At 36.1% G+C, this 280,746-nt stretch overlaps 35 protein-coding genes, 1 long non-coding RNA gene, 1 other non-coding gene and 1 pseudogene across 55 annotated transcripts in view; 17 read left to right on the top strand and 21 right to left on the bottom strand.

Annotated features, from left to right (window-relative positions):
* The window catches only part of LOC130725980 (protein STRUBBELIG-RECEPTOR FAMILY 3-like), a 6,382-nt gene extending 4,086 nt beyond the window's left edge, over window positions 1–2,296 (bottom strand). Inside the window, exons 1-8 of one of the 2 annotated variants that reach the window (XM_057577177.1) lie at window positions 1,942–2,282; window positions 1,685–1,814; window positions 1,300–1,368; window positions 919–984; window positions 721–792; window positions 437–508; window positions 276–341; window positions 86–151 (exon numbers count right to left, since the gene is read on the bottom strand). In XM_057577177.1, coding sequence (XP_057433160.1) covers window positions 86–151; window positions 276–341; window positions 437–508; window positions 721–792; window positions 919–984; window positions 1,300–1,368; window positions 1,685–1,814; window positions 1,942–2,041 — 641 coding nt within the window. In that variant the 5' untranslated portion in view covers window positions 2,042–2,282. Of the gene's footprint in view, window positions 1–85; window positions 152–275; window positions 342–436; window positions 509–720; window positions 985–1,299; window positions 1,369–1,684; window positions 1,815–1,941 lie in introns of both variants that reach the window. The other variant, XM_057577176.1, reaches the window with a different exon arrangement.
* Window positions 2,297–12,571: 10,275 nt separating this feature from the next.
* On the bottom strand, window positions 12,572–13,738 carry LOC130725782 (uncharacterized). The gene has a single exon (XM_057576974.1). It carries the CDS (start codon window positions 13,736–13,738, stop codon window positions 12,572–12,574), a length of 1,167 nt encoding a protein of 388 aa, XP_057432957.1.
* A 538-nt stretch (window positions 13,739–14,276) lies between these two features.
* Window positions 14,277–16,165, top strand: LOC130724450 (UDP-glycosyltransferase 79B3-like). Its single transcript, XM_057575677.1, has 2 exons — window positions 14,277–14,995; window positions 15,238–16,165. Exons 1-2 carry the CDS (start codon window positions 14,404–14,406, stop codon window positions 16,038–16,040), a joined length of 1,395 nt encoding a protein of 464 aa, XP_057431660.1. The 5' UTR covers window positions 14,277–14,403; the 3' UTR covers window positions 16,041–16,165.
* Window positions 16,166–19,835: 3,670 nt separating this feature from the next.
* LOC130726772 (uncharacterized) lies at window positions 19,836–21,397 on the top strand. Its single transcript, XM_057578077.1, has one exon. It carries the CDS (start codon window positions 20,120–20,122, stop codon window positions 20,918–20,920), a length of 801 nt encoding a protein of 266 aa, XP_057434060.1. The 5' UTR covers window positions 19,836–20,119; the 3' UTR covers window positions 20,921–21,397.
* Window positions 21,398–24,445: 3,048 nt separating this feature from the next.
* On the bottom strand, window positions 24,446–28,137 carry LOC130726356 (uncharacterized). The gene is made up of 2 exons (XM_057577611.1): window positions 27,441–28,137; window positions 24,446–24,968 (listed from the first exon to the last, which is right to left on the bottom strand). Exons 1-2 carry the CDS (start codon window positions 27,720–27,722, stop codon window positions 24,786–24,788), a joined length of 465 nt encoding a protein of 154 aa, XP_057433594.1. The 5' UTR covers window positions 27,723–28,137; the 3' UTR covers window positions 24,446–24,785.
* Window positions 28,138–31,399: 3,262 nt separating this feature from the next.
* Window positions 31,400–32,962, bottom strand: LOC130723858 (uncharacterized). The gene has a single exon (XM_057575002.1). The coding sequence runs from the start codon at window positions 32,639–32,641 to the stop codon at window positions 31,550–31,552; it is 1,092 nt and encodes a 363-aa protein (XP_057430985.1). The 5' UTR covers window positions 32,642–32,962; the 3' UTR covers window positions 31,400–31,549.
* A 5,868-nt stretch (window positions 32,963–38,830) lies between these two features.
* Window positions 38,831–42,143, bottom strand: LOC130724219 (protein GID8 homolog). The gene is given in 7 exon segments (XM_057575404.1): window positions 38,831–39,163; window positions 40,090–40,246; window positions 40,401–40,532; window positions 41,173–41,279; window positions 41,387–41,546; window positions 42,092–42,115; window positions 42,117–42,143. Coding segments are annotated over 7 exon segments (729 nt in total). The 3' UTR covers window positions 38,831–39,041.
* A 2,006-nt stretch (window positions 42,144–44,149) lies between these two features.
* LOC130721987 (helicase-like transcription factor CHR28) lies at window positions 44,150–53,387 on the top strand. 3 transcript variants are annotated; one of them, XM_057572578.1, is made up of 13 exons: window positions 44,150–44,522; window positions 45,430–45,508; window positions 45,790–46,074; window positions 46,182–46,828; window positions 47,030–47,329; window positions 47,667–47,738; window positions 48,738–48,815; window positions 48,910–49,789; window positions 50,176–50,306; window positions 50,465–50,686; window positions 51,346–51,957; window positions 52,150–52,359; window positions 52,930–53,387. In XM_057572578.1, the coding sequence occupies exons 1-13, from the start codon at window positions 44,391–44,393 to the stop codon at window positions 53,032–53,034; spliced, it is 3,753 nt and encodes a 1,250-aa protein (XP_057428561.1). In that variant the 5' UTR covers window positions 44,150–44,390; the 3' UTR covers window positions 53,035–53,387. The 3 variants fall into 3 exon arrangements, with proteins under 3 accessions (XP_057428561.1, XP_057428560.1, XP_057428559.1); XM_057572577.1 differs by having other exon boundaries at window positions 45,435–45,508; window positions 46,182–47,329; XM_057572576.1 differs by having other exon boundaries at window positions 46,182–47,329.
* A 726-nt stretch (window positions 53,388–54,113) lies between these two features.
* Window positions 54,114–54,185, top strand: TRNAQ-CUG (transfer RNA glutamine (anticodon CUG)). Its single transcript has one exon. It is a non-coding gene; the product is annotated as a tRNA-Gln (tRNA).
* A 796-nt stretch (window positions 54,186–54,981) lies between these two features.
* Window positions 54,982–55,925, top strand: LOC130726608 (enoyl-CoA delta isomerase 2, peroxisomal-like). Its single transcript, XM_057577914.1, has one exon. The coding sequence runs from the start codon at window positions 55,057–55,059 to the stop codon at window positions 55,768–55,770; it is 714 nt and encodes a 237-aa protein (XP_057433897.1). The 5' UTR covers window positions 54,982–55,056; the 3' UTR covers window positions 55,771–55,925.
* Window positions 55,926–60,225: 4,300 nt separating this feature from the next.
* On the bottom strand, window positions 60,226–68,436 carry LOC130723447 (phenylalanine--tRNA ligase, chloroplastic/mitochondrial-like). 3 transcript variants are annotated; one of them, XM_057574503.1, is made up of 11 exons: window positions 68,277–68,436; window positions 67,492–67,810; window positions 66,436–66,626; window positions 64,245–64,451; window positions 64,055–64,172; window positions 63,428–63,504; window positions 63,116–63,295; window positions 62,881–62,925; window positions 62,202–62,306; window positions 60,688–60,801; window positions 60,226–60,582 (listed from the first exon to the last, which is right to left on the bottom strand). In XM_057574503.1, exons 2-11 carry the CDS (start codon window positions 67,697–67,699, stop codon window positions 60,532–60,534), a joined length of 1,296 nt encoding a protein of 431 aa, XP_057430486.1. In that variant the 5' UTR covers window positions 67,700–67,810; window positions 68,277–68,436; the 3' UTR covers window positions 60,226–60,531. The 3 variants fall into 3 exon arrangements, with proteins under 3 accessions (XP_057430486.1, XP_057430487.1, XP_057430488.1); XM_057574504.1 differs by having other exon boundaries at window positions 67,492–67,807; XM_057574505.1 differs by lacking the exons at window positions 67,492–67,810; window positions 68,277–68,436 and adding an exon at window positions 67,071–67,269.
* A 9,595-nt stretch (window positions 68,437–78,031) lies between these two features.
* LOC130726870 (NAC transcription factor 25-like) lies at window positions 78,032–79,632 on the bottom strand. The gene is made up of 3 exons (XM_057578191.1): window positions 79,300–79,632; window positions 78,835–79,148; window positions 78,032–78,723 (listed from the first exon to the last, which is right to left on the bottom strand). The coding sequence occupies exons 1-3, from the start codon at window positions 79,481–79,483 to the stop codon at window positions 78,184–78,186; spliced, it is 1,038 nt and encodes a 345-aa protein (XP_057434174.1). The 5' UTR covers window positions 79,484–79,632; the 3' UTR covers window positions 78,032–78,183.
* A 4,323-nt stretch (window positions 79,633–83,955) lies between these two features.
* On the bottom strand, window positions 83,956–84,985 carry LOC130724597 (probable 2' cyclic ADP-D-ribose synthase BdTIR). Its single transcript, XM_057575866.1, has 2 exons — window positions 84,441–84,985; window positions 83,956–84,332 (listed from the first exon to the last, which is right to left on the bottom strand). Exons 1-2 carry the CDS (start codon window positions 84,887–84,889, stop codon window positions 84,239–84,241), a joined length of 543 nt encoding a protein of 180 aa, XP_057431849.1. The 5' UTR covers window positions 84,890–84,985; the 3' UTR covers window positions 83,956–84,238.
* Window positions 84,986–92,042: 7,057 nt separating this feature from the next.
* LOC130725781 (uncharacterized) lies at window positions 92,043–92,396 on the top strand. The gene has a single exon (XM_057576973.1). The coding sequence runs from the start codon at window positions 92,043–92,045 to the stop codon at window positions 92,394–92,396; it is 354 nt and encodes a 117-aa protein (XP_057432956.1).
* A 26,683-nt stretch (window positions 92,397–119,079) lies between these two features.
* Window positions 119,080–123,814, top strand: LOC130722213 (COP1-interacting protein 7-like; annotated as a pseudogene).
* Window positions 123,815–126,458: 2,644 nt separating this feature from the next.
* LOC130726519 (uncharacterized protein At4g04980-like) lies at window positions 126,459–130,188 on the top strand. 2 transcript variants are annotated; one of them, XM_057577796.1, is made up of 8 exons: window positions 126,459–126,617; window positions 127,059–127,253; window positions 127,360–127,452; window positions 127,556–127,682; window positions 127,771–128,767; window positions 128,988–129,153; window positions 129,239–129,403; window positions 129,604–130,188. In XM_057577796.1, the coding sequence occupies exons 1-8, from the start codon at window positions 126,552–126,554 to the stop codon at window positions 129,934–129,936; spliced, it is 2,142 nt and encodes a 713-aa protein (XP_057433779.1). In that variant the 5' UTR covers window positions 126,459–126,551; the 3' UTR covers window positions 129,937–130,188. The 2 variants fall into 2 exon arrangements, with proteins under 2 accessions (XP_057433779.1, XP_057433780.1); XM_057577797.1 differs by lacking the exon at window positions 126,459–126,617 and adding an exon at window positions 126,692–126,818.
* A 6,154-nt stretch (window positions 130,189–136,342) lies between these two features.
* On the top strand, window positions 136,343–138,357 carry LOC130726946 (polyphenol oxidase A1, chloroplastic-like). The gene has a single exon (XM_057578264.1). It carries the CDS (start codon window positions 136,405–136,407, stop codon window positions 138,241–138,243), a length of 1,839 nt encoding a protein of 612 aa, XP_057434247.1. The 5' UTR covers window positions 136,343–136,404; the 3' UTR covers window positions 138,244–138,357.
* A 5,932-nt stretch (window positions 138,358–144,289) lies between these two features.
* Window positions 144,290–146,264, bottom strand: LOC130725780 (polyphenol oxidase, chloroplastic-like; the record flags this gene model as incomplete). The annotated part of the gene is made up of 1 exon (XM_057576972.1): window positions 144,290–146,264. A coding segment is annotated over one exon (1,731 nt), but the record flags the coding sequence as incomplete, so codon positions are not given.
* Window positions 146,265–155,947: 9,683 nt separating this feature from the next.
* LOC130725779 (F-box protein At2g26160-like) lies at window positions 155,948–157,066 on the top strand. Its single transcript, XM_057576971.1, has one exon. The coding sequence runs from the start codon at window positions 155,948–155,950 to the stop codon at window positions 157,064–157,066; it is 1,119 nt and encodes a 372-aa protein (XP_057432954.1).
* Window positions 157,067–158,849: 1,783 nt separating this feature from the next.
* On the top strand, window positions 158,850–159,560 carry LOC130723906 (chloroplast envelope membrane protein). Its single transcript, XM_057575048.1, has one exon. It carries the CDS (start codon window positions 158,850–158,852, stop codon window positions 159,537–159,539), a length of 690 nt encoding a protein of 229 aa, XP_057431031.1. The 3' UTR covers window positions 159,540–159,560.
* A 2,662-nt stretch (window positions 159,561–162,222) lies between these two features.
* LOC130723283 (uncharacterized) lies at window positions 162,223–169,593 on the bottom strand. Its single transcript, XM_057574271.1, has 18 exons — window positions 169,292–169,593; window positions 168,810–168,929; window positions 168,586–168,720; window positions 168,415–168,477; window positions 168,187–168,294; window positions 167,643–167,720; window positions 166,972–167,064; window positions 166,780–166,866; window positions 165,950–166,051; window positions 165,742–165,861; window positions 165,582–165,644; window positions 164,395–164,534; window positions 163,521–163,602; window positions 163,364–163,422; window positions 163,213–163,258; window positions 163,016–163,107; window positions 162,836–162,905; window positions 162,223–162,738 (listed from the first exon to the last, which is right to left on the bottom strand). Exons 1-18 carry the CDS (start codon window positions 169,484–169,486, stop codon window positions 162,667–162,669), a joined length of 1,725 nt encoding a protein of 574 aa, XP_057430254.1. The 5' UTR covers window positions 169,487–169,593; the 3' UTR covers window positions 162,223–162,666.
* Window positions 169,594–171,320: 1,727 nt separating this feature from the next.
* Window positions 171,321–173,854, top strand: LOC130724705 (probable polyol transporter 4). Of its 2 annotated transcripts, XM_057575993.1 has the most exons (4): window positions 171,321–171,358; window positions 171,674–171,705; window positions 171,935–172,084; window positions 172,491–173,854. In XM_057575993.1, exons 1-4 carry the CDS (start codon window positions 171,321–171,323, stop codon window positions 173,852–173,854), a joined length of 1,584 nt encoding a protein of 527 aa, XP_057431976.1. The 2 variants fall into 2 exon arrangements, with proteins under 2 accessions (XP_057431976.1, XP_057431977.1); XM_057575994.1 differs by lacking the exon at window positions 171,674–171,705 and having other exon boundaries at window positions 171,321–171,360.
* Window positions 173,855–177,592: 3,738 nt separating this feature from the next.
* LOC130723799 (uncharacterized protein At4g19900) lies at window positions 177,593–179,437 on the bottom strand. The gene has a single exon (XM_057574930.1). It carries the CDS (start codon window positions 179,270–179,272, stop codon window positions 177,806–177,808), a length of 1,467 nt encoding a protein of 488 aa, XP_057430913.1. The 5' UTR covers window positions 179,273–179,437; the 3' UTR covers window positions 177,593–177,805.
* Window positions 179,438–181,558: 2,121 nt separating this feature from the next.
* LOC130722037 (uncharacterized) lies at window positions 181,559–183,403 on the top strand. Its single transcript, XM_057572627.1, has 3 exons — window positions 181,559–181,989; window positions 182,062–182,927; window positions 183,022–183,403. The coding sequence occupies exons 1-3, from the start codon at window positions 181,713–181,715 to the stop codon at window positions 183,214–183,216; spliced, it is 1,338 nt and encodes a 445-aa protein (XP_057428610.1). The 5' UTR covers window positions 181,559–181,712; the 3' UTR covers window positions 183,217–183,403.
* Window positions 183,404–184,573: 1,170 nt separating this feature from the next.
* On the bottom strand, window positions 184,574–185,842 carry LOC130723850 (protein MAINTENANCE OF MERISTEMS-like). Its single transcript, XM_057574987.1, has 2 exons — window positions 185,124–185,842; window positions 184,574–185,035 (listed from the first exon to the last, which is right to left on the bottom strand). The coding sequence occupies exons 1-2, from the start codon at window positions 185,775–185,777 to the stop codon at window positions 184,679–184,681; spliced, it is 1,011 nt and encodes a 336-aa protein (XP_057430970.1). The 5' UTR covers window positions 185,778–185,842; the 3' UTR covers window positions 184,574–184,678.
* Window positions 185,843–188,519: 2,677 nt separating this feature from the next.
* LOC130726639 (wings apart-like protein 2) lies at window positions 188,520–194,367 on the bottom strand. Its single transcript, XM_057577942.1, has 13 exons — window positions 194,028–194,367; window positions 193,408–193,507; window positions 192,805–193,144; window positions 192,473–192,585; window positions 192,086–192,214; window positions 191,836–191,929; window positions 191,578–191,688; window positions 190,471–190,961; window positions 189,984–190,249; window positions 189,509–189,656; window positions 189,266–189,363; window positions 189,092–189,173; window positions 188,520–188,902 (listed from the first exon to the last, which is right to left on the bottom strand). Exons 1-13 carry the CDS (start codon window positions 194,276–194,278, stop codon window positions 188,819–188,821), a joined length of 2,307 nt encoding a protein of 768 aa, XP_057433925.1. The 5' UTR covers window positions 194,279–194,367; the 3' UTR covers window positions 188,520–188,818.
* A 1,342-nt stretch (window positions 194,368–195,709) lies between these two features.
* On the top strand, window positions 195,710–196,940 carry LOC130724633 (uncharacterized). Its single transcript, XR_009014584.1, has 3 exons — window positions 195,710–195,867; window positions 195,955–196,150; window positions 196,606–196,940. It is a non-coding gene; the product is annotated as an uncharacterized LOC130724633 (long non-coding RNA).
* A 584-nt stretch (window positions 196,941–197,524) lies between these two features.
* Window positions 197,525–205,134, bottom strand: LOC130724632 (wings apart-like protein 2). Of its 3 annotated transcripts, none has more exons than XM_057575909.1 (9): window positions 204,854–205,134; window positions 204,669–204,781; window positions 204,411–204,521; window positions 199,792–200,282; window positions 199,319–199,572; window positions 198,849–198,996; window positions 198,608–198,705; window positions 198,421–198,502; window positions 197,526–198,231 (listed from the first exon to the last, which is right to left on the bottom strand). In XM_057575909.1, exons 3-9 carry the CDS (start codon window positions 204,454–204,456, stop codon window positions 198,148–198,150), a joined length of 1,203 nt encoding a protein of 400 aa, XP_057431892.1. In that variant the 5' UTR covers window positions 204,457–204,521; window positions 204,669–204,781; window positions 204,854–205,134; the 3' UTR covers window positions 197,526–198,147. The 3 variants fall into 3 exon arrangements, with proteins under 3 accessions (XP_057431891.1, XP_057431892.1, XP_057431893.1); XM_057575910.1 differs by having other exon boundaries at window positions 204,411–204,504; XM_057575908.1 differs by having other exon boundaries at window positions 197,525–198,231; window positions 204,669–205,134.
* Window positions 205,135–214,659: 9,525 nt separating this feature from the next.
* On the bottom strand, window positions 214,660–223,027 carry LOC130721920 (protein argonaute 12-like). 3 transcript variants are annotated; one of them, XM_057572506.1, is made up of 13 exons: window positions 219,402–219,525; window positions 219,206–219,327; window positions 219,009–219,131; window positions 218,830–218,930; window positions 217,578–217,640; window positions 217,427–217,490; window positions 217,113–217,233; window positions 216,940–217,016; window positions 216,761–216,858; window positions 216,498–216,675; window positions 216,247–216,364; window positions 215,932–216,098; window positions 214,660–214,853 (listed from the first exon to the last, which is right to left on the bottom strand). In XM_057572506.1, exons 2-10 carry the CDS (start codon window positions 219,287–219,289, stop codon window positions 216,528–216,530), a joined length of 879 nt encoding a protein of 292 aa, XP_057428489.1. In that variant the 5' UTR covers window positions 219,290–219,327; window positions 219,402–219,525; the 3' UTR covers window positions 214,660–214,853; window positions 215,932–216,098; window positions 216,247–216,364; window positions 216,498–216,527. The 3 variants fall into 3 exon arrangements, with proteins under 3 accessions (XP_057428489.1, XP_057428490.1, XP_057428488.1); XM_057572507.1 differs by lacking the exon at window positions 214,660–214,853 and having other exon boundaries at window positions 214,880–216,098; window positions 216,247–216,360; XM_057572505.1 differs by lacking the exons at window positions 214,660–214,853; window positions 215,932–216,098; window positions 216,247–216,364; ... (5 more) ...; window positions 217,578–217,640; window positions 218,830–218,930 and adding exons at window positions 219,624–219,743; window positions 220,296–220,367; window positions 220,446–220,556; ... (3 more) ...; window positions 221,434–221,519; window positions 222,501–223,027 and having other exon boundaries at window positions 219,120–219,131; window positions 219,402–219,542.
* A 1,430-nt stretch (window positions 223,028–224,457) lies between these two features.
* On the top strand, window positions 224,458–227,964 carry LOC130723317 (clathrin light chain 1-like). Its single transcript, XM_057574314.1, has 3 exons — window positions 224,458–224,929; window positions 226,963–227,116; window positions 227,209–227,964. The coding sequence occupies exons 1-3, from the start codon at window positions 224,553–224,555 to the stop codon at window positions 227,638–227,640; spliced, it is 963 nt and encodes a 320-aa protein (XP_057430297.1). The 5' UTR covers window positions 224,458–224,552; the 3' UTR covers window positions 227,641–227,964.
* Window positions 227,965–229,081: 1,117 nt separating this feature from the next.
* Window positions 229,082–232,800, bottom strand: LOC130726404 (putative serine/threonine-protein kinase). Of its 2 annotated transcripts, none has more exons than XM_057577658.1 (7): window positions 232,651–232,800; window positions 232,096–232,204; window positions 231,716–231,828; window positions 231,319–231,529; window positions 230,963–231,200; window positions 230,134–230,284; window positions 229,082–229,640 (listed from the first exon to the last, which is right to left on the bottom strand). In XM_057577658.1, exons 2-7 carry the CDS (start codon window positions 232,169–232,171, stop codon window positions 229,326–229,328), a joined length of 1,104 nt encoding a protein of 367 aa, XP_057433641.1. In that variant the 5' UTR covers window positions 232,172–232,204; window positions 232,651–232,800; the 3' UTR covers window positions 229,082–229,325. The 2 variants fall into 2 exon arrangements, with proteins under 2 accessions (XP_057433641.1, XP_057433642.1); XM_057577659.1 differs by having other exon boundaries at window positions 232,517–232,656.
* A 2,273-nt stretch (window positions 232,801–235,073) lies between these two features.
* On the top strand, window positions 235,074–238,912 carry LOC130726461 (uncharacterized). 3 transcript variants are annotated; one of them, XM_057577723.1, is made up of 8 exons: window positions 235,074–235,258; window positions 236,725–236,865; window positions 236,951–237,034; window positions 237,660–237,816; window positions 238,025–238,147; window positions 238,231–238,314; window positions 238,396–238,482; window positions 238,561–238,912. In XM_057577723.1, the coding sequence occupies exons 3-8, from the start codon at window positions 236,967–236,969 to the stop codon at window positions 238,645–238,647; spliced, it is 606 nt and encodes a 201-aa protein (XP_057433706.1). In that variant the 5' UTR covers window positions 235,074–235,258; window positions 236,725–236,865; window positions 236,951–236,966; the 3' UTR covers window positions 238,648–238,912. The 3 variants fall into 3 exon arrangements, with proteins under 3 accessions (XP_057433706.1, XP_057433705.1, XP_057433707.1); XM_057577722.1 differs by lacking the exon at window positions 236,725–236,865 and having other exon boundaries at window positions 235,075–235,258; XM_057577724.1 differs by lacking the exon at window positions 236,725–236,865 and having other exon boundaries at window positions 235,080–235,258; window positions 237,660–237,726.
* Window positions 238,913–240,848: 1,936 nt separating this feature from the next.
* LOC130723023 (mediator of RNA polymerase II transcription subunit 16-like) lies at window positions 240,849–253,140 on the top strand. Its single transcript, XM_057573933.1, has 17 exons — window positions 240,849–241,416; window positions 241,906–241,974; window positions 242,858–242,946; window positions 243,546–243,658; window positions 244,300–244,401; window positions 244,987–245,077; window positions 245,644–246,237; window positions 247,110–247,728; window positions 247,861–247,940; window positions 248,436–248,518; window positions 249,359–249,595; window positions 249,930–250,101; window positions 250,495–251,000; window positions 251,123–251,299; window positions 251,677–252,051; window positions 252,191–252,449; window positions 253,002–253,140. Exons 1-16 carry the CDS (start codon window positions 241,151–241,153, stop codon window positions 252,335–252,337), a joined length of 3,720 nt encoding a protein of 1,239 aa, XP_057429916.1. The 5' UTR covers window positions 240,849–241,150; the 3' UTR covers window positions 252,338–252,449; window positions 253,002–253,140.
* A 1,141-nt stretch (window positions 253,141–254,281) lies between these two features.
* Window positions 254,282–256,294, bottom strand: LOC130723024 (stem-specific protein TSJT1-like). Its single transcript, XM_057573934.1, has 4 exons — window positions 255,980–256,294; window positions 255,221–255,461; window positions 255,005–255,125; window positions 254,282–254,695 (listed from the first exon to the last, which is right to left on the bottom strand). Exons 1-4 carry the CDS (start codon window positions 256,195–256,197, stop codon window positions 254,502–254,504), a joined length of 774 nt encoding a protein of 257 aa, XP_057429917.1. The 5' UTR covers window positions 256,198–256,294; the 3' UTR covers window positions 254,282–254,501.
* A 1,842-nt stretch (window positions 256,295–258,136) lies between these two features.
* On the bottom strand, window positions 258,137–265,976 carry LOC130723620 (splicing factor U2af large subunit B-like). Of its 2 annotated transcripts, XM_057574729.1 has the most exons (19): window positions 265,914–265,953; window positions 265,732–265,820; window positions 265,021–265,184; window positions 264,767–264,877; window positions 264,387–264,448; window positions 263,498–263,574; window positions 263,370–263,414; window positions 263,224–263,283; window positions 262,663–262,723; window positions 262,103–262,215; window positions 260,938–261,053; window positions 260,739–260,837; window positions 260,521–260,596; window positions 260,281–260,369; window positions 259,497–259,560; window positions 259,315–259,413; window positions 259,026–259,107; window positions 258,616–258,683; window positions 258,137–258,466 (listed from the first exon to the last, which is right to left on the bottom strand). In XM_057574729.1, exons 2-19 carry the CDS (start codon window positions 265,789–265,791, stop codon window positions 258,329–258,331), a joined length of 1,584 nt encoding a protein of 527 aa, XP_057430712.1. In that variant the 5' UTR covers window positions 265,792–265,820; window positions 265,914–265,953; the 3' UTR covers window positions 258,137–258,328. The 2 variants fall into 2 exon arrangements, with proteins under 2 accessions (XP_057430712.1, XP_057430711.1); XM_057574728.1 differs by having other exon boundaries at window positions 265,732–265,976.
* Window positions 265,977–266,754: 778 nt separating this feature from the next.
* Window positions 266,755–273,066, bottom strand: LOC130722682 (uncharacterized). Of its 4 annotated transcripts, none has more exons than XM_057573498.1 (10): window positions 272,816–273,066; window positions 272,102–272,309; window positions 271,848–271,958; window positions 271,470–271,531; window positions 270,410–271,108; window positions 269,299–269,824; window positions 268,918–269,117; window positions 268,803–268,834; window positions 267,733–268,719; window positions 266,755–267,623 (listed from the first exon to the last, which is right to left on the bottom strand). In XM_057573498.1, the coding sequence occupies exons 2-10, from the start codon at window positions 272,227–272,229 to the stop codon at window positions 267,594–267,596; spliced, it is 2,775 nt and encodes a 924-aa protein (XP_057429481.1). In that variant the 5' UTR covers window positions 272,230–272,309; window positions 272,816–273,066; the 3' UTR covers window positions 266,755–267,593. The 4 variants fall into 4 exon arrangements, with proteins under 4 accessions (XP_057429481.1, XP_057429482.1, XP_057429479.1 ...); XM_057573499.1 differs by having other exon boundaries at window positions 272,102–272,299; XM_057573496.1 differs by having other exon boundaries at window positions 272,102–272,265.
* A 314-nt stretch (window positions 273,067–273,380) lies between these two features.
* On the bottom strand, window positions 273,381–274,930 carry LOC130726059 (uncharacterized). The gene has a single exon (XM_057577278.1). It carries the CDS (start codon window positions 274,723–274,725, stop codon window positions 273,715–273,717), a length of 1,011 nt encoding a protein of 336 aa, XP_057433261.1. The 5' UTR covers window positions 274,726–274,930; the 3' UTR covers window positions 273,381–273,714.
* Window positions 274,931–275,441: 511 nt separating this feature from the next.
* LOC130722614 (acetolactate synthase 1, chloroplastic-like) lies at window positions 275,442–277,685 on the bottom strand. The gene has a single exon (XM_057573408.1). It carries the CDS (start codon window positions 277,620–277,622, stop codon window positions 275,652–275,654), a length of 1,971 nt encoding a protein of 656 aa, XP_057429391.1. The 5' UTR covers window positions 277,623–277,685; the 3' UTR covers window positions 275,442–275,651.
* Between the last annotated feature and the right edge of the window lie 3,061 nt (window positions 277,686–280,746).

Here is a 280,746-nt window from a genome sequence, read left to right as displayed (position 1 = left end):
TTCATACTTGAAACAAGGTTATGAAAAACAGGGAATTTGGATAAAAAAGACTAAAGGAAGAAGAAAAATTCTAACTACAGCTCACCTGAAAGTCGGGATAGTCAACAATTTTGGAGGAATTGGCCCAAAGAACAAATTATTCTCTATATCCCTGCATAATATAAATTTCACAAGTTTAACCAAAATCTTTCTTCCTTTTTCCCATGCGTTCTAACAATTTATAGATAATATTTAAATATGTCTGTAAAAAAGTGTTTGGATGGTAAGAACTGTACAGATTCTGTATAGGAAGGTCTTGCAAAATATTAAGGGTTCCAGAAAGTTGATTGTTCTGCAACTCTCTGCAAATGCAAATAAATAAATGAATAATAAAAAACACAACCTCATTGAACAAGAAATAAAACAAAATCTATTCATAGCATGAAAAGTTACTCACAATGCGGTAAGAGATGATAAACTCCCCATTGAGGAAGGTAGTTGACCACTCAAGTTGTTACTCGCCAAACCCCTGTAGCCATAGCACACGAGCTCTGTAAATAATGTATGGAATAAAGACACAAATATCAATGTAAATAACACTATGTTCTTACATATTAACCATTAAAAAGGTTATTGATTAATGATATAAGGGTAGCTACTTGTCTTTCAAGATGAAGAAACATATTAGAGAATATAATAAGTCAATATGGCTCATGAGATGCAGGTATATTTCGAACTCACAAATTTGATAACTGGGTTAGTAAGGAAAAGGCATCTGGAATGCTTCCATTTAACAGATTTTTTGAAAGAGACCTGCATATTAAGTACCAAAAAACCTGGTTAAGTATACTTTTGCATATAGGTCCAGCAACTGGCGTTTCACTAAATAGTAAATATAACAAGAAAAACATGAATTTAGAGATAATAAAGAAAACATACAAGCTCCTCAGAGTAGGAGGCAAAGTGAATGGAATGGCCCCTCCAATATGGTTGTCACTAAGATCACTGTGCAATTGTAAAACAGAAAACTTAATGAGGTTTCTGTTCTGGTGGAAATAATCACACAATTAGTGGTAACAGCAAAGTTATCCTGATTAACCATAACAAACTGACTCCTCTAATTACCAATGACTTAGAGCAAATAGGAGTCTCGTGTACATATTTCACTGTTTCAATAGTCAGCAACTACCAAGGAAGAAAAGACAATGCATTGCAGCAGATTAACTCATTCAGTGATACTGAATGACAAGAAATGTTCAAATGTGTAATCAGTAAACACAGGGCAACATGTACCATTATCTTGAAACACAAAATACTTACATTTCTATGATGGATGGAAAATCCAAATTAGTGCCCAGCTCTCCACCCAAATTCATGCCTCCAAGCCGTCTGCCAACCGAAACAGAAATTGTACTAAGCATTATCCCCAGCTGATTACATTCAGCATTATCAATAAAAAATGTAACTATTTTTGGATACACTTGGACACAAACAGACACTGACAACCACTTCAAGACAAAAAATGAAGAAAAAAAAAGATTCTTCTTATGGACTGTGATTGTGATGAAAGTCAATTCAAATTGCACTCAACTAAGTATCCAAACACACACTAAATGTAACATTATCCTTAGAAACCAATTATCTACAAGGACAACAAGAACACAATCTTAACCAATATAATTCAAGAAAAGGAGGATGGCTATACATGGCAGTAATGTTGGAGAAGACACAAGCCACTCCTTGCCACAGTTCCAAACACGGGTCTCCTCCCACTGCCTTCCACCCTAGAAGAGGTGGTGAGCCCAGAGCAACATATAGACTACTGATTGCTGCAACTGTAACAGTAAAACATATTAACACAGATTAGCTTACAATCATAACATGCATGGCACAAAAATTCAAACATAGTAAATTAAAACTAAAACAAGGGTTATAAGCTTATACAAAAAAAAGAATCAGTACCGTCAACCGGGTCTGTCTCTCCAAGACAGAAAGTCCCTGTAAGAATCACCATGGAGATGACAAAGATTCGAACATGCAAGACCGAATTAGTATAGCCCATTTCCTGAAAGAGGTTAGTTTCCAAAACTGAAGCCGCAACAGGTATAAAGATGCGGCGGAGTGACTGTGTCTGTGTGGAGGAAGCACGGTGGTGATGGTAGCTGAGCCTCACTCACTCCACTCTGTGTCTGTGTCTGTGCTGTTTTGCTTTCCTTTCTCTTGTAAAAAGCAGAGAGTGAAGTAACGTTTTTCTGTGCTATGATTCGAAAATCTTTTGTTTATTTATATATTAAATTAAATTTGTTGATGTTGATCGAAGAGAAGAGAAGAGAAGAGAAGAGAAGGGTCCACTATCGGCCCACACAAACACAGAACAGAGTGAGTCAGACAGGAACAGAATGATGGTTTGGAACCACATCGTACTTGACCTATTCGGTTCAGGACAATATTTTACTTATTTTTAAAATGTATATAGTATTTTTTGAACCATTTTATTTAAAAAATATAACTCGAAAAACCATATACTTTCGTTTATTTTTAAAAATATATACATGTTATGATTTAAATTTTATTAATATATCCCTTAAAGTATAAGTAGTAATTTGATGGTGTTTGAATATCCGTTGACGCTGGTGCGAACATATGTTAATATTTAGGTCAAAGTAAAATGTATTAAGATAAAAATTTGGTAACTTTACAAATTTTGATTGCGTTTGTTTTTCAGATTTTCCTTAAAATAAACCTTCTAATTAAAAAAAATCAAGTTTAAGACATTTAATTTGTTTAAGCTTTTGACAAAATTATTACCTGGAAAAGAAAAGCTTTTAACAAATTTCATTGTTTAAAAAATCTTTTTTGAAACATAAAAAAGCTGAAATTAGTTTATTTTGAAATTCTATTTAATTACTTAACTATCAAATATTTTATGACAGATAATGGATAAATGAAAATTGAATGATGATTTATAGGAAAAATATCATTAGAAATCATAATATCACAATTTACCTAAATAATTCTTTAGCCAAACGCAAATCAACTTATATCTTTTTTATAAAAATATCTTTTTCAGTTTTTTGTAAACTAAAAATCATTTTAAAAAAATCAAATAAATGCACTCTTTTTCAGAATAGTTATCGATCCACTATATTTATATTTAATTAGAGAAGAAGCCTAGACGGTATTAAATCTCATGAAATCATGACATCAATCTTTTTTCTCATGAAATCATATGTCATGGGTTTCCATATTAAATATAGATAAAATCAAATTTAATTATTTTTTACATAAATATTCAATCAATCAAAAACATTTCAGTCAATATATAGATTTTTCTAACAGTTACCGTTTTATCGATGTGAAAAATGAAAATGCACTAGTATGATCAAATTTTTTTTTGAAACTAGGATCAAAATTGATTCTCTATCGATAAGATTTGTTTTCCTAAAAAAAACTTTTTTAAAATCCAAAATTTAATTTTATAAATGCTTGTATTCTTAATTTTAATTTTTTATATCTTAAAAGTTGAATAAACGGGGACCTCCTATCCTAGTTTTAAGATTTTTATAAAGTTTTTTGTCCGCTTCATATGACATGTTTGTAAATAAGTAAAGCCCATGCTGCTTTTTATTTTTCGGCTCTATATGAGATTATGCTTATCCTTTATCTTAATCTCATCCTTTCTTCCTCCTTAAGAGATGGTTGACAGCTGCACAGCATTGCTTGAAGCTTCATAACATCACCACCACTTCAAAACAGTCATTAGTTTGCACTAAAGGACACTTTTTATAGAGAAAAAAATCACGATCGTGTGAAATATATTCATGCAATATGGGTCTCAAACGTTTATTTGACGTTTTGATTCTTACTTAATTTAGATACTAACTTTTTTCACTGAACAAAATAGAGGATATTAATTTATATCAATAGTAATTCAGTATTGTTGAAGCATGATGTCAAACTTAAAGAGTAGCTGTTTGTACTTGGTACAACTAATTAATAATTATAGCCATAGGAGTATTAGATTCACCTAAGTTGGCAACACGAAATTAAAGCAATTGAACGTTAATTGCGTTACGTTACAATAATTTGAATCACACTGACAGTACCTGCAAATCTGTGTAGTATATATAAGTACACATATTAGAGCTTTTTTAAAAGGAAGATCCTTTCAATGCCGTCAACGAAATCATGTAGTTGGTCGCTGCTTGATTTTGAATTTCCAACTAATGTGTATATTGAATTGAATTGTTTAAGCTTATGATCTAGTGGGTTATTAAGGACCTAGGCCCAGAAGCAACATGTTATGGACAATGGATATTGGGTCTCTTTGGGCCCAAATGGAAATCCATTCACCCTCTTTAACGAGGTTTCTTTGTTGACAAAAAATAAACAATGTGTGATTCTTTGACAAATAAAGGTGCTATTTTTTAACCCCAAAAAAAAGTGTGCTATTGTATGTTAAACCATATATCTCCATTGACCCAAAAATAACCATATATCTCCCAAACTACCCGAGCATATATTTCGCTTTGTGAAAAGTATTTTAAGATATTAAAGAAACTTGGGACCAATTTTCAGTGGAAATGCCCGTTAATCCTTACATCATAGTCTAAAACAAGAATCATCTAATATGGTTGTGGTTGTCACTTACAACATTGTTTTTACTATTGAAAGAAGAATTGTACTTAGAATTCAGACGGCTTGTAGGTTGTATTTGATAAAATTATAAAATTAGACATCTTCTCAAGACTAAAAGAATTTACTTTTCAAGTTAGTAAGGGCCCGTTTGGTGCGACGTATAGTATAAGGTATGATAGTATAAGACCTGATAGTATTAGGCCTGATAGTATAAGCCCTGATAACTTTCTTATACTATCCAGCATTTGACATACTATGTATAATTTACCATATCGTTTAAATTAATGCAATTTTATGTTTAGTGAAGTATTGAATAATAATATATAATAAAAAATCAAATATGGAGGTGATTATAACGGTGGTGGCGGTGATGATGGAAGTAGTGGTAGGTTGGTGGTAGTGGTGACAATGGTGGTAGGTTGGTGTTGGTGGCGGTGGTGGTGACAGTGGAGATAGGTTGGTGGTGGTGGTGGCAGCGATTGTGGTTGTGGTGGTGGCGATGATAGGGTGGTGGTGGTAAGGCGGTGGCGGTGGCGGTTGCGTTAGGGTGGCGGCTACGGTGGAGGGTGGAGGCAATGGTGGTGGTGGCGGCGATAGGGTGGTGGTTGTGGTATCGGTGGTGACAATAGAGTGGTGGCGACGATTATGGTGGTGGTGGTGATAGGGTGGTGGTTGTGATGTCGGTAGGGCGGTGGTGGTGATAGTGGCAGTGGCGGTAACACCGATGGTGGCGGTGGCGGTGGTGGTGATCAGAGGCTGGCGGTGGTGGCAGCGATGGTGGTTGTGGTGTTGGCGACGATAGGGTGGTGGTGGTGGTAAGGCGGTGGCGGTGTCGGCTGCAATAGGGTGGCGGGGACGGTGGAGGGTGGAGGCGATGATGGTGGTGGAGGCGATGATGGTGGTGGTGGCGATAGGGCGGTGGTTGTGGTGTCAGTGGTGGCAGCGATTATGGTGGTGGTGGCAATAGGGTGGTGGTTGTGGTGTCAGTGGTGGTGGTGACGGTAGGGCGGTGGTGGCGGCGACGACGGTGGTGATCGGGTGGTGGCGGCAACACCGGTGGCGGTGGTGGGGCAAATGGTGGTGTAAGTTGGCAGCAATGGAGGGTGGTGGTGATGGTGACTTATACGTCACAACCTTATCATGTTTTATCCATCACTCACATGATGGATTAAATAATACGTCATTTTAACGTATAAGGAGACTTTGATGGATAAGCTTATACAATACAATGTCATCACCAAACAATGGATAAACTCATAGGGCCCGTTTGGTGGTCAGGATAGGATATTATAGGATATGATATGTGAACACGATAGCAACACGATAGGATAAGAGCATGATAGACTCTTATCATATACAGTGTTTGAGGTGCACATGATAAGGATAAGATATGATAAAAAAAAATGTATCAGATTTATATTTGAATAAAAAATACATTTAAAAATTGATCATTCTATTGAATTTAATTTCTTTACATTTTCATGAATGATTCTATAATTTAAAGTAAATAAAATTAATTTAAATTTTATTAATTAGCCTATTTAATTGTTTTAAAGATAGCATATATTTTAAATAAAATTATGCAGTTAACCAATTCGTTTTCATTTAGTCGTGACACGTGAAAATTAACAATAAAAGTTAATTAAATTAAGAATATTATTATTTCAAAAGTACTTTATATTTAAATTATAAATTTATAATTTAAATATAAAATACTTTTGAAATTAAGAATAATTTATAAGTAATTTTAAATAATAGGAGATGAAAATAGAAAATTAATCTATTACTATTAAAAAATAAATATTTGTAATCAATTGTTTTCACTTAGTTTGTGACACGTGATAAACAATAAAAATTAACCAAATTAAAAATATTATTATTTCAAAAATACTTTATATTTAATTTATTATATAAGTAGATAAATAAATTTTAAATATTAGAAGATGAAAATTATTAAATTAGTCTATTATTATTAATAAATCAATATTTGTAAGTGAGTAGTTTATTTTACTATTTATGAATAATAATTGTATTTATTTTTTATTTTAGTTAAATTAATATTTTTTATTTATTAATTAATATTATTATAAATTATAAATTATATAATATTAAAATAAATTAACTTGGAGTTAGGATACTGAAAGAAAATATATAACTGGTATCCTATCTTGTTCTATCCTAACTCCCCCCTCATGATAACTTTTACACATGATTGACAGGATTGTGTTATCCTATCCTGCTGGCGCAACAAACAACAGATAACAACATGTTATGATTATTATCTTGTCTTACCTTATCCTGTCCTGGTCACCAAACAGACCAAAATGTATTGTATAAACTTATACTATCATGCCTAATACGGGGTGCCAAACAAGCCCTAAATATTCACACCACGGTTTCTCTTCCATCCTAATATTTATCAGTTACTTTCTTTTCTTTTCTTTTTCCTCTCATATAACTCATCATATTTTTCAAATTTTTTTCTTCATATTTTTCTTTATGAGGTGGAGGTGGATTATATTGATATGAACAAAATATTTTCCTTTCTACCCAGACAAAATATCAAAATTAAATTGTTTTTACTTTGGAGTGTTTGCATTATTATGCAACCCGCTCCAATCACTGCTATTAACAACTGCATTGTATATTGTAAACATTTTTTTTATAATAACCGCTTATTATGCAATAATGGTGCTAGCCCATCTTCATTTTGTCAATTCTGACTTTCCTGTCCATTTTGTCCAGTATGGATTTGTTTTTAGTATCCTCTCATTTTGTTCAGACTTCAGATACTGGGAGGTTTCTATACTTTTGAGACTATGTAATATATTCCCTCATATGACTGCTTTCAATGGAATTTGAGTCCTTGAAATGTATATAGATTCTGTCTTATAAAACTAAAGTTAATTCTCTGTTTTTTTTTTCTTTATTATTACTAAAGTATTCACGACCAATCATCATGAGATCGACTAATTAAATTAAGATCACATTAAATGGGAAGACATATTCCAACAAATCATTCTTCATAGACATACCTTAAAGATTAGACTATAAACTAAATGTTTAACAAATTCAATTATCTAACAATGGTGCTACTACTTGTTTAACAAATTCAGTTTTGTATGACCTGCTTGCAGCGCTGCATTATTAGGCATTCTTAATATGGGGGAAAAACAAGCCTATCACATGGGTGGCAGCAGCTAGCATCAAATTCATACACTAAAAAGTAATCATGGTCGCATCTAAGAGGAATCAAACAATTGATCCAATACTAAATACAACTATATATATACATCATGTTACCTCTGGCTCTAAGCATAATTAAACTGAAATTAAAGTGAAAACAAAATGTACATGCATGTTTATGTTTCCTTGGATTCAGTTCTTGGGCTAAGCTGCAATAATTTATTCTTGTCTGTACAACAGGGTTCATATTTCGTAACCTGATGCAGATTCATCTATCACGTTTTCTACTGTCACGCTGTTTATGCATAAATGTGGAGTGGACCAACAAGTTAGACATTACCCACAAGTAAAAATACCTGGTCTTCTTTACTTACCCGTTTTACTTAGTTTTTTCATGGCTTGCAAATCCAACCAATTGAAGCTTTTCCATTCACATCTCTAGCTTGTCTTTCTCTCTTTATTTCATTTGCCAGCTTCGCATGGTAAATATCTTAAGTAGTCTCACATTAATTAACAAGGTAAATAAGTTTAATATAAAATAGAATAACTTCCACTCACAAAATTAGTTTTTAGGTAGATTTAAACCTGATCGATTATAAGAACTTATTTAAGCTTATCTAATAATATAAGTGTTAACACAAATGACCTTTTTTTTTTTTGAACTTCAGTACGTATTTCAATTAAGAAAAAGCAGCGTCTGCAAGCAGGGAGTGATCAATTTCAGCTGGGGGGGGCATCCCACCAAAGCCGATTTTGATACTTACAAGCCAGAGAGGCTAAAATATGAGCGGGTACATTTGCCTTGCGGGTTACATGAGAAAAAGAACAGGAAAGGAAATTATCAGCTAGGTGAAGGCAGTCTAGGGTGATGTCTTGGATAGTCCAATAATTTGATTCAGCTCTCAGGGATTTGATGACAGAAAGAGAATCTGATTCAAAGAGCACACTATCCATTCCTAGTTCAGATGCTTGTTGCATGCTCCATCGTAGTGCTAAGGCTTCTGCTGTGAGAGGCTCCAATCTGTGTTCTTGGAACAGAGTGCCTGCGGCTAGAAGTGCACCAGTGTGTGATCTGGCCACAAAGCCAAAGCCCGTTGAATTGGTTCCCGTCCAGCCTGCATCAACATTGATTTTTATCTTTCCTTCTGGTGGTGCTTTCCAGGCAACTTGGTGCTCAGTTCGGTTTGTTTCGCCCCTCTTCTCTTGTGCTTCGATCCATTCTACTAGTTGGTTTAAAGCAGTCATCATTACTTCACCTGGATCTGGTTTGAGGTTGTTGAAAATTGCATTGTTTCGTGCTTTCCAGATTGCCCAAGCTCCTTGGAAGATTTGTGCCACCACCTCTTGATCATGATTTGCACAGACCTCAATCAACCACTCTGCAATAGTTTGGTGGGCTGGGTTTATTCGAACCCCCAGGGGATGGTTGAACCATGCTGCTCTGGCCCATTGGCATTGGATGAAAAGGTGGGTTTGGGATTCAGTAGTCTCTTCTCCGCACAAGGTGCAATGCTCTTGGATTTGAATGCCTCGTCTTGCTAAGTTTGCCCCGCAAGGAGTGATGTTGTTGACAGCTCTGTAAATGAAATGTTTTACTTTTGTGGGGACTTTGATTTTCCACATCTTTGTCCAAGGGAAGTTTGAGGAGCTTGATCCGCTTGCTGTGGCATTAAGTCTGGAAACTTGGCATTGATGATATGCGGATTTTACTGAGAACAGGCCATTTTTGCTCCATCTCCATATCATTTTGTCCTCGGGTGCTCTCCAGCTGAGGGAATTGCCTGGATGGCTTTGGCTTCTGCTGGGTTGAAGTAATTGTTGATTTTTTGTACATTCCAGCGGCCTCCACTTTCAGCTATGAGATCAGCTACTTTGTGGCATGTAGAGTCATCAGTTGGGGGGGAGATAATGTTTCCTTTACCTGGTCCCGGAAGCCAAGGGTCACTCCAGATTTCTATTTTGTTCCCGTTTCCAACTTGCCACTTGATTCCTTCATTGACGAGGCTAAGAGTTCCCCAAATGCTTCTCCAAGCGTAGCTGGGTTGATGACCAATTGTAGCTTCAAGGAGGTGTTTTCTGGGGAAATACTTGGCTTTCCAAGTTTTGTACAGCAAAGAGTTTGGAGCACTTAATAATCTCCATGCTTGTTTTGTCAGTAGGGCTTTGTTAAAGTCCTCTAGGTCACGGAAACCCAAACCACCTCTATATTTTGGTTTGCAAAGGTGCTTCCAGGCAGCCCAATGAATCTTTCTTTCTTTGTCTCTTTGACCCCACCAGAAGTTTGCAAGATTACTTTCAATTTTTGAGCATATGCCACTTGGGATTTTAAAGCAACTCATGATGTAGTTAGGGATGGATTGTGCCACGGACTTGATCAGGATCTCCTTGCCTGCTCTTGAGAGTGTTTTCTCCTTCCATCCTTGTAACTTTCGCCAAACTCTCTCCTGGATTTTCCCAAAGATAGCCTTTTTTGAGCTGCCAATAACAGTTGGAAGGCCCAAGTACTTGTCGTGGATAGTCACATCCTTTACACCCATCCTTTCACGGATCATTTCCATCGTGTTTTGTGGTACATTTCGGCTGAAGGATATTTCTGACTTGTCCAGGTTCACAAGTTGCCCTGAGGCCCTTTCATAGTCTCTTATGGCATTCATTAGACAATCTGCTTCCTCCTTTGTGGCTCTGCTGAAAATCAGACTATCATCCGCGAAGAATAAATGGCTTATGTGAGGAGCACCACGAGCCACTTGGATTCCATGAAGCTTCTTCTTTTGTGTTTGATCAGAGATAAGGCCCGAGAAAGCTTCTACGCATAGGATGAAAAGGTATGGTGATAGAGGGTCTCCTTGACGGAGACCCCTGCCTGGTACAAAAAGAGGGGCAGGTTCACCATTTAGAAGGATAGAGTAGGAGACAGAAGTTACGCACCTGAGAATTAGTTCCTTGAACCGGGGTGGAAACCCCATTGTTGTTAGTACTTGCTCCAAGAAAGGCCACTCTATCCTGTCATATGCTTTTGACATGTCTAGCTTCATGGCTAGATATCCTTTCTTTCCTTTTCTCTTCTTCTTCATGTAATGGAAGACTTCAAACCCAGTCAAGGCGTTGTCGGTAATTTGCCTTCCCGGTACGAAGGCACTTTGCTCCTCCCCAATGATATCTCCTAGGAATTCTTTTAACCTGTTAGTGATACACTTTGTCACCAGCTTCATGATTACATTGCATAGACTAATAGGTCTGAATTCGTTTGGAAATTCAGGTGCTTTTGTCTTTGGGATCAAGCAAATGAAAGTTTTGTTGATGCTTGAGGGGTCCTCTTCTCTGTTTAGGATATTCAAAACTTTCTTAGTGACTTCATCTCCTACTATGTTCCAATATTTTTGATAGAATAAGGCTGGGAAACCGTCAGGGCCTGGGGCTTTGAGAGGGTGCATTTGGTGTAGAGCGTCTTGAACCTCTTCGGTGGTGAAAGGAGCTTCTAATTTTTCTATTTGGTCGTGGTTCAGCCTTCCTTTTATCTTCTGGCAAGCAGTATCAATGTTTGTGGGGTTCATGCTTGTGAAGATTTCTTCAAAATATTGCTTGAAGGCTTCGGTTACCAGGTCCCTCTTGTAGACCCAAATGCCATTTTGATCTTTTATTCTAGCAATTTTGTTTCTTTTGTTTCTCTGATTGGCTTTTCCGTGGAAGAAACTTGTGTTTTTGTCTCCCTCTTTCAACCATAAGGCTCTAGATCTTTGCCTCCAATAGATTTCATCTCTTTCCAGAAGCTCTGCTAGCTCTAGTTCCAGATCTTTTCTATCTGCCAAGTTCTCAACAGTGGGTGGCCAATCCTGTGCACGCTTAAGCTTTTGTTCCACCGTTGCTATGTTTCTCCTTAAGTTCCCAGCTTCAGTTTTGAGAGCAGTCATTGTTTCTTTTGCTGTGTCCAGCTTGCTTTCAAAATCCTCACCTCCTTTTGACCAAGCTTCTTTCAAGTGGTAGGCAATGTCATGCTCACGGGTCAGGTGTGCTTCAAACCTGAAGATTCTATTCTTTTTCCTGTGTTCTTCAAAGGGTTGGTTTGTGACATTAATAAGGAGAGGAGAGTGGTCAGATTCAAACCTGTGCATGTGTTGGACGCTTGTTGTTGGCCACGCGTCAATGAATGGTTGAGAAGCAACACACCTGTCTAGCCTTTCTTGGATGTTTGCTGCACCTTCCCTTCCGTTGCACCACGTGTAGGTTTGTCCAAAGTAACCCAGGTCAATTAGCCCACATTGATTAAGGCACTGAATAAAGTTGTCGAGTTGCTCCACTGATTTTTCATTTCCCCCTCTTTTCTCTGAGTTGGAGGTTATGGCATTAAAGTCACCGAAGCAAATCCAATGTCCAGCAACTTCCAATTTAATGCGGTTAAGGAGATCCCAAGAACGAGGTTTGTTGTGCTCTTCCGGAAACCCATAAAAGCCAGTAATAAATGTGGTATTATTCTCCACATCAGTATGTTTGGCCAGTATGTGATTAAGAGAGTAAGAGACAATGTCAAGGTTGGTATCTTCGCTCCATAGCATAGCAAGACCACCTCCTCGTGCTCTGCCTTCACCTCTACAATCAACAGCAATCATGTTCTTGTAACCCAGCTTTGTTTTTGTTTTCTTCAATTCACTAGTCTTTCTGCGTGTCTCCATTAAGAAGACAATTTTGGGATCTTCTGTGGTGGTGAGCCTTTGCAAAGCTCGGTCTGCTCGGAGGTTCCCAAGCCCCCTGCAGTTCCAGCTTAATATTTTCATGGCTCTCGGCCGTGCTGGTCCTCCAGCACTGCCGATATCTCATCAATGATCATGTCTGATTTATTTCTTTTTTCAGTACCCTGTTGGTTCCCTTCTTCCCCATCGATCTCCATCTCCGTCCTCTTTCCTCCGGTGATGTTTTCGTGTTGGTTAGAGGGTTCTTCTCTGGGTGTTCTTGCTGCTCTTTTCCAGGATTTCAGACCTTTCCCTGTACTAGTTTCATTTGATACAGGATCTGAGGGAGTTGGCTCTGGTTCCTTTTCTTTTGGATCCTCATTATTCACTTCTTGCTCTGTTTCTGTGGACTCTTGTGTGATGTTGAAAAGTTGGAACACCTCAGCAACTTTGTCAAGGCTTTGAGTAATTGTATGTGGGTTTACCTTTGTGGTTTGAGAGTCATCCCCTTGGGTTGTCTCCTTGTTGGGGGAATTTTCTTTTGGTTGTGGGGACCCTTCATTGTGCTCATCGACAATGTTTTGTTCCTGGCCAAAAAGGGACTTTTTGATGGTTTTGTTTCTTTCTGCGTAGCCATCTTTCCGCATCAAGGTGACCTTTTTGGGGGAGGCTCTCATCCAAGCTCCATAGGGCAGGTCTTTGAGCTCCTCTCCTTCTATATCCTCCTCTTTTTCTGGGCAGGATCTTAAGGTGTGGCCGAGCACTCCACACACAAAGCAGAAATCAGGGAGTCTTTCATACTTGAAAAAGATTCTTCCTTTCTTGTTTGTTGCTATCTGAATGGGGGACCCTCTTTTGAGGGGTTTCAACAGATCTACCTTGACCCTTACTCTGGCATACTTTCCCCTCAGGCACTCCTCTGACTTATCATACTCCAAAACTTCTCCCAAGCTTCCTCCTATCTTCCTGATTGATGGCTCATTGCGTAGATTTAGGGGTAAGTCATAGATTCTGACCCATATGGGGCAAGAATGGGGGCAGATTTCGGATGGTTGTTCACCTCCTGAGATCTGTTGCAAGGCTAGTACATGCCCATCAAAGGTCCAGGGTTGTCCTTTGAGGATGAGATCCCTGTCTCTCTGTGTTTCAAACTTGAAAGAGAAGAGGTTTTTTTCCAGATCTACTATCTCCACTGCGCCTCTTGTCTTCCAGATGTTCAGCATAGTGGCTTTGAAAGCCTTCACGTTGTATGATTCTGTCGTCCACATCTTCCCTACCACTGTGTTTTGGGGGGGTCATTTGTCTCTGTTTCACTCCCCAGGTCCAGCACTTCGTTTTCCTCTGCTGAAAACTCAAGTCTCTTCCACGAATCCATCTCTTCCCGTCACCAAGGCACGGACACGAGCAGCTCCACCCACCGGGGAGACGAGAACCAATACCGGGATTGGAGAAGAAAATACTCCACAACCGACTGTCTGCCAGGTCAGAACCCTGAGGTCAAAACCCTAGCAGAGAGAGAAGGGGGAGACTTAAAATACAGGGAGATTGGTCTTTAACATAATATTAAATATTATTGAAAGTTGTGAATAGTCAAAAGATCAATTTTTTTATTCTACCTAAGTTTTTGTATATATTATTTTATATTATATTATACTATATTATATTATACCTATATTATTTTATATTATATTATGCTATATTATATTATATTATATTATATTATATTATATTATACTATATTATATTATACTATATTACTTATATTATATCATATTATACTATATTACATTATTTTATATTTCTCACTTTTTCTCCTATTTATTGCTAAATCTTTTTAGGGTTGAAATTACATGCATGGTGAATAACCTTTTTTCCCTATAAAAACCAACATTGAGATTTTGTATTCAGAAAAAAGCAATTGGTACCAAACAAAATGGCTACATCAAACACCTCCAAGCTTCACATAGCCATGCTTCCATGGTTTGCCACCGGTCACATGACCCCATTCCTCCAGCTCTCAAACGAGTTTGCTAAAAGAGGTCACAAAGTCTCTTTTTTCCTACCCCCAAAAGCAGAGCTTGAACTACAACACATGAATTATTACCCACACCTGATCACCTTCCACACCCTCACCGTTCCACACGTTGATGGTCTTCCTCTTGGCACCGAGACTGCCTCAGAGATTCCCATTGGTATCAACAATCTGCTTCAAATAGCAATGGACAAGACTTCTGACCAAGTGGATCTAGCACTGAGCAAAATCAAACCTGATTTTTTGTTCTTTGATCATGCACACTGGATACCTCAAATAGCAAACAAGTATGGCATCAAAACCATTTTCTACCATGTAATGTGTGCAGCCAGCATTGCTATAAAGTTCGTGCCTGCTAAGAATGTTCCCAGGGACAGGCTCATGACATTGGAGGAGTTAGGGCAACTACCAGCTGGGTACCCTTCTTCAAAAGTTGTGCTTCTTGGCCCTGAAGCCATACCTATGGATTACATACAAATATCATTTGGAGAAGGTAACTAATTATTCCAAAAATTGTTGGGTTTAGTACATGAATAGTTATATTTCTAACATGCTTATTACTTAAGATCTCACTTGGACTTAAAGTGTGAACAATTCACATGCCTACTAACCATCTTGAGCGCATCCATAATATTTTAGATATGCTTCTTCCTACCATGTGCTTGATTACTCGGTAATAGAGCTTTAATACCATATTATGAACAAGTTATCTCAAAAGCTTATGTTTAATTACAGGTAACATGACCTTTCATGACCGCCTCACAATGGCCTTGAAACAAAGTGATGCCATAGCCATCAGAACGACTAGGGAGATCAAAGAAGGTGACTTCTGTGACTACATTGCTGCACAGTATCAGAAGCCGGTGCTTTTGACTGGGCCTGTGTTGCCTGAGGAGGCTTATAAGGGAGAGTTAGAAGAACATTGGGCTAAGTGGCTTGATGGGTTTGAGCCTACGTCCGTCGTGTTTTGTGCATTTGGGTCCCAAGTAAACTTGAAAAAAGAACAATTCCAAGAGTTATTGCTAGGATTTGAGCTTTCAGGATTTCCTTTTTTCATCGCCTTGAAGACCCCTTTAGGTTGTGCATCTGTGGATGAGGCATTACCAGAGGGTTTTGAAGAGAGGGTGAAGGGAAGAGGAGTTGTTGCTAGGGATTGGGTTCAACAACCATTGATTTTGAAGCACCCGTCAGTCGGGTGCTTTGTGAGTCACTGCGGATTTGGTTCTATGTGGGAGTCTTTGATGAGTGATAAACAAATAGTGCTAGTTCCTTTCCTTGCAGACCAAGCATTGAATGCCAAGCTACTTGTCGAGGAGCTGCAAGTAGCAGTTTCTGTGGAAAGAGGAAAAAATTGGAGGGATATAATCACAAAAGAAAGCTTTTGTAAAGCTATCAAGTCTGTGATGGATGAAAGAAGTGATTTGGCTGCTAGGCTGAAGAACAACCATGCCAAGTTTAAGGAATTGTTGGGGAATCCAGCGCTGATGAATGGCTATATTGATAGATTTATCGAAGATCTTCAACAACTTCCGAAGTGAGAGATACAATGTTTAACTTTAAGATTATTTGTTAGTTTTTGTTATGGTGTTAGTTATGTGTTTTTTTTATAATAAAGGGGGCCAAAGCCCCACCATGTTATTTATGCTTTTTATAAGCTTTTGTTAATTAGAATTTACTCAATTGGTGTTCTAGTATTGATCTTGAGCATTGTGCATTGTTATGATTCTATCATCTAAGTTCTTTGTGTTTAGTTAAATTTATCGTTTAGCTATTGTTTGATTCGTTATTTTTTCATAGTGTTAGTTAAAAGTTTGTGAAGCTTGTGTTAGAACTAGAAGTTACTCAGCTGGTTCTCCATTGATCTTGTGCATTATGATTGGATAACACAAATGACCTTAATGGTTAACTCAAGTGGTAAGAGTTAGGAGACATAAGACTGAGTTGGGTGAGATACAATGTGAAGGGTTCAAATCCTGAAAAATGACTAATTTACTAACATTTGCAATTTGCCCATAAAAAAAAGTCAACACAAGTGTAATTGGGAGAACTGAACTATTTAAATAGCTTACTACTCACATATAAACTGTTTTGAGTTAATTTTCACAAGTTGTTTAGAAAAACATATGGATAAAAGCATATCCTTTTTTATAACATACTTTAAATTTATTTTAATAAATTTCTCAAATTAGCTTATGAATATAAGTGTCTAATTAATCTATTTTTTAAAATGCATCTTAGTGTGGGACTTCATGTATATCATTAACTTTTCACCGAGAGTTTATTTCTTCATGTGGTTTTTTTTACTAAGTCATTGCCAACCATCAAAGTCTAATATTTTTGTTAAAAAAAACTAGGTGAGTTTAATTCTTATCACCACACGAGCCAGATTATACATAAAAAACTATACGTGACTTATAAAGATGCTTACAAATCAAATCACTCTGTAATATCACAACTCTGACATCAGCACAACTTTTTAGGGGATGTGATCATCAGTCTTTTTTTTTTTAAAGATCATCAGTCATGAGGCATCCTTGTTAAAAAAATATCTTATTGCATGTATCTTATTATTGTACTCATATCTTATATATGCGTCAAAATAATATATATTTCTATATATGTTATTGAATGTGGTTAAAAGTGCCCATGCGGTACTGGGATCCAGAAAATGTTTTTATATAGGACACAAGCACCATCAGAAAGGCCGGTTACACGCCCTAATTACTACTGCTATGTTTGGTTGGAGGGAGAAGAAAGGAAAGGGAAAGAAAACACGGAAATCGAGGAGTGAACTTGGATTAAACATTAGTCCAAGTTCACTCCTCGATTTCCGTGTTTTCTCTCCCTTTCCTTTCTTCTCCCTCCAACCAAACGGAGCCTACATCTTCCATTTGCAGTACCCCATTATTGCACTTTAATTTAATTGCAATATTAATTGTGCCATTTTTTCTTTTGACTCCTTTCCATGTTGCACTGCTGGTAGCTAGGTTGCTTATCAAAAAAAAACTGGTAGCTAAGTTAAAAAGTTTCTCTTCTTTTCGAATGAAATAACAATGATTGCTCTAACTTGAGTCCAATTCTCACTTTAACTAATGAACATAATACTAAGAATTTACCTCAAGTTAGAGTTAGAGTAATCATTGTTATTTTAGTTAAGAAATCCCATATCTTTTGTAATTGTTGAAATTAGGTTGGCTTGAAAATGACTAAAATACAGAATATGATAGTAAGAATTCAATGGAGCTTAGTAATATAAGAAATCAAGAAAATTTGTGACATTCACGAAGCTAATAGTCTTGCTCATGTTAATTGGGCAGCCCATATACTTTGACTATATCATGCAAGGTCAAGAAAATCATGGGTCCTATGTCCTATCAATCTCCCTCTTAGATCCTACACTGCCCCACTCAACCAATGATTACCATGCCCAGCCCCTTCATATTGACACATGGGACGGTTCCTGAGTTTTTCTATCACAGTCTCACCTTAATTAGCATTCGCCGCACTTAGAACTTTAATATATACTACTATACACTTTTTTTGTTTATCTTAATTTACATTGAAAATATCTATATTTTCTAATGAAATCAACCATCATGTGTCTTATTCTTTTCACTTTGATTTCTTTCCAACTTTGAGTAAAGATGAAAATGAACAATAATGAAGCATGGATCAAGAGTGCCATCCGCAATTATTCTCTGCATTATTTCATATGCAGTCATAGATATTTATAAAAGGCAGGCTTTCATGATTCATGTATCAAAGTTGGATGGAATAAATCTTGCTTTGAAGGCTTTTCTCTTGTGCTGTTGGAGAGTAAGACTATGGAATTGTGGTGAATGTGATTTTGTAGAAAGAGTTGCAACTAGGGCTTTATTCTAGCTTATATCTTTCTAAATGAGTTTTGTTTAATTACTTTAATTTTTCTAATGTTCGTAGGAAAGTCTTGTATGGCTCATTTGTTGGCCAAGTAATATTGTCCCATGATAACAAAGTTTGTTTAGCTAATTTTCCTTCTTGTATTGCAGCTTGTGTTTTGTCCTATATTTTAACTTATTAATTATTTTCTAATATAAGTTTCATATTAATTTCCTGTAAAAAAAATTGAATATACCGTGCAGTAAAATTCTCATTGCATTTGATAAAAAAAATCTTCTAACAAGTCTCGATTCATAGACAACTCAATAATATAGATAATTATAAACACTTCGTTTTTCTATCAATATTTCACTTCTTATCGCATTACATTATATATATATTTCTCATTTTTTTTTTCTTTTCTCTCTAAATATTTACACCGAATAAATGTCTATTAATCATTTTAATTTATCCTTCTAACATGCTCACTTAACTTTTTCTAACATTTATTCCTAGCAAATTTTTTATATATATTTGAGCACACTTATCCTACATGAAAATTGAGTGGAAAATATTTGATCAATCACGTGTACAAGTGTTTCGTTGGATGAAATGGTGGCCGAAGAGGTGATTTTATGGAAACTCGATCTAGCTCGAGCTCGAGGGGAGGGGGGAGAAACTTGCAATGACACTTTGACGCCAAATTAGGAAAGCATGTGATAAGCAAGGTTGAATGATGAAAGAATGTGTACCTTTGTGGAGTCCGAGGTTGAGCTATTAGTCATGATGAGTCCAAGGTACGAAGATTAAGGAAGGTAGTTGGATTGTCTGATACGCATATTGACGTCGCTAATCACACGAGGGCGAGGTGTTTACTTATTGTGTCAAATTCTTTTAGCGTCGTGAACAATTCTTCCTTGAGTAGAAACTTGCTGACCTTTGAGGTTTTTCCAGAGGAAAGTGCTAAGTTACTTAGATAGTCGGTGGTGGGTTTATAGACAGCAAAGACGTTATCATCAATATTGATTTTTATAGATGATCAAAGTATTATATAAGCGGTCGACCATGGTTTATGCATGCCCAATAGGCATTTGTCATACTCGAGTCGTTGGGGAGGTCTTGGTGATAAGGGCTTTTGGTTTTATAATTTGTGGTTGACCGACTATTGCTTGGGGTAATTAATAATTTAATATCCAAAGCAAAAATCGACAAGGTTTAAGATGTAAATATTATATTTTGATAGAGTTAATTCTCCAAACGAGATTCTTTCAGTGCAAAAGACACAACACAAACATGAATCTAGCAATTTTAAAAGGAGCGTAATGCTTATTAAAAAACAAAAATTACTTATTTTGATATCATTTGAAATTATTAATCCACTATACTTAATAAACATGCATTTATACAAAGAATTAACTTGTTCTACATTGTGTAGAGTAAATTACTAATGTTAAGTACTTATCTATCCAATTGTACTAGAGATCTCTCTCTCACACAATAAATGTCTTCCCTCCCTTGACCTCTGCATTTCCCACTTTCTGTTCTAACTACCCTCTTATCTTCTCTTTTTTGCTCTGCTTCTTCAACTAGTCACCATTACCAGAACCAAAGTGTTAACCTCTGTAAAGGCAAAAGAAAAAGCTGCCCCTGTTTTCATACCCAGCCACACAGTACCAACTTCTGATGTTTGTGCTTTTTATGGAAGAAACACAACACTAGAGGTTAAGAATTCTGTTTCTGACACAGGAAAGAAACCAAAATGGGTTGCTTCTTGAGTAGTGACAGATCTTCACATTCACCTTCATCATTAGCAAAGAGCAACGATTGTCAGGCACCGAGATCTAGCTTGAAAGCTGCAGAAAGCAGAGCACCCCCGCCGGAGGAAGAGACGGTGAAGGAAGTGTTATCTGAGACGCCAAAATGGAAGCCAAGCTTGGTCAAATTTGAAGCAGAGAAGCCAGTGTTTGAAGAACAGAGCAAGGTTGAGAAGCCATTCCTCAAAGTTGAAGAGATCTCTGAAGTCTCAGAAGTTTGCAGCTTGAGCGAGAGCATATCCACGACCACGGCCACTGATAAGAGAGAAGAGGAAGAAGAATTAATCAGAAGGGTCAACGGATCTCCGGCGAGAATGCGTAAAAATCGATCCTATACTGGCGGCAGAACAGAGAGGTCGCCCGCCGGGAAATCGCCGGCGAGGAGGTCGGAGCAGTCCCCAGCTCGGAGGAACGCCGGGAGAGGATTTCAGAGCAGGGACCAGCAAATGGGGAATGCGGGAACCTGGAACCAGCCTCACCGGCGAGACGCCGGTGAGAAATCCGGCCGTCGGTCCAGGTCACCGGCCACCCGCACAGACTATGGAGCAGCACCGAGATCCGTCGTGGGTCGGAGCCCATCTACGAGAAGAACTAACCAATCTCCTGCAAGGGTCAGAGCCGCCTTGCCGGAGAGTGGTGGCCGGAAAGTGGAGAATTCAACGGTGGAGGATAAATGGCCATCATCTTCAGCTAATGAGTCACTAGAAAACCCACTTGTGTCATTGGAATGCTTCATCTTTCTCTAGGATTTCTCCAATTCCGGCACGGCCATGATGGCGGTGGTGCCACCACTCAGCCACCATAGAGTAGGTGAAGTTAATGTGCCAAAGTCATACACTAGTTACTACTAGTATTAAGTTATTACTAATTGTCATTAGTTAATTGATATAATTGCTGTAATTTCTTGAATTAGTGTATGGAGTAAAGTCAAAAGGTCAATTTTAGAAGTTATTATAGGATAGAGAGAATGTGTGGTTTATAATTATCTTCTCAAATCCCAACATGGTGTTTTGGATAGTAGAATACGTAAATGGTAAATTATGGTAAGAAATTGACCTCTGAAATTACCTGAACCACTGCTCTGTTTCCTTCTGATTCTGCTCTGAGAATACATTGATTACAATACTTATAGTCTTATACTCCATCTATTGGCAGTTTAGGAAAGATTGCGTTTCTGTCATCTATGATTCAGTCTGTACCAAAATATATTTGCATACGGTTCCGTGACTGTGAAAGATTTGTAACCTTGTGCAGTGATGACTTTGAAGACAAATAGTGAGATTTATTCAAATAAAATTTGTATGAACTTGGTTGATAATGAGAAACTAATTAATCAGGTGCTAGAATTATGAAAGGAATATTGTTAGGATGTTTTTGGGCCTCTACCGCTATACATTGAAAAGGGGTTGCAGCAAGAAGAACAAGTCACATGGTGTGTGCTGAGATTGAAGAGATGCTATGATAGACTGATACCATACAAGAACGTGATTGGAGTAAAATGGAAGATAGATAGTAGTAGTTAAATTGTATAGAATCGTACGTTGTGTGTCTTGTGTACAATTACAGTAGCACCATGTGAGTGTGCTAACTGTCCATTGTTCGTATTACAATTACAGTAGCATCATGTGAGTGTGCTAACTGCCAACCAACTATTCTCAATAGAAGTTAACCAAATGATTAATTCGCTAACTTAATTATATATTTTTTTATGTATTTAAGTTTGATTATGTTTGCCTCAGTCACCTTCACGAGGTAAAACATGCCTCTCCGAGACCACAGTCCCTTACATATGTATATACTTACAAACCGCTTACTAACACAACTCTCACATTATTAATGAGAATTAAACACACAACCTTCTGAAAAAAAGTGATTCGTTTTTACTAACTGAGTCAAAATTATATACTAAATACTGTATTTGGGAAATGAAAAACTTGAGTTAAATATCTTGTATAGGAAAGTGACATACTGCTTTCCCAACCATCAAATATGAATGGGTAAAGTTTTATTTACACTACAATTTTACTGTAAATGAGTTACAGAGAATAGAGATATGAAGAAACCATTTGGACAACCTTACTCTATTTGTATCGAGACTATGTTCTTCATTTTTATTATTTCTAAGAAGGGGGCGGCCCCTATTTGATTCAATATAGCTAGGTCTCAGGCAGGAAAAAATACTAGAATCCGTTAATGGCGCTTTCACTTGGTGGGTTTCTACTTTCTAATAGGAATAATATGTATTTTTAGAAAACTTGGAATAATATTCCTGGTGCCATATATATCAAGCATTTTGGACTCTTCCTTTCGAGCACAGACAAATAGTTCGTTGATTTGCCATCAATCATGTGGAGAATAATGAAGGAAGGAATGTTCAAGGCTGGCTCAAAAGCTGAAACTTGAAAAGAACCTGTTAATATGAATCCTAGAGTGGCTACCTATGAGTTCATGAGAAAATAGTTGATGTGAGTTCAATATATTCAACATCGAACATTATAAACAATTTACATTATCGTTCATAAATAATTATCATGTGTAATTAGAGCTGTCAATACGGTCAGCCCGACCCGTATGGGTAAGCTCGTATGGGTTGGGTTGAAAACGGGTTGGGTTGTGTCAACCCGGGGTCTTAACAAGTCAGGAAAATATGAACTCAACCCGGAACGCTACAAGCTCGCGGGTTGGCGTGCTGGCTCGCGGATTGAGTGAAATAAATATAAAAAATTGAGAAATTTGATTAGAAAATGTTTAAAATGTTATAAAAAAATAATTTCAAAAAAATACTTGTAGAAAATTGGTATCAACTCATAAAAAAAAGGTTTATCAACGCAATTATTTTTATCTAACATTTGAAATATAGAAAAAGAATTTAGTTTACAGGATTTAAGAACACAATTATTTTACTATCACATTTAAAATGAGATAAATAATATAATAACAATAAATAAAACATAAAAAATTGACTCAAATTAAAAGAAATGAAAATTTCCATTTTTCTATCTAAAATTAATCCATAAAACTAACCTGGAATTAAATAGAAATAAAATAATTTAAAAAAAAAATAACTCTAACCCGACGGGTTGGATCGCTTGACCCGCGGGTTGGCCAGTCTAACCCGCGGGCTAAACGAGCCGGGTTGCACTAACCCAAGTTCTTTTCGAGCTGGAATTTAACCAACTCAACCCGGCTCATTTAGCCAACCCGTCGAGTTGGCCCGCGGGTTGGAACCCATATTGACAGCTCTATGTGTAATTGACTCATTAGTTGAAGATAATGGTTTAACAAGATCAAGTTTGAAATTATCTTAATTTATAAGTGACATTAAATGATGTTAGAAAACTTAATTATTACAGTAACCAAATTTATTAAGTTTCTATAATAATAGAGATTGAGATCAATGATTTTAAAATTTTATTAATTTATCATAAACATTTTAGGATATCATCATTATAAAAATTTGAAATATTTATATAAAATAATACTTCAAATTATTTGTCATCATCAAATAGTACATGCCGAAAAAATTATAAAATTATTCGTGCCATCATCAAACTACTATTTTAGCAAGAGAAAGAAGTAGAGTCAAATCTGACAAACGTTGAGAAGATGTCACCTATAGAACTTGTCATTTTTAAGATTAGATTATAGTATACGAGAAGATGCCACTCATAGAACTTGTCATTTTAAGATTAGATTTTAGATTATAGTATACGATACGATATGATTTGAATCACGTGCATCAAATGTCTTTGACAAAAAGAAAATAAAATGTCAGATTAAATAAGTGCTTACTTATATTCATGAGGATCAAATGTCAGCCCATCAATCCTTATGGTCTAGTTCATGGGCTGAGTTGTTTTTTTTTTCTTCTTGTTTAGCTTGTTAAAAATTTGCAAATGAAATCTCAATTTGAAAGGCCCAAAAGAAAGTGCCTATCATAGCCCAATCATTTTATTTTTTGTTATTGCAATAACAAAAACAAAAGGCTTTTATTAGATTTGGTGAACAGTGACTAATCCCTTTAAAAGTAAAATTAAAATAAATAATTGAATACTACAAGTGAGGGGAAGAACATGGTCAGGTACTTGAATTAATTCCATATCAATAGATCCAAGAATAACCAAAATTAACAAACTAAATAATTACTTTAAAAAAGGTTACTCACGTGTGTTATTAACTTATTATCAGCGTGACAACATTATGAGTTTGGGCGTGCACTCATATTGTTTGATTGTTTTGTTGTTCATCTTACAAAGATTTACATACTCGAAGATCACAACACTCCATGCATTGAGAACTGCCAATTTACACTGGGAAATCCCAAGTCGTCAATATAGAAAAGAAACGTTTGGACACATGTTTGGATCAGTTTCTATTCTTTGAGAATCAATTCTCACACTAAGAAACTACTCGTAGAATCTTTTTTCCAGAATTGATTTCAGCTACAAAATCAATTATAGAAGTATTTTAAAACATGCGTATGAACCTCAATGCGCGCCAAAGCCAGTGTGCACTAGACTAAATCCTATATACATCATGGTATAACCCTCCAAAACAGTCTATTTTTGACATAAACATGCAGATTGCAGAACTTTATCAAAGTCAGTTGTATCATACTTGGTCGATATTAGGCGGAATAATGTTGGAAGTAGAACAAGGTAATGTTTTATTCTGATGATGGGAAGGCCATGAAATCCGTTCAGGGGAACATGGTGCAGGAGCAGGATGAGCAATGAACGAAGGAGTCTCTTCTCCAGGCATCAAAACTGAAACCCAGCTTCCATATCCATTCATCTGCACAAATTGTACAACATGGTTTAATTGAGAATCAAATGAGAAGATTCACAAGGTACAATGAAGGAATCTTCAGTCCCAGTGGGCCTCACTTATCTATCAAATGAAATAAAATAAAGAACTAAAACCACCCATTCATGGAACCCAACATTGTCTTGGGGACACAAAGGCACCAATGGAACCCAACATGTTATATAAGGCACCAACACCATGATCCAACATCATGTCATATATTTGACTTTAACAAAAATATATATTATGTAAAGGACTTTAAGTGTGTCCACCTAGATATAAACACACAAGTGAGACATGGATCAACAGAAACTTAAAGTAATAAAAGCATAATAGTTGCCTTCAGATCTAAAAAATCTCTTTGCATAATATATAGAACATGTTGACAGCTTTCATAATTTATAGTTATAATTGAAATCTTTGTTTTGCATACAATATATTGAGCATTGAAGCTTCAAGTTTGTAAGGTCGAAATTACTTCCTCAAAGCTAGCTCAGAGGTGATAATTGTCCTCTCATTTCTAAGTACCTTAATCTTATCTATAGTCAATGTGTGCCTTAACATTAACCCAATTTTCCCCATATGGTCTCTAAGTGGGTGGCTTGAGTGGGATCATTACCATAAACAATAAAAAGAATCCCAGTGAGGCCTAAGTGTGGAAGCATGTTCTATAATCCCATATTCTGTATTCCATTAACACCATAGGGCAATCTATAGTGTGATCTAAATGCCAAAGAAGTATACTAATAAATTATATGTTACTTGATTAGGTGGGTTTTGCATTCAGAATCTCATTGCTAAACCAAGAGAATCATTTAATAACTTTGTTTCAGTTGAAAGAAACCACTCAATAGACAACGTCCCAATCAAGTTTTGCCCCACCTATTGAACACAAAGGTTGAATAAATATGTGGGCCTGATATGTTCTGGAAGACATCACAATTGTTGCATGGTACCGGCTCATCATACATTAAAAATTAGCTAGAATATTAAAAAAAGTATTAGCTGCTAGCTAGCTAGGAAGAAATATGTAGAACTAAAGTCTCCCTTCTAAATTAAGGAGCAAGAAGGATAGGCAATCAGTGCTAAAGATAAAAAGACCTTAAATTAAGATTAATAGTATGATTGGATTAGTTTCTCTTTCTTTATAATCAATTCTAGCACCTAGAACATGGATTGAGATTTCCTACAATTGAATTTTCCTAAATCTAGTTCAGTCATGACTTCATAAGCGTCCATCAAAATTCCATGAATTAGATTTAAAGAGATTGATTATACACTACAAATCAGATTTTAAATGTGAACCGTCTGATTTTGATCAGATGGCTATGAATTCGTGACTGCGGTGAATTTAGGAAGATCCCAAGGACAATGTGGGACTCAACTACCACACAAGGATGGATGAATAAGTCCAAAGACTCATGGCTAAGTACCAACCATTCAGCAGAAAACTTGTATGGAGGACCATCACCGTATAAAAAGCAGATGACAACACGGTTCACTCATAATGAAAGTATATGACAGAACGTGTAAATGCAAGGAGAATGATAGGAAAATTTGGTGGGGTTATAGATTATGAAAGAGTTCTTAAGTTCAAATAGGCATTCAGATATTGAAAGTTAAGATTTGAAAGGTTCTACCCTCTTTTCCCAAAGTGGAGTGAGTGTAATTAACCATGAAGGAACCTATAAGGCACCGAGTTTAGCTCCTTACCAAAGTGAACAATTTGAAAGTTTGGGCCAATTGAAAGATGAAAGAGGCACATTAAAGAGTTAGGCCACAGGAACAGAAAATCCACATGTCTTTGCTGAGGATATTAGAGCAAATGGAACAACAAATGCACATGCCTTAAAATAGCTCAAGAAGATAGTATAAATCATGTCTAGACCAACTTATTTTTGCTCATAATCAATTCTATGAGCTAAAAGATACTTGTAGAAGCTTCTTTCAGGAATCAATTTTAGAAGTATTTCCAAACATGATGATAGTAAAGAAGAAAATGAGGTACAAGACTTAAACTTTCAGGATTGGACAAGGCAGAAAAAGAGAAAACTCTTTAGAAAACAGAACAACACATGCAATTCCCATAAAATTGAAACCTGTGATCCAGCATTTCAATAGTGTGGTGGGATGCAGAAGAATCTTATGGAAGTGAGTAATATTCAACAGCAACAGCAAAAGATGTAAGTAGTAAAAGCTACCTAGAAACAGCAAAAATTGAGTAACAAAACTTTTTGTCAGATAAATAATCATCACTCACCCAAAAATCAAAATAACTACCCATATTCAAGGCATCCAGAGATAGAAGAAGAAGAAGAAGGAGAGAATTCTGCATTCTTCTCTCACTTTTTTGGTTGATGGGAAATGTGAAAGCAATGGAAAAGAGAAAACCAACCAACACTCAACAACAACAGAAGTCAAAACAGAGAAAATATTACATTCTTATATAATTCTACTCACTTTGGGTGATGAGTGACCGAGCTTCCCACCAAGAGCCACCTGAGACTCAACGGCACGACGGCTCCGGCGACCGGACGGCGGCGGCGGCGGTGGTCTGAGGAACCTCTCAAAGATAGCCATGACTAAGAACATGGAGATGAGAATTGCAGTGGCAACGAAGCCAAAAGACACAGCATTAACCGTGCTATCGAAGTTGCTAGTCCAATGTTGAAGTTGATCAGCTCTCACGTTGAGTGGGGCCCCTATTGGAGGCCATGATCCTCCATTGTTATGGTGTCCCATGGTTTCTCAGTCTCGTTTTACCATAATTCTTCTTGGTAATAGTAGCTTCTGTTCACCTTTTTTCTCAAACACAATGGAGTAGAAAGTAGAAACAGGGCTTCTTCTTCTTCTTCAAGTTCCACAAAAATAGAGCAAAACAGAACAGAACCGGTAGTGTAGTACAAAAACAACTATGCAATTGTGGCTAGCTTTCAAGTTCACATCATCAACACTATTAAGCTTGTTGAAGAACTTCAAAGTGAGGCCTTCGAGACAGAAAGAGCATGTGGGGTGGCCGGAAAGAGTGAGAGAGGAAAAAGAGAAACCTTGGAATTTGGATAAGACTTGTCCTTTGTTTTTCTTCTGTTTGAGAAAAACGATAAAAACAGAAACAATTGATCAAAGCTTTTGCATTTTGGGCTGTTTTTTATTTAGAAAAATGAATGAGCCTGCTTTCTTTATTCTTTTGAATATTGAGCTATGTGTTTTAAATTGTAAAAGAAATCAAACAGTTGTGTAAAGTAAACAGTTTAGAGGAAGACAAAAGAGAAAAGAGAATAGTGATTTTGAGTATTCCAAGTCTTGTGACATCACACATGTGTTCACATAGGCATTCAATGTGGTCAATTTTGGATGTTAAGTTAAAGTAAAGGAAGAGTATCAATATATGTACATTCGATTTGATTTTCAGTTGGGCATGTGGTAATTAGAAAGCACAAGATATTTAAGCGAGGTCCAGTGATCAACATACATTTTTGTGGCAGTATTTTACCATTGTAAATGTCAATTGCGGTTAAAAATAACCACAAAATTGTATGTCCTCAGAAGGTAGTTCTTGAAATGTGTATGTTTATTTATTATTACCCGTCAAAAGAATTAGGTGCTATATAAATTACCTATATAATTTGTTAAATTTGAAAATTTAGTGATTTACTTAAAAAAATAAACAACAACTAGAAATCCACTACAATTTGGGGATTAGATTTGAATTCTCATGAGTACTTTTTTTATTGAAAATGTTTTACATGAATTTTATGAAACACTTGATGAATGTTTTTGACAACTTCAGTGAATTGTATTACAAGTTAAAGTGATTTCAACAATATTATACTCTGATTCTTTATAATCTATGTCACTCGGATGAGCGTACATTATTAAATTTTTTAAGTAAATGATTGCACGTCTCTACAAAGTATAAATGAAACTCTATTTATAAACCAAGTGTGTTAACTACTAATACAACTGATAATAAACTATATTATAGTACGTGTATTCAACTAGCCTTTAATATCTTCTAAAATTTCCATGTGTTTTGTAACTCAGTATTCACTTCTCCACGTGTTATTGGGACATTTCTTTTGGGTAACTTGCTTTTCTCAGTGCCTTCCTGGCTGAGGCGTCGGCGCTTCAAGAAGGCTTACTAATGGCTTGGCCTATGGGCCATCGACAAGTGTTGTTCGAAGTGGATGTTCAGAACCTTGTCACGCTGCTATGAGGCTTGGAGATACCATGTTCATGCAACCTTATTGGGTGAAATCAAGGATTTGCTTTCTCGCCAATGGAACATTCAACTATCTTGGATCTTTAGGGATGGAAATAACTCTGCATATTGGATCGCATGCAAATCCTCGTGACTCTTTAGCAGTTCCTTAGTTTTTTGTAGTTCTTTTACTATTTTTCTGATGTATAAAAAAAAATCCAATATATTTGATATGTTTTGAAGAGGAAATGATTGTCCCTTTTTTTTTTCTCTATATCCTCTTTATTTTCAGACTAAGTTTAGGCTCAATGTCTTTGACCTCTTTGAGACAATTAACAGTCTCCTACATTCATAACTTAATGAGACAAATTTTCTTAAGTTCAAAATGTTAGGTCTTCGAACAAACTTAGACTAAGGATTCTAACAAAAATTTCTCCCAATGGTCTTGCTGCTTGACAGCTTAGTTTGAGAATACAACAATCAACATGAATCATCGAAATGTCTTATTGCTTGACAACTTATCTCGAGAGTTCAACTCAAATCATCCTAACATTCTCGTTGCTTAGCAACTTAGCTCGAGAACTCAACAGAGTCCTCGTGATGATCTCGTTGCTCATCAACATCGTGTTTGTTGGTTGTCAATCAAGACACACATTTCCTCTTCTTCCTCAAAAACATGGTTCTACCAATTCTTCGATACCAAAGCTTGCATGAACTGATGAACTCCTTGTTCTTTTAAGTGTGTGTTTGGTTTCAAATTTGGAGAGGCCAAACGTGGATCCAGAAATCCAAAAGCAACTATTTCTTGCTTCTGTAAACGTGGATCGGGGCCAAACGTGTATCCTGAATGAGTTTTCCAAACACACACTAAGTTGTACATAATCCAAAAAACAAAAACGTCCATGATACATTTATACACACAACTTTAACTTTTTTTTTTTCTTTATATCACTCTCTTCACTAATATTTCATCACTCGCCCTATCTTCTATATTTCTCGTTTTATATTGTTCTCTAATTTTTGATTTTAGGTGGATGTAAAAATTGTGAAAAACAAAATCATGTAGGTTTTTATTTTTTCTGTGAAAAAAGTCATAAAGGATGGGACCATATCATAAAGGGGTCAGTCAAGCAGGCAGGGTGCGTGTGGCTTGCGCACGGGACTAAGTCCTCACTCCTCAGACCATCGTTCACGTGAAAGATGCAATACAATGCCTACTTTCTCTTCTTTTCATGATGGTAAATTAAACAAAGGTTCTCTCAGAGTTGACCCACTCGATCGCAAGAAAATAAAGCCTTTGAATGGGGATTGGGCTTTTAAACCCTCCATGCTGGGGGCTTTGGTCCAAGTAGAGGGCCCCATATGGGCTTCGAGAGTTCATATTTGAGCCTACAAATGAGAGTGGGTGGGGCATGGGAAGCTTGTGTCCTCTAAAAGGATCTCTATCATTGCTTTGTCTGTTTAAATGAAGTGGAGCCTTTGACCCAAAACAAGACCTATAATAAAGAACAGAAACCTTCCCCTTTGCCAAGGTTTTACTAGTAAGCAATAGTGTTTTTTCACATTAATCTCATATTAGTGTGTGAGTTTGGATGAGTATCATTAAAATGAATTTTACACATACAAAACTGATATTCAGGCCTCACATCTTTTTTTGATAAATCAGAAAATTTGAGGCCTCACATCCTAAAAACATGTATATTACTTTATTTAAACAACATTACTTCATAATTCTCTTTAAACCAGTATATATAGTTGAGCTGACATAGTGGCATTGATTCAAGGGGAATCAAAGATCTTAGTAATGTTCATTAGTATATTTAATTATAAATTTAATCGTTTCTAATTTTCAACATCGAAATAAGTTAAATACAAAAAAATCATTTAAAGCTCCTTTCTGAATGATCATAACCATTGAATTTGAATTTTAAAAGTTGCGTGAAGATCCAATTAATTGAAATTTTTAGCAATTAATTATGATAGGTTGTTTTATGTGCGGTAGAGGCAAGAGGGTTGCAGAGAATCCAAATTCAAGTTAAAGAACCTCTATGAATAATTTTTTTGTTGTTGTTAAATTTGGTAGCAATGCTGTGGATTTGTTCTGAAAAGATCAATCAAACCGAGGACAATTTGAAATCACAGTCAATATGCTATAAAATTATGCATGGATTGCGTATACTATATAAGCTACTAATCAGACATCATCATTTTTAGTATGTTTGGATGAACTTCTTTTTCATTATAATTAATTTCAAAATTTAGATATTACCTATAGAAACTTTTACTCATAATTAATTCTGCCATCAGAATCAATTGTAAAAGTGTTTCCAAACATTTGATTCACGTTTTTTTTCAGGATTTAATTATTCTATGATAGTTGCACAACACAACAATGGCTACAAAGCTCTCTCTCACCTTCTAGTTCCATTGGCTCAAAGCTCCTCCATGCATCACATGTCGCTGATGTGTCAAACATGTGGACAACAGACATTGTTCTTCCTAACTCCCCTACTCTATAACCTGCCAAGAAAAACAACCGAGTCCCAATTGGCACCATAGTCAAGTAAAGTCGTTGAACAATGTTGTGATCCTCCAACGTGGAAAGTAGGCTTTGCTTGCGGGAACCCTCAACTTCATTCCAAAGCTTCCCATCATAAGCCTCAATGTGTCCCTTCCATGCATTCAAGCAATCCCCCGAGCTGAAAAGTGTGTCATTCACAGCCACAATCTGATTAGGTGGCACGTCCAGTTGCCACATCCCCGTTATCAACTCCCACCTCCCTGCTTGCGTGTCATACACCTCAGCAGAGCTGCGTTCCACTATGCTTGGCATTGTCTTATCCGAGTCCTCCCTCTCAGCAAAACCCCCCACTATGTAAACATTTCCCTGCCATGTCACCCCTGTACACTTGTACCTTAGAGTGTGCAAATTAGGCAGAGTCATCCATATGTCAAGATCGGGGTCGTACACCTCAGACGACGAGATCCCTCGTGCACTTGCCAGCGTGGACTTCCCTCCTGCCACGTAGATTTTGTTGTCAGAGACAGTGCAAGCAAAGTCATACCTTGCCACGGATAAGGGTGCACATGTGAACCATTGGTTGGTTCTCACGTTGTAACGGAGAACATTTGTGACAACTTGGATGCCCTCATCAACAAAATCAGCAGATTCATCATTGACATGAACCATTTCTTTGTGACAAATTTGGCCACCAATTATGTAGATAAAATCTCCTAGAGAAACCATAGCAAACCCTTTCAAAACTTGGTCATGGAGTAGGCCAGGAATTGATGAAACATAGGTCCATGTGTTCATGGAAGGGTGATAAATTTCAATTGAATTTGAGAGAGTAACATCTGGGGCTGGTTCTCTTGGACAAAACACAGCAACCACAGCGTAATTTGAAAGATGGGATTCAAGGGATGGTGATGGTGGCGGTGAAGAGCGGAGAGAACCCATTGAGATTATGAAAATAAAAGTGATGTTTTTCGATCACTAGTAGCTAGCTTCAATGTTTTTTGTGTCAATGGTGAAGTGGGGAATGTGATAATATAAAAAGGTGAGAGATGTGGAGAATGGTGACGGAGAAGTCAAAGACAGAGTTGGGGTTGTGAGCATCGACTAGCTAGGAAGAATATGTGACGCTGGAGAAATCAAAGATTTTCTTGTGAGAACATATCGAACATTTGGTGGTTATTGTCCAATTTTATGTTAGAGTTTGGGATAAAGATGGTTACTCTCCGGATTCCCCAAAGATCTGAGCAGGTTACAAACAAAAATTTGAGCAGAATTTTATTAGAATAATCTCATTCTGGCGTGGAATCTTAGGTGGTACTTGGAACTTTGATAGTGAGCAGTGTTGTGTACTTGTGTTATCCCTCTTGGTATGGGTAGGCAGCACAACAATGATATAGATGAGACTGAGAGTGGACTCTTGGGTTAATCTAGCTAAACAATATGGTGTAATTTTATTACATGCTACTTTATATATTTTGGGGAATAAACATATCAATTTGATTTCTTCTCAATTAGAAAACTGAAATTATGATGGACATTGGCATACCATGTTTTGTCCATGTCACCAATCTATGATAGTTTATAGCATTACGCATTTAAGCCCGTGTTCTGGGAAACTCTGGCACGGACGACCAGGGCGGAAACCTAATGGAACGACCACCACCGCCTGTGGACGATCACCGCTCCAGGAAACCCTTGAACGGGCGACCGGAGTGGACCTAATGGAAAGATCACCCGATAAACGATCGCTACCTCCTCCCGACCCACTTGGGACGGGGGAGACTTCCCTTTTGAGTACAAGACAATCACCGGGCCCACCATGTAGCAACAGAGGATCCAACGGCCCCGGATGAACCAAGTACGAGCCATGCATGACGTTGCATGGCTCCAACCCTAATTTCCCTTCGTGTATATAAGGAGGGTTCCTTCTCCATGTTAAGGTAACTCATTCTCTTCACTTCATCACACTCATTCCTCATACTCTTACTTACTTTAGCATCAGAGTCCCTTGCAGGAGTCTCTCCCGAGAACGTCCAGCTCGCCGGCTCACCATCGCCCCTGCTTTTCTCCGCTACTCCTTCTCACCGAGTAGCTTGGTCACCCCGATCAACCTGCAATTTAGATATTTATAAATTTATCAAAGTGTTAGAATTTTTTTAAATTCTCATGTTTAAGGATTTGGACCCCGCTACGAGTTATCTATTTCAACTCAAAATATGAGCTATATGAATTTGATTTCTGCAAGGAATCAGAATTTCTAAATAGCATAACCTAATGTTATTATTTGATTTATTGAGGTCAATCGTCAGCGCTCCATAGTGCTTCTTTCACATTGTGTCCCTTGAAACTTGAGTTTATGCATTTCAATGGACGCATTTCAATGCTAGAACGTGATTTTCAACCAATTAAAAACCAAACAAGCACATAGACTCTTTTTTGAAGAAGTTGTGCTCACTTCATGTAAATGTAACATTCTTCTTCATTTGACGTTTGTACTCATGAAAAGTGTTGATTTGGAATTCCAAAGAAAATAAACACTCTACTCTCGCACAAACACATAGTTAAACTAATTATGAGAGTCTTGATACATAAACTCTCACATTGTGACATACATTGGACACACAACTACATAGAGTGTGCATGCATATCATAAAAAAAGTTACATTGTAACCGTTTGAAATTGCCACAAATTGTTTTCATATTGCATGTGTGCATCTTGTGTCAGTTACTCACAATTATATATTCAACAATTTCTATTAACATACACCATTTGTAGGTATTTTTTACCGTCACAAAACCCGTGTGATTATATTGTGCATATGTTTAGGTATCATTTTCCATTTATGAATTATGAAACAAGATCTTAGAATGATCACATGGACAAAATTATGAGCCCTATGTTGCCTCATAAGCCTTAAATCGGAAGGAATGATATCTTGCTTCAACCTAGAAAGGTGAGAAATAAAAAAAAAAATGGCATCTTGTAGGCATGCAAAGTAACAAATCCAAAGAAACAAGAGAGATCCAAGAGGAACACGCTGGTAAAGCATCTAAAAAGATAGTAGCTTGGAAGCAAATCCATTTGAGAAAGATACATGTGCAGTGCAGCAGCACACACAGCATGATACATGAAATGTGGGATCTTCCACACTTTTTTTCTCATTAAGCAAACACTAGTTCGGCTATAGGCATAGGTGTGTTTACCCAAAAAATTGCCCAATGTTTTTTCTCATTAAGCAAACACTACTACTAGGGTTTAATAATTCTGCATGCTTTTGCAATCTAGCATCTTTATCTGCTTTCACCTTTCAAGATTTGGTGTACCATGATTGTGATTTTTTTAATGTCAGCAACATCAAACAAGCAATAACCATGGCATGTGATTAGTAACCCAAAACCTTATTTAGAATAGCTTATATGAGTTTATCGGATAAAATATGCATTTATGTAAGTGTTTAAAAGAATTTATATACATAACACATAGTCTATTTATAAGTTGTTTTGAACTTATTTTTATAAGTGTTTTAGATTAGCTTATTAATAAGAATTTATGTTAACCTATAACATATTTTCATATTATTTCAATAATTTTTTGAAATTAACTCTTGTTGACTCCGTAAAAAAAAAAAACTCTTGTTGACATTAGCGTTTAATTAAATTATTTATACAAACACGGCCTAAATTAATAAACGCATTAAATCATGCAACTTTAAGAATGAAAAATGGACTACCCATGAGGCCATTATTAGCACTAGCACTGTTCATCAACATGTGTTGCCCATTATTGCTCTAACATGCCTTTGCCGTTTGGCATTTATAAACATGCATAGCAATATTCTTTTTTTACTTTTTTTGCTACTGACAATTTCTGTTTTCCCCCTTTACCAGTTCTGTAAAGTTTACTTAGGTGCTCAAAATGGCTTGTTGGGTTTTTGCATGTACTCTCTAGTCTCTACTTTCAAGCCCAGGGCCCATTGTTGAAATCACCAATTAGATTATGTTGACATGACAGAGAAGCATAGAGACCCTAGCTGTATGTAGATGGGCTCTAAAATTAACTACATGACCAAAAGAGGGAATAAGGAAAGCTACTATACCTATGGATGAAACCCTTCATTAATTTGTTCAATTCTTGGGAACTTAAAAATGCATGACTATGACTAATTGCTTGTTCTGAATGACAAAGACTTAGTGGTAGCAAAGGATTTGTTAGCTAGTTAAAGATTGGTAAAAATGAATGGGCCTAAACAGCTACAACATTTTAAAAGGGCATGCAAAATAAGAAATAGGGGATGGGTGGGTTTGGTTCAATTTAAGGGCTTTTAAGTTGGCACATGACCTAACACTATCAACAAGAATAAAAGGGGAAACAAAAATCACCAAAAGTTTCTTTCAAAAAAAAAAAATCACCAAAAGCTTATAAAGATAAAAATCCAATTCTTTTTAAGACAAGTATCTTTGCATGAGACAATTATGCTCAAGTTGCGAATATTTGTATCCTAGTAGTTTTAGCTCTTCAAATGATGTTTTTTCCACCTATAAGACTTGAATCGGAAACATTATTTTAGAGAAATAAAACATAGGTATCATTCGAACCACCAATGACTTGTTATATTAGTACCAAAATCCAATTGGACACATTTGGAATTGTAGTTAAGAGATAAGGACTTTGCATAGGGTGCCAAGAGTTGCTCTGTTGGCTTAAGAATGACAAGTCATCCGAAGGGTATCCCCACAAGATGCACAGAGGGGGGCAGTAGGCAAGGAGCACAAGCAGAATGAGACGAGGGAATTTAATCAGAATATGTTATGTGGTGAATAAAGCAAAAGTCAAAAAAGACTTTATAGACGAAGACAAAAAGCGACGCAGAAGGTAATACAGAGAAACCCACATGGTTTCTGATTTGGCTTGTGTGGGAGACAAAGCAGTTAGGACCAAAAAGGTGTTTTGATTTGATTGATCACTATGAAGTTTCATCCCCCATTTGATGTGGTTTTTACTCCTAGGACAAGTCCTTTTCTTTTCAATAAAAACCTACTCTTGTTACAAATTAACTCAGATAGAAATAAAAGAGATAATATACATATATAATATATGATGTTATGAGAAAACTAAATACAGAAATAAGAAGAGAAGATGAAGAGAAATGAGATAGAAGAGAAATTTGAATGTATGAAAACCCTTTTCTTTTATATTTTTGGTCCATTATGTAATCTCTTTTCTAGAGTAGAGACTAGAGAGACTCATTCAACTGGTGCAGTTGTGTTTGTATGGGAAATAGACAGTAGTGATTTCACTCATTTGCAGATTCTGTGACTAACTTCCAAGACAGACTCTAGTCACTAGAGTGAAATTGCAGACTTTCTTATTAGTTGCTTAAGACTAGCTGAGGACTGTGCCAAATATAGAAAGTATAAATTCACAGTAAGTAAAATAAATAAATAGCTGTAGACAACTCATGAAATTTGATTTACAGATATTTTGAATTTTGAAATATAGTACTATGAGAAGAATATATCTTAGGAGATAATTGATTTTTGGAATAAACTGACAGTCTATTTCCTAAAGTGAGTGTACTAACTTTAAAAAGTAAAATAAGGATCACAATTGATTAAATTATTTTATTAACATTTTCAAAGTAATTAATCACTAGTTGTGATACTTTTAGGTGATCATCAAGCAATTGCAAAGGTAATCCCCTAGAATCAAGCAATTTGAGAGAAAATGGTTTTAGTAGAGAAAATAAGGGAAGTAGGGATTTATTATACTGAAATGAAATTCTCGTTATTCTGTCAATCACAACAACATTCGGAATTCAATTTTCTGATTCCTGATATGATAGTGATACGACCTTATTAGACTTTGAGGCTCTCTGCCCAAAACAACCCCACTTGTATTCTCTTCTCTAATACTATTAATCAACCCTCAATCTAATAGGAAGCATAGGATGGAATTTTAGCATCCCAACGTCACTCTCTATAGATATATGCACCACCAAACCAAGCTTCTTTGAAACACCAAAAAGATAGATTTCACTTTCTATTTCAGTGTTTCTTCCTCTCCAACCCCATCACCTAAAGTTTCAACCCTTTTCCAGCATTCCCACACCCTCAATACTGTTCTCTCCGTCCCTGACTTGTGACTACAAAGTTATGAAAAGACGATGATGCTAGTTGCTATTGCTAGCTAATACTACCCTGTCTCTTCTGCCATTCCTATTATAAATATTCACCCTTTCCACCTGGTTATTGTGTTAGCTAGAGCAAAATTCCTTCATTCCCTCAAGCAATCTCTTTTTGGGTGAAGTTGAACATGGGTCTGTTGCAGCATTTGGAATGGGTGAATGCTTATGGCAAGAAGCGTTGCAGAAGCTTGTTTTGGAGGATGAGGGCTGCAATAAAAAAGGCTTTGAAGAATGGTGGAGGAAAGAACCAGCTCAAGTTCCAATATGATCCTTCAAGCTATGCCCTCAACTTTGATGAGGGCTGTTGCCATCATCATGTAGATGCTACAAAGAAATTCGCTGGTGATTTCAGAGTCCAGGAGCTCAAAGACATCAACAACACAACCTGGATTTATGTTCTTTGGATCAAAACCAAGTGACTTTTGTTTTCTCATGTTAAATTTGGTATTTATGTTCTTTTGAATGCTTCTTGATTCCAAGGTTAAGAACAGCTTTGCAGAGTTTTTCTAGGATCTTGTTCACACCCTTTATGTTCCTGTACTGTACATCCTCCACTTCTATCAAAAGTTGGAAATCTTGTTAGTTTACTGAATTGTTGCTTGATAAAACAAACCATTTTACATAATTTGTAACTTTTACATGAATGTTTAATTTCCCAGAAAAGAGTTGCAAAGGAAAACAGCACAATCCTGCAGAATTCTCAGTTTATATTCTTCATCTATGTCTATCAGAGTACAAAGAGAAACAGTAACATTTCTCTAAATAATTGTACTGACAATGTTTGGAAGGAACGTGTTCTCTGGGGTAAGCAGGCACGCGTTTTCTTCACCTTTTTTTACCAGACTACCAGAGCACTGTTTCATTAATAAGAGTGACAGAGGCCTGATGGGGCCAACTTTTATTGACATCGCCAAAAACCTTAACGCGCAACAAAACACATTAACAATTTGTAACTGAAGAAAATAATTTATGACTGTACCGAAACTCTTTGTACAATGGTATAAAAATATCTGGAAAAGCTATCTCGGGGAAAATGGACATAAATGTTAATAAATATCTTTCCCATTGAACCAATACACAATTTTAAATGCCAATGACAGCAATATCTTCATCTAGATCCTAACAGCTCCAAATTGAAATTGAAGCTTCATGAGTATTCAAACTGCAGGATCTTCTAATGTTGCTTTGGAAATATCATTTATGTGAGGATATGCAGCTTTCTCATCCAGCTGGTTTTGGGCCCAGATCAGCATCTTCAACAAGCTTGGAAGTTTTGGGTCTAATGCAAAAAAGAAAACAAAAAAAATCAGTGCTACCAAACTCTGGAGCGTATCATTAACAAATTCGAAGGATAATAAAACATTGCAGAGTAAATGGAAGTTCTTTCAACATTTCAGAAACAAGTCAAACAACAAACCATCTTAACAGAAAATTAAAACAAATTAGACATAGAAATAGAAAGAAAAATAACCTAACTCCAAGACACTCAAGGATTCATACATGCATACAATATTTTGAAGTCAGCATTATCCTCGTGCTAAGCATTAAAAAAAGTGGTTTCCAAAATACTCCAAATTAATGTATATAACTTTCAAGAAAATAAATAAATAAATATACTATAATAAAACTATAAACAAAATAAGAAGATTTTCCAGTTGATATTCATCTCTAGTGGATTCTAATTCAATTGCACTAGTCGAACACCGCTGACCATTCCTAGAAATTCAAGCCAAGTATTTCCTAAGAGTGCAGAGGGAAGACATAAAGCACATATAAACATAATGTTTGACATCCACAAGCTACAAAATGGTTGGTCCTAGTATGTGAAGTTATGAACACTTGGTCATCTCAATATTCCCTTGAATCGATTCGAGAAAGCAAGCATAATGTGAGATAGTTAACCACTTTCAAGCACTACAAGGTTGAATCCATCTTTTTGGGCATATATCATCAGATTTGGTTCATGCGTACAACCAAAACAGTGATTGTTTTATTGGGAGAATTTGGAATGCTTCTATTATGTTCACAAATTTTACAAGTTACAACAAAACAGTAGCTATTCAGCAGACATTATTTACCAATCACAAGCAATGCATATAAATTACACACACTAATCAGATAAATTAAATAGCCAAGTCAGATTTATAACCAGGCTCACATACCCAAATTATATAAACTAAGCAGAGTTTTGCAGAAAACACAAACCTTTTTCATGGCTCTGGCTAGTAAGTATGGCCGCATTCACCTCACTTGCTGTTTTTAGACGCTGTGATATGTCAAGAAGCTCGCCAACAGGACAGTTAGAGACATCTTCAAAGGCAAGCAGTGCAACAGTCCTCTCCAACTCTTCCAAAAAGCTATGCTGGAATCCAAATTTAAAGCAAGTGTTAGCACCAGGATTGTGCAGCCAATTACAAAAAGTTTCACACTACAACAATTGATTTTCCTATTCTGTAGTTTTCCTATCCTAGCTACAGGTGATCAAAGATATGCAAAATTCACTTGATGAGATTTACATTTTCCTCTCCCCTTGGAGCAAGTTCCTCCTGAGCAAACTCTAGAGCTTCCTCTACTTTTCCATTTCGGATTAGTTCTATCAATCGCTGCTGTTGAAGATGGAAAAATAGTTGGGGGTTTGTATCCAGTATCTGCATAGAGTATTATACAGGAAATATGTAAGTTTGTAGAACAGATGCACAAGATGATGATGGATGAATGTTCTTATGAGAACGAAAATGTTTAGTTTGTGATGCTTGGTTTGCAATGCTTTTAAAAATATAGCAAACAAAAGTAGCAAATACAAGAAAGGCAAGATATAAATGAAAAGATTGTTATGCCATACAAGTTTTCATAAAAACCTAATCCATTAGGATACCAAACTGACCCCAGGGAAAAAATTCATTGAAAAAATGTGGAACATAAGAAATAAAATAAAAAATCAGAAGAACAATAAAAAGAAAAAAAATCTAGGAGTGAAGTAAAGAATATAATTGAGCACAATAACAGTATTTTTATGCAGGTCACATTGCCATCGTAGATGATAGTGATATACTTATGATGTTATCCTAGTAAGAATATGGTGTTAAACAAGCAAGGATAGTTGGGTAGGACACAGCAAGATAATCAATTCAAAGAAGGGCATATCACATCCTATTAACCTAATGCATTAGATTGATCACACTCATGAGCAATGCATGCATTATGTGTATTGCATACGAACTAAAAGTAAAGGAGATAAGGATACATAGAAATGAGAAGTTGTAAGAAATAAAGGAATGGGAAGCTCACCTCAGGATTTAAGTCATTCACTTTTTCGATTGCATCCTCAACATTACCACTTTGTACTGCCTTCTTTACAGCCATGCGATCAGTGATTGTCGCAAGATCTATGTCTGCTGTAGATCCATAAGGACAAGCACAGATTGACAGAGAAGATGCTCTCACGCCCACCACCAAGCAAAAAATAATAAATAAAAAAAGACAGAAAGCAAAAAGAGGATACGTTCGGTTCCAGACTCCTTTCGGAATTTCTCAGCAGCTTCAACATAACCCTCAGTGACAAGGAAATTCATTACCAATTTATTCATGTCTTCTTTCCTAATTTTCACATCGTTAAGCTTCTTCTCCCACTCTTCCCTTGTGATAACTTTCTTTGACGCAGCCTTAACACAAATGAATCAAAAGATAAAAATCATCAACATTATCATTGCCATGACATATATGGGAGTTACTGCATTCCCATCCATGCAGTATGCACAAAATAGCCTACAATCAGTTCACATACAGATACTTCGAGCAAAATTGGTAAAATTGACAAAACCTTTGGAAATCATTGTTACCAGGTTACCACACATTCCAAAAGTAGAAAAACAGAAAAAACATAATTTATGCGGTAAAACCCTCAACCGAAGAATCGCGCTCCCTTTACTTGAAGTACTTTCACTTCAGAAAAAACTTAAAATCACTGACTCCTTATTTAATAACACACCATACTTCCCGCCGACACAAATAACAAATAAGTAAGATCAACACACATAAGTTTGTTGAGCAACAGTTTCATGTAACAGAACAATGACCTTGCAACATGCTATATACATGACACACTGCATTTCTAGAAATTAAAAATCTAAATGCATCCACAATAAAGTTTTGCCAGCTAGCCAATCACAATGAATAGAGAGAGAGAGAGGGAGAGAAATTCCAATACCATTCCCTCGATTTCTGCAAAGCTAGCGAATCACAATCAACAACAATGACATCAATGCACACACTGGAACCCCATAATCCCAAATCTGCAGGTAGCAAATCACAGTCAACAATTCAAATCAACACAGTGACATTACAAAATTCTTCATCCTCCCCATCAGAAAATTAAAAACTAAAAACATGGAAACCCTATTTACAGAAGGGGGAAACAAATTGGGGAAAAGAGTAGGAAGTGAATTGTACCAGAAAATGATTTGAAGGAGAAGTGTTGGGATTATTTTCCGGGAAAGTGATGGGTGGTGACAGTGATGAGTGTTGGAGGAGTTCGGTGCCGGCGATTTGAGATTCTTCGATCGTACGGAACGAGAGTGTTCTGGTGAATTTGCTTCGTCGTGATATTTATTTGCTCTGGTTCAGATCAGCTTCATTTTCTATTTGGGCTGGGTCTCGACTCAACAATAGCAAAACAAAAAGGCCAATATAAATTAGAATCTAGACAAATATATATTGTGGTCATGGATCAACTATATCTTTTTTTTGAGAGATAGTATCTGTTAAGATATATGATTTTGAGGCGATTTGTAAGGATTATCGGTTTGTTAAGTTATATTAGATTTTCAAGTATTATGATGTTGTTATGTAGAGTAAGATAATATAAGATTTTATTATTTAGGGTTAGTAGTTGACTGAAAAACCTCTAGTAATTTTGAATCGATAATCAAGTATTACCAATAATTTAGAATTCAAATTGAGTAACAAGGAATGCAATTATCACAGTTTTTAAACAGATTTACATTTGTTAATGATAATGTGTCACGTAAGTTTGTAGCATTAAATCATAACATATTAGTGATTTAAATTTAAATAAATACTGAGTTTAATTAGGGTTCACTGATAGGGTGTAACGTGGATGTTGGATTAGTATTCATAATTGTGACACATCATGAAGAAATAGTCGATGAGAGGTTGCAGGAAAATCAAAATCCAAGGAATGACCCGTGAGTGTTTGTTTGGTTTTCAGTTTGAAAGTACTTTCAACCAATGAAAGTTCAAAACCTCTTTCACATTTAGGGCATTGGAATGTGTGATTTCGAATTCCAATTACTTAAACATATTTTCAAACTAAAAATCAAGCAAAATTTGAGTAGGACATAAGTGAGTGAGAAGTTGAGACAATTTCCATATTATTTGTGATTTTTGTCAACGGAAATTGCTAATAGATATTTGTAGGTTGTCAGGATTTCGGGCACAACATTTGTGAAGGTGCTTCATCACCAACTTATGTTTACATGTGGTGGTTCATAAAATGTATGAGAAGTTAACACATGTGCATTGTTTACGCTTCAAGCTGAGATGAGCAAACTCAAACATACTCTTTAAGCTTTTAGAATAATTGTTTGTTTGACAACCTCTAATGTGGAGTTTTGTGGTCAATTCCATTTCTTAAATGCTTACAAGAATTATAGAAGGGTCAAAAACAAAATTATTGATCTTTAGGGAGAGAGTGAGAGAGACGAGACAAGAGAACCGTGTCTGAGCTGCAAAAGAGAAGAAGAGATAAGGTATGAGGATTGGGTTTCACAAGCACTTTGGTCTCTTACAATTGTTATTGCGAAGCATGGAGCTTCGGTTTTCAAATGAACCATGCTTGACATCGCCTTAGGTTCGAGGGTTAATGCTTCTTTGTAACGATAATAGGAATAAGAATAAGAGTCCGAGTGAAGAAGACAATCTCTATAAGAATCTTAATCTTATAAGATCATTTAAAGACATATCCATTAATATAAAATCTTACTAGATTTTAAAATATTTGTTTATTTTTGATTTTCCATGAATATATCAAACGTGTGACATAAGTTACCTACGTTAATTGGTGCGGTGCGATTGTTGACGAAAACGACGACGTATAAGTCACGTGCTGATTCTCTCTCCATATCCCCGCGCGACTACAAGTTGAATAACAACCCAATAAGATGACAGTGCACACGTTAAGTTAACATGCGCACCCCTCTTTTTTATCTAGAAACTCCAAACCCTATTTAAACCTACTCCACATTCTCACGATCAATCGCTGGTTATTACTTTTCTTTCCCCTCTCTCTCTTCTCAATCGACGAAAAGTTGAATCATTCACGAACCTTCTCGGAAACCTCCGCTCAATCCACACCACCACGCCATCACCGAGTCTTCGTCTTCGTCTTCGCACCCTTTTTCTCCTCCGCGTAGAATGCGATTCTTCCAATTGCTTCAAGATCAGACGAAAAACGAGTTAGGGTTTTTGATTACGGTTTAGTTAGCTTGATGGCGGATTTGGAATTCGACTTCCCGCCGGCGCCGTTTCAGGACGGCGCCGCCACCTCCGATGACGAAAGGCTTGCCATGGATCTTGAATCCATCCTCAGCGTTCTCGATGAAGATCGCGATCCTTCCGAGGTTTGCGATGTTAATTTTCATTACTCTTTGTTAGATTCTCAGATATGATATCACTTTGAATTTGATTTTGATTTCCCTTCTGTGTTGTGAAATTTCATTGTTAGGGCTACCCACTGAAGTGATTATAATGCTGTATGTAAATTCCTTATCAAACAATGGGGGAATCTATTGGTTGATTCAGTTGTATATTTACTTCCAGCTTTGTGCAGAGTAATTCATTCAGGAACATAGGAATATTAACTAACTCATGCCAATGTATATGCAGCTTTGAAGTGGGTTTTTGTTTATCCAAGTAAAATTTTCTGTATGTTATAGTCCCTGGGAATTGCCAATGACATTTCAGTGTAGTCACTAGTCACCCAATTCACTAAAATTGGAAGCACCTTATCCTTAAAGCCATCTTTGATATTTAGGAGAGTGAAAGTTCCATGCAACTACGGCTTCTGGTGGCTTAGTACATGTTTGCATATTAGTTACGTGGCGACATGGAGTATAACTTCAGCGGAAGATAAATCTTCCTTTTACGTGATTTCCTTTCGCTGATTAACTGTATTTGTTGACTTGTGATGTTGCCAAAAAAATGATTTTGTTCTGAACGTGGACTTCTTTTGATCGGTGTGTCTATTTAGTGTACGTTTGTTTGTACGTGTAGTTCGGTTACAGTTGGCTCACATTCTGAAGTTACTTTTTGAGACGGAGCAAGTTGGCTTAACAATTTGCATGGAGGATGGGAAGTCATAGCTTCTGTTGCTTTATTGTTGGCTTAAAATATATATATGAATGTTTTTTGGACACATTATCCGATGAATGGTCGAACTTTGAATCCAATGCTTTATGGCCCTTTTTAATTCACAGATTTCTAATGTAATATTACCTATTATAATAATTGTCTTGATATCTGCTGCAGAGTAGTCATGAAGATTCGTCCTTGAAAAATGTTTCACCTGGTGAATATTGCATCAATGATAATTTGCTACTTCAGAATGGTAAGTAAATTTTGGTGGCCTTTTCTTGTCATTAATTCTTGTCCTTGTTCATTGTCATTAGTCTTTCAAGATTACAAAATAAGCATTTTCTTTAGTTACTCTAGATCTCGTATGCAATATGTAGTTTAGTTGCGATTATTTTGCAGTAGATTTTTTTTTCTCTCGCCTATTAATTAGGGTCTCAACTCCCAAATTTTTTAGTGGGTTCAGTCATATCTCAATTCTGCTCATATTGGTCAGATTCTAGGACTAGGGTCTCAATTGTTGATCTGATTCTGCAGGGAATTTTGTGGTTGACCGTGAACATGAAAACCCGGGAAATTCATCACAGTCTTGCTCTTCCCCAAATGGTTACAAGGGCTCATTCTCTTTGGTTGAAAGTGATGAGGTTTACCACCACGGAGAAAGGACAGGAGTTTCTAAATGTGCCATACCTGTACACAGGGTGGACGCAAAGGCAAAATCAAATTACGTAGCTGTTTACAGAGATAATTTGAATGTGAGTCAGTGGAAGGGTGAAAATGATGGCCTAATCCAGCATGGAGGAGATGATGTAGAATCTAAATGTATGTAAAAACTATGACCCTTTTTAATCATTCTTTTAAAAATTTACTTCAGACATTGTCATGCTTGAAACTTCGGGTGTCAGTCTGATTATTTTTCCTGCTTGCAGATGCTTCACACACCTCTATCGTTGAGAATGTTGACGTAACTCTTGACAATTACGGATCATTTTATAAAGACATAATTGAAGATTCTATGCAGCAGGAAAATGACTCCTGTACATCTTTTGAAATGCCATTTATGGATGCTGATAGATCTACACCTGCTGCAACTCCAATTGATTCTACTATTTTTCATGGTTCCAATATTCCCAGTGATTTTGGTGCCTACTATGCATCTTTGAATTGTTACCAGGGTATGGACAATAGACCTTTTGTTCCCCACACTGATGGTTGGTTGGCTAATGGGGGCTGTCCTCAAGTTTGGAAAAATGAAGAAATCATGGGGAACATAGAGGTTACAAGAATGGAGTCCTCCCCTGATTCAACACATGCGTGTAGTGCCATGCATTCCAGCACTACGGGTGGAATATCTTTTCATGATAATCAATTTATGTTAGCAGACACTGAATATTCTTCATTTTTTCCGGGTAATGTTCTCATTGAAAACAGTGCATCAGTGCAACTTCCCACCGGTGCGTCATACATCTCAAGTGAAGGTCCATCGCTTCATGTCAAAGCTGAAAGAGATGAACTGATTATGCCGTACCAATATTCTTTTCACAGCGATGATGTCAAGTTCAATGCAGGTCAAGAGGTGAAACAATTACCTGGCATTTTCCCTTCTATTGGATGTCAGAGTTATGATTTTGTCAAAGGCGAGGCTAGTGATACAATTATAACAACTGAGAAAGCCAATTATTATGAAGACATTATAGATGAAAGTGCTTATAAATTTCCAGGAAATATTGGAAATTTGAATTCAAAATCCTTACATAAGTCTTTGTCTATTTCCCAGGCACCAGTTGCCACTGGGAAGCAATATAGTTTTGCTATGAGTGAAGAAGAAGGTAAACCAGTCCATAATAGAAGTGTTGGTTCTAAAGGAATTACTGAAACATCAAAAATTGAGGATGACTCTGATGTTTGCATAATTGAACACATCAGCCACCCTGCTCCAATAAGTCGGTCTGCAGAACTTGGGAATCCCCCTAATATGTCACGATCTTCTGGATCTGGTTATACCCAACCTCGTATGGTGGGAGGCACAAGACCAAAGACACGTGATGAACAATACATATTACGTGTTGCTTTGCAGGTTAGCGCTTTTACTTCAAATCACTTTGTATACAGTGTACTGTTAATACTTAATAGTAACTGGCAGAATGTGAATGGATGAAATTGTCTCGAGTGGAAGCCATGCATAATTTAAATATTGTTATCTCATTTGCTTTGGTATAGCATATGGATTTTTTTGGGTGGGGGTCTGAAAGATTTAGGACTGTGTTTTAGTGTTTTTTTTTTCTTCTGTCTAGACTGTAGCTTATATTTTCTAATTTAAACTTTTACCAGTGCTTGTTGAGCGTATTATGATATAATAATTCATAACGCCCTCCGTGTCTGAAACTTGAGTGAAATGCTATGATTGGTTGCAGGATTTATCTCAGCCGAAGTCAGAAGTTAGTCCACCAGATGGGTTGCTGGCAGTTCCTCTTTTACGACATCAGGTAACTGTGCAAGTCTAATCTTTGAATTGTTTTGATGTTGCCAAAAATATGTTTTAGTTGCATCTATTTATGCCTCTCATGCAGCAGCGTTCATATTGAAATGAATGAGGATAAAGATCATGTCTTGATCTGGAATTTGTGAATCAATGATAGGTTTGAATTGGGAATGTTTTTATGATTTATCTTGTAAATTAATGGACTGTATCTAGAATAGGATCTAGTTATTTTTTTATAGATAATATGGATAACAACCAATTATAGAGATCAAGAATCACAGGTTCCTCACTCTTAAGTCACAGAAGAAGAAATCACTATAGAAATAATGTGGTGCTTTAATAATCTGTTTCCTCCATGCCTAAGGCTCTAATTCCTTACTTAATAACTCTACCTTCCCTCTCTCACTCTCTCGGTCTTTAATAATTCCCCAATCAGATTTCACGCCTCACACCTTCCTCACCCATACCTATCATTTGTGCTAGGTGGTACAAGTCAAGCTATCATCTTGACCCTTAGCAATTGCATCCTTGCTGCCTTAGTAATCTGAGTAGCCGCACAAGGCTTAACAATTAATAATTAGTGATTCACTGTTTTGTATCTTTGTTGGTTCTGACTTCTGTGAGCTCTAGCACACCCTTGTTTTTGAGTATGGGGAAATTAAAAGGTGCCATTTAGCTAAAAGATTTTCCTTGTATTTTTGCTTCATTATTTTTTCAATAGTTCTTTAATCTGACAAAAAAATGTTTCCAACTTTTAGAAACTAAGCTGTTATCTCCAAAGGTGGAATATTGTTTGCATCGCATGTTTGCTTTCCTTTTGAAGTTATATTATTTGTTAACTGTTACTGTATGGAGTCTTTGGTGAAGTGGTTTAATGTGTGTTATACGGACTCCTGGTTAGGACCTTTTCATTTATATAGTTAAACCAGATGTTCCTTTGATGTCCTGATTACTTTCTTACTTTGCATCTCTGGGTCATCCAACTAATAGTTCTTTTTTTCAGAGAATTGCTTTATCATGGATGGTTCAGAAGGAAACATCAAGTTTATACTGCTGTGGGGGAATTCTTGCTGATGATCAGGTTGGTGCACTTTTTACTTGTAATTTGGGATGATTATTTGGTGTGAATATGCATGTAATCCTTGTACTCTATTGATATAGTTATTCTCTTGCAGGGTCTTGGGAAAACAGTGTCAACTATTGCATTAATATTAAAGGAAAAGCCTCCATTGCTTAATACATGCAACAACATACGAAAAAATGAATTAGAAGCTTTGAATTTGGATGATGATGACCCGCTTCCTGAGAATGGTGTAGTGAAGAAAGAATCTGATATCTGTCAGGACACGTCTAGTAGAAATTCAATCACAAGCATGAATTTGGCTGTGCATGCTAAGGGAAGGCCATCTGCCGGAACCCTGGTTGTTTGTCCAACTAGTGTCCTACGACAATGGGCTGAGGAGTTGAATAATAAGGTAACCTGCAAAGCAAAGCTCTCTGTGCTAGTGTACCATGGAAGCAACCGAACAAAAGATCCTTATGAGCTTGCCAAGTATGATGTTGTCCTGACAACTTATTCAATTGTCAGCATGGAAGTCCCTAAGCAGCCTCTGGTTGACAAAGAAGATGAAGAAAAAGGAATTTATGAAGGTCATGCTGCACCAAGTAAGAAAAGGAAATGCCCTCCTACTTCGAGTAGAAGTGGCAAGAAGGGATTAGACAATACGATGCTTGAGGCGGCTGCTCGTCCTCTTGCAAAGGTGGCTTGGTTTAGAGTTGTCCTGGACGAGGCCCAAAGTATAAAGAATCACAGGACTCAAGTTTCAAGAGCCTGTTGTGGTCTTCGAGCAAAGCGCAGATGGCTCTTGTCTGGGACTCCCATACAAAATTCAATTGATGATCTCTATAGTTACTTTAGATTTTTAAGATATGATCCGTATGCTGTGTACACATCATTCTGTTCCACAATTAAGCTCCCTATCAGCAGAAGTCCATCAAAGGGGTATAGAAAGCTACAAGCCGTCTTAAAGACAATAATGTTGCGTAGGACAAAGGGTAAGGCTTGCATGCAATAATTCCGCTTAATCACTTAAGTTGGTCTGTTATTATCTTATTTTGTTCCATCTGTCTTATTGTATAGTCTATTTTTTGTCTTGTATATATTTTTCTCTTTAATTTTACATTCTATGTTAAATCTGTGCAATAGAAATCTTATAGTAATCAAATTTGAACAGGTTTTAATCATAGATTTTTACATTTTCCTTATCTTGCACTGCTAGCAGTTTCCTTATACATAAGATAACTCAGTTAAATGATTGCCGTCAGACTAGGTTGTAACTTGTTTTTAACCATGCAATTGATATGATTTTATGTAGGCTCACTTCTTGATGGTGAACCTATTATTTCCTTTTTAACCATGCAATTGATATCATTTTATGTAGGCTCACTTCTTGATGGTGAACCTATCATTTCCTTGCCACCTAAATCCGTAGAGTTGAAGAAAGTGGAATTTTCAAAGCAGGAGCGTGATTTCTATTCAAGGCTAGAGGCTGATTCACGTGCTCAGTTTCAGGTATGATCAGCTCTTGCACCTTAGAAAGGTTTGAAAGAGTTGGGTATGGGTTAGTCAAAATCTGTTTATCTAGTCTCCTATCAAAAGGATTGCTCCTTTTAGTTTATTTTCATTGTGAGCTTACTAAATTCTTTTTTTTTGCTGCATCCTTGTCATAGGAATATGCTAATGCTGGAACTGTGAAGCAAAATTATGTCAACATTCTATTGATGCTTCTGCGCCTTAGACAAGCTTGTGATCACCCTCTGCTTGTCAAGCATTACAATTCTAACTCTCTGTGGAAATCTTCAGTTGAGATGGCAAAGAAGCTTCCTCAGGAGAAACAGTTATCCCTTGTACGATGTTTAGAGGCTTCCTTGGCCCTTTGTGGTATCTGCAATGTACGTTTGACTATATTTTTGTGTTTTTAATTAATATATGAGTCATTGTGAATGAATGCATATCCATATGGGATTCAATGTGCCCATAGGTTTTTTTTTATTGAGGTTAGTGTTATTTTTAGATAGAAAGGAGAAACAAAGATGATGAGTTAATGATAGAGCATAATATTCCACTAAATTTCTTAGAAATCAATACATTAGATGATATTATACTTATGTTTTTTCTAATAGTACAGTTACTCAATGCCTTTCACGACTTTTACATTGGGTGCAATATAACTTATAAATTACTTAATCAGTAAATATCTGAATTTCTTATATTCGTATCTCTTTGCTTGCATCCTGATAGTTGTATTTGTGAACTATGGTTTACTTTCTATTTTTCTTTTGGGTTGGGGGTCCCCTATTTGGTAAGTTGGACCAAAACAAGAGTCGACTATAAATCAGGGACAGAGACTTGTTTCTAATTGTTTCTTTCCATGAAAGGTAGAAAGGATGATTGACACAAACATTTTAAACCCTCATGATAAAGTTGAAGCTAAGAGTAATTAAATTATTCTCTGATTAACATATTATCATGATTTACAATATTTCTCAGTAAAGCAGATTTGAAAACCCTGACTTCTGCTTAACATGCTTCTCACTTGGTTTCTATGCAGGATCCTCCTGAAGATGCAGTTGTCTCCGTATGCGGTCACGTTTTCTGTAATCAGTGCATTTGTGAACATCTTACCGGTGATGACAATCAGTGCCCTTCTACTAATTGCAAAACTCGACTGAGCATGACTTCAGTGTTTAACAAAGCCACCCTAAACAGTTCTCTATCTGACCAGTCATGTGATCATTCACCTGGTTCTGTGGTGGAGGAATCTGAGCCTTGTTCTCTTTCTCAGCCACATGATTCTTCAAAAATAAAGGCTGCACTTGAGGTGTTGCAGTCATTGTCTAAACCACATGGCCATACCTCCCCAAAACATTTTGTGCAAGGCACTTTGAGGGAAAGTACTGACTGCTCTGGGAGCTCCTCTTGTGCTGACAATGGGAAATCAAATGATTTTTCTGAGAATCAAAGTGTCTTTACCGAGGGAAGTTCTAATGATTCAGTTAGTTCTGTAGGAGGGAAAGCTATAGTGTTTTCTCAGTGGACGAGGATGCTAGACTTGCTTGAAGCGTGTCTTAAGAATTCTTCAATTAAGTACAGAAGGCTTGACGGAACGATGTCGGTTATTGCAAGAGATAAAGCTGTCAAAGATTTTAACACACTCCCTGAGGTTTGTAAAGTCTTAGAAGACTATCAATAAATGAAGTTTTAGATTTTCCATTCCATGATTATTGTGAGTGATAGTCAATTCCACCAAATGAATTAAGGTTTTGTATTGGTTAGGAAATACATTAAGCAATGATATCTCTCTCTCTATTTCTGTCTTCAATATAATTGTAAAGTTTGACCTGTTTCCTTTCAGGTATCTGTTATGATTATGTCTTTGAAGGCTGCTAGTCTTGGTCTGAACATGGTGGCAGCCTGCCATGTTCTTATGCTAGATCTATGGTGGAATCCCACCACTGAAGATCAAGCGATAGACAGAGCTCATCGCATTGGACAGACTCGTCCTGTTACAGTTTTGCGGTTAACTGTAAGGGATACGGTTGAAGACCGTATTTTAGCTCTACAGGTATTTTTCTTGGTGACATATAAGCTGCTTTTTTCATTGTTGTCGTAGACATGTTATATATTGTTGTTTAGTACTTCGGAGGACTGGAGGGTGCAACACTATCTAAATTTGTAAGTAGAAGATATATGAAAATTGCAATATGATTAGTTTATTGACTTAAAAGGATTCATTTGAGGGAAAAGTAATGGGGAAAAAACGACGTTTGTGGAAGGAGATTGAAATACTGCTCATCACTCACAGTGATCTTAGATCATAACACAACAGTTGAGTTTCGTGACATTTGGGTATTTTAGTGACTTACAAGGATTCATTTGAGGGAAAAGTGATTGGGGGGGGGGGAATCCATGTATGTGGAATGAGATTGAAATTCTGCTCATCACTCACAGTGATCTTAGATCATAATGAGTTCACAATAGTTGAGTTTAGTGACATTTGGGTATTTTAGTTCTCTGGTCACTGCATCTCTGTGAATGTGGTGTCAATTTTTTAAAATATTTATCTGTGGTACTTTTATCTATGCAATGTTGGTGATTGCTCACGGTAGAAAGTTATTTTCTCTTTATCTGGCAGCAAAAGAAGCGAAAGATGGTTTCATCTGCATTTGGAGAGGATGGAAGTGGTAGTGGTCAAAGCCGTCTTACAGTGGATGATTTGAAATACTTGTTCATGATGTGATTAGTTATACATCCTTACAGATATAATTTTAATTTTTTGAACTGGTGATTTTTTTTCCCTGGGAGCAGGCGTATCTAAGTTGTTCTTTTGGTGGCAGCAGAAAAAAACAGCAAAATTTTCTAACATGGCCTCTGTTGATACCTGACATGAAGATTGTGTGAATTGTCTTAATTGTTCAGAGTGATCTAGATGATTCAGTCGTTTACCCTGAAATTTTGAGTTAGTCTTTATTGGATAAAATTTTGAGGTAGTCTTAATTGGATATTTGTATAGGTCGTAGGGAGCAGCAGCATAGACAGCAACATAGAATTTGTTTTGATTGTAAATAATAGATAACATTTCTTCTCTTTCAATTCTTTTTGCTTCATCTCGTTCATTTTGTTTGCAATGTTCGAACAAAATGATTGTTACTGTTAAACTGCGCGGGTGGAGGTTGTTTTGACATTTTAAGCCTCAACTTGTTAACAGGCACAAGTACTAATGTACTACGGTAAGAATTTCCATTTTTTGGGAGTTTAACTTGACAATGTTACATAATGAAAGGACACAAACTCGCAATATTGTTCAAATTCTCTAAATGGTTGACGTAAAATAACCCATCAATGGCTTATATATTGAATAGCTACAGAAGTTTTACTCGTTAAATATGTATCTCTTCAGTTTGAAACTTAGTTGTTGGTGGAAGAATTTTGATTTTGCATTTGCTATTGCAATAGTATTTCATTACCCGTAGTTGATTTCAAAATATCCTAAGGTAAGGTATCTTGACATTGAGAGTTTAACAATTGTTGTCATATCTTGGGATTGAATCAGGACGATGGTATGTTTTAGAGGTGTTTGGTAAGTGAAATTCTTTTGAACTTAGGAATAAGTTGAAATTATTATTATTATTTTGAAATGAAGTTGAAAATTGAATGTGGTGAAGTTTATTATGAATGTTTTTACAAAAATGTTACTGAAAAATAATATTGAAACACATAAACATAAAAAAGTTACTTCCCATGTACTGTAGTTGAAAAACAAAAACATAAAGAAGTGTTTTGTAAAAATACACAAATTTGGTAAAAGTTTATCATCAAGGTCCCATGGTCTAGTGGTCAGGACATTGGACTCTGAATCCAGTAACCCGAGTTCAAATCTCGGTGGGACCTTTTTTTCTTTCTTATATATGTTTAGCCTTTTTTTGTTCATTGGTCACACACTACATTAGTCACTAGTACACTATAATTGCTTCTTCTTTTTGTGGTTCTTTTACAGGAATTTATAGACTGCATTTCATGAAACCATTGTCTCCCAATCCTGTTGATCAAGAGCTAAACACTACATTTTTTCTTACAGAATGGAAATTGACAACTACTTATCGGCTTGGCTTGAAGTGAGTTTTGAATTAATCTAATCTTTGCAGACTAATCAGTCTTCAGATTTTTAATTTTACTTTTTAACAATCATATCATACACTTATCATATATTCATTTCGGATATGATCTACCTCCCAATGTTTCAAAAAAGAAAAATACCTCCCAACTTTAGGGCTGTCTAAATGACCCATGATAAAGTTTGAGTTAAATAACTCATCATCCAATCACATTGGAGACAAGTGAGTTGAAATTTATATATCTCATCATCCAATCACATCACATTGGAGACAAGTGAATTGAAATTTATATTTTATTTATCAATTTATTTTCAACTCACTTATTTCCAATGTGATTGGATGATGAGTTATCTAACCCAAACTTTATCATGGGTCATTTAGACAACCTCAACTTTACTATATTATCAAATTTGGATGAAATTATTTTCAAAATAAAAAATAAAAAATTGGACGAACTTAATAATTACTATAGAAAAAAAATTAACTTTTGCATGTTGATTAATTTTATTTAATCCCTTCTATAATTTGTTTTGGTCAAATATTTCATTAGTTAATGTCATTAAATGGTAATTTGACTAGTACCCTCAATAGATAAAACAGAGTGTGAAGGAAACACAAAAAAAAAAAAGTGAATCAATTGAATCGACATGTGCAGCCTCGAGAAGCGTGACAACCTTTGGGTCCTGACCCTCACCGGCGACGACCAGAACCGCCTCAGCCCCACCGTCATCCAATCCCTTCTCTCAACCCTTTCCCGACTCACTTCTCAAGCCACCCCTGGCTCCGTCCTAATCACCACCGCCACCGGCAGATTCTTCTCCAACGGCTTCGATCTCACATGGGCCCGCGCTGCCGGCTCCGAATCCGCCTACGATCGCCTCCAGTCCATGGTCGATTCCCTTCGCCCCGTCGTGGCGGCGCTCGTGTCACTCCCGATGCCGACAATCGCCGCCGTCAACGGCCACGCTTCCGCCGCCGGGTTCCTGTTAGCGATCAGCCATGATTACGTCCTGATGAGGAGCGACCAGGGCGTGATGTACATGCCGGAGGTGAACCTTGGCCTGCCGCTGCCGGATTACTTCGCCGCCGTGATGAGGGATAAGATCAGGTCTCCGGTGACGCTGAGAGACTTTGTGCTGGGCGGGGTGAAGATCAGGGCGGGGGAGGCGGTGAAGAGGGGGATTGTTGACTCGGCGCACGATGGCGCGGAGAAGACGGTGGAGGCGGCGATGCGGTTGGGGGAGGAGCTTGGGCGGAGGAAGTGGGTGGGGGAAGTGTATGCAGAGATAAGGAAGAGTTTGTATCCAGAAGCGTGTTTGGTTTTGGGATTAACTCAGAAATCAATTGTTTCTAAGATCTGAATGTTAAGATTGATTAATCACTTATTTACTATTGTGCTTTGTATTTTGATTATTTTTCATTTTCTTATCCATTACAAGGAACTTTACTGTACCTTTTTTTTAATACATATATGCTCTATATGCATTCAATAATAGAAGTTTAAGATTGTCTTTCATTATTTGTTGTATAAACTGTGTACTGTTTGGACACTACAATTGAATGTTCACATTTCACACTTCAATTAGGATAAATTAGGAGAGAAAAATGATATATATGACATATTGTGTGATAGAAAGAGAAAGATAGAGAGAAATTGGGTTGATGAAATATGTAATTATCCATATCAGAGTCTATTTAAAAATAAGTTATCCATACAATTCATTGCACGATTAGATACAAGCTCTAACTTGAAGCTTCAATTGAATATTCTAGATTAGCCTTCCAAACTATATTCCAAATACTAAATGGATGAGATTGAGGTAGACTTCACTTTTTGTAGGATAGCTAAACTTTACTTTAAAAGAGTCTCATATGGATTTGGAATACTTAATTGCTATTGTAATTTTGTACCTGAGAGTATGGTGAATACTTAATTGCTAAACTTTACTTTAAAAGAGTTTTTAATATTTGAAATATGCTCAATATTTTTAATTGAGCTAGGTTTTATATTGAACAATGACTTTTTGTTTTGCTGATATTTCATAATGGAATTTAGTATTAACATATTGTTTTTTTACTTGTCTTGTAAGCATAATCTAGTCTCTTACAAAATCAATATGTATTTTGGGCTGAATTTAATCCAATACTTAACAAAACATGAGCCCATCCGCCCCTTCAAAGTTCAAGGTGTTCATTAGCTATTTTTGGATGAAGGAAATTTTAGGTAAGTTCGACGTATGTGGTCACCACTACGGATCAAGACATTTGAGGTCATGGATTGATTAAAAATGTATTACCAATACATCTCTAATATCAGCAGTAAAAATATAACTTATACTAACGATCAATTTAAATTGAACTTAAGAAAATATATAGAGCAAAATAAGATAAGTCACCCAATTGGCATACTAAAACATGATTATATGCAAAACCGATGAGTTTGAGGAAAACATGAACCAACATTAAGAATGGGCTAAACATACTCATGAAGATTTAATATGAACTCTTCATATGTTTTCATCAATTTGATTGACCTGTGCATCATAAAAAAAAAATAGTAAGTTGTGCATCATTCACATACATTGCAAATAGTATGCTTATACACACAGCTCAAACATGATGAATAAAAAGGAGCAAAATTTGAGAAATGAATATAAGTTCAGGCTATCATAAGTTTCGTGAATTTCTACAAATTATACCAAAATCTGGTTTACAAAGGTTTCACACGCGTGGATTTCTACCAACTATACCAACATCTTGTTTAAAAAATTACGAAAGCGGAAGGAGAACAAAAGAAATTTGCATATGCAAAAATTTGTAAACTTTTGGATCGACAAACACAAAATATGTGAAATTTAAGAAACCAGGATTAAATTATGAACAAAGGATAAACTGAAATGGCACAAATCATCAATGACAACATGATAAACTCTACTTCACATAACATCATCTTATGACATACCTCTGTCCTGATCGCGACATGTGGCAGAGGTAGAAATAGCGGCTATCAAATCTTTGCATGTCCATGGTAGCTTTGTGGACCCTCAGCACCAAATCAACTACTTTTTCTTAGAATTAACATTAAATAAATAATAAGATAAATTAAGATAAAATCAAGAAATAAACAACATAATACCTAATCAAATCTAAACTTTAAAAATGTACTAAATAAAGATAGATAAAAACTAACAAAAACTAGCAAATCACAATAAAAACTCATAAAATCTTCAATTAAATAAAAATATGAAAGTTCAATAAAAATACCATAAAAATTCATTTATACTCTAAAAAGAACTCAAAAATAAAATAAATTATATCATGAAATTAAAATTAAATAAATAATAAATAAAGATAGATAAAAACTATCAAAATCTAGCAAATCACAATAAAAACTCATAAAATCCTACATTAATTAAAAATCCGAAAATTCAATAAAAATTAATTATTATACTCTATCAATAAATGTAAAATAAAATAAAATATTTCCCGGAAGTAAAATTAAATAAATAATAAGATAAAATTAAGAAATAAACAACCGAAATCCTAAATCAAATCTAAAATTAAAAAAGGTACTAAATAAAGATAGATAAAAACTACCAAATCTAGCAAATCACAATAAAAACTCATAAAATCCTGAATTAATTAAAAATCCAAAAATTAAAGCAAAATTAATTAATATACTCTAAAAATAAATCTAAAATAAAATAAAATATTTCCTTATATTAAAATTAAATAAATAATAAGATAAATTAAAATAAAATTAAGAAATAAACAACCTAAATCCCAATAAAATCTAATATTAAAAAAGGTACTAAATAAAACAGATAAAAACTAACAAAATCTAGCAGATCACAATAAAAACTCATAAAATCCCGAATTAATAAAAAAATTCGAAAATTCAATAAAATTAATTAATATATTCTAAAAATAAATTTAAAATAAATTATAAGACCAAATCTTATCTTTTAAAATAATGTCAATCAATTATTTTAGAATATATAAAATTAAAACATATATCAATTGAAAATTATATCTTCTAAAATAATATCAATTAATTAGTTTAGAATATATAAAATTAAAACATATATCAATTGAAAATTATACCCTCTAACTAATTGGCACGTGGAATAATTTTTATGAGAATTAATCTGGTGCTGACACGTAAACAAACTAAATCCTAATCAAACCTAAAATTTAAAAAGGTAGTAAATAAAGAGAGATAAAAACTATTAAATCTAGCAAATCACAATAAAAACTCATAAAATCCTGCTTTAATTAAAAATCCGAAAATTCAAGAAAAATTAATTAATATACTCTAAAAATAAATCTAAAATAAAATAAAATATTTCCTGGAATTAAAATTAAATAAATAATAAGATAAATTAAGATAAAATTAAGAAATAAACAACATAAATTCCAATCAAATCTAAAATAAAAAAATGTACTAATTAAAGATCGATAAAAACTAACAAAATCTAGCAAATCACAATAAAAACTCATAAAATCCCGAATTAATAAAAATTCGAAAATTAAATTAAAATTAATTAATATATTCTAAAAATACATTTAAAATAAATTAAAAGACCAAATCTTATCTTTTAAAATCTTTTAAAATAATATCAATCAATTATTTTAGAATATATAAAATTAAAACATATATCAATTGAAAATTATATAATACTATACCCTCTAACAAATTGACACGTGGAATAAATTTTATGAGAATTAATCTGGTGCTGATACGTCACTAAGAATTAATCTGGTGCTGACACGTCACTATGGAAGTTCTTCTTTTCTAATATATATTGATATTGATATTGATATTGATATTGATATTAATGATTCTATATTGTTATTACTAAAGAATATTTTATTAGGGTATTTAATCTAAAGAATATTCTATTATTATTCCTATATTCTGTATTATTCCTTATTCCTATTTTCTTCTTTGTAAGCTGATTGTAACAAATAAAAAATTTCAGTATCTCCCACAATTATGGTGAGAGCAATCAAAACTCGTATACTTCAAGTATTAGGTGCCTTAATGAATACTCCATACAATGTTTCCTCCAATTTGCTTAAGTTTATTAATATTTTTCCTCCATTCATTAAAGCTTCAGAAGTGCTACTGAATGCAGCTAAATTAGCCAACACAATAAGTTGGCTGCACCAAAAATCCATCGAAAAACATCACTAGAAATATCACTAGGAGGTCATGAACTTCTGCACATTTTACACAAAAGAAATTACCATGACTAGAAATTACCATCACTAGAAATATCACTAGGAGGTCATGAACTTCTGCACATTTTACACGAAAAACATCACTAGAAAAGAATTCAGCGTATCAAATTTCAGGTTAATTGACATGCAATTTGCATGTGCATGTTTGAAAATCTTTTTATAATTAATTCTAAAGTCAATAAATTATATGCAGAATTTTTGTGAGTAGCTTTTGAGTGTTGAGAATTGATTCTGGAAAAAAGCAGATTCGGACATAGTATTAGTCTATTAGAGATGAATCATTAAAAAAACAAGACAGCATTAAATAACGATTTACCTAGTACCCACAAGAGTATGTTGTGCAAGTTTTCTGTTCTTAGTTTTTTCTTTTCTCTGAACTTCTCTAGCAGAAAAAAGGGAAAGGAAGCCATCAATTAATGAAAGACATAAATGATTCCAAAAGGGTTGCAAACATTTATTTATTATAATCTCAGAAAACTTAGCAACTAGCGTTTACACTCTTATGGCATACCATGCACAGCACAAATCCACATACCCCTTCCCTTGCACACATAGAGACAAAAATAGGAATCTGAAATATAAAATCGTCCACAAGCCATTTGTTACTCAATTTTATTGTTGAGGACCTACCATTACGTGAAGGAGTCCACCGATTTTACACTACAGCAGTCAGCAGTTATAATTATTTTCCTCAGAAATGTTATGTTCATGTGGAAAATCAGAAGATACAACCATATAGTGTATTTTCACCAAGAGAAAATAAATAATAAATCTATCCATTGAGTCATTCAGTTGCTGTTGGGGGAGATAAAACATCTGTACAAAAAAAATGAGAACAAAAATTACAGCAAAGCTGTATAGCTTTAACACAGTAAAGCTCATCTTATGACAACTTCCAATTTGCTCTGCACCTGTTCTCTTACTTTCCACTGCATTGACAAGGAAAATAATGTTACTATGTTCTAGCTTAGGAAACAAAATATGACAACTTCAAACCAAGACTTGTGTCCGATATTTATAATTATATTTAATACCTGCAGATCATTAATTTCATCATCAGTTAGAGAACGTTCCATGGACCTATATGCAATCCTGTAGCAGTGGCTGGTCATTCCTTTCTTGTTGGTGAAATTGTCTATTAGTTGCACCTGTGATTTCAAGAAACAGGGGACTGGTTATGGTAATGCTGATGGGAGAAATTCTACTACAAAGAGATGCTCTATGATATTGCATTCTGATTGGAGGCAACATCATCTCTTGAAAGAGAAAGAGCAAAAAATCCCTGCTAGACAAATTCAAACTATGGCCTTGATGAATGAAGCTACTTTTTGATAGTCAAGCTGCCATGCATGCAGTCTCTAATCACTTTAAATAATGAGAGGACCAAACTCATCGAATTTCTGCCACTTACAATCCTTTCAGGGTGCATTGCTAACTCAAATGACCAACTAGCAGGCATAATTACTATTCATCTCAGATAACCCAGATTGAAGCTATCAGAGCAAACTTGTTGCATGCAACATCTATGGTGCTCCAACTAGAGGAAGTATGTTAATATTGTACATGGAAGATACTATGCACATTAGCTTCACTATACCGTAATACCGTATTATACATTAACTTTGAGGAGACTACCCCTGTCTTATTTAATATAAACTCAAGTCCAAACCATTCCCATTCTTTACTAAAACAATATTCTCTTTCTACATGGCTGCATCCATATCTTACTACCACAACTTGCTCTAAATTAAGCACAGAAAGAACACTAGCAATAGCAGAGAGAAATATATTAAATAGTTTCCTGCTAAACAACCGCCCTTACTCCCAAAATTTTCTAGTCTAAGTTCTTTATGATGTACCAATGTACCATACTGAAATGTAAGTTTGAAGCCAATTTTAATTATTCAAATAAGAGACTCAGGAGTTTTATATTCTATTATGAGATCAAGCAGCCAAAAACTATTTCTCCACAAATTTATTAGGCACAAGGAGCTATTTGCAAACAAGGTATCAAAGCCTCTAAAAACACTAGTCTACAAACAACAATTGCTGCTAACTCAAGAATTTGATCGCTTCATTTGAGATGATAGGAATGTATTTTACAGATCAATGAGATCAAGCACGCCTATTTACAATTCATCAAGATATATGTTATTTTCCATCAAGATCAAGTTGCAAAGGCTAGTTTTAGTCTTTTGTTTAGTTTAGCAACTTATTCCCGAGGTTTGCTTTTACCAATTAAATTTAGGCGGATAAGAATACTGTTGGCAAATGATGACTTATACTACTGGTTGAATTATTCTAGTAGGTTTATAATTTGTGTTTGATGCTTGTATGATTTTTAAAGAAACCAAAGCTTTTTTTTTTGAAATATTAAAGAAACCAAAGCTGCAGCGTCTGAGAATATTGTCACCCCAATCCATAGTCCCGAATCATGCATAAAGTTTCCATTGAACATCATGAAAGCAGCTAATTTGAGAACTTACAGAAATATAATTAATATGCCAGAGAAAATTATGCTCAAATTAATCAAATGTGTATCATGTACCTCCTCTGCAAGATCCCCGGCTATTCCTCTGACAACTTCACACAGATTGTTTTCAGTAAATGATTCATTGATCCAGAAACTGATGTCCTTGTAACAGGGAGGAAACTGCAAAGCAGAGAGAAGAATATAAATTATAAAGTTAACATAAACTCCCCATGGTTAATAACAAGACAGTCAGACATAGGAACACAATCCCACAAGGACTGTGCATAAAAAAGGGCTAGTAAGATTGCTTAGTTACATGCCCTTTGCTTCGGCATTACATATTAGTAGATGAGTATCATTTGACAAGAATGAAACCAAAATGCAGATAATATAATATAAATTTATTAGTTTAAAATAACTATGGTATCTGAAATTCTGAACTAGATCGTGACAAGGACTTTAACATAGTGAAGTATCAAATCCATGGGCATAAATATCTCTAAGTTTAGAGAGCGTAACTTGCTATGTAGACAGAAAAAACTCACTAAAACAACATGAAAAATATGAAGAGTTTTGCATAACAAATTGTGTGGACTATCTTAAGTTTCACAATCATGGATCATTTATATGCAGTTTTAAATTGTAGTAAATATTCTAAAGAATAAAAGATATTCCTAACCATGAACAACTCAGTGCAATGACAATGAATGTAGAAACCCATGGGTAGACACATAGAAGCACATGTAGAAGTTACCTTTGAAAATGGCTTAAATTTAACTCCCAACTGACCCTTGGAGAACTGTAAATAAAATAATTAAGAAAACACATATCAGACATAAGAGATCAGAAAAGAATGAAACTTATGGCATAACACTTTGATTCTCAAGATGATTAAATCATACTTCCATAGTTCCATATAATAACATCTTGCCAACCAGGAAAAAGCGACAAATTATTGAAGGTGTTTGTTAAACATATCCACGAAATACCTGAGAGGTAAATCTCTCATCATTTGACCAAAAGAGACGGATGTCTGGTATGTCAAAAAGAACCATAGCTAATCTCTCCAACCCTAGGCCGAAAGCCCAAGCAACATTATTAGGTTTCCCATTTCTTTTCAAAATCTCTTGCTCTGTCACTCCACACCCCAAAACCTCCATCCACTTCTCCTGAAATAAATGATATATAAAACATTACTTAATTTCACTAAAATAGAATGACAATAATAGAACATGGAAAAACCAGTGACAGGAACTATGAGAACATGTTTCATTTAAGAAACAATAATGAACATAGTATACCTTGAAATATATTTCAAGCTCAAATGATGGATTAGTAAACGGAAAATAGGTATCCACCCAACGCATTTCCACAGCACCTAAAGTACAATGCAAAAGATTATAAATAGAAAAGAATATCCACATCTTGGACATTATACTTTGTTCCAGAAGAATATCTCAAATTCATAACTAGACAACTTGAGTAAAGAAACCATTTAAGCATTACAATGAGACGATCACCACAAAGTACATATAATGTCCAGTTCTCCACTTTCCTACTTACAGGTTTTTATACTCAAGAATTATGCAATGATAATTTCCATTTCATAATTTTCTTTTAACCTGTGAACATTGCTTGATATGCATAAAGAGGCCTTTTTTCTATCATATGTGCATGATTGTTGATATTGTCTTGTATACAATTGTGTCTTTTTATTATTTACTTAGCAACAACTACACTGTTATATAGAAAGGTAGCCTAGTACATGAGGCATTGAGGCTCCCACCATTTTACGGTCAGGGGAAGGTTAGATGTATGCAGCTTTACCCTTGTAAGCAGAAAGGATGTTTCCACAATTGAACTCAAGACCATTAAATTATTAAATTGCAGCAACTGATAAAGACGTGTATGTTGGCAATTGGAAATACCAAATAAATGGCATGCTAGACCCTCAAGGCATTTCTTTAGGTCTGCTGCGGCAAATGATGTGCCATCCATCCCAGATGCTTCCCATTCATCCGGAACAAAAACCCGAAAACCTTCCATCTGCATAATAAAACAAAGGAAATTACATAAAGTTAATCAGTAGAAAACATTAGTTACTGCATAGGGGCATACCTGATGAAAGACAGGATAATGAGTAGAATCAATTGAATCCCTTCGATAAACATCTCCTGTGACAAGAAAATGGGTATTTCCATTTTTCAATAATTCTGCCTGATGAGCACTTGTGTGGCACCTTAAAACAGTTTGAGGGTCTACATAGTATGTATCATTATAGCTCCTGCTGACATGGTCTTCAGGAACCAAGACATCATCAAAATTCTGCAGCATGAAGATTATCAGAAAGAAGCCCTATTGTGAAGTTTAAACTACCTTATCAACAAAAAGGATGCAATATGCAAGACTAATAAATCAAAAAAATGAAAGGGATCACAACAATCGTTACAGGTTAGCAGAGCTTCAGAGACACATTCACAGACTCACTCCACTTATAATGTCGAAAATGTAACACCAGCAAAACATAGTAGTATTCATACCTCAGGTTTCAATAATCAATCATACTAGTTTTTAAGATTGTGAAACATAAACTTCTACCAGCTAAATCTAGTTAATGCATAACAAAATATTTTGTTGATGTGTTGTTACAACAAAAATAATACTTTATCAATCATATCGAGTTTTATTTGTATTATTGTTAGAAATCAACAGTTATTGAGATGCTATCACTGATAGAGTTCCTTTTAATATATGTATCGTGCACAAACTATAATCATCCCTTTTTAATAACATAAAATATTTTTCCCTTTTTCTTTTGTTTTACTCAACTTTCGGAAAGGAGAGGACCAAAGAAGTCACTTGATGAAAAGCAACTCATATAAAAGAAAAGACTGAAGAATGAAATCATTTCATTAAAATCAGCACCAATAGACTGAAGAATGACACCATTTGATCAAAAGCCACCAAGAAGGCACCCGAACAGAAATCGAAACAAGTTTTAACCCAAGCCTTGGATTAAAATCAGGAAAAAATATTGGGTCAATCAATTAATCTCCTATACTTATACCATCCCTTAAATCCCAAAGTAAAAGTATTGTTTTTATAACTTATCAACTTTACATGTTCAGGTCAAAGCATAGTAGTCAATCCCGGATAGCGGCGCGTAGCGGCCGACCCCAAAAGTGGGATAGCGGGATAGCGCATAGCGGGATGGCCGCTATTTTGATTTTTCATATATAATTTTATATAATTAATAGTATAATAGTATATACATATAATAACTAAAAAAATGATAAATATAACTTAAAATCTAGAACAAACAGATGAGATGATAGAGAAGAGAGGAGGAAGAGGATGCCATGCGAGAGAACTGGTAACAAAATGAATTGATTGAGAATAGAAAATTAAGAGGAAAAGAAAGGAAAGAAAAATAAAAAAAAACAGAGCAGAACAGAGGCCCAAGGGCAGTGGTCGCCGGAGATTGGCTGAAAGTCACCTCACAGCGTTCGTCGGAAGTTGGACGATGCTTGTCGGAGGTCGGCGGTGGCCATGGGTGCTGATCGAAGGTGGAAGGTGGCTGAAGAAGATCGCAGTGGCCATGGGTTCTGTCGCTGAAGAAGAAGCTGAAGAAGAAGATGAATAGGGAGAGATGAAACGCGCGTTTCATTTATTTATGTGCGAAATCCCAAAATTGCCCTCAAAGTTTAACCTAATTATAAAATTTCAAGGGCAATTTAGGTTTTTCCACATCTGTACCTTATCTTCTTCTTGTGGCGCCGCGATCTCACGCGATAAGGCCGCGATCTTGCCGCGATTTGCGGCGCGACAGCCGCGACGGCGTTCCGCGACGCGATGGCTTCAGAATCGCGGCGAGCGGCCGCGACGCGACGCGACGGCGCGATAGCGCCGCGATTTGCCGCGATCGATAACTATGGGTCAAAGAAATCAAATTATAATATCACTGGGGTAAACGTATGAAATACATGAAATAAATTCATGAAAACATTAATATCACTTATTTTTAATGGCTTTGTAAGGTTTTAAACTAAAAAGTTTATACAGAATATTGAAAAAAAGAGAGCAGAAATTACACCTGCAGATGAAAATCATTGTGCAATTTTCTCAAATAACATCCATGACAAATAAGGTGCTTCAAATGCATGCAATACTCATTATAACAATCAGCACAAATCTAGAAGGATAGAAGTAGCAAACAGAGTATAAACATATGCGACATATAACAATAGTTGCTAATATTGGATCATATAGAAGCTAAGGGAAACTAATTCTTCAACACATTTTGCCATACCTGCTTCACTGAAACAAGAGGACAAAGATCATCGAACTTATTGAACTTATTTGAATAATTTGTGTCAAAATACTCATATATTGCATTCTTCAGGATCCCAAGAGGGTGTTGATCCCTCCTATGAAGCTGCATTCCAAGTTTTGTAAATATATTGTCCGGCACATTATTTGTTGGATCGTCCCTCACTACATCTAGGAGACCATGGAGCAAAAATAATAAGAATTTGATGAACCAAATAACAGTTTAAAATAAAACATTAACATGAAGCAAAACAGCAAACATAAAGGCACATACACAGTAAGAAAAGTAGAACGAATAAAGCAATTCATAGTGTCTTACTATGCTCATAACATCCCAAACACTTTAACCATGACAATTACATCCAAATGTGAACTTCAATAAAATAACTTCAATGCCATTCACTTGCACAAAGTAAGCAAAGGGGTCAAAGTCATGGATATTTACTTTAAGGATTAACACAATTTGTGGTTGTAACAGACATTTGTCAGTTGCAAATGATTCAAAACTATGGGGAAAACAGAAATTGGAATCTTTTAGTGCATACTGTTGAGAAGTCTCACATTGACTAGAAATATGGCCAAATAAGTGATTATAAAGGGTAGAACAACCCTCACCTCTATGCTAGCTTTTAGGGTAGAGTCAGGCGTAACCCAAATTCTAAGATGGTATGAAAGTCTATCCTAGATCAATTTATTGGAAACCACCCATATATGGCCACTCGCAGATGTTGATTCCTGCAAATGTCACGCTCCAAATGTTCAGCGCTGGGCGTAAGGTGTGTTGTGACTTGAGAAGTCTCACATTGACTAGAGGGTAGAGCAACCCTCACCATTCACCTCAAAATTAGCTTTTAGGGTAGAGTTAGGCCTAACTCAACTTCTAAGACATGCAAACCTGAGTTTTAAAGCTCACTTTGTAGATCAAAATATGTGATATAAATTCAAATACCATTGACAAGAAAGTATAATTCAGATGTAAGTGAAAAAATAAGGTCAACCAACAAAAATACAAAACCACAAGCAACAGCCAAAATACCTTCTCTGCTAATCTTGACTCCTCCAAGATCCAAAACTGAGACAACCGGCTGCCTCCATTTCTTCCGCGAAAGGTTATCAGTAGATACAGAAGCAGCGGAAGATGAGAAAGGTAAACAAAATGTTAAGCTTCTTAGGCCATTACTGTGACGGAAGCGAGAGGCTCTGGCAAACAGTGTGGTGTGCACTGACGAGATAACCGTTGCCATGCAAATGAGATGAGATTTTATATGTGTTTCACTTGACAGAAGACAGAGACAGAGTTCTCAAAGAAACTATCAACGGCTGTTGGGATGCTATCAAGAAATGACCCAATTCTGCTGAAAATTTAATTAGGTGACATGAGCAAATTGATAGCTTGGTGAAATATTAATTTAAGAGAAAAAAAAAACTCACATTGCTGAATAATTGTTGCAATTATGCTCTTTTGGGTACATATATTTGCTAATTATCATATAGAATGGAGTAATACTAACTACCACTGTAATGAATAAATGCACATGATGGATAAAAGCCAGGTACATGCTTAAAGACTTACATGTGAATAGTTGTATGCACATAATGGAGTATTACTGATAATTAGCAAATATATGTACCCAAACCAAGTTCATAATAAGTTGCACTAGCTTAAGGTATATGCAATCTGAATCTCAAACTTAGCTTCAAGCTCACAATTATACAGTCCAGAACAGATCTCATAATCAACCTCAAGCTCAAAATCAACAGAGAATCGCTAAAATCACGATTGAAGTAAGAGAGAAGAAGAGAGATAAGAACCAAGAATACCTAGTCGGCGTGAATGAAGTGCAGTGACGAGCCTCCAACGAACGGCGGTGACGGCGAACGACGGAGAGCACGACGCAGGGGTATTGGGGACTTAGGTTTTGTCCCTCTTTGATTTGATGAATCGGGGATGAGGATTGAGGGGTTTACAAAAAGAACAAACACCAGTTTACCAATGGTTAAATTAATCAACAGATTGAATCGCATTTCCAGTAAATTAAAAAAACCTTCTATAAGAGTCCTCCTAGTTCACAAAATTATAACAAGACCCCTTAAAACTAAAGGCATGTTTGATTACCCTTGTTATTATTATCATATATGTTAGAATTGCAAAAGTTCATCATGTGAAGTATAGTTTTAAAACTCGACTCTGACCGGTCGGCCCAACTGGTTGGATTAGGACTCGGACATTTATCGATCCAAGCCTCACATTGAATCGGTTATGCATGCAACTCGGTGGAAACCGGTTTGACTCAGCTAGTTCAATGGTTGACTCGCTCGACTTTTGGTTGAACTGACGAGTCGCCCATTTCAATTCTTTTTAACTTCGTTGAGAATGGATCATGTATGTAATTATTGAATGGGCCTATCAATTGTTGAATTAATATATTGGGCTTGCTTTCCAGACTAGAGCTAGAGCCTTTGAGACACTTCAACTAAAATCATGAATTTTTTCGGAAAAAAAAAATCAATGGTGTCGGGGAGACTCGAGCACAGTACTTGAGGAAAAGGAAGAGAAGGTTTACCACTACACCACTAATTATTTAGTGATAAGTCACGTCTTTTATTAGTTATATGTTTAACTCATATTGCATTTGAGTTTTTATAATTTTGTAGTACACACCGAGTCAAGCGTTTAAACCAATGACTCACTAGTCCGGTCAGTGACCCGTTAACTCAGCACCCCACCAAGTCGATGACCTATCCGAGTTAATCACTGATGCAAGTGCTTTTTCACGGAAAATTTTCCATTGCCCTCGGGTTTTCACCTCAAGATTGTGAGGAAAGTCAGACTGGTACGAGTATCACTTAGTTTTCTATCCCCACCCATGTTCCACTCTTATCCAAAACATGAAAAAATTATTTTCCACTTATAATCCACTCAACCAACTCCCTTCCTCACAAAAACATTCAAACAAACAAATAGTGTTAGTATTCACCCTTATTTTTTATCCTTCCCTCCATTTTCATAAGAGAGATTACCATCTCTCAACCCAAAAATGCCCCAACAAACCCTCCTAAAACTAAACCCTTCATTCCTCCCTCCAAAAATCCCATCCCACCAAAAACCATCTCTCAACCCAAAGATGCCCCACAAAAACCATCTAAACCAAAGAACAAGCAATGTGAAGCCCCAAAAATACCACTTGAGGACAAAGTTGGCTCATCCCAACCTGATTCTGCTACTCAGCCACTGATAAAGGTTTTTTCCTCATTTTTTTGTACTGCTTTTGGCTAAACCTTTATGATTCAATCATAGCAAAGCAGATACGGGTTTATCGTCCTCAGAGATTGTGTGAACATCAGTTCCACCAATTAAACATTGATTTGAGCGGATACAAAGATGTTTGATAAATTGTTTTTGTGATTTTCAATATAAAGAAAGCGGTAAAAGAAAGTTTACAGAGACAACGAAGAAGAAAACATATTTTGAATGCATTCACCTAATCCTCTAATTGTTTCCACTCAATCACTTATGTAAAGGTACATTTAATTTATGATGTCGAGAGCTATCCACCTAACTATCCCTAGCCTAGGTGAATCTATCAGTTGGAATTCCTAGACGTAATCCCTTACCATCTAGAAAACCAAAACGAACATTAAAACTCAAATTCTCTCTCAAAGACATTCCCAATAACAAATTTATCCTAAGACAAGGTACCCTAGGCTTGCGAATTTCCGTTGTCACCCCGGAAACTCCTGTTAGAACTCAAAACCCCACCTGTCACGTGGAAGCCCACTATTGTTCCTACCTAAGATAATCTCACCATAAGACAACAAGTTCATTGAGTGGTTTCTCTCTTGAACCGGACCCGCAATTATCTCCCGATCTCATGCTAGTCCATAAAAATCTAACACAAATCAATGATACTTGAAGTGTAGAAAGCAAAACTTTAACACACGGCGTGACCTAAGACATAGGCATTCTACTTTCATTGATCTAAGCATACACCAACTCATATCAACCTCTCGATCTATTTATAAATTAGTGAAGCTCTTTTGATTATCAATTGATTGGTTAGAAGCATGAAGTACAAAGAGAAACACCATACATGAAAGATTTCCATTTACATCAATAATTGAGTTTACAACAATCAAAGAACTAAGCTATAACATTCTAGATACAAAAATAGAAAAAGAACATATACAAGAGATAAGAAAGGAAGATATGAAACCCGAAGAACGGAGACGAATCCACGACGATGGAAACTTTCTCAAGCTTTCCATAGCCACCAAGAGGTTGTCACCATGCTCCAAAGCTCCACTCCATCAATTCCTAGCCCAGGGACCCTTCCTCCATGAAGCCCAGCCTCCTCTGAATGTTTTAGGGAGGAAAAATGGTGAAGAATGGAAGAGATCCCCAGAAAAACCGTGTTCTGGCCTTTTATAAGGGTCCAAGGCGGTTTGGCTCGCTTAAGCGAGCTTCAGATTCGCTTAAGCGAGAGCCTTTTCTTAACACTGAAGTACTCTTCTCGCTTAAGCGAGCATAAGTCTCGCTTAAGCGAGGGTTCACTTTCCTTCTATGCCACTGAATGGTTCGCTTAAGCAAGAAAGAATTCGGCTTAAGCGAGATTGTCTTCCAGAATTGATACCCTCTGCCATATAATTTCGCTTAAGCGAATAACATTTGGCTTAAGCGAGATTCTCCATTTCTTGGCCTTTTGACATCTTGTGGCACAGATCTTCATAGATTTTCACCTATCATTGAAAATAAAAGATTAAATGTGAAAATATAATATTTACTCTATTTATATACTAAACTTAACTATTTACTAAATTAACTACTTATGGGGATAAAATAATCTACAATCCAAGCATAAAGGTCAAATAAGTGCTTAAAATGATATTTAAAAACACGTAAAATTAGCACTTATCAGCCACCTCCTGTATCAAAAAAGGTGACCCACAAAAAAGCCTGCTACACAACTTGTTAGGAAGTCAAGTAGAGTCATTGCTAGAGGTGGTGCTTCCAAGAGGCAGAAAGGACTCCCTGAGATGCTCATTCTGTCTAGTGATGAGTCAAGTGCTGAGGAAGAACAAGTTAGGAGGAGGTCCAGAGCTATCTTTGAGAATGGTGAGTTGAGCTTCACTGATGAGTCATCTGGTTGTAACACAGATGATCAAATTTGGATGAACTTATTTTCAAAATAAAAAATTGGACGAACTTAAAAATTACTATAGAAAAAAAAATTAACTTTTGCATGTTAATTAATTTCATTTAATCCATATCAAAATGAAAATCCAAATCAAAATGAAAATCCATTCTCAAATTGAAAATTGGGATTTTTCCTAACATCCCAAATCACCCATAACCACTGCAGCAATCAATTTGTGCAGATTCATAATGAAATTGGAATTCATTGAACAGGGAATGTATTGTCAATTAGATTCAGTTCATCCGTCTGCAGGCTCTTCTTTTCCTACTCATTCTCTACATTCTAAATCTGGGAAAATTGGAGTGAACCCTTAAACACATGTTAAAGAATAAAAACAGGGGAATTTACAGTACTTGCTATAGTTTCTATAGAATTTAACTAAGAGTAAATAGCGTTGCCGTTAACCCCTATCACGCAGTGGCTTTTTTGGTTCATATCGGCGGTAGGAACAGCCATGTCCGCCGGACTCAGACGCTTCCCGATATGCTTCCTCGGCAGTGGTATCACGTGCGTGTTTTTTTTTTAACAAAAACTATTTTTAAATGTTGGATATTTCTGGACCATTGGATAAATCCAATGGCCAGAAAGGCTGCAGCAGAGAGATTGAGGGAAAAACTGCTGCAGAGAATCCATATCCTTTATGGGTATTGTACATGAATGACATGTACCAATCGCGTATTTACACATGTAAATATTCTTTTGTTTAGTAATTAAGGTTGTGAACTTATTGTTATTCTAAAATCAACCCGATGAAATTATTAAAATTTCCATTTTAGTCCACTTGTGAGGTGAAAATATCTTACGCTTCGATTGAGAATCAATAAAAATCAAATTAGGGTTCTAGATACTGGGGAAAATTCTGAAGTTGTTATTGATTCATCTTCTTCAAGAAAATTCCCAAATCCCTGCTATGTGAAATGGCCTAGGCGAAAGTGGTGACGTGAACAAGGAGAACAAAGTGTCGCGAGTCCACGAGGAAGGCCAGGGTATAGGTCGGGAAAGAACAGTGCGAACGAATGCGAACAAATGGTGGCAAGGATTTTGTTCATGTGAATTCTAGTATACGAATTATGCTATGTCTTTTATTCTCACTAATCTTCATATTGTTGCTGCCCTGCAATTTGTTACTACTTATTACTGCTGCTCCAAATTTTGATTTCTATTTGTGTTGTCTCCAAATTCTACTGTACAACGGGATCATTGAGAAAGAAGATCAAGTTCATTTGTGAGGTTGGAAGTTTTTTCTCTCCATAGAGATATCCAGAAACAAAACGGAGGGATTATTTGTGTTCTGTTTTGGGTGAAAGATTTTGGATTTGAATCGTTTTTAGTTGAAGGGGTTTTTGGATTTTGAGTTTATGGGTTCTCTTTTGGGGTGAGATTGAGAAAGAAGAAGAAGATTGAGAAAATGGAAATGAGGTGAGATTGAGTGTGTTGGGTTTTGATAATGATTGTTTGAAGAAGAAGAAGAAAAAAACACGAAGAACATGGAGATGAAAATTGAAGAACACAAATAAAAGTGGAGTCATTATTGAGTAAACTAAATAAAAGCGGGGTCATTAAGCAAATACTAAATTAATAAGTATAAATTAGAAAATAGTGTTATGTCATTACTAATTTATTCATGTCATCTTAAGTGTATTTATTTTAGTGGTACACATCACTAATGTATGATACACTCACCTGAATTTATGGGCACCCAAGCATGCACCGGATAAATTAGGAGGGAAAAATGATATATATGACATATTGTGTGATAGAAAGAGAAAGATAGAGAGAAATTGGGTTGATGAAATATGTAATTATCCATATCAGAGTCTATTTAAAAATAAGTTATCCATACAATTCATTGCACGATTAGATACAAGCTCTAACTTGAAGCTTCAATTGAATATTCTAGATTAGCCTTCCAAACTATATTCCAAATACTAAATGGATGAAATTGAGGTAGACTTCACTTTTTGTAGGATAGCTAAACTTTACTTTAAAAGAGTCTCATTTGGATTTGGAATACTTAATTACTATTGTAATTTTGCACCTGAGAGTATGGTGAATACTTAATTGCTTTATGTCAAAAAAAAAAAAAGAACACTTAATTGCTAAACTTTACTTCAAAAGAGTTTAATCTTTGAAATATGCTCAATATTTTTAATTGAGCTAGGTTTTATATTGAACAATGACTTTTTGTTTTGCTGATATTTCATAATGGAATTTAGTATTAACATATTGTTTTTTTACTTGTCTTGTAAGCATAATCTAGTCTCTTACAAAATCAATATGTATTTTGGGCTGAATTTAATCCAATACTTAACAAAACATGAGCCCATCCGGCCCCTTCAAAGTTCAAGGTGTTGATTAACTATTTTTGGATGAAGGAAATTTTGGGTAAGTTCGACGTTTGTGGTCACCACTACGGATCAAGACATTTGAGGTCATGGATTGATTAAAAATGTATTACCAACACATCTCTAACATCAGCAGTAAAAATCGAACTCAATCCTAATTTTTTAAGTAGAAGTGTTGGCTGCATCTACCGTGTGTCAGTTTCAAACTGACGCACGGTGCTTCAGTTTTTATTTTTGTGTGAGTAGACACAAATACCCTCCATTACTAAAACAATTCCATACTTCTCCTTCACTGTGTTCTAGCACTTTTCCAGTTTTGTTTCTCTCACTGTCGATGGCCACCAAAGTTGAAGCTGGATTTCAACAAACCAACAACATCATCCCCTTCACTCACTTTCTTCCTCCCTGTCTCACACACTGTTATTGTTGTTCCTCCCTTTCCACCCCAGCTCCTCCGCCGCCGCAACCTCCACCCGCCAGTTCTGCCACCCTCCTCTGCCTTCACCACTCAAGATCGCACACCGTCGGTTTGAGCCACCGCTCCACCACCCTTGCCTCTCGACCACCATGGCGCCGATAGCATCTGCGACCGTTCATTCCCAACCACAACCGCCACCGCCACCCTCTACAGCCCCTCTTCTCTCCCACACCACTGCCTTTCTTCACCACATCTGTTTTTTCCGCAAATTGTAATCACAGGGGATGAGTGTTTGGTACCAGAGATTTGTTATGGATCTGAGTTTTGTTGTTGAAGCCATGCAATTTTGGGTATGGGTTTTGCTATTGAAGAGATGTTATTTTGGATCTGGGTTTTTGGATGGTTGGCTTTGGGTGGAGGCTTGAAGAGTGCAGCATCATATACCTTTCTCTGAACCATATTCAACTGCGTCATTCCTTTGAAGGCGGGTTGTACCCAATCAGGCATTGAAGATATTTTCACAAGCTTCTCAGAAGGACCAAAGGGTTCAGCGTTCAAAATCAAGCATATGGCGATACAGTGGTTCTGCAAAGGGAGGGCACGGTGGTGGGGTGGAGGAAGCATGAGAAAGGAGAAGGGTTTTTTAGTAAAGTAATATATATTTAATAAATGATTTTTTAAAAATCTAATTAATATGAACCGTTAAAACATAAAAACAATTAAATCAACGGATGTCTGTGAACTGAGACACCGTGGGTCAGTTAGAAACTGACCCACGGTAGATGAAACCAGAAGTGTTTGTCATTACCAAGTAGACTAACATCTGTCGGGAGGTGTTAATTAGCTTAACTTATTATTTTTAACTTCCAAATTTGAGTTGATTAAAAAAGATTGTAGACTCAAAAGAAAAAAACAGTGAAAATATATCCTTGTGAGCATTCAGGAAGAGTTCAATGCTCAATAAGTACATTTGTGTCCAAGTGATGATACCATTGTGTGAGTCTATGTATAGCCAATAACATGTCGATACATTAGAGAGATCATTACTTTTCAACGAAGTTGATAACGCGACAACCAAGTTTGCTACTTTTTGATGAGCCAATGCTATGGCGATACATTAGAGGTAATCAAGAAAAACGATGTACGACGTTTCATGTGAAGATGTTGGCTTTAATCAAGATTTATCTAATCTTTGCATATAATAATCATTTCAATTAATCAAATACATGATTATGACCGCGAATAATCAGACGTCATTAGATAGAAAAGTGAGGCCCAATGTCTCCCTTCTGTCTTATATGTATTTGATGGCTCCATACTCCCCACATGAAATCTTCTGGTCATATATTTATATTATAATAATCCTTTTATATGGATTTGGATAATTGGATTCACAGGCACCACATGTTTTGTTTGCTATGTGAAAATGTGATTAAGAAAGTGTGTGCTAGTTAATTAAAGTTGAGAAAAAGTGCTTCTCAAACTTGATATGGTTAGTTGAGGTGGAGCTAGCTATGACTATGAAGATTCCGATCCCCTTAAAAACAGTTTAATTATGAAGTCAATACGTGTGGTCCATGCATGTGTTTTGGTACAAACTTTAGTGCTGGTCCATAAAAATTTAAAGAGTTCAATAAGTTCTTATGGCTACAGTAACAAAACTTAATATGATCAAGATTAATTATTCCTACACAATGTTTTGGTACAAACAATGTTCTCACTCAAGTATGGAATTGGGTATTTCCAAATGATTACTTAAATTATATATGTTTAGTGCGGGTTTGGATATACCTTAAAAAGTTGGTGAATTAAAATCATGTTGGATAATCAACTCGATCATCTCAATTTTTATGAGTGTTTCTCTGCATGATTTTAATTTCATCGTCATACACTTAATTATATTTCAAAAACGTAATGATGCGTGGACATACATATTTCAACGTTCATCATTCAACCTATAATTTGTGATGGTTTTAACTACACAACTAACATTTTCAGTAGTTAAAATCTATTGTTAAAATGTTGAATATATGCTAGCTAAAAGTGAATATGTAGGAATCATTTCTCTTTAAGAATGAAAGGTAAAAAATAATATTTCTTCAGTACTAATTCTACGATAAAGGAATTTATGTTTGTCATAATTCCAACAACTTTAAGCAGTTGACTTTAGGTTTCGGGATATGCTCTCAACTATGAAGGTAAAAGAAACCTTTTTATCTTCATCTCCCTTATCCTGTTTCTAAAAGTATTCACTAAATGCCCAGAAGATTAAAGTAAGACGGTTATTTCCTTATCAGATTTGACATATCTCCTCTTTTCAATTGCAAACATTTTATGCGGTTTTGATTAGTGGTTGTAACCAAAAGGAGAAATATATTAGAGGCAAAGTTGGCTGAATATATAATAAGAAGAATTTCTCATGTAAATGTAACAAATCTCTTTATAGTGAAAGTGTTGGAGATAAAATAGAGGATGGTTCCAAAAAAATAATAGGTTAATTTCTTTGGTACGTACTCAAATGGAGGGATTCACCCTTTAATTTTACTATTAATTAATCACGCTATTTGACATTTTTGATCAATTCAACTAATAACTATTAAATCTAAGGTGTCCTTCATGTTTATCGTTTGCTATTAGCCCATCTTCAGTTCATAATTTCTTTCCATATTGTATTTTCTATCATAAGCTTGCAAATTTTATTTATTTATTTATTTATTTGGATAGGCAAATGTTAGTTGTTAGAAATGTTAGTAAATTAATCTCTCCTCTTGGTTCGAACCCGGGACCCTTCACCCCACCCAACCCTTATGTCCCAGCTCTTACCACTTGAGCTATCATTCGGGGACGCAAAATTTAATTTGTTGACACATATTTAATTATTTATTGTTCTTTCGGAAGGATGGGCACCTCTGATTTTTGGGTGGTGATATAGATTAAGCAATGTCCATGACAAAGCATGGTGAGTGGAATGTAACTACATAAAAAATCAATTTGTATTTTTAGGTATCTATGGTAAGATATTAATTGAGGCACTAGCCTTAATGAAGGCTTCTAAAATAAATGATCACACTTGAGTAATTTTGTGATTGTTTTTTAACTTGTCCACTTTATTCTGGGATAATGTTTCTTTCACACCTCTAAGAGTGGTGGAAAAATGTGAAATGAAGAGTGAGATAGGAAGAAAAGTAAGAGAGAGAAAGTATTTTTTTAAGACATCGGAAAATTACTAAAAAACAAAAACTACAAGCACGAAAACGAGTCCCTCAAAATAAAAGGTTCAACTTCCACCAAAAGTATGAGATGTGATAGATGATAAAAGAAGAGAGATATAAATAAAGATAGGTGGAAATAAAGTGTTTAAAAAATGAGGTGTGTATATATCATTACTGCTTTACTCCGCTTAACTATATTTAGGATTAGATTATTTCTCTTTAGTCGTCCCTACTCTCTAGTAAACATAATGTTCAATTGGTTGGGAAACCTTTCAACCGTCTAACACAATATTTATTGTACTTGACTACTTGTAGCCATTTGAGCAGGATTATATAAAAGTGATTTTGGTCTAAGCTTCAAGCCTTCAAAGCATTAGTATATATGATACAGGCATACACATATATATAGTCATGAAACCTCCTGTATATGTAATATGTTATGATTACAGTAAGGAGCAAAATAATATAACCCAGATTAAAACTTAACAGGACCTACCTACAATTGCAGCTAGCTACATACATTATCAATATATCACAACCAGTATCTATCTAGCCTAATTAAACGTTCCAATTGATGTTTGGAAGTTGAAACTGTTGCCTAAACCCACCATCACCAACAGGGCCAAGAAACGCTGAGCTCTGTGGAAACTGGCTAAACAGAGAAGCAAAGGAATTGTTTTCCTCATCAGCAGTGCAGCTGCTTCCAGTGTTATTAAGATCACAATGGAATCGCCTCCCTGGAGAAGAAGACACCGTTTCATTCCAAAATTGTGACGGCAGTGCTCGTTTCACGGGGAAGTTATTCCCCTTTGTGTCTGAAGAGATAACTTGATGTGAGTCTGAGTTTGAACCATTTTGCATGCTCTGTTCAGCTGCTAATATTCCAAGGAAAAAGTTGTCATGATCGTTTTCCAGTCCCATAGGTCCATAACTTGCACTTTTTGAAGAAGATGTTGGTTTACAATTCTCATCTTTAGCCATTGACATCGTTGGTAGCATAGAATCAGAAACCTCCTTGTCCTGCTCCATCAATGGTAGCCTTGGGAAGCTTGTACTGTTGTTTTTTATGTAAATTCGGCACAAAACCCAATCATCAAGCTGCCAAACACAAATTCAAAACAAGAAAAAAAAATTATTCGACAAGAAAATTCCAGCAAAAAAGATTAGAAACTCATAGAGAATATGAATTAAAACACATGGCATGCATACCCTCAAGGAATTCTTCTTTCTACCATGTGCAGGAGCAGCAGCCAGAGATGATGAATTCAATGAATTTTCGGGGAGCCTGTACTCATGCATAATCCAATTAGTTTTAACCCCTTTTGGAGGCTTCCCACCATAGAAAAGAAGAGCTTTCTTAACTCCAACTTTGTGGTTCCCATCAGAAGCTATGATAGGCTTGTCAGTTCCTGTAGCTTTCCAATACCCTGAAGTAGCAGCCCTATTAGGCCTTGCCCCGTTTGGATATTTCCTATCCCTTGGACTGAAAAAGTACCACTCTCGCTCACCAAACGCTGCTTTACCTGCAGCAAAACAGACAAAAAGTACCATAAACATTAAAGTTTCTATAATAACTATGCAATCATCAACAGTTATGCATTCATCAGTAACAGATCCAGAAACTTTATGTCGTGTGGCAGAAAGAAAAAGTGGGGTGTGATGAAATTTGCGTACTTGGGAGCTCCCATGGATCGATCTTATAGAGATCAACATCAGCAATTATGGCAACAGGAAGAGGAGCAGAATCTGCTTTTCTTTTAAGGTAGTGAACAACTAGTTCTTCATCTGTAGGGTGGAAGCGAAAACCTGGAGGGAGGTTTGGATGCTGAGAAGAAGATGAATCCATGCTATACATCATGATGGTATATCACAATTCAGTTCACTCCTTGATCACATGCACATAATTCAATTTTTTTGAGATTATCTGTTCTCTGTTTTTTTATTTGGAGAACAAACGTTGAAAAGAGTAAGAGTGAGTATGAAATGATGATTTGGTTTGGTTTTGTGAGAGATGGGGCAGGGTAGGGTAAGGCGCTATTTAAATGTACCAAACTAGTGACCACAAGTTTTCGACACGTGGGAAAATAAGGGAGTGATAGGTCGACACGTGTAGGGGAATTTAGGAGTTTGGAACTGCCAATACACTTTTGATGTCATGCTTTTGTTATGCAGACAAATGCACTCTGTGCTTATGTCCCACACTGATCACACAAATGAACAAGCAAACAGTCCTCACCGGCCAACCAAAGTGAAGTGAAGTGTGAGGGAGATAGTGGCACGTGCGCACGTGCTGTTCAGTTTTGATCACATATTGCAATTGTTGTCTTCATCTGATCCTGTGATCATTGGCTTTCCTTAAAATGAATGGTTGCAGAGTGAGAAAGTGGTGGAAGATGATGTAGGGTTTCAAATGGCTAAAAGATTATGGGACTAAAGATCATCTCAAATCACTATCAATTAATGTATATTGTATTGTATATATTCTTAGGATATATATTAGAATTTGGGGTTTTAGAGGTATAATTCCACAACAAAATTTGTTTAGTTGTGGTGAGCGTTATTTAATCTTTTATAAATACTTATTCGATCCAATCACATTAAAATTTAAACATTGTACGTAGGATGAACCCTTCTTCTAGTATTTAAATAATACAAGTGACATGGTAAGTGAAGAGAGATTTCAACCGCGTGCAAAATATGTTCGTGAATAAAAATTGGATGATTGAGATTTCTTTAAAGTCATATCACTCGAGGTCCATGCCCTCCCTCTTAGTTTCACATGTGAATGTTAGAGCAATTAATTTTGTTTTATTTATATATGATTCTGTCTATATAGGATGACCAAATTGTGAATGCATACATGCATCTTAACAATAAAAGTGCAAATGACTTAAACCAAAACAAGGAAATCAGAGCATGTATATACTATTACTTTACTACCTAACAAAGAAGTGCAGTGAAGCACAATTTTCACACAAAAAAACAGTGAAAAAACTCAGGGTTGCAAACAAAACTAGTTCAAAGCCCTTTAAGAATCTTTAGTTATTTGTGGAAACTATGTTTTCGGCCCTTGTCATAAAGGGGAACCGCCAGGATATCATGAAGGTGAAACCTTAAATTAATTAACACGCGATCCATGTGATACCTTGTTGAAAATAAGCAAGAAAAAACTGAAAGTTCGTTAACTATCAATATATCAAACTTTCAATATATGATTTATCAAACCTAACTAACCATTAATAGTTTTACTAACAAAGTGAGGACAAACAAAGGGAAGTAATTAAGTACACTATTTGTGCTCCTAGTTTGTTTGTCCACAAATTTTTAAAGTTTGAGTGATGATACATGAACTGATGAACATATGAATTCTACCTTACATTTGAATGACATACTCTTTTCACAGTTTTTAGTTTCTGGATAATGCATATAGTAGCTACTATTAAAAACCGCCGTTAAATAATTTGTCCGAAAATGCCCACAAATATCATATTATGCATCATTTCCGTTAAGGTTTAGATGTGCAGCTGGGCTCTCACCAAAATCCTAATCAACATCAAAATTAATGGATCTCAAGAACTTTTCTTTTGTTATATCAAATTTTTATCCAACAAATTGGGCCATGTTTGTTTTTTGAGTCTACTTCCAATTATGAATTTTCTTTTATAGCTTTTTGTAAATTTGTTAAAGCTAAGAGACCCCACAAGTGGGACTTGATTCATGCATTGGGCCATGTATTATTTTAAATGCAATAGCCCAAAGATTAGGAATACTAAATTTAAAAGTCAATACAGTATGTTGACAAGAAAAGAGGTCAATACAGGATGTGACAAGAAAAAAGGCAGTTCAAATTTTAATCTTCGTCCAATCGACAAAATGTTTCAACAGTAAATTGACAAAATTCAAGGTGACCTAAATTCAACATCTATTTCAGAAGTCACTTGATTCAAAATTGTAATGGCATGCATGCTTGGTTTTTATTTTTATCTTGTTTTTCTTACTTATCAATATTTAGTTTTAACATAAAACCGAGTACATAAAAAAAAACAAGAATTAACTCTTTTGAAGTTTTTATCAATTTTTCTTTTTATATTATTAAATATATGTGGTTCATTAAATATTTATAAAGAAATATAATAGATAAACAAAACGTTTTACTTAAATTATCATATATATGATATATCACATGAAATATCCCCGTATGATAGCTCAAGTGGTAGGATATGAGTTGCGTATGAGAGGTCTGAGGATCGATTTCTAGCGGGTGCAATTTATATTTTCGATGTACCAAAAAAAAAATATCACATGAAATGATTCAAATCTCTTCAAAATCATTCTATACTTAGGTGGTCGAGTAATATTTTATGGAACTAAAATTTCTTAAAACACATACATATCAAGATATTAGTGAATCACACGAAAAGCCTTGACAAATTTTACCACATGTTTTTGCAATGATTTTTTATTTAAAAAAAAAAAGATGCGAATCAGATTGATTGCACTACATAACCGCGTTTGGGGAACCTTAAATAATGTTATATTATATCCCCAAATAACTTAGAAGCCGGCTTCCGCTAATTTTCTAATTATCTTTCTGAGAAGTAACCCAGAATATACCTGTTAAACTTCCTGACATTGATGAATGATATTAGATCTTTATAAATGCATGTCATGTCGTGTCGTATAATTGCAATTGTTACGAAAATTGAAGAATAAAATTAAAAAACCTATACAAATGGTTTAAAAATAGAACCCAAGAAGATTTATGCAATTTCAGATTAATTTCTTCAATTAATTAATTCAATTTTTTCAATAGTAAAATGCAAAAACATTTCCTTGAAACATCGGGTGAAATATGTTTCAGGTATTTGAGATTATAAATCTGAATCTAAAATGGTCTCTAATATGAAAAACTTTTTTCCCTCACAAATTTTGATTGATTTGAAATAGTCAAACCAATGCATAATGCTTATTTGACAATTTTATTTATTAATAATTTGTTCAAGTATGCGATCCCCATAAGAGAAAGTTTTGAACTTTGATGGAGGGGATTACGTATGTAAACTGCACTATATGGAGGAGGAGATAATAGAACTATAGAAGGATTTGAGGGGTTTAGGATTTTCTTTCTTTTCGAGTTCTTATTCCTTTCTAAGACAAGCTGAAGATGATAAAAGTAATTTGATGAAGATGATGGAAGACGAATGTAGAGGAAGATGATTAATAAAATTGGATGAAGGAAAAGATGATGGTGGTGGCTAGGTTGCCCGGATGATGAGAAAGAGGTTTCAGATGTTTGTTTTGACTTTCTCTTTTTATTTTCAACACTACCACTGTTGTTGCCATTGCTGCGACAACCTTTGCCACCATCTCCGCCATAGCCTTCGTCGCCACCGCAACTGTTATCAACACCACCATTGTTTTTCATCTCATTGTTTTCAATTTTTTTTCTTACCCAAGGTGATCGAGTCTCACATCCGATAGTTATGAAATTAATAACTATTGTTTCACAGTCAGCCCCAGGGGCGTATCCAGAATTTTCTTGTTGGGAGGCGAAATATAAGACTAAAAAAATCTTCATTGAAAGTTATATAAACTTTAAATAGTAAAAAAATATTTAAATACAACTCTTCATTCTTTCATATGATTAAATTTATTTATTATGGTATCTCGATATAAACAACTAATAAATTTCTGAGAAAATCATCTTCAATTTTATTGCGAAGCCGAGTCTTAACAACTTTCACTACAGAAAAAGATCGTTGTGTAGATGCTGTTGAAAAAGGGAGTGTCAAAACAAGACGTATCAATCTATTAACAAGTGGAAACATTGTTGCTTTTCATGTTTCAATTAACTTCTGGTAAAACTCGGATAAACTAGAAATTTTTCCTAAATTAGGATCTCGGGAAACATGAGAATGATAATGTCTCAGTTGGAACGACAAATTCCTTCTTTCTAGCTTGGAAAAATACCTATAGTCGATGACCATTTCAAAATTCTTGGGGGGGGATGACCCCTGCCTGCCCCTCCCTAGATACGCCCCTGGTCAGCCCACTACATAGCGGAGGGGTATTGACAAATTCTTTATTTTTCATTTACAAAAGTTGGAAATTGAATTCTCAACTATTTACCTTGCTAAGCAATAAAATGTTGAAACCACTATATCAAACTTGTTGGAGATGGAATATACCACAAATATACAAATTAAAGTATGTACATGTATTTCTTTTAGCAAACGGGGCTAAAAGCCCAGAAGGTAATGCATTTTGAAGAAAGTAAATATACCAAGTAATACATGTTGAAGAAAGCAAATAACTACAATTTATTGAATTTAACCTTGAAACTATTACAGACAATATTTCCCAAATTATGGGATCGGAAATGGAAGATGCACATCTAAGTATAGCTTCAACCGAATTGCTTTGGGTGAAGAAAAAAATGTCAAAAATTACAACAACAAAAAAATCTTGAGTGATTAATTAATTAATACAAATGAATTGAAGCCTGAACTAATTAATTAAATTAATTCAGACCAAAGAATTAAGCGATGTAAAATGAATGAATAAACAAATTTCAATTATTGTTATCCCTGTGTGATTGGCCGTTGAACGATTCTCACTGCATACTCTTCATTCCTTCCTCTTCTTCTACCTCCAGCAAATTCATGATCACGGCATCAGACGCGTCCCTAAGCAGCTCTGACCAGTCCCTGAAAAATGAAAACCCATCAAAATAAAAAATACAATTCACTATGCTTAATATTAATTCGGATTTTTTTTTAATTTGTGAACTAAATTTTCCTTGGTACAAAACGTACCCATTGAGAGAATCAAAGGTTAATCCCACGGTGAGTTTAGCTTCCTCAAGTGCTGAATGGAACCTTTGAAGCTCCTTTTCCGGGCACGTTCCGTTGTCCTTAACCACAAGCTGCGACGGCTTAACGTCGTAGAAGATAGGGACAAACCTTTTCTTGGACTCCATGAGCATAGCAAGTTCATGGAGACAGAAATGAGAGTCGCAGTAACGAGGGGAGAAGACAGCAACACCAACCTTACAACCGATAATGGCTCGGTCGATGTGGTCGAAGAGCCTGTCTCCTGGTTTCATGCTTTTGCTGTCGAGGAAGGACCTAACCCCCATCCCGGTGAGACCGTCGTAGAGCAGCCCCGCCACGTTCCTCTTTGTGTCGATGCCGCGGTGGCTGATGAACGCCTCGCATGCCGGACGAGCGATCTTGCGGCACAACGTTGCTGGCAAACGCTGCATGGCTCCTTCAAGAAGATACTTACTTTAAGTTTTGTTTGTTTCGGTTTTCAGTTGTAACGTACCAAGCAACGGTTTCTGTTGTTGTGTTTTGTTTGTTTTAATTTGGGTGTTAAATATAATTTTGGTATAACTGTATAAGGTTATATAGCTAGCTAGTAGTGAGGTTTGGGATAGAGAGAGGTGTATATAAATAATCAATTGTTTGTAAATTATGGGGAAAAGGGATCAAATCAATTTTTTAAACTTTGTTTTTTCTAAATTCAATGGGCAGAGTCCAAACATACCGGTTGGCTCAGGAAAATGCTGGGTATTTGAACTGAGAACACAGACCACAAGTGTTTGAATTTTCTGACTGTCGATTCATCAATGTTTGGAATGGTGTTTATTTAATTTCTCCTTCAACCACGTCATCTCTTACCGTACGTTTTGGAAATTGTTGAGCACGAAGGGGTGTAATTAAACACATAGTCACTAAGGAAAACAAGAGATAAAAAAAAGAGATATATATGTTTTGTTAGTAGTGATCTATGTAGTATAACTGAATTTTCTTTACATGAGGGTACCCATGTTAAATAATGCTTAGACTTGAATTTACTGCAGTTCGAAGATCTTGCATTATTGAAGTTAAGGGTTTATATATGACCATTTTTTTTAGTACATCAGAAAATGGGTCTATAGCCGTTTAATCTTAATTAAAAGACTTTAGTTCGAATAGATTGATTTTAAGTGGACAGTAACTAATAAAGTTAGAGTCGTTCAATCTTAGTTCAATGGTAATAAATCCTTAATTTTAGTGAATGGAGTATAGAATACTTGATTGTAGTAAATCCAAATTTATAATAATGCTATATAGCTTGAATAAAAAAATTGGGTTCACAAATCTAAAGAGAAATTGTTCTGATTTTAATACTTTCATTGAAGTATTTTCTCTATTGTTAGATAAAAACTATTCAATTTTACTAAATTGTAAGTGACGTACATGTAATTTAATCATATCACGTGATTTTATTTTTATCCAAATATCACATGAGTTTCAACTTTCTATCAATAAATAGAAACTGTTAAAACTAGTGTAGGAATTAAGAATTTAATATTGGATCCGACACGTAACTGATCCGTTGACATTTGCGATTCCTTGCCTCAATTTTGGGGGGAAATTTATTGGTTACTTCCTGCAGTACTCCCTGTAAAGAGAAACACAGATTCATACATCCACACACTCAAGGATTTAAATTTTAATTTGTAACAATTTTAAGCTAACATTATATAATCCAAAGACATATGTCCATGTCTCTAGCATATGTGGACATTTCATCTTTTGTTTCAAACAATTAAATGCTTGAAAAGGAATATTACAAGTGGTGGTTTGAACACTATTTTTTTTAAAGCAAAAGATATTAGTACCGATCAAAGAACTTAAAGAGCAAATTCTCAAGAGAAATAAATACAAACAAGGGTGGTCACCGCAAGCTAAAAAATAACGGCAATCACCAATCCTATTAAAACCACCCAAGATACGAGAAAACAGCCCCATTAATCAATAATTCTATTAATAAAATATTACCTTCTTCATTAAATTCGTTGCTTCGTCCATTGATATTTGAAGTTAAATGAAGATTCTTCACTTTATCTCGCTCTCGAATAGGCTTGCATGTGACCCCCTTTTGCCTCTTTCTTTCTTCAATTTGTGAAGATCACCTTATCGATCCCGCCCTCTATGACTAAAAAATTTACTCACATTATCACTATCGTTGTTTCCTAAGACCTCATACGAATTCTCCCAAAGCACAATCTTACCCAACCCACTAGACGTCACATATGCACACTTCCGGTCAATGCGTACGTGGTCATGTATTTACAAAATTACTATTTTGAATATGTTTTACCATAGTTTAGCGCATAATTAAACCACTTGAACACTATTTTCCAATGTACGAAAAATAAAACCACTTGAACATTTAAAAGCTACTCACTTATAAATATTAGTTGAAAACAATAATTGTTTGATTAAGTTGTTGAAATTTGAATTTTAGTTCACATTTAAAAGCTGATTTCTATTCTTCTAATTAATTTACTTAACTAAACTTTTGATTCTCATAGTATTGAGATTGTGTGAATTTGGTCTATGTTTCAAAAAGAGCGATTCTAGTTCACGTTGCACTTTTAATCTTTCTGTATGCTTATGTGTTATTGGGGGTATTGGTTATATTAATTGGTCCCTTAATGTATTGTCCCCTGGTGATATATAAGCATTTTTGGACGCATAAGTGACAAAATGACAAAAATTAAGTGCAATATCAAACGAATAAGAGAGACAAAAATCGCTAATTTTAAAACACATGCATCAAATTCCCGCAATTGTGACATTTGGGGGATTAATATTGCAATTAAACCTATTAAGTTAATACGTCCATGGCTAGTAGGATTAATTTACATCGATCTGGTTAAGCTTTTGCACTGAATTTCTCATCTGAGGCTCTAGCATGCAGCTTGAATTAGTCAATGTAATTGAATTTGAATGTTGAAACTTGAAAGTGTTCAAGTCTTGGGTCGCGATGCATGTCTTCTGTTTACACCATGTAGTCATGTTCTGCATAACCAATTTCAAAATGGGAACGTTAAGTGCATATCATAGATTCATAGTGCTAATTTTTAAAACTTAATAAGTTTCCCCTTAAACTTTCATTTCATTTAATAAACTACTTTAATTTGCGGTTTATGCTTATAAATTGATATTTCAAATAAACAGAGATTTTTGTGACTCTAGTAGTAAGTATATTTTAAAACAAGTTCAAGAATGTAGGTTTGGTAGAAATTACTTAGGGTTAATTAATTTAACAATTTTGTTGGGATTCAACTATTTCATGGACTTGTTCTTATGTCTTAGCTTGGCTTATATGCTATAGCTGTTGGAATGAACTAAAATAGAAGCCACTATTCAAACCATTCTTTGGTGTTAACAGAGGAACGTATCAAACCTTTGAAAGATTCAAACACCAACAAGTCACCAAGTCAAAAGAAGGATTTCGCTTCCCCCCACGATTTGTTTTCTATTTATGGAAACTGAATAGTATATATTCCTATGACTCCTAGCGACCATTTTTAGTCCAACATCAACGAATGATTAAATCATGTGATCAAATCTAACACCATTATATTTTTACTTCATTCTTCATATGCCGTTTTTTATTTGCAGATTTTTCTTTCAAGGACCAAGTCATAATTAACGACTAGTCTCTGCGGTCCTATTTATAAGCAATAAAAAAAAAATTTACGTAGTTTAAGAAATGTAGTTAAACTAGATAAAATGCATTAAATATGTCTTGAATCAAAATAAACTTCTACAATTACCCTTTAATATTAGTGTCGGAAAGTGAGAAAGAGAGAGAATAATTAATGAGACACATTTTAAAAGTTAGAATTAATAAGGGCATCATTGAAAAAAAATTAATATAGCTCAAACCAGTGGCGGAGCCACGTTGAGACAGGGGAGGGGTGCAGCCCCCCAAACGTCATATTTTATTTGTTATATATATACCACAATGCATGTTTTGTCAAATGATATGTGTTGTCTCAGTGGTTGGTACTTGTGATTTATGACTATAAGGTAGTGTCTTCAAATCCTCCCCAATTCATTTTTTGATTAATATTCCATTTTGACAAACTTATTTTTTCTGTTATTATGTTAATTCACTTATTTATTTATTTTTGAAAGATAATTCACTTATTAATACTTAATAACTTTTATACAATTAATTAGTTCAAGAATTAAAATATTTCATGGTGGTTCAAAACTCTCTTAGAAGGATTTTTTAATAATACTTCCATTTTGACAAATTTATATGTTTTTTTTCAAGAGAAACATTTGTAAAAAATGAACTAGCAAATTTCCAACATTATTAATATAATTATAATAAATTTTCAATGAGTATATAATTCAGTTTAGTCATTAATTTTTGTGTATATTTGAGTTCATTCAAAATAAAAAACTTTATATTTCTTGTTTCATATTTTATTTTAGCCCCCTCATATTATTTTTCCTAGTTCCACCACTGACTCAAACTTTCATTTAGTTCTTATAAAAAATACCAAGATTTTTCTTCTCTTTCATGCTTATAAATAGGACCGGAGGGAGTATCCATTTTTAACCGAAATAGAAGCTTCGATCTACTCGAGCAACACACATTGCACCAATAAAGAATATTGTGTATAGCTCATCTTCTTCAATGCAGGACTAGGGACACTAAAACATTTTTCTCATGTAAGTTTAGAGTTGCACCAAATTTCATAGAATATTAAAACATCAACAAAATACACTGTCAATATATCTATATACTTTAGAAAAGAGGAAGGTTGTGAGCCCCACCTCCATGATTTGGCACTCCAGGAATGACTATCATCTAACCCCCTCTTTTCTTGACAAGTGTCATCGTATTATTGTTTTGGACCAATATAGTTTAAGCCCATTTTGAATTATGTAATCTTTATGGAGGCCCATTATTTAAAGCTATTTGAATGATGATATTGACATTTAAAGATTAGGCATAAGAAATTTGAAATGTTTTTTAAACTGAATTTTCATTTTGGTTTTTAGAACGGATATTTTTAAATGAAGTTCACTGAATTTTCTTTATGGTTTTTAGAACGGATTCCATTTTTTTTGAAACATTCCTTATTTAATTAAAACATTCCCGTCATCATTCCCTAATCAAAGAACCTATCATAATTTCTATGCTTAAATTTCTTTGGTTTTTGGTTTTTAATTTTTATATGGCTAAACTCCACCAAACTCCTTAAAGAACCTATCATAATTTTAAAACGGACCTAATGTGCATATTGGCATAAGTTAAAAAGGACCAATTTAGAAGTTGGAGTATTTTTTAAAAAAATTGGCACCTAAAGAATATTAAGTACCGAATGTGTACATTGGCTTAACTTATCAAACTTTGCTATTCCTTGCCTAAACCAGCTTTAATTCAAGGAAAATACTTTGGGCATTATTGTTGATTGATTCCAACCCATAATAAAATAATTTGGTTATTAAATGTGAGATTTTATCTAATTAACCAGTATTTCCTTAATTAAACACCAATTTCGTATTAGTTATATTTTATAAAATAACTGGATTAAGGTTTTTTTTTTAAAAACTAATCTCTGCTTGATTTATTTATAATTAAAAAAAAACAGAAAAATTGAAGGAAATAGAGCAAACTGAATTAATTCCTCCATTTTTTCCCAAAACCCACAACCGCTAAATTGACGGAGATTTTAAATAAGGAATGATTAAAACCAAAATGCACATCGTTATTTCCATCAAGTTTTAAAAAAAAGGAATGATGCAATATTTACCAAAACATATTTTCATAAATGTCAAATAATTAATAGTATCAACAAAAATTGCAAGAAAAACTGAATAAAATCTTAAGATTTAATTACGTTTTGTCTCATATTTTAATGGGTGATTCTTACTTATGGAAAAAAATTATAATGAATTTTGATAAGGAATATTTAATAAGTTGGCAAAAAATTAAATATCTACGTATAATTATTTAAAATGTTCCTTATACTTTTAACCCTACCTCAATCAACCATAAATGCACATTAAATTAATAGTTGTCCCTTATTTAAATGGAAAATATGCAACAACTGATACATTTTTGGTCAATGCATTTACACAATATGCCTTCAATTTCATGTGGGACATATTAGAAAAAGTAATCAGTTTTTATTGGTTTCAACGGAAGTCAAGTAATTTGATTTTTTTAATCCTTATTTTGGGTTCTGATCCACGTTTTTTTACTTAATTTATCATTTAATAATTAAACAATACTAAATTTATGGGAATGATAGGCCCATGTTTAATTTTAAATGAAAATCTTTAACATCATGGAATTTTTTGCTCCTAATAAACGTTTGAATGCAAACAAATGATGCAATTAATTTTTAAATAAAATATACTGAATTTTTGTACTATGATGTAATTAAGAAAATAATATGGAAGATAATAAATTGCTTTCTTTTCATCATTACCTAATTTATTTATCACTTTTTCCCTTATATACGGTCTAAATTGCTTTTCCCCTAACATATTTCTAACCTTCTTTGGTCTGCTAAAAAATTCACACACCATGAAAAATATTGAAGACTATCCATGACTGAACTACAAGCGTTGGGTTCCTATCCTAAGTTACAAGTGGCAGGTATGTTTATAATCACAACTCCTATGAATTTCCCTCCCTTATCGTATCTAAATAATTAACCTTCTCTTTTATTTTACTTATGCAGCTTCACTTAGTTATTTCGAAAAATTTTGTGCGTAATTTCAAGGATGAGCTCAGAGACCAATGGACGTTGATCGACCCTGTTGGGAATACTCATGTTGTTGTATACAACATGAATCCTTCGGATCCTAAACTGACAGAAGGATTTTATGCGTTGCGTGACTTCTACAAGATTGAAGAAGATTGTCTTTTCTCTCTCCGGTATGTTGGTGACTTTGTCTTACATTTCCATGTAAAAGATTATCTGGATAAAGAAGTTCTCTATCCCAACACTGAACAACCGAAAAGCCCTTTGCATGTTGACAATCCTGGCATGAATGATGTTTCGGTTGATGACGTTTCTCAAGAAGGACCTATTGCAGACGTTGGGTTACCAGATCATCAGAATGAAGGGCTAAATCCTGAGCCCGTGCTCATTCCAGAATTCAATGGACAATATGAATTAATATGGACTCACACCCTTAGCACCTGTCAAGCTAAGGACTACATGCTGGTGTGTTTAAAGTTACATTCAAATCTATTTATCTAACTTTGACAGTTTGCATGAATTCTTTTTTGTTAATGTATTAACTTCCATTCTTTTTCTGTTACATGTAGCATGTTCCAAAAAGGGTTAAGCAATACCTTATTCAAGCGAGTGTTCAAAGTTGGATTTTCATTGGGAGTTCCGGTTCAGAGGTAAAGTGTAATGTAATCATTCCTCGAAGTAAGAAGTATGCGAAGATAGGCAGTGGGTGGAGAAGCTGAAGCTTCTGCGATCTTAATAATGTCTTGCCGTTTAAGGAGATTACCTTCAGGTTTAACTTCAAGAAAGAGTGATCCTTGCACCAACACTTGAAAGTGTAGAGGAAATCAACAACTTTATGTTAGCAATGATTCCTGGTGATGAAACAGAATCTTTGAGTTGTGATACTCCGTGCAAGTCAGACGAAGATTCATGTGTCAATGCAGAATGGTTTACATCTGAATTCTTAAATGATTTCAAATGCTCTGGAATTCCAAACCATGCAATTAAACTGAAAGTTGATGTCTCTATCATGCTCATTCGAAACATAGACCAAGCTGCAGGGTTGTGTAATGGCACTCGAATGATAGTCAATGCTTTGACTAAATATATAATTGTTGCTACTGTTTTAAATAGAAACAAGATGGGAGAAACAACATTTATTCCAAGGATGAGCTTAACTTCATCTAATTTTGACATTCCATTCAAATTCCAGCGCTGACAATTCCCAGTTACTTTATGTTTTGCAATGACTATAAAAAAAGTCAGAGGCAATATTTATCTCATGTTGGACTATATTTGCCAAGGCCTGTCTTTACTCACGAGCAGCTATATGTTGCACTTTCTAGAGTTACATCTAGAAAAGGGTTGAAGATGCTCATCATAGATGACGAAAGAGTTGTATCAAACACTACACGCAACGTAGTGTATCAAGAAGTCTTCGATAATATTTGACATGTAAGTGTTTGTTTATCTTACAATTAATTTCAATTTAAATTTTAGAAATAGGAAAACTGATATGGTTATTCTCTTTATTATTTTACAGCATAAAAAGATATCAAGCAATTTATTGATCATCTAATTTGAAGGTGTATTGACGTTTCTATAAGGTTTGTTTAATACCTTCAAATTATACACAATTTATATTTGTATTGGTTACTGATTATTACACTAATAATTTTTTTTTCCTTTCTAGGTTCTATAGCTCAAATATGCTTTATTGACAACAAGCTCGGTTATGAAGACTTTATCATTAATCATGGACTACAATTTCGAATAAGGGTTCATGTTGCTGTCATTGTTATGTTTATCTTATTTCAATTTCCATGTAATGCATTACTTAAAAACTTGGTTTTTATTACTATTCAAGTATTGACACTGTGAGGTATTTACAACCTCATCAAATTAATATATTTATTGTGGTCCATTCATCTACATGTTTGTAACATATGTTCGGTTTCATATCTTTTATACTTACTGAAAAGAGTCTAAACTAAGTTAAAACACATTACTACTAATTCATCTTTACAATAAATTTAATCGCCGTGCAACGCACGGGTAAAGAACACTAGTAATATTTTAAATTAATATATGGAGGGTTGTCAAATGACATTTATAACATTCGAAGGCCAAACGGCATTTATAACATGCCGGATCTGATGGTCTTATTGTCTTCCCAAAACTAGTTATCATCATAATAAGACCATCACTTTTTTTTTTGGTCAAAGACCATCATCTTTTTTCTTTACATCAAAATTGAAAGAGCAAAAGTAGGCCCAGTAGCAATTAACATAAGTCCAGTGGATAATTCTCTCGGGAAGTTTAAGCCCGTTTTGGTTGTTTAAATGGGCTGAGTTTAAGTTCGTTGCATAAGTTGGTAAAAACACGTCCATTAATATAGTTCATTAGATATAGATTTTTCAACCTTTTGATAAAAAAAACCTTTTGAACAATTTTTTTTTTCAACCTTGCCCATTTGGAGAAAAAAGAAAAATAAACTTACCCGTAAAAGATAAAATAGAATTTAGGCTACCGTTAATTAACTACTACATTCGTTTTAAAATTGTTGTTATTTTAACTTTTCTTATGTTTTATATAATGGTCATTATTTGTCATATCTTCTCACATACCAACTTTAACTCTCACAAATCACAATTTTCACTAAGTACTTGACCGATAATTATCATTCTCTCTTTTTACATAAGTCAACTTTAAATAGGGATGGGTGTTTTAGTCAAATTTTATATCAGTTAATGATTTTTTAAACTGTGTACATTACCTTAAACAATAGTCATTTTGAAATGAAGGGAGTAGTAGATGAATTTTTTCTTCTCTAAATTATGGAGGGAGTAGCCCATACGATCAAAGTTAACTTAATGAATTTGTGTTAGTTGAAGCGTTATGGGTGTACGTAGTATGAGCATATTGTCGGCGAAAGTGTAGCATCGGCCACCCCAATGACGCTAAATAGTTAGCTTCAGTCTTTAACTTGAGTCACGGAATTGACAATAAGCTGACGCTAAATTGACTTTAGTATACCCGACTTTTGTCTTATTAGTGTCGGCTTACAGAAGATGTTAAAAAATCATTTTTCTTGTAGGCTTTTACTTCATTATGTAATTAATTTTATCATTTATTCCTTAGAGGAAGGTCTCTAAAAAGTTAAACAAAAACAAAAAGTTATAAAGCAGAAATTAACATATTATTCGAATTTAGTTTAATTGCTATCAGTGTAAGAATGTCTTAGTTAACATAGATTATTAGTCGAATTACCCAAGAAAAATAATAATAATATTATATTTTATTTAGTCTTCATTTTTATTGATTTCATACCATCACATACAATAATAATCAAACACAAACCCTTTCTAATCACTTGAATTCCAATCAAAACATATAAACTGTGAAGATCCGCTTGGACTTTTGACTAAACATGGTCCTGTTTGTCGTGCTTCCCATGGGAGAAATGTATAGCCAGGATATCTTTTTGATTTGTATACATCAAACCATTTTGTGATATTTAACCATTGAAATGAACAATAAAAATCTGTTGTGCCCCAATAGTTGGGTCTGAAACTCCATTCATAGAATTGACCTGTATGGAGAACCTTCACCCCTAGATCATCATCCTTAGATTTGCAGTGAAGTGTTAAGTCTACACCCCCCTCCAAACTATTTGTGACTCTCACATGTACTCGATCTAAAAAACCACCATAGACTATTGGCAGAAATAAGCAAAGTAAAATGACACATCTATGAAATACAGACATTGCACCTTTGATGATACTATTATGCGAATCATTGTTATAAATATGCAACTATTTCAAGGCCCGGTTCATCGAAAGCGAGTGACTCACTTTAGATAGTTTTTTTTTTTTGATAAGCAAAACATTGACTCACTTTAGATAGTAAAGCTAGTCATTACAACTATTGATTGAGTTACTTTATTCGAGTATTTTAAGTTAGTCATCACTATTAAAATGAGTTGAAATATTAATTATCAATCATAAAAAGTCAAAAAGAATAAAATAAAATAAAGTAATAATATATATATATATCAAAAGTATAAAATAAAATAGTTAAGAACACAATAAAATATGAACTATATTAAGAACTTTTTTGAAAAATTTAAATAATATTATATGTCATTCACTTTTAACTAATATGTTTATGCGTATTATTGAATAAGAAAATATTAATACATAAAAGAAATATAGAAATTAATTGACTTAAAATTTGAAATAGTCAATGATATTTTACACTTTGGAATTTCTTAATTATCATAAATTTTATTGTTAATTTTATTTAATATTGAAATACTTTTTTTGATACATTAATATAAAAACAATATATATTAAAAAATTATATAAAGTACTAGTATTTTTTACCCGTGCGATGCACGGGGCATCCATTTTTGTTTTTTTTTTGTGTTATTTCTTAAAAGATATTTTATGGATTAAAAGAATAAATTTATTTTAGCTATAAGAAATCATAAATTTGTAAGTTTTTTTAATGAATGTTTGTTTTTTGTTTTTTCCTAACACATTATAGTGAATGATTTAACGACACATTTGTCGTGCTCAATAGCAAAGGTCGCAAACGAAAGTGTCAGCTCTTTATAAAAGAATAGAAAATAAAACTCAAGTCATGTGAAAAAAAGATAGAGTGAAACTTGTAAGGCCCAAGTTTTAACGCTTTGGATAAGTGAATAAAATAAAAGAGTTATTTGATTAAGATAAATTTGGGAAGGAAAAAGGTTCAGGAAAAGTCCAAGAATTTATCGAAAAACCGAAAGAGTTATAGCACGACTAACATACGCTTAATCCTAGGTCAAAGGTATTAGTGAATAGTTAATTTACGCTTTAGGACACGATGGAAACTAATTCCAAAAATCCTCAGAGAAATGTTAGAACTTCTCTTTTCCGTCCTTAAACAATTATTTCGATGCGAAATCCTGGAAAGTACGAACGTCAAATTCCAATTCTCGGAAGTTTGCCGAAACGGAATCCCTGATAGTTCGAGAAACCTAAGATCGACAGACGATGAAGACTTTTTCTATTCGGAGCTGCAAATGAAGATTCCACCCGCGTTCTCCTATTTCTCTCAACATTCCTAATCTTTCTTCAGAAGGAAGTTTTCTCATCTGACGATCACTGCAAAAAGTAGTTTTTCGGGATAATCCGACTTACACCGACTTATGCCGATTTTGGAATCTTTTGGTTTAATTCCAAGAATCCTGTTTTGAGTTCTGGAATTCTGTCGCCAGAACCTATCTTAGAATGCGCAGAGGAACGCGCAGGAAAAATCGGAATCGCAAAAAAATCTTTTTTCCGCTTTTTCCAAAACCTATAAATAGCTTGAAAATTAGATTTTTGCAAAAAAATACCCATTTCCCTCCCCCAAAACCGTGAGCAGCTAGAGAGAAAGAGAGGATCCGGATTTTCGCGAATCTTTGCCCGTTTTCTTCACCGATCGTTGCTAATCGAAGACCTTGAGGTAGGTAAACTATATCTCGCTTCTGATCGTCAGATCTGTCGACTTTTTCTATGTTTTTCTGAGCTCAAAGTTTGGAGCTTTTTGTAAAATTGTCCAAATAGCTTGATTTCAGTGTCTAAACTTCTTCCCTGCATGCTCCTGAGCGTGTTCTGCGGATTAGATTTTGTCAAATGTCGACGAAATGCCGCCGGGATCAATTTCTACCTTAAATACCCATTTTTCGGTAAAGTCGCAACCTTTAAGCTCTAATCTATCGTCTTGGCTTAGTGCTAGTAGGATTTGTCGTCATAAACGTCGTTGTGGACGTCTCCATCCAATCTGTTTTTCAAAAATCCAATTTTGAAATTTTGAGCTAAAAATAATGACCAAACTACCCCTATATCAGTTTTCGATCCGAAAATTTTTCCGAGCTTAGAACCGTCTTAGTTACGGCTTATGTTAACCTAGGAACCAAGTTTGATCGAAGAAAAATCGACCCTCCCAATTAAGGAAAGTGGCCGAGAGCTATACCAAGGGGGGAGGAAATCCGACTTTTTCGAAAACTTGTCTTAACGCGTTAGATTGTCGTACCACGGAGTTGTAGTGTTCCGTGTGACCCTAGGACTTATTGTTTGCTGAGTTTCTGACTCATTGTGATTGATTTCTGTGAAATTGCTTTAAGGTTCGTTTGAGGAATTCGGAGGACTTGAGGAGGAAGATTGTGAAGGAAAGACCAAGGAGCGAGCTGGAAAACCAACAGGTGAGGGCTACTCTCTGAATTACTAGATAATGCTTTAGGTGTCGACAAGTTCGACTTGATTTATGTGTTATGCACTTAATTGCTAAATGTCTGAATTGTTCTCTGAGGCTTCGGCCGACCTTGTTGAGTAATTGATGCCATGATATTGTGTGCTAAATGATTCACATGCTATGTGCTACATGGTTAACTTAGGATGTGTTGGAATATGCTGTTTATGCTTTTGACTGAGCTGTTTTATTTATGCTATTCCACTTGTACCTGAGATTCTGAGGAGTGAGGATTACGGGCAAGTCATGCCGAATTTTTATGAGATTTTGAGAGAGTTTGAAAGGACGAACGAAGTTCGGACCTTGTTATATTTTAATGGATCGAGACCTTCTCAGAAATTAATTGGGATTATGGGATCCCTGAAACTCATAGGAAGTATCATAAGACTAAACGAAATCTATTTTCTCAAAGGAAATTCATAAGACATTAATCAATCTCTAAACCCCTTGAACAATGATAACAACATTTAGATAAGAGCTTAGAGCCTGAATATTGGTCTTGAAGATATGAGAAGTGTCGTCGAGTCCAAGTCTTGAGGAAACTTACAAGTTTCCGAGTATGCTTATACTCTTTCGCTCGATGAGCAGTTTAATGTTTGGCTATCTAAAGTTTAGCCGGAGACTATAAGTTTCCAAGTACTTCGGTACCTTTTCGCTCGATGAGCAGTTTAATGTTTGGCTATCTAAAGTTTAGCCGGAGACTATAAGTTTCCAAGTACTTCGGTACCTTTTCGCTCGATGAGCAGTTTATTGATTGGCTATCTAAAGTTTAGCCGGGAACCATGAGTTCCAAAGTACATTCTTCTTCTTTTGATTAATTCATTTTGTCGCAGAATCGACGTTTGCCTTAGGGTAGGCTTTTTAGAGACAATAAGTTAGCTAGAACACGTGACGACGTGTCGAGTGAGGTCGGAGACGTTGTTTGGCTAATCACTTGCATTCATGCACTCATTTTGAGGTTAATACACGGCGGATTACCGGACCTCGGTGGATTCCAAAATGGTCATAAGACCCGGATTTCCATATTTAGGACACTACGGTGGTCCTCAGTAGCAGACGGAATGGCAGACCTACGGGTTCACTGCTGATCTGACTACTTTTGTGTGGTGTAAGAGACGCCCGAGCGGAATGGTCCCACTTTGGCCGGTGTTAGGGCTGACTCGATGGTGTCCATCCTTCTTCCGGAATGCATTTTGTTACCCAGCATTGCATTTCATGCAACATACATGCTGACTTAGTTGCTGAGTGTGATTGGTACCTGTTTATCCTACTTGAGGCATGCTAATTGTTATTATGATCTTTATATTCATTGTGATATATGCAACCCTAGGATGTTATCCCTAAACGTATAAGCCTGAGAGGCTAAATAATTATTACCCTATATATCTGGTTTTATTATTTATATAATTCTTTGGAGTTGACCCTCGCGTCTTCTGTGTGTGTTTGGGCGGACTACGCCTTTGTCAGATGTCCATGGCGGACCGGTTCACGATGGTTCACCCTCCAGGGGAAACTAGGTTGAAGAAGCTTGATTAGGAGGACTACGGTTCAGGGGTGGTCGACCCCGCTGGCCACCGAGCGACTTACTCGAGTAGGGATTAGTGTAGGAGTAGAGTTTTAGCTCTGACCGTCATTGTTTCTTTGGGGACAGGGTAGTTTCCCGCCTATAGCTTTTTGTGTGGTTCCTCTACGGGGATCACAGAGAGTTGGTTGGGCTAAGAGGTCTTGTTTTAGGCCGCTGGGCCAACTTGTTCTCAGATTTTGAGGTTTAGTGTTGCGGACACAGTATTTTTACCTTGGTTTGTACTTTTGCCTACGGGCGTTACTCTCTTTTACTTTCCGTCACTGGAGGTTTACTCGTGACGTGGTTTACAACTTACAGTGGGGGCTGTAATCATATTGTATATTAGTTCTGTTATCTTCGTTTTAGAGTTTCATCTCTTTCTGCCTTTACTTACATTATCGAAAAAAAAAATAATTCACGTTTTTCCGCTTAAGTTATTTCTTTGGTTACTAAAGTGACGCCACCGAAATCGGGGTGTTACATTGTGGTATCAGAGCTTGTCGAGTCTTTCGGGAGTTTTTGGGGAATAGGTCTTCTGTGCTAGGTTGTGTAACTCTGTAAAGAGTAAAAAATTGATTGTCTGCCAAGCGATTTGTCGCTTAGAATTGATTGAAGTTATTGCTTAATCATATTGTATAGTATGTTAGATGCTATCCGATGATGAGTACTAACTGTTTGTTGACTAAGCATAGGATGGTGAGCCCTGACCGTATGGCGAAGGCAATAGCTACCATGATTGAGGCAATGATGAATCAGGCTGCTGAGGACGCTTACAGACGCGCTGAGGAGGCGGCCCGTGAGCAACCTCAACCGCTAATCGAGGCGTCCCAGTACCAGCAAAGTAGGTTGGACCGAGCTGGAACTGGAGGACCAGTGAGGTCAGGTTCTCAGGAGTACCGTCAGTTGGGGCCGTATCAGCATCCGAAGGAGAGGGGTTTTACCCCAAGCTCTTTTAAGCCTTCGACTACTGCCACTCCAGGGGCAGGAAGCCAATCGGCACATCCTGAGGTGACATGTTTCAGGTGTGGAAAGAATGGACACTATGCTAATGCATGTCTGGACCAAGGGCCTCGATGTTTTAATTGCAACCAGATAGGGCACTTGGCCGTGAACTGTAGAACGTTCCAAGCGGGACCGTCTGACAACAAGATGAAGGGTAAACTTCCTGCCAAATCTAAAGGGGCGAGGAAGCAAGTAACGTGTTACAGGTGCAAGAAGGTGGGGCACCACTCTAACAAGTGTCCAGACGGGAGACCTCTATGTTTTAACTGCAATCGCCCGGGGCATCAAGCCAAGGATTGCAATGTAACCAGGGTTGAGCCATCTGTGCCTACGGTAAGAGGAAGACATCCTGCTGCACGGGGAGGAGTCTATGTCTCGTGCGGCGAGGGAGCTGACGGACTAGTCAGAGGAGAGCGCACAAACGATGGTAACCTTCTAACTATTCCTTCTCATTCTAGTATAATACGCTCCATTACTCTCGTAGCACATGCCACGCACCAATTTTACTTAAATTGTTTAAGCATTGACTTTATAGTTATTACGCCTAATAATACTTTATTTGACCGTTGCTCGTGTTTAAACTATAGAAGTTACACGAGGTTCAGAATAACACGTTAAGCCTAGAAAGTAGTCTTGCACCGATGCGTTTAACAAGAAGCTAGAAGCTGAAGGATGAATCTCAGGGAGATTCCGTATGGATAGTATATGTATGATGTCGAGAGCGTGTAGTTCCGTAGCGGCATCATTGAGGATTTAATATCAAGATCTTTGTGACTGCTGGATGTTAGGAACTCATTGACTGTTCCAGTGGGTTTTTCTAAATCTTCACCTTCGATGTATTAGGCCTGATCAACTTAATATTGAGGGGGTGATATTCGGAATCAGAACTGGCAATGGACTTTGATAGATGGATTGGTAAGATTAATTTGATTGGATCGAGGATTAGTTGAGTTGGGAAGTAAAGTTTTTGTTAAGTAATTGATTTCCTTTGGGGAGGAGTTATAGTTTAAGAAATGGATATTCATTTAAGAAGTATTGAAGAATTAAAGGACATTTGAGGTCCAAACGTGGTGAAAGTTTAGGTTTTAAGTCTATGAATTCTTGTCTTAAGTGCGTAGGACTCAAGGTTTGTCAGGTTTTGATCGAGAGACTAAGTATCGGATTGATGGGAGGATGATCTAGTTACGGAAATAAAGAGTTAGTATTAAGATTAATACTTGAGGTTGTTATATGTGGACAAATTTCTTAGAGTCTAAGAGTGAATGGAACTTTGTTATGGAGTCCGATATTGCATGCTGGGGTTAGCAAGTGAATTTCACTAAGTTAAGTGAGGATTTAAGGGTTAAGATTGACCTTGGGAGGTGAAAATCATGTTCGAATCAGAGATTTAGTGGTGTTGGCATTAATGATTGTAGTTAAACCTCCGAATGTTGAGGGATCGGATGATAAAATGACTAGTTAAGTTTCCTGAGGTACAGCTCTGGTTTGATCTTCTAGGGAATAAGTTCGGATTTGGGGGAAGTGTTAAGGATTTTAGGTAATTGTAAAGTGGGTTGTGAATAAGTGAAGGTTGGTTTTATGGTTCGAGTAAGGGAAGTCTCGAAAAAGGGGAGATGACAACGAAGGATTGTAAGATATTAAGATGATGATTAGCTTATAAGTTGCTGATGAATGGAGGTTAAAAGGGACTGGGTCTAGCGATGCACAAGGTATTAAGACTCACGTTGAGTTTTACTTTGAGTGATGACTAAGTAGAAGATTGATTTCATGGTGCGAATGAGGATAGTTACGAAGTTGGAATCGACGTTAATGGACTAGTAGATTCCAAGGGAATAGTTCGTCTATGAGTTATAGAGCGATCGAGTTAAGTTTTGAATCATGAGTGGAGATCGTTATAGAGCGATCGAGTTAAGTTTTGAATCATGAGTGGAGATCACGAGGACAGGTTGAACATTCACTATGGAATGCCAGAGGTGTACTGAGTTTAAGCAGAATTTTTGGACGAACAAAAGTAAAGGATCAAGTGGTTAAGGTTGTGCAATTGCACGTAGCGTCAACCAATGTTATTTCCAACATAGAACCGACACGAGTGGTCGAGCAGGACGACATAGAGCTTAAAGTACTTGTTTGACCAGAAGGAGTTGAACATGAGACAACGACGCTGGATGGAATTTCTCAAGGATTACGATTTTACCTTACAATACCATCCTGGAAAGGCTAATGTCGTTACTGATGCATTGAGCAGGAAGATGCATATCTCATCAATGATGGTTAAGGAGCTGCAACTGCTGGAACAATTTTGAGATTTGAGCTTAGATGTGAGAGCATCTGAGGGAGAACTGAAGTTTGGGACGATCAAGATCACCAATGGATTGATGGAAGAAATCCGAGACCAACAGTTACAAGATGAATTTTTACTCGGAAAATAAGAATTTAGTAATTCAGGGTAAGGACCCGGAATTCAAGGTAGGGAGTGACAATATCCTGCGATGCAAGGATAGAGTGTGCGTACCTAACAACCCTGACTTAAGGAGGTTGATTATGGACGAAGGTCACAAAAGCAAGTAGAGCATTCACCCTGGAATGAAAAAGATGTATCAGGACTTGAAGGTGAATTTTGGTGGCCAGGGATGAAGAGACAAGTGGCAGAATATGTAGCTGCATGTTTAATCTGTCAAAAGGCGAAGGTGGAACATCAGAAATCTTCGGGTATGCTACAAAGTTTGGATGTACCTCAATGGAAATGGGATAGCATATCGATGGATTTTGTCGTGGCGTTGCCAAGAACTCAAAAGGGATATGATTCGATTTGGGTAATCGTGGACCGATTGACTAAGTCAGCTCATTTCATACCTGTGAGAACTACGTACAACGTGGATAAGCTATCAGAGATTTATATAGCTGAGATTGTGCGACGTCATGGAGTGCCAACAAGTATCGTTTCCGATAGAGACCCGAAGTTTACTTCACATTTGTGGGGAGCTCTTCATAATGCTTTGGGAACGAGGCTGAGATTAAGTTCTGCTTATCATCCACAGACTGATGGGCAAACTGAGAGAACTATCCAATCATTGGAGGATTTGCTACGAGCTTGCGTGTTAGACAACAAGGGCAGTTGGGATACCCTATTGCCACTGATTGAGTTCACATACAACAACAGTTTTCATACGACCATAGGCATGGCACCGTATGAGGCTTTGTATGGCCGCAAGTGTAGAACACCTTTATGTTGGTATCAAGATGGAGAGAATTTGTTAGTAGGACCGGAACTTCTGCAACAGACAACTGAGAAGATTAAACAGATCAGAGAGAAGATGAAGGCTTCTCAGAGTAGACAGAAGAGCTATGCAGATCAAAGGCGCAGAACCCTGGAATTCGAAGAAGGAGATCATGTGTTTCTGCGAGTTACCCAGACTACAGGAGTTGGTCGAGCAATCAAGTCAAGAAAGCTGACGCCAAAGTTCATTGGACCTTATCAGATTACTCGTCGTGTAGGACCGGTAGTTTATCAGATCGCACTACCGCCTTTTCTATCAAACATTCACGATGTATTCCATGTGTCACAACTGCGGAAGTATATTTCTGATCCGACGCACGTCATCGAGCTGGATGACATTGAGTTGAAGGATAACTTGTCTTTCGAGACACCGCCAATCAGCATTGGTGACACAAGGATAAAGCAGTTGAGGGGAAAAGAGATCGAGTTAGTGAAGGTTATTTGGAACAAGGACACCGGCGATGCGACGTGGGAGCTGAAGGAAAAGATCAAGGAACAGTACCCAGAACTTTTTACTGACCCTTAAGTTTCGAGGTCGAAACTTTCTTTTTGGAGGGTAGTAATGTAAGGCCCAAGTTTTAACGCTTTGGATAAGTGAATAAAATAAAAGAGTTATTTGATTAAGATAAATTTGGGAAGGAAAAAGGTTCAGGAAAAGTCCAAGAATTTATCGAAAAACCGAAAGAGTTATAGCACGACTAACATACGCTTAATCCTAGGTCAAAGGTATTAGTGAATAGTTAATTTACGCTTTAGGACACGATGGAAACTAATTCCAAAAATCCTCAGAGAAATGTTAGAACTTCTCTTTTCCGTCCTTAAACAATTATTTCGATGCGAAATCCTGGAAAGTACGAACGTCAAATTCCAATTCTCGGAAGTTTGCCGAAACGGAATCCCTGATAGTTCGAGAAACCTAAGATCGACAGACGATGAAGACTTTTTCTATTCGGAGCTGCAAATGAAGATTCCACCCGCGTTCTCCTATTTCTCTCAACATTCCTAATCTTTCTTCAGAAGGAAGTTTTCTCATCTGACGATCACTGCAAAAAGTAGTTTTTCGGGATAATCCGACTTACACCGACTTATGCCGATTTTGGAATCTTTTGGTTTAATTCCAAGAATCCTGTTTTGAGTTCTGGAATTCTGTCGCCAGAACCTATCTTAGAATGCGCAGAGGAACGCGCAGGAAAAATCGGAATCGCAAAAAAATCTTTTTTCCGCTTTTTCCAAAACCTATAAATAGCTTGAAAATTAGATTTTTGCAAAAAAATACCCATTTCCCTCCCCCAAAACCGTGAGCAGCTAGAGAGAAAGAGAGGATCCGGATTTTCGCGAATCTTTGCCCGTTTTCTTCACCGATCGTTGCTAATCGAAGACCTTGAGGTAGGTAAACTATATCTCGCTTCTGATCGTCAGATCTGTCGACTTTTTCTATGTTTTTCTGAGCTCAAAGTTTGGAGCTTTTTGTAAAATTGTCCAAATAGCTTGATTTCAGTGTCTAAACTTCTTCCCTGCATGCTCCTGAGCGTGTTCTGCGGATTAGATTTTGTCAAATGTCGACGAAATGCCGCCGGGATCAATTTCTACCTTAAATACCCATTTTTCGGTAAAGTCGCAACCTTTAAGCTCTAATCTATCGTCTTGGCTTAGTGCTAGTAGGATTTGTCGTCATAAACGTCGTTGTGGACGTCTCCATCCAATCTGTTTTTCAAAAATCCAATTTTGAAATTTTGAGCTAAAAATAATGACCAAACTACCCCTATATCAGTTTTCGATCCGAAAATTTTTCCGAGCTTAGAACCGTCTTAGTTACGGCTTATGTTAACCTAGGAACCAAGTTTGATCGAAGAAAAATCGACCCTCCCAATTAAGGAAAGTGGCCGAGAGCTATACCAAGGGGGGAGGAAATCCGACTTTTTCGAAAACTTGTCTTAACGCGTTAGATTGTCGTACCACGGAGTTGTAGTGTTCCGTGTGACCCTAGGACTTATTGTTTGCTGAGTTTCTGACTCATTGTGATTGATTTCTGTGAAATTGCTTTAAGGTTCGTTTGAGGAATTCGGAGGACTTGAGGAGGAAGATTGTGAAGGAAAGACCAAGGAGCGAGCTGGAAAACCAACAGGTGAGGGCTACTCTCTGAATTACTAGATAATGCTTTAGGTGTCGACAAGTTCGACTTGATTTATGTGTTATGCACTTAATTGCTAAATGTCTGAATTGTTCTCTGAGGCTTCGGCCGACCTTGTTGAGTAATTGATGCCATGATATTGTGTGCTAAATGATTCACATGCTATGTGCTACATGGTTAACTTAGGATGTGTTGGAATATGTTGTTTATGCTTTTGACTGAGCTGTTTTATTTATGCTATTCCACTTGTACCTGAGATTCTGAGGAGTGAGGATTACGGGCAAGTCATGCCGAATTTTTATGAGATTTTGAGAGAGTTTGAAAGGACGAACGAAGTTCGGACCTTGTTATATTTTAATGGATCGAGACCTTCTCAGAAATTAATTGGGATTATGGGATCCCTGAAACTCATAGGAAGTATCATAAGACTAAACGAAATCTATTTTCTCAAAGGAAATTCATAAGACATTAATCAATCTCTAAACCCCTTGAACAATGATAACAACATTTAGATAAGAGCTTAGAGCCTGAATATTGGTCTTGAAGATATGAGAAGTGTCGTCGAGTCCAAGTCTTGAGGAAACTTACAAGTTTCCGAGTATGCTTATACTCTTTCGCTCGATGAGCAGTTTAATGTTTGGCTATCTAAAGTTTAGCCGGAGACTATAAGTTTCCAAGTACTTCGGTACCTTTTCGCTCGATGAGCAGTTTAATGTTTGGCTATCTAAAGTTTAGCCGGAGACTATAAGTTTCCAAGTACTTCGGTACCTTTTCGCTCGATGAGCAGTTTATTGATTGGCTATCTAAAGTTTAGCCGGGAACCATGAGTTCCAAAGTACATTCTTCTTCTTTTGATTAATTCATTTTGTCGCAGAATCGACGTTTGCCTTAGGGTAGGCTTTTTAGAGACAATAAGTTAGCTAGAACACGTGACGACGTGTCGAGTGAGGTCGGAGACGTTGTTTGGCTAATCACTTGCATTCATGCACTCATTTTGAGGTTAATACACGGCGGATTACCGGACCTCGGTGGATTCCAAAATGGTCATAAGACCCGGATTTCCATATTTAGGACACTACGGTGGTCCTCAGTAGCAGACGGAATGGCAGACCTACGGGTTCACTGCTGATCTGACTACTTTTGTGTGGTGTAAGAGACGCCCGAGCGGAATGGTCCCACTTTGGCCGGTGTTAGGGCTGACTCGATGGTGTCCATCCTTCTTCCGGAATGCATTTTGTTACCCAGCATTGTATTTCATGCAACATACATGCTGACTTAGTTGCTGAGTGTGATTGGTACCTGTTTATCCTACTTGAGGCATGCTAATTGTTATTATGATCTTTATATTCATTGTGATATATGCAACCCTAGGATGTTATCCCTAAACGTATAAGCCTGAGAGGCTAAATAATTATTACCCTATATATCTGGTTTTATTATTTATATAATTCTTTGGAGTTGACCCTCGCGTCTTCTGTGTGTGTTTGGGCGGACTACGCCTTTGTCAGATGTCCATGGCGGACCGGTTCACGATGGTTCACCCTCCAGGGGAAACTAGGTTGAAGAAGCTTGATCAGGAGGACTACGGTTCAGGGGTGGTCGACCCCGCTGGCCACCGAGCGACTTACTCGAGTAGGGATTAGTGTAGGAGTAGAGTTTTAGCTCTGACCGTCATTGTTTCTTTGGGGACAGGGTAGTTTCCCGCCTATAGCTTTTTGTGTGGTTCCTCTACGGGGATCACAGAGAGTTGGTTGGGCTAAGAGGTCTTGTTTTAGGCCGCTGGGCCAACTTGTTCTCAGATTTTGAGGTTTAGTGTTGCGGACACAGTATTTTTACCTTGGTTTGTACTTTTGCCTACGGGCGTTACTCTCTTTTACTTTCCGTCACTGGAGGTTTACTCGTGACGTGGTTTACAACTTACAGTGGGGGCTGTAATCATATTGTATATTAGTTCTGTTATCTTCGTTTTAGAGTTTCATCTCTTTCTGCCTTTACTTACATTATCGAAAAAAAAAATAATTCACGTTTTTCCGCTTAAGTTATTTCTTTGGTTACTAAAGTGACGCCACCGAAATCGGGGTGTTACAAAACTGATGTCCTAAATATTAATACAATTAAGGGTGTACTCATTCCAAATTCCATTAAAACCTTAACGGTAGAAATCAAGAATAATAACATTTTTAAGTGTAATTTAATTTTAATATTGTAACTGAATAAAAATTAAAGGATTTAATTAATTATTTCCGATTAGTTTAGAATTTAAATTAAATTATATTATAATTTAGTTTGTTTTCCTCTTGTAATAAAAAAAAGATTAGAATTTAGTTTTAGAATTATAAATAATCAATGTAAATTAAGGTTTGGAATATAGTGATAATCAACATTTTAAAGTGAAATAATAATGCATTTTGTTACATACCCATTATTGTAGAAGTGCCTCCTTCAAGTTTTTTTTTTCAAAAAAAGTTTATAAGTAATTAATTAAAAATTATTGTTTTTTGTGAGGCTTAAATAATCTTTCAAAGACATGTGATGTGCCCAATTTCAGCCGTTACATTTTTTGAATTTGAAATTTTGAATAGCTTTGCGTTATATATTTCGTATACTACGTGTAACTATTCAATTCTTTCTTTGTTATGATTCCTCATTAACCTTTAATTAATAAAAAAATTATCTCAAATTACATATTAATTTTTTGACTATATAATTTCCTAATAAATAAACTATAAAAAAATCACACAAATTTTTCAGTTACTCAAATACAAAATTAAATTAGGATTTTAATTTTTATATTTCAGTTTCAATATGTTTGAGTTTCCCCTAAAGCAGTTTCCATAGCATTTTAATTCTCATTGACTATGCTTTAAAAAACTATTAGAAATTCAGAAGAACAAAAGGAAAATCAAAGAATATTTTTTAGGCAAATACTAACTCAAGGGGCCTTAATGACCCTCACATAAAAATTGTGTGCATTACATCAAAAGCCAATACTCTCCTCCCAAATTCAGCAATTTTCTAGAATTCATACCATTCGCTCCTCAGGTATAATTCCTATTTTGTTATCTTACAATCCAGCAAAGCTTTCTCAATTTTTGTGTTTCCAAATCTGTCAATAAGCTTCATTCTTTTGTGGCCATGAGACGTATTCAGAAGGGAAGTACTGCATTTGTGTAAAGTGCTTGTTCTTATTCTCGATTTTTAACACCTCCCCACTATATATAACCACATTCCTTATAACTATAAGCAATCAATTTCAAGTAAGACATAAAGTAGTTAACAAATAAGAGTGAGCAGGAAAACGCAAATTCGAGGTTCCTATTCTAAAATTTTAACACCACTCGACCATATATAACCACCACCATTATCCTTATCACATAGAGTACTTAGGAGCGTCGAAAAACATTAAAATTAAATAAAATGATACAAAGAGACATTCTGATGAACAAAAAAAAAATAACACACCTATGTCAGTAGAGAAGATTAAAAATACTCTAGTATCTTGAAAAGTAAGGTAAAAAAATCAAGTTTAGTTGCAAATTAAATCAAAACTCAACATAAAATCAATTAAAGTTTAACAAAAAAAATCCTAATTATTGATCAATTGACCACAAAACTATGAATTCACAAATTACTTGAAAGCCATTGCAAAATAAGTTAAAACTGTTATATTAAAAAATCAGTCCAGCTCTCTTCTAGAGTCTCCACCAAATAGGATAAGAGGAATAATGTTGAATATATAAAAAAACACATACTGTTTTGCCTTGCCTAAATTTTTGCAAGGTTTCTCATTTATCTAACCTTATCCAGATGGTAGGTAACAAAGGTGATAATTGTTTTTGCCAATTGATGAATTCTTTTCATTCAGTGGACCTCAAGTGATTAAGCCACGGATAGAAGTATGCTCCAAATGAAATGGAGATGGCAAAAGAACTAAGAATAGGTAAGCTTATGACATAAGACACCATGAAAGAACTAAGTTTAAAGGCACTGTAACATAACATAACAAATAAAATAGAAATTTGAGAATCACAACAGTATGCATTTATGAGAAATGAAGAGACCAAATTATGTATTACATAATGAAAAAAATAATGCAGTAAACGTTTGAGGTATGTGTTACAAAAAATGTGATGAAGTCCTTAGATTGTCTATCTTGGGTAGGTGAATTAAAAAAATAAAAATAAAAATAAGAGACGAATGCAACTCATCAGTGGTTTGGGGGGAGAAGAAGATACCGGTGAAAAATTGAAAATTGGGAGAAGAAGAGTTAAAATGATTTGAGTGACATTCTGTAACACCTCACTTTTCGTTATTAGGTTATTTAATATTTTATTTTAATTATTATTATGCTATATGGTAATTTGATAATTTATGTGATTTAACTAGATGATTATGTGATTTAATTAGATGATAAGGTCATTAAGTGATTTTATTAGATAATTAAGTGATTATGTGATATAGATAAATAAGGGTTTTAGGTTTTATAGTGAGTAGTTGGGAGTGGGGCCCATTGTAAGGCTATTTAAGGGTTAAGAGTGAATTGGAAAGAGAAAAATCAGAATTTGAGAATTAGAGAAGTTAACAGAGCAGAAGAAAAGAAGCGTCAAAGAGAGAAGGGGAGAAAAGAGAAGAAAACCTAGAATTTGATCTTCAAGAAGAAAAGAGCCTAGGAGGCTTTGTACCGGTGTCATATACGGTAAGGGTTTGAATTTACCTTGTATAATTGTAGAATAACAGATGTTGAGTTTAACGTGAAGGAACCCCCAACTTCTTTGAAAATTCAGAACTGAGAGACTCTTTTGAGTGTTAACATGTGGTGAGAAAAATTGATTTTGAGCGAAATTGAGGTTCTGGGGAAAATTGGGTTCTGATATGCCCGCAGATACCCTAACAGTCTGTGTTGTAAAGAGCATAACTCTCTCTAAAAAATTCCGAATTGAGTGAAACCAATTTTGTATGAAAGCTAACTCATAGGGTTATATTGGGTAATATTTTCATAAATTTTTATTGCTGGTTCAATACCAGAATTATCTACAAGTTCACTCTATTCCTGCTCGCAGACACCCTAACAGCCTGTGTTGTAGAGTGCATAAATCTCTCTAAAGAATCCCAAATTGGGCGAAACCAATTTTATATGAAAGCTAACGTATAAGGCTATGTTTGGTAAAATGTTCATAATTTTTGGACTGCTCGTTTAGTACCAGAATTATCTGCAAGTTTGCTATGTTTCTGCTTATTTGTAGGATTGATTATGGAACTGGTTCTAATAATTGATGTGAGACATTTGATGATTTTGCGTTGCTAGTTTGTCGGTGGAATAGTGAATTATTTGATAACTATATTGAAGTGTTATTTTGTGCAATTTTGGTGTGATTTCCGTTATGGAATTTGGTGAGAAATTATGTTATATATTTGGGGCTGGAGTGGTTTCAAATTACATGCTTTAGTTTATGAGTTTTTGCACGAAATACACTTCATTTAGTCAAGAGGCAACATGTCGGTTTTCCTTGTAAAACTGGGGCTTTTCCCAGAACTGGAGTGGTTCTGGAAGTCTGGAGTGGACTTCATTAGTGGTTAACTGTCTGGAGTGGACGCGGTGATACCGCTAAGGTTAACAATTGACACCACATGCATACATTGGAGTCTCACACACTAAGTTTCACGTTTTCAGTGGTTTTATGTGTTTGGTGATTTGTTGGTGAATTGTTTTGCTGTTGTGGTAAAGTTGAATTATTATTCTTCTTAAAGCTTATAATTTTCCGAAACATTAATAAGAATTGTGAAACTGTTTTGAGAGAAAATATTATAATCACTCAGATTTCAAAGAAAATGTGAAGAGTTTATAAAGCAGAATCTGAATTGTTTACTTGCTCTTTGTTATGCTATGTTTTATATAATGTAAGTTTTTACCCTTCTGTTGGAATGACGTTTTATGCGACATCGCTCAAGTACTGGAGGTAGAGATGTGGCTCATGAGGAGTAGCTTCGGAGAGTCTTAGCTTATGTTATTATTATTATTATTATAATAAAATAAGTGTCTTGCTCTGTAATGTAACACTAGGTCGATATTTTACGTTACTTTTACACTTCTGTTGAGAGAATTTTATAACATCTCCTTATGGAAGTTGTTGAATAATTTTATAAATTATGGCGATGTCGTACTGTTGATGAGCGAAGTGCTTATAAAATTTAGTTATGAGTATGATGAATTTTATTGGAATATCATGGGAGATAAACCTATTTAAATAAGCGATTTTATGCATCTTAGGATTATCTGGTTGGTTTAGAAATTTTATTAGCAGAAATAATTCATTCTTTGAAAAGCATATAAACTTATAAATTTTCAAACACAGTCAGTGTTAATTTTAATGAGTTTTCGTGAAGAAGTGTAATACTCCCTTGATATGTTTTTAAACTTTGATAAACGTTTTTAAATAAAACAATGGGAAAAAGGGGGTGTTACACATTCTAACGTTGCAAACTTGCTGTAGATGGATCAACAATGACTTCTAAAATCATGGCAGATGATGGTCATGAAAATACACATTCTCCAGAACTGCAAGCAAATTATCAGTCCATGTTTTTAATTCTGTAGCATAAACATGCACACAATGAAGTTAACAATAACAAAAAAAATTAAAATTGTTATATATTGTCAAGTTAACAACAACTGCACTAACATATATAGCAAAATATGCCTGAATTATAAATCAGAAACTATTTCTCAGAGAAAATGCCAACATGAAAAGCAAAAAAAAAAGAAAAGTGTTCAAAAGAGAATTCTTACAGTAATGTAGAGGATGATAAGTAGGACTTGTCTGTTAAAGAAACAGGAAGGGAAGATGTGAGATAAAACAAAAGAATATTGAGATATGAAACTAAATATAATCAAATGAATGAAGCATAAGTGATTGAGTTATACCTTGATGTGGAAATTGGCACAGGTGGTGCGGAGGGTTGGTAGAATCGTGTTTCTCTGTTGCGTGTGTGCTTTGATTTGAGAGTGCCTATGTGGGGAAAACTTGTTGAAGACATTTTATAGGGAGATAGTTGAAGCTAAAGAGGTGGAAGAGGATGAGACGATGCAAACTTGTTTGATCTTAGGAGTGCTCATGTGAGGATGAATTAAATTCATTGAATGGTGGGAAGATTGTTGAATCCCAAGAGATTTATGAGAAAGTGTAACTGATGAATGGAGAAAAGAAAAAGGCATTAACATATGATGGATGCCAACAACATTGCAGATGCAATCAACGGTTCTGATTCAATCTAACGGAAATATGTAGCATTTTTACATAAATACTCATGCTTAATTTGAAAGTGGTGTACAACGAAATATTGAATGACAAAGTCGCCTTCCAGGCTGCAAAAACTTGCCCTTTATAGATAGATAGATAGATAGATAGATAGATAGGTAGATAGATAGATAGATTAGAAATAAATATGTGCATCACATAAGTATTATATCTAATAAATAATATATATATATATATATATATATATGATGTATCTTATGAGAAAGGTGATCTTACATGAGAAAATAAGAATAAATCACGACCGTTAGATCTAATCATGAATGGTATGGATTAAAACATGAAGTCATGTGACTTTTTTAAAAAGTCACATGACTTTTTTAAATGATCACATGACCATTAATTTGATTTAATCTGAACCATTCATGATTAGATCTAACGATCGTGATTTATTCTCATTTTCTCACATAAAATCACCTTTCTCATAAGATACATTAAATAACATTAACATTATATACACCATCAATGTAAAGTAAACTCAAACAATAACATTAAATACAATTAGAAAATAAAAAATTGCTTCAATTAAATACATTAAATAATACAATTGAAAACTAAAAATTAAACTAACTCCACTATATTATTTATTATATTAATTACTAACTGTAAAAATTTTCAATTTCTCATATTTACAATTAAATTTTAATATTAACACAAATATAGGGAAACATTAATAATAATAACAATAATAATCACTCACTTCAAAATTTGTATTAAATATATCAAGCAAAAAAATTTCCATTTTAAGTAAATAATTACAAAAATTCAATTTATCCAATTAAAAATTAAATTTTAATATTATTTAAATTAAATTATTAATTAAAATTCAAGAAAAATTTTCAAATGACAATATAAATATCAATGATAAATATATGTAAAGCACAATTGAAAAATAGCATGAAATACATTTGGAAATTAAAAACTTTGTTTGAATTAAATACATCAAATAATAAAATTTAAAACTAGAAAATAAACTAACTACACTATATTATTTATTATATTAATTACTAAATATAAAAATCTTAAATTTATCATATTTAAATTTTAATTTTAATTTTAGTCACAATTTGAGAAAAAACTTAAATAATAATATTAATAATCACTCAATTGAAATTTTGTATTAAAGATATCAAGCAAATTAATAAAATTCCTTGGATTGTAAGTCAGGAATTGAGACTCGTTTTCAAGAATAGGAGTAGGAACCATCCTAACATTAACATGTGACATAGTGATTGACAGTGAGGATGAAAGCTCCATGGGTTTGCTGGAATGTGAGGGGGTTAGGAAGGTCATCGAAACGACGCGTGATTCAGAAGGCTGTGGCTTGGTTCAAGCCTGATGTGTTTCTGGTTCAAGAGTCAAAATTGGACGGCTCAAGGGAGAAGACGATTAAAAGTTGGGCCAAATCGATGAATTTGTGCTTTGAATGAGTGTCGTCAGTAGGTACTGCAGGGGCTTGATTTCACTGTGAAGAGTTGGTACTTTTCAACTGGTTCGAGTTATTAAAGAAAGAGTAAACATCCATTTTGGTCCCTGACTGTGTTCACTTATGATGGACCAGTCCTCATACTTTGGAAATGATATTTTTTCGTCCCTGAATTTGTCGTCGTCAGTCAAGTTAGTCATTGATTGAGTTTTCCATTGGTCTCTCAGACGGAAAAGTCTAAATATCATCATGTTTGCCACATTGATTTGACACGTCATCAATGACTCACATATTATTATGTCAATTTAGTCCATCAGAAAAATAAAAAATAAAAAACTCTGAATTTATTAATTCAAATTTTCAGCTTAAAAAAATTCATCTTGACACTAGTTTGTTCTTGTTTCATTCCAGGCCCCCATTCTAATGAACATGAATACATAATTAAATTCAAGTTCAAACAAAGGATTGAACAAAATTGTGAGGTAATAACCAATGAATGAGGGAAACATGGTTGATGGTTGGTGGAGTAGATCGAAACGGAAAAATGGGTAGGAAAAATTAAAAAAACCCAGAAGATCACATTTTTTTCATCATCTTCAACAACCTTTCATCACCCTCATCCTTCAAAACAAGAACCCAGAGAAGGATTATACAGCTGGAATTTCTTTGGAGCTGGTGCATGTGTGTATTGGACTATTGGATGGCTATGCGTTTGGTGTGCGGATGAAAAGTGAGATGGTGTTCTCTGGACAAGCAATTATGAAGGGAAATATGCTTCATTTGGAGAGATGAATGTTTGATGATTAAAATGTGGATGGTTCTAGCTTGTGTTCTATGAACCATACTTTGCTTTTGCCAGCTGCAAGGCCCCAGAAACAAATCTTTCACACGAGCCGGGATCCTCTCAAGTGTAAAAAAACTTGAGAGTGTCAAGTTTTACCATCTCACCATTAACTTTTGTGTAGATAATAAATGAAAAATAAAATAAAATAAAATTAATGGTGAGATGATGATACTTGACACTCTCAAGTTTTTTTACACATGAGAGGATCCAAACACTCATCCTCTTGGGTGGGATTTGTCCCTGTCTTTTTTCGGTTTTTGGCACCTTTGAGAATTTGGTACTCTTCATCATTCATTAAGTTTTTATTCCAATAGATATTTTTAGTAAAGTTTTAATGAGATTCTTTCTCAGCCCATAGTGGGGGTTCATACGTATTGAAGCAATGGTTCTGAACTGGTGTTCTTTATGCATCCTTTGAGGATGATCGGAGTATGTTCTTTATTTTCATATTTATTTATTTAGTTACTTGCATAAAATATAATATTTTTATACAATATTAAAAATACTATACATAAATGGTAAAGAGTAAAGTAAATTATGATAACCATTGGTGGAACAATAAATGGTGATCTTAAATTGATGTTGGACCAATAATGATATACTCACACTTCATTTTTTTCTCTACTTTATTTCCACATATTTTTATTTTTATCTCTATCATTTTATTATCTATCACATCTTATATTTTATTTCTCTTACTTTTTATTTTCTTCCTATCTCTCTCATCCTCCACCTCTTTCCTATGAAGTAAAGAAGAGGTTCAAACCACTGGGCCAACACAACTTTATTCATGTTGGACTTAGTATTTTTGCACCAGTAATACTTTTTGCTTATAAAAAAAAAAAACCGCTGCAAAATTCTTTAAAAACACTGCAAACTGCAATTTTTCTTGTAGTGAGAGTTCCTGGTTTTATTCCTTAGAGTCCAAGGGTATTAATTCTTGGAAATAAAGCAAAAACTGCATTTCGCACATGTTAATATATGGATACAAGATAAGATGCATGCTTCAATAGCTCAATAATTCTTCAAGGAAATATTTTGGGCATTATAATTGAATCATCAACTTGCATGAGAAATTTTGTCGTCTTGCTTTAGAAGCATTTCACTGTCAATCATATATTTGCACAACTCATAGAACCCCACACATAACATAACATACATATGCTTTTTCCAGCTAAAGTGAGCTATACAGCTATTTGATAGTTGGCTTCAGATCCACCTCTCTAGTTTATTCTACATAAATTGACACTTTTCTCTAGCAGTTTTGATGTGTAATTAATACTTCAATTAGTAGAGTTTTCTAACTGATTGATGAAATAATTTATGGGTAACAAACTCGTATAAAAGTCATAATTTTAAATATAATAGGGTATAGAAAATAGAATATTTTTATACATAAAAATATAATTAGGGCATTATAATATTTTGTAATTCATGAACCCGATCGATTTTACATGGTGGAAGACAAGTTGGTTATTGCAATAACTTATTTAAGAATTTTATGTTGAAATATCACTTGGTTTTATTTTTTAAGGTTCCCGTGTCGGCCCAACACTAAAGGAGGCTTATAGCAAACTTTAAAGTGATGCTTTATTACCTAAATGAATGCTAAAGTAAACTTTATTTTTGGAGGCCTTTTTTGCTTAGTAAAAAAATTTTGGGGGCCTTTTTTACTTAGTAAAAAGAAAAGAAAAAATTGAGGCATAAAACCCTTGCTTGGGTGGCTTTACCCTTGGGCCGGCCCTGTAAGGTTCAATATGTTTTTTTGTCCCTCCAACTTGGTCGAATTTAGTTTCTTGTCAGAGTAAAGTTGCATTTTGATCTCACCAAGTTGGGTAGACTAGAACATGTCGTTTTGACCTTAACGGGTTGAGCCGACCTTAACGGTCAGGTGACGTAGACCTGACCCTAAACCTAACACTAAACTTGACATGAACCAGTTGGTCGACCATTGTGTCAGGCCAACCTAGACTCGACAACAACATGTCGGGCCAATTTAAACGACTTAGTCGACTTGAAGGAGTCAAGTTGACTTGAAACTGGCCAAACTGACTTGAGCAAGTCAGGTGACATAAACCTTACTATAAACCCCAATCCCTAACCTATAAATACTTAAACCTAAATCTGCCCAAACCATTCGGGTCAACTTGAACTGGTCAAGTTAACCGGGATGAACCAATCGGTATGGTAATAATTACATTCATTATATAAAACACATATTTTTTTTTGTCGATCATGCTAAAGAAAAGAAAAAGAAAAACAAGCCAAAAATAATGTGAAATGATTAACCAATAATGGTTAACACTTACTACTTCTGTTCCTTATTAATGGCTAACACTTGGTTAGCAGAACTAATAATTCAAAAATAAAATAAATCTAAATAATTTTGTCCCTAATAAAAGTTTGAGAAAATCCAAAGACTAATTCACTAGATATATATGATTAATTGAGCAATTAAAGTGGCAAACAGCTTGCAGTCTTCATATAATTATTACGTGGGGTCTCTGGATACGTGTTAGGCTCTAAGATCCATCTCCAAATCAAGATTAAAGATACGTTACAAGACCTAATTTTACAAAGTCATGAGACACAAGCTTCACCTGCAGGATTTAAACCGTACCCAACCCCCAAACCATGTTCCTTGAAAAAAATTGAAGTCTGCAAGCAAATCTAAGTAGAATGTTTGGATCTGCTTCACTTTTATTAGAATCATTTCTAAAATTTAGAAGTTACTCATATAAGTTTTCTTTCAGAATCGAATCGATTATAACTTCATAATAATTAATTGTAGAAATGTTTTGAAACACTAAAGATGAGACGAACATATTCTTTTCCAGACTGATATTGCTTGACAACAGGGACCAACCGCCAGAGAAAGGTTCCAGTGTCTTTTTTATGAAATGAACATCTTTTTGGAAACTTACTTGTGGTTGTAACCCATGCCACAAATTAAAGGCCATGATCAAAAGCAACCTATAATCACGTTCACATACACCTTTCTTCCTTTCACCTGCCCCTCATTAAGACAAAATAAATGTAGATTACCAATTATATCATTTTTAATTACGGTCACTTCTATTTTTCTTACACAAAAATCTCTCCAAAATTAACAAACAAAAATATTCATAGAGATTAATATTCTCTATACCGGTCCGACTCCTTTAAAGTGAAAAGTAAAGTAAGTTATCATACTATTAATTAAATTATTTTAATTAACTTTTTAAATTAGGTAATCCCTATTAATGATATGATAACTTACTTTACCATCTAAAGTAAGTGAGTCTCACTTTAAATGAGTCAAATCTTTCTTTAAATACCCTTTAGACATATTGTTTTGTGGAGTCTTTAACGATTACAAAATGTTGTGGATTAAAAAATATCCCAAAAAATAAGTTTGATAGATGCCTGCCAAAATACTTTTTTTGGGTTTTAACCACAAGTATCTTTGATTTCAAAAAAAAACCACAAGTACTCCCTCCGGTCCTATTTATAAGCAACAAAAAAAATTCACATAGTTTAAGAAATGTAGTTAAACTAGATAAAATGCATTAAATTTGTCTTAAATTAAAATGAACTTCCAAAACTACCCTTTGTTATTAGTGTTGGAAAGTGGAAAAGAGAGAGAATAATTAATGAGACACATTTTACAAGTTAGAATTAATAAGGGCATCATTGGAAAAATTAATTAATATAGCTCAAACTTTCATTTGGTTCTTATAAAAAAGACCAAGATTTTTCTTCTCTTTCATGCTTATAAATAGGACCGGAGGGAGGGAGTATCTTCTATTAAGTCATTCATATTCAACTTGAGTGTAATGAAAGTAAAAGATCTTCATAAAAGTACATCTCCTAATAATTCCCAATAATTGAACTCTCAACTTTAGAAATTCAAACAACTACCTTTAACTAGACAGACACTGCGGCCACCATCGGCAACTAGGTCTTTAAGAAATTGTGTTTACCTATCATTATCTCAAAGATTAACAATAATCTTAGAATAAATTCCCACCCCAAATATTAATCTCATTTTTCTCTCTCTAGATTTCACAGACATGACCAAAGAGTTAGCTAGATACGAAAACAAAGAAGAAGCTGTCACTGTTGCATGTGATTTCAGCGTTGAAAAATCCTATAATATACAATAATATACAATAATAATGTCCCAGTTTGCACTCCATGTGCGATTCTTCTTCTTCTTCTTCATGTGCCTACTGCTACCTTTGCTTTCTCTCACCTCACATACATACTCAGCTTCCACATGACACTCCACTCTGTCTCTGTGACCACCATCTTCACACCTTCACCACCATAACACCAACCTTAACACAGCATTTCAAGGTTCTTTTCTGACAGTCTCAGCTCACCATGGATTCCAAGGCCATTCTTGATTATGCCCTGTTTCAACTCACCCCAACTAGAACCAGGTGAATCTCACACACCCTGTTTGCTACATGCTCTGATTTCATTAAGAAACTCTGCTTTTTTTACAACTGAATGAGTGATTTTTGTGTTTTGCTTTTGATGATTTTGCAGATGTGAGCTTTTAGTGTTTTGTGGAACTCGTCGTGAGAAAATAGCTTCTGGGTTGTTTGAGCCTTTCGTTTCTCACCTCAAATTTGTCAAGGATGAGATCTCTAAAGGTGGATACTCGATTAAGCTTCTTCCTCCCACCACTAATGGTGCTTTCTGGTTCACCAAGGCCACGTTTGAGAGGTGCGCACCACTTGACTGCTTCTGATTTTGATTACCTTCTTACATGTTTTCAATCAAATTTGAAGAACAGTGAATCAATTAACTCTGCTGTGAAAGTCCTTAACACTTGTTTGGGGGGTTATTTTACAGATTTGTGCGATTTGTTAGCACTCCTGCTGCTCTGGAGAGGTTTGTCAGCATTGAAAAGGAAATCCAGCAGATTGAAAATCAATTTGAAGCTAATGCTTTATCAATCTCAATTGCAAATCCGGATGAAGGTACGGTTAGGAGCTGAAACTTTGACATGTTTTGTGGATATTTGTATATGAATCTATTAGTATTTGGTGCTATAATTAAATTCCTAGAAACAGCACTTGTTGATTAATTTTCTTTCACCTAATCATGAGCTGCTTAATGAGGCTAGTTTTCAACTGAAATCCTTTCATGCTTCAGGAAATATACCACAAACCAATGGCATCACAAGGAGGTTAAGTGATTCTACCAAGGTATTTTATTTCTTAAAAAATGTCAGAATTACTATATGGTCTGGTGAACTTTTATTGATTAATGTTTTGTATTGGTTTCAGTTAAATGATGTACTTGACGGTGTTGACGATAAAGCAGAGGAAAGTTCAAAGTAAGGTTCTGCATCTTGAATGGTTTTTGTTGTTGAAAAGTAATTTCTTGCTTTCACCAGTTCACTTGAAACTATTCCTAACACTTTCAATTGCTATAATGATAAGGATTTCGCTGCAACGTCTTTTTGAGTCTCGGATAGCACTACTCCGGAAAGAGCAAGCAATGGCTTATACGCGTGGTCTTGTCGCTGGATTTGAGATCAATAGTATCGATGATCTCATATATTTTGCAAATGCATTTGGAGCATCGCGTTTAAGGTATGAACTGCAAAGATATTATGTCAGTCCTCTCATTCCTTACAAATCTAAGGATTATTGAGAAACTATTCATGTGAACTTTTAAGTTTCCTTTAAACTCTAAATGTCTGTGCATCTTGTCTCCCTGACATGAAACCTTCACTCCTTGACCAAATACCTGTGCATCTTGTCTCTTTGACATGAAACCTTCACTCCGTTTTTAGACCAACTATAAGTGTTGATATTCAATGTATGCAGGGAAGCTTGCAATAAATTTAAGGAATTATGGAAGAAAAAGCATGCAGATGATCTTTGGATAAAAGAAGTAGCTGCTATGCAGTCAAGCTTACCACCAGCACTTCCATTTTCTGAAACATCAGGAATTATACTAGCAAATGATATCAGTACTCCTTCTAGTGATGAAAATGTGTTTCTGGAAACTTCAAATTCAGCTACTTTAAACAAAAAAGAAGGTATTGTTTTATAGCTGTTTCTTTTTCCTTTATAGGCATCCAAGTCAAATCTCTGAATTTTGTTATTTTGTCATTAGCAAACCAAATAATCAGTCATATGCCATATTATGCTTCTGTCTTGTCTGCTATCTTTTTTGGTTTAATCAAGCAGTTAATATTTTTGTTTCTTTTTCTGTATTTTCACCCTGTGAACTGCAATTTGACAAACTATCTTTAAGTTTAGGTCAAACCAACCTTTTAAGTGGATAAAAAATAGCTTAAAAAACTCGATTGAGTTTATGTTAGGGAAGATAAAAGTCCAGGAAGAAAAGAGGGTACATATAAGAAATGATGAGAATAGTTTATTGAAATTTCTAGTCTAGTGTGATTTAAATGAGAAATGATCTTACCAAGGAATGTCATGTGCAGATGTGAACTTGCCTACACCAGATCAGAGACCACCGCATATGGCAAATGTTCATATGGCAATGCCCTGGCCTTACAATTTACCTCCATATATGTATAATATGCAAAATCCTAATCAGCAAATGCCCTCATACCAAGGATATCCTTTGGCTAATATGCAGTCTGTTCCTCCTTACCATCAAAATATGCAATGGTCTTCTAACCTGGGAGTGAATCAGAGATCATCAGCAACGAGAAAGGAGAAATCTCATCATAAGAAAGGACCAGAAGAATATGAAGACCAGCTGACAGAGTCCAGTGACCCTGATTCTGAGAGTGAATCTAATTCAGATAACCAGAAGAACTCAAATGATTCTTTGAACGAAGATGTAAAGAGGAAAAAACACAGAAGGAAGTCATCTGGAACAGTCGTGATTCGTAATATCAATTACATCACTCCAAATAGGAGAAATGGGAATGAGGGCGGAGTCTCTGATGAATCTTCTTTAGAAGATGACATCGATGAAGAAGCCATAAAAAATAAGGTCGGTGTTGCACTCGAATCCTTGCAAAAGGTTCATAAAGTTGAAAAGCGTTCTAATCGAAAAAAAGCACTGGCCCAGCGCAATGCAATTAGAAATGGTGATGCTATTGAGGAGGATCTCACTGAAAACTTGACTGATGCATCTGAAGGAGGGAACAAAGATAAGAACTGGGATGCATTCCAGAACCTTTTGAAGATAGATGAGGAGACTGGGATTGATGGATCTGGAAGGATGCAGCCAAACGATGTTCAGGATGAACATTTTGTGGTGAGAAACTCAGAAGAAAGAACTCCATATTCCGCTAGTTCAGCTCAAAACTTGGATTTCAAGGAAGTTCTGAAGAATCCTAAAGTTGCAAATGACTCCTTCATTGTCGCTCAGAGAGATGGAGGAAATGAAGGTAGATCCAAGATGGATGAGTATGTAGACAACTGTGGTCCAGTTACAAAGAGCAGAGATAATATGGGTGAAGAAATATTGTTATCACACAGAACAGGAGAACCTGGAAATGAGTTTGGGGATCCGTTATCTACTTTTGCTGCTGATTCATTAGGAACCAAAGGCAGAACATCAGAAGATTGGTTTATTGTTGATAATATGGAAAAGATGAGGAGCGCTGATACCACCATCACGCCCAAAGTGTTTGATGATGATTACACTTTATCATCAGTGAATGGTTACTCCCATGCTGAAAAAAGAAAAGAAGGAACTCTGGTTGATGATTCCTTCATGATACAGGGTCAATTGGTGGATAATAGTCTTTCTGACACACAATGGAGGACAGACCTAAGTATGGTTGAAGATCTAACTCCTGCCAACAAGCTGGAAAGTGACACGGCTGCTTCAAATGAGAAGAAAGCATTAGCAAACAACCAAGAGCCGAATGACCTCTACGTAGTTCTACAACGGGATTCAGGATTGGATTCTGTCGAGGCCTCTCGGTCAATGGACTATGAAGTTGACTTTTCTTTCTCAGAACCTGATAGAAGATCCTCTGTTGATGATTCACCTAATGTGAGTAACAACCTTTCTGGTAGTCCTGAGAAAACCAGCATGAATAAAAGCAAAGTTTCAGCTACAAGAAATTCTGAGAAAGCTTTGCGCGGATCCTCTGGGAAGGGAAAGCCTGAAATAATATCTAGGAACAGAAAGCCATCTCTCCCAAGTAGGCCAGTAGTTCAGAAGAGCAAAAGGGAGCAGGTATAGTGAATTTTCAATGTTTTTGAGTACTTTTTATGCTTTGAACACCTACAACTTTTCTCATAACATTCAGTAATTCTAACTCCTAATGATCTGTGATGGTAAATAGGAAGATGAAATAAGGAAGAAGATGGAAGAAAAGGCGAATGAACGCCAGAGGAGAATTGCTGAAAGAACTGCATCCTCTGGTGTTGCTAGAGGCGTGCCCAAAAAAGACCAAATTGAAGGCAAAACAGCAAGGGTTTCTACCACTAAAGTGTCAAGAGTAAGAGTCAGTCCCTAAATGTGACAAACAGAATTAGTTCTGTCAAGGTAAGGACAATTTAGCAAAGCTTGTCAACATTTAATGAAGATGCTGCTCTTACAAGGTACACAGAGACTCTGCATGGTGAAGTGTATTTAAATAAATGTTGATTAAATTGAAATGAATAGTTTCATTTTGTATAAACTCTTAATTCATTGGATGTATTGAGGCCAATAATACTCTAAAATATAGGTTTCTTTTGATTCATAGTTATATATATATCTTTGTCCTCAAGAGTGTACCAAGTGCTTGAAAGGAGCCAAATTCTGGTTGAATATTGAATCTTGAAAGTTGTTATTTTGTTGGATAAATGAAAGTTTCATTTTTATTTTGTCTCTTAGATTAAGAAACCTTAAGGACAGTCCAACTTGTATCAAGGGAATCTCACTCAAACTCCTAAAAGAGGGGTATAGCTGTTCATGGAATGATAAACACTACTACTAACAAGACATACTTGCTTAAACACTTGAAATTAACAGCACTAATAGTACTGTACCAACACTAATGGCTTGCTATCAGCCATAAACATCTCTCATGACGCTCGGCCTCAGGTCAACGCCTCCCCAAGTAATGAATGTAGCAAATGCGCAAAACTTCTGTATGAAATGGAGTGTGAGAACTTGTTTATTGTGCTTTGACTTTTATTAACTATTTAATTAGTATTCTTAATGACACTAACCCTATATTATTATTCCAAAACTGAAATTTTCGTCTTCCACTCTTTCTACATTAGATGGTCTTTACAACGAAGGGCTACTTTATAGATTGTTTTATCTGATGAATGCCTACTTTAGACAATGTTTTACCAGGCATTATTTAATGGTTCATTATAAGGTAGCGTTTGGCAACGGAACGGAACAGGACAGAACGGAACATGACAATAATGTTCTGTGCAGTGTGTTTGGTAAACATAGCACAGAACAGGACAATTATGTTTTGTTCTGTGTTTGGTGCACGTGAAACAGAACAGAACCATACAGTTAATTACACATATACCCTTATGTGTTATATTTAATATTATATAACAATTCACTGATAAACTATCATCAAATTCAAATTCAATTCAAAATTAATTAAAAAATACGGTATATTTTTTTTTCGGGAGGATATATTTATAAAACATTATCTTGAGAACACCTTTCTCAAGAAGCAGAGGCGGATTCAGACCGTATATATCACTATGGCTAAACATAAAAGAAATTATAGACTAAAATATATTGAAAATATTTTTTTCTTTTCGAAAAAGAGAAATATTATAGATAAAACCATGAAAGAAAGTTTCTCACGGAAATAGAAGAGTTTACAGTGCAAGGGTGATTAGATGACAAACACCCTCTGTCACAAAGTGATCTCCTCTATATGTAGAGACATTCTTAAACAAAAAACATGACAAACAAAATGCTAGGTCCTTAAATTCACTATAATCAATCGAATCATACAAATCAAACAAATTTAATAATCAATTATGAGCTATGTAATATATTAACACTGTCTAAAATTATATACAAGGTATCACAAATAACAATTCTTATTTACTCTCATTCTTATCATTTCTATCTCTGACTTCATGACTATTACTATGTATTAAGAGTTATCACTAATAATATACAATTAAAAAAAACTGGTGTGGCTAAAGCCACACCTAGCCTTAACATGGATCCGTCCATGTCAAGAAGGCAAACAACAAACCAAAGTGGCTCCTCTCTACAATACCCATATGCTTGGCCAAATAACCGCAAAAACAATAGCTACTCTAAGAACAAGGCCAACCCAAATATAAATGACTTCCCGGGTGACCCCTAATGTGGACCACTTTTAAAGTGGTCTAATTTTAGACCACTTTTTTTAACTTGCTATAACAGGTCAACATATCTTTTTTTTAAAGAAATTTAATATATGATAAATTTTTAATGATATTTTTTCTTAAAAAAAATAATGTCTTGACTTACTATACCCAGTCAAAGTAGGTGGTGTAAAATTACACCACCTAAAAATGGTGCAATAATAATAGTAATAATACAAGCCTATGTAATTTTTTTTTACATTGGAAAGATAAGTCTATGTAATTTGATATTCAACCTTTATTGAACTAAACATATTTTTTATTGATTAAGAACTAAAAATTTGAGAAATAATTGTCCTAGCGAGTTTCTTACCATTAGTTTGCGATTAGTTTGAAACTGATTCAACAGTTCTCACAAGTTTTGAGAACCACGTTTGTTTTAAAGAACTTGGAAGTTGGAACCTGACTGCTAATTTTTTCTGTTTGCTGCCATTATACAATTTAGAACAAATAGACTTTGTTTAAATCCGAACCAAACTCAATTCCTTTTTTAGGTACTCAAAAGGTGCATGGAGTTATTATTACTTACTAGTTCATAATAAATCAAAACAAATTAGGGTGGTAAAGAATGTATGAAAATCGATCATCAAATTCAACTACCGTACGCATTCACTCGCCAATGTTGAGTAGTTTGTTAGAAGTTAAAACTGAATAGAAAGTTAAGTTTTTTGGTGCAAAACTGAAAAGAATTAACGTTGATTAAATATAGAAAAACCGTAGAGACATGGAGAATTAGTAGTAGCTCTCAAATGGAAGAAGCTGTTCAGTAATCTCTTATTTTTAGCTATAAGCCTCCCCTTAATTAATATCAAGCTAGTTAGAACGCTCTTACTTTACACTGCTAATTAGTAATTGGTTAATTTTTTTTTTCTAATTTTTTTTTTAATTAATAACACCCTCCTTACAATCACTTAGCTATTGTGAATTGCAAAAAGACACAAATCATAAACACCAAACTCAAGCCATACCTCTTACTTGCATGCATGTCTCTTATGTTTTATTGTCAACCCAATTTGAATATTCATTCTCAACCTTGTTTTTAATTTTTTTTGTTTCTTGACAAGGATTGACTAATTCTCTTGTAAATTATTCCATAGTTTTCAGTATAAGCTGAACATTTCAACATGGCTGTACACGTTTTGTGAAGTTGTGGTTTGCACATCATAATTTATCTTTTATTCCAGAGTTTCCAGAGTTTCCAGTCATTATAAGCAATTAAGACATGTCTACTCTGAAATTTTGCGGTTTCAAGCCAATGATCTTTAGGAGGAAGTCGTATACTTGTGAGGTAAGTAATCTTCTGAAAATTCCTGTTTCTCTGACCTTTTCTTTGCATTTCAACATCTCTTATGGACCTGAGATTGCAAAATGAACAAATAAAGACAGTCTGAATCCTTTAAAAACAAATTGAAAATCTTGATATTCAGTTTTTGATACTTTTAACATAGCAATTCCCATGTGTTTTGTCATTGTTATTTTTCATGAAATGGTATGTTCCATGCTTCAATGTCATTATACCTTTTCAATTCCATTTACCAATTTTTTTCTTTGAAGCATTTAATTCAGAACCTTCATGAGATGAAATTGCTGAAAATTTTATTTACATGTGTAACCATTAGAAGAGGTATCTAGTATACAAGCTTTAGTGGTTTTGGTTTTTGCTGTCTGAAATATTATTCAGATTTTATACGTTGGAAAGCTTCTCAATGTTTAATCACATGTTTTGCAGTCAATAAGAAGCTCTTCCACTCCCAAAAAGGCTTCAAAGGCTCATCATGATGATTGGAAGGGAGGAGAATCAATGGAGTGGTCATTTGTTGGTGGAGATCAATTGATTTTAATGATGGAGGTCCATAAGAAGATCTTTGTCTTCAGGGACATCATGGACCTTTCTCCTTTGCACACTTCTGCTTCCTTAAGTCAGGTTATTTATTCCTATTTTCTGTTTGAAAAAATGATTGTCTCCCTTACTTAAAAGTTGTTACAAAAAGATGTTCTTATGTGATGTTCTTTTTGGCTCCTTTGCACAGATGGTTATTACAACTGTGGAAGATCTGCAAAGGCTTTACCCTGGGATCATACCAAGCAAAAGAGTGTCAAATATTGACAACTCAATAGATCAGGTTTCAACAATTTGTTGCATCTAAAACTATGCTAATTTCTAATTATGATTACCATTGAAATCTTGGTCTCCCAAAGTACTAAATGTAGAAAATTTTCCACTAGGATCTGGCCTACTTCTGTGAGGCTTTGAAGTCTCTTGGAGAGTCATGGATAATGAACAATGATAGTCTGGACAGAAGCAATTACAACTTACCATCATGCAAGGATAATACCAATATGCAACAACTCGGTATGTTATCAATGATCTTATTCTCCCTGTCAAAATAATCAGAATTTAGAAATTATTTCCATTTTCAACACTTGACTTTGTTTTGCAGGTGAAACTATGTTGGCTACACTTGATTGTTTGATTAAGATTGCAAATGATAAGTTTGATATCATGGAAGAGGATAGTCCAAAGAAAGGATTCAGCTCATTTGCAAAATCCTCCTTTACAGATAGCAGCTTCCTTTGCCCCTCTTCTCCAATCACACCAAAATCTGTCCTTCCAGAAACAATGAAACACAGTCCAAGATCTTCTTGCACCCCAACACTCAGGTCTCTCAGAGTTCAAGCTGTGGGAAAGCTCAACCCAATTGATTTAAAGCGCTTAGCTTTCCACATGTCACCGCCACGCATGGAAACTCATGATCATAAAATAGAGAAGGAACCAGCCATAGACAATGAAATGGATCTCAATGCTAGAAATTCTGGAAAGGATACATCAGAGGATCTAGTTTTTGACTTGGACACAAAAGAGGAATCAAAGAAAACAACTAGTCATCATTTAGAAACATATAAACCATTGCAAACACCTACACAATCATCTCCACCTCCTCAATTAACACCAATGCCACCACCTCCACCCCCACCCCTTTCCACACCATACATGATACTTCCAAATGTGACAATGCCAGCACCACCACCACCACCACCTCCACCGCCAACACTGTCTCCAAGCTCAAGCAGTACTGCAGTACCACCTCCACCTCCACCATTCATTCCTCTGAAAGCTGGATCACCACCACCACCTCCACCACCCATGTCCTTGAAACCCGGATCAGCTCCAGCACCACCACCACCGATGCTATGTGGAAATGGAGCTGCTGCCCCACCACCACCTCCACTTGGAGCAGGGAGAGCCTTGCGGCCCAAAGCAACTACTAAACTGAAAAGGTCAACACAATTAGGCAACCTGTACCGAACTCTCAAGGTGAAAGTAGAAGGATCTAGCCTCAGAGGCAAATCATCCAATGGGAGAACAAGTGCAATTGGTGCAGGAAAAACTGGAGGAAAACAAGGAATGGCTGATGCTCTAGCAGAGATGACAAAAAGGTATGCTTCTTAACATTTTATTAGTCTTCGTCTAACAGCATATTTGGAACAGCTTCGTTTCATCATAACCAATTCCGAAACCGAGAAGATACTCATGAAAACTTCTTCTCAAAATTGATCCTGACTTTAGAATCAATCGTAGAAGAGCTTTCAAACATGCACTAAAACTGTTAAGTTGAACCTAATGTCTTTTGTTTTTGTTTCCCCAAATTTTTACTAGATCATCATACTTTCAACAAATAGAAGCAGATGTTCAAAAGTACACAAAACAGATCATAGAACTGAGATCTTCTATTACCAATTTTAAGACAAAGGACATGACAGAGTTGATCAAGTTCCACAAAGATGCTGAGTCCGTTCTTGAGAATTTAACAGATGAATCACAAGTGAGTTTAGAAACTTCATTTCCATTGGAATTGCACCTAATGCATCTATTAAATTGTCATGTACAATTCTAATATTGCTATGCAGGTCCTATCACGGTTTGAAGGTTTCCCCTCAAAGAAGCTAGAAGCTATAAGAATGGCAGCATCACTATACCATAAATTGGATTCAATACATATTGAGCTTCAAAATTGGAACATAGTGGCTCCCGTGGGTCAGCTCCTTGACAAGATTGAACGCTATTTCAACAAGGTATTCCACAGTCTCTTATAACATGTTTGGATCGGCTTCTCATTTTCTATAATCAATTTTGGCATCCAGAAGTGAGCTACTCACAGAAGTTTTTAGAATTGATTTTGACTTTAGAATCAAGCAGAAATATTTCCAGACATGCACTAGTTCCTTTATATATGTACAATCATTTCTAACCAACAAGAGCAATTAACATGCAGATCAAAACAGAATTAGATACTTTGGAGCGAACAAAAGATGAAGAGTCCAAGAAATTCAAGGGCCACAACATCGAATTTGACTTCTACATTCTTGTTAAAATTAAAGAAGCAATGGTGGATGTTTCTTCCAATTGCATGGAGTTAGCACTAAAGGTTTCAAGGTCAAACAGTGCTAGTGATGGGAAAAGAAAAGGATGTGATGGCAAGTTGCTTTGGAGGGCTTTCCAATTCGCATTTCGGGTGTATACATTTGCTGGTGGACATGATGATCGTGCTGACAAGTTGACAAGAGAACTGGCTAAGGAAATTGAGAGTGACCCCAATCACCCATGAATATGATCTTGCACAAGCTTTCTTGCGAGTAAAGATATAAGCTTGTGAGCTGATGACATGCTTGATCTATAATATATTTAAGAAGTGAAAATTTGACATGGTGACCCCAATCACCCATGAATATATTAGTCTTTTGATGAAAAATGATGTTTAGTATGAGAGGAGTGTTCTCTCTCTAAATATACCACTTGACATGAATTTTTGTTTAAGTTTTACATGAAAGATTGCACTTGAGATCACATTTACATGCAAGATTGTGCCAAATAACACACAGTGTGAAGCACAGTTGATCTTCGCACAGTTGATCTTAGAAAACTATCCAATTAATCTCCACACTGAAAATGATATGTAAAAACATTAATAGAAAATAATTACAATCAGTAAATACGTCATTGTAGTATTCCATATATATCAATACAGATCTATATTCTATCAAAATAATTAGTATGTTATTCGAATTAAAATCCACCGTGCATAGCACGGGTAATCGGGCTAAATACTAGTATTTAAGAAGTGAAAATTTGACATGGTGACCGGTGAGGTTCTTTCTGAACACCAATTATAAGTCTGTTTTTTTTTTTCCTTTTTAAAGTTAATGTCCGTTTTTGTAGTAAGTGGGTGTTTGGTTCCCATTACATAATAATCCCAATGTCAAAAGTGCAAGTCAAGAAAAACTTGAGATGTTTGGTTGTGTTATTCACATAAGATTTTTAGTTTAGAATCAATTTTGAATTGAAGCCGAAAATCCTAGCTTACTTCGTGGGATATTTTTTATAAGCAAATGTTAGTTTATGGCATGTGCCCAATAAATAAGAGTAAGAGGATTTATATTTTTAATACTGTATTTATTTTTTTACCCAACGAATGTGAAATTTAAAGAATTTTTAAACTCAAGTAAGAAATTTTAAGAAGTTTGTCTATTTATTTAAAGAGGCTAGGGTGTAATGTTCAAATGACATTTACAACGATGAGTTCCTTTCAAGAAAAAAAAAGACTTAATAGCATTTTTAGTCCCACACTTATCACGATTTGACAGTTTTGGTTCCTTATGAAATTTATTAGCCTACAACGTCCCTCATGTTTACTAATTGTTGCAGTTTTGGTTTTTTATCAACTTTTATCCAATATTTAACAGTTTTTAATTAAAAAATAAATTAAAAATAAAGCTTGAAGAACAGTTTTATGTTTTCTATTTAACAATTTTATGGTTTCTAGTTTTTTAAATTGATTTTTTAATCAAAAACCGTAAAAAAATGGATGGAAGTTAATGGTAAACCAAAACTACAACAATTAGTAAATGTGAGGGGCGTTGTAGGCTAATAAATTTCAAGAGGGACCAAAATTGTCAAATCGTGATTAGTGAGAGACTAAAAGTACTGCTATTAAGCAAAAAACAAAATGTATGACAATATGAGTCTAGTAGTATTTTTAACCAAATAAACTTTTGAAAAACTTATACCTTATTCATTCGGGACCATGATGGCAACTGTATGTATGCAGAGTCAGGTATTCTTGAGCACCGTTTGGGGCCGACAATAGCAGAAGCAACAGCATTCCGTTGGGCAATATCACGGGTACAACTTCTGGAGCTAGATACGGTAATTTTTGAATCTGATACACTAAATGTGGTGAATCATTTTAACAGTGGAAACGACCAGGCAGAGTTGGAGCCACTAGTGCAGGATTGCAGGATGCTTGCCGCTCAATTTCCTTCTTTAAAATTGCATCATGTCAAGAGAGAAGCTAATAAAGTAGCACATATTTTAGCTTCAATTGCAGCGGAATGTCCAAACCAATGTTGGTGGGATAACTTTCCTTTCCAAATTTAAGCTACGCTTTTAGAAGATGTATTTTCTATTATTATTTAATGAAAGTTGCATTTACCATAAAAAAAAGACTAAATCATGAGTCCTACGAACGATTTGAACTATTCCTAACCCGAATTACCACCAAGCTAAATGCCTAAATTTATTTGACCAAAATGTAAACAGCTACCTTCAATTAGGCCGGATCAAAATTAACAAGATATATATTCCTTCGCCTTTTATGTGTTAAGATTTCTGGTTTAACTTCTTTAATACATATATGGTCTGTATTGAACATAGAAATTTGAGTGAAGAAAACATAGGAAGTCCAATAGTGTTGCTTGATTCATAACCAAATTAAGGTCCACTTATATAGTGTGACTAATTCTACACGCAAGAGGTTTGAGAAATGATATTACAAATTACGAATTATGTAAAATATACAATGTATAATATTTTCGTTTTCCATAAAATAGTATTCATGTATCCATCCATAAGTCAGTGTCACATGATAGAACATAGATTTAATTATGATATAACATGTTGAGAGAAAGTTAAGCACAACACATGCAAAGTTCTCACCGGTAGTACAGTTCACAACCATAGACTCAAAAGAGTAGCAAGAACATCGCTATGTTTTTGGATTTGCGTGTGAACCTTGGCTGCCAAATTAGTCCTAACAAAGTATAGACAATAAGTTGTAGAACACAAATTCCTTATAAATATAAGGCTTAATTCCACTTTGAGCCCCTGATGTTTTTAAAATGTGTGATTGACACCCCCCGTGTTTAAAATGTGCGGTCAGGGCCCCTAACGTTACAAAAACGTTAACTTTGGGCCCTTCCGTCCACTCCCGTTAGTTGACCAAACGGAAATGCTGACGTCGGACCCTTTAATTAATAAAAAAAATTCATTTTTCAAATAAAAAAATATTAAAACATATTAATTTTTTTTAAATTTTGGTAAATTAACCCTAAATCCCTTTCAACCTTAATTTAACCCCAATTTCATATCAAATGCTTCTCCTCCTCCTTATCCCATTCCCACCCAACAACACCATCACCAACAAAAACCCCCCACAACACTGTCACCGCCAACCCCACTCACCCAACACCGCAACCAGCTCCTCTAACCCCCGCCTCCGCACCACCACCGCCAACTCCTCAAAACCCAATCTTCTGCCCACCCTAAAAAACATTACCGAAAATCCCCCAAAACCCCTCTCTCACACACACAGATTCGAGTTGTCACACCCAAGGAGATGAAGCAGAGGTGACAGAGGGATGGATCTAGAACTCGCGGTAGAGGCAAAGAAGATCATGAAGGAGGAAGGGAGATTGAGGGTTAGAAGGCCCACGACCACAGTGACGACTTTGGTGGAGGCACGACACCCCTACCGTGGCGGCATGGTCGAAGCTCGGTGGTCACAACAAGCTAGGTGGAACAAGCAGCGGTAAGGAAGTGGCTCGAGCGGGCATTCATTATGGTATTGGAGTTTGGAGTTGTTGTTCCTCCTTCATCTTTTTCTGATCATGGATTTGGGGATTTGGTTGAGGGAATTAGGGCTTTAATTTGATTGAGGTTTTCTGGTTTGAGGATGAAGGTGATGGCTTTTGGGTCGTAAGGCAGATTTGGTGGTTACATTGGGTTTGAGGTTTGTGTTCTTTGATGTGGGTTCAGGTTCTGATTAGAGATTTGTCATGGCGGTGGCAGTTATTGATGGCTTCTGGGTTTTGTGTTCATGCCTGAAGGAGAATTCTGGGTTCAATTTGGGGGAAAAATTGGGGGTAATCAGGTAGGGTTAATTTTGGGAGAATTCTGGGTTCAATTTTGACCAAAAAATTGCAGAACTCTTGCTCTTTCTCTCGCTCACTCTTGCTCTCACTCGATATTCTTCATCCTTTTCTCCCTCGCTCTTGCTCTCGCTGCTTGGATTCAGGAGATGGTGGTTTCAAAGCTTCAAGAGATGATGGTTTCAAAGCTTCATGATTTGGAAAACAAAAAAATAATTCTGGAAATGATGAATGTGATGAATGCTGGAAAAAAATGATGATGATGAGTTATGGACAAAGATTATGATATGAATTCTGGAAAAAGTTTCAAAGTGGAATTAAGCCTTTTATTTTTTATTAAATTGTATTTTTGATTAATCAAATTTTATTATTATGTATTTTTTATTAGAAAATGAACTTTTTATTAATTAAAGGGTGCCTCGTCAGCATTTCCGTTTGGTCAACTAACGGAAGTGGACGGAAGGGCCCAAAGTTAACGTTTTTGTAACGTTAGGGGCCCTGACCGCACATTTTAAACACGGGGGGTGTCAATGGCACATTTTGAAAACATCAGAGGCCCAAAGTGGAATTAAGCCTAAATATAACTATCAACAGCTACACATTTCAATCAAATGTGGCAAATGTCAACCCCACGTGTTATACTGAAGATCTGATCCGTCAAATTAAAAGAATTTATCACATAGAATAGGACAACATGATTAGTCAAATTTTGAAAAAAAGGTTAAACTTATTGGCCTATATTACCTGTTTTGAAATCTCAACTTTATCCGCCATTTAACCTGTTTGGTCATTAGAGGAACTGAGAAAAGTACACAAAATATGAATAAAATAATCTTAGAGATTTTAAGAGTAAAATAAATTAGCACTATTTATTTTGGAATATTCTGCTTGGATTACTTAGAAATGAAATAAAGTTAAATTGAGTATGACGATACCAGATTCTATAAGTTTTTATGCCTTTTTATAAAGCAAAATAAATGTTATTAAAATTAAAATATTCTTAAAAACAACTTTCTCAAGTAAAAAGTAGAAATTAAAGATAAAAAACCACCAAGATATAGCATTCAAATTGAAGCGTATATAACTCGAGCAATATCAATATGCACAGTGCACCCAATCCTTGAGACTTAAACTCCATCTAATTATTTCCATAATACAATCCACCAACAATTTAAAAGCATTCAATTGAAGCGTACGTAACTCAAGAAAATCAAGAGTTTAATAATTATGTATTGATAATACAAAATTTATTTACACATACATCTAATCAGCATTCACTATTTTACCCCATTATATAAATTAAAATAAAAAATATTTTACAAAAATGTCAATACTTAAACTCTAACTATTTTGTCACATCATATGACAAGAATTAGTTAGATGTCGATATAAAACTATTTGCACGATCAATACATATAAATTAAACCCAAAATCAACATGCAACTGCTCTCACAATCCTAGAATTAAACTCCAGCTAAACCTGTGGCATTGATATTGAATTGAAATCCCAGAGATACATATATATGGTTTATACTTTATATGCAACTCCAAATTATTTTGATTGTTTAAATTAAGATCAAAATTTGATATATGGGATGAGTTTATTATTTTATATTAGCTTAGTTTAGCATAATAATATTTCAATAAAAAAGGCACTAAAATGTTAGACATGTTAAATTGAATGTTAACCTGCTGAATCCATCTTTTCCTGCATCATTCAATGAGACTCTTTCACACCCTTTTCCTTCTAGCTAGTGGGACTGGGTCCCCAAAAACTTGACAAGAACATATCAAAACAGGACAGAATCGGAATAGGCATTTGAGGTTTCTACGCTCACACGGATGCATGTCTTCCATTCATATTCCATTATATTGAGCACATGCATGCATGCAAAAGATTTTCTAACGGGTCCAATTCACATGCAGTGACTTGTGCAATTTCAATTTGTGAGAATTTTTTACAATCACAAATTGCATATGTAGAGATGGGGTCCACCGGTCATGAGCAATGTGCAATTAAAGTCTCACAAGAGTTCTCGACGACATATCTACTCATTTTGGACTTTAGGCGCCAAACAAAACCTTTGTGAAGGATGAGACAATTAAAGAAAAAGATTACATGTACACAAAAAATGACTAAGTAAGATTACAAAAGCATAATGTCAAGAACACAAATTGCATACGGCCTTTAATGTAAAATTCAAAACTGACCTACAAATTTTGGGAAAAAATCATTTCACACCACCTAAGGAGAGATGAAAATACAAAAGAAAGAAGTGAGAGGCATGATTTGTAATGTAATGTTTTCTTTCATTTCATTTTCATACACATTATCTTTATACTTAATCTCTTTTTTTTTTCATATTATATTATTTATTATATCTCTTGTTTCTCCTTCTTCTCTTCATTGTCGCTATGGTGTGTTTTGGATGCGAACAAACCTTTCTGAAAAAGAATAGAGGTATAGGAAGAGAAAGTGAGTGAAAGTAAAATTAAAAAGAAAGTGAGTGTAGATGTATAAAAGTTGCAAATTTTAATTACCAATTGTTTCAAATTCTACATGATATATGTATCACAAATTATGGGCCGATGCATCTTTCCGACATACACTATAGTGCAGATTTTAAAGGCCGCTAATATTTGCAGTGGCTTGTTAAAAATCCAACGAAGTGTGTTGGAAGGATGTCCGACAAAAATGAGATGTCTACATATCATTACTCTATATGTATTGTTTCAGTTCAAGTTGGAAATACTCCATGTTCTAGGGATCATTAACCACACGCAAACTTGTAAGAAAGTCCCTCATGAGTTCATTATAAAAGGACCCAAAAGTCTGAATCTTAAAACAAGTTAGGCAACTAGCTAAAAACATGGCATCTATATCATCTTCACTTCTGTCTTCGGTATCCACTAATGTCATCAATGTCTCTTCCAACTCCAACACTTTCCATTCTTCTCTGCATCCATTATTCTCTCAAAAGAAACTCAGCAAACCAAAACGGCATCATTACCACGTATCTACAGTAGCATGCAGCAGGGGCAACCAGGGCAACACAACACCAAACTCCAACAAAACAGAACAAACCCATAACAACATTGTAGGACACAGAAGAGATGTTCTGATTGGCCTAGGTGCTGCCACTCTTAGCAGCAGTAACAACCTTTTCGCCATTGCTGCTCCAGTGTCCCCTCCAAATCTCAAAACATGCGGTCCACCAGACCTCCCTGAAGACCTCCCTGATGGTGCAAATTCAAACCTTAATTGTTGTCCACCATCTTCCACAAACATCATCGATTTCAAGCTTCCTTCCTCTAACAGTAACACCCCCTTGCGGGTAAGACCAGCAGCAAATCTAGCGAGTGATGAGCATCTAGCCAAATACAAGAAAGCTATTGAGATCATGAAATCACTTCCTTCCAATGACCCGAGAAGCTTCATGCAACAAGCCAACATCCACTGCGCTTACTGTGACGGCGCATATCACCAAGATGGGTTCCCTGACCTCGACCTTCAAGTCCACAACTCTTGGCTCTTCTTCCCCTTCCACCGTTGGTACCTCTATTTCCACGAGAGAATCTTGGGGAGCTTGATCGATGACCCCACTTTCACCCTTCCATTTTGGAATTGGGATGCTCCAGGAGGAATGCAATTACCTTCAATTTACAATGACAGAAAATCACCTCTTTATGATTCTCTCCGGAATTCCAATCATCTCCCTCCAACACTCATAGATTTAGACTATAATCTCACGGAAGATCCTAATGCAAGTGTTTCCACGAACCTCACTATAATGTACAGGCAACTTGTCTCTAATGGAAAGACTCCAAGACTCTTCCTTGGAGAACCTTACCGTGCTGGAGATGAATCTGACCCTGGTGCTGGCTCACTGGAGAATGTCCCACATGGCCCAGTTCATATATGGACAGGAGATAATACTCAGCCTAACCTTGAGAACATGGGGATTTTCTATGCGGCTGCAAGAGACCCCATTTTCTTCTGTCATCATTCAAACATTGATAGGTTGTGGTCTTTATGGAAAACACTCGGTGGAAAAAGAAAGGATTTCACTGACCCGGATTGGTTACAATCCGGATTTCTCTTCTACGATGAGAATAAGAACCTTGTGCGTGTCAAGGTCGAGGATTGCCTTGACACCACAAAGCTCGGGTACGTTTATCAGGATGTGGATATTCCGTGGCTAAATTCCAAGCCCACACCGCGCAGGCCAAGGACTCAGAAAGTAGCACAGGGTTTAAATTTTGGCATTGGTGCAGCACAGGCTGCTGAGAGTACTTCAAAGAGTTATGTAACATTCCCTCTGGTTTTGGATTCTGTTGTGAGTGCCGTGGTGAAGAGACCCAAGAAGTCAAGGACCAAAGAGGAGAAGGAGGATTTGGAAGAGGTTTTGGTGATTGAAGGGATAGAGTTTGATAGGAAGACGGCAGTGAAGTTTGATGTTTTGATCAATGATGAAGATGACAAGGTGATTAGGCCAGAGAATACAGAGTTTGCGGGAAGCTTTGTGAGCGTGCCTCATTCGCATAAACATAAGAACATGAAGATGAACACTTGTTTTAGACTTGGCTTGACAGATTTATTGGAGGATTTGGGAGCTGAAGATGATGAAAGTGTTGTGGTGACATTGGTTCCAAGGTTTGGGAATGGGCTGGTCAAAATCAGAGGCGTCAAGATAGAACTTGAAGATTAAAAAAAAAATTCAACCACGTACATGTGTGTGTGGTGGTAATGGTTCCTTGAATTATATCTAGTGATGTGGGTGATTTTTATTTGTTCATGTGGTGGTAACAATAAATTTCCTCTTTGTTTGTTTCGAAAGAAAACATAATCAAATTGTTAGAATTATCTATAAGTCACTACAACAAAAGGCGTTTTCAGCGGCAATTAATATCGCTTTTAGCGGCAATAAAAATGGCCTCTATGACTTTTACCGGCACATGGGTTTCGGCTGGCGTATCGAGGGTCGGTAAATGGTTCACCGGTGCTTATTCCGGCCGCCAGTAAAGGCTTCTTGAATTGCCGGGGAAAATAATTACGTTGTAGCGGCAATTCCTTACAGCCTTTCTTATTGCCGCTAAAATATATTTTCATACTTTCCAATTATCCTTTACAAAACACTTTCTGTCGGTTATAGACGGCTAGAAATTGCTTCAATAGCTGCCAAAAACACTGTATACCATAGACCTTTTAAAGGTCATTCAAAGCTTTCATCACTAGGCACTAGCACAATCCAAGTGGCTTTGAAATAAATAGGATGTAAACAAATACCCTTGGACACTAAAATGCACAAAAGCTCTAAACTAATGCATAATCAAATTTACATTAAAGCTTCTGTCTAGTGAAAACAACACTGAAAATTATATTCACTGATCATACATTTATCAAGTTACAAACCGGTAGAAATTCAACATGTTACATCTCTTGATAAAGAACACTTCAAAAACATATACTGATAGCTATCATTTCAAGTATTACTAGCTTTTGTTTAATAATACAGATATGCCAGAAGAGTCTAGCTACATACCAATACAATTTCGGTGTCAAATGATACATACCTCAAGACATTATCATCCAAGGAACAGCCCTCAACCCTATAGAAAATAAAAGGCTTAATTCCACTTTGGGCCCCTGATGTTTTATAAATGTGCGATCTGCACCCCCCGTGTATAAAACGTGCGGTCAAGGTCCCTGACGTTTCTAAAACGTGCGATTAACGCCCTTCCGTTAGGTTCCGTCTGTTGACCAAACGGAATGCTAACGTGACACTTATTTAATTTCATAAAAAAAATCATTTTTCTAATAAAAAATAATAAAATATTAAAACTTAATAATAATAAAAAATAAAAAATGATTCTCACTCACTCAGTTCTCTCTCTCACACTCGACCCTCTCTCTCCCTCTTTCACGCTTCTTCTTCTTTCTTCTTTCATCTTCCTCCTTCCTCCTTCCATGGCTTCCTCAACCACACCTCAACCCATCTCCTCCTCCCAGTGTTATCCTCCTTCATCTTCTCAAAAAAATAAAAATAAAAAAACCTAATTTTCTAATTCCTGTAGAACCCAGAAATTCATCTCCTCCACCTTTATATTCTTATTCTTCTTCTTCATCATCATCAAAGGACCCATGAAAACCAAACCACCACCTGCAACCCCCAACCAACACCCCATGAAAACCAGCAACCGGAACCCCAACCCCACCATCACCTGCAATCGATCTGGCTCGATCTGGGTTCGAGTTCGACTGGGTCTTGCTTCGGTTTGGGCTCGGGTGGTGGTTGTGGCTTGTTGGTTGCCGACATGGCTTCAAGAGGTCGATCTGGGTGCGGATCTGAGTTTATGGGAGAATGAGAAGGAGAAGAGGGTGAGGAAGAGGAACAGAGGCAGATTGAATTTTTCAGATCAGCAGTAGTTTGGGGGTGAACACTGCAGTAGTTTAGGAGCATACTTGCAGCAGTTTCTTCTGTCCTCTGAGCTTTCTATGTTTCCTCTGATTTGCAGCATACTTGCCTTCCTCTCGTTTCTTTTTCCTTGTTCTTGGTTGCTTCTTGACTACCTTCTTCTCTCTTTTATGTTGTTTTCTTTTCTAGCTGTATACGGGATTGCACCCCATAGTGCTTTTCATTTATTTAATTAATTAAATAATGCCACGTCAGCATTTTCCGTTTGGTCAACTGAGGAACCAAACAGATTTGGATGGAAGGGCGTTAATCGCACGTTTTAGAAACGTCAGGGACCTTGACCGCACGTTTTATACACGGGGGGTGCATATCGCACATTTATAAAACATCAGGGGCCCAAAGTGGAATTAAGCCAAAACGACTGTGTAGTTGCGCACTATCTCACCAACACACCAGCAATTTCTAATGTTGGCACCTACTCAAGCAATAAGCCTTGATTCTGATTCATGATGTCAAGAAGGTGAATTTCGATAATAAAGCTGTCCAAGAATGTCCAACTTGGGGAAACCCAGTGGCGGAGCCAGGATTTTTATGGAGCCTGGGCAAAGTCAAGCCTAAGTCTAACTGGACAGTTGCGATAGTCAGGGGCGGACCTATGTTGTGGTGAGGGGGTTCATCTGAACCCAGATGAACCCCCTGAACCAAAAAAATTGCACTTAATTTCCTATATAAATTTTTTTTGAACCCCTGAAAATTTTAAATTATACTAGTAGACTAAGTTTTGCACCTATTTGCACCAAAGACCCATTTATTTGCACAACTATGACTTGTATAATTTATCATGATAAATTATGATGAACCCCCTAACCTCGGGGTCCTGGATCCGCCACTGGCGATAGTAGATACAGGTGACTGAAAGCAACAACATGATTCTAAGAAGTAAGGTTGATAGAATCGCGATTCTACATAAAAGCGGAGTGGAGGTGCAGAATCGTATAAACGTAACATGGACGTTACGATTCTATGAATATATATATATATATATATATATATATATATTATATGCATACAAATTCATATATACATTATAAAATACCATAACATAAATACTAACAACCACTTTAATGGACTTGCATAATCCACAATATTCTCATTAATAAATTTATCAATTTCACAATAGTATATAGTTTTTAAAATTGTAATCATCTCAATAAATAATTTTAAAATTGATTTATAATAATATAGCAATTTGATATAATTATAAATAAGATCTTGAAGTTTATGATTTTATTTAATCACAGAAGTTAAAAAAATTGATTGACTCAAACTCAACTCATTCTAGGAAGGCCTACAATCCTCTAAATCCAACTCTTTAACCTTCCCCTCTCTTAAAACTTTCTACTGCACCCACACCCTAGAACTAGACAGAGAGAGAAAGAAAGACAGAAAGTAAAACCCACGGGACCACATAGTCTTCTTCCTCATTTACTTTTCACTTTCTCCCACCCACAACAACACCCACTTCCAGAACCATGCCCTTCTCTCAAATTTCATCATCAACCAAACCTTCATTACAAGCAAATCACCATTCACAAATCTTTTTCCCTTCACCACTCCTTTCAATTATTTCCCCCCACCCTCGAATCCATCTTAGATTTGAGAAAACCCCAAATTTATTGTCTAAGCTTCGAGAATGACAGCAATGGTTGTCCAGGTTACCCCGTTTTTTTTCTCCAAAAGAGGTCTTGCATCCCAAAGTAAAAAATTATTTTTGGCCACAAAGCCTGGGCACATGCCCAGGGTGGCCGGGCGCTAGATCCGCCCATGGGGAAACCTGCATATATACAAGAACTTTGCTAAGCATAGGAGTTCTTAATCCTTTTTCTCTTATAGAGCATTTATAAATGAGTTATTGAAAATAGATTTACGGTTATAAGAAGTCTTCTTCCAGACTTATCCATCAAATGGCTCCCAATAAGGTAAACGGAACCTGTCATTCAATGTACCAGCTTTTCCAGAAGAAACTCTTGCTAGCCAAGTTAGTGAGTTACATGTAGGTATCAAAAATTGATTACCTACATGGCTACATGTCTTGCTCTACCCGAGTAGAATGGTTACATTGACAATCAGAATAACTGATGAACAAATTTAACGCTTGCATCAGTGACCTTTACCACTCAATTCATCTAAATCATGATCAGAATCCCACATAAGTAAACAACATAACTCAAATATATTCTAAAGGAAGAATATAAATGCACCTAAGCACTACCTAGAAAGTGACAAATTTTTAACTTTGTACTGTTGTATTACCTCTACTGAGTTCCTAAATCCTTTTGTTGGGTTCAGAAGCCAAATTTCATACTCCCTCTTACCCTGCAAATTCTTGTCAGCAAGAACCAAAATTTTAAGATAAATTAACTGATGTAAATATGATATTTAGTTTTTATATACTGATCTAGTAGCAATTAATTAATAAGAGAAAATAACTAGTTAGCAGTTAAAGGATTACTTTTGGCAAACAAGAAGTTGTAAGCTTCTGAATCAAAAGTCTGTAAATCAACACAAAGGCCATTTAATTAGAATATATATTTTAGGTTCTAATTGCGCTGCTGCACAAAGTTGAAGGTAACAACAAACTAAAACCGTTCAAAAAAAAAACAAACTAAAACGTGAAACAACATGGAATATATATTTTAGAATCAAAGTCCAGAGTATACTCACAAGTCACAATTACTTGACTTGTTGCTGCACCCGTGAATAACAGATCAGCATAACCCACTTGTGTTCAATATGAAGCAAGAAAAATCGCATAACTTGTACAAATTTGAAAGTAACGACAAACTAGGATGTGAAACAACATGGCACTGAAAGTATAGTATTGAAAGACGTAGATTCAAGGCAAAGAATATAAAAGATTCAAATACAATTTTATAGTGAGTGGTTACATGCCAAAACAACAATACCTTGGTTTAATGTTTGAGAGGCTACAAAAGTGAACGAAACACTGGAACTGAAATCACGTAGTGAGTGAACACAAATAAGATAATGCAATAGTGCCTATCAACCGAAGAAACAAACAAACGATTTGGACTCATTAAACATCAAGTTTAACTATTTGTTCCATAAACAAAGAATAGTATGACCTTTAAGTTGTGAGACACTTCGAGGTGGCACTGCTGCGACTGCATTGCAAACTGCACAACAGTACAGCACACATAGGTGGCTCCAACTGGATAGACTAGAAGGTCATTGCACAGATATGTTACAAGCATGCACAACTTTTATGAATGAAAGAAGATGCCAAATAATGGAAAGGAGTAACTAAGCAATCAGAATAGGTTTTTTCTTACTCTCTCTCTCTCTCTCTCTCACACACATATATATAACAAGCAGAAAGCAACATGAGCTAGCTAATAAATTTCATTTGCGTTATAAATTTATATATGTAAGTCTCTTCCCAGTCATTACTTTTTCTTACCCAACCAACCAGTAAAAGTTTCTTCGCAGTCATCTCCAGAATCATTTATATATTCCATGAAATCATTACACTCATCAAATCCCCCTGATTCAACATATATGAAATCCCCTTTCACTTTCATGGTCTAATGATTTCCCTTTACCTAGACAAAGCAGATTCAGTTATAGACAATTACTTTTAAGAACTAATAAAAATAACAAACCAAATCCTTCCCATTTTACAAATAATTTCTACCAAGTATCTAGATTTCGATGAATACATAAACTTTATTATAATGTAAAGCAAAATTATTAAGAAGCAAAAGGCCTTTAAGGTTGGTGGCAGAAGCAAAAACCTGAAGAACCTTCATTTCAAATGTTCCTATACCATATAACAATTTATCAAACACCTTGAAGGCACACCATTAAGAAGTAATGAGCGGGTAACCAACTCTGTCTTAGCCTCTTAGGTGCATGAAATTATGCATATGTTAGTTCAAACCCACAGATACAACAATAATTAGCAATCAAAATTTTATAGAAATTACAAAACTATGAATTACAAGAACCTAGGAATTCAAGCGAAGTGGGAGAAGAAGATAACCTCATTCAATTGCTTCTTGTTCCCGACTCAATTCATTGTTAGCAAGAAATCCATCTCAGACTGCAAATTGAATCACATAGAAATTCTTCATCACTTCAACTTTGAGAAAAAGCATCAGTTAGAAGCCTAAAATTCCAACCTAGCCTTCACTGACTCCAAACTAACTCCATTTATGAATTTCACACCATAACATTCCTGGAACATCTCAATTCCTAAACCTAGAAAATTAAAGAAAATACTGAAAGCACTAGATGTTTTATTTATTTTGTATATATATTCACCATCCAATGAACAAAATATTTTATAGGAAAATTATATACTTACCGACTCGTAATACATGGATATTTATTAACTTGATTTAAGGTGCCACAGGCACCTATTCAAACATATAAAATACAGTTAAAAGAAAACATAAAAATAGATACTGGAAAATCATATTCTTCTCACCCATATGCATGCATTACCAGTACCACCACATATACAAGTGGATGGTTGGAATTTTCAATCTTATAGTACTTAATTATATAAGCTCTATCTTGATCCCTTGGATTTTGATCCCTCTCCCATCCCTGGGAACCAACGTGACCAGCACACTCTCATCATCCTCAGCTTCTAAACGTTCCAACAAATCGGTCAAAGCAAGTCTGAAATCAGTTTTCATATTCATGTTCATATCACCACCAGAATGTGGCACGCTCAAAAAGCTTCCTGCAAACTCTGCATTCCCTGCGTTCACCAGCTTGTAATCTTCTTCATCGATAATCACATCAAACTTCACAGACATGCTGCTATCGAACTCTATCCCTTCAAGACTCAAAACCTCTTGCACTTCCTCCTTTTCGCTCTTGCTCCTCGATTTCTGGGGCCTCTTCAGCACGAGAGTCACAGCCTCATCTAAAGCCAGTGGGAACTTGACATCGTCATAGTTCTTCCTTAAACTGACCGGTGCGCGCTTAGCCTGTTCTTCCAACCTCTGAGCCCTTGACTTGGCTGGTTTAGGCGCATATTTAGGGTCTGTCCACAGATTGTCCACGTCTTTGTAAACATAACCGAGATCGGCCGTGAAAAGGCAATCCCCGACATTAACACGGACAAGTTGCTTATGCTCATCATAGAAGAAAAAGCCGGATTGTAGCCAATCCGGGTCATTGAAAGTAGTTCCACCAAGTCCAAGTTCGTTCCTCACAGACCACATCCTATCAACATTTGCATGGTGAGCGTAGAAAATGGGGTCTCTAGCAGCAGAGTAGAAACTTCCCATGTCCTCACCGTTAGGCTGGTTTGGATCACCTGTCCATTGATGGATACTATCATGAAGATTCTCTAGAGAGCCTTTACGGAAGGCAGTTTCGCCAGCACGGTAAGCTCCACCGAGGAAGTCTCCTGGGGTCTTTCCATTGTCCACAAAGACTCTGTGCAAGATTGTGAGGTTGGTGTGGACATTGGGCACGCATTCTTTGTGGACATTGCCCAAGCATTCTAGGCCGCGGCCAAGGTCCATGAGTGTTGCTGGCATGTGATTGGTGTTACGGAGAGGGTCATAGAGAGGTGAATTAGGGTCACAAGTGAAATCAAAAGGCATTGTCATGCCATCAGGAGCATCCCAGTTCCAAAATGGAATGGCAAAGGTCGGGTCCTCGATCAAGTGACCCAAGATTCTCTCGAAGAAATAGAGGTACCAACGGTGGAAAGGCAAGAAGAGCCACGATTTATGGACTGGAAATTCAACATTAGGGAACCCTATTTGGTGATAGGCACCGTTACAGTAAGCGCAGTGGACTTTGGCTTGGTTCTTGAAACTGCGAGGGTCATCATCTTTAAGATTTTTCATCCTGTTAAGGGCTGTCTTGTATTTGGATAGATATTCAGGAGGCAGCTGATGTGCCGGCAGTCTTATCCGCCTGGATTGGCGAATGCCTAGCGGTAGCCGGAAAGTTTTGACAGATCCTGAGACATTTGGTGGTGGACAGCAATCGTAGGGAGGCCTTGGACATTTAGGTAGTGTTGCTGGACCGCAATTGTTAAAGTCTGGTAACACCGGAGCAGCAATGGCGGCTAAAGGATTGTTAATGTTGAAAAGAGTGGTGGCAGCACCGCCACAAAGTCCAATCAGAACATCTCTTCTATGTCCTGATCCAGCTGCACCATCAATATTGTTATTGTTGGTGTTTGGTGATGGTGTTGTGTTGCTGCTGCATGCTACGTGATGATGATGATATTGGTGGCGTTTAATTGGTTTGCTGTGGTGGATTTTTTAGAGAATAATGGAGGATGCAGGGAAGAAGGGACATTGGATACCAAAGACAGAGGTGAAGAAGATGAGAGAATCATAGATGCCATGTTTTAGCTCTCTATCTTGTGTGTTTTGATTGATGAAGATTCAGATCTCTAGAAGGTCCTTTTATAATGAGCTCATGCAAGAGGGACTTTCATGTAAAATACTACTCTTAAAGGACTTAGTTGCAAAAGTTTAAGGTTTTCGTACGGTAGGTGGAGATAGGAAGAGAGGTGTTTATATCCTCTCCCAACTGTCCCCCCAACTCTCTACCACACATAAATAAATAGGATAATTATTTGTTGACACCTCAAAAATGAGGTGGAATGAGGTAGGGGAGGAGAGAGATAGAAAGAAATGAAAAAAGTAAAAGAGAGAAAGTATAAGATGTGATAAGTGATAAGAGAAGAGAGATAGAGATAAAAATAAGTGGAAATGAAGTTTATAAAAAAGGAGGTGTGTATATATCATTGTTGCACATAAATGCACATGTACTATTGTTGGAATAATTATATCTTCACACCTCATTTTTTAGGTGTGGAGAGGTGGAGGAAGAGAGAGATATATGAAGAAAGGTGAGAGAAAGTAAAGATGTGATAGGTGGAAAATAAGTAGAGAGATGTGTGTATATCATAACTTCTATTGTTGTGGATGAATAATTTTACATCTCACTTTTACCGCGCCTTATGCAATTAGAAAGAGAAAAGAAATAAATAATGAGTGATAGATTTATAATTTAACAAGAAATGCATGCATAGAGATAAAAAGAAAAACATGTATGTGAAAATGAGATGAAAGAAAAAGTGAGATGTGATTATATCATTACTCATTTCAATTTGTCATTTTGGGAGCAGAACGTCACCTTCCCAATCTAATGCCCTTAACTATTACGTAATGAATTGTTTTTAACTCTTATGGTACCTTCAAATTTTTTTTTTAAATGACTGAGAAACTGAAAGATGAAAAAGGCGATTTTCCAGCAGCCTTTTAAAATTGGGAGGGTTTTATGGAATCGTTCAGTTCATTAATTAAAGTATAGATGATTAAATTATAGAAAGTTTATTTTAAATGAAATCATGACAAATTAAGTCTAAAGAGAATGAAATTCACTTTTAGACAATACTCTTATAATTGATCAGATGAAAGCAGCAGAGATCTTTCAACGGACTATAAATGAATGATTCAACTCATCACAAATCATATATAAGAAAAATCCAATTGTAATATCCTCGAATGGTTAAACGATATAATAAATATTGATTTTCTTTACTTGATATATTAATAATTGAAAGCTCACTTATTTTGAATGAGGTGAAATGTAAGTAATTAAGTAAATTTGGACTTCAGTGTTCTATTAGAAAAACTAAAGGTGGTGAATTGTTACTTACTCTAAAATATATTTAAAATTAATTTATTATATTTTATATTTAAAATATTAATATTATTTTACATAAAAAACTCAATCTTCATTCTTTTCACTTTCTATTCAAATAAATGGAGAAAGATAAATTGCGTCGTTAATTTTCTTCTCTTTCTACCATATAAACATTCTACTCAATTTTTTTTCTCATCCGTCACCACTTTCTCTTTACTCATTTTATTTCTTCTCACTTATAAACCAAAACAAACCATTTGAGATGGAGGTAAAATAAATCGACAGCTAGAAAAACTGGAATTGAGAATAGGCAATAGTTTTAATATCATCCTCAATTAATCCCATGTCATCCTTTTTTTTCTAATTTCCATTAATAGTCTCTCATAAAAACCAAAACTGTTGAGTGTGAAATACAATTCAGATTCACACTCAAGAGTTTAAACACAACAATTGTTGATAATTTTTTTAAAATTCGTTTTAAACATTTTTCTATTTCGCACTCAAAAGTGTGAACCATAACTCAGTTTCACACTCAAGAGTGTGAATGCAATGACTTATGAGTATTTAATTTTTCAATTTCATTTTTTTTTAATTTCCATTTCATACTCAAGACTCAAGAGTGTGAAATACAATTCAGTTCCACGCTCAAAAGTGTGAATGCAACAACTAGTGAGGATATAATATTTCAATTTTTATTTTAAATTTCCAAGTTTCACACTAAAGAACTCAAGAGTGCGAATTAACAGAAGATGCAGTAACAATTATTAGCTACATAAGCATTAATTCTTAACACATTAATATTTAGCTAAATAAGTATTAATTCTTTATAAATGAACAATTAGCTAAATTAACAATTAATCCTCAGTCAAATCTACAATGTCTAGTACTTCTTTAGTGCGAATTTTTTGAGTCACCCGTCTCATGTAAGAGGTCTCCCACCCAACTGCATCTGAGTCCAGTGACGGATCCAGAAATTCGACATTGTGGGGGCAAAAATTGCACATAAATCTGCCGCCTTTCAAATATAATATATCATTATTAAAAGTTTGATTCTTCTCTACAAATTTCTATACTCCACCCTTTCATAATTATAAAACTCTTTATAGCCATATTCGGCGTTTTCTTTATTAAATTTTAGAAATATTATTACATTTTTCCATTTATTTCCTTATCTTTAATATACTTTTGTAACTTCAAAATTCAATTGTTTTCAAAAAAAAACTTCAAAATTTAATTACCCTAAATCAAGTGAAGTGAAACTGAGAGTAATAGAACAAAGTATGATTCAATTCATATATGTCATAGTGGGGGCATTACTATTTCGTGTGGGGCAAAACCATTAATTATAAATTGTTTGATATGATATATTTTTCTACAATACTCACTCTCATCTAAACTTTTGTATACTGTGAGCGTATATTTTCTCAGAATTTTGTGGGGTCAAGTGCCCCCCCCCCTCTTGATACACACTTGCATCCGTCCCTGTCGTCTGAGTCACGATGATATTTCAATTGGTGAGCATAATTCATGAGATTGGATGACCGACCTTTAATTGTATCTTTATGAGGAAAAATAATTGTATCAAAACAATAGGAGGAGGTATTCAAACTAATGCTCATTGAAAATTTTAGTTGTTACTCCCTAGTCCCTCCATTCTAGAAGAATTGTTGTATTGGATTTTCTTTTAATATTCTAAAATGTTAGTTGTTTTAGAAAGCAAATGCATTTTTGCTAATTTTTTTCTACATATATCCTCATTTAATAAAACTTTTCTCACTTATCACCTATAATATCAACCAACTACATCTATTCTTTATTAACTAAATTCTCCTCTATCCAAGTAAATTTTAATTGTTGCACATAGTACTGATAAAATTAAATAAGGGTACTATATAGTAACATTATAGAATTAATAATTATCATCTTACTATTCATATATCAATCTTTGTGGAACAGAGAGTATAGTTTAATTATACAAAGTCAATCAGAGTTCTTCACATTAATGTATTTTCTGGTGGCCATAATTTTATTTTTGAAAAACAGGTAGCCTTGATTAATACATGTACGTTAAAAAATTTAATACCTTCTGTCTTATTGATCACTTTTTGTCGGATACCTTGTCAGTATATTATTAATTTATTGGGCCTGTCTTTAATTAAACGTGTCGATGAGACAGCACGTGAATAATGCGTTTTGTATATTATTTTTTTATTCGTTCATTCACTTTTAGTTCTCTTTCATACATTATGATAAAAAACGTATCATTTCTTCTTATCTTTCTTTTATATTTCTATCACATAATTTTCTTCAATTTCTTTATGAGAGTTTAATGGATATGCACGGATAATGTAAAATAGTTTAACAGTCATCCAATCAAACCATGCCACATAGGAAAGATAATTATATTTGACTTTAATTTTAATTAAAAGAATAAAATATTTTCTAATTTGGCGGAATTCAATTGGATGTCTGTGTAAAACCATTTTTTTACACTGTCAGTGCATATCCATTAAACTCTTTCTTTATTTATCTTACTTTGTACAAATGTAGAAAAAGTGTGAATGAAAACATATTGAATTTTAACTGCATCCATGAGAAAAACGTCTTGCATGTGTGATCAAAGTAATTTTCTTGCAATTTCGATTATTATTAAATGTGAATGATAATTTGTAGACATCTAAATATTACAGTCATCATTCACTAAAATTTTATCTTTATTTCTTTTTTATCATATCACATTCATTATTTTTTACTCTTCAATTCTTATAGTAGATATTATCCATATGTCACGATAAAAACCTTAGAAAAAGTGCATGCATGTTGTATGCAAATTATTTACAGTTTTGTAGACATGACATTCCACTTACAATAAAATGAATATGATCTTCAATTAGATACTTTTTCTTAATAATTATGGGAAAACACCTATTCAATGTTAGTGTGTATTTTTTTTTCTATAACAGAAAGTAAACATCGTTATCTCCTCTCCTGAATTGATTCTTGAATCTTCCTCTCTTCAGAAACAAAGTTAGTATGTATTTAAATACGGATTGTGTGCAACGTAGTTAGTATTTCATAGTAATAATTCATAAAAGAGTGCTACATTCATTAATAATTCAAGTGCGAAAGGATATCAAAAAATAACCTTATCGATAGTGCCACTTGACAACACTACTCTTATAGGTAGCTCAAACAAAGCCCACTAAGTTACTTTGACCCTTAATCAACTGAGCTCAGGGTCGTGTACATACATTTTGGGGCTAAGACGAAAATGTTAAGAGATTTTGCAACATTTTGATATCAAATATCTCCTTTAATAATTCACTTCAAGGTTGAAACAATGAAAACTTTTTTTAAGAGAAGAAATAATGAGTGAAGAGCAAACTTTTACAATACTATAGGTATAAAAGTCATAAAAAAACTAAGGGTTATGATTAAGCACAAATTATTTTTTTAATTTTAGAAATGTAAAAATAAAGGATATTTTATTTATTTATTTTTTGGAAAATGTAAATTTACTAATACAAACACTACTACTAATAATTGGCAAAGTTGCATTGTCCATATTGCACTTCTAGTTCGCACATTGCATTGTCTACGTTACAATGAATATGACCTGATTTTTCAATGTTTTATTATCTCTCAAATCTCAATAATATATACTGTAATACTATATAGATACTATTTATTATTTTTGGGGCCTAACTACTGATTATTATTTTTTGGAGGCCTAAGGCAATTGCCTCAACTGCTTGAGGCTCTTCAATCTTCATGACCCTAACTGAGTTATAATATGTTTACACATCATTTTTCCTTCCATTTTATTTTTAGTTATTTTATCTTTATATTCATTTTTTTTCCTATCACATCAACTATAAAATCTCTTAATTATCTCTTTTATCTTTCTCTATTAAGTGTGGGTAAAAAATGTGAACATAACCATTTTCTAGTCAATTTCATAAATTACCATATAATAGTTTAATGGACTTTAGTGTTAGATCTACACGAAGGCTCTTGTTGCCCTCACAAGTTTAGTTGCTATAGCGAAAGCGGATCTTCTTGGTAGTTAGCCTGGCCCAATTAAACAACCAGAGATCCCTCCGATCCCTCCTCAGAATATGAAAAAAAAAAATATAGGTATCTTTTGAAAAAACACTTGGGCCCAACGAGCTAAAATAGGAACTCTGAAAAAAAATGGAAGGATGGATGGATAGGGTTGATTGATGGTGAAGGTTTTGGAGGCATTAAAATTTAAGCCCTTCATATTTCCTAATCAAGAAAATGAGAGTATTTATATACACAAACCCATATCTTAAATTCAATTTCAACCCCTTTCAAGAACTAGTAGCAAGTAAAAAACAGGATCAGAAGCAGAGTTCTCTTCTATGCAATGATAGAGGTGGAAAATTTTAGTCCTTTGAAATGATCAAGATGTTGAAGAGAAATGGATTTTAACTAGAGGATGAGGTTGCTGCTTATAGCCCAAACTGTGTGAAGGTCTTAGGAAATTGGAGTGTTTTGAAGAGGAGTAGTGAGCATGTTCTTTTCTCTAATCTGTCTATATCTAATATCTATTTATGGTATTATCTATCTGTAAAGGAGCAATAATTACAAAAACAAGATCAGCAATAATTGCTTGAAATTGCATGTGTAGTACTCATAGTGGAGGCAATTTCTCATCAATTTTTTTTTTCTAGACTATGGTCACAACCTAGGAGGAGTTCAATTTTCTTTCTCTCCAAACAAGTATCGGAAATGGAGAAGATACTTGACCCCTAAGGTGAAAGTGGGTGGTTGGCACGTGGGAGGTTCTAGGCCATTAATAGTGCTGTGTGTTTTGGCTCTAAAAGGAACGTAGATGTATGCTATGCTATAATAATTCAACTAGATGAGTACTTGGCAACCAATGCAAACACAGTTGGCAAAAAAGAAAACAAGTACACTAGGGTCTTGTTTTTCTAAAATGGATTGGCATTAGGGGAAAGCAGAGATCACTAAGGTTAGAAACAGTTGGCAACACATGGTTTCTTGTGGGACACAACACAAAGATTAATAGATGTACACACCTATTGGGGATAATGGAAAATGATTCTTCGATATTCATATATTGCAAATCAAGGAAAAGAAGAGAGAAATAATGAATAAATATGATAAGTAATCGAAGAGATAGAACAAGAGAGAAAAATTGGAGTGTGTGTACTGTGTAGGGTGTTTATAATGTTTGCATATATAAGCATCATTACTGATTGGTGATTTATGTACCTATGTCATGTGATTACATGTTGCAAGTTGGGTATATCTTACGTTGCATGCACTTGTAGGTCTCATGTCTATATGAGTTGATTGAAGCATCCATGATGTGTTAACTAGGCACAAAAATTAAAAATGAAGTTTTGGCTTGTGGCCTTCTTATAATTTTTTGTTTATGAGAAAACATTGAATTGGTATAGTGCTTAACTTGGTGTTGCCAAGAGGAGAGTTTGATGCAGCATTTGAGTTAATACTTTGATCAAATTGGTCCATGAAAATGTTTAGTGTTGGTTTCGTTACCTCTCACAATTTCTAATTGTATAAAATGATTGATGTTTTATCTAATTATGTGGATTAACTGATATTTTACACAATCAAAATAAGTACAGTGGACTATTTCTCAATTCAAAAAATGAACATTTCAGCATCCAACACGTTCAAGAACAAATTTGATAATTTACTTGCTCACACAACACTTGTTTGGATGTTTATAGGATAACTCAAGTTCTATGACTTATGTGGATGAGCGGGTGACATCATGGTCAGAGACATCACAACTAAGTCAAATATTAGATTCAGGAATGGGGAAAAAAAAACTGAGTCAAATAAGTTGGACCATTGGAACCTGAAAACAAGGGAGTTCTTATCAAAATAATGTTTTATATTACAAGTTTCTATTAAAATTTAAGCCTAAATTTTATATCTGGACTCATGCTCCTTAACTAAAGCAATAATAACATAAATTATATATGTTTAAGTAATATCTCAATTGCTGAAGAGCCAACGAAACAGAGTATACAAGCTGGGGAACAAGTTAATATTATTCTGGTAACCTAAAACTAGTAATAGAGAGAGCCTGATATTAATGGTTGTAGTTTTCAAGAGATTTACATATATATATATTGTGGAAACTCATGAGAACAAATTTGAATAAATGAATAATTACAGACAAATCAAATGACTAGGTGGTGTGTCATATACAAGGAATCATTAGCAGCCGACACTTTTGGACCTGAAGCATTTGATTTTCACAATGAAAGGAACGTGCTCAATAATGTCCATGTGAATTGCATTGCAAGTTCTGAAGTTCATTAACATAACAAAAAGGGGAAAATAGAAATGAAATTGCAATTTAATTTTTTTGATAAAACTCTTTCTTTCTTTACCTCAGTGCAGATTGTCAGATTGACTGCATTTACCAATATTTAAAGATTAACTTGCATGGAAGGAAACCTTGGTCGGTTGGGGTTAGGTGAAGGGTCTCTCATACGTGTGATGGATACTATAATATTACAATACAATAACAATAGAAGGAATGGAGCCGCTGGAGAATGCCCAACATCGTGCATGGCTGTGGCTAAAAGGGAAGGTCAAGGATTTCCATTTCTCCTTCAATATATGAATCGGTATCAGAACCTTTATTATGCATCAGAAGTGTGGGGTAACTAGTCTGGGGTTTGTGCTGTTTGAAGGGGGTTTGACAGGGATGTTTGGATCAATTTTGCTGATATTGTGGTGCTGTCTTTCTGTCAGCAATTGGAAGTTGGAACAAGGAGGCTGTCTGCATAATTAGATATTCAGATCAGACTTGATCTTTTCATTGAGTGCTATTTGTCCTTGGTTGGAAGGTGTAACCGTGTGAAGGATGGACAAGCACTTGTGCTGTCTCTTGTCTTCGTAGGATTCCCTTTCTTTTATTTGTTCCTCTGATGTATTCTCCCCTGTTCCTTTTGTTTTATTATCTCTCTCCTTTCCCATGTATTCTCTGCTTACCCAAAAAAAAAAACAATACAATAACAAGAGGACAAAACAAAGAATATTTGTCGGACAAATATGAAAACGACACAAGGAATTAAATCTAAGTTCAATTCTCTTAACTATGGGGAGAGTCTATTCTGTCCAACTAAAACGCCACATTAAACTATAATATAATCACTTAAAAAATTGGTTAAGGATCAAAGTAACATATTCTCGTACCCATACCAAGAACTTGTAGAAAAACTGATACATAATTGAGCTTTTTAAGTGCATTTAGATTAAGGTTTAATTTCTAGATAATGCGTAGGGAAAAAAGATTTATCATGAGAGATCTAGCTACTAATTAACGTTATCCTAAAATCTTGGGAGATTAATCTATGACCGGGGATAACATGAGAAAAAAATAATATTCTCGTGCGTGCTTTGGTGGCTTAACAGGTGGAGCCGACTACGTGGTTTTAGTTTTGTAATCAGACATTGATCTCCCGAATCAATTGTTTGTTTGTTAATTGCCATTTGATCAACCATTTGGGCCATTGGTGCAGCTTTCAAATTGGAATGTGTATTTCAATATTCTTTTAGGTTTGATTGGCTAATTGACCATTTTTTTATTTAATCTTATTGGCTAAGTGACAGAATTTGACATTTCTATATTTTAATATTTCTGGGTGAAAATGTAGCTTAATCCTCATGGAGGCTTTGTGAAGTGTGAACGATCTACATGAGTGGGTGAATTTTTAAGTATTTGTGTATAGTACATCCGGCCTCCCTTAAATTGTTTGCTTTTTCTACAACTCCTTAATTTGTTTCGATAAAGAATATAATTGATTGCCTAATGATTTTGTGAATATCGATAAGATTTTATTCTGAATAGAATTTCTCTAAAGCTATTAAGATCTTTTTCAAATTCAATCAATTTTTTTTAACAAATAGCTTTCTATCTTTTGGGATTTTTTTTCAACTACCTTCACTACAAAGAACTTGCATCTGATCATGATATTTTCATTATATCTTTTTTAACTTCTTGAAATCCTCTCAAAATACTTCTTAGAATAGTTACTTGGAATACAATAATTATTATTAACATGCATCTAATTAAAATAGTAGCTTATCAATTTGAATTTTGATTTATCTTGAATTGAAATCTTTACCATAAATATGGTGTCTGATTATACTAGTGAATTACAACAACATTCAATACTATATATAATTATAAATTGGAGGCTTACATACGTTCTCTAAATCCTTACTTTTACCTGCTTTGTTGGATTAAACTATGGAGCCTGCAGATTGGGCAAATTTAGATGCACTTGCTCTTAGTTTGATTCTTGACAATTTAGAAGAACGAATAGATCATATTTGGTTCGGTGCCGTGTGCAAGAGTTGGCGGTCAACTGCAAAAATTCACCATCAAAACCACCAATTCAAGAGCAATGTACTGCCTATGCTAATGTTTCATGCCGAAGGAGAGACAAGATTATATAGCATCCCAGGTGAAAGAATGTACTCCTTCCCATACTTTGAAATTCCTATGCGTGAATGTATGTCTTTATATGGCTTCCACCATGGTTGGTTTGCAACACAAAATACTGAATCTAGAGGCATAACTCTACGAAATCCCTTTAAGAATGTAGCTCCTATTCATTTGCCACCTCCAACACCAAGAAGTTATAAATACTGCACTGTTTACAAAGTGACTTTGTCTGCTGACCTCATAACAAGTGGGAATGATTATGTTGTCGCCGCAGTTTATAACGGCCTTATCTATTTCAAAAGAGAAAGCCAAAAGTGTTGGACTATAGTAAATATTCATTTGCAGGCAAGCGACATACCCTCGGAATGCTTCTTCACTGCTATTTTATTCCACAAAGGTTTGATATATGCGGTGAATGAAATGAATAACATTATGTCTTTTGATCCTTTTAGTAATGAGAAGACAACTCCAAATATGGTGTTGCAAGGAAGCTACGACAAGGATAATGATATTGGTAATGTTATTCATGATGCGTTTAGCTATAATTATCTGGTGGAATCATTAGAGGGAGATTTGTGGTTGGTGAGAAGATTATCAGATCGTGAAGGTCTGGGTGCACGTTACAAATTCCAGGTGTATAAATTGGAGGAGCAAAATGGAAAGCTTGTGCGGCTTAAAAGTTTGGGAGACAATGTTTTGTTTGTGGATAAATTTGCATCGTTCTCGGTGTCTGCTTCATATTTTTCTAATTGCCTTCAAAAGGATTCTATTTACTACCACCCTCATATTCAGTCATCAATGGAGATTTATTTTAGTATCTATAACGTAAAGGATGGAAGCTGTTTTCATCATTACGCTGACTTCAGGGAACGACCTGCACCATTTACATTTTGGATTCAAGCATCATTCCAATGGGATTGATCTGTTTATTTTTAATATGTTTTAGTATGTTCGTTGTTATTTTTAGTTAACATATTCATGTCAAGATTTTACAATTATGATTGATTTCTAAATGACTATGATCACATTACAAATTTTATGATTGATTTATGCTCTGTAACGAAGCTCTTCATAAAAGGCAAACAGTTGTATCATATTCTTTAAATAGCAGGAAACTAAGATTTTAGCGTTATGAAAGGTGTTTTCTCATTACAACGAAGAAAAAGTGTTGATTTGAAGGATCATATATATATTTTGTTACAAGTATTGCTTGATATAAGTGAGAGGTCATAAAAACTGTTTAGTCTACATATGCATTTTTTATCATAACATGAAAGTGATGTGGTGACTTGAGAGACATTAGACATTAGGTGCAAAACTGCATGTGAAGGTTATGTTGACAATGACGCAAGAGAATATGTTTGAATCAAATTACTTCTTATGTCTATGTGTTTATTTGTACAAAAACCAAACTAAAATTGGAAAAAGAAAGTCAAACAAATATAGTTTTATAAACAACTCTGCTCGGCTAAATAGTTGTTAAAATGCGCATTAGCTTTATTGATTACATATCTCACCTCATTTCCTACAATTTATTTCTATACTTTTTTCCATGTATTTCTTACATCTTTTGTTGCATTCATTCTAATAGATTTTTTATATGTGAGAATTTCCCTTATATATTCCATTTGATACATAGCACGTAAATACATGGTCATCAAAAGTTGTTTTTTTAAATAATGTAAAAAATAAAACAATTAACCAAAAAAATATAGTTTAAAAACAATTTACCAACATGGGGTTGTTTGCGACTGAAAACCAATCCGTCACAAAACCTTGCTTTAATGTGGAATTAGCGATCGAATAATAGACAGGGATGATTTCAAACAAGACCTTCCATTAAATTCTTTTGCGACGGAAGGAATCCATCTCTTGATCCGTCGCGAAGTTCACCTCACTTACAAGGACATTGTGACAGATTTACTTTACGTCGCAATCAGGCAGACAAGGATTTTGTGACGGATTTCTCACCGTTGCAAGTATAGTGACGCATATATTATCCGTCGCAAACACACTAACAATTTTTGTGCCGTGAAGTGGTCTCAAGTTCACGCTGACAACAGTTTGCGACGGACATATTTTCGTCGCAAAAATCAAATAACTATAGTTTTATTTTTCTGTTATTTTGAAAAACCCAGCATATGAACTACCAAATATATACACCATAAGAGCACAAGTCTAATCTATTTATATAACATCTATGTTTTGCAATTTCAGAACACCAATGACAAACATTCATGTGAAATCTTGGTATAACATGAATATGACAGTGAAAAGAATAAGGAAGAAATAATAAGCATCCACGAAAATTGGTGAGATAAAGTAACGAGAGCTGGATTTGTCACCCCAACTATTAGATTTCACACCCCAAATTTTTGGATTTTTAAGTTCCGAATTATTTCGGAATCTTATATTCCGAAATTAATCCGTGATTTGTAGTGCAAAATACATGTAACACCCTTCTTTTGAGTGAAAAAATACTTCGGAAACCTTATTTCCGAAATATTTCGGAAACTAAGTTTCCGTAAGTGGGGTGACATTTCTAATGAGTGGGGTGGCAAATCCAATGATCGAAGAAGATCTAAAGTAACAGTTTGTTTATGCTGTTCTTTATCTGATGCATAAAATCATCACCAAATGTCCAAATCTATATATTACCATTGGGAATGCCTAATTATGGATTAGAGGATTCATTTGAGGAAAAATGGCAAAAAAGAAAGCATCTATTCCCTTTCTATCTCTCACATCTATAGTCTTTTTGCCCTGGTGCATCTCTTTTACATGTAAGAAAGGTATGGAATATTGGGTTACTAATTGGTGGAATACTAAGCAATTCGAAATTTTCTTGAATATCATTCAAGAAAAGAGCATTCTAAAAAAATTCATGGAATTAGAGGAACTGTTCTTCTTGGATGAACTGCTAAAGGAATATTCGGAAACACGTCTTCAAATCCTCCGTACCGGAATCCACAAAGAAACAATTCAATTGATCAAGACGCACAACGAAGATCGTATCTATACAATTTTGCACTTCTCGACAAATATAATCTATTTCATTATTCTAAGTGGTTATTCTATTCTAGGTAATCAAGAACTTATTATTCTTAACTCTTGGGTTCAAGAATTCCTATATAACTTAAGTGACACAATAAAAGCTTTTTCTATTCTTTTAGTAACTGATTTATGTATAGGGTTCCATTCGACTCATGGTTGGGAACTACTGATTGGGTCCGTCTATAAAGATTTTGGATTTATTCAGAATGATCAAATTATATCTGGTCTTGTTTTTACTTTTCCAATGATTTTAGATACAATTTTAAAATATTGGATTTTCCGTTATTTAAATCGTGCATCTCCTTCACTTGTAGTGATTTATCATTCAATGAATGACTGAAAAAAAAAATGATCCACCGATCAAATCATAAAGTTTATTTATTCAATATATATATATAATATATATATTAAACATTCAAAATTTTACTTCTTTTTATTTTATTTTTACCCCGATTCTTTCTATATTCTAAGGAAATTATTTCAGTAAATAGCAGAATTATGGATAGGGAATTATGCCAGTGACCTACCTAATTTTATTGTAGAAATTATCAGAATTAATGATTGGACCATGCAAACTAGAAATGCTTTTTCTTATATAAAGGAAGAGATTACTCGATCCATTTCCGTATTGCTCGTGATATATATAATAATTCGAGCACCCATTTCAAATGCATATCCGATTTTTGCCCAACAAGGTTATGAAAATCCGCGAGAAGCAACTGGCCGTATTGTATGTGCCAATTGCCATTTAGCCAATAAGCCCGTGGATATTGAGGTCCCACAAACGGTACTTCCCGATACTGTATTTGAAGCAGTTGTTCGAATTCCTTATGATATGCAAGTAAAACAAGTTCTTGCTAATGGTAAAAGGGGCGCTTTAAATGTAGGGGCTGTTCTTATTTTACCGGAGGGTTTTGAATTGGCCCCCACCTATCGTATTTCGCCCGAGATTAAAGAAAAGATGGGCAATCTGTCTTTTCAAAGCTACCGTCCCACGAAAAAAAATATTCTTGTGGTAGGCCTTGTTCCTGGTCAGAAATATAGTGAGATTACCTTTCCGATTCTTCCCCCGGATCCCGCTACTAATAGAGATGTTAATTTCTTAAAATATCCTACATACGTAGGCGGCAGGGGAATGGGTCAGATTTATCCCGACGGGAGTAAGAGTAATAATAATGTTTATAATGCTACAACGAGCGGTATAATAAACAAAATTATACGAAAAGATAAGGGGGGTACGAAATAACGATAGTGGATGCATCGGATGGACGTGAAGTAATTGATATTATACCTCCAGGACCAGAACTTGTTGTTTCAGAGGGTGAATCCATCAAACTTGATCAACCTTTAACAAGTAATCCAAATGTGGGTGGATTTGGTCAGGGAGATGCAGAAATAGTTCTTCAAGATCCGTTACGTGTCCAAGGTCTCTTGTTCTTCTTGGCATCTATTATTTTCGCACAAATCTTTTTGGTTCTTAAAAAGAAACAATTTGAGAAGGTTCAATTGTCCGAAATGAATTTTTAGGTACGGGGATTTCTCAAAATATTGTAAAAAGAACTACATTTTTGTTCAAAAATTAGGATTATGTAATTCTACTCTGTATAGAAATTAAGAAAATACCTCTGCTTCTTTCTAGTCTTTTTTTTTTCAAATTAAAAGAAAAAGTATCAACAGATATTATTCAAGAATAAGGTGTTTTGAATCAATTAATGAAGTTCATTTTTTAAAACATTAGAAAAAAATGAAATGGAGTTTTTTTTTAAACATGGGAAAAAAGATTATCCATTGAGTCATGTTATACGAAGCAAAAATATTATCATTATAAAGAACTCAACGGGGATACACTCTTTCTTTTAAGAATTCGAGTGGGTCCCGTTGAGTTCTTACGCTTTTTTTTGAAAACTTAATTCATCCGATTCCTACAGGGATGATCTCAATCCGGAATACGAACCATAAAAAAAATACCAATTAAACCGATCACAGTAATACCAGTTACAGTACCTATTATCCAAAGAGGAATCCTTCCAGTAGTATCGGCCATTTATCCCACTTTCCTCCACATTTGATCAAGTATTCAGTCATATGCTAGACATAAACAAAACAGTCATAGATAATTATGAAATGATATCCTTCCGAATGGTTTAAGATAATTCCTAATAGATATATTTACTATTCCTTTTTTCTATTAATTGAAGAAATAATTTGAAAATAAAACAGCAAGCACAAAAATGAGTAATAACCCCCAGTAAAGACTGGTACGATTCAATTCAACACTTTGTTCATTTGGGTTTGATTGTGTCGTAGCTCTATAATTCGGATTAGGTTTATCGTTGGATGAACTGCATTGCTGAAACGGTGGGTACCGCTAGTCCGTGAACAGCTAACCATCGTACTGTAAAAATTGGAAAGGTCCTATCTATGGTCATTGGAGCCTCCTAAAAAGATCTACTAAATTCATCGAGTTGTTCCAAAGGATCAAAACGGCCTGTTATTAAAGGAATTCCTTGTCGGCTCTCTGTAAAATATTCGTTTGGACGGGGACTTCCAAATACATCGTAAGCTAAACCCGTGCTGACAAATAACCAACCCGCGATGAATAGGGAGGGTATAGTATATATATATATATATATATATATATATATATATATATATATATATCTTAGGATTAATGATTCTAGTCTAAACTCTTAAGATATTCATCCATGCTTACATAATAAACTCAAGTGCTTATTCTTAAATTGAAGGTTGACGTTTGTTGTGCGACTCTCTTTTTACCATTTTTCATATCAAATTTAAAGTTCATTTCACTTTTTACCATTTTTCATAACAAAATTTTAAACACAAGACAAAGTGAAGGTATAGTAAGTATTGAAGCGTCACAAAAACCAGTACTGATAATGTTATGATTTTTTTATTAGGTTGAAAATGTTATAAAAACTAATGATAAAAGAAATGCTATGAAAAGTTAAAAACTAACAATTCGTAAGCTCGTAAGCTCATATCTCTCACGTGACACAAGATTTGATCTTCCGGTACAAAACTAGATCAGTCATTAAAATAGAAAATGGAAAGTACAAATATCCGAGGCCACCGGTGAGAATAATTTCACAAATCTAATTAAGACACTGGTTGCTCCAAAAAACATCCATGCCGGTTATCTATCTGCTGCAGCATAATCACTAAGACTTAACAATCACTAGCAAAGTTTTAACACGGACTCAATAGCATTGAATTTTCAACCAAAGCGCCTACTACTCTTCTGATTAGGGTTTTCATTGTATTATATCATTTACTCATGTATAGGTTCCTACCTAAAATAGTGATTGCTTACTTTCAGAATAATAATGAAATACAGTTGAGTTAAACAAATTCTCTTTTCATGGGAAGGAGAGAATTGCATGAGAGGAAAGGTTAGCGCGTCCCCAATGGCCATTTGCAAGGAAAGGAAAAAGTAACTGCGCGCCCTAAAACTTGAAGTCCTTCTTCTTCGACTTGCCATCCTTTTCTTGCATTTTTCTTTTTCTCTTTTTCTCATTCTGGACCAGAAAACAACAAAATTAAAAACAAAACACAATGATACATTAAAACAGCTAATAAGCATGCCCATATGATATGAAGGGTGAATTAACCCACCTCTGCAACCATGTCACTAAAATCTTCACGCTGACTGCGCATCTTCTCTTCTTCCCTTGCTTCTTCATACCTGTATAGTTCAAGCAGATGTAACTTGGGTAAGAATTTATTGCCCAACAATGTCACAATACAACTCAGGAGCTATTAAAAATTATCAGAGAAGTTATTAAAAAATCATACTTCGCAGGCAAAACATTTTCCATTGCTTCCAGCTCTTCAGGCTGTAAAGTGACATCCACTTTATCTGACTTCTGTCCTCTAAGCAAATCAACCTGAAAGTGTCAAAGCCACAAAATATGAAACATGTAACCTTTAAAAGAAATATCATCATTAAGTAAAAAAACCCTCACGCGATATAAAAGGGGAGAAACCCTTACCCTTTTAGCACCTGACTTGTCCTGGGTGCCAGTGCCAACCACGTAACTACAGAGAGGAGAAAAAGGAACATCAGAACTTGTAAAGAAACAAATAGTTCTGTACCGAAAAAAATGCAACTCAAATACAATAAGTTGTGGAAGTATTGCATACGTGTGCGAGGTTCCAAGCAAAGTTCCTGGAGCAATTTTTTCTTCCTTCTCTTCAAGTACCTGCATAGAAAATGACAACAAAATTATATTTGATATTTGATATAACTAGTCAAAATAGAAGTTAAAGCTGAGGGAAAACAGCAATAGAACAGACTCACCGTATAAAGAGGCCTCTCAGGCTCCTTTCTCTGTTGCTTCCGAAGATCAATAACATCAGGTGTCTCCACCCCAGTGGGAGTGCTGTAGAGAGAAACGCAAAGGAGAACACGTTAAAGAATGGTATAGTAAGAAACCTAAATACAACCAACCTCAACACCCCCCTCCTCCCTCCAACCAATCTACTCCAGTACACCCAAATTAGGTAGAGCAAGAGATTCACATTCATGAACTTAGTGCATTTGTAGTGGTAAATAATAATAACTAATATTCGCTTTAAGAATGGTAAATGTTCAGTAAAATATAGATCGACTCTCGAACAATCAATTGCGCTAAACAGAAATCCAGGATGTTGATAAACAATTCTATGGAACCGTTCTAATTCTTTATTTTTCGAAAACAAAATTTTAATTCATAACAAAAAGGCATGAAAAACAAAATCTACAGATACACCCCACGAATTTAGAAAAACTCCCCCAAAAAGCACCCCAATAACCCAACCGCAGCCCCAAGACAAAGAAACAGGATATCAACCACTTAAGAGCCTATGAATTCTTAACCATCATAGGGAGGTGGTTTTTTTTATTCTTTTTACATTTTGGTAAATAATGGGATATTTGATTGATTAAATACTGGGATTTTAATGTTCTCTCTAGGATCATCATTTTGAGCTGAAGTTAACACTAGACACTCAACACAAAACAAGAAAACTCAAAGACAGCCAATCATGCCATGTAATCTGAAAATGATTATGCAATTTATCTTTCACGAAGAATAGCAAAGCCAATCTCTTAATCAAATTGAGGCACTTCAAAAGACGTAATTTAAGCCAACACATTATATAAACAAGAAAATAAAATGCTGTAATAACAATACCTTGAGAGACTATCAACAGACTGAATACCAGCTTCAAGATCCTCCTCCTCCATGTCTTCTTCCTCCTCCTCCTCTTCTTCCTCTTCTTCCTCTTCCTCCTCCAAATCACCCCAGTGTTTGGTCTTATCAACTGGCTCTTCCTGCATTATGAGAATATTAATTAAAATCCAAAAAGGAATACCATAATGAAATTATTAACCATTTTTTACTTAATATGGTAAGGGGATCCTAAGTAAAATTTCCTTTTTGTATTTCTTACACAAACATATTTTGGCTTTCAATCAATGGAAGGAATTATTTTTATTTATGACTACTCATTAAACATGATCCATGATCGTGGCAAGATTTGACCTACGAAGCTGACGCGGCCTAGTAGGAAAAAGCTTTGGTTATTGTTGTTGAATCAATGACAGGATGATAAGAACCAGAATCAATTGCAGGAAAATAAATGGATGAACACAAAGGAATGATTGTTTATTAATGTCAGCGAAAAATACAGAAGGGAATGGTATCCGATTCTGTCCCAGAGCCTAGCTCCTATAGGAAGCCCAATGCTTCCTACCCATCTCTCAATATAGCATAAGATAAGATACCTCTCTACCTCACTGATTCATCCTTATATTCAGGGTTAATACAATCATATTCTCACTCTCATTCTCTTACCATTCTGTTAGGCAGTTACTTAGGATTCCCTTTCTTACCCCTTCTAGAATAAGTTCTCCAAACCTTAGGCCCATTACCCGCATGATGAATCAACACCTCACTTGGGCCTATTTCAGAAAGTTGAGTCCTAACACAGGACTGCATTTTCGAAGGAATGAAAAAAAAAGAGGAACAAAAAGAGAAGGAATATACTTTCTATCATGAGGAAGACTGGTGATAGGCCAGATATTTGTGGTTTTAGATATGCAAGATGACCACCTAATACAATGCTAATTTCACTTTCACCTTTACGTTTCTCTCATTTTCATCACTAAAATGAATGCCATATAAAAGCACAATTGATAAGAAAACGAAAAAAAAAAAAAAAAAAACTAGAGACATGCACAGAAACAAGAGAGTATCATAGGCTTCAAAACAAGTTAAGATTGAAGTCTGACACTGAAGATGAAAAAAGACAACTTCGTAAAATGATATTGAAAAGAATTTACGATTCTAATTACAGAGAACTTCTGATTAAACCAAACCTCATAGTTAGGATGATCTTGTTGTTGAACACCGAAAACATCTCCATACAGTGGGCGTCCATACTGTTTAGACGAAGAGAAGTAAACTGGTCAATGAGACAAAAAGGGGAATTCGAAAGAACAAATGATGAAATAAAAACTGGATATATAAAAAATATACTTCATCAACTGGAGGCTTGCCCCATCCACCAGGATGATAACCGAAGCTAGCTCCCGGGGGGATGGGAGCATTCAGTCCAGGAATCTTCAGGGAAGGGTATGATGGTGGAGGGCCGTATCTCTGAAAACAAAACAAAAAACGTGTTTAATGTTGTCAAAGGGCCAATAATAGAATCATACGAATATTCCACCAAAAGACACTCATATACCTGCATATTAATAAGCCACGGAGGAGGGGCACCTTCAGGCATACCAAGAGCTTCTTTCAATTCATGTGATAACATGCCAGGTTTCATCTCCCTCAACTTAACCTGCACATCAAGCAATGTAATTATATCCAATAAGATCCTTCCCTCTCTCTCTACATACATACATATATATATATATATATATATATATATTCTAAACCAAATATAAACTGGTGAAGCTGCCAGGAACTCTGACTCTCAAGTCTCACCAAGATCAAAGAACACATTTCATTAAAGTAGAATGAATAACAATTCTTAGATCAATAATCTATAAAGAGAGATACTCAAACACTGCCATTGGAAGTAGAAATTCAATTCCTATAGAAGTTCAAAATCAACTTGGTAAAAAATACCACCCCCTCACCAAAGTCTTTTCCCCACTCAGGGGAAACAAAATACTGCTAACAAGGTATATATACATCCGTGGTATAAATCAATTTCATTGACAAAAGCCATTTAATGATTTTCCTTAGCTTACAAGTCACAATAATGAGACACATTATACACTTTTAACGACAAGAGAGGAGAGACTTTAAATGGATATCTCTGTCCTAAATAATCACAAACTCTAAATACCAGTCAACTCACTTGTTTAGCCTATTTCTCCATTATTATTTATTGAAGACCCACTTCCTACCGAAATAACAAGAACAAGGTTCTTATACTGTCCAAAGACATAACCCCATAGTCATAGTCATACTACATCAAAATAAAAATGTTGCAACAGGAAAATAAGCATCATTCTGTAGAAGTTTGCAGTATTTCAAATCTTCAGACAAGCATGGTTATACCTCAAATTCTTTTCCTTCATGATACAGCTCCCCAAGAGAAGTTAGTTTTGGCTTTGTCTGGTACTTGAAAAATGCATCATGAAGAACCTAGCAACCAGAAACATAACTGTCAGGAAATATGATAATATTCCTCACATCTGAATAAGCAGAAAATCATGCAAGGAATCAAATGATGTAATGGACAAATGAAACCTGATAGTCTATGTCCATTTTCCCCATTTTTGGTTGCATGCGTTCCCTTTGTTTTTGTTTCAACTTTTTACTGTCCTCTTTCTCAATATAAGCCTGCATGAGACAACATAAGAATAAGATAAATAAAAGACACAATTAGGTAAAGTGATTTAAGGATAATAGGCACACAAACATAGGAAACAGAGAATATGAACGGTGATGTATATATAATACCAAATATAATGTGATTGCATGAACATCCCCGATATTATAGATCATACTAAGAATGAATAAATACTCGATAGTAAATTGATTTCATGGCAGGCCACCAACACTTTACATGATTATATGAAGCTCATTAAAACTGACAATGCATCCATCCAAGAAATGTAAATAAGAAATAACAAAGTTCTCAAACATACAACATACAAGGACTTCCACTCAGATAACAATCTTAATTCTCAAACATATTTGAAGGATCTTTACAAACAAATCATATATCACTAATCTGTGATTCACATAAAAATTTCAAGCAGTAGTAACATCTGATAGTACAGAAAATGCAGTTTCAAGTAACACATAGCAAATAAATCTTTAGTAAATAACAGAATATTTAACTATTTCAACAATGAGTCATAACTCATAACAGATGAGTTTTAAAAATATATATGAGAACAGATAGATAGCACTACCTGTCTGATTTTCTCAATTCCAGTGGCAGCAATGAAATCAGGAAGCTGAAAGGGCTGTTTCTCAATACCTCGTTTCCCCTGCCAAAACAAAAACATAACTTTTGATGAGATATAAGTATTTTATAAGGACATAGACTATGTATCAGGGCTAAGACCGCTAAGTAATATCAACATTAGAAAAATTGAAGCTAAGAGGAATTCAGCCCGAGCATTAAGCACTATGGAAAGGCATCTGAAAATTCAAAGCAGAACTATTAGCACCTTTGTGATAAACCAATGCCTATTAATATCAAGCAAAAATAGCACATGATTATATCATATATATCCCCATTATATAACATAATATGCCCCTTCAAATATCTCGAGTTTGTCAATCTTGATTGCCACAGCCGCTCCCCTGCAAAGCACCACATACATATATATAAGAGAAACCTTATCGACGTTATCTTCCTCACCCTATCCCCACATCCCTCATGCAGCACATAACCATCAGACATGTTCGCATCTTTAACCCATAATTATCAGTTTAGAAGGATTGACTAACCTGCAAAAATTTTCTCTTCTGACTCCAATGCCTAGGCACAGGTACAGTGTTCCTATAAGATTTCAAAAACACCAGCAACTTTGGGTCTGATGCAGTAGCATCCCACACCTTGAAAATGAAAAAGAAATTGTTACCTAACATTTTGACAATAGCCACGAAACCAAACTAATAGAAAGAAGGGGAAGCCTAAATATATAACACCAAGTAAGCTACGTGAAAGATTCATACCTCAACAACATCAGGCCTTGAGCAAATTTGTTTCAGTTCAGCAATTTTCATCCTCCGTTGAAGCTGAACACATAATCAAACTTTTCAGTATAGTTCTCAAAAGACAGACAACGGTAAAAAAAAAATGGATAAGCAGAAAAAATAAAACAACCATGTTACAAATTACTACACCTTTTTCTTCTTGTTTGAGACGCCGCCTTTCTCTTTTAGCTCGTTATCGTTTTCTTCTTCATCTTCATCAGAATCAGAATCAGCCTTCTTTTTAATAGCTGCATTTTCTGCTGACTCGTCCTTCTTATCAGTATCCTAGTTGTACAATAGCAAACTCTCAGTCAACCAATAAAGAAAGAATATGCAACAACAAGAAACAGACAATCAAAGACCTACTCATTTACCTCAGAACCAGCGACATCACTGAAACTGAACTTCTCAAAGATTCTTCTAAATTCTTCATCCATGCCTTCATCTAGCTCCGCCTTCTCCGGCACATACTCAATTTCAACTTGTTCCACAACCTACAATTTACAACAAACAATGACATCAATTTGTGCTCTAATGATAATAAAAATCCCCAAAACACTCAACAATTCCAGTTTACCAACTTCATTGTAAACAAAGTATAGATTTCACTTCATCCAAATAGATAGATAATTTCACTTCTCTAAACCCTAGAGATTCTTCTCTCGCTAACTAACACGTCCTAATCCAAAACCCTAATTTCTACTGCGAAATCAATTGCTTGAATAAAACGCAGATATAGACATTCAGAATCAATTTCCGGCGATAAAGCGATTAATACTGATTAAAATCCGGCAAATGAGAGAGTACGATGATAAACAACGCATCGAAGGTTAAGATATCGATAGAGGAAGCGAACCTGCTTCGGATCAGTGTTTTCCTTGGCGTCGTCATTATCTTCAGCGGTTTTAGGCTCGGATTCTTCAGATGATTTGTTGTTTTTCTTCTGCTTACGGCGGCGGCGGCGTCGCTCGCTCTCCCGTGACTTTTTGGCGGTGGCGGGATTAGAGTTATCGACTACGCCATTCTGATGGGTGAGGGTCTCCGCCGCCATGGTTGAAGGGTTTTGTGAAATCTGAGGGATCGGATGAAGAGAAGGGAGTTTCAGTGTGTGGGAAGAGAATCCGAATCCGAATGTGTGCAGAGAGAACAGATGGAGCCGATGGGGATGAGTTATATTATATGTACTCCTGTGCGGGTTACTATATTTTTTATTTTTCATTAAAATAAAATAAAATGCAGATAAATATAATAGGAAATTGGCAAAGATAAAATTAAATTTGTAGGTAAATAACAATCATATAATTGGCTAAAAAAACATATTATCAAATTTCTGAAGAAAAAAACATATTATCAATTAGTGGTGGTTTACCTCATCCTTTTAACCATAAAGTTAGGTGTTTAATCTTACTCGTTGAAAATGTATACTAACATTAAGCGGATTTATTGGATAATGGATAATGAACATTATTATCTGAAGCGACACTTTTAGCCTTAGAACATTATGTTTATTAATCTTCAAGCATTTTCTTAAGAGACTCAACTTTTTATCTCCTCCGTCTTTTTATCTTTTTGATGCTCAACTTTTTTAAACATCTTAGTGTATGTTTGGTTTTCAGTTAGGAAGTCCGTTTGAAGTATTGAAATTTTAGATCATGAATTCCAATGCACATTCAGCCAACGAAATACACTTGTTGGGTTGAGCACATTAACCTCCTTAACATATTGAGATACCTTCATAGAGTTTTCGATTGAATCTCAAATGAACTGAGAATGAACAATATTGTGTTAAGAAGATGGGAGATGGAAAGAGTTCTCAAAGCTTATTTCATCACTAGATTCAAATTTTAGAGGACCAACACCTTAAAGCTGGACATGAGAAATACTTGTAGTAAACAATTGATACCTTGAAAATTTATAAGCACATCAATGAATTCATGATCCCAAACTTTAAGAGTTTCATCATGGCCATCGCTCTTTCAAACACAATTTTCTAATACTCTTACCTCATAACTTTCCGTTTTAGTGATTCTTGCTTGTTTAACGGGTGCATGTTTAAGAGTCATGATTGACCTCTTCCTTAGCAGACTTAAGGTGGGAGTACGCCTCTGATGTTTTTCTTAAATGGTAATAACGAGTATGGAACTGCCAAATGGTGTAGAATGATCATCTTGTACAATGACTTCAATCTCTTTCTTGATGATGTTCTCACAAGCATTCACTTGACATTGCATTACAGACCAAATTAGGGGAGAGGGGGTCGAAAGTTCCACAACTAAGCATACACCATATTGGTCAGCCTAGACGGGTGAGAGTGAGCCTCATCTCGGCCGAGTCAATTTAAGTTAGCACATTTACTAGACAATCACAAAGTTTTCTAAAGACAACCATCATTTGAGGAGCCATACATAAGATATTCATCAAGCCAAGGTCATGAGCCTCAAGTATGACCCTTACTATGCCTATGGATGGAGTAAGTAAGGGGGTATAGTATAACAGTGTGAATTTGTAAATCCAGAAATACCCCTTGCCGACGGTGGAACCTCTGTCTCCAACCGTTGACGCTACACCGCACCACACGGTCTAAACTGGAATTCACACGAACAGCACAGACCAAACCTGAGAGGAACAACATCATCATCTTCCCTTCAAAATTCAAATACGTTAATGCTCTGTACCAGGAACAAACAAGACCACACTCAGCTGACCCCACCACTTCACGTTGTGTTAACTCTGTTCCTAAAATTAGCTACAAAGCAAGCAAATCACGTTTCAACTGGGTTTTCCCCGATTCAGTTTCAGATCTCAGAGCACAACACAACACAACCCCATTTAGATTTCTCACCCTCTTTCTCTTTGGGTTTGGAGGAGGAGGAGCAAAGAGAACAATGGGGTTGGTTGGTGTTCAAGGAAATGGGGGAGTTGGGTTTGGCACCCCACCTATGGGGCTTGGCACCCCACTTTATCAAATACGGAATTTAAAATTACGTATTCTCCCTATTGAATACGGAACTTAAAATTCCGTACTGTATTTAAGCATGCGTGTCACATTTTCAACCACTCATTATATACTAAAACAGATACGGAATTTTATTTTCCGTATTGATACGGAACTTTAAATTCCGTATTTAATAAAGTGGGGTGCAAAGCCTAAGGGGTGGGGCACCAAACTCAATTCCCAGGAAATGGGAATGTCAATGGAGATGTTATATCTGAGATTCCATTGGGAACCAAAACCAAGGGAGTTGGGTTTGGAGCCCCACCCCTTAGGCTTTGCACCCCACTAAAATAGATACGGAATTTAAATTTCCGTATCAATACGGAAAATAAAATTTCGTATCTGTTTTAGTATATAATGAGTGGTTGAAAATGTGACACGCATGCTTAAATACAGTACGGAATTTTAAGTTCCGTATTCAATATGGAGAATACGGAACTTTAAATTCCGTATTTGATAAAGTGGGGTGCCAAGCCCCATAGGTGGGGTGCCAAACCCAACTCCCCAAAACCAAGTACATCAGAATGACCTCTGATCTCACTGAAGCTGAAGAAGAAGATGAAGGTGGTTTGCAAACTAGCAATTATGATACAAAGAAATATATCATTGCATGTGCCATCTTTGCTTCTCTCAATTCCGTGCTTCTCGGCTATGGTAGGTAATTCTATTTCTCTATCTTATCTTTTCCTAATTTTGTGCTTAAATTTTGATCTGCTCATAAAATCCCAAATATCATATATGTGTTTTGCGTATAAGCATGTTTGGATCAGTTTTTATTTCCCCAGAATCAATTATGAAACCTAGAAATTACTCATAAAAGCTTCTTCTCATAATTGACTCAGACTTCAGAATCACCTGTAGAAAGATTTCCAAACGTGCAGGAAATGCTATTGTTAGACACTTACTAACAATTGAACACAGAATCCTCTAGTTGTATTCAACCATGTTGTATTGATTTATTTTGACATTTACTACTTAAACATTGCTCGCGCGTGTTTATTTATGCTATTAATGAGGATCGAAACTCAGGCTATAGCCATCTTTGCTTATAATTTTGCAGATATAGGTGTTATGAGTGGAGCAGTTTTATTCATTCAGGATGATTTGAAGATAACAGATGTTCAGGTGGAGGTACTTGTTGGAATTTTGAGCATAATATCGCTGTTGGGCAGTTTAGCAGGTGGAAAGACATCCGATGCTATCGGCAGAAAATGGACAATTGGTTTGGCAGCGATTATCTTCCAAACAGGTGGGGCTGTTATGGCTCTTGCTCCATCCTTCAAAGTGTTGATGATAGGCAGACTCTTGGCTGGGGTAGGTATAGGTTTCGGTGTCATGATCGCACCTGTGTATATCGCTGAAATTTCTCCTGCCATTGCTAGGGGATCTCTTACTTCTTTCCCTGAGATATGTATAAACTTGGGAATCCTTCTCGGTTACATATCAAACTATGCATTTTCGGGTCTTCCAGCTCATATAAGTTGGAGGATAATGCTTGGTGTGGGACTTCTTCCTTCAGTTGTTATTGCTGTTGCACTCTTTTTCATACCTGAATCCCCAAGATGGCTTGTGGTGCAGAATAGGATTGAAGAAGCTAGACTAGTGTTGTTAAAGATAAATGCAAGCGAGAAGGAGGCCGAAGAAAAGTTGCAAGAAATTCAGGTAGCTGCAGGTTCAGCGAATACTGAGAATTATGAACCAAAAGCTGTCTGGCGAGAAATCTTTTGTCCTTCTCCTCCAGTTCGAAGGATGCTTATAACTGGTTGTGGAATTCAGTGTTTCCAGCAGATAACAGGCATAGACACCACTGTATACTACAGCCCCACAATTTTCAAGAATGCTGGGATCACTGGCAAGTCTGAGGTCCTCGCAGCAACTGTTGCTGTTGGGTTCACCAAAACTCTCTTCATCTTGGTAGCTATAATGCTTATTGATAAACTGGGGAGAAAGCCTTTGCTTTATGCGAGCACGATTGGGATGACAGTTAGTTTGTTTAGCCTCAGCTTCTCTCTGGCTTTTCTGAGCCATGCAAAAATTGGGATCACATTGGCAATTATTGCAGTTTGTGGAAATGTAGCTTCCTTCTCAGTGGGAATTGGCCCCATATGCTGGGTGTTGACATCTGAGATATTTCCTTTGAGGCTCAGAGCTCAAGCATCAGCTCTTGGAGCAGTGGGAAGCAGGGTGAGTAGTGGTGTGATCTCCATGACCTTCCTCTCGGTCTCTGAAGCAATCACAGTAGCAGGAACCTTCTTTGTCTTTGGTGTTATTTCATGTAGCGCGGTTGCCTTTGTTCATTACTGTGTTCCTGAGACAAAAGGAAAGACTCTTGAGGAAATTGAAGTGCTCTTCCAAGACAAGGATGAATTGCAAGAAAATGAAGTGGAAATGGGAGATGTGGAGCGACTGATGCAGAAGTCATGAATTAGTGGCATGCTAGTCTGAGTTTTATTGCACTGAGTGCATGTTTTGAAATCCATCTATAATTGATTATGAAGACAAAATCAATTCAGGCAAGATGAGCAGCTTGTGGGTTACCAGAATTGATTATGAGGAAAAAGAAGCTAATCTAAACATGTTATAAATTCCTAGATAGTACAAATTCAGTATTATAAGTGTTTTGGTGGCAGAAAATCTATTTGGGTTGTAATTAGCGGGCATTTCTGCTTTTACAACAGAAAGGCTTTGTTGTGCAAGCAGAGGGACACCATTCAAGAAGAGGAGAAGCATCATTGCAATGTTGTCATTCAAGCCACCAGCACCAATATAAGCTTAAGTATTTACTCATTGTTCATTTGTATAGTGATTTTTTTTTACAGTGTGTTGAAAATGAGTTTATATAGCGTAGTTTCATTGAACCATAATCGGAATTTGTGTTGTCTCTTTTCCATCACGTGCATGTAAGGGTCTCCATTTGCCCTCTATATTTATATTGTAGGAGTAGCAAGTGGGTGGTTGTCCACCCCCCCCCCCCCCCAACACACATTTTAAAGGAGCCTTATTCCTTTTAATTAAACTAAAAGTATATTTGCATTATTTGGTTACTATAAGTTGTTTAGCGGGAATGGGGTTGTATCCTTTGCAGGGAAGATCCTGCACATGCACCTATCACTTGATCTATTGTTCTGGGACAACGTTTGGGATTAGTAGAATGTCTTTTGAGATAAGAGAAAGCAAAGTTAAATATGAGAAGCTTGTCTCGTCCAAGATATTTCAACCTCAACTAAGGTTTCTTTTTGGTAGAAACCTTAACTAAGGGCTCGTTTGGTGGTCAGGATAGGATATGATATGTGAACAGGATATCAACAGGATAGGATAAGAGCAGGATAGACTCTTATCATATCCTGTGTTTGAGGTGCACATGATAAGGACAAGATATGATAAGGAAAAATTTATCAGATTAATATTTGAATAAAAAATACATTTAAAATTGATCATTCTATTAAATTTAATTTCTTTACATTTTCATGAATGAGTCTATATTTTAAAATAAATAAAATTAATTTAAATTTTATTAATTAGCCTATTTTATTGTTTTGAAGATGCCCTATATTTTAAATAAAACTATGCAATTAACCGATTGGTTTTCACTTAGTTGTGACACGTGATAATTAACAATAAAAGTTAACTAAATTAAGAATATTATTATTTCAAAAGTACTTTATATTTGAATTATAAATTATTATATAAGTAGATAAGTAATTTTAAATAATAGGAGATGAAAATAAAAAATTAATCTATTACTATTAAAAAATCAATATTTGTAATCAATGTTTTTCACTTAGTTGTGACACGTGATAAACAATAAAAATTAACTAAATTAAAAATATTATTATTTTAAAAATACTTTATATTTAAATTATTATATAAGTAGATAAATAATTTTTAAATAAAAGGAGATGAAAATATTAAATTAGTCTATTATTATTAATAAACCAATATTTGTAAGTGAGTAGTCTATTTTACTATTTATGAATAATAATTTTATTTATTTTTTATTTTAGTTAAATTAATATTTTTATATTTATTAATTAATATTATTATAAATTACAAATTATATAATATTAAAATAAATTAATTTGGAGTTAGGATACTGAAAGAAAATATATAACTGGTATCCTATCCTGCTCTATCCTAACTCCCCCCTCAGGATAACTTTTACACATGATTGACAGGATAGGATAGGAGATAGGATAGTGTTATCATATCCTGCTGGCGCAACAAACAACAGATAATAACAGGATATGATTATTATCCTGTCCTATCCTATCATGTCCTGGTCACCAAACGGACCCTTGAGAGTTTATATGGCTACTTACAATTTTTTATGTCAGTTTTTTTTCTGTCCAATATTGCAGAATAAAATTGTGCTTCTTTGTTTGAATGTTTGTACGTCTGCGGAGATGGGTCCTTTAAAATGTGGGAAGGGGATATAAGATGATAGAAAGTTGAGACCACCACGTTCATGGTGAAGACAAGAAGTACTTGCCAAATGATCAATGTAAAGGCAAAAGGCATGGACCCAAAACAAAAGACAAGACAACAACCCCTATTTTCCACATTAGTTTTGAATACATTCTGGGATTTAAATAGTTAAAAAGAGAATTAAGAAGGATATCTCAAGATTGAACAACAATATTTCAAATTAAGAGCTCTCTTTTCTAGATTTTTGCAATACATGATACTTAAACAAAATTTAGGCACCTCTCTTATCTAGACAAAAATCAATCCCTTAACACTCAAACGCCTTTTTTTTAAAAAAGAAACAAAGAAAACTTACTCCCAAAAAACTCAAATAGTCTTTTATTACATGTTGACTGATATTGTTTAACATGTGATAAATTTTCACCCCTGTACATTTTTGTTTGTTTGTTATGTACCCTACTCTTCATTCATCTTGATGTCATGTCCCTCAACCAACCAAATCTTACACCTCTAAATGGCAAATAGCTAATCAAGTATGTTCTTTTTTGCATTGTATTTCCCAATGACCCATACATTAATCCCTTTTGTAGAATTGAAGTTTGATTCATCCAATTTATAAGAAAAGTTGTTTCTTTTATTAATTCAAAGCTTCTTTAGTTTTTTTTTTTTCTACATGTTTGGTTGATGAGTATGGACATATATAGATTTCATGATACTGGTAATCTGGAATTTGATGATACTTGATGAAATTTGTTGAAATCTAATACTTATTTGATGAAATCTGGAAGAAATTATTATTTTTGTTTTATTTCTTAATTAATAAAAGAAAGTATATTACATTTTTGCCCTTTTATCATCCTCTCAATCCTAGCCATCCATCTAAGGAATATTCCTAGATTCCAAAATCGAACGGTAATTAACAGGTGGACTACCGGTGGACCAATTTTTAAAGAGTCCACCCTAGTGGGCACCTACTCGAACATTCCAATACTTAACAACATGTTTACGAAGCTCATTTATCTGCTAGAATGTTGTGGTTATAAATCTTTAACATTGAAAATACACATGTGAATGTCTTTAATTTCTCTAATTTTGTAATCAATTTTTAAGATGTGGATTGTAGCATATCCTCGGCAAGAAATTTGTGTCTGAACTAACAGTGGTCGAATCCTTGGGACTTGAAAGTAGGTGGATCATCTATCTGTATGTGTCACCCCACTCTACATGAAACTTCCCTTTCCCCTTACCTTTTTTCTCTTTTCATGGTTGAGGATTCATAACACAATGAATCCCAAATCATATGTACTGGAAGATATGATAATGCATGCAAGAGGAATAAGAAACAAAGTGAATGTCACATGGAATGAAATAAAAGTAGGTATCCTATTAAGATTGGAAGCTGAAAAATCACTTTCAAAGTTTAATTGTCCCAAACAAGATAAACTTCTTGAATACAAAGCAATCTTAAATTTCCATTTCCAAACTTCAATCCAAAACCACAGGCAAACATGGTTTTTCTTTTGTATGACTACAAATATCTTAGACAAGAATCAATACTAGACAAGCTGAAAACATTCATATTTTATTGAGACTAGCTCTCCCAGTGATGTTTTTTCCATACAAAAGACTCGATTATAAAACCTTACTTAAAGACAATCAAGCATATATCACTTGAACCAAACATTCATTGGTAACCTAATTACTATTAAGTTTTTACTAAGAAAGGAAATCACTTAAAAAATTCAATCCTTTCATATCCTTTTATGGAGATACAACAAAATGATTAAGGAAGGTTCCAAACCTTTATTTCCTAATAAACTACTCCAATTTTAGCCAACATATCCTCTTATCCCTTGACAAGTTGTAACACTATCATTGCTAACAACTCTTTACATTTAAGACTTGAACTTCTATTCTAACAAGCTAATTACAAACTATAAATTACACATTTCAAAGCAAAGTGTTGCAGAAGATGCAACAACTTGAAATGATACTATCAACAATGCTTCCCTTCACCACCTCCAGGTTCCTACTCTGCCTGTTCCACAAGTGCACTGCAAAGCTTTCTCTTTGAATTTGCACCATTTTCTTTGCCAACCACTTCGAATGGACCTCATCTTTAGGGCCAAGAAACAGACTCCTAATGCCTCTCCAGTCCACAGGATAAAATGCAGATGGTGGAAGCACAGTGAAATTGAACCCTGGTCTTCCACTCACCCTTGAAACCACTCTAGAAATCAAGTAAGGACCATTGTGGCCCCACTTGTTCCCATCAAAAGTAAGTGCAAATTCTTCAATGAACTTGAAAAGCAAAGGGTGTTTCTTATCAAATATCAACACTCCATTGTTCAAACGGCTCCATTTCCCAGTTCTAGCATCAGAAGCCTGTGCTCCAATGGTGTTTCTTAGCTCAGAGAAGCTCTTCAAAACCAGGACATCTAAGTCCATGTATATGCCTCCAAACTTGTATAAAAGTGCAAGCCTAAGCAAATTGGAGAGGTTTTGGCCCAAAGAAACTTCACCTGGATTCACAAACCCTTCTCTCAACCGATTGAACCATGTCTCAGCATGAGTATCCTTGAATAGATAATTGAAATCAGGGGAAATTGCAATGACTCTGAACCCATTTCTCACAAAAGGCCTCAGAATCTGAGTTCCTGAGTCAGAGTCCATGGAATTGGAGACTATAACCAAACAAGCTTGTGGGTGAGACTTGAACAAGCTCTCAACAGATAGCATCTCTCTTTCACCAAATGCTTTCAAGGGAGAAATCCAAGTCATAAAGAACCTGAGCTTACAAGAAGCAGAGGAATTTCCAGAGAAGAATGCTTTTACTCTGTTCTGAAACAGGGGAAGTGGGAGTGGAGGATTCTCAGACCGCAAGCTTCTAAGGCCACGCTTGTGCTTCTTCACTCTTCTCACCCTGCGAGTGGGGAGAATTTGGAATTTCTCAGTGGAGATTTGCAGAAGGGGTTTCTTCATGAGGGGTAAAGTTTCTTCTTCTTTTGGAGCAAAAAACACAGAAGAAGAGAGGTTTGAAGAAGAAGAAGAAGAAGAAGAAGAAGAAGAAGAAGACCATTTGGTTTTGGTGTGTGTTTTGGGGACATGAATGGAGAAGACAGTGAAAGCATTGTAAGCTAAAAGGAAGAGAAGGAGAAGAGCAAAGAAAGATGTTGGAAGGTGGAAAAGAAGAGAAAACATAGATTTTTTGAGGTGCTGAAGTTGGTGGAAGAGAAGAAATGGGAGGCAGAGCAAGGGTTTGATTCCTAGCTCCATTGGTTCAAACATGAAAAGGTTCAAGAGGTTTGAACTTCGAGAGAGAAAGTGGGATAGCAGAGCATATAATAATGGCGGTAAAGAAAAAGAAATGACTAGAGAAGAGTGCAAGTGTGACTGAGAGAGAGAGATAAAGAGCATTAAATTTTGAAGTGAAGAGAAGCATGTTCTGTTCTCTTCTGTTTGTTCTGTTCACGTTGCTTTGCTGTCTCAACGCCACTTCATTGCCAAAAATATCCAAACTTGAGTGAGCTCAGTAAATCAATTGATTGATAGAAGTCAGTGATTTTTCATAATAAATGTGTTCAACCAACAGAGTTATGTTTGGAAAATTTAAGATTTTGATTTTTGAGAAAAGAACAACCGAAAACCGAGTGGTTGAAGGGAGTTGGGTTTGGGCCTCTATGGGGCTGCGCGCCCCACCCTTTTTTTTTAAACCCAAAAGTGTTCTACGGAAAGGTACTTTCCGTATTCAATTTAACTTAATACGGAAAGGTACTTTATGTTTTGATGACTACGGAAAGGTATTTTCCGTATTTAACTCTGACAGGATTCCCTCTTTTTCCACCATTACTCCTCCCTCACCAACCCCTTCACCAACCCCTCACCAGCCCCCCTGAACCTCCTCAATGCCTCCAGACCACCCTCTCTCTCACCCTCTCCTACCTCACTTTCATTCCCAAGCTCTCCACCACCATCCACTCCTTCATTTCCCAAGCTCTCCACCACTATCAACAAGTGTTGTAGTAGAGGTAAGTCTATGTGTTTATTTGTTGTTATTTTGTAGGATTAAGTAGTGGAAGTAGTTAGATTAAGTAGTTTAAGTAGTTAGATTAAGTAGTTTAAGTAGTTAGAAGGATGGTTTTTTGAATTCTGAGTCGTGATATAATACGGATTGTTATCTTCCGTATTGAATATGGAAAGGTAATTTCCGTATTCAGTATGGAAAGTAACAATCCGTATTCAGTATGGAAAGTAGCTTTCCGTATTGAGTATGGAATGTAACTTTCCGTATTCTCTTCCAGGGATGACAGATTCATTTTTCTTTGGTGAGTCACAATTGATTGAAGCTGGATTTCACAATGGTCAACCTGAAGAGGCCACTACAGAGGTGCCACCACCAGCATTTGTGCCCCCGTGTATAAGTATAGATGTCTCGCATTTATTTGCAACTGATCAGGTATTCTTTGAACATATTTTTGCATTGTTTTGAGAGTGTAATATATCAATTCTTATTATGTCTTGATCACCCTTGTAATCAATTCTTATTATTATAACAGATTTTCCCTACCCGTGATGATCTTATCAATTGGGTTCATGGAATTGCGATTGAAAATGGATATGTTACGTTGATCACAAAGTCAGATTATGGTGGGAATGGAAGCAGAAAAGCTTATGTCATGTTGGGGTGCGAGAAGCATGGTAAATATGTTCCTTATAGAGACCCTGACCTTGTTGAAGGGACGAGATCACAAAAGACAGGTTGTCCTTTTAGACTAAAAGGACGACCTAGGAAAAATGGCATAGATAGAGATTGGCGGCTAAAGGTGATGGAAGGTATACACAACCATGAACCAGCTAGGTCACTACTTGGGCACAATTTTGTTGGTCGTCTAAAACCCGGAGAGAAGGAGCAAGTGGAAAAAATGACAAGGAGTTGGGTTCCACCGAGAAAGATGTTGTTGACTTTGAAGGAAAACAATCCTTCAAACTTGACTACCATATCTCAGATTTATGGTGTTTGCAAGAGGTTAAGAAAATCCCTCCGCGGGGGATTGACAGAAATGCAACACTTGTTGAAGAAGTTGGACGGTGACAAGTATGTCCACTTTGAAAGACATGAGCCTGGATCGGAAGTCATTAGAGATGTATTTTGGGCTCATCCAAATGCTATCAAACTGTTCAACACATTCCCGTATGTAGTGATTATGGATTGCACATACAAGACAAACAAATATGCAATTTCCTTGCTTGAGATTGTTGGACTGACTTCCACAGATAAGACCTACTCCATAGCCTTTTGCTACATTGTTAATGAGGGCACAAATGACTATGTTTGGGCACTGGAGTGTATGAAGTCTCTATTAGCTGATCAAGCCATGTTGCCTAAGGTGATTGTTACTGACAGGGATCTTGCCTTATTGAGTGCTGCTAAGCAAAGCCTTCCTAACACTACACATTTATTATGCTTGTGGCACATCAACAAGTGTGTTTTGGCAAAGTGCAAACTCTATGTTGGCACAGATGATTTTGCTGAGTTGGTTATGATGAAGTGGGCAGAGGTGGTGGATGCTGCAACAGTTGAAGAATTTGAAGTGAAATGGATGCAATTGTTTAATATGTGCAAGGCAAAATACAGCAACTTTACCTCCTATTGTTCTACTACATGGTTGGTTCACAAGGAAAAATTCGCCAAGGCATGTACAAATCATGTGATGCACTTTGGAACAACAACAAGTAACAGGTAAAAAAATTACATGAGCTTAATTTATGCGTTGTTTGTTCATTTGATAGATTGTTGTTAATAAGATATCTATTTGTTGTTTGCAGGGCTGAGGGTGCACATGCCAGTTTGAAGAAGATGTTACGGGATTGCAAGGGTGACCTAGCCACTTCATGGGATGCGTCGCATAGTTTGACATGTAATCGACATACTGAAATATTAGCATCGTTTGAGCGCAGTATTCACAGAATTGATCACATTTTCATGTTCCCATTTTACACAAATATTAGAGGATTTGTGTCAAACAAATGCCTGCAGCTCATCGACGCTGAACATATAAGAATGAAGTCCTACGGCGGATGCGATTGCTTGTTGAGAGAGACTCATGGACTACCTTGCGGTTGTGAACTTGCAGGTCACCGGTCAACCACTCTCTTGTCAATTAATTCTATTTGTTATTGAAAGTGACACTTTTGTGAACTTGCAGGTTATGAAAGAATTCCATATGAGTCAATTCATCCATTCTGGAAGAGACTGAGTTGGGAGCATGTACCTGAACCTGTTGCAGATACTACCAGCAACCATATTTGCGGCATGAACCATGGAGATATGCAACCAGAAGTTGAGGCATTGACACATTATTTCAGTTCTTTGGATACTGGAGGGCAGAGTATGGTAAGGAGGAAGCTTCAAGCGATCTATTGTCCTGAAAGCAGTTCACTTTGTACTCCTGCGGTTAAGATAAGGTCCAAGCGCACTCTTAAGGCGAATGAGAAAATACCACCCAAGAATAAAGCAATAGGATCCTTGACTCGTGATCTTTCAGGTTTTGAACATGTTGATAGGGAGATTAGAGAGGCAAAGAAGGTTTCACAACCACCAAAGAAGAAGCGTGTGAAGAAGTCTGATACAAGCTATTTCATGGGTCATTTTCCAGCCTTTTTCCACCCATATATACAAACAGTTCAGAATGTTGAGGATGATGGTAACTGTGGCTATAGAGCCGTTGCTGCATTACTCGGACTACCATCAGGTGAGGAAAGTTGGTCATGGGTTAGGGCAGCGTTGATAGAAGAACTTGAACGACACAGGGGGTTGTATGATGAAATGTGGTCCAGACATGTGGTTAATGCCTTACATTCCCGACTCACTCTTCCTCCTGGTGATCCGGCTACCGAGGATAAATGGATGCAACTGCCAGAGATGAGATACCTTGTAGCAACCAGGTTCCAAGTGGTTTTCATATCCATCTCCTCTACGGGTTGTTGGTCATACCTTCCACTAAGAGGAGAAGGTCCACCGGATGTACATCATGTTATAGCTGTTGGTCATGTGATAAATCACTTTGTACAGGTATTTTTTGATTGAGTACACTAATATCCAATTGGTGAATTGATTTGTTGTATTTGCAAGTTATCTAATTTTATTGTTATTCTCTATAATGTAGCTCCATCTAACTCCTGGACATTCTATGCCGCCAATTGCTCTCCAGTGGGAACGGTATGTTGATCCTACATCAGTAAGCTGGTGCGCCCCATATGGTACACGTTTAGGCAGATTCACATCAGAATTCGAAGCTTGGCTTGTTACTTTTGGTGTTCCTCTTAGTCACCAAAGCTATGTAGACATCACCTCAGATTGACACCACACTTTTGTGTGATATTCATTTGTAAACGCTCTGTAATATTAATCTGATGGGCCTTGCCTTTATGATGTTCATTTGTTGCTTTTAATAATATTAATTTGATGGTCATTGTTATATTGATGGGCCTTATTATTTTGAATCAGCATCAGGGATAATTAACATAGACAACCACTCTGTCATCAGAGTCCTGTCATTTCCAACCACCCCATCATCAGAGTCCTGTCATTTCCAACCACCCCATCATCAGAGTCCTGCCATTTCCAACCACCCCATCATCAGAGTCTTGTCATTTTCATCCACTAAATGACGAACTTGAAACCTGACATTACTATCTACCACCAACCAACCCCAACCACACTTGTATTATCCACCAAACACCATAAATCTTTTGACCATTCTGCTATAAATCTCTATGGGTTCTTTATTCTTCTTCATCCTTTTCTTCATGTCTTGCTTTCGAAGATAAAAAAAATACAATGGAACAAGACTGGGATGCATTAGTCCGCCGTTGCAAACGTCAAGGCAGCACTTCTAGCAGCTCTCGTCCTCTCATTCCTGGGCCAGCTGGCGCCGTCCAGGCTGCCATGTATGGGCGTAGATCCAACCCTAACACACTACTCATTCCGACCCAAGAATTTGTGAGGCGTGCGCTCGAAGACAGATCAACCGAAACCGATCCTGATTTCAATTCAAATGCTTGGCTTACAGCCCTGCAATTGGTGGAATCTGCCACTCCGCTGGGCACAATCACAACGAATGTTGAGAGAGTAGAGAGTGTTGTTGCTGTTATTAAATCATGCACTCCCAATGGTTTCGGAGATGCCAAAGTTACCCTCAAGGTATTTGCTCGCTTTTGTCCAGCTTCTTTAACCGTAAATTTTTTGTCTCATTTTCTCTCACGATTGCATTGATTTAGGACCCTACGGGCACCGTTGACGCTAGCGTCCATCGCAAGGCCTTCACTGACGGGGAATTTAGGAATGTCATAACTGTTGGATCTGTTCTTGTTCTCCAAAAGGTCTATTACCTTAAACATTAATCTTGCTTCCTTTGAACAAGTACGCATTAATCTTTTAAATTTGCAATTTACTTGCAGGTTGCTGTGTTTGCACCGAGTAAATCTGTTCGTTATCTGAATATAATGTTGCCCAACATAGTCAAAGTATTTCCACAGGATAGCGGACCCCACGACTTCATCGATATCACTGAGGATTAATTTTGTTTTCGTGTTGCTTCTGAATAATTTCGTGTACCCTTTAAACTGTTTGCCATGAAATATTTATGTTACTTATCCTGCCTTTGATTATTTACGGTGTAGTTATACGGGTTTTTTTCAATACAAGAGTCGGCATATAATGAGTGAAAATAGAAAGCATGATTAATATAAAGAGAGTCCTAATACAAAGAGTCACATGTCATAATATAAAAATACAAAAAAAATATACAAATATACAGTCAATCACTCGCCCCGACCCCTACCGACCCCCCTACGACCTCTAGGTCCACGGGCTCTGCCTCCACGGCCTCTGCCTCCACGCGCACCCTCTGCAGAAGCACCCTCTGCAGGAGCACCCTCTCCACGGGCTCTGCCTCCACGGCCTCTGCCTCCACGCGCTCTGTCTCCACGACCTCTGCCTCCTGCAGCTCTAGCTCCTCGGACAGCAGCAAAGGCTACCCCCTGGGTACCAATGAAGGCATTGGATCTAATAAGATCCAGCGCCCTCTTAGTGAGGGATCGGGAATGCGTGCCCTCTGCAGGAGCATCTGGCACCTCGAGTGACTGCTCCAACAAGTCCACAGCCCGACGCATAACAGTCTGCAAAAATAATGTAGATACATTAGATACAAATAAAATATCATGAACAAAAAATCACAATTGAATGGAAAATAAAATTCAAACTTACCACCGCACTGAACTCCTCCCTCCTATCATCAGGGATGATGAACCGATGGGACACAGCGCTGTACCACCTCATGTAATCCTCCACAACCTCTCCCGGATATGTAGCGGGGATCCCCTGAGGGCGGAGGTGCGGCGCAAACTCAGCAAAGGCAGCATCTGCGGTCTCAGCAAGGGACCCAGACGTCTGGATCTCAGAGGGGTGTCGAGGGACATCCTGTATGAAGCCAAACTGGCGCAGAACCCTCTCTGGTAGATGCCGTCGAACAACACGGCCAAATGGCGACCGGATGTAGCCAGAATACATGGCCCTCGGATCCCGTGGTCGATGAGCCCGATGGTCCTCAAATGGGGTCCATATAATGTCATCCACCGTCAGCTCATCGAGCATGACTCGCCTCTCATCAAGGCCTGCATGCCCGACCCAGGACATAGCCCACCGCCGCGCCCTAGGCTGGTCCTGCGAGTACTCCGGATCCGCCCTACGGATAATGACGCGGTCAGAAAGGTACTCGTAGACCCATCCTAGCAGGAGCGAGCTAAAACCTCCCATCTGGGCCGTCCCCCTCCTGGACGCTCGACTAAGCTGGTCGTATAGCGTAGCGAGCGCAATCGCGCCCCACGCGTACTCGCACACTCGACCAAGATCCTCCAACATCCCTATCCAGTAGACGGTCGTATGGTAGCCTCCGCTCTTGCTAGCAAAGAGCGTAGCGCCTAGCTGGTTCACCAGCCAAATCCGCGCAGCGTCCTCATATCGGTGCTCTACAATGAAGTGAATTAAGTTAATAGTTTATAACAATACAATAATAATAGATACAAAGACAATACAATAATAATTAAGACATACCCGCCAACGCAGCCTCATACCGGGTCTGCAAGACCCCAAAGTGAATAGTCCGGGACCTATTCGTATCAAACTCAGCCTCATAAATACCAACAGATCCTCCCATCAACTGAGCACAGAGCGCTGCACACTCGTCCCTCTCCCCCCTCCCAGGCGTATAGAACCTCGACCCCATGGGGAGATGGAGAAGAGCCGACACGTCGTCCAAGGTGATAGTCATCTCCCCGAACGGCATGTGGAAGCTACTAGTCTCCTCATGCCATCGCTCCACAAGGGCCAAAATAAGGCCTGCATCTATCACCGGGTAGCTGCAATAGGGTAGCTGATGAAGACCCGTCTGCTCAATCAACTCTCGAACCCGCCTGTGACTGTCTGAATCACCATCACAAGCAAGGTTCCAAACCGTCCCCCCAGCTGTGGCCACCTTCAACTGTCGACGGTCCACATACTGCTCGTCTGTGCGTAGGAGTGCATGCCACGCCCAGGGAGCCTTGTGATCAGCATAATGGGTGAGGAGCGACAGCTCAACAGGCCCCCCCGGAAACGGCGGCAACCTCTGGATCAGGTCCTCCTCGCCACCCTGTGCCCCCTGCTCCCCCTGTTCTGGCGGCAGGACATCAGCATCAACAGTAGGCGGAGGAATACTATCCTCGTCAGATCCTCCCATGCCGGATGAGGCCTCGCCTGATGACTCCTCGCCGGAAGACTCCTCGCCTGAGGACTCCTCGCCTGAGGACTCCTCGCCTGAGGACTCCTCGCCCGATGACTCAACCGTGGGAGAGGGCGGAGAATCAACTGTAGGTATCTCAACCGTGGGAGACGGCGGATAATCAACCAGAGGAACCTCAATCATGGGAGACGGCGGAGAAACAACTGGAGCTGAAGCCTCCACCGCCTGAGAGGTTGCAGCATGATCGCCGCGCCGGCTAGAAGCATGTAACCGCCGGTGTCTATCCTCAGTAGCCCCGACATCCTCACTAGAAGCATGAGACCTCTTTCTGTTCTTCATTCTCACTATATATTCAGAGCAAACATTCACTATATATACCATTTCAGCCATAGACAGAAACATGATGCAAGCAAATGGAAAATTCCTAGAATTTTATAAGTACATAAATGATAATCGGATCTTCTGTGGATTATGCATGCTTGGATCAACTTTTATTTTCCTAATAATCAATTATGGCATCTAGAAACTACTCACAAATGCTTTGGAAACCTTCTATAATTGATTCTGAACCCAGAATCAATTATAAGGGTTGGGTTTGGTTCTGAGATGAATACGGAAAACGTTTTTCCGTATTCAATACGGAAAACCATGTTCCATACTGAATACGGAATACCATTTTCCATATTCAATACGGAAACCAGTGATCCGTATTTACCCAGAAACGCCATTAACGACAATGAGCTATCGGCCCTAAACCCAAACCACATTCAAGACATTTCAGCCAACAATACCTCTACACAAGCAACAATCGACTACCCTAGGGTTCAATGATTAACATAATTTCAAGTTAAATGGGGAAAATCCAAAAATCCTTACCTCTAGGTTTCAATTCTGAGAATGGGGTTGTGAAGAGCTTTGATGGAGATGATGGAACCTTTCAAGTACACGGTTCAAGCAAGGGGAGCGACAGAGATCGAAGGTTGAAGAGGGGAGAAGAGCTTGGCAAAATACGGAAATGGGTTTGAAATGGGTTTGAATAAACCCTTGCCGGTTTACATACTAATATAATACGGATATAAGACTTCCGTATTGAATACGGAAATGTTTCTTCCGTATTCTATTAAAGGGGGGCGTTCCAGTAATTTCCCCACTTTAAGTGGGGCGGGGAGCCCCATAGGGGGGCCCCAAACCCAACTCCCGTGGTTGAAGCTTGGAGTGAAGAAACATTTAATCCTAATAAAATTTTATTTTTTAATAAAAGTTGCTATTTTCAATTTTGATCCAACCTACCAATTTAGCTCTTGTAGAATGAGGAATGTAGCTTAAAAGGTTAAAAAACAACAATTCAAAAAGTAATAAGGTGTGCGAATAGCGTTTGGTACATGCAAAAAGTAGTTAACACATGACCTTGATATGCAGAAATGTCTGCATATACAAGGGTATTTACAAGATAAAAGGCCAGCCGTTTCTGATTGAGATATGACTCACCTAAATGCACAAAGGTATGAAAACTAAATGTGTGTTTTGATCAACATTGAAAGAATTGATTTTGGGTAAAATTGATTATGGTAAAAATGAGAGAGTTGAAAATCAAATAATTTATATGTCAATATATTTATGAAAAAAGTAAATTTTGTATGAGGATGTTGTGAAATCAAAGTGTGAATCTCACAATCAGTTATAATCTACCACAAAAAACTAGGTTTTATAGCTTCGTTTTAGAATTAACTTTTGAGCTACAATAACTGATTTTAGCAGTAGTTAATCATTCTGACATTTAGAAATGGACATTCAAACTAGGTTTTAGGAAAAAAAGACTAGTTAAGTAAAATAAGACCAATTAATCTTCACTTAATAATTAATATCAAGTGCTGAGAAGATGAGGAAACAGAGAATGTAGAACTTCTAACTAAGCTTCTGATACAAGAAAATGAATACACAAGAATGCTACTATTGATTACAGAAACTATACTAAAAAATTACCAGGATCGAAGTTTTGTATACAAGATCTAAAGCATCACCAAGTTGGTGAAGTAAAAATAAGGAGGAATTATTTATCCAGAATGAAAAATGGAAACAATGCAGAAAAGAATGGTCAGTATAATGAAGTGAGTTGCAGCCTCATTTCCTCAGTCATCTAAAGCAATCTGTGGCTGTACAGAGTTTTACATTTGCTGAGCTTTCATGTAACTCTACATGATTCAATGACTTCACAAACAGCTTCATAAGTCTCTGAAGAAATCATGTTCATGGCAAAATGAAAGTCCTGGAGACAGAAATGTAATTATCGGTTAAAGATGCTATCAATGGACTCAGTGAACGGATATAACAGAATGTGAGCCCTATAACCTATCCAATACTTAAAATGAACCCGTTCCATAAGATTTAGTGTAATATTAGCAATATCCAAAACTAACATTGACCATAGTATTTAAGACTATCAACATCCACTTACCACAAATCTGTCCAACACAGGCACAAGAGTAGACAAGTTGTGATGTGGAAGATTGTCAGAAATTGCTTTGCGGACGCTTTTGCTGTAAATCAAAAAATTAAATTTAAATCAGATTTGTAGGCCTTTCTGTGGATAAAATATATAAAAAGAACAGAAAATGTTTACGAAATTAACCTTTCTGTGGAAAGAAAGGCTAGAAGCAGAGCTGAATAAGCTTCCACGATCATTTTCTCAGCTTCTTTTTCACCTCGTAGAACAGCTGCCTCATCATCCTGCTCAATTGAACGCAAGATGATACAAGGTACATCAATAACAATCAAATTTTACATCTTTCTTGCTTCCATTGTACAAGTCTAAAGTCACACAGTTAGGCATTAAGTCACAAATCAAATGGAAAAATCAAAACATGCTACCTACCAGAGTTATACATTTATCTTCCTCAACTCCATCACCTCCACTTTGGTTAGCCAAGAAAATAGAGCACAGCAATTGAATAACACTCCTCTGTGCCTGGCCCAAGCGTTTTGAGGTAGGTAGCAGAACAGTGGCTGCTGCAAGCCGTAATCTGCAAAAAGACACATCTATATTACAATGAGAAAGTTTGTTGTTCCTTATCTATGTAAACTTTATATTCATCATAAACAGTAGGAAGTAACAGTTAGTGCTTGATCTGAAAAACAGGATCAAGTAGATAGGGCAAATCTCTTTTATATATATGAATGAAGACTCAAATATACAATTATGAAAATAAAATGATTGGGGCAACCATCCAAATATATATGAATGAAGACTCAAAAAAATTCCTTGGGTTAAGATTGAGATTAAGAAAAAACACAAACGTTTCTAGTTCTAGAAACACTTTCAACTGCCTTTGCAGAACCAACTAATTTACCTGTTATGACCTTCCTTCTCTACCAGGTTTACAAGCAGCCCCAGAATAGCAACAAGAAAATCTAACTCATGATCAGTGAGATGCCTATCACGTTGGTGGTCTTTTGGAATTTTGGAAGTATTTCCTTTTATCTGAACAAAGGACAACGGTAATGAGCTGAAAGAAGGGAAATGACCAGCAATTATCAAAGGCATAGTTTCCAGTCCTCCATAGGCAGCAATTTGCTGGCAGCCAGCAGGGTTTTCATTAGTCAAATTCATCAGCACCTACAATGAGAAAACATTACTTAGCGCATGAGAGGAACCCACAAACCAGAACTGAAGATTACAATGGAAAATACTACGAACAAGGTAAAAAATCTACTATAACAGAATGAAAAATGGACAGAAATGGAGAGAAATCTCTCATCTAAGAATTTACAAACATTAAAATAAAACTGGATATAGAAGATATACAGAAAGACCAAACAGATAGTCAGAGAAAATACCTTAACTGCAGTAAGAAGGCAATCAGTGAGAAGGCTGGAACCTGCTTCATGACTGATGTAAGAGCTGGAACATTTGTTATTCAACACTCGTTGACTCCCATTTGTCTGAGATTGACATCCATCTTCAAAATCTCTGTTTGTCATCTCATATCTTTTAGAATGAGATGTTTTTTTATTCCCTGACAGCAGGTCCCACTTAGAGAGTGCAGTGTCATCCTCATCAAATGCAAATGGATCTCGGCTATTGGCTAAAACATCAACGTCGACCACAGATGTTTTACTATCTGAACCACTAGTCGATGCAACAGCATAACAAGATTCAGTACTGAAAGTCCTTGAATTGCTGGGAGTTTCAGCAGTGGATAGTGATCCTTTCAACTGAGAACATTTTGAAAGCCAACTCTTCCGTGGAAGTTTAAAACTCTTCATAGAAGAGTCTCTCTCCATATCACAGTACATTCCAGTGGAATTACTGAATACAGTTCCATTCTCTGCAAAATCAAGTAAATGAGCTTTCAGAGAATCTTAATGCACTTGTTTCAACAATAGCATACGTAAACAAATTCAAAGTAATTGTCACCACCAATCAATCTTTAGAACTAAGGCATAATCTAAACATGGGAGGAAGAAATAATTAATCTATAGAACAAAGAAAGGTGAGGTGCAACAGTGATGGTCACTAAACAAACTTTCACATCCTAAATAAGCCTGAAATCTGCCTCATGAAAGTATCCAAAACTTAAAGGGAAGGTACTCAGCTCTAGAATCTAGAAAGAGCAATTTCTAAGTCAAGGGCCCACACAATGACCATCAGCTTCTTCATATCCATGATTGGCTGATATGAATTATGAATTACGAGTAGTGGCTCCTTTCCAGAAAGAAAAGATGACTTCAATAAACCCCTCTCTCCCCAATCAAAGGCAGGACAAACCACAGTATATCCTTCTATAAGAGACAAACAACTGAAGTAGTGGCTCCTTTCCATAAGGAAAAGATAACTTCGAAGTGTTATAAGTTAAACAATGATTCAGCAAAGTTTTGTACAGAACTCCACCAGATGTAACTATAATCTGAAATAGTTAATAAAAAACCATAACAATCTCGTACCCTTATGGTCTGTGAGCAAATCCAAATCAGAATCATGACTTCTCATAGAAAAAGGATCCCGTCGCTGGCATTTATTGGATGTTGTAGAAGAATTCTGACGTAAAAATAGATCTACAAGTTTGGAGATTTTAGAGGAGAGAAGAAAAGATATCAATAATCAGAATCGCAAACTGAACAAGGAATAATGACAAGACCACTAAGAGAAAAGGATGGGAGGGGGTGAAGCTGCAGAAGGGTTAAATTCAGTGTGAGCATTACCTGAGAGAATCTTGACAAGAGTTATAACCAGCTCAACAAAAGAAAATGGGGTTGTCCGAAAACTCAACTTTCTTTTCAGTCCAAGCAAATGAGTCTGTGGAGAAAGTAATAAATTCACCAAGCTGAGAATGCAACAAAAGTAGCAGAAAACAATACAGAGGAAGTCATATAAGCAAATTCAAGAGAACCAAAAGCATATCTATTTAGGAAAGAAAGAGGGTAGAAAACTAGAACAAGTTTATAATTCAACCTGATTGTCTTTACTTCGGAAGGTAGCATTTTCCATGATCTTCAGGCATTTGAGAAGCAGGGTGAGGCTTTTCAGCTGTTTGTCATTTCTCATATCTTCAGTGGACAGAGAACTATCTTCCATCGAGAACTGAAAGACATATCGATGGTTTTAACTTCCAAGATAATTATTGCCCCAAATAAACTCATATACAAGCAGATAACATTTAGCGAATAGTAATATACAAGAACAAACATAGTGTAAGGGAACTGGTCATGAACAAGTACTATATCTCACCTTAGAGCAAGAATCATTCAATTAAATTAGATCATCCGTCAAATCTTTGCTCAAGTTATTTCTCTAAAACTATAGTTAAGCATAAATGAAATCGAAGATACAAGCTCACACCTCCAAATCTGACAGACAATTCAAGATGGTTTCAAAGACAGCATCAAGCCCTCCAAGCTTTCTTAGTTTTTCCTTAAAATTTTCACTAGTCTTCTGCACAGCACCAGAGGTTTCTGAACACAGTCCCCCACCATCCAAAAATACAAAAGAATTGTCAGTAGCAGACAGTTTTGATTCCATAAAAGAACATACAAGAGATAACAAAGTTTGTAGAAGTTGACACCCAGTCAACTAGAACTTCAACTTCAGTCAAAAGTTTTTTTTTTATTTTATGAAACTTCACTCAATAGTTGCTATGATATAAAAAGTGACAGTTGATCTTCTGTAAATACCATCAAGAGAAACGGCAGATAAACAAGCCTTCTCGATAATCAGCAATGCTAGCCATTTTGGGCATAACTCTGGCCTCTCTAGCCCACCGTCACTTAGATGAGTAAATTTTAGATCTTCACAATTTACTAGAATTTCTTGAACTCTAGAAAAAATTGCAAGAGAACTGGCGTCCAATCTTTCCACTGTATTTTGTAATCTGCCAGCATTCTTCTGCAATGTCAGAAGTGGAGATCTGAATTTCGGTGCTTTGTCTTCACTAACCATGGAAACAATTGGTCTCAACAACTTGATTAGAAATTGAATAGAGTGAGGTGATTCAAGGAGGTGATCATCTTGACCCTGAAAGCAAAGCATATCCAGTAAGCATTAGACAGGCACACAAGTGAATCATAAGGTTGGAAATATATGCAGAAAGGATCGAAAGTGAAGCCCAAATATATACTTAGTAGACCAATGTATAACAGAACAAGCCTATAAAATAAGCAATGAAGAATCACTGAGAAACTCTATTGCTATTTAATTATTATTTATATTATTTATAACACAAAGCTTCTTTCATATTCACTAGAACTAGAGTATTTCAGAAACCATACAAGACTTACCTCAATAGTCAAAATGTAGAAAAGAGTTGCAGCAGCAAGATTGCTGGGAGAATCATTAAGACTGAGGCCCAAAATAGCATTAGTTATTGTCTTTGTCATCCTAGAAAGTAAACAAATGAGGTATTATTAGCTAACACTCCATAATGATGTTTTAGTCTTATAGACAAGAGAGTCACAACAATTACAAAATACTCTGGCATGTAATGGAAACAAGATTATTCACAATTACATAAAAAGGCAGACAATTGTTCAAAACTATAAAGAATCTAATAAGTCCCCCTTCAATTTCATGATACATCAAAATACCACCATTTCAAATGAAACTTAGACCTCAAACCATTATACTACTTCAAAAGCTCTCAAAAAAAAATTCTCTGAATTTTTTTCAGAAAATAATTCAAAACAAAACAGAAACATGAAGAGAACACTGAACGGCCAAAAAATTCAAAATTTTGAATTCACTTCAAGAAACCCATTTAGAAAGATGTGATCAAATTGATAAAATTTTGAATTCACTTCAAGAAACCCATCATAAAAATGAAAACTTTGAATTCATTTCAAGAACCCCATCATCAGAAATTCGAGAAAAAACAATCTTTTCACACAGGAAGATATGTTACCGTTGAGTCCGCAGAAGTTGGCGGCGGTGCGGGGAGGCGCAAATGGACAAGAGAGAGAGCAAGCTGGCCCTCGTGACGCGCGGTGGCTGGCCTACGCGGAGGCCGTCGACGGCGAAAAGAATCTCGTCGAGGTGCTCCATCATCTGTCCGAATTCCTGCGTCGACACCTTCGCCCTCTTGTGGGAGGAGAAGAGCTCGCCTTCGTCGGCGAAGGTCGTCGGAATGTGGCTGGCGCGGCGGCGAGTGATCATTTCGCCTGGTTCTTGAAGGAGAAAGAAGACCGGAACTTCGGTGTCTTCGTTCGTTGCAGAGGTTTCTCTGTGAGTGCTGTGACCGTTTCCCGGCGTTAAGAGACGACAATTGTTTTATAAAGAAAATATTCAAATACAAATTTATCAATTTCATAGAAATGAAAAATAAGTTTTTTTTTTATTTAAAAATTGTACTGAAATTAATTAAGAGCCGGAAGGCATCGACGCAAGTACATCAATGTTCACTAAGTGAACCACAGATTGAGGAACTTCCTCTACCCAAACTCTATCAGCATAGGTAGATGCGTTCCGCGCTAAATAATCTGCAACTGAGTTCCCCAAACGTCTAACAAAAGATAAATCAACAAAATCAAACGAGTAAATGGTTGTTTTGAAATGGCTGTTAATGACGAATAGTGTAGTGTAGCGGTAAGCCCAAAAAACGCTATTTCAAACGTTATTGCGACGTAATACAGACAATAGCAGTGAATAGTGGAGAGCAGTCCTCATAGCGTTATCGCTCCACTATAGCGCGCTATTAAGAAGCCTCAAACTTTGATATATGGAAAACATAAGAAATAATCAAATTTGATATTTTTGTCTATAGAAGATAAAAAAAATTACAATTAACAGTTTTTTTTTACAAGAGGAAAGAAAAACAAGTAGGAAAATTAGCTACTACTTAAAGGTCAAGTTACATAGACGATAAAACAAAAGAAGAATGTTGTTTCCATACGCACCGGGGAGCGCATCATGAGCCCCTTGATTTGTAAGACAATCAACAATGTTATCGTCCTCCCTTGCCACATGAATAACAGATACATTCCACTCCCAACAAAGCATCTCCTTCATCTTTATTTTACTAGATTGGTCACATTTTTATTTTTAGTGGCTAAATTCATCAATTATTGAATGAAAATAACAATCTTCATCTTTTATGATTAAAACAAGTAATATATTCCTCTTTGAAGTTTGAGCGAACTATTTACTCCTAAATTCATCAAAAATTGACAAAAGATATATTGTCATCAATGCCCTCAAATTTTTTTATAGGTTAATATTAGTTGTTAGTAATGTTAAAAATTAGTATGATATAGGTAGTCTTTACACCATGGTTCTTCATCATGTTGCGAGAGAATTTTTAATACATACGCCTCCATTCATTCTTTGAAGATAAATGAAACGGATCCAACACGAGCAATGAGTTTAGTCCATATGTATGGTTTTGTCTTCCGTGTGTCACTTTAAAAGTGATTCACCATGGATGCCAACGTGTAAAAAAAACGTGACATTTGACATTTTCCGTCTCAGAGACCAACGGAAAATTGAAAAAAGGACTAACTTGACCGACGTCAACACATTCAAGGATTAAAAACGACCATTTTTAAAAGCTGAGGACCATTCCGTCACAGCTATACACAACCAAGGACCCTAAAATCTAAATATCCACCAATCCTCAGTTCCTCACCACCACTCTTTCTCTCTCACTCTCTCGAAGCCTCCATTCTCTCAAACCCGAGATTAAAGCCGCGTTCTCTCGTTCTCTCTCACTCTCAATCGAAGCCCAGCCTCTCTTTCACTTGCTTTTTGTAAGAACATTTCTTCTTCATCACCATTATATTATTTACCAATGTTATTTCTTCTTCTTATATTAATTCATTCGTTCGATTTACTAGGGGCTCTGTATAACCTCTGTTGATCTCACGTCCAAGCTTGGCGTGCCTGTGCTGTCCCCTCCATGATGATCTATAGGCCACCAAACTTGTCCACGCAATGCAATTTCAGAACAAATCTTATCTTCCAGAAGTGTTTCCGGATGTTGACTCCCTTGTCATTTTTGCATCAACTGTGATTTCCTTGATTAATTGTGAGGTATTATTTCTTTTTTTATAAAAAAGAAATACATTAAAATTTTGTCAATGATGTGATTTTCTATTAAAAATAAAAGAAATGCATGTATGCTAGAAGTAATTTTTTTTAGACAACAATCTTCCTGTTTCTGTTTCTGTTTGTAAGTCGTTAAACCTACATTAGAATTTAACTATGTTCAAAGTCATTAATACACCATACAAACAATTATCTCCTACTATTTCACTTGTTGTGAATTATAACCTTTATTATCCCTCCCATAACGAAGTTGTTTGAGGCAGGACAAGTAATTGATCAACCATGGGCAAAACCATGGGCAAAGCTTCATGGGATAAGAGGGTGTGGTTGATATATCCTTTATTGTGTTCTTCTTTTAGGGTGTGGTTGCCTTCATGATTTGCTCAATTTGTTGGTTTTCACTTTTCTGGATATCTTCATTTTTTTATTTTTTTTTACAGAGATTTTTTACAGAGATTGCTTTTGGGGACACGCAATTCAGCGAAGTTTTGAACTTTGAGGTTAATGAAATAAGAGAGGTATGCCATCTAACGAATTGCTTTCTCAATTGAGGGTGATATCAAGACGGAAGGTTTAGTTAGTAATTGTAATGTTAGCATATTAGTTAGTAATTGTAATGGGAGCCTAAGCTGCTGTCTTCTATACACATGTACTTAATTACAAGAGTTACTTACTAGTTCCATATTAATATTACATATTTAGCTAAAACAAGTGGCATTGTTTTAAAAAAGTGGATGTTATTCCAAAGTATAATATCAATATGGGATGGTTGAAATAAAGGAATGAAAACATATTATTTATATGTACACGACTCGCCTTGAATTTGAGGATGAAGCATCACTTGTAGTTCATGAATCATGATGGAATGGTTTTGAATGGACTGAAAATATGATTTTCTTCAGTTGCTTCCCTTGCAGTTCTTTATTTTTAAAATCTGCTTTGGAGCTTAAACCATTGCGTATTTGCGTCCTTTGGTTTTTTCCTCCAAGGTGTTGAACCGAGTTTAGGCATGGAGGTTTGGTTCCTAAATGCACAAAGGTATAAAAAAAACTAATTGTGTTTTGATTAGCTTTCCTCTTGTAACAAAAAAAAAGTGTGTTTTGATCAATATTGAAAGAATTAATTTTAGTAAAATTGAGTATGGTAAACACGAGAGAGTTGAAAGTCAAATAATTTAGGTAAATTCTGAGGTACCCATAAAATATTTTGGGTATGGTACCCGCATTGAGTATGATTATTATATTTTTTTTAGGTAAAGTTTACATTTTTACATTTCATTTTACTATTCAATTAATTTCATTCCTCTTATGAAATTTGTTTTTTTAATGAAAAATGGTTTAGTTGTAGAGATGAATGATGACGGTTGAGATGCGCGCAAAATGACCATGATTGACGGATGAAAAAGCCTAAAAAACACAACCTACAAATCTCATGTCTCTAAGAATGAAACGTTGCATCACTACGATAAAATAACATCAAAATTATAACTTGTACATTTTTCTTTATTATTGAATTATCTCATTTATATGTGAAAATATTTATGAAAAAAAGTAAATTTTGTATGACAATGTTGTGAAATCGAAGAGTGAATCTCACAATCAATTACAATCGACAGCAAAAAACTAGGTTTTAAGAAAAATACCAGTTAAGTAAAGTAAGACCAATTAATCTTCACATGAGGAAACAGAGAATGTAGACTTTCTTACTAAGCTTCTGATACAAGAAAGTGAATGAATAAACAAGAATGCCACTATTGATTACAGAAACTATACTAAAAAATTTCCAGGATCAAAGTTTTGTATACAAGGATATAAGCATCACCGAGTTGGTGAAGTAAAAATAAGGAGGAATTATTTATCCAGAATGCAAAATGGAAACAATGCAGAAAAGAATGGTCAGTATAATGAAGTGAGTTGAAGCCTCATTTCCTCAGTCATCTAAAGCAATCTGTGGCTGTACAGAGTTTTACATTTGCTGAACTTTCATGTAACTCTACATGATTCAATGACTTCACAAACAGCTTCATAAGTCTCTGAAGAAATCATGTTCATGGCAAAATGAAAGTCCTGGAGACAGAAATGTAATTATCGGTTAAAGATGCTATCAATGGACTCAGTGAACAGATATAACAGAATGTGAGCCCTATAACCTATCCAATACTTAAAATGAACCCGTTCCATAAGATTTAGTGTAATATTAGCAATATCCAAAACTAACATTGACCAGAGTATTTAGAATTATCAACATCCACTTACCACAAATCTGTCCAACACAGGCACAAGAGTAGACAAGTTGTGATGTGGAAGATTGTCAGAAATTGCTTTGCGGACGCTTTTGCTGTAAATCAAAAAACTAGATTTTAATAAGATATATAGGCCTTACAATATGAAAACAAAACAAAATAGATAAAAAAAAAGAACAGAAAATGATTACGAAATTAACCTTTCTGTGGAAAGAAAGGCTAGAAGCAGAGCTGAATAAGCTTCCACAATCATTTTCTCAGCTTCTTTTTCACCTTGTAGAACAGCTGCCTCATCATCCTGCTCAATTGAACCAAAGATGATACAAGATACATCAATAATAATTAAATTTTACATCTTTCTTGCTTCCATTGTACAAGTCTGTAGTCACAGTTAGGCATTGAGTCACAAATCAAATGGAAAAATCAAAACATGCTACCTACCAGAGTTATACATTTATCTTCCTCAACTCCATCACCTCCACTTTGGTTAGCCAAGAAAATAGAGCACAGCAATTGAATAACACCCCTTTGCGCCTGGCCCAAGCCTTTTGAGGTGGGTAGCAGAACAGTGGCTGCTGCAAGCCGTAATCTGCAAAAAAGACACATCTATATTACAATGCGAAAGTTTGTTGTTTTGTTTTTCCTTATCTATGTAAACTTTATATTCATTTTAAACAGTAAGAAGTAACAGCTAGTGCTTGCTCTGAAAAACAGGATCAAGTAGATAGGGAAAAACCTCTTTTACATAAGCAATACAATTATGAAACTAAAATGATTGGGGAAACCATCCAAATATATATGAATGGAGACTCAAAAAATTTCGCTTGCTTAAGATTGAGATTAAGAAAAAACACAAACGTTTCTAGTTCTGGAAACACTTTCAACTGCCTTTCCAGAACCAATTAATTTACCTGTTATGACCATCCTTCTCTACCTGGTTTACAAGCAGCCCCAGAATAGCAACAAGGAAATCAGTGAGATGCCTATCACGTTGATGGTCTTTTGGAATTTTGGAAGTATTTCCTTTTATCTGAACAAAGGAAAACGGTAATGAGCTGAAAGAAGGGAAATGACCAGCAATTATCAAAGGCATAGTTTCCAGTCCTCCATAGGCAGCAATTTGCTGGCAGCTAGCAGGGTTTTCATTAGTCAAATTCATCAGCACCTACAATGAGAAAACATAACTTAGCGCATGAGAGGAACCCACAAACCAGAATTGAAGACTACAATGGAAAATACTACGAACAAGGTAAAAAATCTAATATAACAGAATGAAAAATGGATAGAAATGGAGAGAAATCTCTCCTCTAAGAATTTCCAAACATTAAAAAAACTGGATATAGAAGATATACAGAAAGACCAAACAGATAGTCAGAAAAAATACCTTAACTGCAGTAAGAAGGCAATTGGTGAGAAGGCTGGAACCTGCTTCATGACTGATGTAAGAGCTGGAACATTTGTTATTCAACACTCGTTGACTCCCATTTGTCTGAGATTGACATCCATCTTCAAAATCTCTGTTTGTCATCTCAAATCTTTTAGAATGAGATGTTTTTTTATTCCCTGACAGCTGGTCCCACTTAGAGAGTGCAATGTCATCCTCATCAAATGCAAATGGATCTCGGCTATTGTCTAAAACATCAACGTCGACCATGGATGTTTTACTATTTGAACCACTAGTTGATGCAACAGCACAACAAGATTCAGTACTGAAAGTCTTTGAATTGCTGGGAGTTTCAGCAGTGGATAGTGATCCTTTCAACTGAGAACATTTTGAGAGCCAACTCTTCCGTGGAAGTTTAAAATTCTTCATAGAAGAGTCTCTCTCCATATCACAGTACATTCCAGTGGAATTACTGAATACAGTCCCATTCTCTGCAAAATCAAGTAAATGAGCTTTCAGAAAATCTTAAAGCGCTTGTTTCAACAATAGCATACGTAAACAAATTCAAAGCAACTGTCACCACCAATCAATCTTTAGAACTAAGGCATAATCTAAACATGGGATGTTACAGATGTTTACTGTTAGCTGGGTTGTTAGTTTGTTAAGCTGAGTTGGTTAGTTTGTTAGACGGTTGGGGTTAGTATAAAGGGTGTTAACTAATCAATTGTAATCATGTTGAATAGTGAATAAACTTTCTCTCCTTCTCTCTGGTTTCTTTCTCTTTCTCTCTTCATCTCTTCTTCTTCTTCAACCTTCTGTCCTATCATTGGTATCTAGAGCCCTAAGATTCACGGAACCGCCATGGCTGAAGCAACAAGGTTTCAGAGTTCGATTCGTGAAGCGGAGGAGCGAATCATGGCAGCGATGGATCCTTGCATCGCCCGCCACATGCGTGAACTGGAACTTCGGTTCGAGACGCAATTCAATGGTTTCCAGGAAGCTATGCGTGGAATTGGTTTGCAGGTCACCGACTTGGCTTCTGCACGACGTAGCAGAACACCAGGCGATGGAGATCACAGGATGCCAACTCGCCTCACGAGGTTGGATTTTCCGAAATTCAGCAAGGACGATGTCGATTCTTGGATCGCTAAGTGCGAGAGGTTTTTTGCGTTGGATGGCACTCCTGAAGGCGAGCGTGTCGCTGTTGCCAGTATCGCCATGGACGAGAGCTCGTTCAGGTGGTTTCAGGGATTGGAGCAAGGTACGGTGGGAAGAGTGACTTGGCCGGAGTTTGCGGCGGCGCTACGAACACGATTTGGGGTTGAATTTGAGTCGCCGATGGAGGAGCTCAAACGATTGGTGCAACAGGGAAATCTTGAGGAATATCATGAAGCTTTTGACAATCTTGCATGTAGAACAGAGCTTTCTGAGTCGTTGAAGCTTCAGTGTTATCTTGGAGGCCTCAATCCTGAGCTATGTACTGGGGTGAAGATGTTTGGTCCTCGCACTCTGCTGGAAGCAATGAGAATTGCTAAATTGCAAGAGAGAAGTTTGGAATTGTTGCATAAGAAATCTAATTCAGTGACCAAAACCTACAGTAATTGGAGTGAAAGGAAGGGAGTAGCACCTGTAACAGTGGAGAAGAAGGCGATTGAGAGGAAAACTGTTGGGGAAAACAACCAGAAAGGTATTCTGGGCAAGCCAAATTACACATTCCAGAAGAAACTCACTCCTAAGGAGATGGATGAACATCGTACTCAGAATCTGTGCTTCTTTTGCCATGAAAAGTACACTCCAGGGCATGATTGTCCCCAAAGAAAGAAGTCTCAGGTCTTCTTTATGGCAGTAGATGTTCTTGAGTCAGAAGAGCTTTTGGAGGAGGTGGAACAAGAATCTCGACCTGAGGTAAATGTTCCTAAAGTCTCTCTTAATGCTTTGCATGGTGATTCAATTTCTTTAGATGCTTTGGATGGTGATTTAGAATATCCTATGATGAGATTGACTGGTTGGCTAGGCAAGAAGAGAATTTTTGTGTTGATAGATACAGGAAGTACACACAATTTTATTAACCAAAAATTATGCCATGAGGGGTTGAGCAAGATTAAGTGTTTGCAACCAGTAAAAATAACAGTGGCAGATGGGGGAATCATACAAGGCACTGGTTGGTGTGAGGGAATTTCATGGAAAATGCAGGGTTACACTTTTACTGATAATGCAATTGCTATTCCTCTAAGTAGTTGTGACCTCATTTTGGGTATGCAATGGCTTAGACAAAGGGGCAAAATATCATGGGATTTCAATACAGATGGGTCACTAAGTTGATGGGCTTGTCTTATGTGATTCAGTACAAAAGGGGTAAAGAGAATGTGGTGGCTGATGCTCTCTCTCGAGCTTCACATGGAGAGTTGTTGCAGCTCTCAGTTTCTTCCATTTCCTCATAATTATGGGGTTTACTCACTCAAGCTTATGCAGCTGATGAGGCTCTACAGCAGCTCATCTCTCAAGTCCTAGCCCAACCTCAACTGCATGCTCACTATTCTGTAGTGGATGGTTTCTTGTTTAGGAAACATAGGTTGATGATTCCTAATAATTCTCAAGTCAGAACATTGATTTTGGAATGGCTGCATTCTTCTCATCAGGGTGGGCACTCTGGTATAAGGGCTACTGTTGTTAGGATTAAGTCCTTATTTTTCTGGAAATGACTCAGTAAGGATGTTGCTGATTTTATCCAAAAGTGTGAGACTTGTCTTAGGTGTAAGTATGAGAGAGTTGCTAGTCCAGGTTTACTTCAACCACTCCCCATACCTGCTGGTGTTTGGCAGAGCATTGCTATGGACTTTATTGACAAATTGCCTAAGTCTCATGGAAAGGATGCTATCTGGGTTGTCATTGATAGGTTGAGCAAGTATGCTCACTTCATTCCCCTCACTCATCCTTATACAGCTTCTACTTTGGCTGAGATTTTCATCAAAGAGGTTTATAGGCTTCATGGTGCTCCCTCCAACATTGTCAGTGATAGGGACCCTCTGTTTACCAGTACATTTTGGACTGCTTTCTTACAGCAGCTGGGCATTTCTCAAAGCCTCACCATTGCTTATCACCCACAATCTGATGGTCAGAGTGAGGTTCTGAATAGGTGTTTAGAACATTACCTTAGAGCCATGACTTGGCAAAGACCTAAGGAATGGGTCACCTGGTTGCCACTAGCTGAGTGGTGGTATAACACCACTTATCATTCAGCTATCCAGACTACTCCCTATGAGGTGGTGTATGGTCAGCCACCAGCAATCCATCTTCCTTATTGTCCTCAGAGCACTATTGTGGAAGCGGTGGACAGGAGCTTTACAGCTAGGGAGCAAATGATTCAGAAGCTTCATGCCAATCTCATGAGGGCTCAAGCCAGAATGAAAATACAGGCTGACAAGCATAGAACAGATAGGGAATTTTCTGTGGGAGATTGGGTTTTGTTGAAACTCCAGCCTTATAGGCAGAGTTCCACTCAACACAGGGCTTCTGAAAAACTATCTCCACGATTTTTTGGACCCTATCAGGTGCTTCACCGTGTTGGCAAGGTTGCTTACACTCTGGCCCTTCCCCCTGAGTCCAAGATCCATCCTACATTCCATGTTTCTCTGCTGAAGCCATGCCCTTCACCGGCTATGCCACATGTACCACTTCCTTTAGAGTGGGGTAATTTGGATCAGCCAAAGGCTCCTTTTAAGATCCTCAAGAGACGAATGGTTCAGCGCAGGCACAAGGCAGTCACTGAGGTGCTGGTTCAGTGGCTAGGTGAAATGGAGGAAGAAGCTACTTGGGAGGTTCTGTATAACCTCAAACTGAAGTACCCTACATTTGATACTACTGTTGTTGTCCCTGAGAATTCTCGGGTTATTCCTTGAGGACAAGGAAATTGTTAAGGGGAGGGATATGTTACAGATGTTTACTGTTAGCTGAGTTGGTTAGTTTGTTAAGCTGAGTTGGTTAGTTTGTTAGACGGTTGGGGTTAGTATAAAGGGTGTTAACTAATCAATTGTAATCATGTTGAATAGTGAATAAACTTTCTCTCCTTCTCTCTGGTTTCTTTCTCTTTCTCTCTTCATCTCTTCTTCTTCTTCAACCTTCTGTCCTATCATGGGAGGAAGAACTAATTAGTCTATAGAACAAAGAAAGGTGAGGCGCAACAGTGATGGTCACTAAACAAACTTTCACATCCTAAATAAGCCGGAAATCTGCCTCGAGAAAGAATCCAAAACTTAAAGGGAAGGTACTCAGCTCTAGAATCTAGAAAGAGCAATTTCTAAGTCAACGGCCCACACAATGACCATCAGCTTCTTCATATCCATGATGGCTTATATGAATTATGAATTACGAGTAGTGGCTCCTTTCCAGAAGGAAAAGATGACTTCAATAAACCCCCCTCCCCAATCAAAAGCAGGACAAACCACAATATATCCTTCTATAAGAGACAAACAACTAAAGTAGTGGCTCCTTTCCATAAGGAAAAGATAACTTCAATGTGTTATAAGTTAAAACAATAATTCAGCAAAGTTTTGTACAGAACTCCACCAGATATAACTATAATCTGAAATAGTTAATAAAAAACCATAACAATCTCGTACCCTTTTGGTCTGTGAGCAAATCCAAATCAGAATCATGACTTCTCATAGAAAAAGGATCCCGTCGCTGGCATTTATTGGATGTTACAGAAGAATTCTGACGTAAAAATAGATCTACAAGTTCAGAGATTTTGGAGGAGAGAAGAAAATCTATCGATAATCAGAATTGCAAACTGAACAATGAATAATGACAAGACCACTAAGAGAAAAGGATGGGAAGGGGTGAAGCAGCAGAAGGGTTAAATTCAGTGTGATCATTACCTGAGAGAATCTTGACAAGAGTGATAACCAGCTCAACAAAAAAAAATGGGGTTGTCCGAGAACTCAAGTTTCTTTTCAGTCCAAGCAAATGAGAAAGTAGCAAATTCACCAAGCTAATAATACAACAAAAGTAGCAGTAAACAATATAGTTAAGCATAAATGAAATCGAAGGTACAAGCTCACACCTCCAAATCTGACAGGCAATTCAAGATGGTTTCAAAGACAGCATCAAGCCCTCCAAGCTTTCTTAGTTTTTCCTTAAAATTTTCACTAGTCTTCTGCACAGCACCAGAGGTTTCTGAACACAGTCCCCCACCATCCAAAAATACAAAAGAATTGTCAGTAGCAGACAGTTTTGATTCCTTAAAAGAACATACAAGAGATAACAAAGTTTGTAGAAGTTGACACCCAGTCAACTAGAATTTCAACTTCAGTCAAATTTTTTTTTTTTTTTAGGAAACTTCACTTAATAGTTGCTATGATATAAAAAGTGATTGTTGATATTCTGTAAAATACCATCAAGAGAAACGGCAGATGAACAAGCCTTCTCGATAATCAGCAATGCTAGCCATTTTGGGCATAACTCTGGCCTCTCTAGCCCACCGTCACTTAGATGAGTAAATTTTAGATCTTCACAATTTACTAGAATTTCTTGAACTCTAGAAAAAACTGCTAGAGAACTGGCGTCCAATATTTCCACTGTATTTTGTAATCTGCCAGCATTCTTCTGCAATGTTAGAAGTGGAGATCTGAATTTTGGTGCTTTGTCTTCACTAACCATGGAGACAATTGGTCTCAACAACTTGATTAGAAATTGAATAGAGCGAGGTGATTCAAGGAGGTGATCATCTTGACCCTGAAACCAAGCATATCCAGAAAAGTATTAGACAGACACACAAATGAATCATATGATTGGAAGTATATGTATGCTTAGTAGAACAATGTACAACAGAACATGCCTATAAAATAAGCAATGAAGAATCACTGAGAAACTCTATTGCTAGTTAATTATTGTCTTAATTATTTGTAACACAAAGCTTCTTTCATATTCACTAGAACTAGAGTATTTCAGAAACAATACAAGATTTACCTCAATTGTCAAAATGTAGAAAAGAGTTGCAGCAGCAAGATTGCTGGGAGAATCATTAAGACTGAGGCCTAAAATAGCATCAGTTATTGTCTTTGTCATCCTAGAAAGTAAACAAATGAGGTATTATTAATGATGGATACAAGATTATGAATATTTAATTGTGGTTTTTTACATGGAACATTATTCACACTGCATAAAAAGGCAGAAAATTGTTCAAAACTATAAAGAATCTAAGTCCCCCTTCAATTTCATCATACATTTCCATTAACAGTGATTAAAAAATTCACTTTCAAAAAAAAAATTTCAAAATTCAAAAAATTGAATTCACTTCAAGAAACCCATCATAAAAATGAAAACTTTGAATTCATTTCAAGAACCCCATCACCAGAATTTGGAGAAAAAACAATCTTTTTTTCACACAGAAAGATATGTTACCGTTGAGTCCGCAGAAGTTGGCGGCGGTGCGGGGAGGCGCAAATGGACAAGAGAGAGTATTAGAGTATAAAGCAATTATGCTTTGCTATATACATTGTAACTGTTAGTTACAAGCTGGTTAAGTTTGTTAGTCAGTTGAGTTTGTTATGAGTCAGTTACGGTTAGTTACTAACTATGGTTAGCCTAACTGTTAACTATAGTTAGTTTAGGTAGCTTGCTATGCAAGTCTCTCTCACAGTATAAATACTGAGATAAACTCTTGTAATCTTCACCTTTCAATGAATAATATTTTCAGTTCAATTCTCAGATTTAGTTTAGGTTTTCAACATGGTATCAGAGCTCGGTTAGCTCTTAAGGATCCAAAATGGCTTGCTGCAATGCAAGCTGAGTATGATGCTCTGCTTGCTAACAACACTTGGACATTAGTTCCTCTTCCCCCTCATAGGCAGTCTATAGGCTGTAAGTGGGTGTTCAGAGTCAAAGAAAATGCTGATGGGTCAATTAACAGATATAAGGCCAGGCTGGTTGCAAAAGGCTATCATCAAGTGCAAGGGTTTGACTATTCAGAGACATTCTCACCTGTGGTCAAACCTATCACCATCAGATTAATTCTTTCACTGGCAGTTACTAAGAAATGGCATATTCACCAATTGGATGTGAACAATGCCTTCCTCAATGGTGCTCTTGAGGAAGAGGTGTACATGGTACAACCTCCAGGGTTTCAGCATGCAGATAAGTCCCTAGTCTGTCGACTTAATAAGGCTCTTTATGGCCTTAAACAGGCCCCAAGGGCCTGGTTTGAAAGATTGAAAGCTGCTCTTGTGAAGTTTGGTTTCAAGCCCAGCTGTTGTGATCCTTCCCTTTTCACCTTTCACACCAAGACCTGTTGTATCTATATCCTAGTTTATGTGGATGATATAATCATCACTGGCAGTTCTCTACCCTTGGTTCAGCAAATTGTTCAGAACTTAAACTCAGAGTTCTCACTCAAACAGTTGGGTCAACTGGACTATTTTCTTGGTGTTCAGGTCCATCATTTGCAGAATGGTTCTTTGCTTCTCACTCAGACCAAGTACATAGGTGATTTGTTGGAAAGGGCAGATATGACAGAAGCAAAAGGCATCTCTACTCCTATGGTTGGAGGAGCTAGGCTCAGTAAATATGGAGCTGACTACTTTGACAATCCTACTGTCTATAGGTCCATTGTTGGGGCCTTGCAATATGCCACATTGACCAGACCAGAAATTAGTTTTTCAGTAAACAAGGTGTGTCAGTTTCTCAGTCAGCCTTTAGAGGAGCACTGGAAAGCTGTCAAAAGGATTCTCAGGTATCTCAAAGCTACAAGTCATCATGGTCTACTGATCAAGCCTTGCTCTCTCACAAAGCCAGTGTCCCTTGTTGCTTTTTGTGATGCTGACTGGGGGTCAGATCCTGATGATAGGAGGTCAACTTCTGGCTCTTGTGTATTTTTTGGTCCAAATCTAGTATCTTGGTGCTCTAAGAAACAGACCCTGGTTGCAAGATCTAGTACTGAAGCTGAATACAGGAGTCTGGCCAACACTTTTGCAGAACTTCTATGGGTTCAGTCTCTTCTCCAGGAGCTACACATTCCCTTCCAAACTCCAAAAATTTACTGTGATAACATGGGTGCAGTGGCTCTAACCCATAATCCTGTTTTGCACACTCGGACTAAGCATATGGAATTAGATATTTTCTTTGTTAGAGAGAAGGTTCTCAACAAGTCACTGTTTGTGACTCACATTCCTTCAGTTGATCAGCTAGCAGACATTTTTACAAAGCCTCTTTCTCCTACTCGGTTTGAAGCCTTAAGGGACAAACTCAATGTGTTTGAGAAATTTCTTTCTCAACCACCTTGAGTTTGAGGGGGTCTATTAGAGTATAAAGCAATTATGCTTTGCTATATACATTGTAACTGTTAGTTACAAGCTGGTTAAGTTTGTTAGTCAGTTGAGTTTGTTATGAGTCAGTTACGGTTAGTTACTAACTATGGTTAGCCTAACTGTTAACTATAGTTAGTTTAGGTAGCTTGCTATGCAAGTCTCTCTCACAGTATAAATACTGAGATAAACTCTTGTAATCTTCACCTTTCAATGAATAATATTTTCAGTTCAATTCTCAGATTCAGTTTAGGTTTTCAACATGGTATACTGTGAGAGAGACTTGCATAGCAAGCTACCTAAACTGACTATAGTTAACAGTTAGGCTAACCATAGTTAGTAACTAACCGTAACTGACTCATAACAAACTCAACTGACTAACAAACTTAACCAGCTTGTAACTAACAGTTACAATGTATATAGCAAAGCATAATTGCTTTATACTCTAATAGACCCCCTCAAACTCAAGGTGGTTGAGAAAGAAATTTCTCAAACACATTGAGTTTGTCCCTTAAGGCTTCAAACCGAGTAGGAGAAAGAGGCTTTGTAAAAATGTCTGCTAGCTGATCAACTGAAGGAATGTGAGTCACAAACAGTGACTTGTTGAGAACCTTCTCTCTAACAAAGAAAATATCTAATTCCATATGCTTAGTCCGAGTGTGCAAAACAGGATTATGGGTTAGAGCCACTGCACCCATGTTATCACAGTAAATTTTTGGAGTTTGGAAGGGAATGTGTAGCTCCTGGAGAAGAGACTGAACCCATAGAAGTTCTGCAAAAGTGTTGGCCAGACTCCTGTATTCAGCTTCAGTACTAGATCTTGCAACCAGGGTCTGTTTCTTAGAGCACCAAGATACTAGATTTGGACCAAAAAATACACAAGAGCCAGAAGTTGACCTCCTATCATCAGGATCTGACCCCCAGTCAGCATCACAAAAAGCAACAAGGGACACTGGCTTTGTGAGAGAGCAAGGCTTGATCAGTAGACCATGATGACTTGTAGCTTTGAGATACCTGAGAATCCTTTTGACAGCTTTCCAGTGCTCCTCTAAAGGCTGACTGAGAAACTGACACACCTTGTTTACTGAAAAACTAATTTCTGGTCTGGTCAATGTGGCATATTGCAAGGCCCCAACAATGGACCTATAGACAGTAGGATTGTCAAAGTAGTCAGCTCCATATTTACTGAGCCTAACTCCTCCAACCATAGGAGTAGAGATGCCTTTTGCTTCTGTCATATCTGCCCTTTCCAACAAATCACCTATGTACTTGGTCTGAGTGAGAAGCAAAGAACCATTCTGCAAATGATGGACCTGAACACCAAGAAAATAGTCCAGTTGACCCAACTGTTTGAGTGAGAACTCTGAGTTTAAGTTCTGAACAATTTGCTGAACCAAGGGTAGAGAACTGCCAGTGATGATTATATCATCCACATAAACTAGGATATAGATACAACAGGTCTTGGTGTGAAAGGTGAAAAGGGAAGGATCACAACAGCTGGGCTTGAAACCAAACTTCACAAGAGCAGCTTTCAATCTTTCAAACCAGGCCCTTGGGGCCTGTTTAAGGCCATAAAGAGCCTTATTAAGTCGACAGACTAGGGACTTATCTGCATGCTGAAACCCTGGAGGTTGTACCATGTACACCTCTTCCTCAAGAGCACCATTGAGGAAGGCATTGTTCACATCCAATTGGTGAATATGCCATTTCTTAGTAACTGCCAGTGAAAGAATTAATCTGATGGTGATAGGTTTGACCACAGGTGAGAATGTCTCTGAATAGTCAAACCCTTGCACTTGATGATAGCCTTTTGCAACCAGCCTGGCCTTATATCTGTTAATTGACCCATCAGCATTTTCTTTGACTCTGAACACCCACTTACAGCCTATAGACTGCCTATGAGGGGGAAGAGGAACTAATGTCCAAGTGTTGTTAGCAAGCAGAGCATCATACTCAGCTTGCATTGCAGCAAGCCATTTTGGATCCTTAAGAGCTTGTTTAGTTGTGGTAGGCTCAACCTGTGTGAGCAGCAATGTAGGGAATAACCGAGGCTTAACAATGCCAGACTTAGCTCTAGTCTGCATTGAATGAACATTAGTTGGTGCAGCTACAAGGGGTGCAGTAGGAACTACAGAAGCAGCTGGAGAAGTTGTAGGAACAACAACTGAAGGTGTTGGGGCAGTGGTAGGTGCAGGAGAAAAGTGAACTGGCAAAGGGGAAGGGACTTGGCCAGGAGAGGCAGAAGGAGAAGGTAAGATCTGAGGTGGAGTATGTATCACAGGAGAAGGTGACTGAGTATGTGGAATTATAGAAGAAATGCCATGAGAATGCAAAACAGGACCAGGTGATGAAGGAAACATAGTAGGGAAAGGAAACCTGAACTCATTAAAGAGTACATCCTTGGAAACAAAGATTCTACCTTCTGCATCAAGACACTTATACCCTTTGTGTGAGGAAGCATAACCCAAGAAGAGACACTCTTTGGATCTGAGGGACAACTTGGACTGATTGTAAGGCCTTAGAAAAGGATAGCATGCACTTCCAAAGACTTTAAGAAACTTATAATCTGGATGAGTTTTGTATAAAAGAAAATAAGGACTAACATTGCCTAGAACTGAGGTAGGAAGTCTATTAATGAGAAAAGTTGCAGTTAGAAAGGCATGATCCCAATACTGAGAAGGCATATTAGCAGCAGCAAGTAAGGACAAACCAGTTTCAATGATATGTCTATGTTTCCTCTCTACACTCCCATTTTGGTGATGTGTATGAGGACAAGTGTGCCTATGAACAACACCTAGAGAAGCAAAATGAGTGGAAAGAGGTTTGAATTCTGTGCCATTATCAGTTTGTACAGATTTAATCCTAAGATTAAACTGCAATTCAACCATTTTCTGAAACTGAATAAAGACACCACAAGTTTCTGATTTCCTTTTTAAGGGATAAATCCATGTAAAACGGGTAAAGGCATCCACACAGGTTAGAAAGTAAGAGTAACCACTAGAAGATTCTACTGACGCAGGACCCCACAAATCAGCAAATATAAGCTCCAAAGGAGAAGTATAAGTTGTAAGAGAAGAAGATGGTAACCTATGAGACTTAGCCAAACAGCAAGAAGTGCAAACAGAAAATTTTGCTTTATTAGGTATTGGTATATTACAAATGGATAAAGCTGAAAGTAAAGCCTCATGATGAGGATGACCTAGTCTACCATGCCAAAGATCATAAGTAGTAGGCACAACAGTGGTAGATTCTGAGTTATTTATGCTAGGTACATTAGAAATAGTAGAAGGAAAACAAACAGAAAAGGCTGAAGCTGAAGACAATGATGAAGCTGGAGTGACACTCGAAGAAGAGCCCTTGAAGAATTTGGAAGCATGCATGTTATCAAAGGAGTACAGGCCATCTGGTCCAAGTGTCCCTCGAAGAAGCACTTCAGAAGTGTCCTGACATTTCACAACACAGTAAGTAGAGTGAAACTCAAAGAAAGCACCATTGTCCCTAGCAAACTTGCTAACACTAACAAGATTTTTGGTTATAGAAGGAACTAGAAGAAGATGTTTAAGCAGAAAATTAGTTTTAGCATTATAGGGTGAAGAAAATGATGCTGAACCAACTGAGTGAATTGGCAAACCTTGGCCATTCCCCATGTAAACATGATCATTACCATTCAATGAAACACTATCATTGACCACTGAAGCATCATTGGTCACATGATGTGTAGCTCCAGAATCTGGAAACCAACTGCTCAGATCAGAAGCTCCAGAAGTTGATGACCCTGAGGTAGAAGCTGGAAGTGCAGTAAGCATAGCCTGAGGTGGTCTTCCAGTAGGAAAAGCAGGCCTGGAATGTCCATGAAACTGTGCAGCAGAATATTGATGAGTAGGTACTCCAAACCCAGGCATTGCAGATGACTGTCCAAACATAGAACCAGGACCTGAAAACTGCTGCACATTCCCAAATTGAGATGGAAATTGAGACATTCCAAAGTAAGGAGGGTAACCGAAAGAAGGCATCATCATCTGAGGCAGAGCAGCACCAAATTGTGCTGACATAGCAAAAGGTGAATATGGTGAAGCAGTAGATTGCTTTCCACCAGTGCCAGAGGATGCATTTCCTCGATGATAACAGATACTAGCATCATGTCCCCATTTGTTACAGATCTGACATTGAACATTACGGCCTCCGCCGCGTCCTCTGCCTCCGCGACCACCGCGACCACCAGAACGGTTATCATAGCCACCACGATTCCGATCATCATAGGAATGATCGTCATAGCTCTGACGATTGCGATCCTCAAACTTGGAATCGTCATAGCGATTGCCGTGTGAGGAAGATGACGAATCCACAGTGCCTGAGCCAGATCCAGTTGTAAGATGCACTGACGGAGACGACGATGTCTGCACCGGAGTCGATGACGGTGGCGACGGTGTCGATGGCGCCGGCGACGCGATAACATGAGTAAGAAGCGCAGAAGCTGGAGTCGCAGCAAGCTGACGCGAACGCGCACGCTCCAGACGAGCTTCATGAGCGATGAGAATCCCTTCAACTTGCGAAACGGAGCAGGGAACATCGCGATTGTAAACAACAGTCATGACGGAGGAAAATTCCTCAGGAAGACCATCGAAAATGGACTCCAGATGCTCGCGATGACTGACAGGGTCGCCAATCGAAACCAAAGCATTGACAATGGTCTTGATGCGCTTGAGATATTCACTGACAGTCTTCGAGCCTTTGTTGATGGTTCGTAACTCAGTACGAAGCTGCGTCGACTGCGCATAAGAATGCGCATGGAAGAACTCGAGGATTTGCGCCCAAACTTCCCAGGACTGCGTGCAATTGACCACAGTAGGAAGAACAGAGTCAGAGAGCGACGAGAGAAGCCAAGTAAACAACGCTGAATCTTGCTGAATCCAATCAGTGTAAGCAGGATTCTCAGTCGCACTCACGCGATCTTCTTCTGAGAGAAAACGAGGAGGAATCTCTGGATCCGATAGAAAACGCTGCAATCGATGAGAACGAACAACGCCTTCAACGATTTGGCGCTAGGAACGAAAATTTGTATCATCAAGCTTGATCGAGATTTTGTGTGCTAAGCTATTGGAAACACTGTTCTGTGCTTCTGGATTTGCTGAATTTGCATTGGAAACACTGTTCTGTGCTCCAGAATTGGCTGAATTCTCTGGAATTTCAGCCATGGCGAAAGAGAAAGGAAGAAATCAAGGACCTAGAAGAAGAAAGAAATCAAGGACCTAACCGAGCTCTTGATACCATGTTGAAAACCTAAACTGAATCTGAGAATTGAACTGAAAATATTATTCATTGAAAGGTGAAGATTACAAGAGTTTATCTCAGTATTTATACTGTGAGAGAGACTTGCATAGCAAGCTACCTAAACTAACTATAGTTAACAGTTAGGCTAACCATAGTTAGTAACTAACCGTAACTGACTCATAACAAACTCAACTGACTAACAAACTTAACCAGCTTGTAACTAACAGTTACAATGTATATAGCAAAGCATAATTGCTTTATACTCTAATAGAGAGAGCAAGCTGGCCCTCGTGACGCGCGGTGGCTGGCCTATGCGGAGGCCGTCGACGGCGAAAAGAATCTCGTCGAGGTGCTCCATCATCTGTCCGAATTCCTGCGTCGACACCTTCGCCCTCTTGTGGGAGGAGAAGAGCTCGCCTTCGTCGGCGAAGGTCGTCGGAATGTGGCTGGCGTGGCGGCGAGTGATCATTTCGCCTGGTTCTTGAAGGAGAAAGAAGACCGGAACTTCGGTGTCTTCGTTCGTTGCAGAGGTTTCTCTGTGAGAAAATTCAAATACAAAATTATCAATTTCAATAGGAATAAAAATAAGTTTAATTTGAAACAATTTATATAAGTACACAAGTAAATGGTGATTTTGATATATGAAAAACATAAGAAATAATCAAATTTGATATTTTTGTCTATAGAAGATTAAAAAATTGCAATTAAGTGTTTTTTTTTTACAAGAGGAAAAAGAAACAAGAGGAAAACTAGCTACTCAAAGTGTCAAGATACAAAGACGTAAAAGAAGGATGTTGTTTTCAGATGCGTCGAGGAGCGTATCACGAGCCGCTTGATTCGCAATACAATCAACAATGTTATTATCCCTTTCAAAAAAATAAAAAATGTTAGTATCGTGCCTTACCGCATGAACAACATACATATTTCACTTCCAATGAAGCATGTGCCTCGCCTTGGTAATTGTCTCCCTATCTCAGAAGATTCTAGTGTGAGCCAGAGGGAGACTAAAGTCAACAATTTTCATCTTCATTTTACTAGATTGGTCACATTTTTAGTTTTGAGTGGCTAGTTCAACAATTATTGAATGAAAATAACAATCTTCATCTTTTATGCTTAAAACAAGTAATATATCCATCCCTCTTTAAGTTTAAGCGAACCGTTTACCCCTAAATTCACCAAAAATTGATAAGAGATAAATAATGTAATCGATGATTCGATGCCCTCAAATAAAGAGGGGGAAATGTTTTTCTCGAGGGTATTTTTTTTTTGTCAAAGGTATTTGATTGATAACCAAACACTGAGCTGGGCCAGGCCCAAAACTCGAGGGTATGAATTCTCTTATATGTTTGATTACAATTGGGCCTGAGGCCTTTTCGGAATGAATATCTTTACTTCCATAAAAATCTACAAATTTTCAGACAATGACTTCAAGAGACTCTAATTCCACTGAATGCTTGATGGAATCCTTACCATAAAAGATGAAAAACATACCTACAATGACGAAGGGAGAGCAGGAACAAAGAATGAGACTAAATTGTGAGAAAAAAGTGAGGTAGAAAATGGGAACAAAAAAAAGGACAACACAGATGAGGTTTTAAGTTTAACTGCATGAGCATCATATTATTATATATTTTGAACTGTTGTTAGGATTTTGGACCTAATTGAAAACTCCCACCCAAGCTGCCATTATCAATTAATTCCATAGCTCTGTTAGATAAATAATCTATAAAATAACCAACAGTAGACAGAATGAGAAATTATTAAAACCTGTGAAAAGTGAAAGTTGTCGTTGAAACCCCTCTTCCAATGTTTAGTTTTAGATACATGCAACTTATTCAAGCTTGTATATTAGCTTCTAAAATTTCTCATGCAACTAAAAATTTCCTGAAAAATGAGGGTTGTATATTCACCAATGAACCTAGCATGCTTGCAAATATAACTTAATAAAATCATTCTCGTGATCATAAATAGTGTTGAGTTCATGATGATCTCCTTGAGATAGAAAACACATGACAGGATACCCACCTGAGAAAGCTAGGATAAGTTTGGCTCATCAATGCTAATCTCACCATAGGAGAAAGTAATGATAACAGCAGCCAAGAAAAACATGCTTCAACTTATAAAACCTTTTGTTGATGGAAAGCACTCTGTCATTCTTAGAAGATAAGGTTAACATGCATTTCGACTGAACAGATTAAACTTGTTTATCTGCTTTTGTCCTGGTGTTTAAAACGATAGAAACTTCACTGATGCCTAAAATATTTTTTATTCCACTAAACATATAAGAACCTATTAAACAAATTAAGTTGGTAGAAAGTACTGTGTCTGCAACAACATGATCAAAAGGAACATAAACATGAAGTCCATTTCTACCCCAATGACAATAAAGGTATCAATTTGTAACTCTTAATAGCATAACTGATAGATCAAATACTTCTATACTAAAAAGTCTACAAAAGTAGGCAAGAAAAAGCATAGGATAAGCAGACCCGAATTGTTTCCTTTTAGTAATATATTAAGTGTTCAGGTGAAATAAATAACACAAGTGATCACCATCAGTGACACTCACACGATCGATGCACCCAACTAGCATGGATGTTCCTCTGAGTCTCTCCATTGTCCTAGAACCTTCTTCAAGTCTAGCTGAAGTACCTTGACCGAAAGAGGATGTAATTGTTGCAGTAGAAGAACTTGGTGTGGGTGGAATTACCCGCTGGGCACTTTAGAACATAGCCCCTGGTATAGCGAGGAAAAAGCCAACAATATATAAATATTTAGCCTTTTCAACTATTTATACAAAAAATCACAATGAAGAATTTTCAATCATCTAGATTATTCAGATATAATGAGATAAAAATAAGCCATGAATAGATCAACAAGGTACCTAATGCCCAATTTTCTGGTCTCCTTAAATGCTCAGACTTATGGTAAGAACCAGAACCCCTACTTGCACGCCGATGAGCAACATGTGTGACAACGGGAATAACATCTGAAGAGTCTATCTTCCTCATCATGAATATTACAAAAATTAATCAATTTAATACATATAAAGAGATAGACAGACACTAAATTCAAATAAGGTAAACTTGAAAGAGTTTAAAATTGAGAGGATACTAATCTTGAATGAACGCTTACCAAATATTGTGTAGATTCATGTTCTATGTCTTAGACATAGAACATGAATTTTTTTATGTTTTCCTTAACTTTCGGCAAGCTCAGCCCTCCATCAGCATACTTCCGAGCTCTATAAGCTGCATGGTGTGCATAATACACCGGAGGAACTACTGAAACTGATTCAGGACACCTTGCATACCTGTAAAATAGTAGATTTAAAAAACGTGACTTGTAAATTTAAAATGAAAGATAGTTTTTAAGGGTATAATTTTAAATACACTTACGTGTGACATAATCCATAAACTAATTGTTGTATTTCGTCTGAGGTGAAATTATTTTCATCTAACAGCACAGTATAGCGCATAGGCCAGCTCTTAGTTCCCTGCAATATTAAATTAAATCTGTCAATTGGGATCGTTCAAAATTTAAAGACTAGTCTGACATAAATCATTACAAACAGTACCGGTATCCCGTCATGACTTTTCAAATAGAAGTGATAATGTGAAGAGTGACATATCGTCTTGTCGTCTACTACCGTTCCTATGAAATAATTACAAATTTTGTTAAATCATGCAAAAACATTAATGCCAGTTGAATATTAAAAGAAATCAAATTTAAAAGAAACATTATTTTCACCTGTCAATATATCTCCACTCCCATCAGCATTTTCAGTAGGGAAAAATCTGGCATGATGTCTTTTATGGACAATCACAAATGTTAAAGGAGGCTGATAACCCTCCTCAATTGATTCACAAGCCTAAAGAGAAAGTCGTCTGTTAGGAGCATCTTTTTTTGTTCACCTATAATTTTCACTTACACACACCAGTTTAATAATAAATAAAGTTTGTTTTAACCCTCCTTCAATGGTCATGTTTGTTGTGTTCACGATGTTTGTGTGGCTGTTAAAAATTGTCTCACCCTCAATTGAAAAGGGATCATCAATGTCATACCTTTCTTATATTTGGCACCTCATGCTGCAAAACGTCACAAAACTGGGTGCCAGCAACTCCATCTCTGTTAAACACAAATGAATATTGAAAAAAAAGACACATATTAGAAACAACAGATAACACAAAAAAGGTACCATTAAAAAAAACCAACCTGAAAAATATTATCCTCTTAGGTAGCTGACTATTTGTTTCACGAAAAGCTTGGATCAATTCGCTGAAAAAAATGTGAGAAAGATCAATCACATACCTACGAAAATACAAATAAAAACCTAATAGAGAGAGAGCAATTTGCTCAAGTGAATGGAATGCTACATGGAAACATATGCTAAGAGCGCTGAGAACATCAATAAATAAGCTTCAGCTTTTCAATGAAATAGCAAAGAGATTAACACACAAGAGCTTTTCCTCCAAAGCCTTCCATTCATTCAACAAACTTAACTTTTCATAGTTTCATAGACTCTCAAATAATGTATAAAATTAAAATGAGTATCAACCTGTGTCAATTAGCAGTAAAATGTGGGTGTTAGGAATGAACCTCATTTTAATAAGGTCTATGAGAGAAGAAATAAGAGAGTAACAGGGGATTCTAGCTTGTAAATAGAGAGGGGTTAGTTGAAACATATTTTGTTAGTCTGTTAACTGCTTATTATCAAATTAGTTAGGCTATAAATAGTAGAGATTACTTTAGAGAAAGGAATCCTGGATTTAGAATAATATTGGAGTACCCTGAGTTACTAGAATTACTCAGCCCTAATGGTACCTTCTCTCCAATTATCTGGTTCTATCCTACACTGGAAAGACTGGGAAATTAGGGATTTCTGAAATTCGGATTTCTTTATTGGTGCCAGACTGCCAGTGTCTAACAACGCCCAATACACTCAGTATTAAATTTGGTTTTAGCTAATAACTAATCCAACCATTCAATAAACTTTACTTGACCATCATTTGACCGAAATAAGATAAAAGATTTCTTGAATTTTTTTTCTTGAACAAAAAAACTTGTGCGAAGATATAGGTCCAGTACTTCAATTGAAAAATAATTCAAATTTTAAAAGGTGTTAGACAACTTGCTAATTAAGTAAATATTAATAATAATAATAATAATACCAATAATAATAAAAGTGTATAAACAAACATGCCAAAAGAAATCAAGGATAAAACAAAAGGATTATCACATGAAACTTGCACTTCCCAATTCAATAAGTATGATTAATGCATAGAATATCACATGGAACTTGCACTAGTTCAATCCAATAAGTATTGGTTAATGCAATAAATATTTTAAGAGATTGTGCAAGATAACTTTTTCCCTTTGGATATATATATAGTTTTCCTTTCCAAAAAAAAATTATGTTTTCAATATTTTTTAAACCTAATTCATCTTATTTTCAATAAAACCTTGCCTGTACATGCTATGATCAGTAAGGATTTCTTGTCCATGATTCTGGAGAGCCATGGCACATTTATAACTTGCAACCGAAGGCCAGTCCATTGATGCCACAACCTACATCAGCAAGTATTCAGTGTTACAATCTAAGGAATAAAAAAACTGAAAATAAGCCTTCAAAATGAGAAAACTCACCGCAGCTATAGAAGGACTTGAATCATCCCCTTGTTCTGGATGTGTGACATCCGCACCAAAAATTATGGTAGGAATATCTGTTACTTTGCAAATTTCCCTTAAAACAAAATTGATCCCGCCAACCTATATAAAGGATAATAAAAATTCTCAAATTTAGAAGCTGGTAATAAATTCAGATAAGTCATTCGTACTTGTACCTTAACATTGATCTTGAGGGCGAGACTTTGAAGAAAGTCCTTAGAACATTTTTTGACTTTTTCAGGCTTGCAACACTGGGTCATAATGCCTATTTGCGTTTCACAAATTAGCTTTATTTCTCCTGCCAGAAACAAAAATTAACAAGTTGAAACTTATACTAATTTTGTTAACTTCGAAAATGAGAAAATCACTTACCATATATATATTCTTGACCTCTGGTAAAATTATCAAAAGCAATTGTAATCTTCCTTCTTGCTTGTGTATCTCGTCAATCTCTTTTCTTAACTTTGCAGATTCTGCCGACTTCATAGGAATTACAGGGGTTGAGTTGAAAACCTATAAAACATTGAAAGTTGTAAGCAAAAGATAACCATGCATGGTCCAAAACAATAAAGCAAGCCAACAATAACATCATACCATTCCCATGGCCGTGCAGATGTCACCCAATTTTGCACAAAAACCAGCTACACAGTCTGTTCCCAATTTTGAAAAATTGAGACAGCCCCATCGTGTCAGATTACCACCATTTTCCATTTTCTACATAACAAAAGATTGTTTCAGCAAAATTGGAATACCATATTGTCAATGAAACAAAAAAAAATTTGTGACAAAAGAGTGCAAAGCCCATAGAACACCAGCAGCTAAATAGCTACTCTTCTAGGGATGGAAGCTCTCGAAAAATTAAAGAAAAACCTATCTCTACAACTTAGTTGTAACTCCTGTAAAATATGCAAACCCATAGGCAGATCCTGTCCAAAATCTTACAGAAAGTTCATTACCAATCTTCCACCTAATGACTTTACACACATCATTCCACACAGCTTTTACCCCTCTCCAAATCACAGAAGATTGTTGCCTGAACAAAATTACTCCTAATCATTCAACGCATATACTTAAATTTATCATATAGCCGCACATCCATATATTATTTTCCTAAGTTAAAAAGTTATAAATTATCATTATAACACATGATTAGTTTGCACCTTGTTAACTTGCAACCTAATCATAAATCCACCCACAATCTACTACATAAAGAGACCACAACAATATTTTAAAATCACTCAGTAAAAGATGCATTCACAATCTCACCATTTTACTTAGATTCAACTGACCCATCGGTGGTGTATCTCTTGCTTTTGTGTCTGGATCGTGAGATTTCAGCTGCAGTAAGAAACGAAAAAGTCAAATAAAATACTTTAATATAAAATAATTAGCCTAAACGTATAAGTTTATGTGTACCTTTGGGGATGGCAAAACACGGGCCTCAATTGCGGTAGGATCCTCATCTACTTGCATGTTGGAATGTTGTACAAGTTTATAATCCTTGAACTTCTTCCTCCTTTTGACAATCTGCGACGTAATAAATTGTCAATAATGAAAAAAATTACACCTAATAATACACTACTGATTACAATCGTACCTTTTTTATATCTCCCTCCCTATCGCAAGGGGTCTTAATGGCTTCCCTAACAATTTTACAAAACTGCCATGAAAGGAAAAAGTTAAAATCAAAGAAAAAATTTCATGCAAGCAAAATAAATATTATTACAATAATACCTCCATTGGGAAATACGTGGGCTTTTTTTCACTTCCCACTCGAATAGCAGGTAAGTGTTTGTATTCCAATTTAACCTTGTATTTTCCTTCCCAGTATTCACAAACAGATAATGTTTTATCAAGAAGTGTGAACCTAAAAAATAGAAAAATTACAAAAGTTAACTAATATCAAAGATAAGACACTTGAAGTTAAATATAACTTACTTACATTAATTTGTTCACTTCTCTTATTGAAACACCACCAATGGTATACCGTATTTCAGGGTGACCTTGGATGGAAACTTCAAATTCCAAGCCAGTCAGTGTTTTGTTTACCTGAGTTTAAAAGAGAAAAGACAACTGATTTGTTAGAAAACTATGCTAGAGAGAAAAACTGTATTGTATTGTTTAAAGTGGCATAACATAGGGAAAAATAAATAGACTGTATCCTAAGCTTCTCTCAGAAGCTTGTGCTAATTAACTATGTTCTAACTTCTAACCGACAACAGATAAGATAACAGAATGCATTAGAAACTCATAACATTATACAGCAGGAAGCATGTGCAATAATTACTATATCACTCTTAACACATAAAACATATGAACAAAGTAAAGAAATTCATTCATGTCTTCTGCTCTTGATCATGAAATCCTAGCAATGTTTAAACTACCGATCTAGTAGTACACATACCTTAACACGATCTTCATCTGACACAGAAAGTGAACAATCTATCCCACATTGTTGAGAAATATAGTCTATGATAGAAACTGGGACATCTACAGTGAAATTAAACCACTTCATTAGCATTATCTATTTCAGTTAGATTAGCTGTAGCTAGTTTTTCGTTATTGTTGAATTAGTTGAGTTAGTTACCAACTTATGTATATAAATACTCTTACATTCAATGAATAAACGAACTTTCAATTCATTCTGCTATTATGGTTTCAATCAAAATTACCTATATCCTACTGGCTACTACTGGTCATATGCCTTGTCTCATGCAGCCCATTTAATCAATGTTCTCCCTTCCAAAACTCTGGATTACAAGTCACCATACTTTATTATTCATAACAAGATTCCTACCATTACTAATCTCAGTTTGTGGATCCCTTTGTTATGCTTCTACTCTGACTGCACAAAGAACAAAATTTGATCCTAGAGCTAGACAGTGTGCAGTTTTAGGTTTTAAAGAGGGGGTCAAGGGTTATGTTTTGCTTGATCTTCAGTCTAAAGAAGTGTTTTTATCTAGACATGTGATTTTCTATGGGAAGATATTCCCTTTCTCTGATAATGCATATATCCCACATTCCCATACTTCATCTTCTGTTCCTTTATCAACATCTTCTGAGATACAACAAACACCTTTAGATGATCCACCTGATCCAGTTTTACCAGTTTTCCAACCACAACCTATTATTTCTCCTGCAAATACATAAACACAAATAGATCCTTCTTCTTCTTCTATAACTATACCACCAACTACAACCATATCTGCTACACCACTACCTCCACCACCAACCAGAATCTCCAACAGAGAAAAGAAAAAACCTACATACTTAAAGGATTTTCACTGTAACTCTGTTAGCTCTAATCTCATTGCTACTTCATCCTCAGGTACATCTCATCCTTTATCTCTTTTTCTCACTTGTGATAACATTTCCAATTTTCCATACCATATAAAGCCTATGTTTTCTCCATCTCACAAGAAACAGAACCAAAAACCTACAATCAAACAGTAAAGCAGTATGGAATGTAACCTGTGTTGAGAGAGAGGTCCATCTGAGTTGGCGCGGACGGCAATGACTCGGTAGAAACAGGTGGAGAAGGCGAGGAAGATGCATGACCACGCTCGGGGGCTGACGGAGGAGGAGAAGACGGCGGAGGTGCCTGGCCACGGTCTGATGAAGAATGAAAAATAGGATGTGAAGGGAGCCTCGGTGGTCGGAAACCGCCACGCCGACGGCTTATGGAAGGAGGAGGGAGCGGCGGTTCACGTGCACGACCGCGGCGGACTGAGGAAGGACGGTGGTGAAGTTGAGTTTGCCGATGCGACATTGTGATTTGCGACGGTAGGGAGTTGATCGGAAGAAAAAGAAGTTGGAGAGTGAGGAGCGACGGTTAGACTCAGTGAGGTAGGTAGGGTTGAATTGGCGTGAGTTTCTTCTCTGAGCATTAATAATTGCTCCATGGTCGTCATCAAAGATGCTTTCTGCAGCAAAATGTAATCAATGTACTCTACTCTCAAAGAAGAAGAAGAAGCAAAAAAAACAGAGCACACACAGGTGGTTTCAGAGGTCAATTTTCTACCATTTTTAGTCATTTACCTCTACTGTCTAAAACGCACGCCGTTTTGCTACATAGTTTCCTCATGAAAAAAATCATCAATTCACTTAACAAATTATCAATTCCTTGAATAATTAATTAAACAAGTAGCATTAAACTTAAGTGTTATTTGACTATTGAACTAACCCTATTTCTAGACCTAGATTCAACAGATGAGATTACCTATTCAGGGTTCGAGCAGTTAGCTCCCACTAATTTATCAAATCCAATATCAAGTTTTAGTTGATTAATCTAAAACTAGCATTATGTAAAATATAACCCATTGAAATCATTACATATAACATGAATTTATACACAAAAATCATGAATACATAGAAGTTAAACGATTACATCTAATCCCAACACAAAAACGTTTAACAATCCATTTCCATGGGAGCTTTAAAGTTTACAAGGGTTGAAGACAAGAAAAAAGATGATATGTGTCGTCGGCGGCGTGTTCCGAGCTCGATAGAGGGTGGAAAAAGCTCTTAATCTCTCTATCTCTCTTTCTTTTCTCCAGATTTCTACCCTTATCCAAGTGTTGCCCTGTTTTGTGGCTAAAACCGTGTTTTATAAAGTTGCAGATTACGACACTAATTAGCACCCCATTACGAGAGCTTAGCGCCCAGTTTCTTCATACTGAGGGATTGTGCACCGCCTTAGGGTGCTTAGCGCCCTGTTTCTTCAAAATGAAGAATTCTTCAACCGACTTAGTGCTTATTGCCCTAGAACACATGCTAAGCATGATTTCAGGCAGCAAGCACGACTTCTTGATACTATAAAGTTCGTGAGTGAGATTCTTCAAGGGCTAAGTGAATTTCTTCATTCATAAGCTTCTTTTTTCATCCAGATCATGCACTTTCCTCCTAAAATCTTCAACCTACAACTTAAATTGAGATGAAATCATGCATCAATACATTCTAACTTAAATATCACATTTCTACAAATTCTAATTAAAAGAGAGCTAACTTGCAAGATATTTCTCATATTTACAATCGATAAGTGCCTAAAAATTAAAAAAAAAAAAAGAATGATAGAAAACATAATGAATTTGACACTTATCACCCGAGATAAGAGTTATTTGTAATTGTGATTAACTTGAATGTTGGACTATTAATGCATTGATTGAGTATTTGAGGTTAAAATGTTGACTATTTTACTTTCAACCGATACTTTCACTTAGCTAAAAAATTAGTAAGCAAATAATTAGTTTTGACACGGTTGTGTAATCGAAATTAACTCATATGTAATTAGAATGTATATGAATATAGGATTAGGTCACAAAATCATTTCATTGATCAATAATTTTAGTATTTTGTTTAATTTTCTGATTTCTCGAATTTTCATTTGAACTCAACCTTGAAGTATTTAAAAAGTCAAAGAAAGTGTTAGCGGTGTTCAACTTCCGTCCAAGCAAAGCAAAGCGATCAATCACACACTGTACGCATTTGCATTTCACCGATTTCTAGAGAGAGAAACCCGCAAACATGTCTTCTTCCTTCGATGCCTTCACCGACGACTTGAACAACGTCAACTCTTCTTCAACTGATCACTTCACCGCCGCCGATCAGGACGATACCTACTCCGGCTACGGCGGTTTCTCCTCCTTCTCCGGCGGATTCACTGACGGCGATGTCGCTGTTGATCACTCCGCTGCGGCGTCACCGGAGATCTACGGCTTCACTGATCCGAGTCCTGATTACTCCCAGTCTCCCTTCGAATCGGTCACAGTTGAGAACGGGAATGAAAACGGAAACGGAAACGGATATGGTGATGAAGGTGTGTTTGTCTCCGATGGTCCAGTGCTTCCGCCGCCTGGTGATATGGAGCCGGAAGAAGGTTACGCTCTTCGCGAGTGGCGCCGGTGAGTTGTTGAAGCTTCTCTTTTGTTTTGTGAATTTGTCGGATCTCGTTTGATCCTGCTTAGATCTGTGATTCTGCTTATTTTTTCTGTAATCCAGCACTGTGTTTCTTGATGTTACTTGTTAGCTGTTAGTATTAGGAATCAGAAAGCTTGATCTTATGCTTAGGAAGAAGATACGAATTGGTGAACTTTGCGATTTCACTTGAAGTAGTTCGTTGAGCTGTAGTAAGATATGAAGATGTGATTTCTCTTTGAGATTTAGTAGAATTGTATGTTAGGCAGGAATTGATTTATGTCCACAATTCCTCAGAATATGTTTAGATGGAGGGAGTTTGGAGGGTAATGAGGGTGGGGTATGATTATTTTGACTGGGATTCTCTATCTCAAGGGAGATCTATGAAGTCTAGATGATTCTAAATTGTTCGAGTATGTGTTGTACCGGTATGCCCGTATGAAACACGACTTAAATATAAATGGGATGCAATTACAAATCACAAAAGCTTGCATTAAAGCTTCTTTTACACTCTGTCATGTTGTGAGAGAAATTGTAGTGTATACCCCTCTATTCATTCTTTGAAGAGAAACAAAATGGATCGAACATGAGTGGAGAGTTTAGTTTATGTGCATTCTGACCTTTTACTTATGTCTAGGAAAGGATGGGTATGCTAAAGGAGATACAAGGATGTGGGGTATTAATGGACATGAAAATGATACGATTAGTATTAGATTGTTGATAGTAGGGACTAGGGAGTTGCACAGAGCCAAGAATTCTTTGAATAGGATTAATGATGTTTTTCTGTGGCATTCTAATGTTGGTTGGGGAAAATATGTTATTCTGGTGACATGTTTAGAGGGGGAAGATTATATTTTGATATGAATTAGGGAAAGATATTAAGTGTCATTTTGTAAATCGTGTCATCATCTACTAACATGTTTATTGATCACAAATATGAATGTCTTTTTACGAATATTATTCATTTATGCAATGTGTGTGTGTGGGTGTGTCTGGTAATGTATATAGTAGAAGAATATAGTCGTTGTTACCCCTTTCCCTTAGGATTGGGATTCTTTTACTCAAGGTTTATTGGATTTTATATCTCTTTCCTGTTAAACACTTAACCTTGGATCAGGAAAGCAATTTACAGTGAACTAGGTTGTTATAAATCTTACCAAGGATTGGACAATCTGGTTATGCAAATATGCAAATTTATCGAGCTTAATAAAACTAAAAAGTAAATTAAGTCTTGTAAACCTATGCTATCATATCATACAATCTGATCTTCATGCCTCTCAAACATATTCCCTAAATTTTGTTTATGCTTGCCCTGAATAATCTGTTTGTTCTACATTTTCTTAGAGAAAATTGAATTTTACCTGATTTATATGTTTTTACAATGTTCTTGTGTCCCTTATAATTGCAGCACTTTACCCTACTATTTGTTGCCAATTTCGACCATAATGCCAGTCATTTGATATGGAATTATAAATTGTATTGTATTTGCAATTTCAAATGCTGATAAACTGTTCTAGGCTTTAAAGAATACAAATTTGTGCTGTTTTGAATCTTTGTATACTGCATAATCGAGCATCCATGTAGTTTAGCAATCCAGAAATTAGGATTCTAATTTTATATGAAATATTTTTGTTAGTTGTAAGGTGCATGACCTGAACAACATCTGTTATCTTTTTTCGGAGCCTAGATAAAGTATTTCATGTTATATATATATATAATTATATACATATAAACACACACACACACACACAAAGGTACCACTTAAAAAATAGGCGATGTGACATTAATAGTGTTGATAAATGATGACTCATAAATTTTATAAAAAAAGAGATTCAATGCTCTGCTTATCTAAAACCTCTGTTAGTATTGTAATCAAAGGCAAATTTATTCTCAAACGTAATGGAAGAACAATCATTTTCTTGATTTCTGATATTAGGCCAATAAAGATTTAATTGATCTATTGCAAGTTTGTTGAACTATATGGTCACAAAAAATTGAATGTTTGGCTTTCCTTATATAGTCAAAATGCCATCTTACTAGAGGAGAAGGAGAAAAGAGAAAAAGAAATGCGATTGAAGATTATTGAGGAAGCTGAGGAGTACAAGGTTGCTTTCTATGAGAAAAGGAAGCTAAATGTTGAGACTAACAAGGTTCAAAATAGAGAAAGGGAGCAGGTAACTCTTTTTAACTGCATATGCCTTTTTAGCTTGTTGTATTTTGTCCTGCTCTTGTAAGTGTAGATGATCAAATTTGTTTTGTGGAGCAGTTATTCGTGGCTAATCAAGAGAAGTTTCACAAGGAGGCAGACAAAGCATATTGGAAAACAATTGCAGAGCTCATTCCTCGTGAGGTTCCCAGCATTGAAAAGAAGAGAGGCAAAAAGGATCAGGATAAGAAGCCATCGATTACGGTTGTCCAAGGCCCAAAGCCTGGCAAACCAACGGATCTTTCTAGGATGCGGCAAATACTGTTAAAGCTGAAACATACACCACCACCTCACATGATTCCTCCACCACCTGCTCCTGCTAAAGACGCCAAAGATGCCAAAGACACTAAGGATGGAAAAGAAACAGCGTCCAAAGCAACTGGATCTGCAGCAGAAGTTGCATCAGAACCAAAGGATGCTGCTACTTCTAACGGCACTGCAGATGAACCCCAGAAAGAAGTCCCTGCCACCGAAGAGCAGCCTGCTGCATAGTTTTGGTTATCATACTTGAGTTTCCTATTGATCTTTCTTCTGCTATCCCTTTTTTCACCTGCGGTCTTTAATGAGTCTTTTAGTCCTACTATTAGTTTCTAATGTTTATTGCTTGCATTTTATTACCAGCATCAAGGTTTTTAATCAATTAAATCTATTCTTGGCTATTATGACTTGGAGATTCAATGATACTGGGTTTAAATACACCCTTTTAGACAAAGAGTGTCTTCTCTGTTAACACCACCCCCACCCCCACAACAAAGACACTATGTATTGATTTTTTTTTTTATCTTATATTTGCTAATTCGGTATGATTTTTTCTCCCCTGGTTGTGGTCATCATTTTTGGTTGTTTTGGGTGTCTGGAGTTGCGGATTCATGTATGAATTATTAAATTCATGTTATTTGCCACATTGTTTTTTTATTAAATTGTTCTTGCAATTTCGACCAAGGGTGGGGGTGATGAATGTTAAAATTAAGTCTCCCTAATAATGCAATTTTTAGAAATCGAACCGGTTTTTTTTTTGTCAAAACAACTACTTTTCAACACTTTGACTGGTAGTCTGGTACGAGTGTTACCAGTCAGCCCAAGAAGTATCTACTGCAAGAGTATTGTAAAAAAAATTTCAGGGAGTTTTCAGTTAAAATTTTTTAAATACAATATTTTATGTTTTTTTTTTATATGTCAATGTTAGTTTGTTAATTGTTAGTAAATTAGTTCCTTCACCAGGATTCGAACCATGGTCATTCACTCTGCAAATCCCTTCATTTCCTTAGCTCACATGGTGGTGAGCTACCCTTCCCCCCCAAATACAATATTTTATGTAAAACGTGTTACTAAAATAAAGCTAAAATGGTGTTAAACTAAATTTCAAAATGATTTTAATCTAGTTTCCAGAATAAAAAAATTATTACAATTTTTTGTTTTAACAACGTATCACATTTCCATCCCTCCACATCCTTACATCTTTTTCTCTATCTATCAACACCCACCATTGCCTGGCCACTTGACACCTTCACTACCAATGTCGTTGCTAAGCACCCTCCGCCATCGCAACCTCTTCCTCTACCACCATGGTCTCAACCCATTAATTACCCTCCACCACCATTTACCTCTAGTTTCCAAAAGTTCAAGTTATGGGAGCACATTGCCCTGAATCTGTTGGACAGCCATGGCTTAAGTTTCATCACCTGTCCAAGCAGCTCATGTGTGAATAATATACACAATCAATTTTTACTTTTGTGCTTGCTATATTCAACTTTTCAAACTCCAAAATAGTTGATCGGGAGACAATGATACCGGCAGCTATCTCAAAAGTTTAACACATAGCCGTGAATAATATTATTGGATACAAACTTTACATGAAGAAGCATCACAAAGAATTTCAATGGATGAAAAAGAAAATGAATTTTACGTTATCTTTATGTTGGACAAATCTGTATCTATATATGATTTGATATTAAAGCAGACTCATCTCCTCAATTTCCAATCTTAACCACAGTCCACAAAACTAGTCTCAGAAAAATGGCAAATACATTTGTACTACTTTTAACTTGCACTAGCAAGAAATTGCTTGTATTCCACGTTATATTCTTTGAAAAGAAAAATGAAACAGAATAATAGAAGATAATCTATTTCATTTTGCAACTCTTCCACTCAAATTACATTAGGAATTATTTTAGGCATCACCGTGGGTTCACCATAGTAATGCTAACATGTCCATCTCTTATCTGACTAATTGAAGAGTCAGGGTATGATTTCTTTTGAGAAAATTGTATTGCATCCATGAAGAATCCTGGTGCTGTAAGCTCTTTCTCATTGAGCTGGATTTCCTTGGAGAGCATATCAACCACCTGAGTCATCAATGGCCTTCTGCTTGCTGCTGATTGAGTGCAGAAAAGTGCAACCTTCATGTACCTAGTCACCTCTTTCTCAGGATATTCTTTCATGTCTGGATCTACTAGCTCTAACAACTTACCCTCTTCATAAAGTTCCCAGGCCTGTTAGAGCAAACAATGATTATCATGATTTCCAGTCCAAAGTTTCACATTGAGAATAGCTGTCATATCTAGCAAACAAGAAAAACTTATAGCATGTTAGGATGAACTTATTTTTTCTCCAAGTCAATTTTGGCACCGAGAAGCTACTCACAGCATCTTCTAGCCTGAATTGATTATGACTTTAGAATCAATTTTAGTAGGATTTCCAAACATGCACTTAGCAATGCTTGGAATGAAACCAAGATGGATGAGAACTCTTGAAAGTGTTCTATCTCCCCACTTCCATTTTCCCCCATTTTCACTCTCATCTCAATTTGTTCCCAGACAAACTACAGGAGCATCAAGGCATCATAAAAGGACATGCAAAGATTTATAGGGTATTTAATATTAGGCATTCATAGGGTACTTAATATTAACTTGAAGACTTGCCAACATTAAAATGTACAATGTTGCAAATAACTCATCAATATAGGAAAGTGAGGCTTTTATGTACCCATTCCAAGAAGAGTTTATGTGACCCTGTCCTGTTTGTCCTCGCGCTGCTTGTGCCACTGATTATTTCAAGAATAAGAACCCCAAAGCTAAATACATCAGCCTTTTTAGTTAACTGGCCACCTAATGCATATTCTGGTGCTAAGTAACCACTGTAAAGATGCAAAAACAAAGCAGGGTAAAGTACTCATCAGTTTCATAGTCCAAGTATACATTGACCAATTTTTGAAATGTTAGTTAAAGACAACAAGTGGATATTTTAGAACATCCCTGTTGACCAAGCAAAAAGTTGGAACATACCTAATCCAGTAACTATAGGGGTTAAGACAACAAACTAAATAATGTTTGTTTAACAGACCTTGATGAAGAATATTAATGTGAAACATAAACTGAGTCAACTGACAACAACTTTTTCTGTATATAACTGGAGTCCAGAGAAGAAAATCCCAAAAGAATATTTAGATAGTGGATCCAAAGATAATAATGAATAATGATTAATCACATCAAAACATTCTTACAAACAATATGAAGGAACGGGAACCAGTGCATGTAAGTTCTTTAGGAGAAGGTCCAGATATGGTTTTGATTTATGTCTTCTTCAACACAACAATGTGGAATTTTCATATGCTACCTACTATACCTAGGTGAAATATGCTATCATACCTAGGTGATAAAAAATGACTGAACATGAAGTGTTACTACTCCCTATATATAACATCACAATAATTAATATTTTGCCCAGAGGACCTATGATAGCTATTAAAAAACAATTAAAGTATCAGAAATCTTCCAAAACTATGACAAAAGCAAAACACTGTAAGAATATATACCTTGTTCCAGCAATTCTTGTGCTAATGTGAGTGATGTCATCTGGAAATAATTTAGCCAACCCAAAATCACCTATTTTCGGTTTAAAGTCTCTGTCGAGTAGTACATTACTCGCTTTGATGTCTCTGTGCACAATATGCGGCACAAGCTCTTCATGGAGATAAGCAAGACCCTTAGCAGTATCAAGGCAAATAGCAGATCTTTTTTGCCAGTCTAGTTTGATATTTGTCTTCTTTGTGCCTACAAAAGGATGGAAAAGGGAAAGAAAGATTACATGTTTCATCCTGTCATCTATTCTATGTATGAATTTAATTGGTGACTTGATATGATAATTCACACCAAAGGATGACAAATTTACCAAGTAATGCACTATAAATGCTGCCATTTTCCATATACTGGTAGACTAGTGCGCGATTAGGTGCTTGAATGCAGAATCCAATCAATTTAACGAGGTTTGGATGTTTAACAGTTGACAAAGTTTTAATCTCAGTCAAAAATTCACGAACTCCCTGCTTTGATCCAACTGAAAGGGTCTTCACTGCTACCCTTCTTCCATCTTTCAAAGTTCCCTGGCAAAATTGGCATCATATACTCTTCCTCAGCTTAAGAGCAAACACATAAAATAGCCTCAAGAAAATAAAAATTTCACTAGATCTCTAGACAGATTTCTGATTTTATCAAATAGAAAATGATGGAAGGGTTTACTTCTTGATGCTAAAATAATATTGATGATCTTGTGTAAGCACATACAATACCTTGTAAACAGTACCAAAACCTCCCCGTCCTATCTTATTGCTCAAATGATAATTATCGGTTGCCAATCTCAATTCTTTATCAGAAAAAGGCCTAACATCAGCTAGAGGATATCCTGTGAAAGAAAAGAAAAATTCATAAAAAATATGAATTTAAATAGGAAGAAAATTGGAAAAATGGCAATTGAAAAGAAAGAATTCTAGGTAAAGATATTTCCAATTTAAGAACAATGAACCCCTCAACTGGTTAAAGATGTTCAAACAACACGGCTTGCCTGGAAAATCATTCAAACTAATAATCAAGCTATCCAATTTCATGCACAAACTTTCTGGCATGGTTGAAGGCCATAAAATATGAAAATAAGTAACCACCAGACCCTTACCATCAATTTCACTGGAAATATAAGAAGGACGTATTTCCTTCTTTGTAGATGAGGCTCCAAAGCAGGCACAAACCATAATGGTCCTAGTATTTTACTCCTGTACTGAAATCTGCATCATACAACAATCTAGCATAAGCTAAAAGCCATTTGTACATTATTATTACAAAGAATATTTATATAAGAGACATGAAGATTTGGACTTAGCAATGCAAAATAAGAAGGTTTGACCCTTTCCTCTATCCTGCCATAGTGGAAGCTTTTATAGCATCAAGTTGCACTTTTAGTATTTAAGAGAACATAAGATATCATGTGCAGGGATGGGCACTCATAATTATTAGTGTTTTCAGATCAAACATGATTTAAAAAAAAAGTTTCCCAAATGATGAAACCCCATTAACGGAATCTAATCTTATTTTGGTACCTAGTAATATAGATTAGAACTTCAAACACATATAGAGATCACAACAAAACAGCTACTGGAAATAAAGTAAGACATTAGGGGACATGAGGGGACAAGAAAGGTTGGTATTGGCTTTGAGATGGAGAAATGGCTACCTGGTTGATAAGACAATTCAGCTGGAAGCAGAGGTGTAATTGACTTTTAAGTTGAAGGCACAAACACAAATATGAAGTCCATGGAGTGTGGAAATATAGTTTGTTTCTTAGTGGTTGTATAACCGAATATAATTGACTTTTTTTTACATCCTTCACATGAGTAAATCATATTTAAGTCTTAAACATTTAAGTTTTCATGGGGCTAGTTTTTCAAATGTGTTTTTTTAGGAAAATATACAATACTTGAATCTGAGAGCTTGCATAACAATAATTAAATATACACAGTTGAACGTTTGAACCAACCACCATTAAATAAAACAAGACATCCATAAATACTAAGTCAACAGCCGGCTAGGCATTTTTTAAAATGCAGAAGAGGCTAGTGGGTTGTTGTTTACTCTTGGGTTGTTGTTTTGTGCTTGCTCAACTGTTGGATAAGAAGAGAACAAAGTCCAAAATAAAACTTGTTTACATTAAACTCTTATATTTCACTTTTTTTTGAAAAGGTATCCAGGGTTGGAATTGAAAATCAACTCGAAAGTGAATAGATTTCACTCAATAAATTATTTCCATACACACAGTTCAGAAATCAAATTTTAGATTAGATACTTAAGAATCTAATTATCTATCAACTTAGCTACACCTTTTTGTTTAATATTTCACATATTTAATCGTGATTACCTAATAACAATGTAACACGTGTATGATATATTGACTATTGAGTAAATAAATACTGATTGATAATTATGTTTTTGTGAAATGACTTGGGCAAAGTAATTTTATTTTGATATCTAATAACACTCTGTTCTTCTGTCTTTAACCTAATTAATTAAGTACCTCAAAAAAAAACCTGATTAATTAAGAAAAAATCGTGAAATTTTTCTTCAAATAATATTAGAATCATTATCAATTAATTGCAGGTTATTCTGGGTCTTAATTGGATAAACCCTACAAATGCACTTCGATTCTAACCTTGTTTGGTAGGAGAGAGTTAGGGAAGAGAGAAGTACGGGAGAAAGAGATAGAGAAGAGATTAGAAAACCATCCTTGTTTGGTGGAAGGGAAGAGAGAGATAGGGAGAGTTGCAGAGGTGGGTCCCATGCCTTTTTTCAATCTCCTCAAATTGAGAAGAGATGGGGAGCTAACGTGCTTTTAATTTTTTTTTGCCAGCTTTTTCACTTTACTGGCGGTTTCATGGTGCCAGCTAGCGTGCTTTTATTTTTTTGTCGGCTTTTGCACTTTACTGGCGGTTTTGAGGTGCCAGAAAAGTATCTTGAACCGCCAGAAATCATTTAATGTTGAATAAAATCATTTTTTAATATAAAAAGTAACTTTTTCTCTTCTCTCTCCCTTCTATCTCTATCATACCAAACAACCTATAAATCCACTCTATTTTTCACCCATTTCTCTCTACTCAACTTCTCTCTTCTCTACTCTCTCTTCCCTATCTCTCTCTTCTCTACCAAACAAAGCATAAGAGCGTTGGCTTCTTGATTCTCAGAACTGCAACTTCTCTCTGAATCTGAATCTGAATCCCCACCACTTTCTCCACCTCACTCAATCACTGTACACATTGTTTGGTAGGAGAGAGTTAGGGTAGAGAGAGATGAGAGGAAGAGAGATAGAGGGAGGATACCTTGTTTGGTGGGAGAGAGATTGAGGGGAGAGAGAGATTGAGGGTGGGAAAAACCCACTTTTTTATCTCTTCGCGTTTTGCGAAGAGATTCCCGTGGGGTGCTTTTTTTTTTATTCCGGTGCAGTTAGTGGCGGTTCCAAACCGCCACTATTATATTTTTTTGTCCTTTTCTTAGCATTAGTGGCGGTTCTGAACCGCCACTAAATGCATTCTGACACCTTTATAATAAAAAAATATTTTTTTAATCAAAAGTCAATTTTTCTCTTTCTTCCACCTCATTATTTTCCATCTCTCTCTCTCCTTTATCTCTATTATACCAAACAACCTCAAAATCTACTCTATTTCTCACCTATTTATCTCTACTCAAACTCTCTCTTCTCTACTCTCTCTTCTCTATCTCTCTCTACTCTACCAAACAGTAAGTCTTTCTCTCTTATACCTATCTCTGGTTCATTCATTCTTTCTTTCTCTGCATATATCTCTTTATCTTTCTACTTCATAAATTCCACCCTGGGAAGCACGGACACTTCAAAACAGAGGCGTGTCCGCGTGTCCGACACGCAGACGACACGGACACGCCACCGACACGTTACCGACACGTCTGAGGCGTGTATGAATAAAAAAACATTATTTCTTGGCTCGGACACGGCTTGTATATTGAGCCGACACACCTTTGTGGCTGGACACACATATGAGACACTTTGTACTATTTTTTTATTATTTTCTGACTTAAAAAAAAGATAAATTAAAAATAAACAACCTTATCTAATTAAACATCAAACAAACGTAATAAAAAACAATGATTCAGTGGGCTCATAACGCACAAACACGACGCTTCTCCTCTCCTCTTCTCTTGCGTGTTTCATCTCCCTCCTCCGCCAGCGGCGGCGCTCCTCCTTCTCCACCAGCGGTGACGTTTCCTCCTACCTCTTGGTCTTCTCTCTTGCTTCCCTTCTCTGTTACTTGAAATAGGTAAGACCTTTATTTTGTTTTCACTCTGATTTTGCAGTTTTTACTTGATAGAGAGAGTGAGCATGGTTAGATTATTTGTGTTTATGAGTATTGGATATTGATATTCTGGTTTTTGCTTCCTTCTTTGATGTACTGTGAAGGCTTTCTTCCCTTGCTTTTATTGGTTCTTTGTTTTTCCTGTTTGTAATAGGGTTTGCACCCCTTAAGTGCAATTCATTTATTCAATCTCATTTTACTGCACATCATTGTACTTCAGAATTGTAAGATCAATCTGATTAGGTATCAATAGTGTTAATTACAAATATACAGATATACTATCCTAAATTAGTTTCTTAAGGTTTCTCCTAATCGATTATATTATATGTACATATACACTACCATAAATATGTAAGACTTTCTGAAATTTTTTATTACCATACAGTCAGACTAATGGTTGAATGATGTTTTAGTTCAAACTCTCCTAATCTTTGGTAAAATGTAGCCTGATATTGATAAATAGTACAATTTTCAAGCTTCTTTTGCTTCTATTAAGAAGCATTGTTACTGACTTAATTGTGTGTGTTATTGTATTGAATTGATCAACATATTATAGTACAATGTTCTCTTAATTTTGTGAACATATTATCATGTTTTTTTTTAATATATATATATATATATATATATAAGCCGTGTCCCCGTATCCTATTTTTTAGAGTTTAGCCGTGTCGGCGTTCCCGCCTGTGTCCGTGCATCATAGATTCCACCATAACAATGCAAAATTAGGGTTTGTAACATTTTAGGTTTTCTGCCTTCAATTATGCACTGAAAAATTGAAACTTTGTATTGTTTTGAAATTTTGGGTATGGGCTTTACTTGTATCATCCTGGAAAGTATCTGTAGTGGCCTTGAAAGTTGAAAGTGTAGACATTTGACTGCACCAGAGAATATCATACATAGTATCAATTCTAGTAGTAAGTTTTTTCTCTGAACACAAAATTTCAGAATTAGCTGAGGGAAAGTGTGAGAAAATCTATATGAGAGAATGAGAGCTTTGACTGAAAATGATTCATATTTTTCATTACTGTTAAAATGTACAAGGATGGCTATGTATATGCATGCAATGTGTTGAGTGTAACCAAGTTCAGAAGTAGTTTTAAATAGTGTTTCATGTCCCAGCCTATCCATTTTTCCTTTCACCATTTTCTTTGGTGAAACAACCCAGTGTCTTCTGGATTTTGTTCATATCAGATGGATAACCTTATAATTTGGGGTACTTCTTTTGTAAGATACTGAATCAGAGCTTTGTTTTCCTTTCTAATAACAATATCATATTCTTACAACGTTAAGAACATAAATCAATGTTTAGGGCAGAGAAGTCTGTTAGGAGTGTGATAAGAGCTTTGAATCAAATGTTTGTTTATTGCTTTGGATAAGATAATTTGAGAATATATTTATATACCATGAGACCCTTGCACTGTTTTGGACAGGGATAAAAAAGAGGAGAAATAGAAAAGGATATAAATTGGGGGGTGAGAATAATGTTCTTTGTTAATCAAATAATAGAAATCAAAAGCAAAGTAAAGAAGAGAAGAGAAGTGGTAGGTTGAAGAAATAGGGAAGAGAAAATGGTTGGTTGCTTTCCTTTTTTCCCCTGTCATTTTTCCCGTTTCTCTCCTCACTTTGTTTAACAGCTATTGCTTTTTTTTTTTGCAGATTCAAAGCAAAAGCTATGAAGTTGTCCAACGTAAACGGATCCACTCTATTTCTTGCACTTTACACTGACGTAATCAATTCCAAGTTAGTCCCTCTCTCTCTCTAATTATTTTACAAAAATTAAAAGGTAAACTAAATGTTCTGAAAAATTTGCAACTGATATTTTGAATGTTACTTGTAAATGAAACTATGAAAGCCAAGATATTATGATCAAATTGTTTGTCATCCAGAATTAGTTCAAATTTGAGATGTTTTTCTCATGCCACTGTCAAGGAGGTGTTGTTATTAATAGAGTTATGTTTAAATCAAAGGTTAAACAACTTTTCATTTATTTACCATGCATTAGGTTAAATGGTTATTAAGGTGCATGTGCATGATTGTTTCTTGGTAACCATTAAATATTACCTTAGGCACAAGAGACCAAAGAATCTCATAGTTCAGCTTGAGCATAATTTGCTTCTTTTACTTGTGATAATAAGTAAAGACATTTGGCGCTGGTTGTGCGGTTATGGCAGTTGGTTTATGTCAACTGATAAACCAGTTGCTCCTAAGTAATTGTTTTAGGATGATAATAGCAAAATTGTATCTATTGTGATCTTAAGTAAATATACAGAAATGTTGTAAATTTTATCTATTTATTTGCAATTGATTTGAAAGATCGGGAACCTGTTCTTAGTTGAAGCTTATTATGTAATTATTGTTCTCACAGGGAACTCTTGGAAAGTATGCAAGCTGGGACATTGGAGCCAGAAGTTGCACTACTCAACGCTTCACTTGTACAATTTCTTATATTTGTGTTTTATGTCATGTCCAACACCATGTACAAGAGGATTATATCATCTCATTCTGCTTGCTTACACGAGAAGGTCATGTTATGATTTATGAGACAAAAAATAGTAGGACACTAAGTCCCACTGCTGTTTATAGAGGTCTAAATTTTTTACTTTGTTTCTCTCTCTCATAACATGACCCTCTCATGCTGGTAAGTAACGTGAGAGAGGGTCCTAATGACAATAGTATTTATTTTTCAGCAATGACTGTTAACAACACTTTTGCTTCTGTCAACTGAACCAGATTCCAGATATTTTCCCGGTTCTAGCCGCTGCGCACAAGACACTTGTAGCCAAGTCACGGGACTCTTTGACCACACGCACTCTTCATTCAGAACTCGTTTACAACTACTCAGGGTCCAAGCATGTAATTTCATATTTCTATTTAACCTATTATTATGGTTCATATTTCCAATTAGAGTTGCTAACTTCGGCCTGTCTTGCCACTAGATTACTGAATCGTTGAAAAGATGTGGCATCTCTGAGAGCACAACTTATATCCTTGCTGCTCGATTTGATGCTAATCCTGATGAGGTGAGGTGATTGTATGACAAATTATGGCACCCATTATTTTCTTTCACTCAAATAACAAAGTGATATCTATCTCTTTACTAGATAAAAGGCATAGAGAAGCTCATCAATGGCAGAGAGATTGACCTGGAGGAGTTGGAAGGGAGAGCAAACCAATCCCAGATACAAAAGGTTTGTTAGGATTCAGATCCCTATCACTTTGTATCTTTTAGTAGAAACTGGCACAGTCAATAATTTGTTATGTTTCAGCATTACAAGATATCTGCACCAGAGCTTGGAGTATCATCGCTTGCAGATGCAATAGCTTGCCGAATTGCTGCTCGTGATGCCCTGTGAAAAGAATGATTGTGATCTGCTTGTATACTTCCATGAATATTTAGAAAGCTTTGAGCTCCTACCATAGGTGTTTCTATCTTTCCACATTTACTGATTTTGATTTTTCAATTATCAATTTTACTTTATAAGGATTTAATTTTAAATGATTTTTCACTTGACATGATTTATTTTAAGACACTATCATATTGGATCTATGTAACTGACTTCACTAGAAAAAGACTTTGGCAAAGTTGCTGTATTAATCTTATTGTGGTCATATTTCTCATATTAACGCATACAGATGACTAACACATACCAATTTATGTCTTTGCAAGTGAGTATAATTTCTCTGCTGGGTTTTGAGAGAAGAAGTGCAGTGAAGATAGGATAATAGATTTCCTATCTCATTCTAAATAGTCCATATAAGAATCTAAGCAATAGTCATGTAGTGTTTATTTCTAAATAAACAATTATTTTTGAATGTTTTTAAGGGAAACAAGATTGTGATTTTTTTTTCTTCAAGAATTTCAAATCTAAATAAGAAAATAAGAATGTTCTTACTTGAAAATAGAGAAAATAGAGAGCCATTGTCAAGATCTCCTATCTCATTCCATGTTTGATTTTCATGCCTCACCAATAAGACAATGTTGATTTAAACACATACTAATATGATCATAAAAAAAATGTTGAAACAACAATTTTGGTTCGTATTTCACTAAGAGGACTGAAGGAGCAAGAAAGGGACATATGTCATTGAATGGTCAAAATCAACTACTACTTTTTGTTTCCTTGGTGTACACCAAAATCAACCACCGAAAAATAATGATTTTCAACCGAGAGTGATGCGTGTTAAACCTTTCTTCCCTCTTTTTTCTTGCAATATAAGCAAAGCTTATGAAAACGATTAGGAAAAATAAGGGTATGTTGATGTGAGAAAATATTTATGTGTTTATTTTCTGAAATAGTCTCAATTTTCAAGTTTTAAAATTCAGAAAATAATTTTTTTTTACTTTTTATTTTCATTTTTATTGTCATGGTCTATGTCGTGGGCGACGTTATCATTGTCATCAACTCATCATCACTGCCATGACCATCATCGCTACCAGCACCACCTCCACCACATCTATTGTCGTCACCACCACTGCCACTATTACCACCTTCATTGCCTCCCTATTGTCGTGCCCCTCCTTCACCTCCGGTGTTGTTGCCACCACTACCTCCATCACTATCACCACCGCCACTGTCGTTGCTGCCACCATTATCATTGTGGTCGCTGCTACCACCATCACTATCACCACCTCCATCGCTGCTACCACCACCATTCTCAACCATCCATCAATGCTTTTTATCTCACTGGTTGGTAGTCGTGGTGGCGTGGTGAGGAGGCTAATCCATCGCCTCATTGTCCTGATACTAAGTGGCAGGAGACTAATCATTAATTTTTTTCCATTCATAAAAGTTTGAAATCACAAAAAACAAATTGAAATCCAAATGCTCCAATATGTATTTAGTTGTAAGTGGTGTGGATTAGCATGTAGAGATGGATCTTATAAGAAATAATATTTTTAAGTGAGAATATTAAGAATAAATCATTTTTTAATTATTACCATTATCTAATATGGTGACACCAATCGAATGATCATGATTAAAAATTAAAAAGTTAATCAATGATCGCATAACCACTTAAAAACATCTCACCTCATTTTAATCTTAACTATTCAAAATTAGATTTAACTGTCATTATTTATTCTTACCATCCTCATATAACTGATAAGAATTCATCCTTCCATGAGATTGTGATTGTAGAATTTTTTCCATAGAAGTGTGGACAGGACAAGCAATAGATAGGGGAATTGAGTTTGGTGCCCCACCCCTTAGGCTTTGCACCCCACTTTATTAAATACGGAATTTAAAGTTCCGTATCAATACGGAAAATAAAATTCCGTATCTGTTTTAGTATATAATGAGTGGTTGAAAATGTGACACGCATGCTTAAATACAGTACGGAATTTTAAGTTCCGTATTCAATAGGGAGAATACGAAATTTTAAATTCCGTATTTGATAAAGTGGGGTGCCAAGCCCCATAGGTGGGGTGCCAAACCCAACTCCCAATAGATAGTGACAAAGCTCAGTCACACAAGACAAGTTCCGCAGTTGATGCACTCATCATATTCATCACCCCATTTGTTCAACAATCAACATCAACCAACAAAGTGAATTACAAAATACACTGAATTATTCCACCTCAATTTTCAACCATCTTCATCATCTCTACTCTATGCTTTGTCAAAAAAGTTGAATTCAAAAACAAAGAGAATCAATCAAAGCTTGGAATCTCTCAACTCAACTCAACTCAGTAGTTAATTTAATTTGTCCACTAACCCTAAACCCCTCTTTTTTCATAAACAATACAAATTTAACACTCCTTTTCTGTCGCATTCGATTGTGACTTTCCCCCACTTGCTACCATTCTCTCTTTTTCCCCTGTTTCCTCTATAAAGATCCGATCTTTCTTTCTGGGGTATGAATCAAATTGCTGCTACTACTACAAGGGAGGAGGACGAGGAGAAGGAGGAAGAGGACCCAGAAGAGGAGTTTCCGAAGAAGAAGAATGAAGCTGTGGCAGTGACTGGTGACCAAGACTCCGAGAAGCCGCCTCCACCGGTGGAGGACGATCCAATGGAGCAGGATACAGCCACCCCCGCCACCATTTTTTCCATCAGGCTTAAGCAACCGAGGTCCAATTTGATCCACAAGATGAGTGTTCCTGAAATTTGTCGCAACTTCAGGTATCTACATGGAGTTTGAAGTCTCATGATTGCTTGTTCATTTGCATATGAGGTTGCTACCTGCTAGTTCAAATTGAATTTGTAAGAGAGCAATTTTATTTGCATTTTTTAGCTAGTGAAGTCTCACTGTATCATAAGATACCTCATTTTAATTGGTCATCGCGTTGGGTTGAAAAGCCAGTGACGTGAAGCTACTGTGAGTTATTATGACTAAACGCCTCTGAGTCAGAATCCGGGCTAGAGCAATGCGTGCGCCAGCTGCTTATTTGCCGACCAGTAGTTTGTGTTGAAGGACCCCTTGTACTTCAATTCAATATATATATTTCATGGCTGATCAAAAAAAAAAAGATAGCTCATTTTTGTGTGTCAATGAACTAAGGATCACCATATCTATGCATAGTTAAATTTTGCAATATTTTTTCTTGCCTTAGCATTTTTATGGTATACTCATTCTAGTGTGTTCACTTTGTAATGGAACTTTTTCCCCAGTGCTGTTTCATGGTGTGGGAAACTGAATGCTATAGCTTGTGCTTCTGAAACATGTGCAAGAATCCCAAGGTTAGTGTGTGCTTTTATCCATTGGACATGTTCTTAAAATCTTTGACCATGTGCTGAATGTTTTGTCAAAAATCTTTGACCATGTGCTCTTAAAATATTTTTTAAGAGTGTATAAAACTAAAAACTTATTAGATGAAGATTATTTTGCTGGTCATTGATTATCAGAATTTTCGGATAAATTCAAGACTTGATTGATTAATGTTTCATGCTTCCCCAGTTACTTCTATCCTACTTTGAAAGCCAGACTTTTGGATTAATATCAACATAATTTGTACATAATGTAGATGTATTCGGTTATTAGGCAGACCATAAACAAATTGAATCAGCGGAGTTTATGGCGAACAGACTTGTTCATCTGCTAAATAAACCGAGCTGAACAATGTCAGAAGCTCATATCATTTAATAAATGTGTGTCAAAGAACCATTTATCCCAAAAGCTTAAGCTGTTGGGTAAGGGCCACTTTAATGGTTTTATATTATATTCTAACACGCCCCCTCACGCAAGAGCCCTTTGGGCTTGAAGCGTGGATAAATGCACAGACCCACCTACCATGTGCTTAATTAAATTCCACTTTTTAATTAGAAAGTGAGGGGAGCAAGGATCGAACTCTAGACCTCTCGGTCATAGAGGCTCTGATACCATGTCAAATAACCACTTTATCCCAAAAGCTTAAGCTGTTGGGTAAGGGCCACTTTAATGGTTTTATATTATATTCTAACAATGTGCTTCTAATATTTGTTCAATTTATTAACTTTATATTGACAAGTAGTCACATATGATGTTTTACCCTGCTCAATCATGTCGTTGCTGAATGTGGACACTCCTTTTATGTTTGTTTGTGTTGGAAACTGTGTAATGGTTATTAGTGTTTCTTTTTCATAGCTCAACCGCAAATCCACCATTTTGGATTCCTATACATATTGTGATCCCGGAGAGGCCAACTGAATGTGCAGTATTCAATGTCATAGCAGGTACTTTGATGTCATTGCTTCCTTCTATATCCATGGCTATTTCACTTTTACTGTGTCTGGTGGCTTAGTTTGATCTTATTCTTTGCTCGCAATAAAGCCAAAATTGGCTTAACAATAGTGAAGTTTGGAGTTTGTCTTTTTTAATTTCATTACCAACAAATGTGATCCTGCAAGCTAACTCTGGATTGAGGAATAATATATTTGGGTAGAAGGCTTAAGGTATCAAGTTGTAAGCATAGAGCTGATAAAAGGAATCTTTAGACTCGTATATTTTGAATTAAACCTTGGAGGGTCTTGATCCACATAGCCTATACACATCAAATTTCATATTCACTCTCTTTTAAGTTGTGGTGAATTTTTCATGAAGTTGTTGTTTTGTACTTAGAGGGGCAAGATAAGTGATATGAACAGAAAAGTCCAAAGCATCTTCATGATGACAATATATGCAATACTATCACCATCATCATCGTTGTTATCGTTATCATTATCATTGTTAGAAAAACCATTTTATGTTTCTGAACTGAACTGCTTCATGGTGAATGTATATGTATGTGTCTGTGTGAGGAATTTTAATTGGTTCCATTGAATCCTTTCCACAGATTCTCCTCGTGATTCTGTCCAGTTTATTGAATGGTCCCCTACCTGCTGCCCCCGTGCATTATTGATAGCGAATTTCCATGGGAGGGTAACTGTTTGGACTCAACCATCTCAAGTAAGTGAAAGTTACTTAAGTGGATACTTCTATCGTAATTTCGAGCATAACTTGGTTATTTAGTACGATTGCAAGTAATTTGTCATAGATTTAACACTTCAATATGTTTTTAGTCCCTATGTTTTTACCAAGTTTTGATTTTGGTTACCACTAAATTTTTCTTTATTCATGGTTCCTTATTATTTCAAAGTGGACACTGTCAGTCATTGCCATTAAATGATCTCTATTAAGTGCTGATATGGCAAATAAACTGCCACATCGTGATTGCCACATGTATAATTATTGCTCAACTCATCACTTTTTCTCTTATTCCTCCTCCACTTACCCCTACCCCCACCCCAACCACACAACCCTCCTCTTTTTTCTCCTCATTCTTAAGCATGCCAAATCTATGTAACTTGCCTGTAACAGAAAATTTGTTGCTAACAGCCTAAAACTTATCCCAAACTTCATAGCTGTATGAATAACTGAGGTGTTCTTTTTGTTTTTCAATCCTGCAATGGGAGATTTAGCTATGTTATGCATTAGCCTAGCCCTAGAAGGAGAGGTTAATTTAAATGTCCTAGGGCTTGTGTCTGCCTGTAGTTTTCATTTATTTATGCTTTTCTTGTTTGTTTGTTTCTGAATGCTTGTCCATTCAGGGTCCAGCTAATGTTGTGCTTGATACTAGCTGCTGGCTGCGTGAGCATGAGTGGCGGCAAGATATTGCAGTTGTTACGAAGTGGCTATCAGGGGTGTCTCTGGTATGCACTTAACTTCTCTTCTACGTGATGTTCAATTTTCTGTACATTGTTTATGAGGATTTCTTATAAACATTCTTTTTTGGGCATACTCTTATAAACATTTGCGTTTGTCCAATATGCCCTTTTACTTATATGGTCATACAAGGCATGAGGAAAAAGCACAAAAATTCTTCTAAAAAAGGCCCAACGTTTCTCTCTAAAGCTGTTTCTATCTCTAAATAAAATTCTTTAGAAGTTGTTTAGAGAGAGACTTTTCTTAGAGGTTTTTTTTGGAGAGTAAATGATAGACATAGAGGGGGAGTGTTTTTTTTTTGGAGAAAGAAAGCTGTGCTTAGAGAGACCATGTTATTTAAGAAAGCTTTTTCCCCAAATGTCCCGATCTGGACGAACTTTAATTGTTACAAAAATGTAGTTTCTGGTGGATTATTGGAAATTTTTTGATTCCCCTTCAACCATGAAGTCACTGCACAGATGCGCTGACTTAAAATTTGCATTGTACTACTGAACACAGAAGCACACACAATAGACCTTATGCAATTCAGTCTAACTTTTTAAAAATCTAAATTACTTTTTTGAAAAAATCAGTATAGGTGGCATTCATCTAAATCGAGTGCGCCTGCCAATGCGAAGTCAATGTTTGAGGAAAAGTTTCTTTCACAACAATCTCAAACTTCAGGTGAATTCTTTTTGCATTTGCCACTCTGATTGTCACTTTTTCAGGTTGCTCACTATGGTGGACTCGTGTTAATGTGACATGTTAAAATAAAGAGTACTACTGAATATTGATATTGTTCTTATGTCATTTTTGGCAATATTTTTTGTCTTTTATTGATGAACCATATAGGAGGCATAAGCTTAAACTGTATTGTCCGTGGTGCTAAACAATGTATGTGTGTAGATGTAAGTATATTGTGTGTACACTCATAATATGATGACGCTTGTAGTACTAGTATCAGTATGACTTTCAGATATTTTTTGGTTTCATGTATGTATATCATATCAAAGGTTGGTGCTTCTTAGGCTGATACTAAAATAATGTATGTTGCTGTTGGTGGCTATGACCATGACTGTACCTGAACTTAGAACTATGTTTTCCTCTTTTTATTTGACTGTTTTTTGTTTTGTTATTTGCCTAATAATTCATTTTTCATGTTCATTTTTTTGTATAACTAATAGTGCGAATTTATTTATCAAATTTCTTCATGCTTTAATCTCTGACACATGAAGCTGGTTTGATTTCAGCTAGATGGCCCAATTTTCTATGTGTCTGTTCTGTATTCTCATCAGGCTCGGTTCAACTTCATTGGTCCCAGTGGCCTCCTTCTCAGAATGCAACACCACGCAAATGGTTTTGCACTAGTAAGGGACTATTGGGTTGTGGACCCAGTGGAATTATGGCTGGTGATGCTATCATTACAGATAGTGGTGCCATGCATGTCGCAGGTGTGCCAATTGTTAATCCATCTACCATTGTTGTATGGGAGGTCATGCCTGGGCCTGGAAATGGTTTCCAAGTAACTCCGAAGACAAGTATCAATAATGGTGTTCCACCTCTGATCTCACCCAGCTGGAGTGGCTTTGCACCTTTAGCCGCATATTTATTTAGCTGGCAAGATTATCTATTATCTGAAGAAAAGCAAGGGAGAAACCAGACAGACCAAAACCTTGGTGATTCTATACCACTTCACTGCTCACCAGTTTCCAATTTTTCAGCATATGTGAGTCCCGAAGCAGCAGCTCAATCTGCAGCAACCACGACCTGGGGTTCTGGTGTAACAGCAGTGGCCTTTGATCCAACTCGTGGTGGTTCTGTGATAGCTGTTGTGATAGTTGAGGGTATGGACCTTATTCTGATTGATCTTTTTTTCATACTTAATATTTGTTCTGAGCTAAAGCATGCCTGCTATAATTATGATCTTCTTTTTTCAATTTCAATATATTCTTCAACATCATTTACGTTATTTTTATTGAACCCCTTTTTATGACTGATTCCTATTGAATGGCATTAAGATCAGCGGAACTGTATTTTGTTCCTCTGTCAGTTATCAAAACCTACATTTTTCCGCTGGCAAGATTATGTATTTCTTTAGTACCATGACCATCTATAGTTCTACTCCACTACCATCAATCAAATTCCCATCTCATTATTCAAAATAAAGATATATGGACACAATGTGTATTCAGTCCTTAATTCTTTTATACTTTTTTCCGAACCCTTCATCATTATTGCTGTCTTTTCTAATACAAAATTTTCTGGTCTCTGCTCAGCTCTCTCTCTCTCTCTCTCTCTCTCTGTGTGTGTCTCTGTTCCACACTCCCATAGCATCTACTTGTCGTCAGAATAGCACCTAATCAGTTATGAAACAAAAGGATTTTAATATCCACATAGGAGAATAAAAGAATGAATATCAAATGGCACTAATGAGACAGATACAATACAATCTATATCATGTTCCCTCTTGATAGTGGGGCTTCTAATCTCTCACTATTCATCCATGCACTAGTTGACATTCCATCTGTGACCAACTAAAGTGATATATCATTAGGCTAGATATGCGGCTAAATGTCCAGCCTTGTCTATGTTTATAAGTTTTGGAACAATGCTGGCTGTGATGTTTGTTAGAACTTTGTTCTAGAGGTTTCTTGTGCCCTTATTGTTTAGCTTGGAAATTGATAGTATAAGTATGTAACTTATCTTGCCTTTATAGGACAGTACATGTCCCCTTATGATCCAGATGAGGGCCCATCAATCACTGGGTGGAGAGTGCAACGCTGGGAATCATCTTTACAGCATGTTGTCCTCCATCCAATATTTGGAAACCCTACTTCCAGTATGGGTGGACAGCCTCCTATGCAAACTGTTTGGCAGTCCAAAGTGGACCTGAGTATTCCACCAACAAATGATTTCAAGAATCATCAAGCACCTGCAGTTGGAATGAATGCTGATGGGCAAAAGGTATCCATGTCTTGTTTTGATAAGTCAAAAGGGGTCAATTTTGATCCTTTTGATCTTCCAAGTGATGTTAGGACACTTGCCCGAGTTGTTTACTCAGCTCATGGTGGTGAAATTGCCATTGCTTTTCTTCGGGGTGGAGTCCACATCTTTTCTGGTCCAAATTTTGCACCTGTTGACAATTACCAGATCAACGTTGGGTCTGCAATTGCTGCTCCATCTTTTTCTTCAACAAGCTGTTGTTCTGCTTCTGTTTGGCATGACACAAGCAAGGATCAGACAATATTGAAAATAATCCGGGTTCTTCCTCCTGCTGTTCCAACTAGTCAAGTAAAAGCCAATTCATCAACCTGGGAACGTGCAATTGCTGAAAGGTGATTTCTAAAAATGCTTGTTAGTACATCACATGTTTTCTCTATCTTAACTTGCTCATAAGTTTACGGGAAGTTGTAATTTATTTCAATTTTTCAGCAGTTTATTTCACTGACATCTGTAAGGAAAAACAGGTTTTGGTGGAGCCTTTTGGTTGGAGTTGATTGGTGGGATGCTGTGGGCTGTACGCAGAGTGCTGCTGAGGATGGTATTGGTAAGGAGGTTCAATTTTTTTTGTTTTCAAAGTTTGTGCAATGAAGTTAGAGATGCAAACTATGTAGTCCTGCTACTATCTTTTTATGTTTCCTTGTAATAGGATTAAAAAGTCAGAAAATTATAGAAAACAGAATTTTTTAGAGTGAGAGAAATTAGCTGAATCTGATATTCTGTGTTAAATCTGTTGAGCAAAATGAAACTAACTGGAACTCTAATATTCATGGACTTAGATGCTACGCCTATATAGTTAGATCTGTTAGAGCTGTTCAACTAACTGATAGTGTCAACAGAACTCAATTACGGTGTCACCAGAGCACGCACTTAATCACACAAGCCGAGATATACTCTAGTAATACCTTGAAGTTTATGCTAGGAAAATTAGAGGAAAAGAACAACGTAATTTACTTATTTCATATATGCACTCTACTATAAAGTCCCTGCATCATGTGCTATTGATACTGTATATTAATGAGTTCTTTTTTCTTTGTTGCAGTTTCACTTAACAGCGTTATTGCAGTCTTAGATGCAGACTTCCATTCCCTTCCTACTGCTGAGCACAGACAACAGTATTGTCCTGTATATTTCTGCAAACTATCACATTAGCTTTCATAGTTATCTTCTTCATTGTTAGCTCCAACCTCCAAGGATGTCATGTGAATTTTGTTATTTTACATAAAGCTGTTGATGGAGTGTTTCATGTATATAATATTACTTGGATTATGGACCCTGTAGCCAATGCTTGTTAAGAGCATTTTTTTTTCATACAAGTCATAGCCATGGTTTTTACTAATTGTCCTCACTCCTCACTGAATAACTTGTGGAATTTAATGAGCTTAATTTGATGTTACACTGTTCATAGTTGACATAATAATTTGAGGTCAGTCCCATGAAGCTTTAGCTTTAGGCTTCCTGACAGGAACTTAGGATGTTATGCCAACAAAAATTGCTGTTCAGTTCCACCTACTGATCCCGCCTTCTTGTTTCACAGTTTTAACTTTTAAGCTGGTATCGATCCCCCCCCTCCAAAAAAAATTCTATTAGTAGTGTGGACATTTTTTAATTATTTTTTGTTAGCCAAGATTGTTCAAGTTTATTTATGAGTTTAGTCTGAGTCTGATTTTTAAACCTTCAGAAAAGCTGCTAAGGCTCATTTTTTACCATCCCCTTTTCTGCATCTTCTATTTGGGACAATTCTTATTATTAGAATTTGGGAGGCCTAACTCAACCCAAAAGCTAGCTCAAGAGTTGAGGGTTGCTCTACCCTTCATAAAGGCTGTCTTTACCATATCTCTAGCCAATGTGGGACTTCTAACACTTGTTATAAGCACTATTAACATTATGTATTTACTTTTTTTTAGTGTTTTAAAGCAGGTGGAAATGACTTGCTGAAAATAACTTGGTGTTGTATGATTGCAGTGTCTGGACAGGATAAAGTGTAGGCTACTTGAAGGATCAAATGCTCAAGATGTGAGGGCAATGGTTCTGGATATGCAAGCCAGGTTGTTGTTGGATATGCTTGGGAAAGGAATTGAGTCTGCTTTGATAAATCCTTCAGCTTTAGTGCCTGATCCTTGGCAGGTATCTGGAGAGACATTATCAAGCATTGACCCTGAAGAAGTGGCTGTTGAACCTGCACTAGTTCCATTTATTCAGGTTTGTTTTGTTTACATTTGTAACTGTAAGCGCATGCTATAATGAGAACTACTGGACACAACTTTCTGGTGCAGCGGTTATTAACTGCTTAGTTCTGTCTGCGTGCTCTGCTTTGTTCAATCTTTGCCATAAATACTTCATTTACATTCACAAATGTAAAAGAACTAAACTTGTTGCATATATATTGCACATGTAGATAAATATATTTCCCTACCTATTAATGTGTTCATATATTATTAAGCTCTTCAATTCCTTCTTTTCAATGAGCTGGCATTCTTTGAGTTTGTTGAACAATTGACTGTATATACATGACTTTTTTTTTAATATCATGCAGGCTTATGTTGATTCAGTTCTTGATCTGGCCTCACATTTTATCACACGGTTGCGGCGTTATGCAAGTTTCTGTCGTACATTGGCAAGTCATGCTGTGACCGCAGGGACTGGAAGCAACCGGAATATGGTTGCTAGTCCTACCCAAAATTCCGCAACTTCAGCAACAAATCAGGGTCAGCCTGCAATTACATGATATACTGTGCTTTTGAATAAATATTTTTTACTGAAGAAACCTATAAAGCAAACTATTATGTAAGATTTGGATTTAAATGGTCTGTCAGTAAACATGATTCATGACATTCTGGCTTCATTTAATCCATCTAACCAAACCCTACCTAGCAGGAAAAGGCTTATTTTTTAGTGTTATAGTTTGTTTGATTTTATTTATGTCTAACTTCTGAAGTCTGGACATTGTTTATCTACCATAAAAGCAAAGACTTGATGTTTTTCTTTTCATGGAGAATTATCCCTTGTCCAACCTTGAATATTTTAATTTTCTGAACCATCTGTATTATCTTTATTGTGTATTTTTCATATCAAATTAAAGCAAACAAAATGATATTCAGGAGGTCAAAATGGGACAACCAGTTCTAGTGGAAGCACACAAATGCAAGCTTGGGTACATGGGGCTATTGCCAAGATTAGCAGCACACCTGATGGAGTGTCCAACCCAACTCCTACCCCCCCTATCAGTGGTCCTTCGTCCTTTGTGCCCATAAGCATTAATACAGGAACATTTCCTGGAACACCTGCAGTTCGACTTATTGGGGACTGTCATTTCCTTCATAGATTATGCCAGCTTTTACTCTTCTGCTTTTTCTTTCGGAGAACACAACTTCCTCGCTATATGAGTGGCTCGCAGAGATCTGCTGATACGAATGCACAAAAGTCTCAACCTAATGCTTCTGTTCCTGGCAAGGTGGAGGAGAATGCAAAACCATTGTCAAATATGGATGGTCAAACAGGTCGAGTTGGTCAGCTTGTGTCTGGATCAAAAGGAGGAGAAGAACCATCACCTGGGCGTTCAAGAATTGGTACTGGAAATGCTGGCCAAGGATATACTTTTGAAGAGGTATAATTGTATTATGACTTGCCCAATGGCTCTTATTTTAGTGACTTGTGACTGAGATTAATGTCTTAGAAATCGATTTTATTCTTTCTTGTACTTAAGGTCTTACTTCACTGGTAATGCAGGTCAAGGTTCTTTTTCTAGTACTCATGGATCTCTGTCGGCGAACCTCTGCGCTGCAACATCCCTTGCCAGTTTCTCAAGTGGGGAGTAGCAACATTCAAGTGCGCCTGCATTATATTGATGGGAACTATACTGTACTGCCAGAGGTTGTGGAAGCATCTCTTGGCCCACATATGCAGGTAGCTTTGTGGTTTCTCATTTCAAACTTAGTCTTTCTGTGAGACAAATAAAACTAGGTATAATTGGTATTTCATGAACATGACGTGATATATTTCTGCCACACATTTATTATTAGAAAGTGGTTCAATTGTCCTTCTTTAGTAAGGGTGCCTCTTATTGTATATGTTATTGCTGATTTAGTGATAAAGCGCACTGTTTTAGATCATGTAGGAGCAGTTAATATGATTTGAATAATGAGTTTTTGATAGGTTACATGTTTTTGTTCGTTTTGTTTCATATGGTTGCATTGCATTAAATTCTGTCTGTTTATTTGGACTGAGACTAACATCCCTGTAATGACCACGGCCCCAAAACTAAATAAAAAATGTTTATGCAGAACATGCCTCGCCCTAGAGGTGCAGATGCTGCTGGTCTTCTACTACGTGAGTTAGAACTCCACCCTCCAGCAGAAGAATGGCATAGACGCAATTTGTTTGGTGGATCTGGGACTGATACAGATGAAGCGGATTCTTCAAGTGATGCACCAAAACTTGTTAGTTTAAGTCCATTTGATTTCAGCTCATCGGAAAATTCGGATATCTACTATGGAGCCAATGGCTTATGGCCAAGGAAGCGCAGGTTGTCTGAACGAGATGCGGCTTTTGGGTTGAACACTTCTGTGGGCCTGGGAGCTTATCTCGGTATAATGGGATCTCGAAGAGATGTTGTTACTACATTGTGGAAGACTGGCCTCGAAGGAGTCTGGTACAAGGTAAGTGAAGATATCTTGTTCACATAAGGTTCTATAACTACTAAATGCTTGTCATTGAGTCTGTTCAAGAGTTCTTTTCATTCTCTAAAGCAATCAATGCCAGGTTTTTATTCTTCTTTTTTACTTGTGTGTGGTGTAGTGCATAAGATGTCTGCGGCAGACTTCTGCTTTCGCTTCACCAGGTTCCGCTAACCTTGGTAGTCAAAATGACCGTGAGACTTGGTGGATCAGCCGTTGGGCTTATGGCTGTCCAATGTGTGGTGGAACATGGGCTCGGGTTGTGTAGCTGGCTCCATAAAAAAACTATTGATGGAAGCAGTGCATATATTTATGGCTTCATACAAATGCTGACTGGAATTGTACAGGAGATAAGAGATGTAAATTTACCTGACACACAGGTTCGTTGTATGTTGTCATTGTTGGTGACGAACCAAACTTGGATTTAGCATTTATTCTACTAATCATCTTGTTGGATTCCAAGTATTTTAATAACATGTTTGGTTATGCGTTTGGAAACGCTTTAAACACTTCCAAGTAGAAGCCACAAAGTGTTGCTTCTGGTGTTGTCGTATCTGGATTGTGTGCTTATGCCAATTCAAACGAACTAAAGTTAGTCTTCATTAAAAATTCCTGTTACTCATAAAGCATCAAAGTAATAATTCTTTAATTTACAAATTTCTTAGATCAAGCATAAGTCATTCTATTCACTCTCAAGGTATATAGCCAAAATTGTCAGATAGTTAGTTTTGGCTGATTGTGGTGATGCTGAGTCTATTATAATTGTAACCAGTCTTCTGGCTTTAACTCTTGAACTCTTTATCTGTCCTGTAAAATGCATCACAAGTGTGGGAATTCAAGTGCAGGACCCTTGTGGTATATATGTTGCATTTTCTTTGCCATCCAATCCTCAAATATTGGATAACACCATGAGTTATCTTGATTTATTGCAGATTCTTATGGACATGGATAAAAGAAATTTGGCTACTGTAACCACCAGTTTGGCCGGAAGAGGTTGATAGTGATCTGCTTCTTTTGACAAGCCAGCCATGCTTCATTTTGTTTTTTGTTTCAAAAAGTCTGGGTGAGTTTCTGCTCCGGTCATCTCCACATATCAAGGCATGCCTCCGGGACCATAGTTGGAGTGTGGTCCATGCTTCCGTCTTCCAATGTCTGATGTATCTTTGGCTTGGACTCTCTTCAGGTGATGGCGAGCAAAAAATCTGTGATCATCTAAGCACTTCTGGTTCAATCTATTCATTATACACAAATGTGAAGTTCTGTGATTAAATTAACAACAATGATGATGATGATGATGTCTTTTATGTACTGGGCTTTATAAATTGACAGACAACATTCTCAATTTATCAAAGATGTTTGCCAATTACAAATATTGCTGTCATGTGATGTGGGTAGTGAGTTAGATACTAATTACGAGGAAACAACTTTACCTTACTGCAGAATGAAACAACTTTACACTATATATATATAGAGAATTGTATTGGAATGTCACGTTTAATTCCTAAAATGCCAATACTAGACGGATATTGTATATGTTGATCTAATTTGTTATTGCAATTTACTTCATTCCTATTCCTGATAAGAAATTCTGGAAGTTACTTCATGTCAAGTGGAACATCTCGACTATATCTCTCATACCAAGAATATCATGTTTAAGTAAACCTTTAGCCCACGAAAAATAATATATAATAAGTTGTATATTTACATGAAGGGAAAACATCCGTCAAATGGTCGAGTTGAAGTATATATGCGAAGAACAGATAAAGGTTTTAACCCTCTAAATTATGACACTTCTTCCAACTTGTGTTGTAAAACAAATAAAACATGATGATTTCCACGAGTGAAATCCTATTTTTCCAAATCTAACATTAAATTATAACTAACAGGTAATTGATTCAAGTGATACATGTTTGTTCTCGTTTATTCAATTCTTGTGCATGGAAAAAATGTCCACCCGGAATAGCTAGAACAAGGTTGATAACATGTAATTGGTATGCAAACATTTTTGATGCATCATATTCAAGGATCCATTTGCCACAAAAACTATGTCGAATGTTGAGGAGCCACATGACCAAACTCTTCATCCATTTTGATCGTGCAAAATATATGCAAATCAATCATGTGTGCTGAATTTTCTCATGCCCTGCTTCACTTTGTGAAGAAAGAACTAATAATAACATATAGTGGAAGCAAATACACACTTAAAGATCCATAAGTGAAAACTCAAATTTCTGTTATTCATAGTGGAAATTACCATAGTCGCTACATAGATATGTACACAACAATGGAGCCAAACGAGAAAAGCTAGATATTCCAAAAGGCCTAAAAGCAAACATTAGAAGTCAACCACTCTAATCATATTAAGTTGCCCTTGCCAAAACGAATAAAACCCAAAATAGAAAAGAAAATAACTTAGATTATGATCAAATTAATCAAGCTTCAGAGCCCCAAATAGCCCAATTAGCTTCACTTCCAACACGAGGCATCATCTGGTTCTTTGATTGAGAATCAACATTGAAGTTGGCTCCACACATAATCCCCTCACTGTCAATCCTAGGCATTGCTTTCATCTTCTTAGTTGGATGCTGAAAGCTCAGAAGACCATGCTCACTATGAAACAAACACCCTGCAAATTCAACACAAGCCATGCATTAAGTTCTTTATGGTTCCTTTCTATGAGTCCCTTTTAATTTTGCCATTACCTTATAGTTGTACTATTTTGATAAAAAATTGAAATCTAAATAATCTCTACAAGAGCTAAGCACAAAAGCCATGGATTTGGAGACTATCTAAATTCACACATTCAAGTAATCTGAGTCGTTCGATTAAAGACTGACGACTCAGATGTTGATGGCCTGAATTTAAGATTTCTCAAACTCCCTGAAATCTAAATCCAATTTTTGCAATGGAAAGAGAAACCAAATTGAATACATACCAGTTGGGAATGGTGCAAATGATTTAGCACAGCTTGATTTTACAAGCTCCAGGTTTTCAGAAATGACAATTGAACCATCAGCTGCAATACCCCAGAAGAGCCCAACCTGGCCATCAGAACCCTGCTCAAAATAGACAATACAACATTATGTAAGTAACATACATTTTCAACACAACATTATGATCCAACATTTAGAATTTCAGATATGGGACTCACAGATGCAACAAAAACTGTTCCATCCTTGTTGTCATAGATCACAAATCCAAAACTTCCTTCAAGTTCTTTGAGGACCTGATCTGCTGGGTAAGGACCCCTGTCGCGAAGGGTACGATAAGCTTCAATGATAAACATGGCCTCATTGGTTCCCTTTGACAGCCCATACTGCTTGTTCAGCTGGCTAAGGTTGTGCAGGCTACCCAAGAAAACACAGTATATGTTGTCCAAACCACTAAACAGCCTGTGACAAAAAAAAAAATTGTATTAGCAATACAAATAGACCAAGTATCGACGCAACGGTAAGGTTTGTACTATGTGCCACTTACAAAAATATAAGCTAAGATGACCTACATTAGATCTACAAAGTGGATCTGAACCTCACATAGGTTTGCCCTTTTTTTCATTAGGGATACAAATTAATGGACATATTCATAAATCCATTTCTGAAATAAGAGATCCATTAATAGTATGTTTGAATCAACTTCTATTTCTTCATAATCAATTTTGTGATCAGAAGCTACTCACATAAGTTTTTTCCTAATATGATTCATTGATTCTAACTTTAAAATGAAGAATTTCCAAACATGCTATAACTAATCATATCATCTAACACAACCAATTTAATCTAGCCTTAAAATTTTGGAAAGGTAATGAACTGATAATTGATGATTGATCCCTCAATTATTAGGTGAAATTAAATTTCAGTGCCAAGCAAACATGTCTTAAAGGCAAAATGACAAAATGGGATTTCTTTATTACCTCTGATGAATGGAGGGTTTCTTTGAAGGGGAATAGGCTAGCACAGCATCATTTCCAAAGCTCATGAAGAAAGGATTGGAGGAGGAACTGGTGCAGGAGGACATGAAATTGTTGAGGATTTCATGACTTTGCTTAGGCTTTGTTTGAGAAATCAAAGAAGCTGGACTGTTCAGCTCCTTGGGTGCATTGATCAACTTTTCCTTGAAAATTCCCAACATCTTTGCTATGAAACTCTTGTGTTTACAAATGGAGAATGAGAATGAGATATGAGTGATAGAAAGGCTTAGAATGATAACGGATAGTAATGAAATGAAAGAGTGATTCAGGGAGATATATATAGACACAAATACAATATGGATCACAATACTAGCTCTCAGTTTGACTGGAAGGTGAGATACCGTGTTTCTACGTGGCAATTCTATCAAAACTGGATAAGGATGAAATAGTACAAGTAATATATTTCTCATTAATTAATTTCATATATGATATGATATACAAGTCAGAACTGATTTTTTATTGTATACTTTTCAATTCAATTCATCAACAACATTAATATTCCACAAATCACGTTACAGGACTGTGATGACTCGACACCGCGTATTTTTAAATTTTTTTATGTTATGAGTTATGACAGATCAAAAATCACCATAAAATAAGTGTCTAAATAAAGTAAAGCAATATGAAAATTGACATTGCATTAAAAATGACTAGTAGGGAGAAATTATTACTTCATGTTTGTGTTTACTTGTTGTTGTCATCCTGATTTCTACATTTCAGTTGTCAAATCTCACTCTATTTTTTTTTCTAAAATTTCCATATCACATTATTTTATTTTTTTGACATTATGTCTATCATTTTTCTTATTTTGGCTTAGGTAGTCTTGAAATGTTTTCTAAATCTAGAAAGAATTGATTTAAGAGAAAAAGGGATGGTGTAGTAGTATTTGGTAGACAATGATGTAGGAGGATTAGACAGCATCAGATCTAGTCATGATGTGATGACGTGGAGGAGACAAGGAATTTGGAATCGGAATACGAGGAAAAAGAAAAGGTCTTATCCATAACGTTTATGACAAAGATCCAACTCACCCCACTTTCAAACCTTCACGTTGCATCCGCTGATCATGCCGGATTTTGATTTTTTTTTCTTTTCCCGTTTGTCAATTTAATAATAACATTTATTATTATCATTATTATTAAAATTACTATCATCCAAAATAAAATTACTAAGGGTGATTGTTCAAGTGATATGATATTGTTCCATGGCTTTAGTGGCAATACAAACCACACACCCCTACTCCAATGACAATCATTGATCACATGTTCAAGAGATTCATCTACTCCTTGGGATGCCCTTTGTCTTTAGTGAGCAATGGTGTTGACATCTCAGTTGGGCTTTTGTTCAATGCGGTTGAGACAAACTGTCTTCGGTTATTTCAAAGGTGAAAGAAGCCTTCAGGCTAATCTTATTAAGTTTCAATTATTTGGAATTGTCGTAGATTACCTAACTATGAATGTTTCTTCCTTAGCTAGTTCAGTTTGAGTGGAAGAGAACCCTCTGGAGTTGTCTTTTTTTTGGGGCTGAGTTTGTATTTACATTCCAACTTAACCTCAAGTCAATGAAGCCAAGAGACTCCTTTCACACCCTTAGAGCATCTCTAATGGTAGGAACTTATTTTGGGATTTAACTCATTTTTTATGGGCCCAGATTACCACATAGGATTTAAGACACTCATAAGGTCTCAATGCATATTTCACTCTAATGGTTAAGATCTTATTTTACTTTTGACGGGACCCACGGTACCCAATATATTTATATTATTTATTTATCTCCCTATTTTTCACTTTGGTTATAATATTGAAGGAGAGAGAAAAAAAATAATATTTTATTTAAGATCCCAGATTTGAGAGTACCTGAGCTGAGGCACGGATCTTAACAAAAGCTAAGATCTCATGCCACATAGGATAACTCCAATAGTGGGATCTAATAAGATCCGAATCTTATTTTAAGATCCCAAAATAAAAACTCCATTGGAGATGCTTTTAGTTGATAAATTAAAGAATAGCCTAAATTAAAGGCGCTTCTAATGAAAAATTATGTATCACGATAAATTGAAATATAAGTATTTTTTTATGAATATAACAGAAATCCCAACACTAGAAAAAAATTTAAGTTGTTTTTTTCATGAAGGCAATGATACGTCAATGACAATAGAATCGACATATAAATTTACCAGAAATAATATTACCGATTATATCTAATAAACTGTAGAGTTACACTCAAAACTTGGAGTCACGAAAAGTGAACTACGGACTTTACATATAGATGATGATTCCCTATTACATTTGATTATAAATCAAACTCCATATTATGAAACTTTTCTTCTGGATAATAATAAGCAGTCACCATATTGCCACCAAATTTTCTACCATTCAGCGCACTTTTGGCCGCGAAAGAAGCAGCTGTATCAGAGTATTCCAAGAAAACCTGCAGGAGAAAACAACACATTCAAACAACTGAGTTTGAATCATTCCTACCACATGAATTGACACACTGAAAAGGTGGAGCTACATGTCTATCATAGCAACTGACGCGACTCGGGAGAACTCAAATGCACCGTAAAGTGAACTACATACCTTTCCAATGCCGGGAGTTTGCTCTCCACTGGGATTTGGACGAGGAATAACAACATTCATCAAGGTCCCTAAGAAGAAGTCAAACCAAGTAGAAGAAAAAAAATCAAACAGAAGCCCAAAGACCTTTGTGGACATGCCAAAATAACCCTTCTAAAACTTAATATATAATTTCTAGTTCTTTCCATCCCTTTGAACAGTCTTGGAAGTTAATTCCCAAGCATGGTTTTCCAAAACTTAAACGAGTTTAAAAAGATCTTCAGGCAGGCAAAGGTTTAGTGTTGCCTGAACATCTAATTATATCTCTAAATAGATTGAACTTACTCCTTAAACTAGAGAAAATGAAACATACTATAATGACTTAAATGGACAGCTTTAAGCAGATTACACAACATATTACGCAACAAGCATACCAAATTTGCCGCATTCATCCCGCATGTCCTCCACTATTTCTTCATACTCCTCATTATCCATCAATTCATCAGTTGTAATGGCCTTTAAAGAAAACCAGGCAAAAGAGGTGAAGGGAAAGACTACAAGTATCACTTGAGACAAATTGTTAACAAACATAGTAAATTATGACATAGTGGAAACAAGTAGAGGGAGGAAAAAGAAATAGAAAGCCAATCACCTAAGAAAAGCTATGCATCAAGTATTTTGATTAATAAATAAAATTATGAAAGTAGTAGAAAGTAGAATCACCTCAGTCAAACATAAAACTTTGGTGGCGCTTTCATCAATTGTTGTTGGCACTCTTTCAACTCCTGGGATATTTAACCCGACCACTTCTAAAGCTACTTTCTGTCAATTGAACATATATAATCATGAGCAAAAGTAAATGTAAAAGTAGTAGAAAAATAGAAGGTGAAATTAGTGTGCTTCACCTGCATAGTTATATTCTGTTGAGCCTGTGCAAAGATGTGTTCCTGCTCTGTTTTAGAATGTCCACTGCCCAAGTACATTACAATGAATTTAATACACAAAAAGAGGTAAAAATATAAACAATTGAAGATTTCATATTTTAAACAATACAAATGCATTGAAGAATATCAGAACAATGTTTAAAAGATTCATCTAAATCCCTTTCAACTTCCTTGTTCCAACACAAAAAGCAGAAAATAATAGAGGATCTACCCCAAAAGGCCAAAACACCAAAGCACAGGCGATTGAAGGTTATCGAAACCAATATACAGAAGCTTGGCAGCATATATAAAATGTTCTATTCCATATATCTAAGGTAAGTATGATTAATCAGCAATCAGGATATTAAGGGGTTTAGAAATTAGAGATTTAATGCAATAATTCTTATCTATCAAATTAGAGTTTCCTATTTTGAAAAATACTATTTAAGGATTTTTAAAATAGTAAACTTTAAACTGCCGGAGGTTTGCCAATTAAAAAGGACTCATTGACTGATAAATTATTCAGTTAAAGTCTCAGTAAACTACTTCCTCATTGATCCTTTCTTCTCAATTGAAATTTCTCCCTTCTATTTCTCCATGAGTCACAGATCCATGTTCATATTTTATAGCATTTGAAAATATTGAAGGAAGGAAAGTTGAAGTTCTGTATGCCATGAAGTAACACAGTAACATCAAAAAATAATATAAGGCAATGGATAAAATCAAAGTTCAAGCATATAATACTTATTTCAGTAAAAAGACCAACCTGACAGTAGCACGCCTTACAGTCAATGTTTTGTCGCCCATTTTAAGGCCATTGAGAGAGGCACAAGCCATGTCTGTTACCGCTGGATCCTAACAAGATTGTTCCCAGAAAATAAATTTTGAGAAAGATATTAAACAAGCTTCATACTTTGTTAGAAAGTTACCATACTTAAAAGAAGTAACAGTTGAAAAGTAATAGCATCATGAACATCTACAGATTATACATTACATCTTCCTTCACCTGATAGATGCAGAAACCATATCCTTTAGAATTTCCAGTTTCTTTATCCCTAACTAGATCAAAAGACCGGAGAGGGCTGCAATGGGTCAAAGGCCACCACAGCATGAACAAGTCAGGTTTGTGTTTGTAAAGAAAATCTCAATCCATAGGTATCAATTGCATGTCAAAATAAAATTTTAGAGTAGACAAAAAACCAAATAAATGCATGATAACATTACCCAAAAGCTTGGAGCAATTCTCTAATTTGTTCTTCAGCAAAGTAGTATGGCAGCCCACCCACAAAGATGCGATCAAGTCCGTCAGTTCCACCAATTGTACTGGAACAAATCCAGATTGGTTAAAACAGAACTGGCTCGAATACTATGTAAAATCCATATAAAATGTAGAGATAGGCATCAAACCAAACTGTAAGCTTACCCTCCAGACAATCCAACGGCAGATAAGTTAAGGTATGGACTTGGCTGGCAAGGACCTAGAGCTGCAGCTAATGTAGGGTTATAGTCTGTAGGCCTACGAACCCTCACAGAAACACCCTGAGATATCACCGCAGGAAACGTGTCAATATGTAGTTTTCTCTCAAATAATAAATTCAATAGAAATTACCAAGCATTTAATTGCCTAAGTGAACTCGCAATCCATTTCTACAGAGCGGAGAAAGGTTATGCAGGTGGGTGTTTATTTTCAGTTGCTGGTCAGAGCCATGGGGATGGATAGAAAGATGAAGGTGTCGGTTGGCCTTGGCCGGAGATGGAGAGACAGGTGGATAGGTAGAGAATACCTAAAGAGAACTCTCTCTAAGTCCCTCGGGGAAGCTCGATGCGGGTCTTTGCGCCCACCCTCTTAGACTCCGGTTGATGTTCCTTCTCCAGTTTCAATTAAGACAAACTCGTTTAGGGAAATGCATTCTTCCAGGCGGAACCCCATTCCTTGTCCTCTAGTCAATTAATTAAACAAATAAGATTCAAAGAAGAAGATGAAAGGGTGGGAATTTATTATTGAGCTACGCAGAGGGATTTCCCAGCCGAGAGGGCAGTCACATATAATTTAGTTCATGGGCTGACACTTACGAGGAGAAAAAACTCTGGCACTAGACGAGAGAAGGGGGAATCTGACTTGGAGGCTGACAAGAGCACATTCTAGAAAAGTCAGAGGAACAAACAGGCTACATGAAGCATCAGATTGAGAATGCACTAGATAATAGCCTCTTACAAAGGTAAAGAACTTATGGTTATGTTATGTGAAATGCTTACTTTACCAGCAAGCAATCTTCAACTGTAAAAAACTAAAAACCACATCCATGGGCATATATGAAAAATAAAAATCAAAGAAAAAAAATTGTGAAAAAGTGCACGGAAATGTATCAGCCTATCAGGTATCCCTAGCTCTAGGATGCACTCCACTCCCAAACCAACTGCAGATGGCAATTTCCATATTGACCAAGCATTCAGCTATAATTTATGAAGGAAAATAAAATCATGGACTGCATGACAAGTAACATGCTCATAATCCCTTCTATCATTTATCTCATATTAATGTAACACTTTACGATGTCATTTTAAGAGATTAACATGCCAGTACTTGCCTCAAATACTATCCCATCTAATGACATTGCATTACTAGCTTCTTCAACAGTCCTCATTTCCAGAAATGCAAATTTCTTCTCATGATTGATGTAGACATTGACAACAGAATCACCTATTAATCAGAAAATTTTGAATAAACAGTACAACCAAGCAATCTTGGAAATAAATAAATAAATAAGAACATTTTATGCGTGTGTGTGTGTGTTGCCACTTGCCACAAGCATAAGACTCACACTTATACTGTGCAATGGCTCTTTAAAGACAATTTCCTTTTGAATATTTTATCAACATGTTGAACTATAAGAAAACATGTAGTCAAATTCAAATTTGCATAACATAAAACTATTTGGTAATGAAACCTGTATAGTGCAGTTTACTTTAAATTTAAAACACAATGTCAACATGAACATGATTACTAATAATTCAAACATTGAATTTTAAAGAAACAACGTTCTATAAAAAGTTATTGAGCCTTAAACCCTAAAAAGGTATTGAGTATAGTGCGTCAACTCATATACAGGTGCATCGAATCACAAATAAATTATCATGCATACAGCACCTGCTCCAGCAGAATTTCCCCCAATAGCAGTCATGACATGGCTGAAGAATGTTGCAATTGACTGTAACAAAAAAAAAAAAAGAACCTCAAAACAATTCCAAAAAAACAAGGAAACAATTCCAAGAGTATGAGAGTTGCAATCTAACCCAATTTTGTTAATGGAATGCACATAGCACAGCATAGTAAGCTATATTCATTGGATTATTAATTACTCTTATACAATACAACACCCCCACCCCCCAGCATAACAAAAATAGAAGTAAAAACATAAATAATGCAGCTAGCACAAAGGATTATCAAATATTTTTCTTGGACTGTGAATAAGCTCAAACTTTCCCTTGAAAGGGTCTTTTCTGGCAAGAGTTCATTTTAGAAAACTAGCATAATTAACTTTGAATCTTTTTGACACAATATATTGTCTTAATATAATTGCAACATATTACTTATCCTTCTAAAGTAGGTAAACCTGTTCACATAGAACTATAAAGCAATACTTCTAAGCGTCATCAATCATTTAAAAATAGTTTAGATCTTATGTGGGAGTGCATCCATATAGAGAACCTGCTCATTAGTCAAAGGAGGAAGCCCACCAATGTACACTCTCCGTGCGTGCCTTGTAGCCTTTAAAACAAGAAATTAGAAACTGTCATAAAGACATATAAGCCTAGAAACACACAATGCCACAAATGAATCAGGAGTTGCACAACCTGCTGTGTCATAGGCTGAACTTGCATTAAGGAAAGTGCTCCTATCTGTGACAAATTAAACCATCTAGTTTTTATACGATTAAAATAACAGAAAATCTGATGTCGTGATACTTATGACAAACTAGCACCTGGGGCTGCGATATCCCAAACAGTGAGAAGTTTTGTGCAGTTCCTTGATTTAAATGATTAATACCCAGTGTTTGACCTGCATTATTAACTTCTAAGAAAACAACAGTATATAGAAGATAATTGGTACAGAAAAATATTGCGTGGTTTAGAAGGTCGTCACTAGCTCAAACAATAAGACTAGCCTACAGGCATCCATTTCGGAATAAATAAAGCCAAAATGAAAGAGAATATATCATACCTAATATATAGAATGAATAATATAAAAATTTAGAAATGAGTTTGATCACGGCATATAGGCAACTTTTGCCACTTGAGAGTGAAAGGTCCAGCTACAGAATGTATAGGCCATCCATTGAATATGCAACAGGGTGTACGCTGACAGGTAGGTTGGTAGGACATGCAGCCCAACATTGCCTTCTTACCCAACCATAAAAACAAGCCAGAAACAAAACCACACACAACAGCCAAACAACACAAGAATGATTCTTAGTTTCAAAAGTAAATTTATCACACCTTATAAATATATAGACAATATCAACAAAAACACTCAAACTAATGCAAGAACTATTGCAGACTGAATACGCAGACAAAAATTAAGTTTGCATACATAATCTGAAGAGGAGTCTGTAAATGTAATCTAAGGTTGTGTTTGGAAGACTTCATTTGAGTTTATCTTAGAGCATAAGCACTTATGCAAGTGTTTGGGTAAGTTTGTGGAAAAAACCTCTGACCTATATATAAGCTCTTAGTTTATTTTCATAAGCTTTTGAGATTAGCTTATGAATAAGCACTTGTCAAAGAAGCTTATGAATAAACGCATATGTGATGAGTGCTTATTGCCATACTCTTTACCCAAACGCAACCTGAATGAAGAGGTTAAGTACAAACCTGAAACAGCAGATGTGCCATCTGCAGAAGGAGGTGCCATGTCAAAGCCAGAGATCCTTTTGCTGCAAACCAAAATAGAAGTAAGTCGGATCCCTCCATTTAGGGAGCTTTAAAACACCGGGATACCATTTTTATTTGCAGAAAAATGTACACAAGAATGACCACAAACTTTTTCGAAGTAAGTTGTTTTCAATTTATGTCTGTTTCACCTTTGAACAGATGGAAGCACAGGTGAGTCAATCAATTATTACTAAGCCTAAAATGCCACTATATATTTTAATTGTGCTAAAAATGAGATGAAAAGTGAGGCTAAATCAATAGGCTCAGAAACCAAACAAGCTATCCCTAAAGAACAACGGAGAAAATTGAAGTCCAAATACCTTTCTGAACGAGAAGGCGATCTGGATGGTGATCTAGATTCTCCCCGGGATCTCTTAGAATGTGCTTCATATTTGTGCCTTCTCTCACCATCTTTAACACGGTCATTATGCCTACAATTAACAGAAGGAACATACGCACCCAGTAAATAAAATGATAAATAGATAAAAGCTGCACATAGAGAATGCTAAACAATAAACTTCTTTAGAAAAAACCTAACTAGAATAGAGGAGAACATGATATTAAATGGTCTAACCTATCATAATCACGGCTGCGGTGACGATTATAACTGTTATATCTGTCCCTTCCATTGAACCCTCCATCCTTGTAGTCTCTGTGATGGCGGTCATGAAAATCTCTCCTCTCCCCATCTTGCTTCCTCATCCTCGTACTCTCACGACCAGATCCATGAGAATTTGACTGAGGTAGTAATTTAAAAACATCGTCATCTCATCTGACCAACACTTAAAGAGACACAAGCCAAAAAAATAAACCAAAAAGCAAACAAACAGTACACAATACAAATTTTAATCTCATTGAACTGCACAATATACAAGACATCACATTATGACATTTTATTCATATAGCCGATCTCACCTAGTACGATAAAAACTCGTTGTTATTGTTAAAGGAAATATTCGCGAAAATATAGAGTGAACAAGCAATCTAATCACTGTGATATGTGATTAAAACACATCTAAGTAAAATAACATCCGGGAGTATCACATCATATGACATGGACCCAGTAAGAAAGTTGTCTCATTTGAGCTGGTTTATGAACAATTACTACCTTAAACTCTGCTAATGGGGCAAAAATTCATGTTTGAGATCAATGAAACAAAACCAGACAAAAGGGGCATCCTTAAATTTCCCAAAATAATTTGCAAAACATCATCAAGCAAAACAAAAACCTAAATCAGAAAAAAAATGCTTCAAAGTAGAGAAATAAATTGTTTGAGAAATGCACCTTATCGGGGGAAGATTTTGAAGAACCACGATGGAAGGTATGATTTTCGACGTCAGACATTGGAATGGAATTTGAAACCCCAAATTCGTCTGCAAAGTATGTATAGTTGAGTGTATGAAACCGAAATCGAAATCGAAGAAGCGTTAATTAATCATTCAATTGCAATTTGCAACCCAACCAACCAGCTTTGAGTCCAAAATCACGAAATTGAAATCACTATTTGGACTTGGAGTATAGAAATTCAATAACAAATCCATATAATATAGGTTTACTTCAATTTTACTTTTCCTTTTTTAATTGCTACTGTTATAAACTATTAGTTCAATTTTCAATTTTAAATATACAATAAATGTTTTGAAACAAAAAATAATAATTTATTACTATTATTATTTCCTCCAAATAAGAATGTGATAATAACATATCTCTGACGAAAAAGAAACTTACTAAGATCAATTAGTTGGGTGAAAAAAATAAAACTCAGATTCACCTATCAAAATTCATGCTTGATCAAACATTGTACATTAAAGAACTAATCCACTTTTAAAGGGAATTATCATCATCATAATCATGGTTACCTACTAATTAATACTAATTTCATCCCTAAATAGAAGCAAGACTTTTCACACAAGGTATAGCTTGACATATATCAGCAATCCCTTGTCCCCCAACATCAATACTAACATGATGAATCTCACCGCTCTCAACATTTTATGATTTCAGCATATCATTTTCACAAGAAGCTCATTCCCCTTCCAAAACGTCAATGGAGTACAAGGAGCGAGATTTAGAGCCCTCAATTTGGTCCAAGATTGAAAACGGCTCCATCCATCACCCAAATGTCCAAGTTGCCATCATACTTACCCAATGTACTAATAATCTATAACCAATATTATTAAAATCTTTCAACATAAGGTCTGTTGTCATCATACTTACCCAATGTATTTATTTTTTTTGGTTATTATATATGTTTAATTTAGATAGTTTTTTTGTTCATGAGATTTTTTTTTAGATAAGTCAAAAATGTGATAAGAAACCCAAAGGTATACTTCAACCCATAAGCAATTTACAAAGAACAAGATAGGAAAAAGAAATATAACAAAGATAATGGGCTTTGCCCCCTTTAGTATCAAAAAAAAAGATAACAAAGATAACAAGTCCACCAAAAATGCTAGGCCCAACAGACCAGTTATCAAACAATAGGGGAAGCTATGTAGAAGTGTCTTATCCACTTGAGAAAGACCAGATGTTGATTAGTTTGGTTACTTTGAAGGGAAAGAAAATTATTGCAGCTGCCTGGCCTGACCCTCGAACTGTATGGAAGGCTGTTTTCTATCTTTGAAGGGCCCTATCATAGTTTTTCCCCTGTTTCCTATCTGTTCTGTTTTCCATTCGCTCCCATCCATTTTGCTGTTTTATTTTCTACAGTTCTGTTATCTTTCTGTTTCTTCATGTACTTATTATTTTTGTGTAAGGGTTGGCACCCCTTGTGCCTCTTTCTTATACATCATTTCATTGCTTATCAAAAAAAAAATCAAACAATAGGGGAGACTGTCTTCCAAAAAAAAAAAGGAGCTGATAGCTTACTATTATACAAAACCAGTATCAAGATAAATTTGACACAGCAAATCAGTAACTAGTCCTGCCATCACCCTCAGTTATCACGTCCTGGAAGGTACCATTACTTGGAATCATGGGCAAAACATGCTCTTGGTGTGGTATAATGACATCAAGAAGGTAGGGGCCAGGAGTATCCAGCATTTTCTGAATTGCTGCTCAAAGGTCTTGTTTCTTCGTCACACGAGCTGCTGGTATACCACAAGCATCTGCAAACTTCAACATGTTTGGGAATATTTAGTGACATATCAAGATTTGCCATATTTAGTGACATATCCCTGCAAATAAAAGATATTTCTGTCAAATGGAGAACAAATCACAACCAAACAACAATGTCCATGCACTTTCATTGACAAATTACAATATTTCTATAAATAGGATACCTACCGTGACCAGCTTTGCAATTTTCCCCCGACATGAAGTCACATAGTGCTTAGCAGTATCTACAGAGGTCGGAATCTGGTGAGGCTCCAAGGTGCTAATGACCTTGTCAACTGATTTTTTAACTATCAGATTATGCGAGTCCTTGCTGAGACGGCCCTCATGCCAAGATGGTTTCAACAACTCTTTTACGAGATCAACAAGAGCCGCACGAAAATTTCTCAGTTCCCTTGTTTCTTTCTGCATACTTCCATTCGCTTGAAAGTCAACATCCATTTCATGAATTTTCTTATCCATTTCTACTCTTCTCTTTTTGTGACTTGATCCTTCACCATGATGTCTAGTATCATGCTCAGCCCTTCCTTTCTCTGGTTTCATAACATCTTTGACACCAAAGGTATGTTGTCCCATGCCTATTTTACCATTTTGGTAGTTCTCATAAGTTCCTGATGTTATCTCTGTTTCAGTTGCAAGACAATCTTTTTCACGAGGAACACAACTTTTGTTGGGCTCATTTTCATAAAATCTATTATGAGAAGACACTGAGCTTTTGTCCTCATTAAGATCAGACATATGTTTCCCAACTACAGCAGCGTATGTTCGTACCTGTGATGAAGCTGGTCCTTCAGTTAAAATGGTGGCTTTCAAAGACCCATCTCCTATATTAAGTATCTCAATTCTGTCTCGGACAGGGCCATAAAGATCTCTAGGGATGGATGCATTCATAGAAGTAATAAAAAAGGATGGTTGAAATGGTACGGAAGGCTCCCAATCATAAGAACGGATTTTAGATTTATATCCAGAGGAATGTGATGAAACCCTAGATGAACCAACAAAAGGCTCTGCACGGGATGAATATGAGGAAAGGTTTGGGCTGATATATTTGTTTGATGCATTAAAGGCAAATCTGTTCTCCGGAAACAAGTTGTCTCTTGGCAGAAACTTCTGATTTTCATGAGATCGATGCCAACTTAGACTTGCTTCTTCCTCATTCTGCATACTCATTTCAAAAGCAATTCAGAAGAATGCAAAATATGCTTTCATTTTAAAGCAGTAAATGGAATTTCAGTACTAACCATTCTTGATGTGTGAACATTGTCCTTAACACCTGTTAAAGGACAAATAGCACTATTAGAAACATGTTTACAGAGAAAATTCCTGAACAGGTTGACCAAAAGTTATTTGGTATACCTTCTTCCAAGCTTAAGCCTCGCATCTGATGTGCATCAACAAAGTCTACCTCGGCCTCCCGATCAGTATTATTCACAACCTCCTTTATATGAAGAAAGGTACAAGAACTACCCCTGATGCACCATCCTTTAGCAAAAAAATCACATATACGTTTGTTTCCATCTTTAATCTCAGCACGGGGAGACAGACTTATAGTCCTCCTGTCAGGAGTTAATCAATTAATGCTAATGACAGGAACTTTATAAGAAGCAACTTAAACAAATTGTTAAAGGGCAAAAAGTTACTTATGAAAGAGACGACATGCTGTGTAAATTAAAGTTTGGCCATCTTATAAGTAAACAGAAAAACATAAAAGGACATACTGAACAACAATGACCAAACCTTGATGTCATTTGTTTCACATCAATTCTTGACTCCATCTCTGACTGCAAAACTTTGTTCTTAGAATTCTGATCACCATCAGCATCCTCAACAAAGCAATGGCTTGGTGGAAGACCAATAACATCATCTTTTTCAGCATCACAAGATGACTTGATAGTCCTAGAATCTATGTCCTCAACACCGTATAAGTAAGCTTTACTATTGCTACCTGGTTCACCGCACACTCTGAGGGTTTTCCCCTGTATAAGTGATCCAGCATTTTTAACATCGATATCCAATCCTTGACTGTTGCCATGTTCAGCAGAAATCAGGTTTTCTCTTGATTTTGATTGACTAGAAATTTCAAGATTTGGGTGAAACTCCCCCTTTTTCAGCGTTGGCGTCTCATATGAAGGAACAGATGCTTTAAGCATGGCATTATTCTCTCCCATGTGATGGTTAGTAGATGGTGCCATTACTTCAAGGTTTTCAGCGGCAGACGAAACTGACCCCAAGTTCTTCTCTTTCCCCATAAGTTGACTCGAACCTACAATGAAGATAAAAGCGGAATCAAGAAATTGGAAAAATAAAAAAATGCTCATCTCTAAATCATTTCCTAATGACAATAGAGAGGTTTATATTACCTCCAACGAAACAAGTTATAGAAAACTGGACAAGGAGCAATATCAAATCAAAGCAGCAGACTAGTTAATCTGTAGTATTAGGCACAAAAATCAGCAAGTATGGTTATGCTAAGAGACTACCAAGAGAGGCGGCCAAGGTGCAAAAAATGGATCCAATGAAAGACAGTTCAATCCAAGAGAAAAAAGAAAATGCAAAAAACTCAACGCAGAATTCAGTAACATATGAAACATTCAGTTTCTCGGAGATTGCTCCCTGGTTTTTACTTTTCCTAACTTTCTCACATTTCCCCCACTATCATTTATCATCTCGACCATACAATATAAAATCCTATATGTAGACACGCGATAACAACATAAACTCAACAATAATCAAAAAGTAGGCCAAACCTAGAGGACAGTGAGCAAATGCAGTATCAAAATACCAAATTTATTAGGGAAAACAATTGTGTGACAGGAAAAAATCATAATTAGTTTATGAACTGAAAAACCTTTGCCATCATTGTTGCCATTAGGTAGAGAATCTGGCACTGCCCCATTGTCCTCCTGTTTCACCTGAACTGCTTCAGGTAGAGAATCTGGCACTGCCCCATTGTCCTCCTGTTTCACCTCAACTGTTTCAGGTAGAGCATCTGGCACTGCCCAATTGTCCTCCTGTTTCACCTCAACTGCTACTTCAGGTAGAGAATCCGGCACAGCCCCTTTGTCATCAATGATGGCATCAGGTAGAGAATTGGGCACTGCCCCTTTGCCCTCCTGTTCCACCTCTGCTGCTTCTTCTTCCTCTTCCTCTTCCTCTTCCTCTTCCTCTTCCTCTTCCTCTTCCTCTTCCTCTTCCTCTACCTCTTCCTCTTCCTCTTCCTCTTCCTCTTCCTCTTCCACTTCCACCTCCACCTCCACCTCCTCTTCCTCTTCCTCTTCCTCTTCCTCTTCCTCTTCCTCTTCCTCTTCCACCTCTTCTTCCAATTCCTCCTCCTCTTCCACTTCCACTTCCTCCTCCACTTCCACTTCCTCCTCCTCATCCACTTCCTCCTCCTCTTCCACCTCCTCTACCTCCTCCTCCTCCACCTCCTCTACCTCCTCCTCGACTTCCTCCTGCTCGACTTCCTCCTCCTTGATTTCTTCCTCTTCCACTTCCTCCTCCTCTTCCTCTTCCTCTTCTTCAACTTCGACCTCTTCTTCTTCTTCTTCTATCAACAAAAACACTTAAATTAATGCAAGAACTATTGCAGACTGAATACGCAGACAAAAATGAAGTTTGCATACATAATCTGAAGAGGAGTCCGTAAATGTAATATACTAAGGTTGTGTTTGGAAGACTTCATTCGAGTTTATCTTATAGCATAAGCCCTTATGCAAGTGTTTGGGTAAGTTTGTGGAAAATAGCCTCTGACCTATATATAAGCTCTTAGTTTGTTTTCATAAGCTTTTGAGATTAGCTTATAAATAAGCACTTGCCAAATAAGCTTATGAATAAATGCATACGTGATAAGTGCTTATTGCCATACTCTTTACCCAAACGCAACCTGAATGAAGAGGTTAAGTAAAAACCTGAAACAGTAGATGTGCCATCTGCAGAAGGAGGTGCCATGTCAAAGCCAGAGATCCTTTTGCTGCAAACCAAAATAGAAGTAAGTTGGATCCCTCCATTTAGGGAGCTTTAAAACATCGGGATGCCACTTTTATTTGTAGAAAAATGTACACAAGAATGACCACAAAATTTTTCGAAGTAAGTTGTTTTCAATTTATGTCTGTTTCACCTTTGAACAGATGGAAGCACAGGTGAGTCAATCAATTATTACTAAGCCTAAAATGCCACTATATATTTTAATTGTGCTAAATGAGATGAAAAGTGAGGCTAAATCAATAGGTTTAGAAATCAAACAAGCTATCCCTAAAGAACAACGAAGAAAATTGAAGTCCAAATACCTCTCTGAACGAGAAGGGGATCTGGATGGGGATCTAGATTCTCCCCGGGATCTCTTAGAATGTGTTTCATATTTGTGCCTTCTTTCACCATCTTTAACACGGTCATTATGCCTACAATTAACAGAAGGAACATACGTACCCAGTAAATAAAATGATAAATAGATAAAAGCTGCACATAGAGAAGTGCTAACCCATAAACTTTTTAGAAAAAATCTAACTAGAATAGAGGAGAACATAATGTTAAATAGTCTAACCTATCATAATCACGGCTGCGATGACGATTATAACTGTTATATCTGTCCCTTCCGTTAAAGCCTCCATCCTTGTAGTCTCTGTGATGGCGGTCATGAAAATCTCTCCTCTCTCCATCTTGCTTCCTCATCCTCGTACTCTCACGACCAGATCCATGAGAATTTGACTGAGGTAGTAATTTAAAAACATCGTCATCTCATCTGACCAACACTTAAAGAGACACAAGCCAAAAAAATAAACCAAAAAGCAAACAAACAGTACACAATACAAATTTTAATCTCATTGAACTGCACAATATACAAGACATCACATTATGACATTTTATTCATATAGCCGATCTCACCTAGTACGATAAAAACTCGTTGTTATTGTTAAAGGAAATATTCGCGAAAATATAGAGTGAACAAGCAATCTAATCACTGTGATATGTGATTAAAACACATCTAAGTAAAATAACATCCGGGAGTATCACATCATATGACATGGACCCAGTAAGAAAGTTGTCTCATTTGAGCTGGTTTATGAACAATTACTACCTTAAACTCTGCTAATGGGGCAAAAATTCATGTTTGAGATCAATGAAACAAAACCAGACAAAAGGGGCATCCTTAAATTTCCCAAAATAATTTGCAAAACATTCATCAAGCAAAACAAAAACCTAAATCAGAAAAAAAAAATGCTTCAAAGTAGAGAAATAAATTATTTGAGAAATGCACCTTATCGGGGGAAGATTTTGAAGAACCACGATGGAAGGTATGATTTTCGACGTCAGACATTGGAATGGAATTTGAAACCCCAAATTCGTCTGCAAAGTATGTATAGTTGAGTGTATGAAATCGAAGAAGCGTTAATTAATCATTCAATTGCAATTTGCAACCAGTTTTGAGTCCAAAATCACGAAATTGAAAACCCTATTTGGACTTGGAGTATAGAAATTCAATAACAAATCCATGTAAATCAGGGTTTTGTAAAATATATATATATATATATATATATATATATATATATAAATCAGGGTTTACTTCAATTTTTCTTTTCCTTTCTTAATTGCCTTGCCACTAGAATAAACTATTAGTTCAATTTTCAATTTTAAATATACAAATTTTTTGAAATATTGAAAGAACAAATTTATTAACTATTTTTTATTTGCTCTGCCTCTGAATAAGGTGTTGTTATTTGCTCCAAATAAGAATGACATATTAACTACATATTCCGAAATTTGCATAAAGAAATGAACAATGCTATATGGTACGACAAAACAGGTACGAATGATGCACGAGAGTCATTTAGTGGCGGTTTTAAACCGCCACAAAATTACAACTGTCAAAAAAAAAAGTTACGGTTTCTGGCGGTTTAAAACCGCCAGAAAGTGCTTCGTGCGTGGTGCACGAGGCCCAAAGTCGTGCCCCACAGCATTTTCCTAAAGAAATAACATATTTGTGACCAAAATGAAACTTATTAAGAGCAATTAGTTGGGTGAAAAAAATAAAACTCAGATTCATCTATCAAAATTCATGCTTGATCAAACATTGTACATTGAAGAATTAATCCACTTTTAAAGCGAATTAGCATCATCATAATCATGGTTAGCTACTAACTAATACTAATTTCATCCCTAAATTGAAGCAAGACTCTTCACACAAGGTATAGCTTGACATATATCAGCAATCCCTTGTCCTCCAACATCAGTACTAACATGATGAATCTCACCACTCTCAACATCATAGGATTTCAGCATATCAAACATTTTCACAAGAAGCTCCTTACCCTTCCAAAACGTCAATGGAGTACAAGGAGCAAGATTTAGAGTCCTCAATTTGGTCCAAGAAGTACAACTATTGAAAACGGCTCCATCAATCACCCAAATGTCTAAGTTGTCATTGTTGGAATGACGATCATCGCGGCAAACCAATGATACAAAGCCATTCAAAACGCCCAAATATCTTCCACTTTCGCTACCAATATCAGCGCGTTTCGGCAAATGTACCTTGCGGAAATACCCTCCTCCCACATCCAATGCAACAACTACTGGACTTGAGTCTTGAAGCTTAGCCCACCAAAAATAAAACCCATCGAAATGCATAGCGAAACAAGAAGCTTCAAAATCACAACAATATGGATTGGCACTATCAATTATTCTCCATGATTTAGTACTCAAGCAATATTCCTCAACAATGTACTTCTTGCAGCGACATTCAAGGTAACTAATCCACATTCTCACAACCTTGTAATCATCAATTTTGTAATAATCATGTCCCATTCCAACTCCTAGCACCATGCCATCTTTTACTTCCGTGACCAAATTGGAAATTGGAAGAAACTTAACATCCCTTGTTGTTGGGTTGCATAGAGCAATTTCCCTTCCACAGTGAAAATCTGAGTATAGGCACACTAAGCCATTGCTGCAAGAATTGGAAACCATGTTGTACGATATAGTCTCCTTGTTTGGCATTGCTATTGGGATTTGTTCAAGAGAAAAGCTTGGTTCTTTTTCCTCGGTGCTTGACAAAGAAAAGAGCTTGTGGATGAAAGGGGCTAACACAAGACGAAGAAGCAAGTGATGATGGTGGTGCTTCTGCTTCATAGAACGTGAGAGATGGTTTGAAGTGGATTCTTGATTCTTCATTACTGCCTATGTTTTTTCCTGTTCTAATTTCTAAACAGACACGTGAAGAGAGAATCATGAGTGAAAATAATGTCTTAAAGAACATGTTTTAATTCGGGAAGAAATCTCTGATTGATGTTATTATGGCAATAATTACAATATTCTATTTTACACTTGTATCCAATTAATGATATTAGTGAAGTGAAGTATCTTGACTGTCATAATGATGATTAGAGGGAATTGTCTATTTTTTTATTCTAAAGATCTGAAGTTGATTTGATGAAAAATAAATAAAGATACTCAATCAATTATCCTCGTGTACTGTTGAATTTATACAATTTCATATTTTTTTTTCATGGATTCGTTTTGATAATAGATTAGCTAACTTAAATATATAGTACTAGAAAAACTAAATACACTTAATTTATTAATTTTCTTATTGTAAGTATTGTTCATATTTCACGTTCAAATAAAAATATTGTTCATAGGTCTGTTCTATTTTCATGATCATTTTTTAATTTTTATAATCACTCAGTAAATATTGAGCATAAATCATAGTTTAGGTTACGAGAGGGAAACAGCATAATTCGTAGTATTTTTGTATAAATTTATCCTCTTCTTCACTTTAAATGAATTATTATTAAAATTGACTTATATTAAAGTTTTCAATCAGGTAGCTTACATTGTTGTCTTGAAGTTGAGTAGAAGTATAAATACGACCTAAAGAGACAGTGAACTCAGCGAGATGAGTCTTATACATTTAAAATGACCATAAGATCCTATACCGAAAGGACATCATCATATAACCACACAAGAGGTAGAGAGTAAAATCAGTTTCAGTGACAAAATGATTTCACTGTCTTATTTGCCAACACTAATACAAAAACTAGGAGATGATAGCTTACTATTATACAAAACCAGTATCAAGATAAATTTGGCTCAGCAAATCAGTAACTTCTCCTGCCATCACCCTCAGTTATCACGTCCTGAAAGGTACCATTACTTGGAATCATGGGTAAAACATGCTCTTGGTGCGGTACAATGACATCGAGAAGGTAGGGGCCAGGAGTATCGAGCATTTTCTGAATTGCTGCTCTAAGGTCTTGTTTCTTCGTCACACGAGCTGCTGGTATACCACAAGCATCTGCAAACTTCAACATGTTTGGGAATACTTCTTTCTCATTGGATGGGTCTCCCAAATAAGTGTGAGCTCTGTTAGATTTATAGAAGCGATCCTCCCACTGAACAACCATACCCAAGTGTTGATTGTTCAACAACAATATCTTAACAGGGAGATTCTCCACTTTTATAGTGGCCAGCTCCTGAACATTCATCATAAAACTTCCATCACCATCGATGTCAACCACAACATCACCGGGGTTAGCCACAGCAGCTCCCATAGCAGCAGGCAATCCAAACCCCATCGCACCAAGACCACTGGATGTTAACCACTGTCTGGGTCTCTTGTACTTGTAAAATTGAGCAGCCCACATCTGGTGCTGCCCGACCCCAGTACTAATTATAGCATTTCCATTGGTGAGCTCATCAAGAACCTGTATGGCATACTGTGGAGGAATAGCTTCCTCAAATGTCTTGAATTGCAATGGAAACCTGAGCTTCTGCTCATTCAGCTCTTCTCTCCAAGCTCTAAAATCAAGTTTACCCTTGACTCCCCTGCTCTCCAAGATACGATTAATTCCTTTCAAAGCCAACTTCAAATCCGCGCAGACCGACACATGGGGCTGCTTGTTCTTCCCAATCTCAGCAGAATCAATGTCAATGTGAACAATCTTAGCCCGGCTAGCAAAAGCCTCGAGCTTCCCCGTGACACGATCATCGAACCGCACCCCAAAGGCAAGCAAAAGATCACTCTTGTCCACAGCATAATTAGCATATACAGTTCCATGCATACCAAGCATTTGGAGAGAATTCTCATCAGCAGTGGGGTATGCACCTAGACCCATCAAAGTACTAGCAACAGGAACCCCGGTAAGCTCAACGAAACGCCTCAATTCCTCACTAGAATTCAAACTACCACCCCCAGCATAGAGAACAGGTTTCTTACATTCCAAAAGCAACCTCACAACCTGCTCTAAGAGTGCATCAGAGGGTGACCTAGGTAACCTAGCCATATACCCAGGTAGCTTAATAGGTTGATCCCAATTTGGAACAGCAAGCTGTTGCTGAATATCTTTAGGTATATCAATCAACACAGGACCAGGTCTACCTGAAGTTGCTAAGAAGAAAGCCTCATTCACAATCCTAGGGATATCATCTATATCTAGAACAAGGTAATTGTGCTTGGTGATGGAACGTGTTACCTCGACGATGGGGGTTTCCTGAAAAGCATCGGTGCCGATCATGCGGCGGGGGACTTGGCCGGTGATGGCGATGAGGGGGACGCTGTCAAGCAAGGCATCGGCGAGGCCACTGACGAGGTTGGTGGCGCCGGGGCCGGAGGTGGCGATGCAGACACCAGGAAGGCCGGAGGAGCGAGCGTAGCCTTCGGCGGCGAAGATTCCACCCTGCTCATGGCGGGGGAGGACGTTGCGGATGGTGGAGGAGCGTGTCAGGGCCTGGTGGATCTCCATCGACGCGCCGCCGGGGTAGGCGAATACATCTGTCACGCCTTGGCGCTCTAAGGCTTCGACGAGGATGTCAGCACCCTTGCGGGGCTCGTCGAGGGAAAATCGGGAGGTGAAATTTTCAGTTGCGACGGCGGTGGAGGCTGAGGCGGCGGTGGGGGTGGGATTTGAGAGGGAAGCGGAGATTTGAAGAGAACGGCATCGGGAATGAGGAGAGGAGTTGTTTGGGTATGAGGGAAATGGGATGGTGAATTTGAGAACGTGATTCTGGGGACGTGAAGACGGTGAAGGCACGGTGGTGAACGCGAGTTTTGCAGCTGGAGCCGCCGCCATTTCGAGTTGCAGGCACAGACGTTTCAAATCACAGGTCCTGAACCTTAAACTTCTATTGTTTTACTTTTATGTCTTAAAGCTATATATTATTTTGTTTTTTGTTTTTATAGGCAAAATTAATTTCATTTATAGAATTGGGTAATTGTGTTTTAAGTACTACCTCTTAGAGAATCTCTAATGCAAGATTGCTAGTTGAGTTGCTTAAACATTATTCGGGTGGACCTAATCTGTAAGTGTAGGGGATCTGTTTTTTTTTTTTTTTTTTTTAGATAAGCCATGATTGTATTGAAAGGAAGTACAAGGGGTACTTCAACCCAAAACAAAGAAAGAAACAAGGAAAAGACTAACTAGACAAAGTTTAAATAAAGAGATTAACTGCAGACACAGCTGCAACTAAACCAAATAATACCAGTCCGCACCCTGTAATTACCTCACCTACCCCACTTGTAGATAATACCTTACAATAACACCAAAGACCCCAATAAACCAAGCCAGATATACCTTACAAGCACCTCGATTGCACGAAGTTGTAGAGTGAGAAATCACAGCATCTTTAGTCATGCAGTTCGGCCAAATTGCTTACCTCTGCGGCTATAGAGTAGTTATAGCTTCTTTGTATTACTTGTGGCATGAAGCATGTGGTACCAAGTACAACTTTTAAAGTTACAAAGTTTACATATTTATAGGATACTACTAACCCTTGTAAAACATCATAAAATCTTCTTAAATTCATGCACAGTCCCCTTAAATCAAATCTTAATAAACTGAATATATTTAACCCAAAATAAAACAGAAACAAATCCTTCTGATTTTTTTTTCTCTTTCTAATGTGCCAAAAACCCAACACAACCCAATGATTTTATTAAGCATCCTTGCTCATAGCAATCCCTCCTATGGCTTATTATCCTTATTTACGTATAAATTAAACAAAATTATAAAATTCATTATAATAATAGTTTAAGAGTTTAATGGTTGTGCACGGTCAGTGTAAAGTGTTTTTACACAAATGTCCAATCATTGAATTTCACGTATTCAAAAACATTTACGTTCCATTTTATTATAATTAAATTTAAAGTTTATTTTCTGATTTGACTACTTATCATTGGTTGCATGTGAAAAAAATATTTACACTAACGGTCTATTTCCATTAAATTCATAGTTTAAAGAAAACTAAATCATATTTATTAATTATAATTTCACTTAAAATAGTTTTTTTTTTCAAATTAGTTTTTCTTAATAAGGTTTTAACGAAGCTATACCGTAGGCTCAAGAGCGTGTCTGGGTTTATGTACTTTGCACCTTTAGGTGTAAGCACTTCTTCTTTGTTGTAAAAAAATATAGATTAATTTCTATGCACCGACGGTGTAAATAAATTTTACACCATCACTCAATCACATCCCTCCATTTTGTTAGCTCACAATTAATTTTGAATTTAATAATATCTAAAATAGAAAAATGGAAGTTTGTGATTGAATGATGGTGTAAAACTTTTTACACCGTCAGTGGATAGAAATTAATCTCAAAAAAATATCTCTTAAAGTAATATTATTATAGTATCGGAGAGTGGGCGTCAATTCCTCACACAGAGGTGAAGTTGCTTTTGATTAATGTTTACGGGCCTCACACAAATGCAGAGAGGTATGAATTTTTGGCGCAATTGGAAGCTTTGGTGGTTGGGCATAGAGGGGAGGTTATCTTGGGTGGAGATTTTAATGCAGTTCTGAAAGCGGAAGATAGAGGAGGAGGGGGGAGCCTTTCCTTGGGTGACATTGCTTTCCGGCAATTTGTGTCTGATATTTTAAGTCCTGGTGAAGGGGAATGTAGTTGCAGGGTATTGCTGGCAGTAGGCTTCTGTTCCAATATGGAGTGGCATACAGGAGAGAGAATTTTGCTTCAATGTTCTGGAGCTGTATTAAGTCTGGTAGTATGCAAAAATGTGAAATATGCATCACTTTGAAACTGACTGTAGGTGGCTCGTGGTCTCAAGTCTGGTAGTATGCAAAGTTTTTGGCCTTGGTTTAGTGAAATAATTGATAGTATCTTGGTGTGGTGCTATGGAATGGTATTTTCTATTTGGGATATGTTTTTTGGTACAGGGCTGTCTTAGTTTCAACATGTGGTTTCTAACTTTTTGAGGTGTTTACTGTCTTAGGTGTGTTGGGTATGGCACTTTTAGCGTTTGGGTACTCTTTTTTCTACTCTAGGTTTTTATCCCACTTGGGTTTTTCCTAAAGAGGTTTTAATGAGGCTCATCGCTGATTGTGGTTTCGTTTTTTAGGTGAGTATTTGGAATTGTCTTATACATGAGAGGGCTGTTCTCATGAATCACTTATTATCAATAATATCCATTTATGTTGTAAAAAAAAATAGTATCGGAGAGTGGTGTAGTAAAATTACTTTAAAAAATGTTGATTTATTCCCAAAATAGTCATGTTGATTAATTTAAATTTCCAAATAAATAAGGATAAAATGATTTGGGCCCTTTAAATAGTAGAAAACTTTTAAATAATATTATATATTATATAAGAGACAGGTCATGTAATTAACCCAATTTTAAAGCTAAATTGGGTATTGACACGATACTTATCATCAAATGAGACCTGCTATTACCTCATTTTCTTTTAAGAGACATGGTCATATTAGACATGAGTGCTTAGGTCATGATAGATTCGTAACTTAACATACACCGGATTGGGGAATTAGGTTTGGTACTCCATTTATTGGGTTTCGCACCCCACTTTATTTAATACGGTATTTAAAGTTCCGTATTTAATATAAATAATACGGAACTTAAAAAACCGTACTGTATTTGAGCATATGTGGCACATTTTCAACCATTCATTGCATTAAAAAAAATACGGAATTTTAAATTCCGTATTGAATACGGAAATTTAATTCCCGTATTGAATAAAGTGGGGTGTCAAACCCAATAGGTGGGGTGTCAGACCCAATTCCCACCGGATTGTAAACACCCCAAATCCCAGCTAAATGACAATGACAATAGCAAAAGGATACCCACAATAATTGTTTTTGCAAAATAACCATCCGCGTAATATTTAAGGTGATTTAAGGTGGAGAGTTTGATGTTTACAAGTCTCAGTAATCACTCATAGAAATATATTTA

This window comes from Lotus japonicus, chromosome 6, assembly GCF_012489685.1.
Source record: "Lotus japonicus ecotype B-129 chromosome 6, LjGifu_v1.2".
Classification (NCBI taxonomy): domain Eukaryota; kingdom Viridiplantae; phylum Streptophyta; class Magnoliopsida; order Fabales; family Fabaceae; genus Lotus; species Lotus japonicus.
Note: the sequence above shows the minus strand (reverse complement) of the source record. Positions and strands in the feature narration are given on the sequence as shown.

Bases quoted from the DNA above. Each gene is read 5' to 3' on its own strand.
- LOC130725782 (XM_057576974.1), bottom strand. From the start codon at position 13,738: ATGTGGACGACAGAATCATACAACGTGAAGGCTTTCAAAGCCACTATG.
- LOC130724450 (XM_057575677.1), top strand. From the start codon at position 14,404: ATGGCTACATCAAACACCTCCAAGCTTCACATAGCCATGCTTCCATGG. The intron at 14,996-15,237 runs GTAACTAATTAT...GTTTAATTACAG, and splicing joins ACAAATATCATTTGGAGAAG to GTAACATGACCTTTCATGAC.
- LOC130726772 (XM_057578077.1), top strand. From the start codon at position 20,120: ATGGGTTGCTTCTTGAGTAGTGACAGATCTTCACATTCACCTTCATCA.
- LOC130726356 (XM_057577611.1), bottom strand. From the start codon at position 27,722: ATGGGACACCATAACAATGGAGGATCATGGCCTCCAATAGGGGCCCCA. The intron at 24,969-27,440 runs GTGAGTAGAATT...CAATTTGTGCAG, and splicing joins TCGGTCACTCATCACCCAAA to ATGAATGGATATGGAAGCTG.
- LOC130723858 (XM_057575002.1), bottom strand. From the start codon at position 32,641: ATGGGTTCTCTCCGCTCTTCACCGCCACCATCACCATCCCTTGAATCC.
- LOC130721987 (XM_057572576.1), top strand. From the start codon at position 44,391: ATGGCGGATTTGGAATTCGACTTCCCGCCGGCGCCGTTTCAGGACGGC. The intron at 46,075-46,181 runs GTATGTAAAAAC...TCCTGCTTGCAG, and splicing joins AGATGATGTAGAATCTAAAT to ATGCTTCACACACCTCTATC. The intron at 50,687-51,345 runs GTACGTTTGACT...GTTTCTATGCAG, and splicing joins CCCTTTGTGGTATCTGCAAT to GATCCTCCTGAAGATGCAGT.
- LOC130726608 (XM_057577914.1), top strand. From the start codon at position 55,057: ATGTGCAGCCTCGAGAAGCGTGACAACCTTTGGGTCCTGACCCTCACC.
- LOC130723447 (XM_057574503.1), bottom strand. From the start codon at position 67,699: ATGGCAACGGTTATCTCGTCAGTGCACACCACACTGTTTGCCAGAGCC. The intron at 64,173-64,244 runs GTATGCCCCTAT...TTTATTATGCAG, and splicing joins ATTATCCTGTCTTTCATCAG to ATGGAAGGTTTTCGGGTTTT. The intron at 62,926-63,115 runs GTATTTCGTGGA...TTTTATTTACAG, and splicing joins ATGAGAGATTTACCTCTCAG to TTCTCCAAGGGTCAGTTGGG.
- LOC130726870 (XM_057578191.1), bottom strand. From the start codon at position 79,483: ATGATGTATAGCATGGATTCATCTTCTTCTCAGCATCCAAACCTCCCT. The intron at 79,149-79,299 runs GTACGCAAATTT...GTTTTGCTGCAG, and splicing joins CGATCCATGGGAGCTCCCAA to GTAAAGCAGCGTTTGGTGAG. The intron at 78,724-78,834 runs GTATGCATGCCA...TGTGTTTGGCAG, and splicing joins GAAAGAAGAATTCCTTGAGG to CTTGATGATTGGGTTTTGTG.
- LOC130724597 (XM_057575866.1), bottom strand. From the start codon at position 84,889: ATGCAGCGTTTGCCAGCAACGTTGTGCCGCAAGATCGCTCGTCCGGCA. The intron at 84,333-84,440 runs GTACGTTTTGTA...TTCATTTTTCAG, and splicing joins ACCTTTGATTCTCTCAATGG to GGACTGGTCAGAGCTGCTTA.
- LOC130725781 (XM_057576973.1), top strand. From the start codon at position 92,043: ATGATTCCTGGTGATGAAACAGAATCTTTGAGTTGTGATACTCCGTGC.
- LOC130726519 (XM_057577796.1), top strand. From the start codon at position 126,552: ATGTCTACTCTGAAATTTTGCGGTTTCAAGCCAATGATCTTTAGGAGG. The intron at 127,683-127,770 runs GTATGTTATCAA...TTTGTTTTGCAG, and splicing joins TACCAATATGCAACAACTCG to GTGAAACTATGTTGGCTACA. The intron at 129,404-129,603 runs GTATTCCACAGT...ATTAACATGCAG, and splicing joins TTGAACGCTATTTCAACAAG to ATCAAAACAGAATTAGATAC.
- LOC130726946 (XM_057578264.1), top strand. From the start codon at position 136,405: ATGGCATCTATATCATCTTCACTTCTGTCTTCGGTATCCACTAATGTC.
- LOC130725779 (XM_057576971.1), top strand. From the start codon at position 155,948: ATGGAGCCTGCAGATTGGGCAAATTTAGATGCACTTGCTCTTAGTTTG.
- LOC130723906 (XM_057575048.1), top strand. From the start codon at position 158,850: ATGGCAAAAAAGAAAGCATCTATTCCCTTTCTATCTCTCACATCTATA.
- LOC130723283 (XM_057574271.1), bottom strand. From the start codon at position 169,486: ATGGCGGCGGAGACCCTCACCCATCAGAATGGCGTAGTCGATAACTCT. The intron at 168,478-168,585 runs GTGTAGTAATTT...TTATGTGTTCAG, and splicing joins TCTCAAACAAGAAGAAAAAG to CTTCAACGGAGGATGAAAAT. The intron at 163,603-164,394 runs GTATTGTTATTA...TTCTCTCTACAG, and splicing joins TCTGTTGATAGTCTCTCAAG to CACTCCCACTGGGGTGGAGA.
- LOC130724705 (XM_057575993.1), top strand. From the start codon at position 171,321: ATGGGGTTGGTTGGTGTTCAAGGAAATGGGGGAGTTGG. The intron at 171,359-171,673 runs GTTTGGCACCCC...ACCAAAACCAAG, and splicing joins CAAGGAAATGGGGGAGTTGG to GGAGTTGGGTTTGGAGCCCC. The intron at 172,085-172,490 runs GTAGGTAATTCT...ATAATTTTGCAG, and splicing joins TTCCGTGCTTCTCGGCTATG to ATATAGGTGTTATGAGTGGA.
- LOC130723799 (XM_057574930.1), bottom strand. From the start codon at position 179,272: ATGCTCTTTATCTCTCTCTCTCAGTCACACTTGCACTCTTCTCTAGTC.
- LOC130722037 (XM_057572627.1), top strand. From the start codon at position 181,713: ATGTTACGGGATTGCAAGGGTGACCTAGCCACTTCATGGGATGCGTCG. The intron at 181,990-182,061 runs GTCACCGGTCAA...GTGAACTTGCAG, and splicing joins TTGCGGTTGTGAACTTGCAG to GTTATGAAAGAATTCCATAT. The intron at 182,928-183,021 runs GTATTTTTTGAT...TCTATAATGTAG, and splicing joins TGATAAATCACTTTGTACAG to CTCCATCTAACTCCTGGACA.
- LOC130723850 (XM_057574987.1), bottom strand. From the start codon at position 185,777: ATGTTGGAGGATCTTGGTCGAGTGTGCGAGTACGCGTGGGGCGCGATT. The intron at 185,036-185,123 runs GTAAGTTTGAAT...TTATTTTTGCAG, and splicing joins GGGAGGAGTTCAGTGCGGTG to ACTGTTATGCGTCGGGCTGT.
- LOC130726639 (XM_057577942.1), bottom strand. From the start codon at position 194,278: ATGATCACTCGCCGCCGCGCCAGCCACATTCCGACGACCTTCGCCGAC. The intron at 192,586-192,804 runs GTATTTACAGAA...GACTGTGTTCAG, and splicing joins ATCTGCCGTTTCTCTTGATG to AAACCTCTGGTGCTGTGCAG. The intron at 191,689-191,835 runs GTAATGCTCACA...CCAAACTTGTAG, and splicing joins TCTTGTCAAGATTCTCTCAG to ATCTATTTTTACGTCAGAAT.
- LOC130724632 (XM_057575908.1), bottom strand. From the start codon at position 204,825: ATGCTTAACTATATTGTTTACTGCTACTTTTGTTGTATTATTAGCTTG. The intron at 199,573-199,791 runs GTATTTTTTCTG...TTCTCATTGTAG, and splicing joins GCCTTCTTACTGCAGTTAAG to GTGCTGATGAATTTGACTAA. The intron at 198,706-198,848 runs GTAGGTAGCATG...TCAATTGAGCAG, and splicing joins AAGATAAATGTATAACTCTG to GATGATGAGGCAGCTGTTCT.
- LOC130721920 (XM_057572505.1), bottom strand. From the start codon at position 222,798: ATGTCGCATCGGCAAACTCAACTTCACCACCGTCCTTCCTCAGTCCGC. The intron at 221,520-222,500 runs GTTACATTCCAT...ATTTCACTGTAG, and splicing joins GGACCTCTCTCTCAACACAG to ATGTCCCAGTTTCTATCATA. The intron at 219,744-220,295 runs GTGAGATTGTGA...TTTGTTATGTAG, and splicing joins AGTTGAATCTAAGTAAAATG to AAAATGGAAAATGGTGGTAA.
- LOC130723317 (XM_057574314.1), top strand. From the start codon at position 224,553: ATGTCTTCTTCCTTCGATGCCTTCACCGACGACTTGAACAACGTCAAC. The intron at 224,930-226,962 runs GTGAGTTGTTGA...TTCCTTATATAG, and splicing joins GCTCTTCGCGAGTGGCGCCG to TCAAAATGCCATCTTACTAG. The intron at 227,117-227,208 runs GTAACTCTTTTT...TTTGTGGAGCAG, and splicing joins AAAATAGAGAAAGGGAGCAG to TTATTCGTGGCTAATCAAGA.
- LOC130726404 (XM_057577658.1), bottom strand. From the start codon at position 232,171: ATGGTTTGTGCCTGCTTTGGAGCCTCATCTACAAAGAAGGAAATACGT. The intron at 230,285-230,962 runs GTATATATTCTT...GCATCTTTACAG, and splicing joins ACAAGAATTGCTGGAACAAG to TGGTTACTTAGCACCAGAAT. The intron at 229,641-230,133 runs GTACATAAAAGC...TTGCTCTAACAG, and splicing joins ATAAACTCTTCTTGGAATGG to GCCTGGGAACTTTATGAAGA.
- LOC130726461 (XM_057577723.1), top strand. From the start codon at position 236,967: ATGAAGTTGTCCAACGTAAACGGATCCACTCTATTTCTTGCACTTTAC. The intron at 238,315-238,395 runs GTGAGGTGATTG...TCTCTTTACTAG, and splicing joins TTGATGCTAATCCTGATGAG to ATAAAAGGCATAGAGAAGCT. The intron at 238,483-238,560 runs GTTTGTTAGGAT...GTTATGTTTCAG, and splicing joins ACCAATCCCAGATACAAAAG to CATTACAAGATATCTGCACC.
- LOC130723023 (XM_057573933.1), top strand. From the start codon at position 241,151: ATGAATCAAATTGCTGCTACTACTACAAGGGAGGAGGACGAGGAGAAG. The intron at 241,417-241,905 runs GTATCTACATGG...CTTTTTCCCCAG, and splicing joins GAAATTTGTCGCAACTTCAG to TGCTGTTTCATGGTGTGGGA. The intron at 251,001-251,122 runs GTATAATTGTAT...CTGGTAATGCAG, and splicing joins AAGGATATACTTTTGAAGAG to GTCAAGGTTCTTTTTCTAGT.
- LOC130723024 (XM_057573934.1), bottom strand. From the start codon at position 256,197: ATGTTGGGAATTTTCAAGGAAAAGTTGATCAATGCACCCAAGGAGCTG. The intron at 255,126-255,220 runs GTGAGTCCCATA...TATTTTGAGCAG, and splicing joins GAACAGTTTTTGTTGCATCT to GGTTCTGATGGCCAGGTTGG. The intron at 254,696-255,004 runs GTATGTATTCAA...TTGAATTTGCAG, and splicing joins ATTTGCACCATTCCCAACTG to GGTGTTTGTTTCATAGTGAG.
- LOC130723620 (XM_057574728.1), bottom strand. From the start codon at position 265,791: ATGTCTGACGTCGAAAATCATACCTTCCATCGTGGTTCTTCAAAATCT. The intron at 264,878-265,020 runs GTTAGACCATTT...TGTTAATTGTAG, and splicing joins CGCAGCCGTGATTATGATAG to GCATAATGACCGTGTTAAAG. The intron at 260,597-260,738 runs GTAATGTTATCA...GACCCATTGCAG, and splicing joins GAATTGCTCCAAGCTTTTGG to CCCTCTCCGGTCTTTTGATC.
- LOC130722682 (XM_057573496.1), bottom strand. From the start codon at position 272,875: ATGTCTGACGTCGAAAATCATACCTTCCATCGTGGTTCTTCAAAATCT. The intron at 271,959-272,101 runs GTTAGACTATTT...TGTTAATTGTAG, and splicing joins CGCAGCCGTGATTATGATAG to GCATAATGACCGTGTTAAAG. The intron at 269,825-270,409 runs GTTTTTCAGTTC...TCTTCATTGTAG, and splicing joins TGGCAACAATGATGGCAAAG to GTTCGAGTCAACTTATGGGG.
- LOC130726059 (XM_057577278.1), bottom strand. From the start codon at position 274,725: ATGAAGAATCAAGAATCCACTTCAAACCATCTCTCACGTTCTATGAAG.
- LOC130722614 (XM_057573408.1), bottom strand. From the start codon at position 277,622: ATGGCGGCGGCTCCAGCTGCAAAACTCGCGTTCACCACCGTGCCTTCA.